At 45.0% G+C, this 288358-nt stretch overlaps 1 protein-coding gene across 1 annotated transcript; it reads right to left on the bottom strand.

Moving 5' to 3' along the window:
* Nucleotides 1–61255: 61255 nt before the first annotated feature.
* On the bottom strand, nt 61256–270086 carry insc (INSC spindle orientation adaptor protein). The gene is made up of 11 exons (XM_078221282.1): nt 269742–270086; nt 254533–254585; nt 250244–250367; nt 222607–222720; nt 185468–185593; nt 123040–123211; nt 90229–90407; nt 78119–78185; nt 69373–69528; nt 68573–68649; nt 61256–61640 (listed from the first exon to the last, which is right to left on the bottom strand). Exons 1-11 carry the CDS (start codon nt 270084–270086, stop codon nt 61512–61514), a joined length of 1542 nt encoding a protein of 513 aa, XP_078077408.1. The 3' UTR covers nt 61256–61511.
* Between the last annotated feature and the right edge of the window lie 18272 nt (nt 270087–288358).

The following is a 288358-nucleotide window of genomic DNA, read 5'->3' as shown; positions in this document are numbered from 1 at the left end:
TTAAGCTGCTAATCTCTCTAACCTACGCATCCCAGGACACGAAGGGTCAATTTAGCATGACCAATCAACTTGGCCCGCACATCTTTGGACTAGGAAACCAGAGCAGGCGGAGGAAACCCACGCAGGCACGAGGAGAATGTGCAAACTCCACACAGACAGTGACCAAAGCTGGGAATCGAGCCTAGGTCCCTGGAGCTGTGAGGCTGCTATGCTAACCACAGTGCCACCATGCCGCCCATAGTACAAATATAAATACGAAGTGGTCAATATGTGTGTGCAGTGGTAGTGCCCCAACCACTGGACCAGAAGCTCTGGGTTAGAGACCCAAGCCAGGACTTGTTGCCCACAGAAGGATTATGCAACACAGTTCATACTCAGATTGCAAATCCTTGCCCCACTATTCCTCAAAAGGGTAAAAAGAACAGATATCCTAACAAAAACATTCATTGCACAAATGATAATACAAATAAAATCGACAGGATTTCAATATTTCCCAATCTGAGGAAGAAGATTCTTGCTATAGAGAGAGTGCAGCGAAGATTTAGGAGACTGATTCCTTGGATGACAGGACAGGTGTATGAGGAGAAATTAAGTTGGTTAGGGTTATATTCGCTGGAGTTCAGAAGAATGAGAGGGAATCTCATAGAAACCTATAAAATTCTAACAGGACTAGACAGGGTAGCTGCAGAAAGGATGTTCCCAGTGGTGGGAGCTGTCCAGAACCAGGTCACAGTCTGAGGATAAGGAATAAAGTATTTAGGACTAAGATGAGGGGAATTGTCTTCACTCAGAGAGTGGTGAGCCTATGTAATTCACGACCACAGAAAGCAGTTAGGGACAAAACATTGTGGGTGCAATCTTACCAGCTCGTCACATTGGCATGGTGAGCTGGTAATATTGTGTGAGAGAGACGACAAAGTGGGTTTGCGCCCGGTTTCCCGCCTCCGCGATGATACCAGCACTGAATTGCCCCCGTAATCAGCCTCCCATCCTGAAAGGGTGCAAGGCCGATTTTAATATTAATTTGCTAATTTAAATATTAAATAGCGAGCCCAGGACGCAACTTTGCGGGCTCACTTGCTGCAACGGCCTTGCTGGTGGAGGTCCTCACCGGCGAGGATCATGTATAATCACCCACCAATGGAGGCCAGATGTGATGACCTCGCTGGTGGGGCCAGAGGCCATTGAGGCCCTCCTGGTGAACAGGGGCAGGGGTGGGCAGTGCCCCTTGGGCAGTGCCAGCCTGGCACTGACAGCCTGAGACCCTGGCAGCACCCACTAAGCGCCGGGCCGTGCCAAGGGGTGGGGGCCAAAGGGGTGGGGCGGGGTCTAAGGGGGTGGCTGAAGGGGGCAAGGCCTGAAGGGGAGATAGGGCAGGGGGAGCTGTGCACTCTGCATCGGGGAACATTGGTGCAGTGATTGGCCAGGGGGAGGGGGAGGTAAATGGGGGCAGCAATCAGGAGAGGCCCGTTCAGGGACGCGATCGGGGGGGCGGGGGGGCACAAGCCGGGGGTGTGATCAGGCGGTGGTTGGGGGTGCGATGTCTGGGGGGAATAACATATTGTTTTCACCACTGAGCTTTTCATGTAGGAAGTCCAGCATTATTCAACTCCAGAACGACACACTGGATGAAAAAACTTTGCACCAATGTCACACCAATAAGACACCTCAGGAATTTCAGTCAGAGCTATGGTTACAGAAAACTATCTAATTCAAACTGCTAAGGTTGTCTCATCAGAGCACATGCACAATACCGCCCTGTAACAGTCAGCAGCTGTCTTCCCAGCATGAATTGACTCTATCCACTTCCCTTACTGGCAAGAATCACATTTTGCCTCATTTTTTCTTCTGAGTGTTATAAGATTTGATTTTTTTCTCTCGCCGAAAAGAACAGGTGTGAAGCTTTCCCATTTTCATGCTTGATCAGTAATTAGAAATAGTCTTTTTGCCGAGCTTTATCCTTTCCGCCCTTGCCTCTAATTTTCTGTGTTTTTTGACTGCTAGAATGATGGTGTCACTTCATATTGCTAAAGAAACTGATCTTGATGTGAGACAGCTAATGAAGTGTTTGAAAGAGCAGACATTTGCGCAGTCAATTCCATGTTTTTATCAGGTTCAAGCTCTGCAAAAATTGGGTTTATCTTTTACCGATGAGGTTGTGATTCTGATCATGAGTTTCAAACAACACTCACTCTACTCTTTTCCTGTCCATTCTCCTCACAAGCCTTTCCTCCGCGTGGACCCCCAACCCCATCACAAACTCTTCCTCTCTCCATAATGCAACCGGGCCCTCACACACTCTGTCTACCTGCAAGTCTGCAGCCCAAACCCCGCACATACTCTACTCTCCTACACCCTCACACTCGTCCCCCCCACCCCCCCCAGCCCATCTACTTCACAGTCTCTCCCAACCCCTCACACTCTCCCATCCACACTCACCTTCATTCTTCAAGGCAAGCTGCCTCATTGTCATGGCCACCGTGCCTCTCCTTCACCTCAGGACATCGTCGCGCGCCTGTTGCTGATCGTGCCGGGCACAAACCTCATTGTCTGCCCACCAGCTCATGGCTTGATTGAGGGGCCAGGGTGTAACGCGCCTGCTGCTTTTGCTGGCCTGGGTCCACTCATGTCAATGCCCGGCACAAACCTGCTCACCTCCACATGACTTGATTCACAGATCTCAGCCGCTTAATCCCTTGTAGTGTGGCTGGCCTCCACACCTCTTCCTTGCCTCTTGTTGTGGTCTGGCGCTCATCTCAACAAGTTAATCTTTTGTTACCAGTTTTCCCATTCTTTCAGACTCACCAATCAGTGTCCGATTTTGCTCTGCGTTTGTTGCTGATAGGCTCAAACAAATACAAATGAGCCTATCAGCAAGTGTATTTAGCATCCAATTGGATGTCCGGTGCATCGGCCTGGCGCATGCCACCCTCCAACGCACACACACATACATTCACACACCCATCCACCCACCCCTCCCCCCCACCCCCACCTCCGGCGCACCACCACTCCACCCCCCCCCCCACCCCCCCACCCCCCCACCACCCCACCTCCCGCGCACCCCCCCCCACCCCTAGCCCCACCCCCCACCCCCACAAAGGATAATGGCATTAGGGTTTTGCATGTAAGCCTTGCTTATGCTAAAAATTATATCCTTGGTGTCGGCAGCCATTCCTGATGTTACAGTACTGATAGCACCAGGAAGATCGACCAGTACCATTCATTATCCTTTGTATCCAAGATGGTTCAGTAGATGCTGAACGCAGTATTGTAACTGACTTGGTGAGCCAGATGGACCCACAAGGCAGAAGGACCATCTTTGTGTTGACCAAAGTGGATCTAGCTGAGGAACATACAGCTTATCTTGCTAACGGAAGGATGGTGGAGGGAGACCAGCGATCGAGGTAGGTTGGGGGTGTGCTCTGCCGGGGGGGGGCCCTGCCTCCCAGGGGGGTCTGATCCCGGGGGGAGGGGGGGTCTGCCGGGGTGGTTAGCGGAGGGGTCCGCGAAGGATGGTCGAGGAGGATGGTGACTTCACAAGGGCAGAGAGGGCTTCGGAGGTTCCCCTGCAGAATAGAAATCCGCTTCGGACTTTTATTCTGCAGGTCGCTAAAAGCGCGGATCCGGAATGGGCCAGAAGACGGTAAAGTGGGATTTGGCGGTAGGGTTGGGCCGCAGGTTCATTAAGTCAATTTAAATGCATGCTAATGCATTTATATCGTCAGGCCACCCAATTCTGGCGCGGGCCGGACCTGTGCCCGAATCGGGTGTCGGTAAAACCGCGATCTGCTCGGAATCGAGTGCAGATCACAGTATAGGCCCGAAGCCCAACTTTACCGCGATTTACGGGCACAAAGTTTTGGTAAAATCGGGCCTGGTGTCTTTCATTGTAAATCAGCCTCTGGGTCAAAGAACATTATTTTATTTAACAAATTAAGTAATGAAAGACTGTGGCATGATGTCACTATAAATAAGTTATGCATTGTATTACTTGGTTATTGATTACGCAAAGTATGATTCTAAAATTGGTAAGCAATACATTCATATTTTTGATTAAATTTGATTTCACCCGATTAAATACTTCATGTAGTTACTTTAACGGTGCATTGTTAGACCAGATGAAATGGATAAAAATATTGTGCTAACTGGATTTCAAATTAAATGAGCACGATTGGCAGATGCAAGCATTTTAAAGGAAAGTACTTCCAGTATATTTTGTGCACCATTAATTCCACCACTATAGTGAAACTCCAGCAGGTGTCACTGCACACCCTACAGCATAACCTAAAGGTTACACCCAGCATTCTCCAGTAGACACACATTCCAAACTTTACTGCGACCAATTAACCAGAAATCATTTCAACATTTGACTTTAAATGCAATGCCACAAATAGAAGATTGCTGCATTTTAGCAGAAACCCTACAACGTTCATCAAAGGATTATTCAACAACTTCTCCACAATAATAATAAATAATAATAACTCTAGAAAAACCACATGACAAATGATCCAAACTTGTAATTTTATAGGAATATGGTATCAGCAGTTGCATGGAATATAATGGCCGGGATTCTCCGAAAACAAAACTAAGTTCTCAACGGGCACGAAAACGAGAGTGTTTTCCACCCGTTTTCTGGGCGTACTTACCAGAACTTACCAGAACAAATCTCCAACACTCTGAGCAATGCAGAGTACCTGAGCGGGATTCACTCTGGAAAGTGGGGGGTGGGGTCTATTTTCACCCGAGAGGCCGGAGGCTAAGCAGGCCACTGCGCATGACCCAATCTGCCAGTGTGGAGATCAGCGCATGCACACTGGCTCCCCCCAATTACCAGCCTCCCGATCTCCCGCCTCCGATCACTGGTCTTCCCAACACCACCACCCCCTGCCCCCCCCACACCGATTGCTACCCTATCGATCCCCCCACACAGAACAGTCCCAATCCCATACCCCCCCCCACCCTACAGCCAGCCCTGACTCTACCCCCCACCATGGCCAGCCTCAGCTCCTACTCCTCCCCCCAATAACTAGCCCCAACCCCATTCCGCCCAGCAGCCAGACCCAGCCACGATCCCTCCCCCCGATTGCCAGCCCCGTTCTCCCCCACCCCAATGACCAGCTCCAACTCCCCTCGAATGGCCAGCCCCAATCGCCCTGCTCCATCCCTCTCCCACCAATCCCACTTGCAGAGTGGTAGCGGTGTTCTCCCCCCCCCCCCCCCCCCACCCACCAATCATCTGCCAATAAGCCCCGCCCCCTCAGTAATCCTGAAACTGTTTCCTGATAACATTTCAGCAACTATCTTAAGTGGGAGATCTGAAACCGACACCTCCAAAATCAGAATGGGGGTCCAGCAAGGCTGTGTGATCGCCCATCCACCCCACTCCACAGCACCCCCCATACTATTTACATTCCATGGCTATTTACCTCATCAAAGATCAACTCTCCTCTTCTGTGAACATTAAACAACTTCCAAATTGAAAAGCTTTTAAAACTCAGTTGCCTCTTTATCAAAACTGAACTGACCACCACAGATATACATGATGTACAGTTTCAGATGAGTGTGGTGTCATTGCCCACTCTGTGCCAGTTTTCCAAGTCACTCTCGATTTCCTCAATGCTGTAAAGAAGAAACTCAGCCTGTTGTTGAATGTTGCCAAAATTGACTCACATCTGATGTCAAACTTTCCACCTCCCATATATGTTGGCAGAGATATTCGGGAATACACAGAACACTTCCCGTACCCGAGCAGCCACCTCTCACAAAAGGCCAACATTGACAAGGGGATATAACACCAATTGCTAATAACTATTAGATAATGAGCCAATATACAATCGTCTTCCATACAAATTCTAAGCAGACTTGAAACCAAATTATGATCAGACTTTTGCGCAAATTTTTCTCAGACTTCTATGTCAAATCTACACCAGCTTAATGACAAATGTTATGCAGGGTTCTATGCAAATTAGACACAAATGTCTATACAAAGTCTACACTGAACTCTGTACACAATTTGCAAAGACTGCTACAAAATTCTAGACAAATTGCTGTACAAAATCTATGTAGATTTTCGTACAAATGTCATACAGGCTTATATGCAAATTCTACACAACATCCAGTGCAGATACAGAGGACATTGGAGTTTACCTCCAATCGTGGATTTCCTCAGGTGCAGGGAGTTATCAATTGCTTCCTTGTAGTCATCACAGCACCAACAAACCAGCCAGATAGATTGCAGAACAGAAAAGGCTTCCACTAACTGAGTGTCCAGGGCATCCTGCAGATGTGAACTCAGTCCCTCAGGCAGCAGTCAGGATTCCTTCATCCTTCGTGGGTCCCAGATGCCGGGCATCTTCAGACCAACAGCCGGACTCTGTGGGTGGCTTCTGGGAGATAAAGGTTACCCCTGAAGAGGTGGCTCCTGATGGCCATCCAGTATTCAGACATGCATGGAGAGAGGTGTTATGACCAGAACCATCTATTGACATGAACCTGCATTGAACAGACTATTGCAGTGATAACCCCCAGTACTTGCATGGGGAATCGCCGATTAACCTCCAGTAGGATTCATATATAATAGTTCCCTGGTGATTGGTAATCACCTTACCAGGTGGAGCTCATATACCAAATCCTTTATAAAGCAGGCCCCTGAGTGGGTCCATTGTTGTACTGTCCTGGTTGGGACCTGTTTGTGTTCACCATAGGCTTGTGCTTTTTATTTTACTTTATTTTGTGCAATAAAGTGCCGTTCCTTTACAGCCGACACCTGGAGTTATTACAATTGGCATCCTGAAGATGTACTTCTGTTGCTTTGACTAGTCGGGAGGTGTCCTCCAGTTAACCAGGGTGTCTTTATAATGGTCACTTGCTGCACACTGCACAATATGACTATTCAAAGAGACCTGAAGCTGGGTGAAGAGAAAGAGTCGGAACGCTACTCTTCCATGAATGAGGACGGGGCGGTGGAAAAAAAAAGGAAGAGGATGATGAAGGAGCACAGCAGAGGAAACTGGGCATTGGAAAAGACCACCCAGGTTGTCCCGGACCACATGCCAATCAGCAAGATGGAATGTCAACAAAGGCTATGCTACCTCAGCAACATTTCACTTGGCTGCCTCTCAGCCCCATGGCAGATCATTCTACAACTCACCTGCTAACAGAGACAGAAATATCCAGCAAGCACAGAGATCTGAAGAATCCCATCGCCAACCCAAAACAATGAGAATAGGGTTTCGACCACCAACACTCTTCAACATCACTGACCATGGAACCAGGTCACTCATCACCCCACCATGGCTCCCACCACTGAACCTCTTGTTCACCTTTGCCATCAAGTATTAATAACCCATAAGTCTGATTGAGATCGGAAGCGGTTACTAATAAAGTACCAAACCAATACAGAACACTTCATCAAGGTCAGCCAGTGCATCGAACGATACAGTGCCTTGCATTCATGGTGTGCTCCCTCTGTGGCCAAGGTCAAGGTGGAAACAGCCTGCTGAATTATACCTCCAACTGGCTGAGATGCCAATGGCTTGTTCTTCATCATGGGGCCTGCTCCACAGGATGCTGGGCCTGCATCATTGCAGGTGCAGCCTCTGTAACAGAGCTTTGCAGCATGGATAGGTCATGAATTGGAGGGGCCAATGAAGTGGGTGATGACAACGGTGTCCCCTCAGCATGGCCTCCTTTCTCAGCCGCTTACATTGCCTCAGCCCTTTCATGGCGCTCGCGCGGTGGGGTGAGACCACCATCTAAAATGTAGCTGGCATCCACTCCTTGTATCTCCATCAATGATGCTGAGTGGCCCATGCTATAGAGATCCTCATGATGTGTAGTTGCCGGCATTGGACTGGGGTGAACACAGTAAGAGTTTTAACAACATCAGGTTGAACTCCAACAGGTTTATTTAAATAAACCTGTTGGACTTTAACCTGGTGTTGTTAAAACTCTTATTGAGATCCTCACCATTCTTGTGCTTATCAGCACACAGCTCCTGCATCCACTCAGAGTGATGCTGTACAAGGCCTAGGGGAAGGGGAATGCACAAGATACAAAACACTGTCATTGTTTAGGTTAAAACTGGAAATCTTACATTCAAGCACCAGATTTAAGAACTGCTAACTTAGTTGAATCAAAGTACATTCCCACAGGGAAGAATAACCAGATAGTCACTACTTTAAATACTTTGTATTTCCATTCCTTTTCCTTTTTCTATATTGTAGCAATTCCACAAATAATAACAGAATGGAAATAATACTCCAAAATAAATTCTCTCCACTCTGAAACCTAGCCACTGTCACTAATTCAACAAAGTACCTGGACACCAATTGGTCATATTCAGGGAGAGCTACCTGACAGACACACCTGTGCCAGTGCGCTCAGCCTCTCCCAGGCCTTGGCCAACCCCCCTGCTCTGTCGTAGTGTCAGGCTTTTAAGGTTATTTAGCCTAAAGTCTGGACATGATGATATGAGGAGGTTGAGATGAGTGGGAACAGCCAATGATTGTTGAGTGTGAAGCTCAAGCTATTGCAGTTCCTCGACATTGTCTTCCAGGATAGATCCCTGCATGAACTTGGCAGAGCGATGGTGAGGAGGAGTGCAGGAACAATGCCTGGCACTCAGACAAGTGATGAGAGGTGGGTTTCCACACCCCATCACAGTCAGGGAGGGAGTTAAGGGTTGGGTATGAAGACAGGTGTAAGGTTTGTTTATGGATGTAGGATGAGTACTCCTTCTCCTCCTGGTTCACAAGAAAACCCTGAAAAGGTTAAATATTTTAACTTTTCTGACCCTTTCCTGGTTCCTCTGTCTCTGTTTCTCCAGCTCTGCTTTTTAATGAAAAGGCAACAATGGATTTATTGTCAGCTCTGACATTTTGCACTTTTCAATAATCATTTTTATCAATTACTCATTTTTAAAAATATCAAATTATTGCTTTGACATTGATATTTTTTTTATTCAGCAAGTTGTCTATGTTTTTGTCTTATCTTAACTTTTAATTTGAAATTCTTGTTTAATGTTGTGCCAAACCAGATCTCAGGCAACTGCTGCTGAGTTCCTTGCTGAAGGGAAATGAGAGGCTCACAGGAAGTCGGATTGTTTTTTGAAAGGCTGGCAGCAGGTGTTATTTTTGCTCCATTAGAAATGAGAAATATTGGAAATGCTCAGCACATCTGGCGGTGTCTGTGCAGAGAGAAAAAGAGGCCAGTGACCCTTTATCAGAACTAATGCAGACTAGTGGACAGGAAGCATCCACTCCATTTCTCTCTCCACAGATGCTGTCTGACCTGCTGAGTATTTCCAGCATTTTCTGCTTATATTTCAGACTTTCAGCATCTGTAGTACTTCGCTCTCCTATTATTTACTCCATGTAGGACATTTGTAAGGGTGCTTAATTAAAATAAGAGAATATTCATCACTCAATGCACAGTGCCCAATGGCACAGTGGTTAGCACTGCTGCCTCACAGCAAGAAGTTTAACAACACCAGGTTAAAGTCCAACAGGTTTATTTGGTAGCAAAAGCCACACAAGCTTTCGAGGCTCTGAGCCCCTTCTTCAGGTGAGTGGGAATTCTGTTCACAAACAGAACTTATAAGACACAGACTCAATTTACATGAATAATGGTTGGAATGCGAATACTTACAACTAATCCAGTCTTTAAGAAACAAAACAATGGGAGTGGAGAGAGCATCAAGACAGGCTAAAAAGATGTGTATTGTCTCCAGACAAGACAGCCAGTGAAACTCTGCAGGTCCACGCAACTGTGGGAGTTACAAATAGTGTGACATAAATTCTGATTCTAGGATCGCATGATAAAGACTCAGGAGGAAAAAAGCAGAAATATTTATGTGAAATAGTGTGACATAAACCCAATATCCCGGTTGAGGCCGTCCTTGTGTGTGCGGAACCTGGCTATCAGTTTCTGCTCCGCGACTCTGCGCTGTCGTGTGTCGCGAAGGCCGCCTTGGAGAACGCTTACCCGAATATCAGAGGCCGAATGCCCGTGACCGCTGAAGTGCTCCCCAACAGGAAGAGAACAGTCTTGCCTGGTGATTGTCGAGCGGTGTTCATTCATCCGTTGTCGCAGCGTCTGCATGGTCTCCCCAATGTACCATGCCTCGGGACATCCTTTCTTGCAGCGTATCAGGTAGACAACGTTGGCCGAGTTGCAAGAGTATGTACCGTGTACCTGGTGGATGGTGTTCTCACGTGAGATGATGGCATCTGTGTCGATGATCCGGCACGTCTTGCAGAGGTCTCTGGTGCCTCACAGCACCAGAGACCTGGGTTCGATTCCTGGCTTGGGTCACTGTCTGCGTGGGGTTTGCTCATTCTCCCCGTGTCTGCGTGGGTTTCTTCCAGGTGCTCTGGTTTCCTCACACAGTCCTAAGGTGTGCAGGTTAGGTTGATTGGTATGCAAAATTCACCCTAGTGTCAGGGGGACTAGCAGGGTAAATGCATGGGTTATGGAGATAGAGCCTGGGTGGGATTGTGGTTGGTGCAGACTTGATGAGCCAAATGGCCTCCTTCTGCACTGTAGGATTCTATGAATTTTTCTGTTAATAAAGCCCACTTGTGTGGGTAAAAATAGCACATTGGCGCAAGTGAATTGGTTCATGCTAATTTACTGGAAGGTTTTGCCATTTTTTAACTTGGTGTCATACACCAATTGAAAATGTCATATAATTAGTTCAAAATATTCTCATTTGTACAGGAGATAGTTGTTTGTGGTACGTGTGAGTTTCAAGTATTTTGGATGATGCTATCTGGACATTGCATTGGGCTAGGTTCAAAGAAGCAGAGTTATATGAAGGACCTTATGTGAAGGACCAAGTTGTATTGTAATTGCCTGACAAAGGCGTGTTTGTAAAGTATATCATACTGAAAACTAAGCTTTCAATTGGCTTGATAAATAAAGGCATTGAGCACAAAAGCCAAGGAATTTGACTGAACCAATCTGACCCCATTGTGACTGTAGTTCCCAATTCTGGCAACCAAAGGATGTGAAGGTTTCATAGTGGGTTCAGAAGATTTTATTAGATCATTGAATCTTTACAGACACTGGACTCACATCCATCTGGTCATTTCTTTGCTGCAGATCTGTCACCACCTCCGTTATGGCCCTTTCGGTGTGACTGGATAGATTCCTACTGCTGGATGCAGGAAACAATACCTCTCATCTCGCAGCAACTGCTTCTGTTAACACCTCTCTGAGGCATCTGAGGATCTTAGGGTTGCCCATGCATGCCTTCCCATGCCAACAGTGGCCCTCTGTAAGCCAGGCTGTGCCATCTCCCCAGCAAACAACAAGAACATAAGAACATAAGAACTGGGAGCAGGAGTAAGCTATCTGTCCCTCAAGCCTGCTCTGCCATTCAATAAGATCATGGCTGATCTTTTCGCGGACTCAGTTCCACTTACCCGCCCGCTCACCGTAACCCTTAATTCCTTTACTGTTCAAAAATGTATCTATTCTTGCCTTAAACTGCTTCGCCTGCAAACCCCTCATCTTTTCAAAGGGTTCTCAGTTTCTAGGTCCCGGTCATTCTGGTGTTGCTAATCGGTCACTGAACCTGTGTCCAAGCCAATTAGGCCCTTTGCATTTTAAAATTGTTCTCTGGTCACGGACATTAAAGATGTAGAGACGCAGATACATTCCGGGCCTTGGGTTCCCAACACCAGATTGAAAACCTAGTCCCAATTGCATGTAAAACTTCTATACAAATGAACAACACATTTCTATACAGTTTATGCAGAGATTTATACACAAATTATTGATGGACTTTTCTGCAGATTCTGCACAAAGGCCATTCAAATTCTACACAGATTGCATATATATACTTCACAAAGACCTCTGTACAATTTCAACACAGACTTCTACAAAATGTACACAGACTTATGAATTATACAGAGGCTTGTACATAAATGAAAAACAGACTTCAATACAAATACAGATTATATGCAATTCATACACAGACCCCTACATTATTTCTATAGGAATTCTACATCAGTGCCTAAACAAATTATATACAAGTTTCTACAGAAGTGATGCCCTGATTTCCAGGCAAATTATGCACAGTCCTTTCCATAAGTCATGCATAGTCCTTTGCAAAATTCCTTCACTGACAGCTGTCCAGGTTCTGCACAGTCTTCTATGCACACTATACAGACTTTTATTCAAATTCTACATATGCTTCTATGAAAGTATGTACTGACTTCTCGACAAATTGTGTGCATGCATATACAAATATCTTCATCAATTTAAAACAGACTTCTATACAATTTATACATAGACTTATACACATATCAGGCACAGACCTCTACACAAATGTCTATGCAAATCCTATAAAGGCTTTTATACAAATTCTACACAAATTCTACAGTCTTCCATGGTGTTCAAAATGTAGTCATGATGTGTTAACTATGCAGACGCTGCGACAACGGATGAATGAACACCGCTCGACAATCACCAGGCAAGACTGTTCTCTTCCTGTTGGGGAGCACTTCAGTGGTCACGGGCATTCGGCCTCTGATATTCGGGTAAGCGTTCTCCAAGGCGGCCTTCGCGACACACGACGGCGCAGAGTCGCTGAGCAGAAACTGATAGCCAAGTTCCGCACACACGAGGACGGCCTCAACCGGGATATTGGGTTCATGTCACACTATTTGTAACCCCCACAGAGTTTCACTGGCTGTCTTGTCTGGAGACAATACACATCTTTTTAGCCTGTCTTGATGCTCTCTCCACTCACATTGTTTTGTTTCTTAAAGACTTGATTAGTTGTAAGTATTCGCATTCCAACCATTATTCATGTAAATTGAGTCTGTGTCTTTATAAGCTCTGTTTGTGAACAGAATTCCCACTCACCTGAAGAAGGGGCTTAGAGCTCCGAAAGCTTGTGTGGCTTTTGCTACCAAATAAACCTGTTGGACTTTAACCTGGTGTTGTTAAACTTCTTACTGTGTTCAAAATGTAGTCATGATGTGGAGATGCCGGCGTTGGACTGGGGTAAACACAGTAAGAAGTTTAACAACACCAGGTTAAAGTCCAACAGGTTTATATGGTAGCAAAAGCCACAAGCTTTCGGAGCCTTATGCTCCTTCTTCAGGTGAGATGGGGAAGGAGCTTAAGGCTCCGAAAGCTTGTGGCTTTTGCTACCAAATAAACCCGTTGGACTTTAACCTGGTGTTGTTAAACTTCTTACTGTGTTCAAAATGTACAAAGACATCCAGACAAAATCTACACAGGCCTCTACATAAATTATATCCAGATTTCCATTAAAATTTAAAGCAGACTTCTATACAAATTATACATAGCATTCTATACAAATCTCTACAGATTCTACATGGGTTCCTATAGAAATTATGTACTAACTTCTATACAATTTCTACACTGACTTATGCACAAATCATGCACAGATGTCTATACAAATCTGCACAAACCTTTATGCAAGTTTTGACACATATCCCACAAAGATATACAGTGGTTTCTATAGAAATTACACACAGGCTTCTATAATAATTAGATATCTCTATGCAAATTCGACACAGATTGTATACAAATCCTTTATAGACAAATTCTTTGCACACTTAGTTACAAAATGTACACAGACTTCTGTACCAATTATACTCAGATTTCAAACAAATTATACACAGGCATTTATACAAATTCTGCACAGCTTTGTACATAAATTCTGCATTTTAAAATAGTGTGAATATATCTGCTTTTGTTTACTATTATTTTAGAATGGAAGTGAACAAAAAGTATTTCCCCAAAGTTTTTAAAGCGAGTGTCCATTTGTATAAATAAAGTGCATTCACCGATCAAAGAAATAAACAGATTCAAAGATTATTTTCCCCCTGCTGTTGTATTACCTAAATAGGAACGTAGAAGTTTAACACCCGATTGGCAAACCCTTCCCTTCACAATCACAATACGAAAATTTAGTGTTTTACTTCTGTTTCGATCCTCCACGATCTTTTCTTTAGTAAGGGTTTCCATAAATCAATCCGCAATGGACATCCAACTCTTGTTCTTTCCTGGGTCATTTTTGCTATCTTATTCAAAAATAGGAAGAACATCTGCCTTTCTCCAGTCCCCAGGCATCTCTCCAATATTCAGTGATTTCTCAAAGATTTGTGCTAGAGTTCCAGCAATGTTCTCCCATCGTTCCTTAAGAATCATAAGATGCAGTTTATCCAGCCCTCGAGACTTACTTACCTTATGTTTGCACAGCTGTTCACCAGCCATGCTGGCAGTACTTTCAATGGTCTCACAACTTGTTCCTGCAACACTCCCAGTTCCCCTTCAAAATCAAATAAGTTACCTGTCTCCTTCACGATAAAAGATTCATTTGGCATTTATGTGGCAAGCATAGCTGACATGTCCCTATCAAAGTCTAGAATCCCTCATTTTTTATTTTTGCTAAAAATGACCAAAGTTCTTTTTATTATCAGACTTTGCTTCTCCTATCATATTAAATTCTATAATTTCCTTTGCTATTCTCTTGCCCATTTCTTACATTTTTGGCATCCTTTCAGAAGTGAGTCTGCCTCAATCCTGTGCCAATTTTCTTCCTGACTTTAAATACCTCTTTTTTATTCTCTTTACAAGTTTCTTGGTAGCCCTGTTAACCAAGACAGCATAGTGCCCTTAGGTTTGCTTAGCATGGATACACATTGACCCACTGCATTCAGAATCAGCCCTTGGAAGGAGCTCAGTAGTTCTGCCACTCCTCGAACCATAGGTAAACCTGGCGAGACTTCTCAAATACGGAAAGTTGACCCACTAAAATTTCAGCAGTTTTGCTTGGGTTTTTGTAATGTTTTAATGAAAAACATTATGAAAAGGTAATCAATGATAGGCAGAAGGATCTGGGTGTACAGGTACACAGGTCACTGAAAGTGGCAACGCAGGTGGAGAAGGTAGTCAAGAAGGCATACGGCATGCTTGTCTTCATCGGCCGGGGTATTGAGTTTAAAAATTAACAAGTCATGTTGCAGCTTTATAGAACCTTAGTTAGGCCGCACTTGGAATTCAGTGTTCAATTCTGGTCGCCACGCTACCAGAAGGATGTGGAGGCTTTGGAAAGGGTGCAGAAAAGATTTACCAGGATGTTACCTGGTATGGAGGCCTGGTATGGAATCATAGAAACCCTACAGTGCAGAAACAGGCCATTCGGCCCATCAAGTCTCCACCGACCACAATCCCACCCGGGCCCTACCCCCACATCCCGACACATATTACCCGCTAATCCCTCTAACCTACACATCTCAGGACACTAAGGGGCAATTTAGCATGGCCAATCAACCTAATCCGCACATCTTTGGACTGTGGGATGAAACCAGAGCACCCGGAGGAAACCCACGCAGACACGAGGAGAATGTGCAAACTCCACACAGACAGTGACCCAAGCCGGGAATCGAACCCAGGTCCCTGGAGCTGTGAAGCAGCAGTGCTAACCACTGTGCTACCGTGCTGCCCTTGGTTTGTTCTCACTGGAATGACGGAGGTTGAGGGGCGACCTGATTGAAGTCTACAAGATTATGAGGGGCATGGACAAAGTGGATAGTCAGAAGCTTTTTCCCAGGGTGGAAGAGTCAATTGCTAGGGGGCATAGGTTTAAGGTGCGAGGGGCAAGGTTTAAAGGAGATGAATGAGGCAAGTTGTTTACACAGAGGATGGTGGGTGCCTGGAATTTGCTGCTGGGGGAGTTGGTGGAAGCAGATACGATAGTAAGTTTTAAGGGGCATCTGGACAAATACATGAATAGGATGGGAATAGAGAGATATGGTCCCCGGAAGGGTAGGGGGTTTTGGTTCAGTCAGACAGCATGGTCAGTGCAGGCTTGGAGGGCCGAAGGGCCTGTTCCTGTGCTGTAAGTTTCTTTCTTCTTTGTTCTTTATTCAATCATATTATGGTCACTGGTACCCAAAGCCTAACCCACCTGTGCGCTGAATGTTTGATCATTCCTATTTCTCAGAATCAAAATCCAGCTGCACCCACAAATGCACCCATTTGTGGGTGCATTCACCCCGTGCCCGATCATGGTGCAGGTGATACACAAACCTCATTCTGCCAACTCATCTCCATGACTATGGCATGCAGCCCAGTACTAAATGTGCTGCTGACTGGCTACGCACTCAGCACTAGACCCAAGTTCACACATGACAAGGACAAGTTAAAGCTAGCTTACTCTTCTTAAAGTCAGCCTGCACCTCTTAAAGAGGACGTGCATTTTGTTTGCAGCAGGCGGTGGAACTGTTTCTACAAATGTTTCTCACAGAGAAGGAAGAGAAGCTAACTACAGAGAAGGTGCCCGGGGTCTCTGATCCAGCCCTGAATGTCTTAGTAATGGAGTTAAAAAGAAAGGTCATATTTCTAAGGGGGGAGTGTGCATCAGGAGAACCCTCCAGATATACACATCAAGGAGAATGAGAGAAGATGACCAGGGACGCTAAGGACAGGCGTCTGACCCCAACAATCTAACAGCAATGCCACAAAAGTTCAATAACCTCACACAAGTAGTCAAGTCTAGAAACATTGAAACATAGAACATAGAAGCAGGAGTAGACCATTCAGCCTTCGAGCCTGCTCCATCATTCATTTTGAACATTTCTGATCATGAAATTCAATATCCTGATCCCGTCTTTCCCCCATATCTCTTGATCCCTTGAGCCCCAAGAGCTATATCCAAATTCTTCTTGAAATCACGCATTTTGGCCTCAACCACTTTCTGTGGTAGTGAATTCCACACATTCACCACTCTCTGGGTGAAGAAATTTCTCCTCATCCCAGTGCTAAAAGGTTTACCCCTTATCCTCCAACTCTGACTTCTAGTTTTGGACTCCCCTACCATCAGGGGCATTATTTGTGAATCTACCCTGCCTAATCCTCTTAGAAATTTATAAGCTTCTATGAGATCCTGTACAGTGAATGTAACTTCAAGCACCACCAACACATGTGCTTTTTACCACATCAAGCCCACCCGGCCCATTCACCCACCAGCAGTCCCTATCAATCAAGACTCAGTTATACACTTCACTTAACTATTTGTCCTGAAACCACCCCCAGACCTCCGGAGCACCTGGAGGAAACCCACGTAGACAGGGGGAGAATGGGGCGGCATGATGGAACAGTGGTTAGCACTGCTGCCTCACAACACCAGGGACCCAGGTTCAATTCGGGTGACTGTCTGTGTGGAGTTTACACATTCTCCCCGTGTCTGCGTGGGTTTCCTCTGGGTGCTCCGGTTTCCTCCCATAGTCCAAAGAAGTGCAGGTTAGGTTGATTGGCCATGCCAAATTGACACTTAGTGCCAGGGAGATTAGCAGGGTGAATGCTTGGGGTTACGGGGATAGGGCCCGGGGGGAATTGTTGTCAGTGCAGGTGCAATGGGCCATATGGCATCCTTCTGCACTGTAGGGATTCTATGATCCTATGAAAAGGCTGATGGGCATGCACACAGAAATTTTGGAAATTGACATCTTCCACAGAGCCTCTTGATACTGCCAAGGAGTAAGGAGGAGTCTTGGGACATAGCTTTGTGCAGGGTTGGGAGCCCACCCTTTCCAGAGTGGAAATGATGACCAACTGCATGAAGGCTCCCAAATACCTTGCTTCAGCTTCCACTGCAGCACAGGCAGAGGCTACCAAACATCCGAATACTACAGCAGAAGCTCAGAATGAGACGTGGGATTGTTGGGTCCGATTTTACCAAAACATCGCGCCCATTTTCGGGCGCGAAATCGCAGTAAAGTTGGGCGTCGGGCCTATACCGCAATCTGCACCCGATTCCGAGCAGATCGCGGCTTTACCGACACCTGATTCGGGCGCGGGTCCGGTCCGCGACCGAATCGGGCGTCCTGACGATTTAAATGCATTTGCATGCATTTAAATCGACTTAATGAACCGCGCGCCCAACTCTACCGCCAAATCCCACTTTACCGTCTTCTGGTCCAATGCAGATCCGCGCTCTAATCGACCTGCCGAATAAAAATCCGAAGTCGCCGCTGCAGCCTCCGAAGAGCGGGGTCAGAGACTGCAACGGCTCTCTGACCCAGCTCCTCCTCTGGGTGGGTGGGGGGGGGGGGGCGGGAGGAAGAGGAGAGGGGTGTGACATATCATCTTCTGGGGTGGGGGTGGGGGGCGGTGGGAGGGGAGGGGATGTGACCGATCATCCCCTGGGGGGGTGGGAGGAGAGGGTGTGTGACATATCATCCTCTGCGGGGGGGGGGGGGGCGCTGCCACTCTGCGGCCGATCAGTGGGGAGGGAGGGGGCAGGGGGTTCCGCTGCCACTCTGCGGCCGATCCCTTCTTCCCACCAGAGGAACGAGTCCCTCCTCTCCGGAGTGGCCGCATACTTCAAACACCACGACTGTCATTATTCACCTCAGCGGAACCCCCTGCCCCCTCCCTCCCCACCGATCGGCCGCAGAGTGGCAGTGGCCCCCCCCAGAGGATGATACATCACACCCCCTCTCCTCCCGCCCCCCCCCCCCCCCCCCCCCCCCACCCCAGATGGTCTGGGTCAGAGAGCCGCTCTCTCTGCTTTTTCCTCCCCGCCCGGGCGTGCTGCTTCGGATTTTTTTCGAACTGCGCATGCACACTTCAGAGCTCCGATCGTTCCGACAGCGCTAAGCCCCCTCCCACAACGTGAATCGGTCCGGCGCTGGCAAAACGCGGATGGGCGCGCTGGGAAGAGGATTCCGGGCTCGGATCCGTATTACGCCCAGATCCTGCCCTTAGGCTCCGATTGGTAAAACCGGGCCCGTTGTCATGCAAGACCAGCTTGGTGCCATGTCGAATCAGCCTCGTTAGAGATACAAGTGTTCAAAACACCTTGCACCGTGTTGCAGCATTCTCATCACCTGTGCTCCAGCAGATCAATAGGATTGCTGAAACCTCGGGGAAGTGGCAGTTGCCCACTTCCCTCTCTCGGGATGACAGCATTCATGCTCCCAACACTGCCACTCCATCAATGTTGTTGCTGTTGCCCTTCAGCCAGTCCAGACTGTTGCCATCCAGACTAAGGTAGTGCAACCCGAAGCTGAGCTCTCAGGACCCCAAGCTCCTCAAGGTTGACCTGCAAGGTCATCAGCAGACTTTCACCTGTCCTGCTGCAGTTGTTAAGGTGGCATTGCACTGGGCCTGGCAAAGGCACCTGGATGACAGGCACGGAGGGAAAGCACAAAAGTGAATATCTGAATTTTGTGTGACTGTTGCAAGTGTTTCAAATAAAGTTGCAAGGGAATGGTCAAAGTTTGTAAGTTGTGTATCAAATCAATCAAAATAGTGCAATGTCACAATTTGGCCAGCTGGGGAGAGAACATACGGCACGGTGGCACAGTGGTTAGCACTGCTGCCTCACAGCGCCAGGGACCTGGGTTCAATTCCAATCATAGAGAGAAAGGATCACCTGGACTCGAAACATCAGCTTTTTTTCTCTCCTTACAGATGCTGCCAGAGCTGCTGAGACTTTCCAGCGTTTTCTCTCTTGGTTTCAATTCCGACCCCCTGACACTAAGAAGAAATTTTCCATGGCTAATCCATCTAATGTGCACATCTTTGGACTGTGGGAAGAAACCGGAGTACCCGGATGAAACACATGCACGCAGACACGGGGAGAACGTGCAAACTCCGTACAGACAGTCGCCTGAGGCCGGAATTGAACCCTGGTCCCTGGCACTGTGAGGCAGCAGTGCCACCGTGCCGCCCCATTCTTCTATTATTATAATGGAAGTTTTAACTCATTTGTCTTCACGTGATAATATTGTACAGCATAATTTCCATGTTTAAGAGTCATTCAGTGCCCAAAAGGTTAATGACATGTGTAAATAATTCAGCTATGTACATTTCTAATTGCTTAATTCTATGCCTCTACCTGATACACCTGGCAGTGATTTGCAGCAGAATTTATGCTTGGATCCAGCAATAAAATTTTAATAATGTGTAATAAGATGTTGAGTGTATGCTAAACAGTCTTAACTTAGCATTTATCTAAGACACAGAGCATCATAAAACAAAGTCTCAGTTTACAGCAAAATAAATGTGTAGGAATATTCCTTAAAAATGCTTATTTTTAGTGCTTTAAACTGAATGCAGAACACAAATTTGAGAGAGAAACTGAAAGCAATGTTAACATATCAAAATTCAAACTTTGGTGAAACTCAAGTCAAATTTAATCCCATCTACATTAATGCTAAACATGATACTCCATGCACTTCTAATTAACAACCCTCAGGATAACCTGCTTCTTCTGAATGCAAATGCAACATTTTCCACTTGTTTTAATTGCCAGCAATAGGAACACTAATCTGAATAGAAATCTGATCTAAAGGGTGGCTTGATACAAAAAAAAGATTTACTTACACAACGTGAAATTAATCCATTTTGATAAAATGACTGAGGCTTAAAAAGCCTTAAAAAGGGCAAGCACTGAAATTCCTGGCAGGCGCGGGCTTGGCAGGAATGCATTAGCTTCTATTGCAAAGGGGGTTGGAATAAGACAGCCTTGGCGCAATGATATCGGGCTTTGGTGGGACCACACCTGGAGTACTGCTACTGATTTAGCTTCCTGATGTAAAGAAATGTATAAAATTGTCTTGGTAAGGGTGCATTGAAGGTTCACTAGACTGATTCCTGGGATGAGAGAATTATTCGATGAGGATCATTGAATCCCTACAGTGCAGAAGGAGGCCATTTGGCCCATCGAGTCTGCACCGACCACAATCCCACCCAGGCCCTATTCCCGTAACCCCACATACTTACCTTGCCAATCCCCTTGACACTAGGGACACTAGCATGGCCAATCAACCTGACCTGCACGTCTTTGGACTGTGGGAGGAAACCGGAGCACCCAGAGGAAACCCATGCAGACACGGGAAGACTGTGCAAATGCCACACAGTGACCCGGGGCCGGAATTGCGCTGTGAGGCAACAGTGCTAACCACTGTGTCCTCATGCTGTCCCAAAGGACATTAGTGAACCAGATGGGGATTTTCTGACAATCAACAATGGTTTCATGGTCATCTTAATTCTTAATTCCAGATATTTTTATTGAATTCAAATTCCACCATCTGCCATGGTGAGATTCGAACCTTGGTTCCCAGAACATTACCTGAGTTTCTGGATTAATAGTCTAGCGATAACACCACTAGGCCAGCACCACCCCATCAGTGATCTGGAATCACTTTCCTTTCAAAGAAAGGCTTATATTTAATCATCCGTGTTTGAGCTGTGCACCCTTCTCAATGCAGACCTGCAGCCAGGATCAGTCCAGAGGTATGCATTGCCAGTAGCATTGAAGGTAATTCTCGCCCTTCATTTCCAAGCCACCAGCTCATTCCAGTGCTCTGTGGCCATTTTGTGTGGCATCCCCGCCCCCCCCAGTCAGCTGCTCACTGGTGCATACATGCTGTAACCAATGACATTTGCTTCAGGTTTGGTGAATTCATTTCCGACAACACTGACCCGACCTTTCAAACACAAAGGATGACAGGATTTGTTTGCATTGCTGGCTTCCCAGAAGTCCAGGACCTGGTCAACTGCACGTGTGCTGCACCCATGTAGAATCTAGAATCTTATGCCGACAGGACAGCTACCACTATTTGAATGTTAGGCTGCTCTGTGACCACTGCAAGAGTTTCCTTCTTGTTTGCAACTATTACCCTGGCAGTTGCCATGATTCTTTGATCTTTCAGGGTTTAGGGCTGGTGCCTGCTGAGTCAGCTGGCTGCAATGGTAGATCTTGGGCGTGTATTCCTCCTCCTGGTATCCAAGGCCTCTCCTGGTGGTGGGACTGCAATAACTGGACCTGTGAAAGAACCACAAGGCAGTCATGAATTGAAGTAATGTGGAGCATTCTCATTCTTTATTGCCCTCCACCAGAGCTACCCCTGTGGTTGGGTGGTCAGACTGTTGTTGCCTCCTTGGCAGAACATAATCAGACTTTTCAATAACTTAACACTAAAAGCACCCGAGATACCACTACCCAGTCCCACCCACCCTCTTTCCCCCCCATCAGCCTTCACCACCATCTGTTTGCACAATTTTATCAACATCGCGATCTTGTGTATCTGGGATGAGGGAATTGGTCATCACCTACACATTCCAACAATGGCATTCTCACCATTGACATTCCCCTCTCCTTCACAGCTCTAGAGTTGTGGGGTCTTCTTGAACTCTTGGGCCTTGCGTATCCTCTTCTCCTGGAAGAACAAGAGGAAAAGGGTGATGTTGTGGCTTAGTGAAGTGCTAAATCCCCGAGAGTTCTCCAGGGACATCTGTCTGTTGACATCCTTTGTCATTCACAGTGTTTCCTGTGCCACTGATCTTGGCACATGCTCCTACAGTGTTGCTTAGCAGCAAGCACTATGAGTCTACCCGAAGCCCGGCATGTAGCATTCAGCGATGCCAGGCTTGATACTGAGTAGGGAAATCTCACTCACCTTGTCCGAGCACAGAAGATCACTGGGGTCACAGAACACCACCAGCTGAGCTGACCACCTCATGACCTGGATACAGGCATTTTTCGCGGTGAATGGAACCAGCTTGCAGCCTCCAGGGAAGAGAATGTTCTTCTACTCAAACACCTTGCTCACCAGAATCCCAGGCCATGGTCTGTGAAGCAAGGTGCCACCACCTCCCTGGCATTCTGGTTGCTGTATTTCTGCCACCCTGGGACAAGAGTAGAAGAGGTACATTCTCATATGTGTGATACTTGGGGTGTGTTTTATCATGAGATTCAGTGGATGAAATGCCAGTGATGAGGTGATGCTGCACATGATGACATGTGAGGGAAGAGGTCACCTTGCACAGGCTTGGTGGCCTCAGTATTACGTGACCAGTGGCACGGTGACAAACCATGTTCCACATCGCCAATGCTGTTAGGACCTGAGGTCTTTGAGGAGCATTCATGCCTTGGATTGAGGAGTGGCTATGGGTAAATATAGGAGTGCTCAGTATGCTGCCTCTTTGGAGCCGGTTGGATTCAGTTAGGGAAAGTGAGTGGCAGAGAGTTCGAGTTCCGAGTGAGGGTGCAGCAGCTGGGCTGTGCTGCTGCAGCCACTTGCAGAACTGTGTGAGTTGTTACATGATTTTTTTTTAATGTGGGGACTTGCCAGGGTGGGCAGCAAAAGCCTGAAGCAGCAGATTGTTCAGAGGTAGGAGTAGATTGGCATCATTGCAGTTCAACCGTGGACTTAGCAATGATTAGTGAGTACATTGGTGAGTACATCCAAAGATGTGCGGGTTATTCTTTCATTGTCACTGGGCCAAAGTCCTGAAAATCCACAAATAACAGCATTCTGCGGGAACCTTTACCATGCCTTCAGTATATGGGCTGCAACCGCTCAAGTCGGAGGATCACCACCACCTTCTTTAGGACAACAAAAGAGCTGTTGTACTTACCAACATTGATGTACTGATCCCTTTGTACTGCGATCTTCCAGCTTTACAACGATAATAATCATAGACATTTCATCCATCACTCATTTAACTCATCCATGTTGAAGTGAGCATGTGAGTGAGGTACCAGAAGGTAGTTGGCACTAGTGGGCCTCTGGTCAAGTACAGTAAATAGACTCAAGGTTGGGTATAAGAGCAGCATTATGCAGATTGCTGATGGTTCTAAATTTGACAAAGTAGATCATGATGGATAGTTCTCAGCTTCATAAACATGATGGCGAAATGAGCAGAAGCATGATGGATGAAGGGAAAGTGTGACACAATGCATTTTGGGAGGTCTATTATGGAAAGGCAGTATTCTAGAATGGGCACAATTTTGAAAAATGCAAATGAGAAAAGTAACCTTGAAGTGCGTCTACACAAATCCTTTAAGATGCCAGGACAAGCTGATAAGATGCTTAAAAAAGCGTAAGGATTGCTTGGGCTTATAAATAGAAGATTGGAATATAAAAGCAAAGTGGTCAACCTGGAACTGGTTAAACCTCAGCCAGAATATTGCAGACAATCCGAAGCACTACAATTCAGGAAAGAAATGTAAAGGCCTGAGAAAGGGATAGGGAGGAGGGTTATCGGGATCTGGAAATCGAGGGTTGCAGTTATTAGGAGAGATTGGGAAAGTTAGGATTACTCTCTGTGCAACAGAGAAGGTAGTCATGATGTGGAGATGCCGGCGTTGGACTGGGGTAAACACAGTAAGAAGTTTAACAACACCAGGTTAAAGTCCAACAGGTTTATTTGGTAGCAAAAGCCACACAAGCTTTCGGAGCCCTAAGCCCCTTCTTCAGGCGAGGGGTTGACGTCTTACTTCAGCTTTGTGACTCTTGTATATATATATCTTCATGCCTCTGTATATATTGTTCCACCCATCTCACCCCCACCGGACTCTTTCTTTAAAGAGGGGGTGAATGTGGTGACCCTCTGTAATTACATAATTTACTATCATTTACTATAATTGTATAATACTACAATAATAATACAATAATACTATAATTGTAATTTACTATAACTAGAGCTTTAACAAAAGTCCAATTGGCAGAATTATGGTTGAAATAACTATCATAATAACTATTCTTACACTAATCACTACAATATGTTTTTTTTAAAAAACGGGTTATTTCTGAAGGTTAACAAAGCTCATTGGAGTGCCTACTTTGTAAGTCACCTGAAGAAGGGGCTTGAGGCTCCGAAAGCTTGTGTGGCTTTTGCGACCAAATAAACCTGTTGGACTTTAACCTGGTGTTGTTAAACTTCTTACCAACAGAGAAGGTGCAGGCATTTTCGTAAATAGCTTTTCAAGATGACAAGAAATTTTAATAATTTGAGAAAAACAATTCCCTCTGACAAGTGGATCAATAGCCAGAGGCCAAAGATTTAAAATCTTTGCTCAAGATCTAAGAGGGGGAGAGGAAGAGATTTTCTTTCATTCAATGGGTCAGGATCTGAAACACTACCTGAAAAGGTGGAGAATGCTGATTCCATGAATAATTCTTAAAGGAAATTGGACAGTTATTTGTAAAAAGAAACTTACAGGGTTGTGAAGAAAAAGCAGGAATTGGAGACTTTAATTAGTAGGGATTCGAAGCGTTATGGTGAATGGGCAAGAGAGTGGAGTTGAGGTCAAGATGAGATCAGCCATGATTGTATTAAATGGCGGAACAGGTTTGAGGGGCTGAATCCTGCTCCTCGCTCTTATGTTCTTATGACTAAGCACAACTGTACTTTCAAAGAATCAGCGCACATACGACAGACACAATATGGGACGGCATGGTGGCACAGTGGTTAGCACTGCTGCCTCATGTCACAGGGACCTGGGTTCAGTTCCAACCTTGGGTGACCATCTCCATGGAGTTTACACATTCTCCCGTGTCTGTGTGGGTTTCCTCTGGGTGCTCTGGTTTCCTCCCACACTCCACAGATGTGCGGGTTAGGTGGATTGGCCATGCTAAATTGCCCCTTATTGTCTGGGGATGTGTACATTGGGTGGATTGGCCATGATAAATGCTGGGGTTACGGGAGTGGGCCGATTTAGAGTGTTCTTTTAGAGTGCTGCTGCAGATTTAATGGGCCGAATAGCGTCCTTCTGTAAACCTCCAAAAGCATTCAAACAGGTTACTTACTCACAGATCTCGGACTATAACTAGAGCTTTAACAAAAGTCCAATTGGCAGAATTATGGTTGAAATAACGATCATAATAACTGTTCTTACACTAATCACTACAATATGTTATATTTTTTTTAAATGGGTTCTTTCTGAAGGTTAACAAAGCTCATTGGAGTGCCTACTTTGTAAGTTGACTCTTCCACCACTTACATATGAGCACAAGTCATTAAACTAACTTCCCACACAAATAACAATCTGAATCAAGCATGATTAAAATTCAAGTCAGTTGTTTTATGTTAATGATAAGCTATACTTAACATTAACCTCCTAAAAGGATGGCACAGTAGGGGAACAATGTGAGTGCTCAGCCTTGAGAGAGCACTTGTTAATTATTAACTGTGAGCATTGCAGAGATGCAGTGGTATATCATGTGAAGTATCTACAGACTACCAGGGGAGAAAAAAAAAGTTTTCTCACCAGATAAAGTTTTACTTACGGTGGATTTTTATTTTTTTTAAATCTTGGGGATAAAAATGAACTTAAATAAACGGAAAGACATTAGCATAAGACAGATCGAGGACACCAACAATCTTCGCTGGGCCAGGGTTGCAAATCGCGGAGAGGAAAAGCGAAATGCTCGGGTATTGAGAGTCACCCAGAGAACTGCTGCTGCTCACTGCTGCGATATAGACAGAGAAAAGAAGGCACTTCAGAGGTTCTTAGAGAAGGTGAAGACAACTAAAGGCTACCTGCAAGAGGGACTGCACAATGAAAGGAGTTCTGATGATAAACATTAGTCGGAAGTCAGTATTGTTTCTACGTGTTTTATATATTCCAACGTGGATTATTATTGCCCTCCAAGTGTTGCTTGCTGTCGCTTAACCATTATTTCTTGATTCATGGTGTCTTGTCTCATTTCGCCTTGGTGATCTTCTTCTACACAAAGGCTCGAACCTCAGTCTGTCTTCGCAATCAATTGTGGAATGCTGGAATAGCTCCCAGTATTGCTCACTTAGGTAGCTTTAGTGAATTAAAGGGCTTGAATGTGAGCAAGTAAAAAAGGGACATTTTAATTATCACTGGAATTTTTATTCCTTAGTTTGATTTCTTTCCATGGCTTCATGTTCTCACCAACAATGCTTTTATTAAAAAGAAACTGGGAACCTTAAATCAACTGTGTGCTTCTGCTTCACACTGACAATCAGCAACCTGTTTTGTAACCCCAGCCTGCAGCCCCATTTTTTAAAGTTCATTTATTAGGGTCACAAATAGGCTTACACTAACACTGCAATGAAGTTACTGTGAAAATCCCCTAGCCGCCACATTCCGGCACCTGTTCGGGTACACTGAATTTAGCATGGATGATGCACCTAACCAGCACGCCTTTCGCACCGTGGGAGGAAACCGGAGCACCCAGAGGAAACCCACGCAGACATGGGGAGAACGTGCAAACTCGGCACAGACAGTGACCCAAGCCAGGAATCGAACCCAGGTCCCTGGTGCTGTGAGACAGCAGTGCAAACCACTGTGCCACCGTGCCGCTCACAGGAGCTTAACAGAAATTCCTGTGAGTTTGGACATTCTCCCACCCACCCCAGTTTAAATGGCTCGGCATTTAGCTTCGTTCAGACTCTCCCTAATTATAATAAACTTCAACTCTACACGTGCTCTTCAAGACAATCTGTTGTTTAACCAGCACAGAAATACGGCATTTATGTTAATGGAACTGATGTCCTACTAACATGCTTCCCATACAGTGTTTGACACAAGCTAAACTCACCACCCTTTTTGAATGGAAGGGCCCTTGAAGAAGTTGGTGTGACTTTTGTCATAGAGCTGTGATGAATTGTTGCCACTGTTATGGTCAGTCTTCATTTCTGATCAACTCTATTCAGCTGTTGTAAATGTTCAGCCATCATTTATTATTCACATTGTTGTTTACCCTCGGGTGTTTGAGGAATCACTTACTTTAAAAATGTAGTTTGTCAGTTAATGTCAATGATGTTTGATAAGTAACATGGGTCAGTTACAGTTCAGAATAAAATAAATCTTCAATCAATTACTTATTTAATTGGTACAAGGTTTTGAGTGGAGTATCAACAAAGTGTTTCATCAGATCACCAAATAACTAAAAGATAGAAGCTGACAAACTTTCATTTCCTGGTGTTATGTAGAGGAAAAACACTTGTAGGACGAGAATGTTTAATCTCTACCCATTTGACTTTACCTCATAATATTGCTGAAAAGAGATATGTCGCTGAAGCTTTGTACTTTGCACTCATCAGAACAAATGCAAGAATGCCAAATTTCAAATGATGGTGACAATTTATACTACAGGTGAAAAGGGTGCTGATTTTTGAAATTCATCCAAGGGTTATGAGCATCGCTGGCTAGGCCAACAATTTTTGTCCATCTGAATTGCCCTTGAGAAGGTGATGCTGAGCCTCTTCGTGAACTAGTGTAATTCATGTGCTGTTAGGGAGGGAGTTCCAGTGACAATGAAGGAACGGCAATATATTTCCAAGTCAGGATGATGAGTGAATTGGAGGGATATTGCCAGGTGATGATTGGTTGGTATTGCAACCCTGACTGAGACATAGCATACAGAAAGCAACATGGAAACTATAGGCTCCTATCTCCTGAGTAATTCTAAAAAGGTGTATTTGTTTTGCTTGCAGAGAACAAGTCCCTGCATATGTAACTTCTAGCAAGCCCATAAATGAGCCATGTCATAAGTTTGATTGATTACCTTAAATTAGTTGTTAGTGTAGCTATTAGCACACTCAGATTATTCAACAAGTGCTGCCCGATAGTGGAATCACATCTAACAGTAGGCATTCTGTTTTGTGTTTTGCAAGCACAGTCACGGTTAGTACAGGCTGTGGCAAAACGGGCCACATAAGATGGTGGTTTGCAAGAGCACGCTGGGATAATTGGACAAGCACTGAAACAGACAGGCTGCAGCCTCAAAAGAAATTGGACAGAGATAAACAGGCTGCAGCTGCAAGAGCTGGAATAAAAAGGATATAGGCCATCTCCAGGACAAAGGACATTTTCTGGTCAAACTGGGCTGTTTACCAGACTTAGGGGCACCGTAACCCCTTATTTCAGAGGAAGGTATGTGACCAAGTGCCTCCAGCACCTACAGGCATGGCCGTTGGGTACACACCCAGAGATCGATGTAGCAGCACCTGATTGGACTTTATCGATCAGGGTGATCAAGTCCTGATTGACTGATTGGCAATGGCCAAAAAAGGGCACGAAAACCAAAGAAGTATAAAATGGTGCTGCACAACAGAAGAATCTCTCTCTCCCTCCCAACGAATGATTGACAACAACGGTAACCATCACCAGCAATGACCAGCACGAGGAGAGCCACCACACCCAAGAAGGAAGGAAACCAGAGCCGGAGTATCAGACCAGACCAAAGGACCAGACTACACAGAGGACTACGGAGACCAACATGCGGATAAAGGCCAATATCTGTCCGGGTACTTGCTAGTCACATGAAAGTTAAGTCAAGGTCTAGTATTGGTCTTGAACTTTTGTATTCTATAAGATAACTTATTGTTGGTTGAGTGGGTGATTAATAATTGTGTGTAAATAAATATTGTTGCATTAACAGGAAGTCTACTCGCAATTCTTTGTCCACCATATAAGGGTTAAAACAGACTGTGCAGCAGGCGCAATATAATTGGTGACTTCGGTGGGACATTGACAAGAAGTAACTTTGTTGCTCCGATATCGAATCCCACGGAACCTAATATTCCTGGAGATTTAGCCTGAGCCTGAATTAAGACGGCAAATGCCCTATGTGACGGCCAGGCTTTCACGTAAATTGAGGGGAGTGGAAGGTATATTGAACGATTATTTAAAACTCAGAGCCACCAGGTGTATACTCTTTATTGGACAAATAACTGCTTTTGGGAAATTGTTTATTGTGCATGCATTGTCACTAACAAGGAGAATAGGGTAAACTCTATACAGTTGGCCAGCAGGTAATGATTTCCCTCTACAATCCCAGTTCTTTCTTGTCCCCCAGATATGCAGGCCCGCACACCATGACAGACAAAATAAGCCCCTCAGTGTATAAGGTCTTGTTCACTAACGGCAAAACTAGTTGGTTCCACGTAAATCAACTGAAAGCTTATGGGACTCAGAATAATCACTTCCACCATCTCACATGAGCGATAGGGAGGATGACACTAGGCGACCAGAGGGGCCTCACCCAATAAATGTATTTCCCCGGACACCTTCTCATCCGCTTCCAGGTTCAAACCAGACCCTTACCCCTATCACGCTACCGCCAAAAGCCTCTTCCACACCTGAAGAGCCCCTCGGTGTACTGATCGACCTGGACTAACAAGAGATTTGTGCACCCGAGAGGACTGGCGCGACTCGTTAGATATCGGTCATCGCAGCATTATGGATTCCCCAAAAACATACGCCTTACTAGCCTCAGACCCAACAGTGAGGCCCTGACTAAACAACATTTTGATGGGTACACCCGATGCTGCATCCACCACCTGGGTAAAGGACCAGACACAGATTGATTAGAATGGGAGATGAGGATAAAGGACTCCCGAACTCAGATCCAAACACAGACCCCCACAGTGCAGTCCAACGAATAGACATGGGTATGGAGGCCAGGTGAGGAGGTAATGATGGAGCCCCATGAGACAAATAATTCAGAGGATGAGTGTCTGTTGGGCAATTTGTTAATGGAAATGTCGAATGACGAAATCTAAGGTGCTCCAAATGATGAAATTCAGCCTACAATGCAGACCAATGCAAGGTACAAGAATCTCTGATGGAAACACCCACTTAACCAGGTTACCTACACCATCCGACGCCATGCTTTTTGGCCACCTTTCTCCAGTTAAGACAGGACTTCAAGGCAACAGTGCTAAAATTTTAAAATCACCAAGGCAACAGTGCTAAATTTTAAAATCAGAACCAGACTTCATGTAGTGCATATGGACAGTGGATGATAGAGCAGCTAAGGGAAAACCTAGAGCAGGTTACGCAGTGGACAGGTTCCATTTTGGATTAATGACGAGCAGATGGAACACTTTAAAAACACCCAAAGTTATCTGGCTGCCAGAGGCGACAATTGACCAAAGTCTGGTTCAATGATGACTGCAAAGGGACTCCAAGGAAAGCCCTGGAAATGATATTAGGGCTCCTCATAATCACTGATGACCGGGTTGGACTGAGGGTTTTTGAAGTAGAAAACATAGGAACTATCCATGAGGATATCTGGATAGGGTATGACGGCACTTTACCGTATGCAGTGGAGAAAGAAGGGAGATGCATAGGCACTACTCTGGACAGATGTCAGCAAACTGACGAAATAATCACATGCCCGTACCCAGTTTACTTAAATGAGCATGCACTGTGTGGCTTCAGAACAAACACTAGCCTAAATTGCTCAGTAGAAGCTCGTAGCCTGGACACAGACATAACTCGGTGGCTTACAAGGGATCAGGGAGATACTGTCTCACCACCTCCTTGAAACAATATTAGGATGGCGCGACACATTGCGACATTACTAACACTACATTCTGCATCAAACCAGACATACCAGCCAGGGTGGGCCTCATTCAACTCATAGACATTCACAAGAGGGAGAGGGTAGATTTAAATGCCACTGACGAACTCCGACAGACTCTAGCGGAGAACCATGAGAAATATGACACAAGCCTAAAACCCTTCCTGGAGGAGTTGAACCAGATTCGAATAAAATTGGCTACAGTCCACAGAACCTTCACTAAAGTAATACAGCAGACCCAAGAGGTGAAAAGGAAAATTAAAGAAATTAAGGCCACCTTAATTGGGATGATCTTTGGAACTGGGGCTCAAACATCCAAATCCACCCATTCGTTCGCATAATGTCACACCTGGCGGTATTACTGATTTTGTTCACCCTTGTTCATCATCCCCACAGTCCAATTCAGCCGATGGAAAAAGAGGATCACCCAGAGGCAGGACGTAGGGTTCATCCTCGAATCACGGTCCCCTGTAATTCAATAGAGGAATGTTTATAGGAAACCTGCTGGTTTGCTATTTGCACTAATGGACAGTTGAAAATCTTAATATCAGAATATAGACCGGATTTGTGAATACTTTATTGCATTGATTGTTTGAATGTTTTGGTTTGTCATTGGCCTATGGTAACGTTGGTGTTGTAGAATCTGTGGTAGTTGTAACAGTAGAATGTTTGCTGTCTGTAGCTTCTGGAATGTACATATGCTATGGGAATGTGTTATTACTTTGCATGCCAGTGCCTGGGCCTTGCTTGACTGTTGAGTGACTGGGGAGTTCCTGACAGATATTGGTCCTGAGTCTGTGATCTATCACGCTTCACCTTCAGGATCAACAGGAGGGACTGTGGCCAAATGGGCCAACTAAGATGGTGGTTTGCAAGAGCACGCTGTGATAATTGGACAAGCACTGAAACAGACAGGCTGCAGCCTCAAAAGAAATTGGACAGAGATGAACAGGCTGCAGCTGCAAGAGCTGGAATACACAGGATATAAGCCATCTCCAGGTCAAAGGACACTTTCTGGTCAAACTGGGCTGTTTACCAAATATAGGGGCACCATAACTCCTTATTTGGGAAGGAGGTATGTGACCTACATGCCTCCAGCACCTACATGCTTGGCCAGGCATGGCTATTGGGTACACACCCAGAGATCGGTGTGGCTGCACCTTTTTGGATCTTATCGATCAGGGTGATCAAGTCCTGATCGATTGATTGGCAATGGTCAAAAAAGGGCGCGAAAACCAACGAGGTATAAAGGGTGCTGCGCAACAGAAGAATCTTTCTCTCTCTCTCTTCCAACGAACGAACGGTGATCATCACCAGCAACGACCAGCACAAGGAGAACCACCACACCCAAGAAGGAAGGAAGACCAGAACCAGAGCATCAGACCAGACCAAAGGACCAGACTACGCAGAGGACTACGGAAACCAGCACACAGATAAAGGCCAATATCTGCGGGGATACATACCAGTCACGCAAAAATTAGGTCAAGGTCTAGTATTGGACTTGAACTTCAGTATTCTATAAGATAACTAATTGTTGATTGAGTGGGTGATTAATAATTGTGTATAAATAAATATTGTTACTTTAACAAGAAGTCTATTCGCAATTCTTTGTCCACCGTATAAAGGTTAAAACAGACTGTGCAACAGGCGCAACAATCTTACTCTGCCAAATATGGACAACTGAAGGAACCTACCGTTTGATTTATCAGCCAATCTTTGGGGCTATGGCCTATATATTGGCATTGCACCAGTGCTGAAGTTCATACGCAGTGTTGCTCAATTGTGTGGTAGATAGAACATCCTTTTGGACTGAGAACTGCAATTCCCATATTGGTGGGAAGTATCACTTGCTTAGCCATTGCATAGTAACAGTGGGAAACAGCTTCCTTAACCTGTTTACATTTTTGAGAAACTTTGCCTTTCCAAGGTAATTTGAGGTAATCACATAAATCATGGGGGTTTCACCATTCTCCAGATGCTGCAAAACCATGTAAACGAGGCAGCAGGGGTTGTGCCAATGCACTTGCCACAAAGTCTTCTTGCTTTGACTGCATGACACCCATTTTTAAAGGTGCCCCAATGACTTAGCAGTTATCCTTGTGCCGGTGTCCTCTTTAGATTGAGAGACTTAAAGGAGTTAAGATAGCAATATGAAAATAGTCCAAAAGTTAAGTTTTATCTTTCCTTTTCCGAGAGTTACCAGATGTTTGGGTCCGGGTGACTTCTGTACTGTTCTGCAAAGGCAGACAGAAAACTTCAAGGTTGGTAGTGACTGGTGCCAGGCGTATGACTGATAATGCTATTGGTTCATTTTGTCAACACCTCTACTTTCAGGAGACTAAGAAAATTTGGCATATCTGCTACGACTCTCACCAACCTTTAGAGATGCACCATAGAAAGCATTCTTCCTGGTTGTATCACAGCTTGGTATGGCTCCTGCTCTGCCCAAGGCCACAATAAACTACAAAGAGTTGTGAATGAAACCCAGTCCGTCACTGAAACCAGCCTCCCACCCATTGACACTGTCTACACTTCCCGCTGCCTCAGAAAAGCAGCCAGCATAATCAAGGCCCCCTCACACCCCGGACATTCTCTCTCCCACCTTCTTCCATCGGGAAAAACATACAAAAGTCTGAAGATACATACCAACCGATTCAAGAACAGCTTTTGCCCTGCTGCCATCAGACATTTGAATGGACCTACCTCACATTAAATTGATCTTTCTCTACACCCTGGCTATGACTGTAACATTGCATTCTGCACTCTCTCCTTTCCTTCTCTATGTACGGTATGCTTTGTCTGTATAGTATGCAAAAAACAATATTTTTCACTGTATACCAATACATGTTTAATTTGATTTGATTTGATTTATTATTGTCAAATGTACTAACATACAGTGAAAAGTATTGTTTCTTGCGCACTATACAGACAAAGCATACCATTCATAGAGAAGGAAATGAGAGAGTGCAGAACGTTGTGTTACAGTCATAGCTAGAGTGTAGAGAAAGATCAACTTAATGCAAGGTAAGTCCATTCAAAAGCCTGACAGCAGCAGGGAAGAAGCTGTTCTTGAGTCGGTTGGTACGTGACCTCAGACTTTTGTATCTTTTTCCCCGAAGGAAGAAGGTGGAAGAAAGAATTGTGCGTGGGGTCCTTAATTATGCTGGCTGCTTTGCTGAGGCAGCGGGAAGTGTAGACAGAGTCAATGGATGGGAGGCTGGTTTGCGTGATGGATTGGGCTACATTCACGACCATTTGTAGTTCCTTGCAGTCTTGGGCAGAGCAGGAGCCAGACCAAGCTGTGATACAGCCAGAAAGAATGCTTTCTATGGTGCATTTGTAAAAGACAATAATGTGACAATAATAAATCAAATCAAATCAGAAATCATCTCTGCTCAGACAGCTGGCCAGCACTTCTGGTGCACTCGTCCTGTCCTTAGCTTGAATAGAGGAGAAGCAATACTTGGGCATTACGCGTAAGACATAGAAGCCACAATGTTTGCAAGTTCAATCTGAATTAGCTGGTCACAGCTGGATATAGTTGGATTGTAATATTTCCCAGTCCTCATCACTTTCCAGCAATGCCTGCCGGAAAATGTCTGGGGGTGGACATCAAAAGAATTGGGCTGGTGTCCTATACACTTGAATAGGTTGCTGACACTCGCAATCAGATACATATAAACAAAGGTAACTTCAGCAAGGAACCAAATGCAGCCTCACTGGTGGAACCAAAGCGGGGGTGGAATCTGAAGGAAGCAAAAAGGAGAAAATTGAAAATAAATTATCTGAAATGATAACTAATCATGCAAACGTGATTTTCCTTAAGAAAATGAGATCAAAAGAAATAATTTAACATGGAGCAGAAGATTAGTTGACTATGGTGCATTCATGTAAAAGAGCCAGTGTTTAATTAGCTTTTAAAGACCTGTGCTTTTGTATTATTTATAAGCAAGCCTTAATCGTCTGAACACAGGAATTGTGATACCACCTGCCGTCAAACAGGTTAATGATAACATTAAATCCTTTTTAAATTTTTAATAGAGTGTTTTCTTTCAGTTGTCAATCATTTAATGATGTCTACAAATTAACATTGGACAATATATGAAATATATTTTCAATTACATATGGTCACATTTATCCTTTAATCACAGTCATTTATGATACAGTATATGTTTAAATATTAGTACTGAACCAATGGGGATTTGAATGTTAGCCAAAAAAACATTAATTTGTATGAATATTTCTGCAGCAATTTCTGGTCACGCGACCAGTCTACCTCACACACAGTCTCAAAGAAATAATATTCTTTTGAATTCAGATTTTTGTTTTTTTTTATATTCCTCACATAAAGGGTCATTATCCGTTTTGGGGAACTGAACTTTCTTTTTGATGGTGATTGGCAGCAGTATATGCTGTAAAGCTGTCTCTTTGCTGGCTCAAGCACAAACTTTCCCTTCTACCAAAGTGGCAACAACTTTCCATTCATCAGTGTTGCCATCATTGTGGGTTCGCTCAGTGAGGTCTCCCCTCTCATCTTAAACCTATGCCCTCTAGTTTTAGACTCCTTTCCCAAAGGTAGGGGAGTCTAAAACTAGAGGGCATAGGTTTAAGTTAAGAGAGGAGGGATACAAAAGGGTCCAGAGGGGCAATTTTTTCACACAGAGGAGAGTGAGTGTCTGGAACGAGCTGCCAGAGGCAGTAGTAAAGGCGGGTACAATTTTGTCTTTTAAAAAGCATTTAGACAGTTACATGGGTAAGATGGGTATAGAGGGATATGGGCCAAATGCAGGCAATTGGGATTAGCTTAACCGATTAGCTTAGCGGTTAAAAAAAAAAGGGGCTGCATGAACAAGTTGGGCCGAAGGACCTGATTCCATGATGTAAACCTCTACGTCTCTATGACTCTATGACATTTGACACAGACAGATGACCACGCTCTTTTCATCTTCACATGCTTTTTTAATTTTCCCTGGAGCATTGGCTTCTGTTCTGAGGGAAGAAAAATTCTACTGAGAGTTCTTGGCTTTGTGAGATCAGGAATACCAATCTCTCGAAATAATCATAAGTATTCCCACTCATAACTGTGTTTGATCCCTCAGAATTGCAGGAGTGAGGAGCAGTGTTTAGAGGTGCTACGACAGAAAGGAGGTAGGAGGCAAGTTTTGAACTAAACCGAAGGAAGCAGCAAAATGCCAACGTTATCTGCTGATCTCAGTGTTAATTGCAGGGAGGGAAACAAAGAGCAAAATTTTAACTGCCTAAAGTGGTGGCTTAAAAATGCTTTCTGGTCCTGCCCATTTCCATGTTTTATCTGGTCCTGCCTACTTCCATGTTTCCCAAGTGAGTGGCAATTCCCAATATCGGACCAGTGATTTAAATATTCAAACATGCAATTAATTGCGGTTTTAACACAGGTTTCTGACTTCAATAGCCAGTGCTAGGATTTCCCAAGCTGCATGGAATTTGCCAGCATCATTAGGTGAGATCACAATGAAACAGTCTGGAAAGCCGTTAAGTAGTGAAAGCCACATTGATACTGGCCTGCCCATGTGAAAGGCTTGTTCTTACAGTGCTTAAGATCCCACACAGGAGGTTAGTTAATCAAATTAGAGTGCACACTGTTACCACTCTATTCCTGTAGTGTAGTGGTTATCACATTCACCTAACCCACAAATGATCCGTGGTTTGAAACGAGGCAGAAATGTTTAATTTCTGTGTAATTAAGGAATTTATCGTTGTTTTCAAGAAGTGGTTAGATATAGGGTGAAGTTTTCCAGCCGTTCATGCTGGTGGGATTCTCTGGTCCCGCTGCAGTGAACGGAGATTTGGCTGAGCGCCAAATTATCCATCCTCGCTTGGGTGTGTGAATGTCCCGAAAATTCCAGCCAAAGCACTTGAGGTAAAGGGGATCAAAAGATATGGGGGTAAGGTGGGATCAGGCTATTGAGTTGGATGATCAGCCATGATCTGATGAATGGTCGAGCAGGCTTGAAAGGCCAACACCTGCTCCTACTTTGTATGTTTCAATGCTTAGGATTGTGGGAAATAAACTTCTTTGGATTGGTAACTGGTTAACAAACAGGATGTGGAGATGCCGGCGTTGGACTGGGGTAAACACAGTAAGAAGTTTAACAACACCAGGTTAAAGTCCAACAGGTTTATTTGGTAGCAAAAGCCACACAAGCTTTCGGAGCTGCAAGCCCCTTCTTCAGGTGAGTGGGAATTCTGTTCACAAACAGAGCATATAAAGACACAAACTCAATTTACATGAATAATGGTTGGAATGCGAATACTTACAACTAATCAAGTCTTTAAGAAACAAAACAGCATGAGTGGAGAGAGCATCATAGAAATCATAGACAATACAGCCAGTGAAACTCTGTGGGGGTTACAAATAGTGGGACATGAACCCAATATCCCGGTTGAGGCCGTCCTCGTGTGTGCGGAACTTGGCTATCAGTTTCTGCTCAGCGACTCTGCGCCGTCGTGTGTCGCGAAGGCCGCCTTGGAGAACGCTTACCCGAATATCCGAGGCCGAATGCCCGTGACCACTGAAGTGGTCCCCAACAGGAAGAGAACAGTCTTGCCTGGTGATTGTCGAGCGGTGTTCATTCATCCGTTGTTGCAGCGTCTGCATAGTTTCCCCAATGTACCATGCCTGTGCGAGAACCTCTCCGGCTATGTCGAGGGCATCCTGAAACCCATTGTACAAAGAACCCCCAGCTTTTGTCGCGACACGACGGACTTCCTACAGAAACTCGGCACACATGGAGCAGTTGAACCAGGAGCGCTCCTCGTCACAATGGATGTCTCGGCACTCTACACCAGCATCCCCCATGACGATGGCATTGCTGCAACGGCCTCAGTGCTCAGCGCCAACAACTGCCAGTTTCCAGATGCAATTTTACATCTCATCCGCTTCATCCTGGACCACAATATCTTCACCTTCAACAACCAGTTCTTCATCCAGACACACGGAACAGCCATGGAGACCAAATTCGCACCTCAATATGCCAACATCTTCATGCACAGGTTCGAACAAGACTTCTTCACAGCACGGGACCTTCAACCGATGCTATACACTAGATACATCGATGACATTTTCTTCCTTTGGACTCATGGTGAACAATCACTGAAACAACTCTATGATGACATCAACAAGTTCCATCCCACCATCAGACTCACCATAGACTACTCTCCGGAATCGGTTGCATTCTTGGACACACGCATCTCCATTAAGGACGGTCACCTCAGCACCTCACTGTACCGCAAGCCCACGGATAACCTCACGATGCTCCACTTCTCCAGCTTCCACCCTAAACACGTTAAAGAAGCCATCCCCTACGGACAAACCCTCCGTATACACAGGATCTGCTCGGATGAGGAGGATCGCAACAGACACCTCCAGACGCTGAAAGATGCCCTCATAAGAATAGAATATGGCGCTCGACTCATTGATCAACAGTTCCAACGCGCCACAGCGAAAAACCGCACCGACCTCCTCAGAAGACAAACACGGGACACAGTGGACAGAGTACCCTTCGTTGTCCAGTACTTCCCCGGAGCAGAGAAGCTACGGCATCTCCTCCGGAGCCTTCAACATGTCATTGATGAAGACGAACATCTCGCCAAGGCCATCCCCACACCCCCACTTCTTGCCTTCAAAGAACCGCACAACCTCAAACAGACCATTGTCCGCAGCAAACTACCCAGCCTTCAGGAGAACAGTGACCATGACACCACACAACCCTGCCACAGCAACCTCTGCAAGACGTGCCGGATCATCGACACAGATGCCATCATCTCACGTGAGAACACCATCCACCAGTTACACGGTACATACTCTTGCAACTCGGCCAACGTTGTCTACCTGATACGCTGCAAGAAAGGATGTCCCGAGGCATGGTACATTGGGGAAACTATGCAGACGCTGCGACAACGGATGAATGAACACCGCTCGACAATCACCAGGCAAGACTGTTCTCTTCCTGTTGGGGAGCACTTCAGCGGTCACGGGCATTCGGCCTCGGATATTCGGGTCAGCGTTCTCCAAGGCGGCCTTCGCGACACACGACGGCGCAGAGTCGCTGAGCAGAAACTGATAGCCAAGTTCCGCACACACGAGGACGGCCTCAACTGGGATATTGGGTTCATGTCCCACTATTTGTAACCCCCACAGAGTTTCACTGGCTGTCTTGTCTGGAGACAATACACATCTTTTTAGCTTGTCTTGATGCTCTCTCCACTCATGCTGTTTTGTTTCTTAAAGACTTGATTAGTTGTAAGTATTCGCATTCCAACCATTATTCATGTAAATTGAGTTTGTGTCTTTATATGCTCTGTTTGTGAACAGAATTCCCACTCACCTGAAGAAGGGGCTTGCAGCTCCGAAAGCTTGTGTGGCTTTTGCTACCAAATAAACCTGTTGGACTTTAACCTGGTGTTGTTAAACTTCTTACTGTAACAAACAGAATGCAGGGAGTCAAAATAAACAGATCATTTTCAGGATGATAGGCTGTTACTAAATGAGGCACCTTAAGGTTCAGTACTAGGTCCACAGTTGATCACAATCTATATAAATGATTTGGATCTGTAGACCAATTGTAATAATTCCATGTTTCCTGATGAATGAATGGGAATGTAAGTTGTGAAGAAGGATACAAGGTGGCTTCCAGAGGATTTGAAAAAGCTAAGTGATTGGGCTAGAACATGGCAGATAGAATATAATGTGAATAAATGTGAAGTTATGCACTTTGGTAGAAAAAACAGAAAGGCAGAGTATATCTTAAATGATGAGAGATTGAGAGGTACAGGTGTCCGAAGGGACATTGGTGTCCTTGTTCATGTGTCACTACAAGTTAGCATGCAGATGCAGCAAACAATTCGGTATGTTGGCCGTCATTGCAAGGGGATTTGAGTACAGGAGTAAAGATGTCTTGCTGCAATTGTATAGAGCTTTGGTGAGACCTCACCAAGTGTATTGTGCACAGTTTAAGTTCCCTTATCTAAGGAGGGATACCTGTGCCATAGAGGGAGTGCAACGAGGTTCACCAGATTAATCCCCTGACATGACGGAATTGTCTAATGAGGAGAAATTAATGAGACTGGGTCTGTACTTCCTAGAGTTTTGAAGAATTAAGGGTGCCTTCATTGGAATTTACAACATTCTTACAGGCATGAATGATGTTTCCCTGGCTGGCGAGTCTAAAACTAGGGGAAATAATTTCAGGATAAAATGTCGGCCGTTTACCACGGAAATGAAATGGGATTTTTTCATTCAGGTAGTGAAGAATCTTGGAACTCTCTAGTCCAAAGTGCTTTGGCAGCATAGTCATTGAGCATATTTAAGACAGAAATTAATAGGTTTCTGGAGATTGATAACATCAATGGATATGGGGATAGTGTGGAAAATTGAAGTAGATGATCAGCCATGATCAAGAAGGCTTGATGGGTTCAATGGTTTACCCTTGTTCCTATATTCCTATGTTGCCATGTTCTGAGAATGTATTTTCCATACTTCACAGGGGATTTTCAACTTTTTGGAAGTAAGTTCAAAGGCAGAGATTTTGGAGTAAAAAAAAATCATCCAGATGGCAAATGACACTCTCCAGGCCTGGCAAAATGGTCAACATTCTGCATTGGAAAATCTCAGGTGCAGAGGTAATGGGGAAGAGCAAATGGTTGACACTGAATTTGTCAAAAAGGGTAATAAATGTAGTCAGCAATCTGGATTTCTCATCTTGTGGAAGTTGCAGTAGCTGTTGTTGTAACATTCTTCCAGGCATGAAAGATGTTTCACTGGCTGGAAAACACCGTGCGTTTGGGAGCTTTGTCAGGCTGTCATCCACTAAGGACAATGTGTGGACCTCTCTCATGGCTGCCTTGTTGAGTTGTGTCTGATTGACACAGATACAGATGGAGCCTTTTGGCTTCAGAACTGGGACATTCTGGAACATTGTTCAGTTGGCTGAGTGACGGGAGACATGACCCCCATTTTGTTCATCTTGTCCAGTTGTTGTTGCACTTGTTTTATGAGCTGATATGGTATTTTCCATGGTGTGAATCGGCATACGAGCCTGGCATCCTCTTTTAATGCAATATTGTATGGGGTCCTCAATTGCCCCAATCGTCAACTGACTTCATATATTTTCAGAAGGAAGTCGAGGCCAGCACATGTCTTTCAGCTTAAAGGGAAATTTTTTGATTGCAAACTACAGATAATGTCTCCCGTGTTCATTTGTCTTTGTATTGAAGTGTCGCCTACAATGTAGCTTTACCTAGGAGCTTGATGCCGCCTTGACCATACAGCTATGTTATGGGTGGCATCAGACGTTTTGTCATCATCTATGGTTCTTTGTCCAAGGGGATCGTAATGCTGGCTCCCATGGCAATCTGAGGTTGGTTAAGTGACTGTTTACCAAGATGTCCACACTCCAAAAGGAGAATCCAAGATATTTGACCTTGCCCAGGAAGCACAGTTGAGTCTATTCCTGCTGTGGTATCTCAATCTCATGGATTACCTTGGACAACTGGAGTTCATAGAATCCTATAGTGCAGAAGGAGGCCATTCAGCCCATCGAGTTTGCATCAATCACAATCCCACCCAGGCACTATCCATATAACCCCATGCATTTATCCTAGCTAGTCCCCCGACACAAAGGGGCAATTTAGCATGGCCAATCTACCTAACCGGCACATGTTTGGACTGTGGGAGAAAACCGGAGCACCCGGAGGAAACCTAAGCAGGGACGGAGAGAATGTGCAAACTCCATACAGACAGTGACCCATCTCGGGAATCGAACCCGGGTCCCTGGCGCTGTGAGGCAGCAGTGCTAACCACTGTGCCACCGTGGCACCAGAAGGAGGCCATTTGGCCCATCGAGACTGCACTGACCACAGTCCTACTCAGACCCTATCCCTGTGACCCCACGTATTTACCCTGCTAGGCCCCGACATTAAGGAATTCCTGGGTTGGAGAGCTAACTCTGGGAGATGTTTTATGCTGGTCTCACTCTTTCCTGACAGAACGTGCTCCTGCAGAAACATCGACGGTTCAGATGCTTCACTTCTGTCAGTTGACCATCAGTCTGGGTTGTCAGAGATAGGTCAAGTCTTAACTCAGCCTTATAAAGGCTTACTGTGTAAAGCTAGTCCAAGTAGTGCACTTGGCAGCAGTGAGTAGGTGTTAACACAAATATGGTGGTGTTTAGGCATGTGCTTTATTTGATTTTGAAAGCTCTTTATGAATTAATGTACCAATGAGGCTGGATTCAATTCTAGTATTAGATTGGTCCATCCTCAGAGGATAGCGGGTGAGAAAGAGACAAACCAAGAAAAATAAAGAACTTGCCTTCCAGTGCCTTTCACCATCTTGGGGCGAACTTGTAAAAGTTCAATTCACCCATCACCTGCTGTGCCCGCTGACCCACACTGACAACAACTGTTAGATTTCAAAAGTCTCATTGAATAAGTTAACAAATTCTCTATTGAAGCTTGTTCATAAAAATGCACAATTCTTATTGTTTTGAGTAATAATGAGACAAATTTTCAAAGCCTAATCTTTTTGCAAATTTCTCACTGGCTCTGTGAATAAGCGAATGATTGGAAAGTGGCCCTTCATGCGAAAATGCTGGACACCCCTGCATTAGAATAATTGGGAAGAGGAGGCGGGTTGAGAGCAGTGCTGCATGAGAAACATGTACTAAGTGGAAGTTAAGGTAATTGACCAAAGAACGAGAAATGACATGAAGACATTTTTTTGTAATGTAGCAATTGTTATATTTACAGATGCAATGTTAGAAGGGCTGGTGGAAATAGATTCAATAATAATTTCAAAAGGTAATTGGATAAGTAGCTGAAGGGAGAAAATTTGCAAGGCTATAGGGAAAGAGCAGGGTAGTGGGATTAATTATATAGCTCTCGCAAAGAGCTGGTACAATAGGATATAGATATCATTGCATGAATCTATGAAAAAAATTTCCAATTTCCTGGCATGCTGTTATCAATGACAATGGAAGGATTTTCCACACTTGTTTCTGGGGATCAAGAACAGCGGAGGGATCAGAGAATTGAGCGGGAGACACAAGGCGACTCTTATGCTGGTGGGGTTTCCCTCCTCGATTGTGCCCACCCCCCGCCAATGACGCAACAACTCGGAATCCCCATTTACATCTAATTTTAATTCATTATTCATTCCCAGTAGAATCACAGAATCTCTACAATGCAGAAAGAGGTCATTCGGCCCATCAAGCCTGACAATAATCTCACCCAGGCCTTATCCCCGTAACTCCATGTAAACAATATGCTCCCTCGTAACCTCTCCCCCAAACCTCTCCCCCACCCACTCCGCCATCCCATCAGATAGACACACCTTTGCAGCATCTCTCACCCAATGATCCTCTCCCCACCCTCGCCACCCCCAAGACTCATTGCTGCTGCCTTGCTGATGTTCAGGTGTTCTCATTGCCACTTACCCTTCCACTGCTCCTCTAACCATAGATGGGCTCTGCAGCAAATGCAGGAGAGAAACAGCGTGTGATTAAAGGAGCAACACCGTGCAGAATCTGTCACATCCGCTTACGTGTATTTTGAACATTGCTTGGCAGGACATCTTGGCAAACCTGACTCTGGCCCCTGGGCCGTATGTTGGATGAGCCTGTCTAATGCAAGGGCGTATGTGCAAAGATTGCAAATCACACTTTCGCAATTTTCTGATAGGCACTGGCTGTATGCAAAAATGCGTCATCAAGTGTTTGTGCTCAGTGGATTGTGCTCTAGTTTGTGGACATGTAACAAATAAGCAATTGTAAAGATTCAGTCAAAGGAATGGCACTCTATTTAAAAATGAACACTACAGGAACCGCATGCATTTAACCCATTGCACTTTAAGATTTTACATCCCAATTTTAGATGTAAAATTTAAAATGTATGTGGAACTGTTCATGCATCACTTGTTAAAACACTACCAGCAGCTGTTCATGGCATATTTTCTTCCACTTTAATCATAATTCCATGAGTTAATTAATGGTTTAAATCAACAGTTCATAGTTCAGTGAGACAAACATCAGCATGTACAGTATCACGGATTTCCATCGAGAAACATTACAACTAATTGCACTGCTAAATACCACATACTGATAATTTCAGGACAACAGTGGTTGGTGAGATTTCCTTCCTGTGCTGATCTCACCATATTGCAAAAAAAGCCTTCTCTATTACACCAGCACAGCTGATATGCTGCTCTTCCAAAACAGTCACCCAACTCAGTTCAACAGTTCCGAGACCCCTGCAAGATTGTGACAAACTGAAAATGCTAAGGATGCTTGGAGGCAGAACTGAAACCTTATTCACGAAGCAGCTCGTGGTTGATGAACAGATAAGTGTTTGTGCTCGCTTACACAGTGAGCCATGGCACTCCAAAATGTAATTGGTGCGTGCAGGGCTTTGAGCTGAATCACAGTGATACGAAGCTAAATAAATTATATCTTATTGCTGTTACAAGTATCTGTTTTGTAACAAAGGCCGTTATGTAATTAATGCTTCAACAGATAACCAAGGTGAAGGGGCAAGTCCATCAGGGCAAGATACCTAAAGAAGTAAAAAAGATTGGGTGAGAAGAAAATTAAGAAGCAATGTCTAGTGAAGATTACTGATGAAACCAATAATTGAGAGTGGTAAAGAGCTCTGCAATTTTAATGTCTTACAAAATGAAACCGTAACTTCTATTTTGAAAGCAACTCGCCAAGTCTTTCAAATACCTCAAGTTCTTCACATACAATAAATTCATCTGAAATACATAGGCAGATGTAACAACCATTTTGGACACAGCAGGATCCCACACACAATAAGTGACCAGTTATTCTGGTTTTGAATGGCTTGAAGTGGGTGATAATGCAGCAACATTTCATAGAATCCATACGGTGCAGAAGGAGGTCATTCAACCCATCGAAGCTGCATCAACTCTCCAACAGAGCATCTTACCAAGTACCACCACACCGCACCCCCGCCCCAATCCCTATGAATTTACCCTATTAATCCACCTAATTTACACATCTTGGGAATGTGAAAGAAAACCAGACTTCCCAAAAGGGACGCACACAGACAAGGGGAGAATGTGCAAACTCCACACGAACAGTCATCCAAGCCGGGAATCAAACCCAGGTCCCTGGCTCTGAGAGGCAGCAGTGCTAACCACTGTGCCACTGCACCGCCCCTTCTTGATGTCACTATGGGGAGTGTATGTAAACAAAGTTAGTCAGTGCATTCAGATTCTAAATAACCTTCCAGATTTACCCTCAATTAAATTTTCAATGTAAACTGGGATATATCTGTGTTAACACAGACGTGTGAATCTGGCTCGTAAAAAACTCATGGCGTAATTGTCTCTTTTATATAAGCAATGTTAACAAGCATGTGCAAAAATCTATGTTACATTTTCATCCCCCTTTAACCCAGTTGTATTTCATGATATACTATTGTTAATCTCAAAGAGTGGCATTTTCATTAACAAAAACTAATGGTGCAAACTTCAAAACAACCCCAAAAAGAGATTTCCATGTTGTCTTTTTGGGGAAAAGGGCTGTGCCTTTTCACATTCTACACACTGATATAAGTGTAAATGCATCTCTCACATGTCCAGACCATGACACAGACAGATGAAAAATAAAAATTACTTCCTTTTCTATCTTTCTCGGCAAAAATCACAGAATTGCATTATTTTACATGTACACGTGACTGCAAGTGAAAGGAGCCTGCATCTACAAACAGAAAATAGCCCAGGAAAGGCCCAACTAAACATGACTCACAATGAAAATATTTACAGAGAAAATGGGTGGTAAGTTTGTGGCAGATGAAGAATGCAAGAGTCTAATGGTTCTGATACTGAACTAGAAATCCAGATAATCAACAGCGCACTTCACACTCATAGCAAATATATGTTTAAGTATTAGTGTCACAAGTAGGCATACATTAACACTGCAATCAAGTTACTGTGAAAATCCCCTAGTCGCCACACTCCGGCGCTTGTTCAGGGACACAGAGGGAGAATTTAGCATGGCCAATGCACCTAACCAGCATGTCTTTTGGACTATGAAAGGGAACTGGAGCACCCGCAGGAAAACCACATCGACAGAGGGAGAACGTGCAGACTCCGCGCAGACAGTGGCTCAAGCTGGGATTTGAACCCAGGTCCTTGGTGCTGCGATGCAGCCGTGCTAACCACTGTGCCACCTGTTTAGCATGATAATGGTAAGTGGTAAATCAAATTCTATAATTCATAAACTAACACCCAAAAAATAACCCTGAAAGCTATTGGATTTCATCAAGAACTAACTGGTTCACTGATGTGTCAGCCTGCCACCATACTGACTATGGTCTACATGTGACTTGAAGCATACTTTATGTGTTTGTCTCGTAAAGCTGAAGTTCAAAAATAATTGTAATGAAATTGGATGAAACAGTATCCCAGACATTGCATCAAGATATGACTTTGTCAATCTCAACTCAGTCAGCCTTGTAAAAGTTTCTTCACCAACACTTCTGGAATGGCACCCATACTGGGAGAGAGTAGACAAATGACTAAAAGTCCATCAAAAACTGACCCACTATTTGCTGTATCTTCCTTTCCTGGAGTACTACCATAGTAAGGAGTCTAACAACACCAGGTTAAAGTCCAACAGGTTTATTTGGTAGCAAACGTCACTAGCTTTCGGAGCATTGCTCCTTCGTCTGACGAAGGAGCAGTGCTCCGAAAGCTAGTGGCGTTTGCAACCAAATAAACCTGTTGGACTTTAACCTGGTGTTGTTAGACTCCTTACTGTGTTTACCCCAGTCCAACGCTGGCATTTCCACATTAGTACTACCATAGCAACAGCGAGAGAAGGAAGATGATAATGATGAGGTGGAGGAGCAGGAGGACAGAAACTTTCTTGTCAGCTATGATGATAATGATGATGGTGAGGAAGAGAAGGAAAAAAAAATGAAGATGACTAAATTACACTAGTGGTCTAGGAGTAACCCCACTCCCATTTTCCCCTGTGACAAACCATTCACTCTTACTTCCTACATTACTTGTTTCTCACTCCTATGTAGAATGTCAAATGCAGTCACCCAGAACACGGCTCAGATTTAAGGGAAAGGGGAGCTAGAGTGGTCTGCTGCTGGGGTTAAACTGTGCTAAGAGGAGATGGCACTGGGTAATTCACAGAACATTTGATTTGATTTATTATTGTCAATGTATTAGCATACAGTGAAAAGTATTGTTTCTTGTGCACTATACAAAGCATACCATACATAGAGAAGGAAAGGAGAGGGTGCAGAATGTAGTGTTACAGTCATAGCTAGAGTGTAGAGAAAGATCAACTTAATGCGAGGTAGGTTCATTCAAATGTCTGATAGCAGCAAGGAAGGAGCTGTTCTTGAGTCGGTTGGTACGTGTCCTCAGACTTTTGTATCTCTTTCCTGAAGGAAGAAGGTGGAAGAGAGTATGTCCGGGGTGCGTAGGGTCCTTGATTATGCTGGCTGCTTTTCTGAAGCAGCAGGAAGTGTCAATGGATGGGAGGCTGGTTTGAGTGATGTAGAAAAATGGGGGAAATAGGAAAGAAAAAACAGTCTAAGTCACATATTTTTCCCCTTAGGCGTTCTTTGGAATTGTATTTAACTGATAAGTCAGACGTCCTCGATTGCCCCCATGTACCACCATTGCAGCACTGGATGAAATGCATCTTTGGTGCAAACCTAGAACAACTGTATATCAACAACCCATTTTACACTCTACACAACTTTCTTTTCCAAATGGGCACGGCTGAAGAGTTGACCACATTCTCTTGTTTCTGTTTTTAACTATTGGTAGACTGGAATTGTCTATTGCCTTACTGATAGGGCCATAACCCACACAGATTGTTTGCAGGTAACAAGAGCAATAATGCTGGCTAATTCAAAACATGTTAATAGAAATGGGCGAGACTAGATTTAATTTTTCCAAGGCAGCTGAAGAAGCCAAGTGCTCCGGGTGTTATGCAATATATCGGCAAGTGTAGCTTAATTAGAACCATGGTAAGATGATTAAAGGGAAGCATACAGGAGAAGAAATGTCTGCACTCATTCTCTGTTACCCTATTCCAAGGGCTGCTCCAGTGGCTTTAGCAGACCTGTTAATTATTAAGAGACACTTGAAATTCTGGTTATTTCTTGGAGTACAAGCCTTGACAGGTTCAGCTAATGGGTGCTGTAAGGAAACAAGGGGCAGATTAGTGCCTGTTTAACATTATAATGGTAAGTGATAAATGTAGCCGTGTGCTGGGTACAGAAGTATGTGATGGAAGGGAGGGAAGCATTTCCACAATGTGCTGTTGGCAGAGCTAGCAAAATGAAGATGTATGTGTACTTGCTACTCTTGTGAGGTGATGGAATCACTTTCTATATTGAATCGAGGTTGCAGGGGAAGTACTCCTGGAACTGGCCACCTCAACAAAGAGGAGGCAATGGCGCAGTGAAATTGTCACTGGAGTAGTAATCCAGAGATCCAGAGTAATACTCTGGGGACCTGGGTTCGAATCCCACCATGGCAGATGGTAAATTCAATAAAAATCTGGAATTAAAAGTTGAATGATGACTATGAAACCATTGTCAATTGTCATAAAAACCCATCTGGTTCACTAATGCCCTTTAGGGAAGGAAACCTGTTGTCCTTACCTGACCTGATCTATAGGTGAGTCCAGGTCCTCAGCCAAGGTGTAGTTAACTCTTAACTGCCTCAGGGATGGACAATATACACTGGCCTAGCCAACAATGTCCACATCCCATGAATGAATTGAAAAAAAAGCTTCCATGTGTGATACTCTTGGCATGGTAAAATCCTCCCGAAACTATTTGGGAAGAAAAAAATGCTTATAACCTTGACCTTCCAACAAGTCCTCAAGCAAGATCTCAGAAAACTGGGGCCTTACCTGTGCCTCCCATTAGTTTTTCACAGTACCACACCAACTATTCCAGGGCCAGTCTCCCACCACACCAACATCAAAACCTTGCACAAAATGAATGTAATCATTCTTTAAGAGGCGCATTCAGATATAAATGGCTTTTAGTTAACACATTACAAATCAGACTCCAGAAGTGGCCAGGTTTCCCATCAAGACAGCAAATTGGATGGGCAACCTATTTAGTGAGGTTATACTTAGGCCTGGAGTTAAAATCAGTCAGGGTGAGGGTAGTTGAGGTAATTGAACCTACCTCATATCCTTCTTTTCAACTCCTTTCAAACATCACAAAGTAGATGAATCCTTATTGTAATACTCACCTTCAGAATTTTGGTTGTATAAATGCAAAATGTTGCCGGCAAAAATCTCCAGAAGGAGACAAGTTATCAAAAGAGCCAAAATGTAGAGATGGTGGTAAAGGCAGAAGTGTGCAGTTTAGCGTGTTGACATGGGGGTGAATGTACTACTGCGAAGATCATGTTGTGGTTGAAGGGCTTTTTAAAATTGAAATTCATGTGAATCACTCATATCACGCCACCTAGCCATGCATCACCTTTGGCCACTTTCTTTCCTTCTCCTCTGCAGTTAATTTTGAGCTCAACTTTTGGCTCTCCTCTACAAATTGTGACATATTGCAGCACAAAGCAGACAAGGGTGATCTTGGAAAGTTTCCCTATGTTATTGAGTAAGACTCCACCTGGTCTATTCAAGCAGTAGACACTTCACTAATACGCTGATTGTGTTATGAGCTGCAATATAGTTTCATTCTGCTGTGGTGAAAGAGGTCCCTAATCAGTGTTAATAGCCAGGGCAGTAAGGTTACACAAATCAGCCATCCCGCCATTCTGCCTGGTCCTTAAAATGTTTATGGTGCTAGAGACTGTTGAAGGGCGAAAGCATTATGGATCTGGCGCCACTTTGCATTTATCTGTATTATTCCGTTATGATCTTCTGTTATTACATGCGCATTGATGAAAAATAATTCTTTATAGTTCATAAATGTCATTGGGTTTTGTTATAAATCATTTTAGTTTCATGAGTATAGCATTGAATCCCACATTCATCCACCTGCTACAAGTGTTGCACCCTTTTGATTTGATCTTCCTTTGAATAAGGAAAGTGACATCTATGCCCTCATTGGCAAACAAGGCAGCAGTTCCAAAGAAGCTTAGTGCAACAGTGTATAGACACAAAAACAGAAAACGCTGGAAAATCTCAGCAGGTCTGACAGCATCTGTGAAGAGAGAATAGAGCCAATGTTTTGAGTCAGGATGACCCTTCGTCAGAGATGTGTAGACATTTGGCTGCTCTGATACCTTGAAACTAACCATTGTCCTGAAACGTGCTGGTGACTGACAAGGGCAGGCAGGGCAATGCTTGTGCTGAATTGAAGGGCAGCCTCCATTCAGCAGCATGATTCAATGACAGCACATCTGTAGAATTTTAGATGCCAAAGACAGAATTCTTTAGTCATCTCCAAGTAGTTATGATTGGGTCAGATTATTGAATTCCTGAGCTGAGTAAGATGTTTATGCTGAGCACTAAGCTCGCGATGATTGTTGGCCATTGTGGTAATGTGAATGCTGCAAAAAAACATCGGGAAAAGAATACACAAAAAGCACAAATGTTTGGCAAATTAAAGATAGCAGGAAAAATCCAAGTCTCAAACAATTAAGCAACTCATCTTTCAGTATTAGAGTTATGCATTAAAGCAGCATGGAGGTTTCTTGGTGCCTATTTTATATGGGCACTTGGTAAGTGAGGAATGAGCACAGATGGACTAAAAGGGAATTGGTTACAGGATGATTAAAATTCAATGACATGATTCTGTTGATGCTAACAAGGCCTGTTCTTGCATATAGAACAGTCTCCAAAACTTAAAAAGCATTCTCACCCACAGGACCTGAGCAGGAACAGAGGGGGAGATGGCCTAGTGGTATTATCGTCAGATGATTAATCCAGAAACTCAACTAATTTCTGGGGACCCTGGTTCAAATCCCACCACAGCAGATGGTGGAATTTGAATTCAATAAAAAATATCTGGAATTAAGAATCTACTGATGACCATAAAACAATTGTCGGAAAAACCCATCTGGTTCACTAATGTCCTTTAGGGAAGGAAATCTGCCGTCCTTACCTGGTCCGGCCTACTTGTGACTCCAGAGCCACAGCAATGTAGGTGAGTCGCAACTGCCCTTCCAGGACAACAAGGGATGGGCAATAAATGCTGGCCTGCCAGCGATGCCCATGACCTATGAATGAATTTTTAAAAATGGCCTTGGCCCTATTTGGTTGCCAATAAGGCCAATCTTAAAGCATGGAACTGTAGGAATCTCAATGCGTATATTGACCAGAGAAGTTAGTTTGCGGTAGATGGAAGTAGAGAACCCACTGTCAGATTTCTCCATTTATTTTAGCGTGCTTTCAAGCAAAGCTGTCTGGTTATGCTGGACAGCAGGTCCAATGGATATGAATTTGGATCAGTCATTAAGAATGGCATCCATTTGACTGGTTACATTTGTTAAGGGTGACTAATCCAATTCCTTTGTCAAGGATATAGATATGTATGTAAATTGTTGTTTATTTTACAATGTGATATTCTTACAAATTTCCTGATAAGTGCAAGATGAAAAACTTCCACAGCATGTGTCTTTTTTCAGCAATACACAAGCTTGTTACTGCTCCATTGGCAGCTTTTCCAGATCATCATTTCAGCAGTTTATGGGTACATTAAAATAGATTTCAAAAATGATTACTCTAATTAGATGATCTCTTTCCCAAAAATGTTTTCAGAAAGTATTTACTTAACTCATGCCTCAAAAGACCTTTTACTTCATGGTTGAGGTAAGTAGATTCTGTAATTCATAAATTTCTGAATAACCATTAACCATCTTGATGAGATAAGGAGAATATATTTCCATGTATTATCCTAACAGATTTGTGCCTCCACTTGAGTTGTAGCTTTATAGAAATGAAAATGTGCGTACCAATGAAGATTCAGAAAATCATTCGAGCTAGTTTGTGATGTTTATAGGTGTAAAATTCCATAGCAAGATGTTGTGGCATGTCTGAATTGCAATTCACATTGGAGTTTGCTAGAAACCTGTCAATTTGCAGTACCAGTTGTCAGGTGACTTGTGGCAGCCACCTTAAGTCAGTGGGGCCGATTTTACCAAATCGGCTCTAAGTGCCGGGTGCGACCGTAAATCAGACCCGCTCCCGGCAGCCCCGCTCCAGCGCCCCCATACGCCTTTTTTCAGCGTGGGGGTCTAGTGGACGGGGCCTAGCGCATTTGCATCTGTCGGAGCGCCGACCTGCACATGCGTAGTTCGGAAAGAATCTGACAGAACACGCCCGGGCGCGAAACAAAAAGCAGAGAACGGAGAGAGCCTCTCTGCCGTTCATCCTCTGGTCGGTGGGGGGGGGGGGGGGGGAGGAAGGGTGGGGTGGGGTGGGAGGGGGGGAGAGGGTGTGACTTATCATTCCCTGGTGGGGGGGAGCGGGGGTGTGACGTCTCATTCTCTGGGGGGGGGGGGGGGGGGGAGGAGAGGGGGTGTGACGTCTCATTTCCCTGCGGGGGGGGGGAAGGGGGGTAACCGATCATCCTCTGGTCGGGGGCGGGGGGTTCCGCTGCCTGTCTGTGGCCGATGCCTCCTGGCACCATCACTGGTACACTACCAGCCACAGATTACTCTTCCCTGCAGGTGTGAGAGAGCGGGAGAGATGGCTGTGGCTGGTAGTGTACCAGTGAATGATCCGTCACACCCCCTCTCCACCTCCCCCCCCTTCCAGGGGATGATCTGTCACACCCCCTCTCCTCCCCCGCCCCCGGGGATGATACGTCACACCACCCCTCCCCCCAGTGAATGATCCGTCACACCCCCTCTCCACGCCCCGCCCCAAGAGGGCGATGTGGGCCCGCCCCCTCTCCTCATCCCCCCCACCAGAGTTCCAACTGGGCCCGCCCCTCCTCCTCCGGCAGCCGCCAGCGGACCTGTGTGAAGCCCGGTCCCTTCAGCTGTGGCTCGAAGTCAGTGTCCAGGAACGTGCTGCAGGCTGTCGAAGGACTGAAGGTGAGCGGGAAGGATGGCGGAGGGTGACCACGATCGAGGTAGGTTAGGGGTGTGCTCTGCAGGGGGGGCCTGCCTCCGAGAGGGGTCCGATCCCTGGGGAGGGGGGGGGGGGCTGCCTCCCAGAGGGGTCCGATCCCGGGGGGGGTGGGGGTCAGCCTCCCAGAGGGGTCCGATCCGGGGGGGGGGGTCGGCCTCCCAGAGGAGTCCGATCCCGGGGGGTGGGGGTCTGCCGGGGTGGTTAGAGGGGGTGTCCGCGAAGGGTGGGCCTCGGCGATTCCCCAGCCGAATAAAAGTACAAGTTGGACTTTTATTTATCAGGTCGGTAAAGGTGCGGACACGAATTGGGCCGAACGCTGGTAAAGGGGGAATTGATGGTAAAGTTGGGTGCGGGCTTCATTATGCCAATTTAAATGCATGCAAATGCATTTAAATCGGCCCGCTGGCCGATTCGGGCGCGCACCAGATCGGCGCCCGGATCGGCCGTTGGTAAAGGGGCCTTGGGTCGGGTCTGGACCGCGTTTTAGGCCCAACGCCCAACTTTACCACGATTTCACGCCCGTTTGGTAAAATCGGGCCCAGTGTGTTTTCTTGCTTTCAAAAAGTCCAGTTCCATATATGTTTGATCAGCCTATGAAATAACAGATTGATATTACTCATGCACAATTCACATTATCGTGACACCTGACATTAGGAGAATCCAAGTCTCTGATGACGACTTTAGCTCATCTGCCAGCTCCTGAAGGCTGTAATGAAGGTTTCCACATCATCGTCTTCAAACTTAGGGACTAATCAGGAATCATTGAAGAAATCAAAGCTGCTCTCAGAGCTTTCTTGGTGTGAGGGGTAGTTGAACAATCAGCAGCACCCCAAAGGGTAGAGATAATTTCTCCCTAACTGTTTCAATCTGTCTTAGTTCTTTATCCTTTTGTGCTTGCAAATCCTTCTCAAGCTTTGCCAGCTGTAAGATATGCTCCTGCTCTCATTCCTGGAATACTCTTCCCCCCTGTGCCTTCTCGATTCCCATTCTCTCTCTCTCACCCTTGCCTGATAGTCTAACTGCCTCCCGCTCTTCAGGGTGAATTTTGGTTAAGGTGTCAGCTCAATTTTATAGAATCATAGAATGCCTACAGTGCAGAAGGAGGCCATTCAGCCCATCGAGCCTGCACCGATAACGATCCCAACCAGGCCCTATCCTTGTAACCCGATGTATTTATCCTGCTAATCCCCCTGACACTAATGGACAACTTATCATGGCCAATCCACCTACTTCTGCTTCTATATCTTCTGCCTGTTCCTAATCTGGGGTGAGGCTGAGACACTCAGCCAGTATCTTTAGGACCTCGGTCGCACCTATTTTTTCAACTGATCAACTATTGGTTTTAAATGGTTCCACTGTTAGGACTGCCAATTTCTGCCATGTTAAATCCTGCTGTTCACAAACAATTTCACAATGAAACTAGCTTTTCGATTTTCTCATGTTAATACACAAAACCTGCTGCTGTCGTCTTTTATTTCAAAGAAACAATTTCTGTCATTAGATGTTCCCCTCTTGTTTCCAATTCATTCTTTTCATATCAGATTCGAAAAAAAACACCAACTTCTATAGATGAACCAAATAAAGCATTCTTTCTGGTTGTATCACAGCTTGGCATGGCTCCTGCTCTGTCCAAGACCACAGGAAACTACAAAGGGTCGTGAACGTAGCCCAGTCCATCACTCAAACCAGCCTCCCATCCATTAACTCTGTCTACACTTCCTGCTGCTTCAGGAAAGCAGCCAGCATAATCAAGGACCCCACACAGCCTGGACATACTCTCTTCCACCTTCTTCCGTTGGGAAAAAGGTACAAAAGTCTGAGATCACGTACCAACCGACTCAAGAACAGCTTCTTCCCTGCTGCCATCAGATTTTTGAATGGACCTACCCCGCATTAAGTTGATCTTTCCCTACACTCTAGCTATGACTGTAACACTGCATTCTGCACCCTCTCCTTTCCTTCTCTATGTACGGTATGCTTTGTCTGTATAGCGCACAAGAAACCATACTTTTCACTGTATGCTAATACATTGACAATAATAAATCAAATCAAATCAAATATGAGGTGAAATACTGGGCATGGCAGGGAACAGATTAAAATCAGATTTACAATGCAAGTAGAAGGCAGAATAAATTATGAAACATTAATAAACAGTCTTTACGTAACTTTATTATTATTTCTCAGTGAAAGGCACACATTGTCATTACACTTCCCATACTGGAAATAAGGCTAGAATAGAGCCTTTCAGGTGAAAACACCATTACTCGTAAAGCTTGCTGAATTTTCATTTGTTTTTAATCATACCCCTTTAGAACATGGCTTTTGTTAACATGTAAAGAGCAGAAACAGGGCCAGGTGTCAAATACGCGTCTAGAAATCATTTCAAGTTCTGAAAAAATAACTGTTTAGACAAATATTAGAAGTACAAGGAGGAACAATCATTTTGTTCACATTCCAGCAGGTGCTTTGGAAGAATGTAGGCCGAACTTCTAAGAAAACTTCAAACCCTTTTAATCAAACACTTTGGACCTATGGTTAAAGGGAATCATTACAGTGTAAACTGAGTTTTCAAAGCTGTTATTTTAGAAGATGCACCTGAGATGTGAAGGAAATCAAAAAAGCCAGTTTGAATGAAACGCATGTTCTGGTTTTAGAAGCTGTGCATTAATAAATCACCTCTTCGATTTTCACCAGTGCCACATATGATCGAATCTTCAAGTAATTTCTTTTTAAAGGGACGAGGCAATTTCCTTCCCTTGGGCTGTGACCATCCATGAGTGAAGGACATGTGGGTGGTCCACTCCCATTTTTTTCATGGATAACTCTCCGCTGCAGGTCAGGTGCATGCATGAGATCCAGGGATTTTTTGTCTCACTTTCCCCCTCACTTTCTATCAGAGGAGCCTGCCTCTGATTTATTTTTCCTTGTGCCATCACAGCTCAACCCGAGGCATTCTGAGAACTAAATGAGCTTGGAGCATAGTACAGAGCTTCAACAGGTTGTACCACCACCCCACCCCAAATGTGCAAGCGTCTACTTTTACATATATCACAGTAATAACAACAATTCAATGGACATTAACTCATTAAACAACCTTGGCTTCTTAAATATCAACTAAGTGCATGTTTAAAGTACATTTAAAAGTGTGCTCATACTCCAATAAAATATTGCTATTTGAACGTTGCACAGTTTTAAGAAAAAATGTTGCATTACATAACTTTTGTTCATTCATGTGCATTCTCAGTCGAACCACAGAAATCCACATTTTATGAAGACACTTTACAGAAAATTGCTCTTTTTCTATAGGCTTAAAGCTCCATCCAGGACATGCACCGGTGAAAGGTTATACATAGAATAATTTGATTACAAGGATTAAAAACATCTAGCAAGATGATCAAAGCTATTACAAATACAATATGGAAATATTAAATACAGAAAAAAATGTTTCTTTCAGGTAGAAACTTGGACAAAAGCAGAATGTTGGTTCAAAATAAACTTAAATATTTGCTTTTCACACATTCTTATCCTAGATCACCTGCTGTATCTTTAGACAGGCTAACCTAGCCTTTTTGATTTAATTACCGTTGAGCTTAATATTGTTGAGTATTAACCCAAAGGCAGGTTGCGAGCTCACCATGCATTGCAGATGATGAAATTTTAATTCAATAATAAAATCAATCTGGAATTAAAGGTCTAATGATGACCATGAAACCATTGTCGATAGATGTTAAAATCCATCTGGTTCACTAATGTCCTTTAGGGAAGGAAATCTGCCTTCCTTACATTGTCTGGCCTATAGGTTACTACAGATCCACAGCAATGTGGTTGATTCTCAAATACCTACAGAAATGGAGGGTAGTTAGGGATGATCAATAAATGCTGGCCCAGCCAGCAACCCTCACATCCATCCCACACTGCCCTTGCTTCCGACCCCCCTTACCCCTATTCCCTGCAATCCCCACCCTGCAAAACCCTTCCTGCCATCACTTAACTGTGACCTGGGTCACTTGCTTTTTTATTCATTTACGGGATGTGGCTAGGCCAGCATTTATTGCACATCCCTAGTTGTCCTTCAGAAGGCGGTGGTGAGCTGCCTTCTTGAACTGTGCAGTGCCTGAGGTGTAGGTGAGGTGTAGGAGATGCATAACTCCTTGATCCGGAGAATGTCGGGATTTTGTTCCAACAGCAGCCACTGCCACTCCAATGGTGCTGCTGGCTTCTGATTGGTTGGCAGCACTCAGCGGGTGGGAAAGCCTGTCTCCCATGGTGGCACAGTGGTTAGCACTGCTGCCTCATAGTGCCAGGGACCTGGGTTTGATTCCCAGCTTGGGTCACTATCTGCAGAGTCTGCACATTCTCCCTGTGTCTGCATGGGTTTCCTCCGGGTGCTCCAGTTTCCTGCTACAGTGCGAAAGACGTGCTGGCCATGCTAAATTCTCCCTCGGTGTACGCGAACAGGCGCCGGAATGTGGCGACTAGGGGATTTTCACAGTAGCTTCATTGCAGTGTTAATGTGAGCCGACTTGTGATACTAATAAATTATTATAAACTTGATCGTGTCTGCTTGTTAATTGCCTGATTGGTTCATATTTCAGCGGGCTTTTCCCAAAAGGTGGCAACAACAAGTCCCTAGGTCTCTCAAGAGCTCTCCAGCCAGTGGCCAAGACCCCTTTTGCCTTCACAAAATCCCTCCCACTGTAACTACTGTTGTGTTTACCCTACTATAAATAAATATTGTTGCTATTTGGTTCACCTCAGTCTATCTCATTTGGTAATTTTGGGATTACCCTAGTCTGACTGATATTGTTACTGTTGGGCAGTCTGCACTCTCTCTAATATACTTAGCGTTGAGCTTGCTATAGTCATTTTGATATAGTTGTTGTTGGACACCTATCTCCCAGTATAGTGTTGGACTTGTCCTGGTCTCTCCGCAAAGTCACTGCTGGACAAGCTTAACAGTTACACTACCAGAACTCCAAAAGAACAAATTCGAGTTCAGTATTTTTCTTTAACTATAATGCAAAGGTTTTTTACAGAATGCTTTACCAGATGCATTGATGGAAGTACGATTATGATAGTCTTAAAAGGGAAGTTAATAAAATTTGAAAAGGCTGCAACAATGGAACAGGAAAATAGGACTAAATGGAGAGCCTCATACAGAGAGCTAATATGGAGACAATGGATTGAATTTTTCCTCATACGTTGTGAAAATTGGTTTTATAAGTAAAAGTTTCCAAAAATAGCGGAATGGAAGCTGACAGCTGAGGAGTTCCTGCAGTTTCTAATACTGTCATCCTCACTCTCAGCCACTTTATTACCAAGAAAAGTTAAGGCACAAAATAAAACTTGCCATTTTATGCATACACTTGTTCACCAACTCTTTAACCACATCTGCTTCTGCCAAGCAAATCAATTTCAGGGACTTACTGATAGACAAGAACTCTGGCAGTGAGAAAAACAACTCCTTCTAATTAGAACATAAGAACTAGGAGCAGGAGGAGGCCATTTGGCCCCTCCAGCCTGCTCCGCCTTTCAATAAGATCATGGCTGATCTTTTCGTGGACTCAGCTCCATTTACCCATCCTTTCACCATAATCCTTAATTCCTTTACTGTTCAAAAATCTATCTATCTTTGCCTTAAAAACATTGAACGAGGTAGCCTCAACTGCTTCACTGAGCAGGGAATTCCACAGATTCACAACCCTTTGGATGAAGAAGTTCCTCCTCAACTCAGTCCTAAATGTGTTCCGCCATATTTTGAGACTATGACCCCTAGTTCTGGTTTTACTCGCCAGCGGAAACACCTCCCTGCTTCTATCTAGGTTTAATATTGCAACCTAGTAACCACCATTTCCACATCCACAAGTGCACCCCTCCTCCAGTTGAGCCACCTATCACCCCCAACTCCGTTCTTTGCAGGGCTACAGTTTCAGCAAACTGTCAAGTTAGTTTAACTTTTAGCGCTGATGGACAAAAATTCTTCAAAGAATTAACAGGTTGGAAACATTTGTCTTATAGGTAAGAGGTACCTGATTCCTAGCTGATTCCTAACCCCTGACTGAAAGAACCAGTTCAAACACAACAGGTTACTTTTGGCCAGGTATACTGGAAAAGCAGACTATGTGAGCTTGTGCTTTATTTGAAATGAGTATATTTTAAAAATTCTTTTAGTTCCAAATACAATTGATTTTCATTACGGAAAACTTGCTATTACAATGTGACAATCTTTGATCTGGAAGAAGTAGAGTAAGGAAAAATTTGTCATTGCTTTCAAAGGTCTGTGGAATCTGTAATTGTTCTAAGAATGTTTGCAAAAGACATTTAAGAATTTGCATCAATTGTAAAGGGATCACATGTAACTTTCTTGGAGAATAAGAAATACTTGCCCATGTAAACTGTGACCTTTGACCTGGAAGCAGTACAAACAGGCAGGAAGTTTAGAAAGAAGCCATGCATCTGATAGACACAAAGAGCTGTTTTTCTTCACAGAGGCCCAGATGCAGACACAAAAAGAAAGCAGTCAGAGACAAAAGAGGGAGATGTATCAAGCTCTTGTGAAGAGAAGCAAATCACTCTCAGGAAGAGGTCATTTTATCTATTTGACAGAAAACAAGACAAGAGCTTTTGGAGTCAATATGCGAACTGGCTAAAAGAGTCTAAAACTTGGAAAGCTGTGTGGAAAGCTCAGAGATCCTACTGAGCTGGGTGTTTTCCCAAAAGTGGCCAACCCGTGAACCAGGGTGTTCTTGGTTGGTCGTTCTCTGGAAAGCTATACCATCAGGATTGTTGTGACCTCTTGAGAAGAGAGGGTTCATAGAAGTGTGCCTGGGTGATGATAATCATACCCGTGAAACTCATAGTTGTTGTCAGAATGGTCTCCTGACCTACTCTGCATGAAGAAAGAAGTGTGTGGCTTTTGCTACCAAATAAACCTGTTGGACTTTAACCTGGTGTTGTTAAACTTCTAACTGTGAAGAAAGAAGAGCATACTATGGAATCGTGTAGTTACGAAGCACCATACACGCTAAAGGGGAATGTTTGTGGTTGTGTAATGTGTTTCTTTATTGTATCAACTACTTAATGTGAAATGTATCTTTTGAAGTATCATTCATCTGTTAATTAATATTTAATTTACATTGATTCTGAGTGAGGTAATAAAAATGACAGAAAATGAAATCTTGTTGGTAATTTCTCCTTTGGAAGCCTTTTGATAAATTTGGTAATTTTGGTTTATGTTTTCTCCATGAGAATTGTAACAACAGCTCTTTCGTATAATACATATTTCCATTGCTCCCATTATAGAGGGAATTGTAGATTAATAATTTCTGCATGAGGTAACTTGTTAAAAGAGATCTTTGAAGGATCAATGGGAATTATTAGCCTCACAATCTGGGCAGTAACCCTGATGGAGTAAATTATCCATCTGCCTGTTCAGTAACCTGCCCAATTTTCAATGGAAGTTGAAAATTACCTCAGTATCTTTTTCCCAATTGTTTACCCACAACCAATAATTTTCCTTATGTGCTAAAGGGTATTGACAGTGGAAACCTGCTTTCTCTTAATGGGGTGGCATGGTGGCACAGTGGTTAGCATTGCTGCCTCACAGCGCCAGGGACCTGGGTTCAATTCTGGCCTCGGGTGACTGTCTGTGTGGAGTTTGCATGTTCTCACCGTGTCTGCGTGGGTTTCCTCCGGGAGCTCTGGTTTCCTCCCATGCTCCAAAGATGTGCAGGTTACGTGGTTTGGTCATGCTAAATTGCCCCTTAGTGTCCCAAAATGTGTATGTTAGGGGGATTAGTGGGGTTATAGGGATAGGGCTTGGGTGGGATTCTCTGTTGGAGGGTTGGTGCAGATTCAATGGGCCGAATGGCCTTCTGCATGGTAGGGATTCTAATGATTCTAAAGCATGCAATGATTTTACAGCACCTATTGCAGTAAGGGGATGTTCAATTATATAAGCATATAAATGCAAAGTCAGCCTCTGGTCATCATGTATTAACATTTAGTCCACTGGGAAGCAAATTATGGAGACAATTTTCTTTTTTTACAGTTTCAAACGTCGATGCCTTATTGTAGAAATTGACAGTGCAGGTATTGTTTTGAGCCTTTGGATGAGATTTGACTGCAGACCCATTCTTTGAAGATGTTTACTGATATGAAGCATCGAAGCATCTTCCATTAATGTGCAACAGCTTTTCCTTCATGTTTTATGAATTGAGAGTATTAAAACATAGCACTTTCCTTCAGCAGTGGTAATTAAGTCCAGGATCTCTTGTGCTCTTCAGACTTCTTCGGGTAATTCTCAGACAAAACTTTCCTCCATGTTTGAGCAGAGTAGGAAAGAATCCACGAGCCGAGGTTTAATTAACTGCTGGTAGTCTGAGTCCGCAAAGCTTTGTGGACAGGAAGCTGCCAGTCTCCTCAGTGCTGCCTAGAATGGACAGAGAGCTATGGATCAGAAAGAAAATTCACACTGACAGACCAACAGAATCAGAGCCGCGCCAGTGCATGTCCAGAACCTCTTAATCAAAGTAAGGGGAATTGTGCTTCCCTGCACTTAATCTACATGTCTTTATGTTAAATTTATTTGTTCTGAAGAGTGAGGCATTTTGTTATATATTTAAAAAGGTTGCATATTGCTTTAAGAGCTGATCACATGATTTGATGGTGATGTCATTAGTGTGTTGCAGGCTGCTGTTTTACTTTCAGTTTGCATCTGAGCAGTGCAGCGAACATCCCTTTCAATAAAACCTGTTGTGTGTTAGTTTGAATGTCTGTGTGCAAACCACGTACTTCTCTTTCTGTTAAAACCCACAACCCCAAACATAGTTAGGACATTACACATTTGATGTTTGGTGCATTTCTTTTATATTAACTTTATTCCTTTAGCTTTTTTTTTGTGGGACTGCATTCTTTATATTTTAGCAATGTCATATATGTTTTCACATTTTTGGCCCATTCTTTGATTTATTTTGCCATATGTTTTTTTCTCCTCTGATGGTTCTAAGGATATTAAAGATCCTATCGCAAAATTATTAGATGAACCAGAATTCCGCATAGTGTCCAGGACAACATTCTTCCCCAAATAATTTTTAAAATTATTTTATGGAATGTCGATATCACTGACAAGACCAGTATTTTCTGCCCATCCCTAATTGCACCTGAACTAAGTGGCTTGATAGGCCATTCCAGAGTCAACCACACTTGGGTTTGGAGTTGCATGTAGGTCAGACTGGGCAAGGACAGCAGATTCTCTTCTCTATAGAATATTAGTAAACCAGATGTTCACTCCACCACGTTTCATGCGCACCATTACTGAGACTAGCTTTCAATTCCAGATGTTATTAAATGAATTTAAATTAATAATTTCAGTGGGATTTGAACCCATTTCCCCAGTCCTCTAGATGACTTGTCCAGTGACATTCACTGTGCTACCATCTCCCCCTAATTTAATTCATCAATTTGTTGGCTGTAGAATTGTGCTGCGCCAAACTGGTTGCTGTTTTAAAAGTTATTCAGTAGAAGTAAATGTGAAGTCTTGACATTGGGAAAGGCACAACATGAAGTTCTTTCTTCTTCCTAACCAATTTTCTCCCTTTTTTTACTCTGAAAAGCACCAGTTCGAGCTTGAATATCAGTTCTATGTTTGCCAGCAGCTCTCCATCCAAGTCATCCAAGAAGCTATTTACATGTGAGCCATCATAATCAGCGGCAGTAGGCTTCCTGGCACATCCGGGTCTGCACGGTGGCACAATAGTTAGCACTGCTACCTCACAGTGCCAGGGATCTGGGTTCGATTCCCAGCTTGGGTCACTGTCTGTGCGGAGTCTGCACGTTCTCTCCGTGTCTGCGTGAGTTTCCTCCATGTGCTCCGGTCTCCTCCCACAGTCCAAAAGACGTGCTGGTTAGGTGCATTGGCCATGCTAAATTCTCCCTCAGTGTACCCGAACAGGCGCCAGAGTGTGGCGACCCGGGGATTTTCACAGTGACTTCATTGCATTGTTAATGCAAGCCTACTTGTGACACTAATAAACTTTAAAGCAAAAACTTTAAAAACATGCATTTTCCAAGACATCACTAGTCCAGAGTGGAAAGCCTTAGTCATTTTTCCCCACTGGTACAGAGGCAATAAACCTTTTCATGCTGTGAAACATTCATTTGTAACTGTTTTCAAGTTCCTGGTGCTTGTTATTCTACTATTATATTATCATCTATGATATATTAAATATCTTGTATTATATCCCGTGCTTCCTGTCTGAAAAATATGGTTTGGAATATCGCTTTCGTGACAACAAAAACAGCTTTTGAAATGCGAATTCCCTCGTGAAATCTGATAACAACAGGCTTTCCTATTTCATGCCTCTTGTCAGTAGCTGCTCCTACAGCAGCTCCCTGGTCCATCTCAGTAACTTTGCTTCTTAGTAGTCCCAACACTTCTGAGTCTCATCAAAGCCGACTGTAGCTTTTTCATAACTTACGGGAATGTCAAAAGAAAGCTTAGGACTCAAGTGTAGTCCCAAAACGTAATGGATTCTCACATGAATGCACAATGTTAGTAAAGGGACAAAAGACCTCCCATGGGTATTTGACCTTCCAAACCAATACTTGTCCTTTATAGTTTGGTCAGATAATTAATAAGGTGCCCTTCAATTGCCTCAAAATAGTAATCCCAAACTCCTCCCTCATGCTTTCAGATTCCTCCCATATAGTTTTTTTCAAGCTTCTTCTTCCAACTGCGTCATTGTTCCATTAATGTGAAGGTGCTCCTTACCTTGGTGAGTGTCACCAACAACTCCCCCACCCCACCGCAGCTGTCACCCACCATGTTCTTCCCATCCTCCTCCAAAGTCACTACTTCCAAAATCCCATCCTTCCTGTTATTATCCAGCATCCTCCATTACGCTTGACCCTATCATTATTCACGCAGATATTCCTGTACTACCCCCTTCCCCCACCCCACACACTCTTCATTGATGTGATCCCTCCCCTTCTCAAGGCCTGACTCTCTGAGAGCCTCCCCTGCCATGAGACTATTCAATTCATCCCCATGACTTTACAATTGCCAACCAGGTGCCTCCCCTGAATGTAACTGTGCCCTCTGCTTCCCAACATTCTAACCCCAGAACCAAATGCCTTAATTCACTGACTGTGCCCTATACACCATTACAAGCGAGACTGTCACTACCCAAAGAGCCCAAGATTAGGACCAAGACACATGTCATGTAGAGCCCTCCAGCCTGAACGTGTGTGCTCATGCTCCAGACAATCTCTTAAGACTGCCTTCTGGACAGTCTTTCACCCTTCCCCAGACAAATGGTAAGTTCACTCCCAAAGGCAATCATTCACGCCTTCCCTCTGCTTCTTGACCCCCTTCCCCACTCCACCCCCCCCCCCCTCCCCCTGTCGTGCCTCAGTCTCACCCCTCCGCTGTGCCCAGCCTTGGTGCAGCTTGTGCTATAAGCACCTGATATCTTTCAGCGATGGTGTGAAAGGAAGTCGGAAGCAGCATCTCCTGACCTCCAATTTGTGGATGAAGTGAAGTTCGCTAGCTGTGTGCCACTTGGAAACAGTCGTAAAACTGAATATTCTAATTAGCTGCTAACAGGGCGGCACGGTGCCACAGTGGTCAGCACTGCTGCCTCACAGCACCAGGCACCCGGATTCAATTCCGGCCTTGCGTGACCGTCTGTGTGGAGTTTGCATGTTCTCCCCGTGTCTGCATGGGTTTCCTCTGGGGGCTCCAGTTTCAAAGAACAAAGAACAAAGAAAATTACAGCACAGGAACAGGCCCTTCGGCCCTCCAAGCCTGCACCGGCCATGCTGCCCGACTTAACTAAAACCCCCTACCCTTCCGGGGACCATATCCCTCTATTCCCATCCTATTCATGTATTTGTCCAGATGCCTCTTAAACTCACTATTGTATCCGCTTCCACTACCTCCCCCAACAGCGTGTTCCAAGCACCCACCACCCTCTGTGTAAAAAACTTGCCTCGTACATCTCCTTTAAACCTTGCCCCTCACACCTTAAACCTATGCCTCCTAGTAATTGACTCTTCCACCCTGGAAAAAAGCTTCTGACTATCCACTCTTTCCATGCCCCTCATAATTTTGTAGACTTCTATCAGGTCGCCCCTCAACCTCCGTCGTTCCAGTGAGAACCAACCAAGTTTCTCCAACCTCTCCTCATAGCTAATGCCCTCCATGACAGGCAACATCCTGGTAAATCTTTTCTGTACCCTCTCCAAAGCCTCCACATCCTTCCGGTAGTGTGGCGACCAGAATTGAACACTATATTCCAAGTGCGGCCTAACTAAAGTTCTATAAAGCTGCAACGTGACTTGCCAATTTTTAAACTCAATGCCCCGGCCGATGAAGGCAAGCATGCTGAATGCCTTCTTGACTACCTTCTCCACCTGCATTGCCACTTTCAATGACCTGCGTAGCTGTACACCCAGATCCCTCTGCCTATCAATACTCTTAAGGGTTCTGCCATTTACTGTATATTCCCTATCTTTATTAGACCTTCCAAAATACGTTACCTCACATTTGTCCAGATTAAATTTCCTCCCACAGTCCAAAGATGTGCGGGTTAGGTGGATTGGCGATGCTAAATTGCCCTTTAGTGTCATGGAGATTAGCAAGGAAAATATGTGGCATTATGGGGATAACGCCTGGATGGGATTGTTGTTGGTGCAGGTTTGATGGGCTGAATGGCCTCTTTTTGCACTATAGGTATTCTTTGATTCCATATAATTTGGAGGGGGAAGGACGTGATCCCAGTGAGTTGGCCTTTTAATGAGCATTCATGAGATGCTAATGAATGCAAATGGCATTCTTGACATTACTCTGCAGGAAATTCAACCCACCTTTGAAGTCTGGAGAACAAAATTCCAAACTACCTTCCTGCTGATGGGAAACTGATTATTTTCATCCACACCAAATTAAGTGCCCCCACCTACCACAATTCCCACTGCTGGTGGGAGCAGATGATTCTGCCCTGTGTCTCTCCTCAATCTATATGCTTCCATCTTGAGTTTTGTTTTCGCAACTTTCTTTTAATTTTCATAAGCCTGTATTAGTTCCTTTTGTATTATTCAGTAGCCTTCTCTCCTATTCCCTTTTAAACTTCGAAACTTGCTCTAGACTTTAATCTTTATCATGCGTTTCTTTGGCATTGTTAGTCCTAATTTCATCATATATCTCTTTATAAGTTTTATGTTACCTCCATTTTATTTATCCATAGAACTCTGCTCCTTGATGCATTGCCTCTTTAACCACTTTGGAATAGATTTACGTTGGACTCTATCTATCTCATGTTTGAAGATGTTCTACTGCTGAGCCACTGAAGTGTGTTTCTGCCCCATTTACTTTAGATCAGATGATTTCTTATCTCACTGAACTTCCAGCAAATCTTAGCATTGACTCTTTGTTCTATTCTTGCACTGAAATGTTATGGTCATGACTTCCCAAAGATTCTACAACTTTAACATTGATTATTTGACCCATTTCCTTCCCAGAATTAAATCAAGCAACAATTCTTCCATTGTTAAGATCAGAAGTATCAATGAATGGTATTTGAGCAGTGCTTTTAGCATAGCAAAAACATGCCAAGGTGCTTCACCAGAGCATTATTTTTTGTTCATTCATGGGACATGGGCGTCGCTGGCTGGCCAGCATTTATTGTCCATCCCTAGTTGCCCGAGGGTAGTTGAGAGTCAACCACATTGCTGTGGCTCTGGAGTCACAGGCCAGACCAGGTCCAGCACTTTTTGAAACACCCCTTTGCAATAGATGATTCTGAGTCCACCTTGGGCAAGGACAAAATGCATGGAGAAAACAGCTGGCCAACAGACTACCAGAGAGGGCTCTGTGCTAGCTCAAACCATTTCAACATATACACAAATGAGCTACAAATGACGATGCCCCACATGTTCATTTATGCTGATTACGTCTGTTGTGCCACCCAAGTTCCATCCTCTGCTCTCTGGACCAGATCTTTAACAAAGGTTTTACAAAGTTGACGGACTACTACAGCACATGGCAACTCATGTCAAATCCCTTTATATCCATTGGATTCCACCTCCACAATACCAGTGTCAAGAAAGAATTGCATATCCACAAGGGTGGCCAGAGACTAAAACATGATCCCAACCCAACATACTTAGGAATGACTGCAGATAGGACTCTGTGCTTCCGGGAACATTTGAAGAAAATAGCAACAAAGGTCAAAATCAGAAACAATCTGTTAACCAAACTTTCTGGATCTACGTGTGCTGCTTCTGCAATATACTGGACCTCAGTACTTGCCCGATCATACTCAGCAGGTGAGTATTGTGCAGCTTCATACACGCATCTTGTTGACACTTAACTGAATGCAAAAAGTGCATCATAGCTGGAACTCTCCACTCAATATCCCACCTCTGGCTTCCCGTCATCGCAAACATCACTCCCCCACACATCCACCAACTGACAAGGTGGTCGAAAGCATCAGAGCCACACCTCCCTTTCCACTCCGTGACGACCTGTTCAACCCACCTGATACCTGTCTTCCATCTCGATGCCCCATATGGAGCACCATTCCTGAGCAGGATCCAAAGGAAAACATTCCTTGGATCAAGGGATGGGAAACACAGGAAGTCATTAAGAAGCAACATGTGTCAAAACCACATCTGTTGAATGGCTGACTTTGCACTATTGTGGTGAGAGTGGCCCTGGCTAAACAGGTTCAGGACAGGCGAGGGCCCCGGAGCAGCCAACCCCTACCACTAGGACCTCAGTTCATACCCCTTACACACTTGTGGAAAAATGCAAACAATGTTGCACATTAATGAGGAATGTGGTCTCCCCACTACGGAATAAGTGGTGAACATTAAGCACAGTAAACGAGGTGGCAATCATTTAAGTGAAGAGTGAAAAATTAGGGGAGTATAATGTAAACTTGGTGCCGAGGCATCCATACCTCATTAACTTTGACATATTCTGGAACATTTACTGTTAGTAAGAGATGGTCAACAGGAGAGATGCAACCTGTTGCTACATGTGTCACCCCAAGACAGTCAATTGAATAGAAAGCCAATATGATTGTGGCAAACATTTATTTTCGCATTTATTTCACGGTTCTGCCCCATGTAAGTTCAATATCGTTTGTTCATCCACAAGGAAATTAAACTTAAAGTCAACTAACGTTTGGGCCACAAATTCTATCTGGTGAAGAATAAGTTAATTAAAACGATATTCCAGTGGACCAGTAATATCTCCATGAGGACAGAATGAGTAAAGTTTGAAACATTACTGTTAACATTAATAGAAGAACCGTAATAATTATCAAAACAACTAACCATGTTACTAAAGTTACCACTCACCAGGCACGCCACTAACACTGAATCGCTATTATTCCGCTCAGAGGGAGATCGGCAGAGCTCAATCAGACGAGGGATACCTGCACATCAGATAAATAGAAAACCATGAGATATGTTTCATAGAGAACTGTGAAAATGCATGTAAAATACTATTAATGCAACAGTTAATATGTTTCAAATTCCCATATTCTACATCATTCTCAAGCCTCCATTTTTGTGTACATTTGTAAACAGTGTGGAACAATTTGTACCTCCTTTGTTTCCTTCAATTTTCCCTCCTGTGTTGAAGGTGTCGACTCTTCATGTGATACATTTCTACAGGTGATGGCAACTCCACAATACTATGCCAAAGTGGCCATTCTGCATGTCTGAGTCTTGACAGTGAGAGTTGACAGATTACTGAATAGTGAAAGGCGATGGAACAGAGTCCTATCCTGGCTCCACCCTCTGTCCGCATACCCATACTTTCAAGCAAGATTCACACATTAGTCATCAGGACTGGGGACCTTGACTAAGCTGTTCCTCGAGCTTGTCAAGGGTACTTAGGAAAACTTTAGTGTCCGAGCGAGATTAGTTGGTTCAGTCCAGGTCAATTTTGATCTTGATCTCCTTGGCTCAATGCAATATTGAATGTTCTCTTACATTCTCTTACATGGTGGAGTTATCGTGGTTTTTTCCTATCAATTGGATTTACAGGAATACCTAGCCAAGTATATCTATTACATGAAACACTATCCGGTGAATTGCAGTAACATGGTGTAACATGCTAGGAAATATATGTTTTCAATGCATGTTGCTCTTACAGTTCAGGCTTGTGGCAATGTTGGTTATGTCTGGCTCTCTGCTTAGACGGGCTAACGTAACTGCAGACTTCTGTAACACTCTTTCCAATGCTGCACCCTCTGCTGAAATCCCAGGTGAGATTTTTTCATGGAGAAATTCTAGCAAAAGCTCCACACCTTAAAAAAAAAGGACCAAAGAAATATCACACACTTTTAAAACATGTAATAACCCAGTCTAATCCTCTCTCTGCAAGAATCTTGTCTGAAAGTTAACATGCAGGTGCAGCAAACAATTAGGAAGGCAAATGATTTGTTGGCCTTTATTTCAAGAGATTTTGAGTACAGGTGTAAGAAGTCTTGCTGCAATTGTTTTAAGTCTTGGTAAGACAGCAGGAATTTGGCGGTGAACAGTTTTAGTCTCATTACCTAAGGAAGGATAAACGTGCCATAGAGGGAATGCAATATAGGCTCACCAGACTGATCCCTGGGATGGAAGTATTGTCCTATGAGGATTGAGGAGACTGGGCCAACAATCAGATAAAGGCAGCATTGATTTTGAAAGGGAAAGCATGCTCGAGAAATCTACTGGAATTTTTTGAGGATGTAACTTGTAGAGTAGACCGGGGAGAACTGATGGATGTAGTTTATTTAGACTTTCAGAAGGCTTTCAAAATGGTCTCAAATAGCAGACTACTATATAAGGTTAAAGCGCATGGGATTGCAGGTAGTGTCTTGAGATGGATAGAAAGCTGGTTAGCAGATAGGAAACAAAGAGTTGGAATAAATGGATCTTTTTCCAATTGGCAGGCAGTGACTGGTGAGGTTCTGCAGCGATCTGTGCTAGGACCCCAACTATTCACATTATATATTAATGATTTGGATGAGGGAACTAAATGTACTATCTCCAAATAAGCAGATGATATAAAATTGGGTGGGAGGCTGAGTAGTGAGGAGGATGCAAAGATGTTTCAGCGTGATTTGGACAGGCTAAGTGAATGGGCATATGCATGGTAGATGCAGTATAATGTGGATAAATGTGAGGTTATCCACTTTGATAACAGTAATAGGAAAACAGAGTCCTAGGGGTTGACCTCACCATTCTCCCTGGGTTGGCAGCGTTGGGACTGGACTGCCCCTTCTAGCCCTGGCATTATGATTTCACAGTAAGAATTCTCACACACCAGGTTAAAGTCCAACAGGTTTATTTGGTAGCACAAGCCACAAACTTTCAGAGTGCTGCTCCTTCATCAGGTGAGTGGGAGTCGTGTTGTTTGTGAACAGAACTCCCACTCATCTGATGAAGGAGCAGCGCTCCGAAAGCTAGTGGCTTGTGCTACCAAATAAACCTGTTGAACTTTAACCTGGTGTTGTGAGACTTCTTACTGTGCTTACCCCAGTCCAACGCCGGCATCTCCACATCATGGTGATTTCAGGCAGACCCTGTAATCAACATCTGCATTCTTGCCTGTCAGCTATGCAAATTGTGAAGTGGCCAGGTCACTTTAATCTCCAGGCCCTCCGGTCACACATAGCCTTCTACATCACTGCAGCACTCCATTATGCAGCAGAGATCTCCCTTTCTCACTGTCAGAAACTGCAAGTGTGATCAGACCCCTTTGAAGTCCTCTTACAGAGAGATGTCAATATCACATGGGGGCCTGGGAAGTGGGGGGGAGGGGGTATGGATTTACATTCTCCACTCTGCACTCAGCCCTAATGGATTCACACAGCTTTGGTTTGAATTCTGTGAGCTTTCCTAGCAAGCTAAAAACTCTGAAACCCTCTTTATTGCACTGAAAACCTTTGATCTCTTGTCAATTTCAAAATGCAGTGCTTGAAATAAGCTTCCATTGATGGCTTGATGGATTTTCAATGAAGCCTCCAGTCATCTGTTTCTATTTTCATTTGCCTTCATGCTTGAATGCATCTCAAGTACCTCCACTGCTCCTAACCGTAATGTTTACATAGACACTAAGCCTGATTGACAGCTGTGGTTTCTTCAAAAGGTCTGAAGGCTGGCCTGAATGGGGGTCTGAGGGGGAAGAGGGGCTGGGGTGGGTTGAGGGGGACAGAGGGCTGAGTGGGGTTCTGAGGAGGAAAGGGACCTGGGTGGGGAGGGTCTGATGGGGAAGGGAGCTGTGTGGTGGGGTCTGAGAGGGAATGGGGACTGAGGTGGGGCTTGACTGGGTGGAGGCTAAGTGGGGAGGGGCCTAAGTGAGGGGGGCGGGGTGGCTGGAGTGGTCAGATTGACTTCATGCCTGCGTGGTGTGAGGGTGAATCGTTATTTGTGGGTGGGGTCACCATTTTATTTTCTGTGGGGAAGGGGTGCCTCCTGTCTCTGAGCTCAGAGATCGGAACACTCTTTAAAAATGGTGCTCTGATTTCGGGGCTGGCCGGCAGGTTCCACAAAATGACCTCATTTGCATCTTTCAGGTGGGTGAATCCCACCTGACAGATGCTGCCAGAATCAGCGGGATTCTGTTTTCATGTTTTCATGTTGGTGTGGGCACTTAGCCTGAAAACAGGAGAATTCCACCCATCATCTTTCACAAGATCAGGAAATCCTCAAATAGTTCCAGGGATGCTAAAGTAATCTTGAAGTGTAGTCACTGTTGTTATGTCGGAAAGTAAATGGTAGGCAGGGATAATAACTTATAAATTAGGACTGTTATGAAACTGTGTTAAATTTTCAATGAGCAACCAGCTTTAGCACGAATGGGTTGAAATTATGTTGTGTGTTATGCATAACCTCTACTTGAGCAGACATTAATCTTTTCTTAAATCAACAGGTTAATGAATTAATTGGAATAATTAGTTGGCAATATTGTACAGGGCAATTAGAGAATGTAATGTCTTATTTCATGCCCATATTCGTGGGAATAGTTCTTATCTCCTGTACTTGATGAAGCTCAGGCTTCAAGAAATCAAAAAGCACCCAAAAACCTCTACAGCTTGCCTGAGGCACAAATAGATAGCTATGATGTTCACAGATGCAGACGTATCTGATCTGTGGTCAAAAAAATAAATGTGCGAAGTGGATTTTGAAGACCATCTGGTGAAGTCGCTGGTATCGAAGAGAAATTAAATTCTGAACAACAGAAGAGACAATTGAGAAATTGAAACAAGGAGAAAATTTGAAAAAAAAGGAGGAAAGAAAAGCAAAAACAAACCAAGAAATGCAAAGCATGTCCAACAGTACTTCAAAAGAGTAAAATGACAGATTAATGTTTCAAGAACAGATCCTCCTTTAGAACTCTGAAAGGAAAATGAGAAAAGCATAAAGAGGAATAGATCTTGTGGCTAGGGGTTGAGGAGGAACAGCAGAACAGACTGTAATGAAGAACCAAAGTGAAGATACATGAAAAATGAATGCAGTTCAAAAACAGGTCCCATTTATTTATTAGTCGTAAGTAGGGCTGACATTAACACTGCAATGAAGTTACTGTGAAAATCCCCTAGTTGCCACAATCCAGCACCTTTTTGGGTACACTGAGGGAGAATTTAGCATGGCCAATGCACCCTAACCAGTATGTCTTTCGGAATGTGGGAGGAAACCAGAGCACCTGGAGGAAACCCATGCAGACACAGGGGAGAACGTGCAGACTCCGCACCGCTGGGAATCGAACCCGGGTCCCTGGCACTGTGAGGCAGCAGTGCTAACCGCTGTGCCAAAATGCTGCCCACTGGCACTGAGTTTTAGCAGTGAAAATTATTCGTAGAGGATAGGTGAGATGGTTGACATCCAGAATGAAATGGATAATTGTCAATGTTCAGCCCAAGCTCTGAAGGAAAGAAATTGCCCTGGATAGTGAAGTGGTTCTGAAATTAAGGCTGCCATGGAGTAGGATGAACTATCTGAATGACAGGTGAGGTAAATCAAGTGCCTGGAATTTAGTTTAATCTCAAACCTTGAAGAAGGAATGTATATCGGCAGTTTCAATCTAACACTTGTGTGCTTAGGTGAGTGGGCAGGCTGTGTAAGGAGATGGCAATCAGATAATGTGGAAGAATTTATGGTTGATTGATATTTGAAACCATTAAGTGGCATTAATTTTTGGTATTGGCCTGACACACTGTGGAAACTTTGTCAGTCTTTTGCTTTCCTGATCCCACAATCCTGCTAATTATAAAAGAACATGTTGCTTTGCGTGAAACCAAGGCCCTTTTACAAGGAGTGATGGAATTCAGGAGGTGTCCAAACAATGAACGGAGCCAATAACAATACTGGAGGGCTATTTGGATCAAAAGAGGTTTGAGAGTCGTAGGCTGGCTATTTCATCCCCAGTGCCATTTCCTTGTCAAGAAAATGTTTGCAACAACAAAACCATTTCATTTTTTTTGGTCAAGGGGGGAACAGGGAGAACTGAGCATAAAGAAGCACTGAAACACAAATAGCAGAAATTCAAAGAGGCACTTCTGTACTCACAGTAATTGCAAGAGAAGAACTGACTGCAATAACCACCCAGAAAATGTTATGGAACAATAGTGGCTTTATGTGGAAAGGTCAGGCAAAACAAATTCATTGCACATAAGAAATGACTAGATGTCATGCGTGCAAGTGAAACCAGGTGTACTGAGGCAAACCTAATCTGACAGAGAACAGGCACTTTAGTCTAATAACATGTATTTTTAGACACAATCTAATTCACCTCTTATACAAGGGGGAAAAAACCTTAGCTTGCAATAGTTGCCTTTATTTCATGCACAAATGTCATAATTTTACTTTTAAAAATAAATGGGAATTCAATCCCCAAGAACTTCATCAATTTTGAATAGTTTTGATCGGGAGGAGTGACATAATGGACTTTTTCAGTCACTGCTGTTAGTTCATTAACATTTGAATCAAATTCAGGAGCTAACGACCACATTGGGATGAAGAAAGCTTCCCCGCCGACTCCTCGACTCTGGTGGTTTATTGGCTCTTTGTCACCACCATTAGGTTACTGCTGGTACTACCTCTTTCACAATGCAATTTGTCACCATTCATGCAATCAACAGGTAGTAAATGTGACTATTAAAATATCGCACCATTTGCAATCATTTACAATTTTTTAAAAAAAATTATGGGCACATGCATTACACTGCAGCGGTGCAAATATTTTCTGTGTGGAAGAAAGCCCCTGGTTATGTTAGGACTACAAGAAAGACAAGGGTGTGCGTGGTGAAAGGCAGACAATTACCATTAACATTGCATGTTAAGATAATAGATGCAGAGCTGGCACTATAAAACCTTCGCTGTTTTAACATCATTAAAGCTGGCTGGCAAAATACTTCTGCCAGCAAGATCTAACCACGAGTTTGATTTTAACATCTGGCTTTTTGTTTTTGCTAACCAGTACCAGGGAAGATGTATCTATTCCTTTTAGGGACATAGGACCCCGTTATACCAATGAGTGCACTGCTTGTAGCAAGATATAAGATATATCCAATTATACTGGTCACCTACATCACTGTGAAAGGGAGGCAATGTCAGAGATTTTTGCATCTGTAACTCAAGCGTCTGGAATATAATTTAGAATATAATTTGTTTATTCTCAATTTGTTTTTTAATTTATTGATCAATCTAATGATCACTTCTCTTCAATCCTGCCACTAGTGACAATCAAGAAACCTGGCAATGCAGAGAACAAGTTTGGAGGTTAAAGAAACTATCAGATATTAAGTCATATTTATTTATTTTTATTCATTCGTGGGACATGGGCGTCGCTGGCTGGCCAGCATTTATTGCCCATCCCTAGTTGCCCTTGAGAAGGTGGTGGTGAGCTGCCTTCTTGAATCGCTGCAGTCCATGTGCTGTGGGTTGACCCACAATGCTATTAGGCAGGGAATTCCAGGATTTTGACCCAGCGACTGCGAAGGAACAGTGATATATTTCCAAGTCAGGATGGTGAGAGGCTTGGAGGGGAACTTGTAGGTGGTGGTGTTTCCATGTATCTGCTGCCCCTGTCCATCTAGATGGAAGTGGTCGTGAGTTTGGAAGGCGCTGTCTAAGGATCTTTGGTGACTTGCTGCAATGCATCTTGTAGATGGTACACTCTGCTGCTACTGAGCATCGGTGGTGGGGGGAGTGGATGTGGTGCCAATCAAGTGGATTGCTTTGTCCAGGATGGTGTCAAGCTTCTTGAGTGCTATTGCAGCTGCACCCATCCAAGCAAGTGGGGAGTATTCCATCACACTTCTGACTTGTGCCTTGTAGATGGTGGATAGGCTTTGGGGAGTCAGGAGATGAGTCGCGTGGCGCAGTGTTCCGCGTCACTGACCTGCTCTTGTAGCCACTGTGTTTCTGGTGAATCCAGTTGAGTCTCTGGTCAATGGTAACCCCAAGGATGTTAACAGTAGGGATTCAGTGATGGTTACACCATTGAATGTCAAGGGATTGTGGTTAGTGTTGCTTATTGATGATGGTCATTGCCTGACATTTGTGTGGCGCGAATGTTATTTGCCACTTGTCAGCCCAAGCCTGGATATTGTCCAGATCTTGTTGCATTTGAACATGGACTGCTTCAGTATCTGAGGAGTTGTGAATGGTGCTGAACATTGTGCAATCATCGGTGAACATCCCCACTCCTAACCTTATAACGGAGGGAAGATCATTGTTGGATCTAGGACACTACCCTGAGGGACTCCTGCAGAGATGTCCTGGAGCTAAGATGACTGATCCTCCACAACCATAACCATCTTCCTATGTACCAGGTATGATTCCAACCAGGAGAGTGTTTGCCCGCTGATACCCATTGATTCCAGTTTTGCTAGGGCTTCTTGATGCCGCACTCGGTCGAATGTGGCCTTGATGTCAAGGGCTGTCACTCTCACCTCACCTGTGGAATTCAGCTCTTTCTTCCATGTTTGAACCAAGGCTGTAATGAGATTAGGAGCTGAGTGACCCTGGCCAAATCCAAACTGGGCATTACTGAGTAGGTTATTGCTGAGCAGGTGCTGTTTGATAGCACTGTTGATGACCCCTTCCATCACTTTACTGATGATCAAGAGTAGACTGATTGGGCGGTAATTGGCTGGGTTGGATTTGTCCTGCTTTTTGTGCACAGGACATACCTGGGCAATTTTCCACATTGTTGGGTAGATGCCAGTGTTGTAACTGTACTGGAAGAGTTTGGCTAGGGGAGCGGCAAGTTCTGGAGCACAAGTCTTCAATACTGTTGCCAGCATCTAATTTTCCTGGCATCTTGTCCAGGAAAATTAGGTGCATTAGAAAAACTTCCACAGACATGGCAGTAATCAATAGTCATGCTTCAAATAGAGACAAAATACTGCAAATCTGAAATATAAACAGAAAATGCATGTCTGGCAGCATTTGTGGAGAGAGAAACAGAGTTTTTTTTATAGAAACCCTACAGTGCAGAAGGAGGCCATTCGGCCCATCGAGTCTGCACCGACCACAATCCCACCCAGGCCCTACCCCCACATATTTTACCCGCTAAGCCCTCTAACCTACGCATCTCAGGATTCTAAAGGGGCAATTTTTAACCTGGCCAATCAACCTAACCCGCACATCTTTGGACTGTGGGAGGAAACCGGAGCACCCGGAGGAAACCCACGCAGACACGAGGAGAATGTGCAAACTCCACACAGACAGTGACCCAAGCCGGGAATCGAACCCGGGACCCTGGAGCTGTGAAGCAGCAGTGCCAACCACTGTGCTACCGTGCCGCCCAAATAATGTTAATGTTTCAAGACTCACCTTTCGAGCAGAGGAGGGATTGGAATGTAATGAATTACATAGTTCGAGAGGGAGGGTGGAGGACAGGGGCCAGCACAATAGGGCAGGGATGGGTTGGAGCTTAGGAGAGATTGACAAAGGTATCATTCACACAAGATAAAGGGAGTGTTAATGGTGGCATTAAGGACTGAAGAAGTGCTAATAGTGACAGAGGAAGGATAGCAGAAGGTGTTAATAGGAGAACAATGGTCAGTGCTCAGTGAAAGCAAAACTGTAAAACAAGTGACAACTGGCACTGTGGAGGAGGGGGAGACTGTAAACTCCCCCCCTCCCCCCCCCCACCTTAACCCCCTTTTTTTTCCTCAATGCACCCCCCACCCCAATGAGTTTACATGAAATTTCTCCATCCATTTGAGTAAAAATAGCAGATAAAAGAATTTCATAGGCCGAAACTCTACCACCTCGCCTGTCATGGAATCAGAGCGAGCGAGGGTCTGACAATGAAAATCTCCGTTAACCTCGGGCGGGAATTTCCGGCCTCGTCCGAGTGAAGTCTTAAAATCCCGCCCATAGAAACAGATTAATTACTGACGTCACAGGGCCTGATTTCAATCTGCATATTTCCCAATATCTCCTCCCCTAGCAAGTTGGTCAGTAGTGTAAAATGGGTTGATAATTAATTAGCAATCTGTTTTACATTGCACCTTTTTGCCTATTCCATTTAAATGCACGGCTGACGTTAACCTATTTCCCCCCCCCACCATTGAATTGTCTTATGAACTCATCCATATTGTATAAGGATTCCCGGATGTTTTCTTCCATAAGTCAACTGTACTTTGGATTAAAATATTCTGCCTAACTTCCACTCTTATTGCTGATTGTCAACTAATAATTTATTTAAAAGGAAAACACATATTACTCACAACGTACTTCTGCACCTAGACGCATACAGTTAAGTATTTAACTTATCGTTCTGGTAGGTCTATGAATTGACCACAGAATCCAACGTATAAATGTGTAGCTGAACCTGTAAATTGTAAGTATACTTGTGTCACACGTTAAAACAGAAAAAGTGAAACTCATGCTTACCATTTTCCTGTATCATCTCAGGAGCACATTGGTCTAATACAGCCATATTTGCCAGTATTGTCACAACCTGTATTGGGTACAGTACATAAACAAACGTCACAATGTGTGCAATTAGCAAGATTTCTCCAGTAAGACCTGACAACAGTTTTAACATTCTCAGGCTGCAATTTTCCCTCCAGTTTTCTTCTCCTTTTGTCCGAAATGTGATGCTACCTGGTGTCTTCGCCAATGTTTATCCATCAACCAACATGGCAACAAGAGATAATTAGGCTGTGTTTTTTGAGACCTTGCTGTGCATAATCTGGCTGTTGCGTTTCCCTACATTATAATAGTCACTATATTTTACAACAACAACTTGTATTTATAATGCACATTTAACGCAATAAAAAATCCCAAAGCACTTTTAAGTTTGTTAGTGTCACAAGGAGGCTCACATTAACATTGCAATGAAGTTACTGTGAAAATCCCTTAGTCGCCACACTCCGGCACTTGTTCAGGCCAATGCACCTAATTAGCACATCTTTTGGACTGTGGGAGGAAACTGGAGCACCCAGAGGAAACCCACGCAGACACGGGGAGAATATGCAGACTCCACACAGACGGTGACCCAAGCTGGGAATTGAACCCAGATCCCTGGCCAGTGAGGCAGCAATGCTAACCACTGTGCCACCCACAGAGACATTATAAAATCAAATATGTCACCGAGCCATATAAGGCAATATTAGTGTGTAAGACCAAAAGCTTGGCCAAAGATTTTGATTTGATTTGATTTATTATTGTCACATGTATTAACATACAGTGAAAGGTAGTGTTTCTTGCGCGCGATGCAGACAAAGCATGCCATTCGTAGAGAGAGTGCAGAATGTAGTGTTACAGTCATAGCTAAGGTGTAGAGAAAGATCAACTTAATGCAAGGTAAGTCCATTCAAAAATCTGACAGCAGCAGGGAAGAAGCTGTTCTTGAGTCGGTTGGTATGTGACCTCGGACTTTTGTATCCTTTTCCCGACGGAAGAAGGTGGAAGAGAGAATGTCCGGGGTGCTTGGGGTCCTTAATTATGCTGGCTGCTTTGCCGAGGCAGCAGGAAGTTTAGACAGAGTCAATAGATGGGAGGCTGGTTTGCGTGATGGATTGGGCTACATTCACAACCTTTTGTAGTTCCTTGCGGTCTTGGGCAGAGCAGAAGCCATACCAAGCTGTGATACAACCAGAAAGAATGCTTTCTATAGTGCATCTGTAAAAGTTGGTGAGAGTCATAGCTGACATGCCAAATTTCCTTAGTCTTCTGAGAAAGTAGAGGCATTGGTGGGCTTTCTTAACTATAGTGTCAGCAGCGGGGGACCAGGACAGGTTGTTGGTGATCTGGACACCTAAAAACGTAAAGCGCTTGGCCCTTTCTAAAGTAGGTTTTAAGGAGCTCTTAAAGAGGGAAAGTGAGGTAGAGAGGAGAGAAGTTTCAGGGAGGGAATTCCAGAGCTTATGGCCTGGGGAACTGGAAGTGCAGCCATCAATGCTTAAAATCGAGGATACTCAAGAGACCGGAATTCGGAGAGCGCAGGTATCAGAGAGTTGATGGTAGGAGGAGCTTACAGAGATAGGGAGCAGCAAGGCTTGAGAGACTTGAAAACAAAAAGGAAAATTTAAAAATCAAAGGGTTGCTTAATTGGGAGCCAATATAGGTTAGAGCACGGAGGGAATTTGGTGCAGTATATACGCAGCAAAGCTTTGGATGACATCCAGGTTGCTTATAATGTGGGAGACCAGCAAGGAGTGCATTATTATAGTCAAGTATAGATGACAAAGGCATGGGTGAGGGTTTCAAAAGCAAATGTGCTGAGACCAGGGTGAAATTAGGCAATATTATGGAGTGCAAATAGACAGTGTTGATGATGGTGTCGATATGTGACCAGAAGCTCATCACTGGGTCAACTATGGCATCTCCTCCAGAGCCTTCAACATGTCATTGATGAAGACAAACATCTCGCCAAGGCCATCCCCACACCCCCACTTCTTGCCTTCAAACAACCACGCAACCTCAAACAGACCATTGTCCGCAGCAAACTACCCAGCCTTCAGGAGAACAGTGACCACGACACCACAGCACACAGCAACCTCTGCAAGACGTGCTGGATCATCGGCACGGATGCCATCATCTCACGTGAGAACACCATCTACCAGGTACACGGTACCTACTCTTGCAACTCGGCCAACGTTGTCTACCTGATACGCTGCAAGAAAGGATGTCCCGAGGCATGGTACATTGGGGAAACCATGCAGACGCTACGACAACGGATGAATGAACACCGCTCGACAATCACCAGGCAAGACTGTTCTCTTCCTGTGGGGGAGCACTTCAGCAGTCACGGGCATTCAGCCTTGGATCTTCAGGTAAGCGTTCTCCAAGGCGGCCTTCACGACACACGACAGCGCAGAGTCGCTGAGCAGAAACTGATAGCCAAGTTCCGCACACATGAGGACGGCCTAAACCGGGATGTTGGATTTATGTCACATTATCAGTAACCCCCACAGCTTGCCTCCTGGACTTGCAGAATTTCACTAGCTGTTCTGTCTGGAGACAATACACATCTCTTTAACCTGTGTTGAATGCTCCCTCCACCCACATTGTCTGTACATTTAAGACCTGGCTGACTGTAGAGATTTGCATTCTAATCAGTATTCTGTAGTTTGATTTCTGTGTCTGTTTGCACTGTTTGAGAACAGATATCCACTCCATCTGATGAAGGAGCTGTGCTCCGAAAGCTTATGGTATTTGCTACCAAATAAACCTGTTGGACTTTAACCTGGTGTTGTGAGACTTCTTACTCAACTATGACACACAGGCTTCAAAGCATCTGGTGTAAATCGCAAATGGAGATTGTAACATGATTAGAAAGTAACATAATGGGGGAATAAAGCATTGCACTGGATGCTAAATATTTTCACTTCAATGGGCTAGACACAGCAGGAGTGGAACAATCTTACTACTACCTCAATCTAAAGTTTAGACAATTGCCCTTCAATCCCAAGTGACAATCGATCCTCACCTACTGCCGATGATCTAACTCTCAGAAGGCTAGGATTCGCTCATGGCTTCGTCCACCGTGTATCTTAATATTAATCCTAAAGGTAGACACTGTAAAAGCTCCAGATTCGGATTTGTGACCCTTGAAATTCAGTCAAAATGCATCAATGTTTAAATCCATTTCTTCGGATAAAATAATGCAAATTTCATTCCTTAACTTTTCTAAATGCAGGAAAGCAATAGAATTGAATTGCGGTGGTTTTATGAGTAATTAGTGAGAGTTAGATGTAAGACTCAGTAGATAGCTACATTGCCTGTGAAATGGAAAGCTGTAGGCTTAAGCTCTGACTTGGACACATATTCTAAACTGACACAACTGTATCATGCCCATGGATCACTGCATTGCTGGAGGTGCCATTATTTGAATGAGATGCTGAACTAAGGCTCAGTCTGCCTGTCCAAATGGTTGTTCAAGATCTATTTGTAAAGGTTAAGAAATTCACCTGTTGTCCTGGCAAATAATCATTTCCATTCCCAAAATGTAGGGGGCGATCTTACCGACTCGTCACACTGGTCGATTGGCGTGGCGAGCCGGAAAGCTTGTGAGAGAGGCAACAAATCGGCTTCATACCCGGTTTCTCGCCTCTCGCGATACTATTGGCCCTGTGAAGCAGGTGTGACCAGCCTCGCATCTGGGAAGGGCACATGGCTGATTTAAATATTAAAATCAGAATTTAAATATTATTCGTGAGCCTGGGTTTGCGTGAAGGATGTTGATGAAAACAAAGGATGTTATCCCGCACAAGTCTCCAACATGCCTCCTGCTGGTTCCGCTCTTTTATGAGGTACAAATATTGAACCAGCACTTCTCAAAGTAAAGACTGTTGTGTATTGATGATAGTTCTCCCCTTAATTTGGATAGAGATATCTTGTTAGACTCGGTAGCTTTCTACTCAGGGATTGCTTTAAATATTAATGAATATCTCTCCGTAGCATTAATGTGACTTGGATTCTCAAATAGAAAGAAGAGTATACTTTCTTTTCCTGGAACTACTAATGGTGTGATTACTATCAAAAGCGAATTGCATGTTCAGTTCTTTAATAAACTTTTATGTAGTGTAGAAATCACATTGCCTTCTATATCCAGACTCAAAAACCCATCTCATAGATGGAATAGAATCCCTACAGTACAGCCTGCACCAACCACAATCTCACCAAGACCCTATTTCCATAACTCTCATTTACACTGCTAATCCCCTAACATTAGGGCCAAGTTAGCATGGCCAGTCAACCTAACCCACACATCTTTGGAGTGTGGGAAGAAACTGGAGCACCTGGAGGAAGCCCACGCAGACACGGGGAGAAAGTGCAAACTCCACACAGACAGTGACCTGAGGCCGGAAGAGAACCCAGGTCCCAGGTGCTGTGAGGCAGCAGCACTAACCACTGTGCCACATGCCACCCACTCTCGGTCCACACTTCAGTGGAGTGGTACATTGTTGAGGAGAAATGCCCAGGCCCTTATAATTTTTGGTTGTTATAATCTAGCTGAAGCTCGTTAAAAAGTCAATCTGGAGGACAGTATTATTTTCTAGTGGTTCCTTTCCTTTGGAAAGAGTGAGATCAGTTCTTCAAACCCATTTAAATATCTGTGGGGCCTGTCTTTCTCAACTTTAAATAAGAGTGACCATCTGAAGACTAGGCCTAATCCGGAATAGCCCCCAGAAAAGGCCACGGTTATCATCCATTTCAAAACTTCTTTTTTCAAACCAAGGGGAAGATTCCTCCAATTCAGATACTCTGTGCCCAATAGAGGTTCCTGCCAAGGTAGTGCCGCATACCCTCACATTCTCTCCCTACTCTGATGAACTTGACACCTTACCACTCTCTCAACGAACCCCCCTCCCAACTTTGCTGGACAAACTTCACCTGGCTGGGATGTGGTGCAGCCTTTTTACGCTGTTGGGCTGTCCATTGGCTCAAGGTAGGACTACCTCACACATTCTGAAAGGAAGTCCTGTGTTGGGGATCTGTGGTCAATCAAATGACTGGTAGCTGCCTAGTCCCAGCAGTGCCAGCAAGAACAGTGACTGTGATAGGACTACAGGCAGTTTCTAAACAAGAGATGCCATGGACTCATACATGTCGGTCAGTCAGAGGTCTCACTGGGGTCAGGCTGACAGGCTCTGTCGAGGGTTGTGAGGTTTCGGCTTGGACCCTCACCTTAAAAAGGCCGCCAGGTTTCATCTGGGGACTTCCCCACATGGTGTGAATACCTCCCGCTGGGGATAGAACCCCAGTGGCAGTGGGAGGAGATCACTACTTGGCCACATAAGGGCCTCAATTGGCCAGGGGAGAATGGGATTTCTGACTCCGTCGCCTCACCCATGGTATATTCAGGTGGAGCCAGGTAGGTAACAGGCAGAACAGTTCTGCCGTGGCACTGAATTTTATGCCCCCCTCCCCACCCCCCCCCCCCCACCCCGCCCCCCAGCCCACCTCCCCGCCACCTTCCCCAGAGAAGTTTAGAATTCCAGCCCAAGTGTTAGCAGCTTTACATGAGGAGGGAAATTACATCCAAACCCAATGCTGCCTCCTGCTGTCCACAAGCATGCACTTTCACCTCTTTACCTTCAGACTAAAGAGGTCAACTCATGATGCTCCAACTGAGATTAACTAACTCAGTGCAGATTAGGGATTGAACATCTTGATCGATTTGACTTAATAGCCTAAGAGGCACAAGCTTTAACCACTTGCTTTCTCGTAGATGGTTCTGGCACACCTGGCATTTTGCCCTCTCTTACAAATCCAGCCTCATCTCTCCCGTCCAGAAAAGAAAAATCAATGAGTTTTGATTCATAGCCAGAGCATTTCTAAGCAATGGGCTCCTTTGCCATCTCCACACTGTCACCTCTGAGAACTTCCAAAGATTCATCGCCTCCTCTTCCACATCTTGGTGACATCAGGCACCATCTTGCGGATACCATCTTACCACATTTGAGTTAAGGACCGAAAGCTCTACCTCTTCCACAATTTTTATTTTTAATGACTACTGGTGATATTTCTCATCTTTATTCCAGGAAACTTTAATTTGCGCTCTGTGTTCTATCACATGACAATGCAATGCGTTTGGGCTAAACACAGATAGTTTTGTAGTGCTATTTTAAAAATCTGAATTAGAGCTTCAATATAATCTTTGTACAAAATCAATCATGCTGAGTTGCATAAAGCAATAACATAATTCAGTGAATTTGGCTTCAAAACTCTGCTGCATATCTAGTCAGTTTTAGAAAAGCATAAATCAGAAGTATCTCAAGGGTCTTGCTTTGCAGTTGCCAGCCAAATCAATTAATCTACCTTGAATGCCTCAATAAACTAATTCCTGCTTATTTCACCAATATGAATTGGGCATCTTACAAAAATCATTCAGCTCTATTTATAGTGACTGGTGCAAATGTCTGACCTTTGAAAGGAAAAGCTGCCTGCAGTAATAAAAAAAAAGTCATTTGACAGTATAGTGGACACAACTTTCTAAAAGTTGAAGTTAACGTTTATTTAGAGGTGCTTGAAAAACGTTATATTTGTTAGTACTGGTGTAAAATGCAATTCATCCACATCAACCACATTTATTATATGCAAATTAGCTATCTGAATATTATAAACTCAGACATTCAAAAAGCTAAACAAAAGAATTGACCAAGTTTCACGATGAACCACTTCAGTGGCAGCATGGTGACACAGTGGTTAGTACTGCTGCCTCACGGGTTCAAGTCCGGCCTTGGTTGACTATCTGTGTGGACACAGTAAGAAGTCTCACAATGCCAGGTTAAAGTCTAACAGGTTTATTTGGTATCACAAGCTATTGGAGCTATCAGTGTTCTGATAACTTGTGATTCCAAATAAACCTTTTGGACTTTAACCTGGCATTGTGGGGTGGCACGGTAGCACAGTGGTTAGCACTGCTGCTCCACAGCTCCAGGGACCTGGGTTCGATTCCTGGCTTGGGTCACTGTCTGTGTGGAGTTTGCACATTCTCCTCGTGTCTGCGTGGGTTTCCTCCGGGTGCTCCAGTTTCCTCCCACAGTCCAAAGATGTGCGGGTTAGGTTGATTGGCCATGCCAAAATTGCCCCTTAGTGTCCTGAGATGTGTAGATTAGAGGGATTAGCGGGTAAAATATGTAGGGATATGGGGGTAGGGCCTGGATGGGATTGTGGTCGGTGCAGACTCGATGGGCCGAAATGTCTCTTTCTGTACTGTAGGGTTTCTATGACTTCTATGACTTTAGCCTGGCACTGTGAGACTTCTTACTGTGCCCACCCAAGTCCAACGCCGGCATCTCCACATCATGTGTCTGTGGAGTTTGCACGTTCTCCCCGTGTCTGCATGGGTTTCCTCCGGATGCTCCAGTTTCCTCCCACACTCCAAAGATATGCAGGTTAGGTGGATTGGCCATGCTAAAATTGTCCTAGGATGTCTGGGTTAGATGGATTAGCACAGTAAGAAGTCTCACAACACCAGGTTAAAGTCCAACAGGTTTATTTGGTAGCAAATACCATAAGCTTTCGGAGCAATGCTCCTTCGTCAGATGGAGTGGTCTCTGTTCGCAAACAGGGCACAGACACAGAAATCAAATTACAGAATACTGATTAGAATGCAAATCTCTACAGCCAGCCAGGTCTTAAATGTACAGACAATGTGGGTGGAGGGAGCATTCAACACAGGTTAAAGAGATGTGTATTGTCTCCAGACAGTACAGCTTGTGAAATTGTGCAAGTCCAGGAGGCAAGCTGTGGGGGTTACTGATAATGTGACATAAATCCAACATCCCGGTTTAGACCGTCCTCATGTGTGCGGAACTTGGCTATCAGTTTCTGCTCAGTGACTCTGCGCTGTCGTGTGTCGTGAAGGCTGCCTTGGAGAACGCTTACCTGAAGATCCAAGGCTGAATGCCCGTGACTGCTGAAGTCTGCTCAGTGACTCTGCACAGCTTGACCCCCACAGCTTGCCTCCTGGACTTGCACAATTTCACAAGCTGTACTGTCTGGAGACAATACACATCTCTTTAACCTGTGTTGAATGCTCTCTCCACCCACATTGTCTGTACATTTAAGACCTGGCTGGCTGTAGAGATTTGCATTCTAATCAGTATTCTGTAATTTGATTTCTGTGTCTGTGCCCTGTTTGCGAACAGAGACCACTCCATCTGACGAAGGAGCATTGCTCCGAAAGCTTATGGTATTTGCTACCAAATAAACCTGTTGGACTTTAACCTGGTGTTGTGAGACTTCTTACTGTGCTTACCCCAGTCCAACGCCGGCATCTCCACATCATGACTTAGATGGATTAACCATGGGAAATGTGTGGGGTTACGGGTACAGGGTCGGGGAGAGGGCCTGGGTAAGATACTCTGTCAGAGACAGAGTGTGCAGACTCAATGGGTCTCTTCTGCACTGTAGGGATTCTATGACTCAGTTTTTCAATTGATGTGTCTGCAGCATTTAGTGATCAGATGTAGGTGATGGTTTTAAACAAGTCGCCTAACCCACTGAGACAGACATACTTCTGTCTCATTATCAATATCATTAACTTTAATGTTGCTGAACAACAAGAAGCAGTTATTCAGCATTTTAAATAGAGACAATATTCTAAGGTGCTTCACAAAGACATTGCAAAAACAGATGATGACTCCAAGGGATTGAGTAACCATGACCAAAGAGATGGGCTTTAAGAAGAGTAGAGTAGAGTAGAATGAGTAGAGAAGCATAAAAGTTTGAGGGAATTGTAGAGCATGGGGCTGATAGCATGGCCTCCAAGATTTGGGGTGAAAGGAGGCACAAGTAGAAAAGAGGCAAAAAATCAAAGGGACGGGTGAGGAAAGAGTTGTAGAGCTGGAGGAAGTTATTTTCTAATCATAGAATCTACAGTACAGAAGGAGGCCATTTGGCCCATCGAGCCTGCACCGACCAATTCCACCCAGGTCCTATCCCCATAACCCCACATATTTACCCTCCTAGCCCCCTGACACTAAGGGGCAATTTATAATGACCAACCAACCCAACCCGCATATCTTTGGAGTGTGGGAGAAAAACCGAAGCACCCGGAGGAAACCCAGGCAGACACGGGGAGAACGTGCAAACTCCACACAGACAATGACCCGAGGCCGGAATCGAACCTGGGTCTGTGACGCTGTGAGGCAGCTAACCACTGTGCCGCCCACTGTGGAGATAGGTAGGGGCACTGATTTGGTTAGGGCTTCAATAATGTCAGGAATTATCAGAGTGGGAACAGATTCTTTTGCAATGGCTCAAGCAGGTTGCACATTTACCAACGTTTAACCAAGGGAAGTTAAGATTGGGTGACAGACCCAATAGTTTGATAAAACAATCATGTTGATAAATTAACAGAATTACTCAGACTTGACTGTAGATGATAGGCAACAGGAATGGTATCCAATTAGTAGACAACATCAAAAAGAGAATCTGTCCTGAGCTATATGAAGCCATGTGACAGTGCTGAGAAAAGATTTAATCATCAGTGGTGCCATCTCTCAGATGAGACATGAAGCCTGTATAGATCCTTGGTGTCTGTCTAGTCTAGAGGTTTAAAGTGGTTGCTAAAATAGTGCCAAAGCATTATTCAAAGAAGAACATGGATTTCTCCCAGTGATTCTGGTCAACATTCCTCCCTCAACCATTATTAACACAAGCAGATGTATTGGCTATTGGGCTCACTGCTATTGGGGGAATCTCGCTGGTTGCAAAATAGCTGCTCAAATAACAATTGCTACGTTCAGAATGAATCATTTTAAGTGATGCTATTTGAATTATTTCTAAGAAATAAGGTAAGATACGATATAAATACAAGACTATATTCCCATGGTGACGTGGTCCGGAACAAGAGGATATATTATGGAAGAGCTTGATCTGTTATTTCAGGAGCATCAGCTACATATATAAATACGCTCTATGTTTCAATTTGAGCTTCTTTATGGTGTAATTATTAACAAATATATAATTTATTATAAATCTTCTTCAGTCAGATCTGCAAAGACAGAAACCCTAGAGGTTTATTTACAAAATCCTTGCATCTTGAATTCGAGATCATTAATAAGCTCACAAAATATTTTCCATCACAGCAGTGATCTAATAGAGCTGTATCCCCTCTTTCTGTTCTCATTAAATGCCTCACAAAACATTTAATAATCAGCAGTTAATTCCACACAGAGTGAACTCTCGATCAACACAAAAAACAGGAAATATTAGGCTTGGATAAAATTATTCTTTGACCCACCGTTCAAACATAATTAATCTGCAAATTCCTGCATTGCAGTCAGTACAGTCTTTAATTTTGCTGTTAAAACAGGCAAAAAATACTTTGGAAAAGGTTATGTTCACGGACACTCAAAAACCTCGGAGGCCATCTTTGATCATCTCCTTGCCCAACCTAACACAGAGAACAAGGAATTCTGAGATTTTTTTTCCCTGAGGTGCTGAGGACATTGGAGACACACAACATTCTCAGTGAAGACCAACGACACTGTCTCACTCCAAGTATCACGAGCCTTTAGTCAACAGTATAAAGCTAATAGACATTAACTTTGAAAGAGGATGCAAAATCGGTGGCACAGCGGTTCGCACTGCTGCCTCACAGTGCGAGGGATCTGGGTTCGATTCCCGGCTTGGGTCACTGTCTGTGCTGAGTCTGCACATTGTGTGGGTTTCCTCCGGGTGCTCCGGTTTCCTCCCACAGTCAGAAAGACATGCTGGTTAGGTGCATTGGCCCTGCTAAATTCACCCTCAGTGCACCCAAACAGGCGCCGGAGTGTGGCGACCAGGAGATTTTCACAGTAACTTCATTGCAGTGTTAATGTACGCCTACCTGTGACACTAATAAATAAAATTACATGAGTATCCGCACAAGTAAAATCAGCATCAGTATTTTGATGAGAGAGCTATCGGTTTCCTAGGAACAAAGGCCCAAATGGACTCCATCTGCACTAAAATACTACTTTTAACTGAAATAGAAAAGCAAGATTTGTACAGTTAGATTTGCAAAAAGTTAGCGATGCTTTAATTCTGATCTGCAGAATGCAATGTTGCTGAAAACTGGCTGTGCTGAGTTACGTGCTACAAAGTGAGGTAAAGCTTCAGATTTTTAAAATCCCTTTTGGCTAGTTAGCCCTTTAGATCAACAACAAGTCCCTGATGTAGATTTCATTCTGCTGTAGGAAACACTGACTCCTTTGAACTGTTCTTCTTTGTAAGTTAACTTGGCCAATATTTGGCAGGGCAGGATTCACTGGTTTTCCAGTGCTTTTTCTAGAGGGCTGCTGCTTGTGCAAATCCCCCCGATTCACAGCAGGCCATCACTCCCGCAACTTGCCACTCAAGTCTATTCGGTTTTCTTTCAAAGTGCTTTCCAATAGCGTAGTTGGGATGACTTGCATTTCACTAGCAATTTCAGAATTCCACAGGGATAACTATGTCGGAACGCTGGAAGTAAAAATGGTAACACAAAAGAATAGAAAAATGCAGGACAATTGAGATTAAATGATATATGGGTTTTTAAAGTACTGTCCCAGAATTAAAACGGCTGGAAGGAGCATAAATTCACATTCTGTGAATTCAATTCTGTGATTCTGACATGTGCTTTGGTGCATATGCATGTGTGTGTTGTGAAAACGAAGATGGGAAAAACATTTAGCAATTTGTTTTGTCCATGTGAGAATGGCTGCACGATTGATATCACAACTGTGCTGCAATCAAAACTAAGGTCTCCGCATCCCAGAGATGGTATTTTTACGACCTCGCTGGGGCGAGGCTCGTAGAATCCCACCAGAGGCCAACGGAGACTCCGTTCTGCGAGCCGCGCCCGCCCCAATTCTGGGGCAGGCATGATGGTAAAATTCTCCGCACTCCATATCTTTAAATGCGCAGAAACAAACGGAATTAATTTTCAGAAGTGAATTTCCATGCGCGTTTTTCTTGGTTCATATTCTACCGTTAGCTCTTTAATGAGAATAAGGCTTCAAATAGATTCCATTATTCCGTGTACGGTTATGATCAATGCTCGATCTAAATGCAGTAACCTGATCTTTGGAGTAAGGAGTGTCAACTCTCTGTGGGTCCCGACAGGCTTCGATAAGAATTTTTGTTGCGTTCAGTTGCAACAAAATCTCACAGGCCATTGAATCAAAGAATGTGATGTTGGCGAGAGCGGCAGAAGCCAGCAGGAACACTTCATTCGATGAAGCATCTTTGCATAAATCTATGAGAAAAGAATAAAGGTTTTATATCATTACAGAGACTTCAGTGGAAGTAAATACACCTTTTCCATTTCATATTTGCTCAATTTCAACAGAAAATAGTTACGCACGCTTATTATATTGCCTCTATTCTTCGGTGGAACATTTTAAATTAAATAGCACATCCGACATGAAGATGTATTAATTCATACTGCCAAAAGCCTCTCGAGTTTTGGTTTTCTTAAAATATTACATTAAAAGCCTCATGTAGTACGGTTAGTAAAACACATAATGCAGATTAATATTGATTGCGTTATTCACGTTATTTTATCTTCCACAGTACTGAGATTTCTTGTTAAGTAGATGCTTTGGAAATAGGATTTAGCACTGTGCAGTTGGTAAGTAAAGCACCTGGGGATTTATGCAATCACTAAGCTAGCAATAAGTTATTTTTAAAATTCTTCCAGGACAAGTGATAATCCCAGCAGAGAAGGATGTGGCTGTGTGACAGCTGGGGGTTTATTAGTACAGTAAATTACTGTAAAATGTGGGATTAATGCATACTAATTTAAAATACTAATTGAAAATATTTTGTATTCTATTATTTCTCTTCCCAAACTGGCCAGTTTGCCTTGCACAAGAACAACTCTTTGACAAATAATGCCATCTGCAGGAATATTACAAATCTTACTCTGTTCAACAATTCTGCTAAAGAACGGTTGTCTCTATCGGGGTGAAAGCATCCCTTGTTAGATAACTGCAAGATGTCTTTGTGGAAATAGTTATACGACCTCACTCCGGTTCCTCCTGGGTTAGCACGAACAGTATAAAACCAGGCTAAATTGGGCGCTAATTGATGCTAAATCAGCAGTTTTACCTAAAGATTGGTGCGGGAAATCGAAGCACACAACACTGCTACAGTAAAGTCCGCTCTGAGGTGGGAATGGAGACATATTGGTGGAGCAAAGTACAGCTTTGCTGTACATCTAACGTCACCTGAGAACACTTGGATGGAACTTTATGGGCCACCATCAGGCCGGGCTGGTAGACTTGTGAGGGGGCGGGGGGGTTGGGGGGGTGGTTGGGGGAGGGGTGGAGACTGTCATGCCCATGGTGCTGTTCCCAGCACCTACCTACCTGCCCCCTACCCCCATTGCAACTTTACCAGCAGCGGGGCAGGTGTCAGGAAGTGAGCCAACTGAAGTCCTCAAGCGCCAGTTAATGGTCACTTTAAGGGCCTCTTACCATCGTTGTTGGGTTTGAAACTGTGGCAGGAGAGAGCCATGCCATGTCTGCAGGCTGACTGCTTTTACTTCTCACACTGGTGGCCAGTCGGTGTGAGGAGTGGGCGATTGGAAGAGGGATCTTTTGAGCCCCCCCGTGTCCAGCTGAGGCCCCATCCCAATATCTTTCCCCCACCCCCCCAATTGTTTCCCTTCCCCCTTGCCGGATCCACTCAGTCTCACCAAGCCCCTGGCTGGACACTGCCAGCCTGGTACAGGTGATATCTCACCACTCCCTCTTACTTACACATCCAACTCCAGTAGCAATTGCCATTGGGGACTGGCTGTAATCAAAACAGTGACCAGTACTCTCACTGGCAGCAAAGAGCTGACAACCATTCCATTGGCTGGCAGTTGTCTGAGAAAGGACTTCCTCCCAAGTTGGTTATTAGATGGATGCAAGGTGAGCCAGCCAAGTGAGGATGAACTTCGTCCTAACTTTTACGCCCAAGAGTGGGAACACTGTCCTCACCACCCCATGAAATCCAGAGCATGTGGTCTTAATTTCCACACCTGTGCTCTCATCCTTCCTTCCTAGGACCACAATATGATCCGCCATTCACCCTACCAGCCTTCACATTCAACAGATCATCCATCGCCATTTCTGCGACCATCAAACACATCTTCCCTTCACCTTTCAGCATTCTGAAAAGACTGTTCTTTTCACATAATCCTGGTCCACTCCCAAAACCCCTTCCCTATCCATGACAAGTGCAATACCTACCCTTTCACTCCCTCCCTTCCGACTGTCCAGAGCCCTAAACACTCCATCCAGTTATAACAGTGAGTAACTTATACACCTTTCAATTTTATATTCACTGCTGTTTCATCCACGCTGGGGAGACCAAGCACAGGTTCATTTTTGCTGATTGCCTCTATTCAGTCTGCAAGCTTCATATGATTTATTATTGTCACATGTATTAGTATACAGGGAAAAGTATTGTCTCTTGTGCGTTATACAGACAAAGCATACCGTACATAAAGGAGGGAAGGAGAGAGTGCAGAATGTAGTGTTACAATCATAGCTAGGGTGTAGGAAAAGATCAACTTAATATGAGGTCGATCCATCAAAAGTCTGATGGCAGCAGAGAAGAAGCTGTTCTCGAGTTGGTTCATATGTATCCTCAGATTTTTGTATCTCATTCCTGATGGAAGAAGCTGGAAGAGAGAATGTTCAGGGTGCATGGGGTCCTTAATTATGTTGGCTGCGTTTCTGAGGCAGTGGGAGATGGAGTCAATGGATGAGAGGCTGGTTTGCCTAATGGACTGGGCTTCATGGGCTTCATGCACGACCCTTTGTAGTTTCTTGCAGTCTTGGTCAGATTAGGAGCCATACCAAGCTGTGATACATCCGGAAAGATGCCCTCTATGGTACACATCTCCAAATGTTGGTAGGGTTGTAGCGGACATGCCAAATTTCCTTAGCCAGCTGAGAAAGTAGAGGTGTTGGTGGGCTTTCTTAACTATAGCATCGGTGTGGAGGGATTAGGACAGGTTGTTGGAGATCTGGACACTTAGAAACTTGAAGCTCTCGACCATTTCCACTTCATCCTCGTTGAAGTTGACAAGAGAGCAGCTGCAAGAGGGGAGAAGCAGAAATGGAGTGGCTGCATTGGCGAGAGGTGACGGGGGAACAACTGCAAGGGGAGAGAGACAGCTATGGAGTGGCTGCATTGGAGAGAGATGATGAGGGAGCAGCTGCGGGTGAGAGAGGCACCAATGAGTGGCTGCATTGGAGAGGGATGATGAGGGGGCAGCTGCGGATGAGAGAGGCACCAATGAGTGACTGCATTCGAGAGCGGTGATGAGGGAGTAGCTATGAAGGGGAGCCGAGATATTCTGAAGGAGGAGAGAGATTCCATGGATAACCTTTCTTCTAAGCTTGGTATCAACTACTGATAACAGTTTTCTCCTTATGAATTGAGGCTAGTGTGGAAGGATTCTCAAAATACATGGGGGCAGCAGGTGAATTAGCCCTTGAAAGTGCCCAGAATGAGAAAGTGACAGATTCTGTAACAGCTAATCCTCGAATTACAGGCTGCTCCCCTCCCATACTTGCGGCTGATAGGATCATCGATGATCCTATCAGCAGCAAATGCGGGAGAGAAACACCCTGTAATTGGAGCAGCAACAAGCACTGGCACTGTGATTGGCAGCTTGCCCCCTCAGCCCCACAGCAGCAGCAGGGCAGGAGGGCAATTGAGAAGGTGGCTGAAGGGGGGAGAGTGGCGGGCAGCAGCTGTGAAGCAGAGAGGAGAGGCTGCAAAGGGGTAGAGAGGCTGCAAAGTGGCTGCAAAGAGGGGGGAGAGGTTGTGAGTGCGGGGGGGGGGGGGGTGCGGGGGAGAGAGGCTGCAGGGAGCAGAGGCAGGCAGAGTGAACTGTTTTAAACCCATCAACAAAGGAAAACTACTGGGAGCCAGCGAAACATTCAGTCGTTGAGTTAATGAATTACTTGCAAATGAATGTGGAGTTTCTAGCTTAAGTCACATAAATTCAAGAGTGTGTGCTACTGTATGGGGAAAAATGTAGTGGATGCCATTGTAATGAACACTGTGTTAATTGGATAATTTAATATTGGAGTTTTATTTCATAAGAAAGATTTGCATTTATGTGTTATCACATTTCAAAGTGTTTTAATACTGTGAAGTATTTGAGGTGCAGTGAGGCAGACATGCGACCATTTTACATATACTAAGATCCCAAACAGTAATGGATTACCTGTATTTTTGCAGTCTTTGTTATGGCCTTAGGACATCCTAAAGTACTTTACAGTCAGTTAAATACTCGGGAACAACAGTCACTGGTGTAATGGAGGAAAGGGAATGAGGTAAATGATCAATTAATTTTAATGGGGTGGGTCCAGGAAGAGGGAGCACAATCTAAAAAATGGAACTAGATCTTACAGGATTGAAATTAGGAAATATTTCTATATACAAAGCTTGGAATTCTCTTTTGTAAACGGCAATTGATACGAGATCAAATTCAACATTGTGGGTGGCACGGTAGCACAGTGGTTAGCACTGCTGCTTCACAGCTCCAGGGTCCCGGGTTCGATTCCCGGCTCGGGTCACTGTCTGTGTAGAGTTTGCACATTCTCCTCGTGTCTGCGTGGGTTTCCTCCGGGTGCTCCGGTTTCCTCCCACAGTCCAAAGATGTGCGGGTTAGGCTGATTGGCCATGTTAAAAATTGCCCCTTAGAGTCCTGGGATGTGTAGGTTAGAGGGATTAGCGGGTAAATATGTGGGGTGGGATTGTGGTCGGTGCAGACTCGATGGGCCGAATGGCCTCCTTCTGCACTGTAGGGTTTCTATGATTTCTTCTATGATTGCATCAATTGTTAAACTTGAGATACAGTAAAGAGGGTAGCAAGTGTCTGGTTAAAATCCTTCAGCTCTGTATGAATGTGAAGAAGACACGAGTTGTGGCCTCACCAGACCACAGAAGGTGTGTTTAGGAGCTTTTTGTGTGTCGATGTGCGAGTTACTTACTTTGAAGAAAAAACTTTTGTTGCTAACTTTGTGTGCCAATTTAAACACTGCATTGTCTAGGAAATTAATGTCTTCCTTGTGCGTTGTGGCTTTAAGTTTTAATTGAGAGGCAATTATTAAGGAACGGCACGGTGGCACAATGGTTAGCACCGCTGCCTCACAGCACTAAGGACCCAGGGTTCGATTCACGGCTTGGGTCACTGTTCGTGTGGAGTTTGCACATTCTCCTTGTGTGCGTTTCCTCCGGGTGCTCCGGTTTCCTCTCACAGTCCAAAGGTGTGTGGGTTAGGTTGATTGGCCATGCTAAATTGCCAAACTTAGTGTCAGGGGACTAATAGGGTAAATACATGAGGCTATGGGGATAGGGCCTGGGTGGGATTGTAGTCAGTGCACACTCAATGGGCTGAATGGCCTCCTTCTGCATTGTAGAGATTCTATCATTGACGAATTCTTCTAATTCTGTTTCTGTGAGAGTCCAACTACTCCATTTGTCAACAGTAATACAGTCGGTAATATTACTATGTGACTGAATCACCTAACAGAGAGAATGAAAGAGAGTGAGAATGAAAAATGACCCCCTGAAAATCAAAAAGTAGCCCTTAAGAAAATCTTAAGATGACCCGTTGGGGTCATATGTTTTGGCCCCTGATGCGGAAGTGGAATTTAAACAATGAGAAAGGAGGAGGAAATGTTGGAGAGAAAGTTAGAAAGCAAGTCAAAAAAATAATATTCTGCAATGTTAATTCTGGCTCTTAGGTGCCATAGCTTGTGATATTTGGATGTTCCGTGCTGGTGAAAAAATGGTGTGCCCAGTGATTGGGATTTTCCAGTCACCCAGCGACAGAGGCAGCCTGCCATTGGCCGGTGATGGGATCATCTCGTCTTACCACTGTCAACAGGGTCTGCACTCTTCACTGCCAGGGAACTCACTGTGGTAACGAGGCCAGAAGATTCCATTGGCGGGAACGGCCGGAAAATTCCTCCTATTGTAATGACACCTTCCAGCTGATGATGTGTTAATATTTACAGATTTTCAATGCATCTCCAAGCATTATTCAGCCCCATGTTGGGTGATGAGAAAGAACATCACTGATTCATTTTAAACAAAGAGATACCAGTGAGATTTTTTTTGTGTTGCGTCAGTTTCTCGGTGACGCATCATGAAATTACCTTTATATCGCACTTTAATGTTTGTTAACAAAAGGACTCAGGGTGCTTCACATGAATGCAATCAGTTAGAAAACTGACACCAAGTCACAGAAGGAGGCATTAAGACAGGTAACCAAAAGGTTGGTCAGAAAGGTAAGTTATAAGGAGTGTTTATGATGAAGAACACCCTACACTCTAGCTATGACTGTAACACCATATTCTGCACTCTCTCCTTTCCTTCTCTATGGACGGTATGCTTTGTCTGTATAGCAAGCAAGAAACAATACCTTTCATTGTATACTAATACATGTGACAATAAATCAAATCAAATCAAATCAAATGGCTATGAGGAAAGGTTTAGGGAGGTAATTCCAGAGTTTAGGAGCTAGACATTTGATGGTCAGGTGTCAATGGCAGTGCCAAGGAATTCGGAATGTCTCAAACAAGAACATAACATTGTTAGGGATACATGCTGCTGAATTGCCAACCTTTCCTAATAATCTAGCAGCGCCACTTCAACCTAAACATAATGCAGATGTAATCAAATAAGTCAGTAACAACAGAGTGATTTTATTCAATTTCCATCATCACTAACATAGTACTGCTGTACATGAGGAAAATCTGTACCCAGAACTCTAGTGCTACTAAAAGCAGCAGAGGTTTGCCGGCACTTTGCAATGGATACATCAGATGTACATAAATATTCAACGATTACAAACAAAATTAATAATTTTCTTAACTTCACAAATCGCTTTTGGTCTGCATAATGTTACTTACTAAAATGGTCTTTGATAATCAACTGAGGAGAACAATGAGGGGGAAACAATATGGTTGGATGGACTGTAGATAAAAATATAGTTTGGAAAATTTGATAGAATTGAAAATGCTCTTTAAACAGTACGGTGCTGATTTTTCTGCAGAGTTATGCTTGTGTTAAAGAAAGTGATAGTTGTTAAGATTTTCATATTGATTATATGGAACTAGGTGCCACTCGGCATCCTGGAAAAGATTCCCGGAATGTTAGGTTGACAGATACGTTAACAGGTAGAGGTCAGGTTTAAACAAGGGAATACTCACCCAGAGACAAAGACATGCTGGCGAGGATTAAAGAAATAGTTCTCCCAGTTTAAGGCTGAGTGAGAGATGACAGGAGAGAAAGGGAGAGTTAAAAGATGAAATGAGAAAGGCTGAAATTTAAAAGGTAGATATTCTGAACAAGTGCAGGGGTTGAAACAGAGCTATGCAATATTAGTATTTGATTCCAATTACTGTTACTTTTACAAAGCTGTCTAATTAAAATAAACTGCTGAAAATGACAGACAAGGGATCTTCATGTATATTACAAAATGCAATTTCATCCGAACAAGGATCATGGTGGCACAGTGGTTAGCACTGCTGCCTCATAGCACCAGGGACCTGGGTTCAATTCCTGGCTTGGGTCAATGTCATAGAATCATAGAAACCCTACAGTGCAGAAAGAGGCCATCTGGCCCATGGAGTCTGCACCGACCACAATCCCACCCAGGCCCTACCCCCATATCCCTACATATTCACCCGCTAATCCCTCTAACCTACGCATCTCAGGACACTAAGTGGCAATTTTAGCATGGCCAATCAACCTAACCCGCACATCTTTGGACTGTGGGAGGAAACCAGAGCACCCAGAGGAAACCCACGCAGACACGAGGAGAATGTGCAAACTCCACACAGACAGTGACCCAAGCCAGGAATCAAACCCAGGTTCCTGGAGCTGTGAAGCAGCAGTGCTAACCACTGTGCTACCATGCCGCTCTGTCTGTGCAAAGTCTGCATGTTCTCCCCGTGTCTGCGTGGGTTTCCTTCGGGTGCTCCGGTTTCCTCCCACAGTCTGAAAGGCGTGCTGGTTAGGTGCACTGGCCACGCTAAAATTCACCCTCAGTCTATCCAAGTAAGTGCTGGAATGTGGCAACTAGGGGATTTTCACAGTAACTTCATTGCGGTGTTAATTTAAGCCTACTTGTGACACTAATAAATAAACTTCAAACTTTATCAGAAACAGAGAAAGAGCTGAATTAAGGGTAATATTACAAGAAGGAAGACAGAGTTGTAAAAGTGAAGTGCTGAGATTAAGAAGTCATCATAGTAGAATATCTGAAGCTAAATTTTGAAAAAAAACATTCACCTTGAATCTTCTAGAGCAGTATGTAATTTTAATTATACATTTACCAGTGATTTGATGCTTTAGTTCAAAACACTATGCCTTGTGTGAGAGCACAAATGTTCACAACTGTCAGTGTAGATATGGTAAAGCAGTTAGCAACCACAGTTCTTTGCAAAATTAATGATGTGGAGATGCCGGCGTTGGCTACCATCGACACCGCAAACTGCCGGCTCCAAGTGGAGAGGATCTCCAAGAAGATCGCGCATATCAACACAGACATCAAGTTTCTACAAAGATGCCCTTTAAGACTTGATTACCTGTAAAGACTCGCATTCCAACCATTATTTTGTAAATTGAGTTTGTGTCTTTATATGCCCTGTTTGTGAACAGAACTCCCACTCGCCTGATGAAGGGGCAGCACTCCGAAAGCTAGTGGCTTGTGCTACCAAATGAACCTGTTGGACTTTAACCTGGTGTTGTGAGACTTCTTACCAAAATTAATGGCCAGGGGCCAGGCTTCACTCACTTTAAGACCCCTCTCAATAGTTAAAGGGGAGATTCAGAAACAATGACAGTGCAAAGACGTTGACTTAGAAATGTGATTGTAGCTGTTTTAGAGGTGGGGACAGGATATTCGCTGCCCACATCCCTGTTCACTGGGGTGGAAGAACCGGGTGAAAGTGGCAAGTTATCATCATGGGTCAGGTATACAGCCAGCACTCCCCACACTGCTCATTGACTGCCTACCCGCTGGAGTAGTGGGGAGAAATCAAGTGGTTCTGATGCTATTTAAAGGAAGTCATCAACTGTGGGGGGGCAGAAAAGCTGGCCACAGCTTGAACCGTTCATAGGTTTGTGGAATTGTTGCAACAAATCCAGGCCATAAATTCTCTTTCCGATAATACAACTCCCGCTGATCAACGCAGGAAAAACACAAATGTGGAAGATGTCACAGAACCTTCCTGGCCAACCATCCTTCCCAGTGGAGTTTGCCAGTGACAAGTTTATTTCCTGGAGCAAATGGACACTGAAGGTAATCAGAAGTTGCAAATTCGAAGCAGGGAATAATGGACCATGCTTTTTGAATACCGCTCCGCCAGAAGCCACGTTTTAGCTATATATGTTAAAGTCACAGCAACATTGACCTTTGTTTGTTTATGGCTCATTTCAGATGCCTGGAGGAAAACAATTCTGGCATTAGCCAGGCATCCGCGTTACATTGTCAGTTTCAGGTAGTCACTGCTCCCGTCAGAACAGGTCAATGTATTCGCTTCTGTTGGACAGCCCAGCAGCAACAGTGCAGTCAAAAATAACTGCATCTAATACCAAGCTTTTCAAATGATCAATAAGGTCATGTATTGCATATACCGAGCCAAGAGATTATCTGCATGCAAGAAGGACAACTTTTGCTATAGTATTCTATGAATGTACATATGTCTGTAATTCCAAATATAAAATTCATTGCTCATTGTTTTAATACATTGTATATATCGGAGATTCCAAGAAGTTGGAAAGGAAAAATCTGAAAATAATTTCTTTAATGGCACTGTATTTGCTGCTTTTTTTGAGTTCTTAGTTCTTAACTCATTTAAGACTGAGGGTGTGATTTTCCTCATAAGCTCAATTTTCAGCATGGAAGGGAGAATAGGAAGACAAAAGCTAAAAGACGCACTTATTGCGATTTTCTTGATGGGTTTCCTCGGGTGGATGGAGCTATTACAAGGGGGCATAACTATAGGGTTCGTGGTGGGAGATATAGGAAGGATATCAGAGGTAGGTTCTTTACGCAGAGAGTGGTTGGGGTGTGGAATGGACTGCCTGCAGTGATAGTGGAGTCAGATACTTTAGGAACATTTAAGCGGTTATTGGATAGGCACATGGAGCACACCAGGATGCTAGGGAGTGGGATAGCTTGATCTTGGTTTCAGATAAAGCTCGGCACAACATCATGGGCCGAAGGGCCTGTTCTGTGCTGTACTGTTCTATGTTCTATGTTCTATGGTTCAGCTCAATGTAGACATCAGTCTTATATAATGTAAATGAAGGTTCAATATGCATTATATAAGCAAGTCTCCGCCTAATTTGCGACTGCCAATTCCTCAGATCTCCCACAAACCATGAACAACCATTTCCAGCAATGTACACGCTGCTGTCAGGAGAACACTCCACTTGCACCATTTCAAAGTGCTTGCAGTGTAGATAGAATGTTCTCAACTCAGAAGGCATTTCTGGCAATGGATTGTTTCTTGCCATGAAGGGCCCTCTCGCAATTCCAGCATCTTCAAGAGGGACAACAATAAAGCAGAAAGGAAATAAACTGTTCGAGTTCAGGCAACAATAATGCTTTCCAGTAAATGTAGTCAATTCCATTAAATGATTTTCACAGAGTTATTTGCCTTGTGTGTATTTCTGTTTGGCCAAACAAAACAGATATATCTTTATAACATGAGTTGATTAAATGTCCATTTGCAGTGACAGATAAAAACCACAGTGAATGTAATTGTATTATTCATTACCACAGAATTGTTGAAGACATTATTTAGTCCTTTCAGAAGACAAATCTTCTGGTAGGCCTTGCATCTTATTGTTCTCTAGTTCATAAGAACGAGTTTTAAATCAAATATATTTTCTTATTACTTTGAATAACAAAGGAGCTGGATGAGCTCATCCGGTAGTTCAATGGATAATTGCACCAGTACATCTTAGACAGCCCTTTGGGATTCAGGATGACTTGTTTCCACATTGGTTCGATGGGTTTTGAGATGGATGATAAGTCCAATGCACAATCTGCAGACTCTGCCATGGAAGGGACAGTTGATGCCTGGAGGGTCTGATCGATGAGTTGTTTGGAGTTTTATACGTTCACTTCGGAGCCTCAGTGTCACCTCTCATGTTTCCCACCAAGTCTCTCAATGTGTTTCCTGCCTTCCTCAATGAAACTTCTCCACTTTGGTCAGTCACAGACCAGGGCCCCTCAATGAGTCATCAAGGATGTTTGACCTCTTCTGGGACTCTTTTGAGAACAGCCTTGAAGCATTCCCGCTGTCCTCTACTGTGACTAAGTTCCGAGTAGACCTGTTGCTTCAGAAGCCTCACGCCAGGAATACAAATAGCATGTCATTCTCAGCAGAGCTAGTTTTCAGTCATTAGCAGCACAAAGCTAGGCATGTTAGCTTGGGAGAGTTAATTCTTGCTGCTGGATTTGGAGGATCTTGTGAAGGTGCTGCTGATGGTACTTCTCCAGAGCTTTGATACACTTGTGTTGGGTTGTCCAAGTCTCCAAAGCATATAGGAGCCCAAGGACAAACCATGACCTTAGTCTGTGAAACATTTGAGCCAATGAGCTTTCCACTAAACCTGGAAAACTAAGGTTTGCTTCCAACCAACTCCATCAGCACAACACCCCCACATCCACCCCCACACAAATTAGGATCAACAGCCAGATCCTGGTAAATGATGACTATTTTCCATATCTTGGGAGCCTTCTCTCGAGGCAGGCACAGATGATGAAATTCACCATCATCTCCAATGTGCCAGCTCAGCCTTTGGCCGACTGACGAAAAGAGCTTTGAGGATCAGGATCTCAAACCCACATTAAGGTTGTAATACTTCGACGAGGCCCAAGAGGTTGGCCTCTTGGAGTATGAGCTCCCTGATTGAGGTCATAATTGCCTGCACAATCTTGGAGCCTCAGCTGTATATAAATATGGGAGTGTCAGGTCCACTGGCACTCCTGATTCTGACTTTATACCTGAGGCACTCTAGGGATGAGAGTTTACGGGCTGTTCACACCACGCTCCCGCTGCAGCGAAGTTAGAGAATTTGCCATCCAGCCAAATCTCCGTTCATTGCAGTGGAATGGGAAAATCCCACCAGCATGAACATTCTGATCTCGGAGTGGAATAAAGTTTTGTAAATAAATGGAATCTGGTGAAGGGACACTGGCCGCTGAGGAGGTATTTCAGGTCACGTACCAATAGGTGAGGTACGATGGTCGGATTTTTGCGATTTATGATAGTTTGGTTTCCTTCACAAAATAAACTCAATTTAACAAATAAAATATTTTAAAATAAAGGGAACTCACTTTTTTTTTAAAAAGCTACAAGTTGCATGCAGTCAAGATTTATATTGAAGATGCGTGTTCAAGTCAGAAAGGCTAATTTGTGGTTTGTCATTTATTTTCCATCAATTCCCAACTGGTACAAAGCCAGAAAAGGCCCTTTTTATCTGACGATCAGCAGGAGACTTTTTTAAACACACGCCACGGGCTGCATTTTACAAATGGATGGACTGTTCACCTCCTGGCCTGGGAAGGAAAATTGGCTGGAAGCCAATATGCTTTGTGCAAGACAGCCCTGTAGCAATAACAGGCTATTTGCCTGCCCACAGTGTAGCAGTGAGATTACTGCCCCTCACTGGGGAGGAGGCCCTGCCATCAGGAGCAGCACCAAGGCTCAGTAGTGGGTGTGGCCAGGACTGCAACCAATCCCAAGAAGGTAGCCCAATGGACCCCAGAGTGAGATAAGTCCAGGGCATTGGGCAGGGAGGGTTTGGAGAGCAAATAGGTAGGAAGGGGTGGAGTATTTTCTTGGGCAGGGTTGGGGTTCCCCCAATGTGCCAAAGGGCACCCTCACCCCCTTCCTTCCCGCCATTTTAAAACAGCCAACCATTTTATGGTGTGAGCCGTGTATTATCAGGGTCAGCTGACTTGTTAACAAGCTCAATTGACCTTTAATTATTTTTTTAAACATGGTGAGTGGGTTTCGCTGAGTTGGTTGGACAGCTGATGCAGAGCAACACCAACAGAGTGGGGTCAACTCCCGTACCGGCTGAGGTTATTCATGAAAGCTCCAGCTTCTCAACCTTACCCCTCGCCTGAGGTGTGGCAATCCTCAGGTTAAATCACCACCAGTCAGCTCTCCACCCTCAAAGGAGAGAGCAACCTATGGTCGTCTGGGACTATGACGACTTTACCTTTATCTTACAAGGGACAGCCCTTGCTGGAGACTAAAATATGCAAGAGATCAGAGCCGGGATTCTCACGGCCCGCTGGCAGCAGTTTTGTTTTGGGAGAATCCTGGCCCAGATGTTTGCAGTTATAGATCACCTAGGAAGGTATGCCAAAACAACTCAGTCAGCCCACAGTGTGGAGAGATAGTGAGTGGAATAGAAAGTTGCTGCTGCAGGACTTTGGCAGCTAACAGCAGCTTTAGAGGGTTGGTGGCCACCCAATATACAGAGAAGGGAGGCAGATTCATTCGTCCCGTGCTCAATTACATTTCCTATGTTGGACTGTTACATCTTTAAGTGATTTCCACAGGCCCTAGCAAGACTGGATGGCTGTTACTACGACAGGATCACATTATCCCAATAATATCTCAACATCAAATTTGACAACTTCAGATGATTAGCTCTACCCCACCTCGACCCCTTTGTTTTCATTAAAAAAAAATTTATTTACTGTTCTCTATCTTTTATTTCTTTATTGTCTTTCTTCATTTTGCCCCACCCTCCCACTCTTTCCCCCTACTTTATCCCCCCTTCCTTACCTTTTCTCCCCCTTTGCTTCCCCTTTTCTATATTTTACCTCTTTCCCACCCATCCCCTCCTCCCCCCACATCTTCATCTGTCACACTTTTCCCTCTGATTTTAGCTTCTCTGCTGTTTGGTCATTCACACCCTTTATTCTCTCTATGGACTGCCATTAGCAGTCTTTTCCCCTGGTTTCTGAGGCTATGACTCATCTTTCTTTCACTCACCCTGCATATCTCCCACTTTCTATGCCTTTTAGCTTTGACAAAGGGTCATCTGGACTCAAAATGTCAGTTCTTCTCTCTCCTTACAGATGCTGCCAGACCTGCTGAGATTTTCCAGCATTTTCTCTTTTGGTTTCACATTATCCCATCACTAATTTAAAACCCTCATCCATATTTAGATGTGTGCTTCCGGGGCAACTGCTGCCCACGCTGGGAGATTTAACAGGCAGGAATCAGACAGTGCAAATTCTCAGCTTTCCCCAGTCCACTAACGCTGCTGCAGCATTCACTGTCTCGGCTTACATGAGAATATTAGTCACACAGGGAAAATAAGTTTCCAGGAGTCATAAAGTTTTATCTGGCTGTCAGACTGCAATAAGTTTTGACATATATAAAGAGGTTTAACATGACAGATCTAGAATCACAGAATCTATCAAATGCAGAAGGAGGCCATTTGGCCTATCAAGCCTGCACCGACAACAATCCCACCCAGGCCTTATCCCCGTAACCCGCATATTTACCCTGCCAGTCCCGCTGACACTAAAGGGCAATTTAGCATGTCCAGTCAACCTAACCCGCACACCTTTGGAGTGTGGGAGGAAACCGGAGCATCTGGAGAAAACCCATGCAGACATGAGGAGAATGTGCAGACTCCACACAGTAACCCGAGCCGGGAATCGAACCCTGGTCTCTGGTGCTGTGAGGCAGCAGTGCTAACCACTGTGTCACTGTGCTGCCCACGGGGATTTATCTGGGTATCACTACAAACAGCATGAAATTTTCCTCTCAAGTCAGAGATATTATACATTTTTGAGGTTTGCCACAGCGTGTTTACCAGAAAAGTATTTTGAATTGAACTAAGGATATTGGATTCTTTTGTTTTATGTGGAATAGGAACAATGAACAGAGGATGTATCTCAATCTTTAGAATATTTAGAAATATCTTAGCAATTTTGACATATCAGTGCTCTGGTATTTGGCAACCAAATTGTCCTTTCTAATATACTAAAGTTTCTGACAGAAGTGAGGAAACTCTTTATAAACAAGAATGCCCTCTAGTGTACAGTTACCCACTTGCTGCTGGTACACCATCCAGCCTCATGTCAAAACCATTGCAATGAAACTTAGTGCTTAAATCTGTGTTATATTATTTTTTAATGTGAAAAACGGAAAATCGTACGGTGTTATATCTAAAGATTACACCATGACAAGCTGGTATGAAGTGTATTAATATGGACTATATTGTGCAATATTTTGATCAGATGATACATTTCTATTATAAAACCCAGCTCAAAAAAAGATACAGAGCAATGGTGAGAACTGATCACTTTGGGAAAAAAGAACTTTTATCAGCAGACAATTGCAGGAGAGGGGAGCCAACATAACATCAGGGAAGGGACTTGACATGCAATTTGACTGTACATGGTCTTACAAGAAACATCCTGATATCAGCAACTTCAATATTCCATATTGTTGATTTGCTGAATAAACTAGGTACATATTCTCTTGAGGACACAAGCTTAAGGTGGGGGTGGGTCAGGGCAGGGCAGGGGGTGGGGGAGAGGAAATCTACATGAGGCATTTTAAATAATCAAAGGAGTTTTTAAGATAGAGAAACTAATTCCTCTGGTAGGGGAGTTCAGAAGAAGCTGAGGCAGAATCTTGGAGGTAAGTCATTCAGGGGTGAAGTCAGAAAGCACTTCTTCACACAGAGAGTTGCGAAGATCGCTATCAAAAAGCTGTTGATGCAAGGTCAGTTGAAAATTTCAAAACTGAAGTTGATCTTTTGTGTTCCGCAAGGGTCAAGGGTTACGGAACCAGCCAAGCAAAAGTTGAAGACAGCACAAGGCCCAGGGAAGTTTGTTAAAAACACACACATATATTTATATATAATTAAGAATTTTTTTTTCAGCCAAGAGGAACAAAAAGTGCTCCATGTGACTCCTCAAGGATAAGATGGGCCTCCCTTTTCCCAAGTTTACTCCCAACCTCATCAATTGACGACTTACAGATCCCAAGTCCTTTGCCCCAATCCAAAGTTAATTTGCTGGGGACAGTTTCAATGGGTGGTGCCACTCCAGGTAGGAGTCAAGAGTTAAGGGATGATAAGTGAAGCCCGGGAGTTAACATCTCCTGCTGGGCCTCATGCTTGAGGGGGCCTGCCAATTTGACACTTGCTTTGGTCCAATTTCCTGCCCAAATATAAATCAGCCCACATTTATCAGGGTGGCCTAATGGTCTATTATTAATGATTTAAAGCTCAAAGCGTTCTCTGTTTTGGTACATAATTGCTTTAAAAAAAAAGAGGCCTCTTGATTGTAATAATCATGAAACATGCTCACCATGTGATCTGCCTCCCTGGAATTTTATTTGATAACAGTCTCAAATTACATTATCTGTTGTGATATCATAGAAGCAGTTCAAACTCAAAGTGCTTGTTATCCCACAGATGCTATTCAAGTATTGCAGCAATGGCACCATTTGTCGAATTAACTGTATAATCAGCTTTCAGAACTAAAATAGAAGAAATGCAATGGGAAAGAAAGCAATGCTAAGTCTATTCCAAAATCCCCCAGAGATTTCCCTTTCTTTGAATAATGGACGGGTGAATTGTGATATTTGAAATGTATTAAGTTTTAATAATTTTTCCATTTACATTTAATAATCATTTCTGCGGTGCCTTTTCATGACATAATAACCATAATTGCACTTGAATAAATAACTTGTCGTGTAAAGTGCTTTGAGATGTTTCAAAGTGAAAGACACTATATAAATGCAAATATAATTTTTAATGTGGCATGGCAGCCCTCACCATAGATGGATTAGAAGGATGAATTCCCATAGTTTCTTTCATTGATTATCATAGAATCCTTACAGTACAGAAGGAGGCCATTCAGCCCATCGGGTCTGCACCGATCACAATCCCACCCTGGCCCAATCCCCTTAACACCATGTATCTTTCCTGCTAATCCTCCTGACACTATGGGCAATTTGCCATGGTCAATCAATCAACCTAACCTTTAGAGTGTGGGAGGAAACAGGAGCACCCGGAGGAAACCCACGCAGACACGGGGAGAACGTGCAGACTCCACACAGACAGTGACCCAAAGCCGGGAATTGAACCCGGGTCCCTGGCGCTGTGAGGCCGCAGTGTTAACCACTGTGCCACCATGTCGCGTATTTAATCATTGAGGGAAATTCTTTCAGTGTTCCCCAATGTCCCAAAGGAATGTCCAACTTTACCACTTGCTGAAAATTACGGAAAATCCTCCCCAGCTTTTTGTTAACATACATGTACGGCAAAGATTTGATGTTTTAGATTGCTTTTGTTCAAGGTATAATTATGTCCCAGGCAATAAGCCGAATCTCCTGAGAGCAATCGGATTGCCACACTGCTCCTACTTACTATAACATCAGAGTTCCACATTTCTCGCCCGAACTTCTGAACCAGGCCTCCTGAGAAATAAGGAGCATGCCTGCTTCTGGAATCCTTCCTTTGTAGCGTTGGAATGTCAGGGGTGGGGTGGGTGGGGCTGTTAATGTGGGCCGGAGTGTAGTCAGGGAGTGGGGCTAGTTGGACATGGTGGTAGTGGGGGCTGGAGTGTAGACAGGGAGTGGGGCTGGTTGGACATGGTGGTAGTGGGGGCCGGGGTGTAGACAGGGAGTGGGGCTGGTTGGACATGGTGGTAGTGGGGGCCGGGGTGTAGACAGGGAGTGGGGCTAGTTGGACATGGTGGTAGTGGGGGCAGGAGTGTAGTCAGGAAATGGGGCTAGTTGGACATGGGGGTGGTAGTGGGGGTCGGGGTGTAGACAGGGAGTGGGGCAAGTTGGACATGGCAGTGGAATGGGATTTAAAGTAACAAGCTGAATATCACAATCCAGAGTTACAGTGACATATACAGTCACTTCCTTCCACCCACTGAAACCGGGCACAGAACCAGCTGATAAAGGCAAAATCAGGTGAGTTAATTGTGCCAGTATAGACATAATGGGGCAATTCTCCCACCGCGACCCGCAAATTTCCTGGCGGGTCAGGTCGGAAGATGCGCGTGTCGGCCATTTCCCCGCGAGTGTGTACGACCCGCACACATCTCCCAACCAGAAAAAAATGGCGCCGCCGGGACTGCGCAGAAACGGGCATGCCGCTGATTTGCATTACTTTCCATACTTTAGCATGTCATTATCGGGATCGACACGGCAACCTCCGCCCACGGTAACGCCTCCCAACTCTTTGGTATGATGTCACTTTGGCGGGAATCAGAGTCGGCTTATAAAAGTCTGAACCTTGTGTGGCAGCCTTGAACTGGCGTGAGGTGGTAAGTGCTGCTCGTGGAGCACAGGGGATGTTGCAGGCAGGCCCTGGAGATGTCTGGTGGGCTTCCTCCTGCTGGCTTCAGGTGCTGGCGCAGTAAGAAGTCTCACAACACTAGGTTCAAGTCCAACAGGTTTATTTGGTAGCAATAGCTTTTGGAACGCTCGCTGCTCCTTCATCAGGTGAGTGACGAAGTCAGGTGAGTGACTCACCTGATGAAGGAGCAGCAAGCGCTCCGAAAGCTAGTGGCTTTTGCTACCAAATAAACCTGTTGCACTTTAACCTGGTGTCGTGAGTCTTCTTACTGTGTTTACCCCAGTCCAACGCTGGCACCTCCACTTCAGGTGCTGGCCCATGGACCAGTGATATCTGGGATGGGGGGGTGGGGGAGTGGGCCTCTATTTTCTCCGAGCTCTCTGGGTGCGGTTCCGTGAAGGAGTCCTGCTTGACCATCCTCTCTCGGGCAGCGCTGTAGCTCAGTGTGGGAGGCACCCTCAAGGAGTTTTGCTCAGCCTTCCCCTCCAGGGCACTTTGCAGTGGCATTGTCTTGCCATGGGGTGTGGTCAGGGTCACGACTGAGTGCTGGTGTTCCGTGGTGGGGGAAGAGTGTACCATGTGCCGACTGAAGCCTAACCAGATGAAGCAGAGGTTCAGACGTGGACTGCATGGAATCTGCTGTCACTGGGCACACATCTGGTGCTGATTCGCAGTCTGTCCCCGCCCTGTGACACGCACCAGCAGCACATGCCTGGAACGGATCCTGCAGTTAAACACAATGGTTCAATGGTGCGCATTGCCCACGGCTGCACACCGACTTGCATAATCTGTGCCAGCATTTGTCATGATGGGAATCTCACACAACCCTAATCGGGTCACGCGCGGCACCATGGATTGTGTGGTGTTGCCAGCTCCCACAAGTGGGGGTACTGGCCCAAGTGAGGGACTGGGGTGGTGCTGGGTCTATGCAGCCAATGATAATAATCCGTCATTCTATGCTCTTTCCAAACCTCACTGTGCAGGTGGATCTCGGTTTGCTCGATCTGGAGCTGGCCATGTTGGTGGCAGCAGGGGCGGAGAAGGAGGAGGAGGCGGTGGCTCAGAAGGTGGAGGGCGTGGAGAGACCAACGCAGTGGCAGCCACTACCAGTCCCTCAGGAAGGAAGGCAGGGGGCTGCCGCTGAGGGCCAGGAGGTGGGTGAGCAGGCTCCCGAGAGGGTGCACAGAAGGCGGAGGGTGCCGAGGCCAAGGAGGTACAGACCCCCAATTCATTTGAGGTCCTCTTGGAGGAGATGTGCCGTCACCGGCTGTGGCTCTCCAAGACCATGGCGCGACACCTTTGTACACCCTGGCACCTCAGGGGAGGGGCGGCCACCCACTCCCTGTGGACATGAAGGTTACGGCAGGCCTGAATTTTTATGCCTCCCGCTCATTTCAGGCACCCAGTGGTGACCTAGCTGGGATCTCCCAGGCCTCTGTGCACAGATGTGTGCGGTGGGTCACAGATGCCCTGTATGCCCGAGCAGGGCACTACTTAAATTTCAATGTGGGCCATGCACAGCAGGAGGCCCGGGCTCTCGGCTTGGCTTCCATTGCTGGGATTCCCAATGTCCAGGGAGCAGTGGATGGGACACACCTTGCGGGTCCCACATGCAGGACTGCAGCAATTTGTGAACAGGAAGGGGTTCCACTCCCTGAACATTCAAATTGTCTGCGACCATCTAATGAGGATCATGCAGGTCAATGCACACCATCTGGGGAGTGTCCATGGCAGCTTTGTGCTCAGGCAGTCGGACATCCCTGGGCTCTTTGAGGACATGCCCAGGTTCCCAGGATGGCTGCTGGGTGACAAAGGGTACCCGCTAAGGTCATGGCTGATGACGCCTGTGTGGAAGCCCGAGACCGAGGCAGAGACCCGCTACAACGAGGCCCCATGCAGCCACCCGGTCCATCATAGAGCAGTGCATCGGCCTGCTGAAGATGCGGTTCCGCTGCTTGGACCGCTCTGGGGTGGCCCTCCAGTATGCTTCACGCATCATCATCGTTTGCTGCACTCTTCACAACATCGTCCAGCGGGAGGAAGGACGGAAGGAAGGAGGGAGGGAAGGAAGGATGAAAGGAAGGAGGGAGGGAAGGAAGGAAGGAAAGGAGGGAAGGAAGGCAGGAGGGAGGGAAGGAGGCAGGAGGGAAGGGAAAGGATGTGAAGGGAAGGGAAGAAGGAAGGAGGTGGACGTCCCGCCATATGAAGAGCAGGAGGAAAGGGGTGGGGGGGGGGGGGGCGGGGGGAGGTGACGGCAGGTGCCCAGCAGGGAAGGGCAGTGAGGGACACCTTGATTGCAGCCCGCTTCACCGAGCTGGTGCTGTGCAGTGAGGGGGCTGCAACCACCACACATCCACCACATCCCAGGAGCAAGTGCAGCCGCTATTCCCCCTCCAAACCGACCTGGGCCCTCAAACCACCCTTCCCCAGCCTCTGTCACCTCACCACCCGATCCCCCAGAAACATCCAAACCTGTTAATGTGCCTGGGCTGGCAATGGTTGCGAGTCTTGTTTGAAGGCTGGAGGATGATGACGACTCGCTGTTGTGCTCACTGGGATCCTGCCACTGGTGCAACTCAAGTCTGACTCCTATCTGTACTCCGAATGCACGCTGCCACCCTGGCCCACAGAGCTGTAAGGGTTGGAGACACATGTTTTTTGGCCAAGGTGGGGGTTTGCACTTGCACCAAGAGTCTGGTGGATGTTGGGGAAGGTAGGGCAGGCACTCTGTAACATGTGGCTGAGTCTCCAAGGCTCGACAGCACGTCTATGTTTGGGAATCGGGACCATTCAGCTACCGTGCCAAGCATGTGCGGGGTTCCAAGTAGGATGCTCACTCACCCTTACTGCTCCAGAGCGCAGTGTCAGACATCTGGCATTCACTGCTTCTGCCACCTCCTCCCACAATGCCGTGGCGGATGCACCCCTTGGGTGAGGGCCCTGGCCGGGGAAGATCCACTCACACCTCTCCTCCACGGCATCTAGCAGGTGCTCCTGCTTGGCCTCTGTGAATCTGGGAGCCCGTTTCCACGCAGACATCTTTGTGGCGTGACTGGCTGTGGGTCCATTCCTGCAGCTTATATACAGCCCTGGTTTATTAGGGGAGTGCCGGTGCAGTGAGTGTGGCCAGTCAAGGGCCAGTTGGCACCAAGTATTTGTGAGAAATTTTGAAGGCTGCTTTCAGTTGAGTGTCATGCATTCCTTGGGGTGCTGATTGGCTGCCATTCAATAGGCTGCTGTGTTCGGTGGGGTGCAATACTCAAGGCTCCCATTCAAGAGAGGGAATGATTGCAAGCTGGGGTTGTGCATGTCAGCAAAACACAAGCTCTCTGCCGGGCAGCAGTGAGGACAATATGTTCAAGACCAGCGATGAGGCCAGCTATGTTTGTGGGGGAGGTTGTGGGGACCAGCAATGAGGCCAGTAATGTCTTTATGGGGAGGGGGCCAGCAATGTCTGTGGGGGGAGTTGTGGGGGCCAGTGATGAGGCCAGCAATGTCTGCATGGGGTGGGGAGAGGGGATAGCGATGTCTGTGGGGCGGGGGGGAGGGTGGTGTTGTGGGGGCCAGCGATGAGGCCAGCTATGTCTGTATGGGGTGGGGGGAGGGGGGGGGGGCGCGGGGGGACAGCGATGTCTGTGGGGGGGGGGGTTGTGGGGGCCAGCGATGAGGCCAGCAATGTTTGTATGGGGTGGGGGGGGGACAGCGAAGTCTGGGAGGGGGGATTGTGGGGGCCAGCGATGAGGCCAGCAATGTCTGTGGGGGTTGGATGGCAGTGATCTGGATGCTGGGAGGTCATTTCAGAAATCTCCCAGCGATGTGCGCATGCGCGGGTTCCCACCCATCCTGCCGATTTCAGGCTCTTTGGTGTGAATAGGCCCCGCCCCCTGAGCTTTTAATGAGATTCACGATTGTGACCTCAGCATTGTACAGAGTGGCAACTTCAGACCTGAATCTCCCCACTCTGTACACAGAGGTCACGATTGTGACCTCAGCCAGAGTGGGGAGATTCAGGTCTGAAGTTGCACTGAAAAAACAGTCGTGATCTAGACCAGTTTTCCCGCCAATTCAGCACTTTTGGGAGAATCGCCCCCAATATTCGCAACCCCTCTTGAAAATGCTGTGTGTTACAGGTAGTGATTTCCCCCCTAACGGCTGCATGCTTGGAAACTGCAAGAAACAATACTTTTCACTAATACATGTGACAATAATAAATCAAATCAAAAATATATCCAATGACTGACCATGCAATTTATGCTTCTTAATCAGAGCTGTTTTAAAGATTTGTTTCCATGTGATCCAAGTCCTTAGGCTTTTAGCTACCCCCCCTCCCCCCTCTCTCCTCCCCCCCGCTCTCTCCTCCCCCCCCCCCCCCCCAACCCACCCCCCTGCCCCCCTCCCCCCCTCGGCTCCAGGACAGTACTGCTTAGTGCCTTACCGGTGAAAACTCTCTGAAATCACTAGCTACTTCCAATTGGATGTCTATGCCCATTGCTTATGCTAGTAGGATGCCATAAAAGAGTTGGTGAGGAGACAGCTGCAGCTAAGACTGTGTGGGTCTGCCACCAAACTTCCGCGTGGTTGTGGCCAGCCCCTTACCACAAGGCACCTTACATGATGTAGAACACAGGAATGCTTGTCTGGCTCCCACAGTGACCGTTCCCCTGGAGTGCAAGCACAAATTTGAAAACTTATAGCTAGCATGTCCTGCTTTCACCAGTCTTCTGTTAGTATTTGGTTCTAAACTTGCCCTCTTCCACAATTCTCCAATCTGTCTGCTTATGATGCACAATGCTTCCACTTTAGGTGTGGTCAGTATTTTCAGTGCTGCTGCTCCTACCCTGGGTATACTTCTTTGATCCTGGTTTGAAGGCATTTTCTTTGGAAGGAGAGAAGACAAGATTGAAAGAATGTGAGCGGCATCAAAAGTTGCCCCGTATGAATGTGTACAAAACCCATGACGAAAATAAATTGAGGTGCAGTGAACCTTTAAAAGAAGAGTCAATGAAAACAATGTAGCATTGGTGACAACCAATCTGAATTGTCAGAGTGGTTTTGAGTAAAGAAGGTGCTTGAGTGTCTGCAGTTATTCCTCCGTACCTTTCATTTTTTGTTGCCTGTCCATGGTTCTCCTACCAAAATGCATCACCTCATACTTTGCCGCATCGAACTTCATTTGCCACCTATCTGCCCACTTCACCAACTTGCCTGTCATTTTGAAGTTTTACACTGTCCTCTTCACAATGTTTCCCAGTTTTGGGTTATCCACAGACTTTGAAACTGCCCCCTGCACACCAAGATCCAGATCACTAATACATATCAGGACAAGCAACGGTCCTGATACAGACCCCATTGCAAACATTCCTTCACCCCAAGAAGTATGCATTGATCATGTCGCTCTCCTGTTACCGAGTCGGTTTTGTATCCATGTTGCTACTTTTGTATCCATGTTGCTATAACTTTTCTCATAAGTCTAAGAGTGGCACTGTATCAAATACCTTTTGAAAATCCATATACGCCATATCGGCCTCATCGGCCCTTTCTGTTACCTCTTCAGAAGCTATATAAGACCCTCGTCAGACCCCACTTGGAGTACTGTGCTCAGTTCTGGTCGCCTCACTACAGGAAGGATGTGGAAAAGATTGAAAGGGTGCAGAGGAGATTTACAAGGATGTTGCCTGGATTGAGTGGCATGCCTTATGAGGATAGGCTGAGGGAGCTCGGTCTTTTCTCCTTGGAGAGACGAAGGATGAGAGGAGACCTAATAGAGGTGTATAAGATGTTGAGAGGCATAGATCGGGTGGACTCTCAGAGGCTTTTTCCCAGGGTGGAAATGTCTGCTACGAGGAGACACAGGTTTAGGGTGCTGGGGGGTAGGTACAGGAGAGATGTTAGGGGTAAGTTTTTCACACAGAGGGTGGTGGGCGAGTGGAATCGGCTGCTGTCAGTGGTGGTGGAGGCAAACTCAATAGGGTATTTTAAGAGACTCCTGGATGAGTACATGGAGCGTAATAGGATGGAGGGTTATAGGTAGGTCTAGAAGGTAGAGATGTGTTCGGCACAACTTGTGGGCTGAAGGGCCTGTTTGTGCTGTAGTTTTTCTATGTTTCTAAGACTCTAGCAAGTTAATTAAACGTGATTTTCCCTTTAGAAATCTATGCTGGCTCTTCCTGATCAACTCACATTTTTCCTTGTGACTACTAATTTTATCCTCAATAATTGTTTCTAGAAGCTTCCCCACCACTGAAGTTAAACTGACTGGTTTGTAAATGTTGGGTTTTTCCTTACAACTTGAACAACAGATCATTGTTTGCAATTCTCCAGTCCTCTGGCACTTCCCGAGTCTGGGGAAGAATAAAAGATTATTTCCGCTTTCACTCCATCAATATCTTTGGATGCAATTCATCTGGTCCCAGTGCCTTATCAACTTTAAGTCCCAACAATCTATTCAGTGCTTTTTCATTATCAATTTGAAACCCTTCTAGTGACAGAGTTTCCTCCTCTTGATAACATCTATCTCCTTGGTAAAGACAGATGCAAAGTATTCATAAGAACATAAGAACATAAGAAATAGGAGCAGGAATAGGCCATCTGGCCCTTCAAGCCTGCCCCGCCATTCAACAAGATCATGGCTGATCTGAAGCGAATCAGTTCCACTTACCCGCCTGCTCCCCATATCCCCTAATTCCCTTATCGATCAGAAAACTATCTACCCGTGATTTAAACATATTCAACGAGGAAGCTTCCACCACTTCAATGGACAGAGAATTCCAGAGATTCACTACCCTCTGAGAGAAGAAGTTCCCCCTCAACTCTGTTCTGAACCGGCCCCCCCTTATTTTGAGGCTGTGCCCTCTAGTTCTGGTTTCCCTTCTAAGTGGAAAGAATCTCTCCACCTCTACCCTATCCAGCCCCTTCATTATCTTATATGTCTCTATAAGATCACCCCTCATCCTTCTAAACTCCAACGAGTACAGACCCAATCTGTTTAATCTCTCCTCATAAGCTACATCTCTCATCTCCGGTATCAACCTGGTGAACCTTCTCTGCACTCCCTCCAAGGCCAATATATCCTTTCGAAAATAAGGGGACCAAAACTGCACACAGTACTCCAGTTACGGCCTCACCAGTGCCTTGTACAGTTGCAGCAAGACCTCCCTGTTTTTATATTCTAACCCCCTCGCGATAAAGGCCAACATTCCATTCGCCTTCTTGATCACCTGCTGCACCTGCAGACTGAGTTTTTGCGATTCGTGCACAAGGACCCCCAGGTCCCTCTGCACAGTCGCACGATGTAATTTTGCTCCATTTAAATAATATTCCAATTTACTATTATTTCTTCCAAAGTGGATAACCTCACATTTGCTAACGTTATATTCCATCTGCCAGATCCTCGCCCACTCGCTCAGCCTATCCAAATCTCTCTGCAGACTTTCCGCGTCCTCCACGCAATTCGCTTTCCCACTCACCTTCGTGTCATCAGCAAACTTGAATACCCTAGATTCAGTCCCCTCCTCCAGATCATCTATGTAAATGGTAAACAATTGAGGCCCCAGCACCGATCCCTGCGGCACGCCACTGGTCACCAACTGCCAACGAGAAAAGCACCCATTTATCCCAACTGTCTGCTTCCTGTTAGATAGCCAATCCCCAATCCACGCCAACACCTTACCCCTAACTCCTTGTACCCCAATCGTCTGCAGCAACCTTTTGTGAGGCACCTTATCGAACGCCTTCTGGAAATCTAAAAACACCACATCCACCGGTTCCCCTCTGTCAACCGCACTGGTGACATCTTCATAAAAGTCCAGTAGATTCGTCAAACACGACTTTCCCTTCATGAATCCATGCTGCGTCTGCTTGATCGAACCATTCTTATTCAGGAGCTCTGTTATTTCCTCTTTAATAATGGACTCTAGCATCTTCCCAACTACGGACGTTAAGCTAACCGGCCTGTAGTTACCCGCCTTTTGTCTACTTCCTTTTTTAAACAGCGGCGTAACAGTAGCTGTTTTCCAGTCAGCCGGCACTACCCCAGAGTCCAGCGAATTTTGATAAATTACTACTAACGCATCTGCTATTACCTCAGCCATTTCTTTCAGTACCCTGGGATGCATTCCATCCGGGCCCGGGGACTTGTCTACCTTCAGTCCTATTAGTCTACCAAGCACCACCTCCTTAGTAACAGTAATTGTATTAAGGACCTCCCCTCCCACCAACTCTCGATCTCTAATATTCGGCAAACTATTTGTGTCTTCCACCGTGAAGACCGACACAAAGAACTTATTTAAAGTCTCAGCCATTTCCTCGTTTTCCACTATTAAATCCCCCCTCTCATCTTCCAAGGGTCCAACATTCACTCTAGCCACTCTATTCCTTTTTACATACTTGTAAAAACTTTTACTATCATTTTTTATATTTTGAGCTAGTTTAGTTTCATAATCTATCTTTCCTTTCTTAATCGCTTTCTTTGTCGTTCTTTGTTTTTCTTTAAAGCTTTCCCAATCCACGAATTCTCCACTATTTTTGGCCACTCTGTACGCATCTGATTTTATTTTAATACTCTCCTTTATTTCCTTCGTCATCCACGTCCGGTTATCCTTTTTCTTACAGTCCTTCTTTATCACCGGAATATATTTTTGCTGAGTACTTTAAAAAATCTCCTTAAAAATTCACTTAATTCACTTAATTCCTTCGTCATAAGCACATTTTTTATTATTTATCTTAATGTTTATTTTCTTTTTCATCCAGAGAACAAATGGAAGAAAATTTCATTAGATTAACAGAAGGTTCCATTTGCAGGAATATGTAGCATATTCAGATAGTATTCCAACTGCTGTTAACCTGATAAAAGGAGAAAAATTCAGCATGCTACTTGTAGATGTTTTGAAATCTTGGCATCCAAGGATGTCTTTTGATCATGCACATTATATAGGTAAATTGTAGCTACAGCAAAACAATCAACATCTGTTTCTAAAGCACTTAAAACTAGTAAAATGTCCCAAGGTGTTTCACAAGAGCGTTATTAAACAAACTTTGATGTGGAATTGCATAAAGATATATTCGAGCTGATGATCAAAGCTTGGTCAAGGAGGTAGATTTTAAGAAGCATCATGAAGGAGGACAGAAAAGAAGGTGGAGAAGATTAGGATTAAAATTCTAGGGTTTAGGACCTTGGCAGTTATCAACATATGAATTGGGAAGTGGGCCATTCGGCTCCTCAAGCCTGCTCTGCCATTCAATACCATGATCTGTTTGTGTTTCAAATTCCACATTCCCATCTACCCTGATAACCTTTGATGCCCTTGCCTAACAAGAATCTATCTCCCTCTGCCTTAAAACATTCAGTGACCCTGCCTCCACCATCTTCTGAAGCAGAGAGCTTCAAAGTCAAACAACCCTCAGAGAAAATGCTTCTCCTCATCTCCATCCTAAAGGTTGACCCTTAATTCTAAAGCAATCCCCCCCCCCACCCCACCACCGCAAGTTCTGGACTCCCCTACAAGAGGAAACATCCTTTGCACATCCACCTTGTCAAGACCATTCAGCATCTTATATATTTCAATCAAGTCACCCCTCATTTTTCTAAACTCCAGTGGTAACAAGCCCAGTCTGTCTAACATTTACCCATAAGACAATCATTGATTCTAGTTATCAATCTAGCAAAGGTCCCCTGAACTGCCACAACAGTTATGTCCTTCCTTAAAATACAACATTCAAAATTTGGTCCCACCAATGCCCTGTATAACTGTATTACCCTTATATTCACGTTCTCTCAGAATAAAGGATAACTTCATTCTTAATTACTTGCTGTACCTGCATATGAACTTTTTGTGACTCATTATTAGAACACCTGGATCTCTCTGAGACCCTTCTGACAAAGGGTCATCCAGACTCAAGACGTTGGCTCTATTCTCGCTCCACAGACGCTGTCAGACCTGCCGAGTTTCTCCAGCATACTCAGATTCCAGCATCTGCAGGATTTTGTCTTTATTATAGATCCCTCTGGACCTCAGAATTCTGCAAGTAAAACTCTGCCCTTTTGTTCTTCCTGCTATGAAGACAAGGCTGCCCACGGTGGAGCAATTAGAATCAGGGATTTGCAACAGCTCAGAATTTGAGGAGCGCAGGTAGTTTGGAGGGTTGTGAGGTTGTATGAAATTATAGAGACAGGGAGGGGTGAGGCAACGGAGGGATTTGAAAACAAGGATGAGAATTTTTAAATTCAAAATATTTTCCTTGGAAAGCCAACGTTGGTAATTTTTTTTCAAAGTCATCATTATTCAGAAGTGCAGACCATATGGCAACATAATAACTGATTTAGCTACCGAACGTGGTCTTGGTATGAATTTTCCCAAATGACATATCTCTCTTTGCAATCAGGAAATAATAATTTTGATGCCACAGTTTGAGCTGTGCACTATCTCTAGCTCACAAGACTTGTAAAATGAGGGTGGATTGGGTTAACACTGATCAACAAACTAGAAAGATAAAACGCTTTTAAAACTCCCCCGAGTCATACACCTTCACACATGCCAGCAAGATATGTGATAAAGAACCTTCTGGCTTGTGACCTCTGCAGTACAGACCTCCCTTATGCCTTTCATGGGGCCTATTCTACTGAGGACAGAATAGCATTAACATTTTTATTTGAAGCAGATGTAAGCACACTTCTGAAGCCTAATTTATCCCCCCTCAATGTAGTTTCAAGCTTATCAATTCTATCCATTGGCACCTCAAAATCCCCATCCAATTGGGAGATGTATGTTTTTTTTTCCCCTTAGGAAGATGTCAGGTGGCAAAGTAAAGAATTTATCTGACTAGTTCAATTTTCAAGCTGCATGTGAGTCCCACTTTCGCCAGCCCTCTTCAACAAACATGTTTGTAATTGAAATTATCTTTAGAACTGGGCTTTTGCCAAAGCATATGTTTCTTCCAAATAAGCAAAGAAACCAAACATATGTTCAGAATATAGTTTCATAATGCTTTGAATATTAACTTGTTCCAAAGCACCCAGACAAATGGATCAACTATCTCTACCCTTCTCTTCCCCTTCCTATTCTATACACATAAATTTTTTAAAATGTGGTCGACAATCTCAGTCTTACAAAGTTGACCACTGACAAAAAAATCTCACAAAGACTGTCTACAAATGGGACACTCCATCTGGTCATTAGCATAACAGGATAATGTGTGGAGTTCAAGATTTGAACACGCAATCTTCTGCTTAACAATTTCAAATCTCCAGGGCACTTGTGGCTAAAGTGATCTTTCTCAAATAACTGAACTAGTCAGAGAAATACTTTGCTACCTGACACCTTTCTAAATGTCTTCAATGTCATAACGCTGTTATAGTGCCATTCATAAGAGGGAAAATAGCATGAAGCTTTCCTGGGTAGTTCTTTTGTAAATAAAGTGAGTTCTGGAGTAATAAAGTTGTAAAGGTATTGTGAGCAGTGTAGGATCCCACGAAATTTCAATGCAGCAATGTAGCAGCCTTTGTAAATGTGGTAGTCTTCATCAGAGCATTTGAAACAACAAGTGGAGGCTGCAAAGATTTTTTCTTCAGCCCAATGGCATTCATCTATTGAGGGCATCTCTCACCTTCGCCTCAAGTGTTTTTTGCCAGGACCATGAGTTGTCGGAGGCCATGATGTACTCAAAGGTTACCATGTCAGGACAACATGTCACCAAAAGGCTCTGCATTTTTCTGAAGACCTACAAGTTCTAGAAGAGGTGAAAGACCAGAAGGACAGGCTCCAAGATGCATTAAGCAGCAAGCTTTCCAGGAATGCCAGCGTTGCCACTGGAGAGATGGGCTAGGCAGGTGATGTAATCTCTGTAACACTCAGGACTACACAGCTATGTAGAAATCCAATAGTTTGACCAGGCCAGGCAAAGAAGATCCAAGGCACACTATATAGTACAGAATGTCAGTACGCCTCCCTCCCCACAGACAAACTGACAACTAATTATCTCTAACTTTTCATCACCTCCCTATTACTCTTGGCACGTATCGCACATTTGGCAACTACAAGCTTAACCTTCATTTACTTACCACATCACAGGAGATGTTGGCAGATAATGCAGACTGCTAACCTCTCTCCCATACCCCCTTCAACCCACTGCGCAACCCTAACCCACCCACTGTCGTAAGCCAAGGGCATGCGTAGCCCCATCAATATAAATGGAGAATTGCCAATGCCTAGGTATATCTCAACATGTAGAATCTCACCATGGTGTAACCACACATTCCCAGCACATCAGGTTCTTTTTCAAGTGTAAAACCAAAATGCTGCAGATCCATTATTGCAGGCCCTTTTACCACTTCACTACCTTAAAAAGGTCATGACAAATCCATCACATCTTCTGCCATCTTCTCTGAAGATATATATCATCCACAGGGAAAAGGACATGGAGGGTATGAACTGAAGCTCAGTCTCTGTTGGAGGAGAAACAGAGCAGACATCTTACAATGGCATACAGCCAGTACACGTTTCTGGCCAGTCTTCCTCATTCTTAACTCTTCAACTCTACTGCCCACAAATCACATCCTCCTTCCCGGAAAGCTTGCCATCCATGAATGTTGCTTCCTGTCTCCCAGGAGCTAGCCGAGAGCTGGCAGAATCATGCAAGTCAGATGAACCAGAGCTGTGAGTAACGAGTCAGAATGTGTCCTCTCCCCAGCGGAGACTAAGGCAAAGACTGCCAAAGACAGCCATCAGATGCAGAACTTATGAGCCCACACCTCAAACAAAAAGACTTCTGATAAAGGTGCCAAATATTTCAAATAGGAAACCATTTTTTATTACTACATACATCTTGCACTTATCTTATATCTTGTCACTCATAGAGATTGAAGTAATGTTTGAAAGGGAGAATTCAACGAGACTGTGCGGCTATACTCAGATGATGACTATTGGCACATTCCTATTGAAGGATTTGTCATGATCTCTTCAAGATGAAAGTGAAATGGAAGGAAGTTTGAAAAGTGGATGTAGTTGTGCTATGGGATACCATGTGACAGTGTACAATGTTATGACCTAGACTCCCCTTTATTTAACCTCCTCAATCAACCACAACAAAGGTTTACATTTCTTTTTCACAAGGATATGCCTTTTCCAGATCAGAATGTATTTAAGTATTTAAGCTGTAAGGAACAAGGAGCCAACCAAAAAAGGTTTTCTTGAGTCAAAGAACGAGAAAAGTTATAACTTGAGAAAAGTAATAAACAGGGACATCGAGCATTGAGCCCCCATGCAGTCATAGGTTACACACATACACGTTAAAGAATATATGGGTTAAAAGGCCTTTGATTATCTTTAGATCATTGATGAGGATTGAATTTGCCCTGTCCACAGTAATGTCATCATCCAGTCACCATTTATGGTTATTTTGGACAATAACTGCTCACTAACACATTCCACAATACTTTCAGCAAACCTCAGAAGGTATTTATGTTTGTCCTATTGCCAAGTCCCACCATTAACTGTTCTAAATGGTGCTCTAAGTGAATGGAGCAAGCTGTATTATGCAGTTACTATGTCCCCCATATTCTAAGTGAATGGTGCAAGCTGTATTATTTAGAGCTGGGACAGCCTGTGAACAGATACCAAACTCCTGCCTAAGGAATTTTTTATGGCCAATGAACATTTATGAGGGGAAGTAGATACAATTCACACGCTGTCATGAGATTCATTAAAACATCTTCTACATTTACATTAATGTTCAAGAAACTAAGTAAAACTTTATTATTTGTAAACATATCCACAATATATTGTTGAAAAGGAATTCAATTGTACTCATCATTAAATGCTCTCACACAGCAAGCGATATATTATCAATGTAAAAGTCACAATTTTTGCACAGTTTGCACAATTGTTTTAATACTGAGATATTTAGTCATTGTCACGCTTACTAATCAGAGACAATCTGAAATACATTAAACACGAACATTGAGGATTTTGGTGAAAATCAGATAAATGTTAAGATCCAGTGGATGTTTTGTGAAGAATGCCTATTTAACATTGGCAGAGCACTCAATTGGATGAGCACTTGAAATGTCATAACATTCAAGGATATGGGCCAAGTGAAGGAAAATGGGATTAGTATGCATTTAGTGACAGTTATTGTTGTTGCAGACTCAATGGGCTGAAGGGCCTTTTCTGCGCTGTCTTACTCTATGGGCGGAATTTTCCCATCCCGTCCAGCACGGGAATCATAGCGGGCAGGACAGGACCATGCAAAAGTCCGTTGACCTCAAGCGGGATTTTCATGTCTTGGGAAAATCCCACCCAATGATTTACTTTTTAAGTCTTCGATAACGCTCAGAAAACGTGAAGAAAAGCAGGTGACCTCTAACTCAAATTTCTTCCCACTTAATATTTGTTGGAGACAAAAGTAGACAGATGAAATCCTTTATCCCCTGCTGAAAAGCAGAGAGAGTTCAGCTTTCTCCTTCCAGATTAGCTTCTCATTAATAGAGACATACTCACTGATAAGTGCAGTTACGATGTCCTCCATATTCTCTAAGAAGCTGCTGAGATGCTGTGTGACGGTGACATGTGGAGATGTAATCTGTGACACCACTGCCGCCGCTTCTGCACGAGTGGCTTCAGGGTTTGTTTCATTCGTGAGGAGGTCAGCCAAGCACAGCACACCATCCACCTGAAAGAGCATCGGCACAAAAAAAATATTTTAAACCATAATCAGTAATCCTATTTTCATCAGTCACAGCAGAGAATAGTATGTTCTTGTTCAAGCCCACACACTGCTCCTATCAACCCCTGAAGGAATATAGTCATTAGAAACACTACAGTGCAGAAGGAGGCCATTCGGCCCATTGAGTCTGCACCAACAAAAATCCCACCAAGGCCCCATCCCCATAACCCTCCATATTTACCCCAATGATCCCTTTAATCTACGCATCCCAGGACACTAAGGGGCAATTTAGCATGGCCAATGCACCTAACTCGCACATCTTTGGACTGTGGGGGGAAACTGGAGCACCCGGAGGAAATCCATGCAGACATGGGGAGAACGTGCAAACTCCGCACAGACAGTATCCCAAGCCGGGAATCGAAGCCAGGTCCCTGGAGCTGTGAGGCAGCAGTGTTAACCACTGTGCCACCGTGCTGTGCATTAGCAGTTTGAAAATTAAAACACGCAGATGGTTGTACAATACTGGGCACCTTGGCTTTCACCTCTAGACATTGCCTCAAATCTAAACCAGAATAATGGGTTAAACGACTGTTTCACACAGTCCTAAATATTTGGTACTAAATTATCAGATTCACTCAAAATCCACAAAGATAGAAAGAAGCAACAAAACAGATCTTTAAGCCTTCAAGCCTATTCTACCATTCTAATAGAGCAGGGCTGATCTGTATGTAGCTCAGTCCCATTACCTGCCTTTGCTCCACATCTCCAGATACTTTTTCATCTAGAAATAACTATCAAACTCAATCTCGAAAATTTCAATTGACCCATCATCGACAGCTTCCCTGAGTAGGAGGTACTCGGTTCCTATTATTCTTGGTGTAAAAAAGTGCCGTCTGACTTGACTTCTAGTTCTAATTTAATAGTTATGCTACAGAAAAGGAAAATGCTACAAATACTCAGAATGAACTGGGTGCCAGGGGAGGGGGGTTGTTGAGTGGAGTTTTGACATATGAGGGGAGGCAGGTTTGGGTGCCTGCTGGGCATTACATCCCCTAAAGGTGCCATCAGTTCAAGATCCCAACACCATCCCGCCTCCTTGCAGATTTCATCTAGGCAAGTTTGGATTGAGCAGGAAACTGCCATGTAGCTGGCGACAAGTTATTTCAATATTCTAAGAGGTAATTAAGTTCTTGTTTCAACATTTAATAGAATGTGAACCTATTCTCTGAGCGGTCAACAACTCACCAGGGTCACTGAGGTGAGTACAAAGCAAGGGGTGCTCCGTCAGTGAAACTGACTGGCTGGGAGGCTTTGATCAGTGAAACTGAAGAGCCACAGCCATGGCCAAGTGAGAGGCTGCTGCTCACAACGCTTTGTCTGAGAATGTGCTTTCAGTTGGTTAGTGCAAGTCCCTTCACCTGCCTTGTCTTCCCTCACCTTCAGGTGCCTTCCCTTCACCTCGACATTGGACCAGTTTATGCACCTTGTATCACTGATGTGGAAAAGGAGGACAAGCACTAGCAATGGCAACAACTGTTTTCCCCAGAGCCACATACCATTCGACAGGGCAGAGGAGATGGGCACACAAATCCAGCTCCACTGAGGCGGGACTCCCAGTGGAGGGTCTGCACCCAGAGGATCGCCTCTGTCAACACGTCTGAGTGCCTGTGCCTTAGGTGCTCTGGCTTTCAAGGCAGGTTATTTCAGACATCTGAAGCTTCTTTGAACAAGACCTCCTTCTCAGTGGTGCAGGCAGGCATGTCTGTAACCATCAGCGTACCTGTCACTCTAAGACGACTACAGAGTCTCTCGCTCTCCCTAAGTTAAGTGTTCCTGTAAGGAGTGAAAGCAGAGCTAGTGACTTGTGTAGTTAGGTGGGAATGACACCTTTTGAGGAGGATCACTGCGAGGCATGAGAGGGAAATAGGGTGAGGGCGTGCATGAGTATTGGTTGCTCAAATGGGGATGTGAGATTGTGCCAAGAGAGAGAGGAAAGAGTGGAGCTTAGCAGAATACGAGGAAAGTCAGAGTTTGGGCTTGGCACCTGAAATATTATGCCACTCACCCATCCCACCCTTCTGAGGCTCTGGATCCTCTTAGTGCACTGTCTTCTGCTGCTGCCTCCTGTGGCTACTTCCATCTATGCCCATTTGGTTTGAAAGGTTGTCTTCTTCTTCCTGTTCACTCAGATCCCTCAATAGTGAGAGACCGGAGGAGTAGCTTTCACTCTACGTCTTCTCTCCACTGATGGTTGCATATGTCCATGCAAACCCTCGCCCCTACCTGGTCTCCTTCCTCCGGTTCCTCTTCCACCTCTCCCTCCACTCCCTCCTGGACTTCCTCCTCATCAGAGGAGACGTTACGCTCCTCCTGGTCTTCTTCATTTGAGGCAGCTGAAGCACATCTTCAGCAGCTCGATGCACCGCTCTATCACAGTCTGGGTGGCATTGTGAGCCCTGTTGTAACAGGCCTATCTCTGCTTTGGTCTCAGGCCTCCACACAGGCTTCATCAGGCAAGATATTAACAGGTAACCCTTGTCCCTAATGAGCCACCTCTGCATCCTTGCAGCCTGGGGTGACCCTCAAATATCACAGGGATTTGAGATTGCTCAAGGATGAAGTTATCATGCATACTCCCTAGACAACAGGCATAAAAGTGCTTGATCCTCACCTGATGGTCACTGACCAACTGGACATTAAGGGAGTGGAATCCTTTCTTGTTAATAAACAGGGCCCCCTCGCCAAGGGGCGAATAGAAACACAAGTGCCATCGATGGCCCCCTGTACCTGTGCCAGACCAACGATGGTGCCGAATGCTGCAGTCTTCTTGTCCTGATGAGTCTGGTACAGATCCAAATTAATGAAGCCTGATACCCCCACAGGAAGTGCATCTGTGACTCCTCGCGGATGCAGATATGGGTGGATGACTGCGAAATGCCACCCAGATCACCCATTGAGCCCTGGAACAAACCGTGGCAGAGAGGTTGAGGGTTGCCGTGCCCTTTACGGCCACAAGGAGCAGGTGCCCTCCAACTCCACATGGCACCGAGTCCCGCACTATCTCCCAGGTGAGGCAGAATCTCCTACGATGCATATTGTCTGATGCTCCATGAAAGACACGTGGGTTCTCTAAGCCCTCGGTCTCCTCCTTTCCCTTTGAGCATCCTTTTTGGCTTGTGCTGCCTCCGGCCCTTGAGACTGCCCTGCGGCCCCCTGTGCTGGGTGCTCCGGTGTGTGGTCACTCATTGCTGCTGGAATCTCTCCCCCTCCAGTGCTGTAATGAGTAGAATTGCCAGCTCCACTGACTCCATCATGAGATCTCTTGGTAAGCTGCGAGAGGGATGGGAGAGAAGAGAAATGGAGATACACACACAGACACAGTTGGTGTCCCACCCAGCAACCTTCAAATCCCCACCCTCCACTCACCCATTATCCTCTTCCGGTCCTGGAAGCAGCCAGTCCTACATGTCTGTTGCCCTTAGACAGGCTGCACCACCCTAAGATTTGGTTGCTGTCAGGCTTTTACACTGAAGACTCCTGGACAGCCACTCCATCAATTTAAATGCCTGCACCTCCGCCCACGTCACCACCTCCATCCCACAAGACTGGTCACCCTGCTGCCTTCTCTTTCAGGGTCTCATCCACCCAGCCTCTCAGGCCCGCTTCCTTCACTCTGATCACACCCTTCCCCCACCTCATGGGCCCCACACCCACAGCTGTCCCGTAGCCCCATGCCAATAACATACTGATTAACTCGGCGCTCATTTTAATTTACTGCCAACACAGGCTGCAAACCGCCACAGCATCCTCAAAATCACTAAATATACTCAGGCTGCAAGTTTTAGGATGGCACACACCAGCTGCGCCCCCATCCCAGAGGAGGCCCTCCACAGTCCCTCCCCCCTTCAACCCTAATCCCCCGGATCATCAATACCCTCCCAACACCCCCAACCCTCGCACACACTCTCTTTACCCTGATATCCCTCGCACAGACTCTCCCCTCCCACCCCTTGCACACACTCTCCCCCCACCCCTCGCACACACTCTTCCCCCCCACCCCTCGCACACACTCTTCCCCCCCACCCCTCGCACACACTCTTTCCCCCACCCCTCGCACACACTCTTCCCCCCACCCCTCACACACACTCTTCCCCCCACCCCTCGCACACACTCTTCCCCCTCACCCCTCGCACACACACTCTCCCTCCACCCCTCGCACATACTCTTCCCCCCCAACCCTCATACACACTCTCCCCCCAGCCCTCAGACACATTGTCACCCCCCACCCCTCACACACACTCTTCCCCACCATCCCTCACAAACACTCTTTCCCTCAATCCTCGCACACATTCTCCCCCCCCCACACCTCGCACACACTCTCCCCCCACCCCTCGCACACACTGTTCCACCCACCCCTCACACACACTCTTCCCCCCCACCCCTCGCACACACTGTTCCACCCACCCCTCACACACTCTTCCCCCCCACCCCTCATGCACACTCTTCTCCCCCACCCCTCGCACACACTGTTCCGCCCACCCCTCACACACACTCTTCCCCCCCCCCCCCCACCCCTCATGCACACTCTTGCTCCCACCCCTCGCACACATAATCTTCCCCTCACACTCCTGGCCCTCACACCCGCTCCTTCTTCTTGCCATCATCAATGGTGTAGTTGAGCTCTTGAGGTACAGGAGCTCCCAGAAAATGTGTTGGACATACGGGTTGGAATTGTCCCATCCCACCCGCCACTGGAATTCTAGTGGGCGGCGGGGTTGGGACCATACAAAGGTCCATTGAAGTCGGGCAGGAATCTTTGGTTTTCAGGCGAGCGCAGCCTGAGAATCCCGCCCATAATTTCTCTCTCGGTTCTATTATATTGTTTCCAATGCATTAATGATTTGGCATTCCCAAACATCAGTAAAACAATGCTTTTTAAGTTAAAAAAATGGCAGTGCTGGTTGGCATTTTATTTCGAACCATGAATCATTAGCCTTTAGCATAGCTAGAAATTCATTACGCAACAGTTTAATTATGTAATTCAAGCCCATTAAAACATGATTTACAGAGCTTTACTTACAAGATATGGAAGAAAACTGGGGAGAGTTAAGTTACAGATCAGCCATAATGGCAGAACAAGTTCAAGGAGCTGAATGGCCTACTCTTGTTCATATGTTTCGATCTAAATATCAATTAAGGGGGCTTGGCACATGTGTGCAAGCATTCATGCATCAAGCTCTTTCTCCAGTCAATTCAAACCATTCAGATTTCAAAGAAATATTAGTGGCTGGCATAGACAGGGTGGGTGCAGGATGGATGTTCCCAATGGTGGGGGAGTCTAGAACCAGGGGTCACAGTCTGAGGATATAGGGCAGACCATTTAGGATGGAGATGAGGAGACATTTCTTCACCCAAAGAGTGGTGAGCCTGTGGAATTCATTCCCAAAGAAACCAAAACATTGAATATATTCAAGAGGCAGCTAGATATAGCATTTGGGGTGAATGGGATCAAAGATTATGGGGAGAAAGGAGGATTAGGCTATTGAGTTGGACGTTCAGCCATGATTGTGATGAATGGCGGAGCAGGAGCAAAGGACTGAATGGCCTCCTCCTGCTCCTATCTTCTGTGTTTCTATAGTACCCCTCTGAGTTTCTCCAGCATTTGAGGTTAAATGTTATCAGGTCCAGCAACCTGATTAAACTTCAGTGCCTCAAACCAAGCTAAAGCCAATTATGCATTTATATTTGAGGAGTCAATATCTAAGACATTTGTACCTACCACTCTTGGCCTTGCCTCAGTGCTGGGGTGAGGGATTTACCTGCTGAATGTGCTCTCTCCCCCAGTGGTGTCCTCTTGTACACCACACTCTATTGCGATGGCGATTACCCCTTGAACACCTCCAGTAGCCAACTGCATCACAATGCCAGGGGGCACCTCCCAAGTGGAAGCCACTGTCAGGATTGGCTCTCTGTTGAAGGAGCCTAGATACAAATGGGTCACCTACACACACTCACACATGCAAACACTCACTCTCTCACTCCCACACAATCAGTATTTTCCTACACGGGAACGATGGGTAAGGTGGGGAAGATGAAGGAGGTTGGATGGGGATGAAGGAGGGAAAGTAGGGGTGAAGGAGGGAGAGCAGGGGTGAAGGAGAGAGAGTGGAGATGAAGGAGAGAGAATGGAGGTGAAGGAGAGAGAGTGGGATGGAGGAGAGAGAGTGAGGGTGAAGAAGAGAGAGTGGAGGCAAAGGGGAGAGAGTGGAGATGAAGAAGGAGAGAGAGTGGAGATGAAGAAGGAGAGAGAGTGGAGGTGAAGGAAAGAGTGGAGGTGAAGGAGAGAGAGTGGAGGTGGAGGAGGAAGAATGGAATTGAAGGAGGGAGAGGTGATAAAGGAGGTTGGGGGGAGGATGAGGTAGAGGGAGTTAAACACCTGCAGTCCTGGTTCCTGCCACCATGGGCCGAGATTTACAGGTGTGCACCACAAATTCAAGCCCTGGCCACATGACAGCTGCTTCTGCTCAGACACTCTCTGAATCAAACTTGCAAACACTGAGTGCCAACTGTCACTGTGCTCCCATCAGGCATTGTGGGCTGGGCTTCCCCCTGACTTCATGTTGAGACTCCTCACTGTGCAGATGCTTGACCACGTGCAGCATGTGGGTGACGTAGTTCTGAACGTCTCCATCATCCCTGTGCAGAACTGAGAATTGCAACGGATCAGATAAGTCCCACCCCCCCTCATCTGTGCTTAGTTGGGAATAGTGATTGACTTTTCAATTGTGGGTGGGTTTGCAATATATGTCTGTACCTGACTGGCTGTGAGTGACATGAATCAGAGAATCTGGATTTTGGGGGCGGGTGGATGGTCCTGTCTTGGGGGCCCCATGTTTGGGTACAGTGTGTTTCATTGTAAATCCGTCCCTGAGTACAGCTCATTAATACAGACAACATAGCAGCCTATGTGCCCACAAAAAGGTCCCACAAATAGCGTGGGATAATTTGTTTCAATAATGTTGGTTTAGTAGTGAATGTTGGCCAGAAAATTGCATCCAAATGAACTGAGATGTGAAAAAACCTTCAACAATGCAGCAGCCTTCAGTGATGTACTGAAATGTCACCCTCGATCAGGTGCTCAACTTTCTGACCAAGACGCGAGTGCTGACAATACACGCAATGGGATATAAAACAGAGACAGACATGGTTAATTCCTCAGCAAGCTACATAGAAATGAATCCCTATTTAGTAATATTTGAAGTTACAATTTTATGGGGTGGGGAATTTAGGTTTAACATGTAAACAAATTAATCAAAATGGCTAGCACACAGCTGTCAAAAAGTCTACTGCATCGACAATGAAATACCAAAGAGTTCGTCAATTAAAAATAAATGTCCATGTTAAAACGTACTTCATAAAAACACATTTGTCAATTATAATCCAGGTAATATGACCTATCACTAAATTGTAAAATGACAGTAAGTTTAATTACCAGTGACATGCAAGGCTATACCTTTTCACTGGAGGATTGAATAAGATGAAACCGTCTCATCCAAGCAAATTGCATCTCATGGCCGGAGGGCATATTAGAAAATATGTTTTTCATAACTGAGTCACACTTCCAAGTGATATCACAATATCTTAATGAAGATCTCTGAGCAAATTTCACAATCCATCGTGTCATTACCTGAAAGCTTCACAGATAAAACTGACCGACAACCTCGTCTCTTTTTACATCCGCAGCGTTTTTTTTTTGGTTAGCAAAATAAGGCTCAATCACTTTGACAGAAAATAGTTTAATTTAATACAAGGTAATAGTCTGTAGCAAAGTCCAAAGCAGTAAGTCATTCATGCGTTTTCAATGGTGCCACAGATGTTTGAATGGTTTATGAACAACATCCAAACAATAAGCTTGAATCACCGGTCTGGGCTAGTTTCTTTACACAATGATGTGCGTTATCACACACGAGGCTTGAGATGCTCAAGGAAATAAAGGCTTTTATTTACTATTACAACGAAGCTACCATGTATAGTACACGATCCCAGACTGAGGGGTCCCAGACAGAGCAGTGACCTTTATACCTCTCCCAGGAGGCGGAGCCCGACTGGGATGCACCATAATAACTATAATACAGGTGTAACAGCCCAACCCTAACCCCAACAGCAACAAGTAGAACAACCCATCCCTAACCCCAACAGCAACATATATACATACTCGTAGTACTGGCCAGACCATGGCTCAGTACTACCTAGTGGGAACCAACGATGGTTCACCACATTCACCCCTCCTTTGAAGATAAAGGCCGGCGGGGTACAAAAAAAACAGAATAATTTGTCATCAGTCTATAAGTTCAGACGGTCAGGGGGACCGCACCGTCGTTGTGACCTCCTCAACACTGGTGATGACACCGGAGTAGGCACTCGCGGTGGCGTTCTCCCCAAGGCGATGTCCAACGGTTCCTCCACAGTCTCACGGGCCGGCTGACCCCGAGGTGATGATAATCCGTTGAGTTCCGACACGGGCTGAAGTGGTGACCATCTCCTGGACTCAGGCGAGCTGTACATGGGAGTAAAAGGGTTAAGTAATGGTCCCGATGCTGCCCGCGCCATGTCAAGAGGGGAAACAATAGTTGGGGGGTCTCTAACAGGAGGTATGGGAGCGACAGGGGTTTCTACATCCCCTGCTGGCGCCAGGTCTCGAATCGAGACCGTGTCCTCTCGCCCGTCAGGGTATGCCACATAGGCATACTGAGGGTTGGCGTGGAGGAGATGGACCTGTTCGACCAACGGGTCGGACTTGCAGGCCCTTACATGTCGCCGCAGGAGGACAGGTCCTGAGTACGTCAACCAAGACGGTAATGAGGTCCCAGAGGAAGACTTCCGAGGGAATGAAAACAGCCTCTCATGAGGTGTAGCGTTGGTTGCTGTACACAGGAGTGAGCGTATGGAATGGAGCGCATCAGGGAGCACCTCTTGCCAACGGGAGACTGGAAGGCTTTTTGACTTCAACGCCAGTAGGACAGCCTTCCAGACTGTAGCATTCTCACGTTCCACCTGTCCGTTACCCCTAGGGTTGTAGCTCGTGGTTCTACTAGAGGCAATCCCGTATGAGAGCAGGTATTGCCTCAAGTCATCGCTCATGAACGACGAGCCCCTATCGCTGTGAATGTAGCAGGGGTACCCGAACAGAGTAAAAAGATCACGGAATGCCTTGATAACCGTGGCAGCGGATGTATCAGAGCAGGGAATAACAAAAGGGAATCTCGAGTACTCATCAATGATGTTGAGGAAGTACACATTCCGATCTGTCAAGGGAAGGGGGCCCTTAAAGTCGACACTCAGTCTTTCGAAGGGACGAGTGGCCTTGACTAGTTGTGCCCGGTCAGGTCGGTAAAAGTGCGGTTTGCATTCCGCGCATACCCGACAACTTCTCGTTATGGACCTGACATCCTCCACCGTGTAGGGCAGATTGCGGGCTTTTACGAAGTGGTAGAGCCGAGTGACCCCAGGATGGCATAGGTCATTATGGAGAGCCTGCAAACGGTCCTCCTGTATACTGGCGCATGTTCCACGCGACAGGGCATCCGAGGGCTCGTTGAGTTTCCCTGGACGATACATGATGTCGTAATTATAGGTGGAGAGTTCAATTCTCCACCTCAAGATCTTGTCGTTCTTGATCTTGCCCCGCAGCGTGTTATTGAACATGAACACCACGGACCGCTGGTCTGTGATCAGGGTGAACCGTTTTCCCGCCAAGTAATGGCGCCAATGCCTGACGGCCTCCACAATGGCCTGGGCCTCCTTTTCCACCGCTGAATGTCGAATTTCAGGGCCTTGGAGGGTGCGGGAAAAAAAGGCGACGGGCCTGCCCGCCTGGTTAAGTGTGGCGGCCAGGGCGAAATCAGATGCATCGCTCTCCACCTGAAAGGGGGTGGACTCATCAACAGCGTGCATCGTGGCTTTCGCGGTGTCGGCTTTTAGTGTATCAAAGGCCAATCGAGCCTCTGGTGTTAGGGGAAAAGAGGTGGACTTGATGAGCGGACGGGCTTTGTCCGCGTAATTGGGAACCCACTGTGCATAGTAAGAGAAGAAGCCTAAGCATCTTCTCAGTGCTTTTGCGCTAGTGGGCAGGGGAAGTTCAAGGAGGGGACGCATACGGTCTGGATCAGGGCCAACGGCCCCGTTTTCCACCACGTATCCGAGGATGGCTAAACGGCGCGTACGAAATACACACTTCTTCCTGTTGTCGGTCAGATTCAGGCGAGATGCAGTGCGTAGGAACTTAAGGAGATTTGTGTCATGGTCCTGCTGGTCATGGCCGCAGATGGTGACGTTATCCAGGTACGGGAAGGTAGCCCGCAGTCCGTTATGGTCCACCATTCGGTCCATAGCACGCTGGAAGACCGAGACCCCATTGGTGACACCAAAAGGAACCCTGAGAAAGTGATACAAGCGACCATCCGCCTCAAAAGCTGTGTATTGTCGGTCCTCTGGGCGAATGGGGAGTTGGTGGTAGGCAGACTTGAGGTCTATGGTGGAGAACACCCGGTACTGCGCAATCTGGTTGACCATGTCAGATATGCGCGGGAGGGGATACGCATCCAGCTGCATGTGTCTATTAATGGTCTGACTATAGTCAATGACCATCCGTGGTTTGTTCCCACTCTTGACCACCACAACCTGCGCTCTCCATGGACTAGCGCTAGATTGTATGATCCCTTCCTTGAGGAGCCGCTGAACTTCAGATCGAATGAAGATCCGATCCTCAGCGCTGTAACGCCTACTCTTAGTCGCGATGGGCTTGCAGCCTGGCACAAGATTCTGGAACAGGGAGGGTGTGGTAATCTTCAGCGTCGAGAGGCTACAGGCAGGACGCGTTGGGCAATTTGGAAGCTGCTGTTCTCCCACTGAAAGCGGAGGGAGTGGCCCACCGCACTGTAGGGTTACACTCTTCAAGTGGACCATGAAATTTAGTCCGAGGAGTATTGGCGCGCAAAGGTGCGGTAACACCAGGAGCTTGAAGCGCTCGTAAACCGTGCCCTGCACCGTTAAATTTACCACGCAACTCCCTAGCATGGTGACAGACCGGGATCTTGATGCCATCGAAATCGTCTGTTTGACAGGTTGGATCTGGAGGCCACACCGCTTCACAGCGTCTGGGTGAATAAAACTCTCAGTGCTCCCGCTGTCAAACAGACAATAAATCAAGTGTTTGTTTACCTGAATGTCCATCATAGACTTGTCGAGTCTGTGAGGCTTGGCCTGGTCCAGGATGATCGACGCCACCGTTGGTTCGTGAGTGCCACTGCAGGCAGCTGAGATAGATGAAGATGACCCCTGCTGGTCATTCACGGTCGGTGCCGACCAATATGGCTGCTCCCATAGGTCGCACGTGGGTGATGGCGCTAAAATCAGCGACCCCTGGTGGTCGCGCATCTCTTGCGACTCCGTCGACTGTAATGGCGGCGTCCTGGCCTCGCACGTGGACGAAACCCTCGACGATGCCGACGACGAAGAACCGGGCTCCGGGGAGTCGCAGGCCGCACTGCTGTTCCTGGAAGTAAGTTTGGATCAGCATACCTTCGAATAGTGTCCCTTCTTACCGCAGGCAGAGCACAACACAGCTTTAGCGGGACATCGCTGCCGAGTGTGCTTCACTCCCCCACAGAAGTAACACCGCGGGCCGCCCGGAGCTGCTGCCGTCGTCAAGCCCGAGTGTGGGCATGCCATCACGCAGCTTTTCGAACCCGAGGGACAAGGAGGGATCAGCGACTGCTCCTGCCACGTTGTCTCCACATGGTCTTCGGGATACAATACTACGCTTTTGGAGGCCGTCTCCAACGTATCCGCTAGTTCTATCGACTTAGTGGGATCAAGATTACCTTGCTCCAACAGTCTGAGTCGGATATAAGGTGATCCGATTCCCGCCAGAAACGCATCTCGAGCGAGGTCGTTCATGTTCTGGTCTGCAGACACTGCTTTGCAGTTACAGCCCCTGGCTAGCTGTAGGAGCTCATTCGCATACTCTTCCGTCGTTTCGCCGGGCTGCCGTCGTCAAGTGGCTAAGAGGTATCGAGCATGCATCTCATTTGGCGGTTTAATGTAACGCTTCTTAAGAAGCTCGAGGGCCCTTGTGTAGTCGGTGGCCGCACGGATCACGAGATATACGGTGTCGCTTACCCTCGCGTGGAGGACCCGGAGTCTGTCGTCGTCTGTGGTGACCGCTGCGGAGGCTACAAGGTAGTCCTCAAAACATTTCAACCAGTGGTCGAAGGTGTTAGAGGCGCCCGCCACACGTGGATCCAGTGTAAGACGTTCGGGTTTTAACATTTGCTCCATACTCTCTGTATCTTTTTCTTTATTTTTTAACGACGAGAGTTTAATTAATAGTAAATAAAATTGATGCGCGTTATCACACACGAGGCTTGAGATGCTCAAGGAAATAAAGGCTTTTATTTACTATTACAACGAAGCTACCATGTATAGTACACGATCCCAGACTGAGGGGTCCCAGACAGAGCAGTGACCTTTATACCTCTCCCAGGAGGCGGAGCCCGACTGGGATGTACCATAATAACTATAATACAGGTGTAACAGCCCAACCCTAACCCCAACAGCAACATATATACATACTCGTAGTACTGGCCAGACCATGGCTCAGTACTACCTAGTGGGAACCAACGATGGTTCACCACACACAAGAAACATTTATTTTCAATTAAACATTTGAGTTCAGCATGCCTGTTGGACAGTCATAATGTAGTTAGAAGGATAATAAAAATGAGCAGGAGCAATGGGTAACTACTGCTAGTGATTTGCCACATGGACTGTGGGTGTAAAATGAAGAGAATTCTGCTCAAATTGATTGAGTGGCATTGTACTCTACTCTCTACCTGTACAATATTAAACTCACTTAAACAGGCACGGCTGTTCTCCCCCCAAATCCAGCACTATCTCAGCTCTGCTGTTACAACCAATTCCCAATTTTAGTTTCGATTCCCATTTCTCCTTTACACTCAACTTCCAACTCTCGCCCACCGATCTCCCAACTTTGTATTGGCCACCACCTTTCTCATTCAACCACTGCCTGGCATGAAGTCCTGACACCGTCATTTTCTCCAACACACTTTTGGTTAGAATAGCATTATTGCTATATAGCACAATGTTAAGAATCGGGTTATGTTTGGCAAAAACATACTAGTCGCAGTAGATTGTAAAGATCACAGGATTTGTCAAAGAGTGTAATACTATGATGAAAGATTGAGAAGAGATTTGTTAGAGGTTTTCAAAATCATGAGGGATCAGAATAGATGGAGAGAAACTGTTCCAAGTGGCAGAACCACAGTTCAGAACCAGAGGAATTAAGGTGAAGGGTCAAAGTAGAAACTGTAACCAGTGAATGGTAAAGATCTGGAATGCACTGTTTGAGAGGACAGTGGAGGCAGGTTCAATTGTGACTTTAAAAAGGGAATTAAATAGCAAAAATCTGGATGGGCTACAGGGAAAGAGCGAGAGAATGGGACTAGCTGGGTCTCCACATCTTACATTCCAGAAACAGAGCATGGGAAGAATACCCCATGTGGCCTCATTCTGTGCTGCACACATTCTATGATTTTATTGTTACAAACATTCCTTAATACTGTATATCCTCCTATAAAACTATTGTATTTTTTGCTACTGGGTCAAGAGTACAGATTTTTAAAAAATCTGTAAAATGAATCTTTATTCACAAATATAAAATGAAAATGGCCCTGGCTTACCCCAACCAGCTCCATTTTTTTGAGGATACTGTGAAAGTTTTGTGGTTTTGTTGTTTTCAGAAATGACTAAATACTTGGCATGAAAGATTCCCAAATAGTTTTACAGTGATCTAACCAAAAAAAAAAGCACCATGTTCTGGACCTTTGCTATACAAACTTGAGTGTCAGACAAAAGCAAACACCCTGTCGGATATCGAAGCAGTTTAGTTTCCTGCCTTGGGTCACTGTCTGGATGGAGTCTGCATGTTCTCCCTGTCTCTGTATGGGTTTCCTCCCATAGTCCGAAAGACGTGGTGGTTAGGTGCATTGGCCATGTTAAATTCTCCCTCAGTGTACCCAAACAGGCGCCGGAGCATGGCGACAAGGGGATTTTCTCAGTAACCTCATTGCAGTGTTAATGTAAGCCTACTTGTGACACTAATAAATAAACTTTAAACTTAGTTCAACAGTCAGAGAAAGTATCACAAAACCATTCATTTAAAAAGTATCGTCTTTTCCCATTGACAGCACAAAAGTTAAAATTCTATCATTTTTAACAACCTCCACTGCGTTTAAATTGTACAATCTCTGTGTTGACATCAGTGATATATAATCAAAGTATTTCCAAATCTAGCATCAAGCATCATTTAAATCTAATTGTAGTTTTAGTGCAGCGTAGGATTTTCATTCTTGTTCTTGGATTTTACACTTGGACCTAGCTCATTTTGAAGCTAAGCACAGAGGGGGAAAGGTGATTGTGCCTTGTATCTCATGTTGCTCTTGTTCCATGGCAGAATTCCTCAATTTATTTCTTTGCAAGTTTCATTTTATAGAACATGAACTCTGTTGGTACTTTTTGTCCCAGAGCCAAGCCAAACACCTGTGCCTCAATCTTTACATATAGAAGTTCAAAGTTGCCAAAGTTGTTGGATTTGAAATGACCTACTTCAGTAGTTAGCCGAGAGGTGATACTTTTCTCACCCCACTTGCAATACACCCTCTCATTTTACAATTTAATCCATAATCAAATTATTACTTCTGATCCGAACCTTATCCGAAACTCCAAACATGCTTCCCAATTTCTCATCCTCCTCCTACTAACATCTCAACTCAAGAATCATTATATTGTTTCCTACTCCAAGGTCTTCTTTCCCAAACTTCAAAAATTCTGGAACTCCTTGCCTATTTCAGCTTTCCTTTCTTCCCACTGATTTTTGAACTCCAAACTTTGCGTGATTCTTCAGTTACCTCGTCTTCTCTTCTGTTCCATTTTGCTCTTAGTCATTTCCAGTATTGAGTCTTTGCCCTTTCGCCAATGTTTCCCAATTTAAAAATGCTTACTCCAATTATAGACTAAAAAAGTACACCCGCCCGGAGCATACTGACCTGCAACCATGTGCCCACACCAGGTCGTGATCCACTGAAAATTCTACCAATAATGCCTTGAAACGTTATCTGTTACAGTTCACAAACAGGGCAGAGTAACAGTGAAATCATGCATGCAGTTCACTACTATATTTGAGAAGATTATTTAAGCTGGAACACAATTCAAGCATACATAGAATAGAGAGCAATACTTGTGAGTACAGTACCCATAAACTTCTTAGAGACAATTCGATAAGTTTAGCACATCCTAAATTGAACAATCCAATATTCTGGGGAATGTGTCCAAATGGATTTTGGTTCAGTCCGATACCATGAACTCAAAGCAAAATTTCAGTCTAATCTAATCCAGTCGGCAGTCATTTTTATAACCCCCAGATAAATGATTGCCTATATAGTGCACTTATATAATTAGCTCCTTCACTGGTAAACTCTGGATAGGTGCCACGTTTTCATCTCAATTCTGATTAAACCATCCTTTAAACTGTCAGCGTTGGTGCTAACTTCGCAATGGCTAGACTCAGACGACAGTTTAAAACAAAGCAGCGAAAAAAATTCTCTTCTAATAACGTCAGGCACTTACAGTTTATTGATAATTGCATTTTGCAGACTACATCACAGATATTTTTGTTTCAGAGGGCCAATGGAAACTGGACGGAAATCAATATTTGTACACAATACAAAGACTATCTGATTTATGCATTTTTGACAAAGCAACAGGAGCACTAGGAAAGAGGAGGCAGAGACAGAATATTGACATCCTGCCCCACATTAATTTTACCCGTTTTCTCACTGCTCAAAACAGCGGTAATGGTTGGGATGTCATGTGCTTCGCATCAAAGTGATTCCTCGTATCAAAACCAGGCTATCATGCCTGCACTGTCACTTCTTTGCTATAGAACAGGCAACGAGAAGTGCACTGGCTCTTAATTAAGCAGTGTGTTGCTTTTAAAATTCTCTTCCTGATTTTCAGATTGCACCATAGCTTTGCCCCTCCCAACTCCAACCTCCTCCAGTCCTTCTATTGTGTTTTATGCCTCAAAGATATTCAGAGACGATGGGGGTGGGGGGACTTTTCCAATCCTGCCCGCCATAGGAATCATAGCAGGCATGGGGCAGACCATGGAAAGGTCAATTGACCTCGAACGGGATTTTCCAGTTTTGGGGCAAACACTGCCGAAAAATTATTGGCTCGATATGTGTGCAGGAGCTTTATTTACAATACTTTAAAATGTCTCCTCCCATATTTACTACAGCTAGCCTCAGTTCAGTCTCTCTCTGTAATGTTAGGCAGGCGAGGGATTCATTCATACAGCAATGGGCACAACATGGGTTTTTTTGGAAATACATTTGTGAGGAAACCCCATCCATCAAGTCCCCATTAATGACATCTCTTGACCGACTGAGATCCCAACCAAGACAACAACAATGGTTAGTGTTCACATAGTGGCTTTGCTATAATAAAATGTCCCAAGGCACTTGACAGGAGGGTTAGCAAATAAAATCTAACACTGCGCCACATGAAAGCTTTATCAAAGAGGAAGATTTTAATGAGCATCTTAAAGGAGGAAAGAGAAGTAGAAAGGTTTAGGAAGGGAATTCTAGGGTTCAGGAGGAAGGCAGCTTTCAATGTTGGAGCAATTAAAATTGGGAATGCACAAGAGGGCAGAATTACAGCAGCGCAGATATTTTGAAGGGTTGTATAGTTGGAAAAGATGACAGAGAGTTTATACAGGGATATGAAACAACAATGAGAATTTTAAAATGAAGGGTTTTCCAGACTAAGAGCCAATGTAGGTCAGCGAGCACAGTGTTGATAGGCAAACTTGACTTGTTGTAATATAATGTACAGAGTTTTGGATGAGATTAAGGTTTTGGATGATAGAAGATGGGAGACCAGTGGGTGGCACAGTGGTTAGCACTGCTGCCTCATAGTGCCAGGGACCCGGGTTGATTCCCAGCTTGGGTGACTGTCTGTGTGGAGTTTGCACGTTCTCCCTGTGTCTGCATAGGTTTCCTCCAGGTGCTCCAGTTTCCTCCCACACTCTAAAAGATGTGCTGGTTAAGTACATTGCCATGCTAAATTCTCCCTCAGTGTACCAGAACAGGTGCCGAAGTGTGGCAACGAGAGGATTTTCACAGTAACTTCATTGCAGTGTTAATGTAAGCCTACTTGTGATACTAATAAATAAACTTTAAAAGAAAACTTTGGGACAGTCAAATCTAATGGTAACAAAGACATAGAATCATAGAATCCGTACAGTGCAGAAAGAGACCATTTGGCCCATCGAGTCTGCAACAACTCTCCGAAAAAGCATCCCAACTAGGCCCTCCCTTCCGTCCTATCCCTGTAACCCCACGCATTTGCCATGGCTAATCCAACGAACCTACACATTTTGGGACACTAAGGGGCAATTTAGCATGGCCAATTCACCTAACCTGCAGATCTTTGGAGTGTGGGAGGAAACTGGAGCAACATTGGAGACCCATGCAGACTCAGGGAGACTGTGCAAACTCTACACATACAGTCACCCAAGGCCGGATATGAACCCAGGTCCCTGGTGCTGTGAGGCAGCAGTGCTAACCACTGCGCTGCCCTGCCCTGTATATAGGAAAACTACAGGAAAGAATCACTGATCCATATATTGTCTGTAAGGAAGTCACTGCAAAATTTACTAAGGGATATTACAGAAAACATGATGCATAGCAATTAAGGAAGTGTGAACAGGTTTAAGAAATAGGTCTATGTCATTGTGATATGATGTGTGTTTATGGAATTGTATCTTAAACTGTTGTCAATCACTCTCACCGGGCCAGGATGTGGGCTGGAATTCTCCAGGCATTCGTGCTGGTGGGATGCTCCAGTCCCGCTGGCAGCACCCGTGGACATGGGGTGACATCATTGGGAATTCCCATTGACAGCGGTGGGACCAAAGAATCCCGCCGCTAGCCAACAATGCACCACCTTCCACCAGCGGGAAATGGTGGCATAGTGGTTAGCACTTCTGCCTCACAGCGCCAGGGACCCAGATTCGATTCTCAGCTTGGGTCACTCACTGTCTGTGTGGAGTTTGCACATTCTCCCCGTGTCTGCGTGGATTTCCTCCAGGTGCTCCGGTTTCCTCGCACAGTCCAAAAGATGTGCGGGTTAGGTGGATTGGCCATGCTAAATTGCCCCTTAGTGTCAGGGATACTAGCTGGGGAAAATGCATGGGGTTATGGTGATAAGGCCTGGATGAGATTGTAGTCGGTGCAGATTCAATGGGCCGAATGGGCCTCCTTCTGCACTGTAGGATTCTATGATTCTATGAAACACAGGGCTAGAGAATCTCACCCATAATGTAATAGTTTCATGACTCTGAATTCAACAGCAACAGCGTTCAAGGTTAGGATCCTTCCAGTTAACATTCTGTACATAGTCTCATCTTTCTAATGAAGGACCCACATTATTGTTTAAACCAATCCCTGTCATATGATTGGTATGTTTATGTCGAATAGAAGAACGGAACAATTGTAGCTTCATTAAAATGTTGAAAATCTCTTGACAATGTGCAGATTTTCCTGAAAAATGAAATACTATATCCCAGAAGATCATGAGTTGTACTCTTAAGTAACTGAAAGGAACAGTAAGAAATGGGTCTACTCTGGAGGTGGAATGTTTGTGAAGTTCGAGCTATGGATTATTTTAGTCCTAATTGTGTTTTAGGCATTTATTGGATATTTTGAAGACGTCACTGTGAGTAGATAATGGTGCTCTCACTTGAAATGATGGTCCCAATTAATGGGGAGGTGAGAAGAGTGTGTGGGAGTGCACTGGTGCAGGGAAACACCAGGAAAGCCGGGGGCATGGAGACCTGGCAATCTCTAATAACCTGCTGGCTTCTCCCTCCTAACAACCAGACAAATTGGCAGCCTGATGGTGGGCAGGAGAGGAAATTTGTGACATACTGATCTGTGCAGCCCAGGAAGAGTCAATACTGCACACGCATCAAACTTGACCAGGCATAATTAGACTACAATGATAACTATTACAGAACACAAAACGAGTGAGGTTTTCCATTTAAGGTAATTGTTAAAAGAATGAAATTGAGCTTTTCTTCGGGGATGATTTGCCACTTGCGTTTTCCCTGCATCCTCCACTTACTCTTTCATACAGTCTTTATGTAATTATCAGTAACTATTTGAATGCTGTAACTGTTTAGCATGGAAAGGCAACGTGGGAATCACATGGCTTGCATGAACACGTTTCTTCCACTCTACCTTTACTTGTGAGACTAATAAATAAACTAAACTAAACCTTATCTTAAGATGACTTCCTCTTGCTTTTGATTCGTAGGTGGCAATAATCCATCTATGTTTATCTTGTCCATTTCTTCTGCCATTTTGCACAACTCTGTCAAATTATTCTCAAACCTTTCAGTTGAAGAGAATGTTGCCCCAATCACTTTAGCTGTTGGTCATAGCTCAGATCCTTCATCCTGTGAATCATCTGGTAAATCTGTGTTGCGGCATCTCCTATAAAACAGCCCAAAACTGGACAACAGTGCTGCAGACATAAGCTACCCAAAATGTTTTTACAGAATCATTGTAAGATCATTGTTCTTATATTTGATCCCTCTCATTCAAAATTCAATTTGTTTTCTTAATCTTTTTTAAATACTGTCCATCGACTTTAAAGCAATATGTATCTGCACATCCTCTGTTTCTACACTACACTAAGAAAATTAATGTTTACGATAGTATGTCTATTCTTCTCAAAATGATTACAATCATCATCTGTATTTAACTGCATAATGATGCCCATCTTCCCGATCTCCAAGCCTGCTTTTGTCCTCTGTTCTCCTGTATTCTTCCTTGAAGTTTTCCGCTATTCCTGGCTTTGTATCAGTAGCAATCTGTAATTCACACAATCCCTACAGTGCAGAAGGAGGCTGTTTAGCCCATCAAATCCACACCGACTCTTACCCAGGCTGATTCCACATATTTACCTCGCTAATCCCCCTAACCTAGATATATCTTAGAACACGAAGGGTTAATTTAGCATGGCCAATGTACCTAACCTGCACATCTTTGGACTGTAGGAGAAAGCCAAAGCACCCAGACGAAACCCACGCAGACACAGGGAGAACATGCAGACTCCACACAGACAGTCACGCAAGGCCGGAATTGAACTTGGGTCCTTAGCACTGTGAGGCAGCAGTAAGAACAACTGTGCTACCGTGTTGCCCATAATTTGCAGTTATTTTTCTGCATCATTATATTTTATCTACCATGATGAGATCTTTAATTCCCATTCTCTAGACTGTAGAACACAAGCTTCTCCATTCTTTCATCAAAGTTCCATCATTTTAAATTTGTGGTCATTCTTGTTTTTCTCTATAATTTCTCACACAGAATTGAACTTCTATGTATCTGGCTCTTTAAAAGAAATGGCGTACTATTACGCAGACTCACAGCAAGATTTAACATGGAAGCATTACAATTTTCTTTGTAGTACCAAAATGATTTTCTCCCCCATAGGTAGAAGTGGGATCTGTGAATGATAACTTCATGGGTTGATGTGCTGGGCTTTCTTGTTTGATGATTTATTGGTTCAGCCATGTGATTCCCATTGCAAACTATTTCTTGCAGCTATGTGGTTCATGCTGTTCTTGCTAACTTGATTCTGTTCACTTGTGAAATAACATCAGTAACTCTCTACCAAAGTCATGCATCATTTATATATCCACCACATGAGGTCACTGCTGTATAGTTTGAGCACTCTATCCCGTACCACAAGCCTTCGCAACTACATGCTGTAATTGTGCTACTTGCCACTTGCAGCTGTAACTATACATGAGTAGCTTGCTTCAAATTTGTAATAGGAAAGCACAATTGAACAAATTTCATTCTATATTAAATTTCACTTATTTGACCAAATCTCCTCTCTATCCTCTTCTCAAAGTGCCAACACAAGTTAGGTTAGAGTTCTGAACGCCTGCCATCCTTCACTGAATGTTCAATCTTCTTTGTAAAGCTAAAGTGAATGGGATTCAGAAGCAATTTATTTACTATTGTCATAAATTGGCTTACATTAACACTGCAATGAAGTTACTGTGAAAATCCCCTAGTCACCACATTCCAGAGCCTGTTCAGGTACACTGAGGGAGAATTTAGCATGGCCAATGCATCTAACCAGCATGTCTTTCAGACTGTGGGAACAAGGCACTAATATCTGTGAGCCAATATTTACATTGCTACATTCCAGCTTCCTCATCGGGACTTTGCTGCCAGGATCGGGGAGATAGAAACTGAGTAAAGAAATTCTAGGATGAAAGAAGCTCAAGAGATGTTACAGCCAACAATGTTGGTGAACCCATTGCTTTAAAAATAGCAGATTGATTTTGAAGAGAAAGGTAGGGTGGGCTGAACTGCACAACACTGCTCATTATGACTGTAATTTTAGTGAATTTGCGTTACATAGAATCCCTACAGTGCAGAAGGCGGCCATTTGGTCCATCGAGCCTGCACCAACAACAATCCCACCCAGGCCTATCCCCGTAACCCCACGTATTTACCTTGCCAATCCCCCTGACACCGAGGGGCAATTTAGCACGACCAATCCACCTAATCCACAACATCTTTGGACTGTGGGAGAAAAATGGAGCACTCGGAGGAAACCCACGCAGACACGGGGAGAACTTGCAAACTCCGCAATCACCCGGGGCCGGAATTGAACCCTGACGCTGTGAGGGCAGGAGTGCTAACCACTGTGCCATGGTGTCAATACCTAGTATCCATCAAATTATAGTGCCAGTCACACCCTTCTTCTAGTATATGCAACATGGTTAGCAAATGAATGAGGCTGATTCCTGCATCAGCGGGCATGATTTAGTGAATCTCCGCAATGCTTTGCTGGAGATGTAATTGAAATACTTATCACCATTCGGCACGGCAAGTTCACTGTTAATTAATTAAAAGAGTCTTTGGTCAAGAAGGGAAATTCACTAAAGTAAGGGCCTCAAAATGCCTACTACTTAATCGTTCGAAACAAGCAGCAGATTAATAAAAAGAATGCTAAGAAATAATGGATGGTGGCACTTCATGAAAAATGTACTATTTTGGTTTTGAATACTGTCCTGTTTTTTTGTTCAGCAAGCAATCAGAGTATGTCTCACAAATTGTGACCCACCAAGGCATTTCGTGATGTCGGAGATACATGTCACTCACTGCAGTGACTGCAATTATAGCAGAGGTCAGTAGATTTTAAATCAATAAATAAAAGACGAGCTATTATCCTTTATCAGGTAAGTCATTTCTCACAAGCAAAATCTAGTGTGAATCCAACCATCCTGAAGTCCCGTTCAACTAATTGATGCATCTCATCCTCTTTTAAATTTGTTTTCCTCTTTGTGCACGAATAGATTTTATTGTGTTTGTCCTCTTAACGTTTTATTACATTTGTCGAAACAACAGTTTGTATTTTAGGCATCCTTTACCTTAAAACCTTTTTAATAAAGTTTCCTGTTCTATTTTTATTCCTACGGCTGGGGAAGTGATCGTAAGAAGTGGGAGCAGGAGTAGACCATTTGGCCCATCGAGTCTCATCTGCCGTTCAATAGGTTAATGGCTGATCTGATTGTAGTCATCGCTCCACTTTCCTGCCTGCCCCCAGTTACTCTGCGATAGATCAACAACCTGTCCAACTCGGCCTTGAATTCAAAGGCCAGATTCCACTGCTCTCTGTGCAAGAGAATTCCAAGTCTAGCTACCCTCAGAGAAGAAATTTCTCCTCGTCCCAGTCTTAAGTGGCAGACACCTTGGGTGAAACTTTGCACCCCGTCACAGCAAGGGCGAGACCAGAAAATGCAGTGAGCTTTTCAAAAGTCCATTGACTTCTCGAGACTGGAAAGTCCCCCCCGGCAAGAGGAGTGAAAAATCCCCCATCCCCTTGTTTTCAAACTGTTTCCCTTAGTTCTCAATTCCCCCACAAAGGGAAATATGCTCACAGCATCTATCCTATCAAACCACCCTCAGAGTATTATGTTTTAATAAAATCACCTCTTTTTCTTCCGAACTCCAATGAATATAGGCCCAATTTTCTCATCCTTTCCTCGTGATCCCAGAAATCAGCCTAGTGAACCTTCTCTGAACTGCTTCCAATTCATATTTATGCTTCCTTAAGTAAGGAGACCAAATGGCACATGATGGACAAGGTGTGGCCTACAGATGTAGCAAGACTTCCCTCTGTCTATACAAGAACATAAGAAATTGGAGCAGGAGCAAACCATATGGTCCATCGAGCTTGCTCCACCATTCAATAAGATCAGGCTGATCATGGGCTTCAACTCTGCTTTCCGCCAGCTCCCCTTATCCCTTATTTGCATAAAGTCAAAGTTTGTTTATCCCATCCTTAAACATCCACAACACTCTGGAGGTAGAGAGTTCCAAAGTTTTAGAAGTCATTCCTTCTTATCTTATTCCTGAATGCTCAGCCCCTTATCCTGAGATTGTATTAGATTCTCTGACAACCTCTCAGCATCTACCCTATCAAGTCCCTTAGTAAGCTTGTTTGTTTCAAGGACATTAGCTCTCATTCTTCTGAACCCCAGAGAATATATGGGTTCTGCTAGTGCCTCTCAGTTTGTGACCTCCTTACAGTCTTAGTGCAAACATGGACAAAATAGCTGAACTCAGAAGGTGAAAGTGAGAGCAACTGCCCTTGACATCAAGGAGCCCTGGCAAAACTGAAGCCATGATGTGGAGATACCGGCGTTGGACTGGGGTGAACACAGTAAGAAGTCTCACAACACCAGGTTAAAGTCCAACAGGTTTATTTACCATAAGCTTTTGGAGCGCTGCTCCTTCGTCAGATGGAGTGGAAATGTGCTCTCTGAAGCCAGCAGAATCAGGGGGAAAACTCTCCATGGCCGGAGTCATATCTAGCACAGTTTGCACAAATTCATTGTTGTTGCTGGAGATCAATCATCTCACTCCCAGGATATTGGTGCAGGAATTCCTCAGGTTAGTGTCCTGGTTTCCCCCCATCATGAGGTCAGAGTGGGAATGTTTCCTGATGATTGCACATTGCTCAGTACCATTCGTCACTCCGCAGATGCTGAAACAATCCATGTCCATGTGCAGCACGACCTGGACAATATTCAGGCTTGAGCTGGTAATGGCAAGAAACATCCATGCCACACAAGTGCCAGACAATGACCATCTCCAACATAGAACATAGAACATAGAACATTACAGCTCAGTACAAGCCCTTCAGCCCTCGATGTTGCACCGACCTGTGAAACCAATAGAAAGCCTATCTAACCTACACTATTCCAATATCATCCATATGTTTATCCAATGACCATTTAAATGACCTAAATGGAGACAATCTAAGAGACAATCTAGCCATCTCACCTTGACATTCAATGGCATGATCATTGCTGAATGCTGCACCATCACCATCCTGGAAGTTACCGGTGACCAGAAACTGAACTGGACCAGCAACGTAAATACTGTCACGACAAGAGCACATCAGAGGTTGGGAATTCTGCAGTGAGTACGTCACTTCATGAGTCCTCAAAGTCTGCCCGCCATTTACAAGGTACAAGTCAGGAGTATGATGGAATACTCGCACTTTCCTGGATGAGTGCAGCTCCAACTCAAGAAGCTTGACACCATCCAGGACAAAGTAACCCACTTTATTGGCACCAAGCTACCAACTTAAACATTTACTCCCACCACCAGTGACGTACAACAGCATCAATGTATACTCTACAGAAGATGCACTGCAGCACTCACCAAGGCTCCTTCAACAACATCTTCCAAATCTGCAACGTCGACCACCTAGAAGGGCAAAGCTGGGGGCTTGGCCTATTCCCGCTGGAGAGGCCAGCAGCATAGCACTGAGCAGGCCATTGCACATGCGCCAATCTGTCAGCGCCGAGATTGGTGCACGCGCAATGGCCCCTGTCTGCCTCCCGATCGCTGACCAGCCCCACAACCTCTGATCGCTAGCCCTCCAACCCCCCCCTCAGTGCTCGGTTGCTGGCCAGCCCTGCGACCCCTGATCGCTCACCCTCCCACCCCCCCCCCACAGCCCGATTACTATGCCCCTGGACATTCCTGGGCCAGCCCCGACCCCCCTTCCTGGTTCACTCCCTCACCCCGATGGCCAGCCCCGATCGCTGGCCTCCCTCCCTCCCCCACCGATCCTGATTGCAGAGAGCCAACGGGGCCCCCCGCCCCCACCAGTGCCAACCTCCCCCCCCACAGCCCTGACGCCCCCAGCAGGCTGACCCCTGCCCCCCAACCCCCTCACCCTGATGGCCAGTCCCGATCACTGGCCTCCTTCCCTTCTTCACTGATCCTGACTGAAGCGTGGCAGCAGGACCCCCCACCCATCAGGCCCCGCCCCCTCAGCCCTCCCCCCCCAATTAGGCGCTTCCCCCTTGGCACAGCTCAATGCCTGATGCCTCCTGAGCATTGGTACTTTGTCCCTTGGACAATGCCAGGGGGCTCAACAAGGCACTGCCAAGGTGGCGCTGCCCAAGGGGCACCCCCCCAGCGTCCAACTTTCTGGGGGGCTCAGATTGCCCCCCTGATGCGCGTTATCATACACGAGGCTTGATGCTCAGGAAATAAAGGCTTTTATTTGCTGTAACAAAGCAGCTAACAATGATATACACAATCCCAGACTGAGGGGTCCCAGCCAGAGCAGGGACCTTTATACCTCTCCCAGGAGGCGGAGCCCGACTGGGATGTACCACAACACTACAATACAAAGGTGTAACAAACCCACCCTAACCCCAACAGCAACAAGTAGCACAACCCATCCCTAACCCAACAGCAACATATGTACATACTTGTAGTACTGGCCAGAACCTGGCTCAGTACTATCCAGTGGGAACCAACGATGGTTCACCACATTCACCCCTCCTTTGAGAACAAAGGCCGGCGGGGTACAAAAACAGAATAATTTGACATCAGTCTATAAGTTCAGACGGTCAGGGGGACCGCACCGTCGTTGTGACCTCCTCAATACTGGCGGTGACACCGGTGTAGGCACTTGCGGTGGCGTTCTCCCCAAGGCGATGTCCAGCTGTTCCTCCACAGACTCACAGGCCGGTTGACCCTGAGGTGACGGTAATCCATGGAGTCCCAACATGCCCTGAAGTGGCGACCATCCTCTTGACTCAGGCAAGCAGTACACGGGAGTAAAAGGGTTAAGCAATGGTCCCGATGCTGCCCGCGCCGTGTCCGGGGGAGAAACAAGAGTTAAGGGGTTTGTAACAGGGGGTATGGGAGCGACAGGGGTTGCTACGTCCCCTGCTGGCGCCAGGTCTCAGATCGAGACCGTGTCCTCTCGCCCGTCAGGGTATGCCACATAGGCATACTGAGGGTTGGCGTGGAGGAGATGGACCTGTTCGACCAACGGGTCGGACTTGCGGGCCCTTACATGTCGCCGCAGGAGGACGGGTCCTGAGTACGTCAACCAAGACGGTAATGAGGTCCCCGAGGAAGACTTCCGAGGGAATGAAAACACCCTCTCATGGGGAGTACCATTGGTTGCCGTACACAGGAGTGAGCGAATAGAATGGAGCGCATCAGGGAGCACCTCTTGCCAACAGGAGACTGGAAGGCTTTTTGACTTCAACGCCAGTAAGACAGCCTTCCAGACTGTAGCATTCTCACGTTCCATCTGTCCGTTACCCCGAGGGTTGTAGCTCGTGGTCCTACTTGAGGCAATCCCGTATGAGAGCAGGTATTGCCTCAAGTCATCGCTCATGAACGACGAGCCCCTGTCGCTGTGAATGTAGCAGGGGTACCTGAACAGGGTAAAGAGATCACGGAATGCCTTGATAACCGTGGCAGCGGATGTATCAGAGCAGGGAACAACAAAAGGGAACCTAGAGTACTCGTCAATGATGTTGAGGAAGTACACATTCCGATCTGTTGAGGGAAGGGGGCCCTTAAAATCGACACTCAGTCTTTCGAAGGGACGAGTGGCCTTGACCAAATGTGCCCGGTCAGGTCGGTAAAAGTGCGGTTTGCATTCCGCGCATACGCGACAGCTTCTTGTTATGGACCTGACATCCTCCACCGAGTAGGGCAGATTGCGGGCTTTTATAAAGTGGTAGAGCCGAGTGACCCCAGGATGGCATAGGTCATTATGGAGAGCCTGCAAACGGTCCTCCTGTATACTAGCGCATGTTCCACGCGAGAGGGCATCCGAGGGCTCAAACAAAGAACAAAGAACAATACAGCACAGGAACAGGCCCTTCGGCCCTCCAAGCCCGCGCCGCTCCCCGGTCCAGGATTGAATCCTGAATCCAGGATCCCCGCCCAATTTTCCAGCCTATCTACATACCAATATCCTATCCACCGAGCTGTCCCTCACAGCTACGATGCTTTGTTCATCACAACCTATTAACTCACCCCCACCCCCCCATTCCAGACCATGTGATCTCCAGGGAGAGGCGAAAACCCAGAGTGAGAACCCCAGGGCCAATATGGGGAAAAATAATCTGGGAAATTCCTCTCCGACCCCCTGAGGCGATCGAAACGAGTCCAGGAGATCACAATGGCCCTGATCGGCTCATTGAGTTTCTCTGGACGATACATGATGTCATAGTTATAGGTGGAGAGTTCAATTCTCCACCGCAAGATCTTGTCATTCTTGATCTTGCTCCTCTGCGTGTTATTAAACATGAACGCCACGGACCGCTGGTCCGTGATCAGGGTGAACCGTTTTCCCGCCAAGTAATGGCGCCAGTGCCTGACGGCCTCCACAATGGCCTGGGCCTCCTTTTCCACCGCTGAATGCCGGATTTCGGGGCCTTGGAGGGTGCGGGAAAAAAATGCGACGGGCCTGCCCGCCTGGTTAAGTGTGGCGGCCAGGGCGAAATCAGATGCATCGCTCTCCATCTGAAAGGGGATGGACTCATCAACAGCATGCATCGTAGCTTTCGCGATGTCGGCTTTTAATTTATCGAAGGCCAATCGGGCCTCTGGCGTGAGGGGAAAAGTAGTGGACTTAATGAGCGGGCGGGCTTTGTCCGCGTAATTGGGAACCCACTGTGCATAATAAGAGAAGAAGCCTAAGCATCTTCTCAGTGCTTTTGCACTAGTGGGCAAGGGAAGTTCAGAAAGGGGGCGCATACGGTCTGGATCAGGGGCAATGACCCCGTTTTCCACCACGTATCCTAGGATGGCTAAACGGCGTGTACGGAACACACACTTCTCCCTGTTGTAGGTCAGGTTCAGGCGAGATGCAGTACGTAGGAAATTCAGGAGATTCGTGTCATGGTCCTGCTGGTCATGGCCGCAGATGGTGACATTATCCAGGTACGGGAAGGTAGCCCGCAGCCCGTTCTGGTCCACCATTCGGTCCATAGCACGCTGGAAGACCGAGACCCCATTGGTGACACCAAAGGGAACCCTGAGAAAGTAATACAAGCGACCATCCGCCTCAAAAGCCGTGTATTGTCGGTCCTCTGGGCGAATGGGGAGTTGGTGGTAGGCAGACTTGAGGTCTATGGTGGAGAACACCCGGTACTGCGCAATCTGATTGACCATATCAGATATGCGCGGGAGGGGATACGCATCCAGCTGCGTGTATCGATTAATGGTCTGACTATAGTCAATGGACCATCCGGGGTTTGTTCCCGTTTTTGACCACCACGACCTGCGCCCTCCACGATCCTTTCTTTGAGGAGCTGCTGAACCTCAGATCGAATGAAGATCCGATCCTCAGCGCTGTAACGCCTACTCTTAGTCGCAATGGGCTTGCAGCCTGGCACAAGATTCTGGAACAGGTAGGGTGTGGTGATCTTCAGCATCGAGAGGCTACAGGCGGGGCGCGTTGGGCAATTTGGAGGCTGCTGTTCTCCCACTGAAAGTGAAGGGAGTGGCCCACCATACTGTAGGATTACACTCCTCAAGTGGACCATGAAGTTAAGTCCGAGAAGTATTGGCGCGCAAAGATACGGCAACACTAGGAGCTTGAAACGCTCGTAAACTGTGCCTTGCACCTTCAAAGTTACCACGCAACTCCCTAGCACGGTGACAGACCGGGACCTCGATGCCATAGAAATTGTCTGTTTGGCAGGTTGAATCCGGAGTCCACACCGCTTCACAGTGTCTGGGTGGATAAAGCTCTCAGTGCTCCTGCTGTCAAACAGACAATAAACCAAGTGGTCATTTACCTGGATGTTCATCATAGATTTGTCAAGTCCATGAGGCTTGGCCTGGTCCAGGATGATCGACGCCACCGTTGGTTCATGAGCGCCACTGCAGGCAGCTGAAATCGACGAGGATGACCCCTGCTGGTCGTTCGCGGTCGGTGCCGACCAACATGGCCGCTCCCATAGGTCGCACGTGGGTGATGGCGCCAAACTCAGCGACCCCTGGTGGTCACACGTCTCCGACTCCGTCAACCGTAATGGTGTCGTCCTGGCCTCGCACGTGGACGAAACCCTCGACGATTTCGACGACGAAGAACCGGGCTCTGAGGAATCGCAGGCCGCAATGCCGTTCCTAGATTTAGATCAGCACACTTTCGAATAGTGCACCTTCTTACCGCAGGCGGAGCACAACACAGCCTTAGCGGGACACCGTTGCCGAGTATGCTTCGCTCCCCCACAGAAGTAACACCGCGGGCCACCCGGAGCTGCTGCCGTCGTCTGGCCCAAGTGTGAGCACGCCATTACGCAGCATTTCGAACCCGAGGGACGAGGAGGGATTGGCGACTGCTCCTGCCACGTTGTCTCCACGTGGTCTTCAGGATACAATACTAGGCTTTTGGAGGCCGTCTCCAGCATCTCCGCTAGTTCTATTGCCTGGGTAAGGTCAAGGTTACCTTTCTCCAGTAGTTTGAGTCGAATGTACGACAATCCGACTCCCGCCACAAACGCTCGGGCGAGGTCGTTCATACTCTGCTCGGCCGACACCGCTTTGCAGTTACAGCCCCTGGCTAGCTGTAGGAGCTCGTTCGCATATTCCTCCATCGTTTCGCCAGACTGCCGTCGTCGAGTGGCTAAGAGGTAACGAGCGTGTATTTCGTTGGGCGGTTTGATATAACGCTTCTTCAGAAGCTCGAGGGCCTTTGTGTAATCGGTGGCCGCACGGATCGCGAGGTAGACCGTGTCGCTTACCCTCGCATGGAGGACCCGGAGTCTGTCATCATCTGTGGTGACCGCTGCGGAGGCTGCCAGGTAGTCTTCGAAACACTTCAGCCAGTGGTCGAAGGTGTTAGAGGCGCCCACCGCACGTGGATCTAGTGTAAGGCGTTCCGGCTTCAGTATCTGCTCCATACTCTCTTTTTTCTTTCTTCGACGAGAGTTTATTTACAGCAAATAAAATTGATGCGCGTTATCATACACGAGGCTTGATGCTCAGGAAATAAAGGCTTTTATTTGCTGTAACAAAGCAGCTAACAATGATATACACAATCCCAGACTGAGGGGTCCCAGCCAGAGCAGGGACCTTTATACCTCTCCCAGGAGGCGGAGCCCGACTGGGATGTACCACAACACTACAATACAAAGGTGTAACAACTCCACCCTAACCCCAACAGCAACAAGTAGCACAACCCATCCCTAACCCAACAGCAACATATGTACATACTTATAGTACTGGCCAGACCCTGGCTCAGTACTATCCAGTGGGAACCAACGATGGTTCACCACACCCCCTCACTCCAGCAGGTCAACCCGCTAGCTCCCTGCAAGTGGGGAGCTACTGTAAACCACGCTGGAGTGAAATACTCCGGGGGGGGGGGGAGCGAGAGAGGGGTGGGGGGGGGAGAGCGAGGGGGGGGGGGGCGCGGGGGGAGCGTGGGGAGGCTAGTGGGCCCAGAGACTTCAGTCCCAGGCCCACTAATTACATTCAAATTATATTTAAATTGCCCACTGCATGTATAACATGTATAACACAGTTCTGCGCCTATTTCTGGCGTAGAGCTGACGGTACCGAAAATCCATCGCTGGGAGATGCGCTCGGGGCCGGACGCCCAGTGAGGATCTTGTGGATCGAGCGCTGCTTAGATTTCCCATCCCACTGCACTAAAAAATCAGCACAGCACGATGGGAGAATCGCGGGGTAGGGGAATTGAAAACTAAAGGGCATAGGTTTAAGTTGAGAGGGGAAAGATTTAAAAGGGACCCGAGGGGCAACTTCCTCACACAGATGATGGTGCGTATATGGAATGAGCTGCCAGGGTAAGTGGTTGAAGCAGGTACAATAGCAACATTTAAAAAGCATCTCGATCAGTACATGGATGGGAAAGGATTAGAGGGATATGGGCCAAATGTGGTCAACTGGGACTAGCTGGGAGGGCACCACGGTTGGCATGGACCGGTTGGGCTGGAGGGCCTGTTTCCGTGCTGTATTGCTCTATGACTCTATGGCGGAATTTTACCGGCACGTAGGTTCGTATGATCCCACCCGAGGCCAGCGGAGAATGCCGTTCTCCGAGCCTCGCCCGCCCCTGGGATTTGGGCTGGTGTGGCAGTAAAATTCAGGTTTATGAGTCAAAATCTTGGAACTCTCATCGTAACAGCACTGTGGGTGTACCTACACCATGCAGACTGCAGTGATTGAAGAGGCTTCTGAAGGGCAATTAGGAATGGGCAACAAATGCTAGCATAGCCAACAACACCTACATGCCATGAAATAGTAAACAAAACCCTTGAACTGAGATTTAAATATAATCTTTCAATCCGTGAGGTTACCTAACTGCACAATATTCTATTATCTCAGTCGTGACATCATTGAAATCCTGAACTATGCTTTTGTCAAATCTGAGCTTTAATAATTCCTCTTCTCTGGCTTCCAATTTTCCACTAACTCCAATTTATCCAAAATGCAGTTTACATCCTATCCCGGACTGAGCTCTGTTTGTCCAGCCTGCTGATACTTAATGATATTCTTAGTCTGGCTTTGCAATCTTTTCCAGTATTCCACTCACACGCATTTCCGTTCCCTCGCCCTGGTCTTTCGCGGATCTTGATGCCAATCCCTCACCTGTCTTTGCTGGCTGAGCTGACAGTTACCATCACATTTAATGTTTCGCTGTGTTTTTGGAATGAGATTCCTCAAACCCTGATGCGCTATTCAGACAGAAGGCTCGAAGCTCAGTAAATGAAGGCTTTTATTTACTATTAATGAAGCTACCAGAACTTATATACACTATCCCAGACTGAAGGGGTCCCGGCCAGAGCAGGGACTCTTATACCTCTCCCAGGAGGCGGAGCCCGACTGGGATGTGCCACAACACTACAATACAAAGGTGTAACAACCCCACCCTAACCCAACAGCAACAATAGCACAATCCAACAGTAACCTATGTACATCCTTGTAGTCCTGGCCAGCCCCTGGCTCAGCACTATCCAGTGGGAACCAACGATGGTTCACCACATTCACCCCTCCTTTGAAAACAAAGGCCGGCGGGGTACAAAAACCAGAATAAAATGTCAGCAGTCTATAAGTTCAGACGGTCAGGGGGACCGCACCGTCGTTGCGACCTCCTCAATACCGGCGGTGACACCGGAGTAGGCACTTGCGGTGGTGTTCTCCCCAAAACGGCGTCCAGCTGTTCTTCCACGGACTCACAGGCCGGTTGACCCTGAGGTGACGGTAGTCCATGGGATCCTGACACGCCCTGCGGTGGCGACCATCTTCTGGGCTCAGGCAAGCTGTACATGGGAGTAAAAGGGTTAAGCAATGGTCCCGATGCTGCCCGCGCCGTGTCCGGGGGAGAAACAAGAGTTAAGGGGTTTGTAACAGGGGGTATGGGAGCGACAGGGGTTGCTACGTCCCCTGCTGGCGCCAGGTCTCAGATCGAGACCGTGTCCTCTCGCCCGTCAGGGTATGCCACATAGGCATACTGAGGGTTGGCGTGGAGGAGATGGACCTGTTCAACCAACGGGTCGGACTTGCGGGCCCTTACATGTCGCCGCAGGAGGACGGGTCCTGGGTACGTCAACCAAGATGGTAAAGAGGTCCCCGAGGAAGACTTCCGAGGGAATGAGAACATCCTCTCGTGGGGAGTAGCATTGGTCGCCGCACACAGGAGGGAGCGAATAGAATGGAACGCATCAGGGAGCACCTCCTGCCAACGGGAGACTGGAAGACCTTTTGACTTCAACGCCAGTAAGACAGCCTTCCAGACTGTAGCATTCTCGCGTTCTACCTGTCCATTACCCCGAGGGTTGTAACTCATGGTCCTACTACAGGCAATCCCGTATGAGAGCAGGAATTGCCTCAAGTCATCGCTCATGAACGACGAGCCCCTGTCGCTATGGATTTAGCTGGGATACCCGAACAGGGTAAAAAGATCACGGAATGCCTTGATCACCGTGGCAGCGGATGTATCCGAGCAGGGAACAACAAAAGTGAACCGAGAGTATTCATCGATGATATTTAGAAAGTACACGTTCCGATCTGTTGAGGGAAGGGGGCCCTTAAAATCAACAATCAGTCTCTCGAAGGGACGAGTGGCCTTGACTAAATGTTCCCGGTCAGGTCGGTAGAAGTGCGGTTTGCATTCCGTGCAAATCTGACAGCTCGTTGTTACCAACCTGACGTCCTCCACCGAGTAAGGCAGGTTGCGGGCTTTTACAAAGTGGTAGAGCCGAGTGACCCCAGGATGGCACAGATCATTATGGAGGGCGTGCAAACGGTCCTCCTGAATACTAGCGCATGTTCCACGCGAGAGGGCATCCGAGGGCTCATTGAGTTTCCCTGGACGATACATGATATCGTAGTTATAGGTGGAGAGTTCAATTCTCCACCGCAAGATCTTGTCATTCTTGATCTTGCCCCTCTGCGTGGTGTTAAACATGAACGCCACGGACCGCTGGTCCGTGATCAGGGTGAACCGTTTTCCCGCCAAGTAATGGCGCCAGTGCCTGACGGCCTCCACAATGGCCTGGGCCTCCTTTTCCACCGCTGAATGCCGAATTTCGGGGCCTTGGAGGGTGCGGGAAAAAAATGCGACGGGCCTGCCCGCCTGGTTAAGTGTGGCGGCCAGGGCGAAATCAGATGCATCGCTTTCCACCTGAAAGGGGATGGACTCGTCTACCGCGTGCATCGTAGCTTTCGCGATGTCAGCTTTCAATTTATCGAAGGCCAATCGGGCCTCTGGCGTTAGGGAAAAAGTCGTGGACTTAATGAGCGGACGGGCTTTGTCCGCGTAATTGGGAACCTACTACGCATAATAAGAGAAGAACCCTAAGCATCTTCTCAGTGCTTTTGCACTAGTGGGCAGGGGAAGTTCAGAAAGGGGGCGCATACGGTCTGGATCAGGGCCAATGACCCCGTTTTCCACCACGTATCCTAGGATGGCTAGATGGTGCGTACGAAACACACACTTCTCCCTGTTGTAGGTCAAGTTCAGGCGAGATGCAGTGCGTAAGAAGTTCAGGAGGTTTGTGTCGTGGTCCTGCTGGTCATGGCTGCAGATGGTGACATTATCCAGGTACGGGAAGGTAGCCCGCAGCCCGTTCTGGTCCACCATTCGGTCCATAGCACGCTGGAAGACCGAGACCCCATTGGTGACACCAAAGGGAACCCTGAGAAAATGATACAAGCGACCATCCACCTCAAAAGCCGTGTATTGTCGGTCCTCTGGGCGAATGGGGAGTTGGTGGTAGGCGGACTTGAGGTCTATGGTGGAGAACACCCGGTACTGCGCAATCTGATTGACCATATCAGATATGCGCGGGAGAGGATACGCATCCAGCTGCGTATATCGGTTAATGGTCTGACTGTAGTCAATGACTATCCGGGGTTTGTTCCCGCTCTTGACCACCACAACCTGTGCTCTCCACGGACTAACACTGGGTTGTATGATCCTTTCTTTGAGGAGCCGCTGAACCTCAGATCTAATGAAGATCCAATCCTCAGTGCTGTAACGCCTACTTTTAGTCGCGATGGGCTTGCAGCCTGGCACCAGATTCTGAAACAAGGAGGGTGTGGTGATTTTCAGCGTCGAGAGGCTGCAGGCGGGGCGCGTTGGGCAATTTGGAGGCTGCTGCTGTTTTCCCACTGCCAGTGAAGGGAGTGGCCCACCGTACTGTAGGATTACACTCCTCAAGTGGACCATGAAGTTTAGTCCGAGAAGTATTGGCGCGCAAAGATACGGCAACACAAGGAGCTTGAAGCGCTCGTAAACTGTGCCTTGTACTTTCAAGGTTACCACGCAACTCCCTAGCATGGCAACAGACCGGGACCTTGATGCCAAAGAGATTGTCTGTTTGGCAGGTTGAATCTGGAGTCCACACCGCTTCACAGTGTCTGGGTGGATAAAGTTCTCAGTGCTCCCGCTGTCAAAGAGACAATAAATCACATGATTATTTACCTGGATATTCATCATTGAACGGTCGAGTCTATGAGGCTTGGCCTGGTCCAGGATGATCGACGCCACCGTTGGTTTGTGAACGCCACTGCAGGCAGCTGATGCAGAGGACCCCTGCTGGTCGTTCGTGGTCAGTGTCGACCAACATGGCTGCCCCCATGAATCGCACGTGGGTGAGGGCGCCAAACTCAGCGACCCCTGGTGGTCATACTCCTCCGACTCCGTCAACCGTAATGGCGTCGTCCTGGTCTCGCACGTGGACAAACCCCGCGACGACTTCGACGATGATGATCCAAGCTCTGAAGAATCGCAGGCCGCACTGCCGTTCCTGGGTTTCGATCGGCACACTTTTGCATAATGCCCTTTTTTACCGCATGCGGTGCACAATACAGCTTTAGCGGGACACTTTTGTCGGGTATGCTTCACTCCTCCACAGAAGTAGCACCGCGGGCCGCACGGGGCTGCAGCCGTCGTCTGGCCCGAATGGGAGCACGCCATTACACAGCATTTCGAACCTGAGGGGCGAGGAGGGATTTGCGACTGCTCCTGCCACGCTGTCTCCACGTGGTCCTCTGGATATAAAACTAAGCTCTTTGAAGCCGACTCGAGCATCTCTGCTAACTCGATGGCCTGGGTAAAATTAAGGTTACCATTCTCCAACAGTTTAAATCGAATGTACGATGATCCGACCCCGGCCACAAACGCATCTCGGGCGAGGTCGTACATGCTCTGCTCAGCCGACACAGCTTTGCAGTCACAGCCCCTGGCTAGCTGTAGGAGCTCATTGGCATAGTCCTCCATCGTTTCACCAGACTGCCGTCGTCGAGTGGCTAGGAGATAACGAGCGTGTATCTCGTTACGTGGTTTTGTATAGCGCTTTTTTAGAAGCTCGAGGGCCTTAGGGTAATTAGTGGCCGCACGGATCGCGAGGTAGATAGTGTCGCTTACCCTCGCATGGAGGACCCGGAGTCTGTCATCATCTGTGGTGACCGCTGCGGAGGCTGCCAGGTCGTCTTCGAAACACTTCAGCCAGTGGTCAAAGGTGTTAGAAGTGCCCACCGCACGTGGATCTAGCGTAAGGCGTTCCGGCTTGAGAATTTGCTCCATACTCTCTCTCTCTTTTATTTTCGACGAGAGTTTAACGATAGTAAATAAAATTGATGCGCTATTCAGACACGAGGCTCGAAGCTCAGTAAATGAAGGCTTTTATTTACTATTAATGAAGCTACCAGAACTTATATACACTATCCCAGACTGAAGGGGTCCCGGCCAGAGCAGGGACTCTTATACCTCTCCCAGGAGGCGGAGCCCGACTGGGATGGGCCATAACACTACAATACAAAGGTGTAACAACCCCACCCTAACCCAACAGCAACAATAGCACAATCCAACAGTAACATATGTACATCCTTGGAGTCCTGGCCAGCCCCTGGCTCAGCACTATCCAGTGGGAACTAACGATGGTTCACCACAAACCCATAACCTTTTTTTTGTATTATTAAATGCCAGGGGTGGGATTTTCCAGCCCTTCCTGCCAGCAGGATCTCCTGGTCCCACCGAAGGTGATCCCCGATGGTGGGAAGGGTGAACTGCGCAAAATGCCGTAGACATTTGGCGGGACCGGAATATCCTCCCAGCGGCCAACGGCGAGCCACTAGATAACACGTCATGGGGGTGGGGGGGGGGGGGGGGGGGGCGCTGGAGAATCCCACCCTATATTTCAGTTTAGTATTTAAGTTAGCAAAGATAGAAACAACAGTTTGCCGTGGTAATTTAAAGTGTGCATTTGCTTTCCAAAGGGAGTTTTATGACTGAGACATGATGGCACCTGAACTATTGGTTTGAGCAAGTTGCTGTAGCTTGGAATTAGGATGTCAATCAGTCAAAATGGTCAATCATATCAAGCATTTTAAACTGTCAGCTCTCATTCAACACTGAAAAACTCCGTTCAGGGTTAATTAAAAAGTGTCCACAGTTCTAACAGTGAGTCCCATTTTGCCAAAACATCTGACATCACAGCCCCGAGGGAGAAGCTCCTTCTCTTTGTTTCTCTCTCTCTCACACACAAAGAGAGCAGCCAGCTTCGAAATAGTTTAGCTCAAAAGTAAACACCTTTCGGATTTCAGTAAAACCACACATCTTTCTTATATTCATTAAAAGGAGGAATGTGGGATATTGACTGATCTCACGGTAAAAAGTGTTCATATTTTCCACATGAAGCAAGCCAGATTTGTGGTAATGCCTTACTTTGACACCAAGTTTATCAATCTATTTCACAACCAACCACAGGTCATGAAGTGTATTAGTGAAATGTAAGTCTGTCTCTTTCCTGTGAAGGAAGGTGGCCACACCTGACCACACTTGCAACTTTTCAGTCATGTTACATATGCACAGCAAGAGTTCTGTATAATAAATGCTTGGGCACATTCTTATTTAATTATATTTTGGGTGGAAAATGGTGCAATTGAAGTTGTAGGCGATGCTTTCAGGAAAGGTGATGTGCTGAATGTTGCTAAGAGAGACCCCTTATTTTAAACTGTGTCTCCTAATTCTGGTCTCTCCCACAAGGGAACCAACCTTTCAGCATCCACCCTTAAAATAATATCAAAAATAATATTGAAACATAATCTTCTAACCACTCTCCATCTTCTAAACTCCAATGGATGCAAGCCCAGCCTGTTCAACCTATTCTCATATGATAACCACCCCCCCATCTCAGGTATCAGTCAAGTGAATCTTCTCAGAATGGCTTCTAACATATTTATATCCTTGTATCAGGAGGCCAAAGTTGTACACACTGCTCCAGGTGTGGTCTCACCAATGCCCTTTACAACTAGAGCAAAACATCCCTCTAATATGAACAGTTTTGCTTTGTCTACCTTACCCAATACTGTGAGAATCGTCTGCACCCCCATCAAATCACCCTCATGTCTCCTTTGCTCCAGGGAGGACAATCCCAGTTTATCCAGCTAAAATCGTCCATCCATGAAAGCATTTTGGTAAATCCCCACTACACCTTCTCAAGGACCTTCATATCCTTCCTAAAGTGTGAAGGCCAGAACTGCATACAGCACTCTGGCTGTAGCTTAACAACAGCATTATAATAAATTGGCACAAATTCCCCACTTTTGTACTCTCTATTTATGAAACCTAAGATCCCATGTGATTTGCTAACTACTCTCTCAATATGTCCTTCCACCTTCAGATGTAATGATCATTTTAGACAGAGACTTAAATTAACTCCTGCCCTTCAGGAAGGGATTACAGTAAAGTGAAGGCAAAAATCCTTGAACTGTTGAGGAAACAGTTTGTTGCTCTGACTGGGGATTGTCAGGGCTTTGTGGATGAAAGAGCTACGATGAGTCAATTGGCCTGCCTCATATGTAACCATATTGTGACAGTAAACAGGCAATCAGGGAACACATCAACAGTCATGGAATCAAGAATGGTGATGGAAAAGTAAAACTGTGTGGTATTAGCATATTGATGCACGTTATCACACACGAGGCTTGAGATGCTCAGGAAATAAAGGCTTTTATTTGCTGTTACAACGAAGCTACTAATTATATACATGATCCCAGACTGAGGGGTCCCGGACAGAGCAGTGACCTTTATACCTCTCCCAGGAGGCGGAGCCCGACTGGGATGTACCACAATAACTATAATACAAGGTGTAACAGCCCAACCCTAACCCCAACAGCAACAAGTAGAACAACCCATCCCTAACCCCAACAGCAACATATGTACATACTTGTAGTACTGGCCAGACCCTGGCTCAGTACTATCTAGTGGGAACCAACGATGGTTCACCGCACATATATATGGAAGTTGACGTATGAATAAAAAGCAAGTTACAATTTTAGAAAGTAAGTGGGCTCCATGGGAAATTTGAACTCAGCTTTTTTTAAACTTCTTTTGTTGAAGAGTGGGTCTAGCAAGTCTTATCGGTTTCAGTTTTTTTCTCAGTCCATTGTCCATTTTAGTGAAAAGGTTGTGAATTCATGCATTAGTTCAGGACACAAGTATGTATGTAAACTAAGCTGATATTTCAGTGTAGCACAGAGGGCATGCTGTATTGAGGTGAGCTGCAGGGCTGGATTCCTCACAAGGAACGAAAAGTGGAAGTTATATCTGACATTATACCCATTCCTACGTCCATTCTGCCCATGTCAATCCACTTCAAATCTCTTGCCAAGCTCAATGATAACCATTTTATGTTCAGATATATGGCAAACAGCATAAATTGCCAGTGTGGTGTAACCACAATGGGAACATGACCAATGGCACAACCAAGGTCGGAGGACTTTGATACAATACTCTAGATGCTGGACATCCAAAATGAAACCAGGAAGTGCTGAAAAAGCTCAGTCAGTCTGTGGAGAGAGAAACAGGGTTAATGGGCAAGATTTTTCGGCTCCTGCACAGCATGTTTTCCGGCGACAGAGGGGGCTCTCCATTGGCTGCCGACAGGATCTTCCGGTCCTGCTGATATTTACGGTCTTTCATGCAGTTCACCTGCACCACCATGGTGGCGAGTGGGGGTGGGGTTGGGGTTTCGCCTCCCACCAAACTAGAGGATCCCACCAGCAGGAAGAGTTGGAAAATCCCACCCAACGTTTGAATCCAATATGGCTATTCTTCGGATGCGAAGACCAGAAGAATTCTTCCAGCACTTTCTTGTTTTTTGTTAAGGATAATTATTATTTCTCAAACTGACTGTAAAATGGCAAAAGCTTGAGAATGGGTTGAGTGATTTTTGGATTTGTACTTCAGCTAATCGTGTCTGGAAATCTGTTTGTACATTTGAAGACAGCCTCAGAACAAGTTCAATTGCAGGAATCTAACATAAAAACCTCTGTAACACAGAGAATGGAGCCATTATTATGGGTGGAAATGTGCTCAGGAAGAGGCATGGATAAACAATGATAAGAGTGGATGATCTTTGAGGTGGTATATTTATTTTGCACCTTGATTGCATGTGTTGCTGGGCACAAATTTGCAGGAAATTTTAGTTTGTTCACACCGGGCCTACCTGCCTGCTCTAAGTAATACACAAGGCAATGTTTGAAGAATAGCAGGAGAGATCTCCTAATGCCCTGGCTGACATTTACCTTGTCACCGAGTACATCAGAATGGTAGATCTAATCATAGTAACATTAAAACAAAGAAACTTGAAGCAGGAGTAGACCCTTCGAGCCTGCTCCGCATTCATTGTGATCATTGAATTCAATAACCTGATCCCCTTCCCCCCATATCCCTTGATCCCTTTAGCCCCAAGAGCTATATCTAATTTCTTCTTGAAATCAGATAACATTTAGCCACAACTATTTTCTGTGGTAGTGAATTCCACACATTCACCATTTGATTTGATTAATTATTGTCACATGTATTAACATACAGTGAAGAGTATTGTTTCTTGCGCATTATACAGACAAAGCATACTGTTCATAGAGAAGGAAATGAGAGAGTGCAGAATGTAGTGTCACAGTCAAAGCTAGGGTGTAGAGAAAGAGCAACTTAATGCAAGGTAAGTCCATTCAGAAGTCTGACAGCAGCAGGGAAGAAGCTGTTCTTGAGTCAGTTGGTACGTGACCTCAGATTTTTGTATCTTTTTCCCGACGGAAGAAGGTGGAAGAGAGAATGTCCGGGATTAATTATGCTGGCTGCTTTGGCAAGGCAGCAGGAAGTATAGACAATGTCAATGGATGGGAGGCTGGTTTGCGTGATGGATTGGGCTACATTCATGACCTTTTGTAGTTCCTTGCGGTCTTGGGCAGAGCAGGAGCCATACTAAGCTGTGTTACCAGAAAGAATGCATTCTATGGTGCATCTGTAAAAGTTGGTGAGAGCCATAGCTGACATGCCAAATTTCCTTAGGTGGGCTTTCTTAACTATAGTGTCGGCATGAGGGGACCAGGACAGGTTGTTGGTGATCTGGACACCTAAAACTGGAAGCTCTCGATCCTTTCTACTTCGTCCCTGTTGATGGAGACAGGAACATGTTTTCCTTTACACTTCCTGAAGTTGATGACAATCTCGTTCGTTCAACCACCCTCTGGGTGAAGAAATATTTCCACACCTTAGTTCTACAAGGTTTACCCCTTATCCTCAAACTATGGCCCCTAGTTCTGGACTCCCCCACCATTGGGAATAGTCTTTCTGAATCAACCCTGTCTAACCCTGTTAGAATTTGATAAGTTTCTATGAGATCCCCGCTCACTCTTCCAAACTCCAGTAATATAATCCTAACCAACTCAGTCTCTTCTCATAAGACAGTCTTGCCATCCCAGGAATCAGCCTGGTATACCTTTGCTGTGCTCCCTCTATAGCTAGGACGTCCTTCCGCAGATAAGGACACCAAAACTGCACACAATATTCGAGGTGTGACCTCATCAATGCCCTAAACAATTGCAGTAGAACATCCCTATTCCTATACTCAAATCCTCTTGCTATGAAAGCCAATCTACCATTTATCTCATTGCTAGATTACAACAGAAATTGGCAATTTTGACCTGGAGTAGGAACAAGAGAATATTTAACCTAAGAACAATTTTTGATAAATATTTAGAAGCAAACATGAACACATATATATAAATATATATATGACACATATGCTTCATAGAGTATGAAAAGACATATGATCGTGTTTATTGCTAGACATGTTGTTGAAATGTGACATTGACAGTAAAGATGTGTGATTTATCCACAGCCTATATTGGAACCAAATAGTGAGCATCAGATTAGAAGAGGGACAATGAGATACATTTCAAGGAAAGAGAGTACGCCAATGGGGCATACCGTTGTCAAAGTTACTCAGTCTGTACATAGAACAAATATTCAGAATTAAATGTACTGCCATGAGTAAGTTGCATGCAATTGCATAACAAACCAGCTGACAACACACCGCTACATGTAGAATCAGAAGCAGCCCTACAAAATATCACAGATCAAATAAGATATAGAAATTTGGAATATAGATTGAGGATGAACACCGAACGTAAAAATTGGAGTGGATGGTGTCACACTGGTACAAGTAGATACATTTTTTCTATTTTGGGACAAATGATGGCAACTGTGATTCAGAAGTTAGGAGGGGGGTGGAGATAGGCAGAAGCAATTTTGTGAAGATAGTGATGTGTTAACAATGAGAAAACTCAAACTTGTGACAAGGAAAAATTCATAAGATGTTAACATTCTATCCACTTTCCTGAATGCCTCAGAATCCTAGACAATAATTAAAGATCTGTGAAAGAAAAGAGAGGCCTTTGAAATGTTGATGCTAAGACATTTGCTAAAGATTCCAAAATATAGACCACAAGACAAGTGAAGAGGTGCTCGAAATTGCAAGAGCAACAAGAACTCAAAAAAGTGACATCCAGAAAATAAATGTCAGTATTTTGGCCAGAGATCTCTTCTAGCGGGCAAAGAAGAGGGCAGCAGAAAGAAGGATCAACCTAAGCTTAGCTGAATGTTGGATGTCACAGGATAATTGCAGATGAACTACAGTGGATGCGTGGGGATGGCACAAAACAGACGAGCATGACATACCATGACAGCAGGTCTTCTGGCACGAGTAGCTACTTACCTGATGAAGGAGCAGTGCTCCGAAAGCTAATGGCTTGTGCTACCAAATAAACCTGTTGGACTTTAACCTGATGTTGTGAGACTTCTTACGAGTAGCTACAAGCAGCAGTAATAAGCACTATTACAGTAATATGTACAAAATATAAAATTGCCACTAAAATTAATGCATTTTTTCAAGCTAGCCTTTAACCTTGAATATGCTTGATTAACATTACATTATTTTGGAACTCTGCAATTAATTAATATATTACAGACACTGAATGAGTTGTTCTACGCTACCGAGTTCATAGTCGTCGGCTCGGAATAATTTGAAGACTGCGCCCTCACCTTGGGGTTCATAACATTGTTATAAACAGCTGGGTTTGTATTGTACAGGACGGCACAGTGGTTAGCACTGCTGCCTCAGTGCGAGGGGCAGAGGTTCAATTCCGGCCTTGGGCCACTGTGTGTGTGGAGTTTGTGCGTTCTCCCTGTGTCTGCGTGGGTTTCCTCTGGATGGTCCGGTTCCCTCCCACAGCACAAGGATGTGTGGGTTAGGTGGATTAGCCATGGTAAATGTGTGGGGTTTGGGGATTGAACAGAGGGGTGGGCCTAGGTAAGATGCTATTTCGGAGAGTCGGTGCAAATTCAATGGGCCGAATGACTTCCTTTTGCACTGTCAGGATTCTCCGAATCCTTCATCAGATAGATCGCTGTAAATTTTTAAATCACTCACTGGGGGTAACTTTGGGGCGATAATGTAAGATGGGCAGCACTGATGCATCTGCCCATAATTAACTGTATCTTGCCCAATACCCATTTCAGTTGAAGTTAATGGAATTGAAAAGTCAGAGTCTTGTCTGGGTGTTTAAAGTGAATTACAGGATTTATAATTCTATTTGTTCCATTAGAGTCTGGTAATGGTCTTAAATTAGAGAGCACGAAAATGAAAGGATATTGCTATATTTAAGCTTAATTCCAAAGATGGACAGACTTCGAAAGCGTGACTTTGAGACAAAGCAGCGTATTTATCAAAGGCGACAAACAATGGGCAGTACGTCCCCCAGGCTACGTTCTGAATACACGATGTATAATTCATGATCAGCGATAAGTATACAATAATTAATGTCTGTTTATAACTATCACTGTAATGAAATAGACCATTAGATTTACGTGCAGTGATCAAGACAAAAACGTAGTTGCAGCAATTTATGATGTAATAAAGGTGTCATTTTTGTTAAACCTTCATTAACATCTGATTAATCACAGTGGTTGAATGCACCAATACGGACAGCACAATTTAATGTTTTAAATACACACACACACACGCACGTCCACACACACACACCCCTCCACACATGCACACACAGACACAAACACACAAAACAGACACACACACACAGATATACACACACACACAGACACACGCACAGAAGGATTTTTCACTTTCATTAATCTGAAAAGTCAAATAAATAATTTATTGCTTTCTATTTTAAATCTTATTGCACTCTTTGCTTATTGTCTGTTGCAGTGGAAGAAAAGTAAGTGTGAGAAGAGTTAGATGAAGAGCCCTGTGGGGAAGAAAGGTTGTACAATTAGAAATCTGGAGCAAATTTCACAGCAGGGCAGCACGGTGGCACAGGGTTAGCACTGCTGCCTCGCAGTGCCATGGACCCAGGTTTGATTCTGGCCTTGGGTGACTGTGTGGAGTTTGCACATTCTCCCCGTGTCTGTGTGGGTTTCCTCCAGGTGCTCCGGTTTCCTCCCACAGATAAAGATGTGCAAGTTAAGTGGATCGGCCGTGCTAAATTGCCTCTTAGTGTCCAAAAATGTGTAGGTTAGGTAAATTTGCCATGGTAAGTGGGTGGGGTTTCTGGGATAGGATGGGGTGGGGGGGGGGGGTAAGATACTCTTTTGGAGAGTTGGTGCAGATGGCCTCCTTCTGCACTGTAGGGATTCAATAATTCTCTAAGGATACCTTGTAGACCCTTTTACAACAGCTATAGCAAATGAAGACCTCAACCTCCTGCAAAAGCTGAGAATGTTGAAGTTGCCTCAGTAGAGACAGCAGAGAGAGTCAGCAATAAAACTCTTTTTTTTGTGGCATCAGGTGGATTGTTAAGGAAAGAAAACCCAACATTGAGTACATTGTTTAGCTTTAAGGGTTCTCTTTTTTTTGCTTGGTTCAATAGAATGATGCAGATCAGAAGAAGGGCTCATCGTGGCTATGCTAGCTCCCTAAAAAAGTTCACCCATTTGTTCTTTCCACCGTGCAATTTTCCCCAGTAAGTATTTACACAATTGCCTACTTTTTGAAAGTTATTTTTGAATCTGCCAATGATATAATCTTCCCCCGCCAATGATATAATTGGAGAATGCGTACCGACCCACTGCCTGTCCTTGGGGAATCAATGTAGTCTTTGCAAAGCCACTGGCAATGGTGGTACATGAATACATTTCCCTCCCATCATGTCCTATAACTCTGCCTGACTGCACTGGTGGCTGCCAGAATTTGCAATCAGCAAATGAGTAAATAGCAGTAATACTTTATGGTAAGGTGATATGAGATGGCCTGAGATAGATGGATATGTACCCCTTGTCATTTATTGGTACATTGTGTGATGTTTCATCCCTCCGTAATATTTGTGTTGGATTGAATCTGAGAATGGCTCAGAAACAATTGTCATTTATGTTCATATCAAGCTTGCAGGTTCATTAATGTCCTTGAGGGAAGAAAATCGGCCTTCCTTACCCAGTCTGGCCTACCCTTGACTCCAGACCCATAGCAATGTTGTTGACTCTTAACTGCTCTCTCCTATGGTCTAGCAAGTCATTCAGTTCCAGGGCAATTAGGAATGAGGAACAAATGCTGGCCTTGTGAGTGACAACCAGATCCAAAGAAGGAATGAAGGAAATGGATCTACCACACCATCCTCCTCTGCTTCTGCTAAAATATGAACCTTCTCTTCATCATATATTCTCACGCTTTTTGTATTGCAAGCTGCATTGAAGGATTCAACAGATTAATGCTGGATGATAGAGAAGGACAGTCCAAGCAATGGAACCATTGCTTCAGCATGTACACGGTGATTTCTACTGTAATTCTATCTGAGGTAAATGCCTCACTCCATCTCTGCTGTTTGGGGCTTTCTCAGTGAAGTCAGCAGCCATGGTTGCAGAGGATATTAATGGTGCCCCATCAGCTAACCACCCCAGCCGGAATTCTCACAAAAAATAAACAAAATGCCCAATGGGCCAGAAAGTGGGAGTATTTCCCACCCGTCTTTTGGGCGTATTACCCAAAACAAATCTCCGACACGGTGTGTGTTGCAGAGTGCCTGAGCGGGATTTGCTCTGGTAAGTAGGGGGCAGGGCCTATTCCCACCCGAGAGGCCAGCAACATAGTGCTGAGTCGGCCACTGCACATCCGCCGATCTGTCAGTGCAGAGATCAGCGTGATGGCCCCCCACCATTGCCAGCCTCCGAACGCTAGCCAGTCCCGCAACCCCGCCCCTCTACCCCCGATCGCTGGCTTTCCCGAACCCCCCACCCCCGATTGCTGGCCTACCAGACCTCTCCAGGCCCACACCCCCCAACAGGCCTGCCCTGATACCCACTCCCACCGCATTGGCCAACCCTGACCCCCCACCCTGCTGCCCAGGCCTGATTGTCTGCCTTCCTCCCTCTCCCAACACTCTAAGTGCAGAGTGGCAGCAGGTCCCCCCAGGATGGCACTGCCGAAGGGGCACACCCCCCTTGCCTCCATCAACCCCGGGGGGGCCTTAACGGGTCTCATAACACCAGGTTAAAGTCCAACAGGTTTATTTGCCAGCACTAGCTTTCGGAGCCTCAAGCTCTTTCTTCAGGTGAGTGAGGACTTGTGTTCACAAACAGGGCATATAAAGACTGTTCCCCATTAGCAGTCATAAACCCCGCTGGAGAGAACCACTCCCAGAAATGCGGGGGGAGATGCTAGCCGGCCCAAGAATACTGTACCATGGAGATTTCCATATGATAATCAGCTCGCGCTAAAAAAATGTTGGGAGACTCGCGACCCGCGAACCTCGCTGGTGTCTCCGGGCCGAGAGAATCCAGTCTTTGTGATCTTTCAAAATTACAGATAACTTGGATGTCATACGATAAAGACTTTGTGTTGCTCCAGAGATAAAGGGCACTCAAGTGTATAATGATGTCTCTGTGATCACACAACAACTGTGAGCTAATTGAAAGAATCCCTTTCACTCACAAGTGGGAGGTTGACATGCATCTTGCTTTGATATTTATCCAACATTTGGGATCACTGACACCTCATGAAGGTTTTGTGACCTACAGAACCCTCTTTCCCACAATGAAAGAAATAATGATGCTGTCGCCTGCTTGAAATAGGGTGCCTGATGACTCGCTGATCTGACAGTTGTCCCATATTGCAAGGCCCAAAAGCTTAATACTGTGTTCACTGCCATTGATATGAAAAGTGAAATCCATATACCAGATGCTGCCTAACTAGCTTACACCAGGTAACAGCCCCCAACTAATGAAGATAGTGCTTATTGAGCATATTAGAAACATAGAAACATAGAGGATAGGAGCAGGAGGAAGCCATTTGGCCCTTCGAGCCTGCTCCACCATTCATCACGATCATGGCTGATCGTCCAACTCAATACCTAATCCTGCTTTCTCCCCATAAACTTTGATCCCATTTGCCCCAAGTACTGTATCTAGCCATCTCTTGAATATGTTGAATTGGCATCAACTACTTCCTGTGGTAATGAATTCCACAGGCTCACCACTCTTTGGGTAAAGAAAGATCTCCTTATCTCCATCCAAAATGGTCTACCCCAAATCCTCAGACTGTGTCCCCTGATTCTGGACACACCCACCATCGGGAACATCCGCCCTGCATCTACCCTGTCTGGTCCTGTTAGAATTTTATAAGTCTCTATGAGATCCCCCTCATATTGAGGCGGGTGTAGTGAGGACAATGAGTGGGAATCTGGAGAAGGTGATGGGCAGAATGGCCTTCATTCTCTTGCCCATTTGGTCTCATTTTCGGATGGGCTCAAACAGAAAAAGTAATGAAGCATTAAGCCACTGCCCCTCCAGATAGTTTCTCCCACTGAAGATGGCGCCATATGTTGAATATGTCCCATAATATTCAGGTAGATGTATTAAAATGATAAATGATTAATGGAACTATATAATCCCATTAAATTCCTGTCATTATTGCCATATCAATACTGGGATTCAGGAATAGTAACGTATTCAGAGCACCCAACACTGCCAAAATGATGGTGGAATTACCAACTAAATGGTTACTTTGCCCACTACAATTGTTCAATACAAAACCAATTGCTCAGGGAATAGTAAAATAATACAATTTTTTAAAAAGTGTTTCTTTTCAGCTGGCTGCTGCTTGTTGAAATGTTCCGTGGCAGCTATTTTATTTGTGGGCAATCTGGCGACCCATTGAAAACCCAACAATAAACCCAATTGCAATAAACCTGAGTATGGGTGATCCACCAGGATCAGTGAGACGGCCTACTCCCCACCACTGATCCAGTGGGACTCTTGCTTTAAGGAAAGAAATAGAATGAAGTTCAATAATAAATCTCAATAATTAACTGATTGTTAGTATTTCACCATCCGAATAAAATGGTACAACTGGCACACCTCCCTTATTCTTCACACTTCTAATTTCATGCTACAAGTTTCCATGTTATGGCTAAAAACGTATCAAGAAACAGATGGGGATGATTCTCCCAGGCCGCTGTGCTGCTCTAGCAGCCCAGCGGGCCGGGGCACATCAGCAGAGGCCGTTTCGCGGGCTTCCTACTGGGCCTCCGCATGTCCCCGCAGCAAAGATTTCCAGCGTCATCAGCTCCGTGCCAGAAAGCGGAATGGCAGAGCCCATCTGAAAAGCGGGGTGGGGGGGGGTGGTGGGGTCGGGACTGCGGGGTGGGGAGGGTGGTTAGGACTGTCGGGAGGTGGGACAGGCTGTCCAGGCTGCAGGGAAGGGAGCAAAGTCGAAGCAGGAGATTGGGGTTGGCCAGGTTGGAGGGGTGGGGTGGGTGGGTGGTCATGGCTCGCTGGGTGGGGGGACAGAGGGGTTGGTCCAGGAAGCCAGCGACTGGGAGGGAAGGGTGTGTCAGAAGGCCAGCGATGGGAGGTCGCGGGGCTGGCCAGTGATCGGGGGCTGGCAATGTTGGGCCACTGCACATGCATCAATCTCCGCTCTGACAGATCGGCGCATGCACAGTGGCCTCCTCACCGCAATGCTGCCCGCCCCCCGATTTTCAGAGAGAATCTCACGAGGGCACTCTGTGTTGCACAGAAGTGTCAGAGATTCATTCTGGAAATCACACTAAAACAATCTGCCGGGGTTACTCCAGTTTTCACGTGAATTGGGGACTTAGAATTTTTTTTGGAGAATCCCAGCCATCGTTTCCAAAAAGTCCAATAAAACACCTTTGTTTTTAATGGAAAGTATACTCAGAAGTATCCAACATCCAAATTACCTTGCCAGTAAAAACATGAAAAGAGAAGGAAGTAGACTTTAATACTGACCTCACTTACCCACAGTTGATTTAACAGCAGTTCAATCTCGGGTCCTGAAAAGTTGCGCACAGTAAGGTCTCATTTGCAATACATGAGATAACAGATCAGTTCATTCGCTTTTGGGATACTGAGTGAGGGAGGGAAATTTGTTGTATTATAATGTGGTCCAGCATTTTGAGGAGAGTGGAAGGAGCAATTGTCTCCATTTGGTTGACTGGGTAAATACAATGCCAGTTATGACTTTACAATTCTAGGGCACATGGTGAATGAAATTGGGAGGAAAGAAGAAAAACGCCAACGTTACTTCGCAGGTAATATCCTAAAAAAATTCCAATAGACATGCTGAAAATATAAATAAAGAAAAAAATCCCAAATGATAAATCGAGAAGTTTTCAATAAAATTGAGAAGAAATAGTCTACCTTTTTAGATTGAAAAAAAATTTCCCCTGCTCACTACAGATTCCAAAATTCTTGGCCTTAGTCCGCCTAAATTATGATAGCAGTTATACTTCAGAAGAACGTTTTGGAGTCACCTGAAATTATGAAAGCATTGTAGAAATACAAGTTCTTTCTTTCTTGTATCATCATTTTCTGGGGAGGCACATCCCAACAGAAAACAAAACTTGTTTCTTCAGCGTTTGTATCTATTTTCTGGTATCCGTGTACTAAATCTTGCAACATGTGAAGGATAACTGAGAGTAATTTTCTGAGGAATTGCTGACATTTGCAGGGCCATGCCATCACTAACACATATCGCAAAACAGTGTCAGTGCATCCCACTGATATAGATGCAAAGAAAATTCAAAATTTCCAATGCATGATGCCTCAAGATGAGGTTCCATATGTTTTTTTTAATTATTCATTTTTGGGATGTGAGCATTGCTGGCTAAGCCAGCATTTATTGCCCACCTGGAAGGTGGCAGTGAGCTACCTTCTTGAACTGCTGCAGTCCATGTGGTGCACGCACACGCACAGTGCTGTTAAGGAGGGAGTTTCAAGATTTTGACTCAGCAACAGTAAAGGAATGGTGATATATTTCCATGTCAGAATGGTGAGTGACTTGGAGGGGAACCTCCAGGTTGTGATGTTTGCTGCCCTTGTCCTTCTAGATGGCAGTAGTCATGAGTTTTGAAGGTGTGGTCTAACGGCCCTTGGTGAGTTCCTGCAGTGCATCTTGCAGATGGTACATACTGTTGCCATTGTGAGTCAGTGGTGGAAGGAAGGAATGTTGGTGGAAGGGGTGCCAATTAAGTGGGCTGCTTTGTCCTGGATGGTATCAAGCTTCTTAAATGTTGCTTAAGCTGCACTCATCCAGGCAAGGAGAGTGTACTTCATAACATTTATGCATTGCAGGTGGTGGACAGGTTCTGGAATGTTAGGAGATGAGTTACTTGCTGCAGGATCCCTAACCTCTGACCTGCTCTTGTAGCCGCAATATTTATACGGCTAGTCCAATTGAGCTTCTGGTCAATGTTAATTCCCAGAATGTTGATAATGGGGGATTCAGTGATGGCTTTGCCACTGAATATCAAGAGGTGATGTATAGATTTTCTCTTGTTGGAGATGGTTATTACTTGGAACTTGTGTGACGTGAATGTTACTTGCCACTGTCAGCCCAAGGTATAGTTCAGGACTTTTGTATTCGACGAGGACTGATTCAGTATCTGAGGAGTTGACAACATGCAGTCATCAGTGAATATCCCTGCTTCTTATCTTCTGATGGAAGGAAGGTCATTGATGAAGCAGCTGAAGATGGTTGGGCCTGGAACACTCCACTGAGGAACTCCTGCAATGATGTCCTGGAGGTGAGATGGCTGACATCCAACAACCACAACCATCTTCCTTTATGCCAGGTATGACTCCAACCACTGGAGAGTTTTCCTCCTGATTCCTATTTAATCCAGTTTTGCTCAGGCTCCTTGGTGTTGTACTCAGCCTTTATATCAAGAGCAGTCTCTCTCACCTCACCTCTGGAGTTCAGGTCTTTTAGAACATAGAACAGTACAGCACAGAACAGGCCCTTCGGCCCACGATGTTGTGCCGAGCTTTATCTGAAACCATGATCAAGCTATCAAGCCGCTTGATTGCACTGTTGTTGGCCTCTTTCATCGCTTTACTGATGATCAAGATTAGTCTGATGGGGCGTTAATTGGCAGGGTTGGATTTGTCCTACCTTTCGTATGTCTCCAGTACCAATTCAGAAAATTACCTCTGTTGGATTTGTCTAAATTTATGTTCGAAGTCAGTGCCCCATTCTACTTTCAGTGTGACTATTTGCTTTCACGGCACGGTGGCACAGTGGTTAGCACTGCTGCCTTACAGTGCCAGGGACCCTGGTTCAATTCCCAGCTTGGGTCACTGTCTGTGTGGAGTTTGCACATTCTCCCTGTGTCTGCATGGGTTTCCTCCAGGTGCTCCGGTTTCCTCCGACAGTCCAAAGATGCTGGTTAGGCGGATTGACCATGCTAAATTGCCCCTTCCTGTAAGGGGGACTAACTAGGGTATATGCCATGGAGTTATGGGGATAGAGCCTGGGTGGGATTTGTGGTTGGCGCAGACTTGATGGGCCAAATGGCCTCCTTCTGCGCTGTAGGATTCTATGATTCTATGTTTACGGATGTAGGGATGCTATTGAAGAAGTCTTCACAAGTTGCAGCAGTGCATTTGGGAGATGGTATATCCTGCAGTCATGGTGTTCCGCCAGTGGATGGCTTGTCAATCAGGTAGTCTGAAACAAGTTTCTCTCTTCACAGATGCTGCCAGACTTTGAGTCTTTTCAGCATTTTCTGTTTTTATTTCAGATTTCCAGCATCCGCAGTATTTTGCTTTTGAATCACATGGTCTGGTTTCTCCTGGAGCTTCTCGCGTGTTGTTGAACTGAAATTCTATCACAACTCGGACTCGGGTTAGTGGATGGTGGAAAAGCTTTGGGGAGTCAAGGGCAAGATCATTTGCTGCACAATTGCCACCTTCTGATCTGCTTTTGCAGCTGCATTCGCTGGTCCAGCTAATTTTCTGGCCAATGGTGACCCCCAGGATATGGATGGTACTAATACTCAATGATACTAATATAACTGAATGTCAAGAAGGGTTTAGATGGATTATCGCTTGTTGGAGATGGTCATTGCCTGGCATTTGTGTGGTGCAAATGTTGCTTGCCATTTATCAGCACACGCCTGAATGTTGTCCAGGTCTTACTGCACTGCTTCATTATCCAAGGAGCTGCAAATAGAACTGAACACTGTGCAATTATCAGTAAGCATACCCACTTCTGACATTATATTGAAGGGAAGATCATTCATAAAGCTGCTGAAGATGATCAGGCTTAGAACACTACCCTGAGGAACTCCTGAAACTATATCCAGGGGCTGAGATGATTGATTTCCAACAACCAGGATCACCTTCCCTTGTCTTCGGTATGACTCCAACCAGTGGATAGTTTTATCCTGATTTCCACTGACCTCAGTGTTGCTGGGGTTTCTTGATGCCACACTCGGTTAAATGCTGCCTCGATGTCAAGAGCAGTAACTCTCATCTCAGGCATTCAGCTTGTTTTTCCATGTTCGGACCAAGACGTCATGAAATCTGGAGCTGAGTGATGCAGGTAGAGCATGGCTGAGAAAGTTAGTAGTGTGCGGGTGCTGTTGATGGCATTGTTGATGGCATCTAGGGTGGCACAGTGGTAAGCACTGCTGCCTCACAGCGCCAGGGACCCGGGTTCGATTCCCGGCTTGTGTCACTACCTGTGTGGAGTCCTCTGGGTTCTTCCACAGTCCAAAGATGTGCGAGTTAGGTGGATTGGCCATGATAAATTGTCCATTATTATCAGGGGGATTAGCAGGATAGATAGATGGGGTTGGAGAGATAGGGCCTGGGTGGGATCGTTTTCGGTGCAGGCTGGATGGGCCAAATGGCCTTCTTCTGCACTGTAGGGATTCTATGATCTTCCATGGCTATTCTGATGGTTGAGAGTAGACTGGCTGTATTAGATTTGCCCTGCTTTCTGTGGTCAATAGTTCACTTTTTTAGATGATCTTTTTGGGTAGATGCCAGTCTTGTAGCTGTACTGGAACTGCTTGGCTAGAGGTGCAGCCAGTTCTGCAGCACACATCCTCAGCACTTCACCCTGTGTTGTTACAGGGACCGTAGCCTTTCCTGAATCCAATGCACATCCATTTCTTGATTTTTTTTTATCACATGCATGATGCACACTATAGTTTACTAATTTGAAAATAATGACCTCGGCGGAAGCAGTTCACTGATTTAAAAGGTCGCTAAAGAGGTTTTTTTTTTGAATCAGATGGAAAATGATGGGAACAGTTTTGATCAATGATGCCTATGTTCAGATCAAATAAAACAAAAAGATCATCTAAAAATAAACATGACCGATAGGATAGGAATAACTGCATGCAGTGACCAGGAATAAAAAGGAACCACACATTCTATCAGTTTTATGATTTTTTTTTCTCAAACCTAACTTTATATTTTTTAAGGGAAGCAGGGTCTAGATAGCAGGTCAAAATTAAAACAGAGGATACGAGGAACAAACAGTCTGGAGTATTACCTGCTTCCCTTTCAAAATGAAGGAGAAAATTCCACAGGAGATTGAACTGTTGAAGTAGAATCCAGAGCAGGGTATCTTATAGATAGATGGGTTACACAGGGTGGCACGGTGGTTAGCACTGCTGCCTCACAGCGTCAGGGACCCAGGTTCGATTCCCAGCTTGGGTCACTGTATGTGTGGAGTCTGCATGTTCTCCCCATGTCTGCGTAGATTTCCTCCGGGTGCTCCGGCTTCCTCCCACAATCCGAAAGACTCAGGTGCATTGGCCATGCTAAATTCTCCCTCAGCGTACCCAAACAGGTGCTGGAGTGTGGCGGCTAGGGGAATTTTCACAGTAACTTCATTGCAGTGTTAATGTAAGCCTTACTTGTGACACGAGTAAATAAAATAAACAAGGAGTAAATCACCATTTCTTTTTCCACACAACTCACTTTCTAATACCTGGCTCTGACGAAGGGTCACCCAGACTCAAAACATTGGGTCTACTCTCTCTCCGCAGACGCTGTCAGACCTGCTGAGATTTTCCAGCATTTTTCTGTTTTTGTTTCACTTTCTAATACCTTGCACAGAAATTTCAACTCTGTAGAGATCCATGCTTTTGTTAAGCAAAATGTGATCACCAGAAGAAAATTGCTAAATTAGATGTTGAGCCAAGTGGAATATATCCACCTTGTACGCAGGAATAATACTGATTGACGATAAAATGCATCAATTAGTAACATTTTCTACTCACGAACATATGAGCCCTGCTGTGGTATTGCTATAGATTTAGCAGGACCTCTCGAATATAGGTACTTACAAGTCATATGTGACTGCTTTTATATGAAACTCCTCCATAACCAATTTATTGGCCAGGTTAATTTAGACAGATTAATAAATAGGAACATAGGAGCAGGAGTAGGCCATTCAGCTGATTGAGCCTGCTTCACCACTTAATACGATCATGGATCATCATCCACTTCAATGCCTTTCCACAGTATCCTTATAGCCCTTTATGTTATTGGTATTCAGGAATCCATCTATCTCAGCTTTAAACATTCTCAATGACTGATTTCCCACAGCTTTCTGTGGTAGAGAATTCCAAATATTCAAAACCCACTGAGTATTTTTTTCCCCCCAATCATGGTCCAGTGGCTCCCCCCTTATTTTAACGTTTGTCCCTGGTTCCCCAGCCTGGGGAAAATCTTACTTGCACCTTCTTTGCCTATCCCTTTGTGCATTTCAATGAAATCACCTCTCATTATTTGAAACTCTAGAGAATACAGGCCCAGTTTGCCCAATCTCTATTCATAGGACAATCCCATCATCCCAGGAACAAGTCTAGTGGACCTCTGTCGCTCTCCCTCTATGGCGATAATATCCTTCCTAAGGTAAGGTCTTCAAACCGGCACAGAGTGTACTCCAGATGCATTCTAACCAAGGTTCTGTACAACTGAAGCAAGACTTCACAACTAATGTACTCAAATCTCTTGTGATAATGTTTAACATAACATCAGCCTTCCTAATTGCTTGCTGTACTGATATGTTAAATACATTAAGCTAATACATAGAGGAATTCTACCAGTATGTTCATGAGAAGTTTTGCTGAGTGCAATATGGGAGTATTTTTTTTTCTAACACTACGACTTCCTTATTATTAATCCTTGCTCAGTCAATTTCATTTAATTTGAAATTTCATGCACCTATTGATAATATATTGGTCCAAACAATTGGATTGTTGGAGACCAGACATATGAGCCAATATGTGAAATATAATGCATCAACCTTCATGGGAATTGTCCAGGAAGTTTGACTTTCCGATAGGCAATTCCCCTGCTCCCCAGGACCCATTGCAAAAGTTGTTCATTCTGAACAACATTCTTACTTGGATAGTTATCCCTGGAGAGATTGGACAGAAAAAAACCTTTGTCTAACTCCTGGGTAGCTACACAACATACCCCCATCACTCAAACTGACTCCCCACCCTGAATATGCCCCAACCACCTCTCCAAAGTAGCCAACTAGTCCAACCCCCAACTACTCTCTGACCCAACCCAGTTACCTCCCCTTGATTTCCCCAACTAAACCCCATGATCCCCTGACTAAGCCCTTGTCCATTCTTCCTAACCACCTAATTACCCCTGACCCGGCCTGACTTCCTGCCCCGACCACACCCACCTCTGATAGCCTGACAATACCCCCCTCCGGCTCCCAAACCCTCCCACCCCCAGCACCCACCCCCACCTCCTAAGCCGGACTTGACCCGACTAGCCCTCGCAACCGTGCCCAGCCCCCCCCCCGAGCAAAAGGGCCTACCCCTCCAGCACTCAAATACCCCCTGACGCGAGTAGCCTTCGGCCACTCTCCCAACCTGATCGAACTAACCTCCAGCCGCCTGGCACCTTCTCCCACCTTACCCAGTGTAGACGTAAAAGGGATAACTCTCAAGATGGCTACTGAGCATGTGCGCAAGGTGCTACGTCACAGCAATGTTACTGAGATGAGTGCGAAGCATCTTCGAAAGCCTCAGCTATGTATCGCTCCTATTTAACTAATCTAATGGTGATTGCCACTCCAGTCCCTTAACGACAATCAATTCCCCAATACTAATAAAACTCCGTGTGGCTGTTTTCTTTCCTGGCTCCTAACTGGTTCTATCCGTTGTTCTCAAAATAATTTGAAGAAAAGCCAAGGGAAAATTTTGAAACTTTTATTCAGGTAAAGTTCAGACCGGCGCTTTCTTTTTTAAAACATAGATGTGTGTGGGTGTGCACGCCCACATACAGAGAGAGATAAAAATGACAGGCTCCATTGATTACAGAGCTACTGCAGCACTTGTTTTGTGTTCTCTAAACTTCTGATGTTTTCTCATCCCAACTTGAGTCAATTTTTTTTTTAATGAATTGAATTTCAAAGTAAACAAGAAGCTTTCAATCAGCTGCTTTTTATTGATGGCTATGAAATACAAACATCCAAATTACTGACAAAGGAAGAGATATAAAGAGGATGAGTTATCGAGAAGGAACGGATAGAGATCAACAGATTAGAGTGCCTTTCTTCGCCGTGATTGCATGTTTTAAAAGAAGTCAAATGAAATTTGAAAGCAAACAAGGAAGCGGATGGGGCCCACAGCTTGCCTCCTGGACTTGCAGAATCTCACTGGCTGTCCTGTCTGGAGACAATACACATCTCTTTAACCTGTGCTTAATGCTCCCTCCACTCACATTGTCTGTATCTTTAAGACCTGGTTGGCTGTAGAGATTCGCATTCTAATCAGTATTCTGTAACTTGATTTTATGTCTCTGTATGCCCTTTGACAGCAGATATCCACTCCAACTGACGAAGGAGCAGCGCTCCGAAAGCTAATGGCATTTGCTACCAAATAAACCTGTTGGACTTTAACCTGATGTTGTTAAAACTCTTAATGGGAAGTTAGTACAGGCTTGGAGTTGTAGGGCTTCTCACCACCCATTGCCTCCTTTGGATGAAGTGAATGGCAGTGATGAGAGAATGGTTAGATTGCTCAGGACGAGGTGATTGAGAGTCTAGCTCTGAGCAGGAGCCCCCAGCCAGAAAGGTGGTTGCCAACACAGCCAAGGGCTCAGAAGACCATCTGGAAGGATGGCGAAAAGGAGCTCAGCATTCCACCCGCACTCTCAAACCAACATTCAGCATTGAATGGGGGTGTGCAATGAGGGCGAGGGCATTTCCTAGTATATAGTCCTGAACTGTGAAACAAAGGACTACACAGTGGGGTAAAGCCAAGTGTAAGAATGCAGAAGTAATTGGGATTCATTAGACATGTGCTTCTCTGCTACTGAAGTGAGATGAGTATGGTATGTTGCTTTCCTGGTGCCAGCTTAGGGGACATCACAAAGACGGTGTAGGTAATTCTGTCCAAGAAAGGGTGTGGTCCATGTTGGAATCAATGGCATGGGGAATAACAGGAGTGAGGAAATACAGTCCAAGTTTAAGAGCTGGGAGGAAGTTAAAAAGTAGACAATTCTTTGGATTATTCCTAGTGTCATTATGGGAGTTGGGATATGGCCCGTTAATGTGTGTCTAGAAACATGGTGCATGCAGGAGGAAAGGCCTCAGAATCCTGGGACATTGGGACCGGTTCTGTGGGAGGAGGGGCCCATTCAAGATGGACAAGTTGCACCTGAACAGAACCGGGACCAATACCCTTGCGGGCAGGTTAATTTAGCTGGTGGCTGGAGTTAAACTAATTCAGCAGGAGGTTGGACATGAAGATACGGCCGGAATTTTTTGAGCATTCACGCCCCGTTGCCGTTGCAAGCGAGGACAGAGAATTTGGCACTCAGCTAAATCTCCATTGATTGCAACGGGGCCAGAGAATCCCACTGACATGAACAGCTGGAAAATTCCAGCCGTAATATTAAAAAATGACATCAAGGTACAAAAAGGACTGGGAGAGTCAGAGTTCGGAATAGAATTAAATGGAACAATAGAAATTACAAAAAGATCTAATTTAGTTTTGTAGTACAAGTAGATAAGTACACAAATTATGCTTCATGAGGTTGGTGATCTGCAGGTGCAAATAGTCATACAGGAACATGATGCAATGGCAATCACTGAAACGTGGCTCAAAGAAGGAAGAATAGATGCTTAATAACCCTAGGCACAAGTTAGCATACATAGGAAAGGTACACATGGAGAAAGGTAGGATATTGATTTGAAAATAACAGCGTTTTGAAAGAGAGACTGACCTTAATGGGCAAGAACAACCCATTGATTGGAATTGATAAACAATAAAGGAACTATTACACTACCTGGTGCATGTTATAGATGAACACATAGTAGAAAAGAGATAGAGCATTAGGTTTGAAAATAAATTACTGAGAGATTCAAGAACTATAGAGTGCTGACAATGGAAATCTTTAACAATCCCAGTGGGTTCATGTCACGCTATTTCTAACCTGACCATCCTACTAACTGTCCTGGCTTGAGACAATTCATACCTTTTTAACCTGTGATTATCCCTCTCTCCACGCACACTGTTTGTACCTATAAAGACTTGATTACCTGTAAAGACTCGCATTCCAACCATTCTTCACATTCCAATCTGTAATTATCTTGCAATTGTGTCTTTGCCTCTATATGCCGTGTTTGTGAACCTACCTCCACTCACCTGAAAAAGGAGCTGCGTTCCGAAAGCTCGTGATTCCAAATAAACCTGTTGGACTTTTAACTTGGCATTGTGAGACTTCTTATTGTTTAACAACCCCAGTATTGAATTGGACAGGGATTGTGCCAAGGGCGGGGAAGGACAGGGTTACCAAAGTATAATCAGGGGAATTTTCTTGATTAACTTGTTTCCTGCCTAATGAAGAAGGAAGCATTGCTGGGTCCAGTCCTAGGGAATAAACTGATTCAAGTAGAGAATGTCACAGTCAAGGAGCGTCTCAGGAATCATGGTCATTGTATCATAAAGTTCAGATTAATTATGGAGAGAGGAAAGAACATTTTAGAAGAAAAATATTTAACTACAAAAGGACTAATTTCAGTGAATTGAGGATAGATCTGGCCCAGATTAAATGAAGTCAAAGAGTGCTGGTGGAATGTAATGGTGATGTGGAGATGCTGGTGTTGGACTGGGGTAAGCACAGTAAGAAGTTTCACAACACCAGGTTAAAGTCCAATCGGTTTATTTGGTAGCACAAGCTTTCGTAGTCTCGCTCTTTCTTCACCTGAAGGAGCGAGACTCCAAAAGCTTGTGCTACCAAATAAACCTGTTGGACTTTAACCTGGTGTTGTGAGACTTCTTACTGGGATGTAATGGAGCAATGGACAGCCTTAATGAGGAGATGGTTCAGTTAGAGCCTACATTCATTCCAATAGAGACAGGGAGGGCAAACAGAGCCAGAGCTCCCTGAATGCTGGAGAATTTAGTGAGTAGGATTAAACAGTAAAAGGGAGCATATGATAGATGTCAACGCTAAAAAAACTTAGCCCCGGAGACACCTAGAGGCCATGTTGCCCAACGGAAAGCCGAAAAATAATCACCCCCAAAACTTGGACAATGGGACCCTGGCTGAGAGAGGAATTCCCACCCATGATCTAATTAAGTTAAAATTGGAATACATTAGCCATGACCTTACTTGGATCACTGGACAGTTGGAGAAAAAAATATGACAAGTAAAGACTTTGTGTGTTTTAAGCACATGCTTTCTCTGCAAAACAGGACAAGCAACTGAGATGCTGAAGGAACAAGACCCTGAGTGGGTTCCTTCTCTCTCTCCGTCTCTCCAGCTGCAGGTTTTGAATTCGAACAGCTGATTTTAACTATCAAGATGCCCCAGATAGGGATTTTTTTTTTAAAAACTGAACCCAGCACTGTTACCTCCAGGAGAACTATTAAATTGTCTTTCTGCAATACTAAACGGCCTCGACATCAAAAGAAGCAAGACGACTGAATTCAGCCTGAAGCCAACCACATTACCAACCATCAAGAGTCAGATATCCCTTTAATTTCACTGTACCTTAAATTACATATCCTCCCCACTCTGTAATCTGTATGTGTCAATTTCGAGTGTGTGTGTGTGTATATATATGTGTGTATGTATGTGTGTGTGTGTGTGTGTATATATGTGTGTGTGTGTGTGTGTATATGTGTGTGTGTGTGTGGATATGTGTGTGTGTGCGCATGCACGTATTGAGGATCTCAGGATATAAAAATGACTAAAGTTTCATTTCTGTTTCATTAATTTAAATATAAAGTGAAATTGTAAATTTTCCAATTTGATTTGATTTATTACTGTCACGTGCATTGGGATACAGTGAAAAGTATTGTCTCTTGCGCGCTATACAAACAAGGCATACCATTCATAGAGTACATAGGGGAGGAGGAAAGGAGAGGGTGCAGAATATAGTGTTACAGATACAGATAGGGTGAAGGGAAAGATCAACTTAATATACGATAGGTCGCTTCAAAAGTTTAATGGCAGCAGGGAAAAAGATGTTCTTGAGTTGGTTGGTACAACATGAGATGGAATTTCCTGATCTGCTATTAAAATAATTGACAGAAGATGGTATCTACCTCGACCAAACCACTTCGGTGGACATGCAAAATATGAGGAAAGGAAACATGGTGATAGGTTGGTGAGTATTCTTCAAAATACTATTTTCTCAGGCACTATACATTTGATCAGTGAAAGTCTTTAAACTAGCAACCACAGAGTAATTCATAATGGGCTGTAATATCTGAGCTCCCCAGCAGTGGATGGGGGGGAATTCCCCAAAACTGCACTGGGGAAATGCAAACTTCATCTGGGCAATTGTCCTCAATTGGGAGCCATCCAAAAGTGCGATGTAAGTCACAAATCTCCGGTGATTCCAGCTGTGTTACACAAATCGTTACCCAGAAAAAGTTAGAAAAATTAAAACCTCTTATAACTTTTGGGTAAATATTGTAGAGACCCAGGCCGACCCCCAATAGGTTTCCCATCACACCCCCAAATCCCCATGGGATTCCCCTTACCCCGCAACTTACCACTGCCCCTTCCCCTCCCCACTACGGCATTCTCCACCCATTTGAGGTCCCACGAGACACCCCCCACCCCTGCAGCACTGCACCCACTCCCCCCTCCCCCCATGAGGTCCAAACCTTCCCCCCCCCCCATTCCCGCATGATTCCAATCCCCCACCCCCAGGATCCCACACCCACCCAAGGTCTGAGTCCTGAGTCAGAAAATCGGGCGAGACAGGCACGGAAGCAATTTAGCGCAAGTAAGTAGGCATGGATTATCACTCCGAGAAAGTTATGGCCCAGTATATCACCCAGCCACCAACAAACGTTCATAAAACAAAAATCAGTCCTGGCATGAACTCATAGGCAGACCAATCACTGGTACAAATGTGTTGCAAAGTGGTCCCTTACTCATTTACCATTATTGGAGAACATTGTAGGCAATTACATATCACAATCAATGTCATTCAATTAAAGTGAACACATTTCAAATCAGGACACAATTTTCTTCCAACTTCCTGATGTGTGTGGAATCAAGTTTGGTTAATTACCACTCTTGCACGTAATACATTCCTTTAAGATGCTGAAAATAGCATTGTTCACCGATATCAATTTAAAGACAAGAATGTTTATTGAACAATTCCATTCATACCTTCTCAAGTTCATTGATGCCTTCCTCCACACTACATATTGATGCCAGTGCTCGGAGAGCATCCACATGCAAATAACTTGGACCCTCTTGCCTGCACAGTTTGAATAGGACTGCCACCCCTCCTTCCTGTAACAGAGATAATGATACAGAACTTTATAAAACAGATTCAAAGATTATTCCTTACAAACTTCTGTTTAGTCTATGAGAGTTGCGATCAATAATATTTTTTGGTTACTGTTGAATGTGGGCTGAAGAATGGTAAAAGAAAACTGTAAAAATATCCCATATTTTTCTGAATCGAATGTATTAACATTTTTGCATATCTGCTTCAAACCTCCACTGGGTCTATTCCACAAAAATGAAGCATACTTTACGATGTTTTGTATCTTGTTATTGGTTTCTATGACAGCGTATGTAGGGTTGGGACGAGTTCAGTCACATAAACTGGCCACACTTATTATGCCGCAATCGTTACAGTCATATTCTGGAATTTCCAGTATAAAACTATTACCATAAACATCGCACTGGTTCAAAAAGGTGACCTACCACCTACCTTCTCAGGGCAACCTGGAATATGCAATAAATTCTCCCTTGTCAGAATAAATGTTGCAACCAGCCACATAGCTGAGAAAGGAGCCACTATTTTCAATTCACACATAGGTATATTTTGGGGTTCATTGCTATACTGTGGGTTCATTTGAGGTGGCACAGTGGCACAGGGGGTGGCATGGTGGCACAGTGGTTAGCACTGCTACCTCACAGCACCAGGGATCTGGGTTCAATTCCAGCCTCGGGTCATTGCCTGTGTGGAGTTTGCACATTCTCCCCGTGTCTGCATGGGTTTTCTCCGGGTGCTCCAGTTTCCTCCCACAGCCCAAAGATGTGCAGGTTAGGTTTATTGGCCGTGCTAAATTGACCCTAGTGACAGGGGGATTAGCAGGGTAAATACGTGGGGTTATGGCGATAGGGCCTGGGTTGGATTGTGGTCAGTGCAGATTCAATGGGCCAATTGGCCTTCTTCTGCACTGTAAGGATTTTATGTAATATATGCCATAGGTAGACTGTGGGGTTCATTGGTATGTAATATATATTTGATTTATAGTCCCTTTCGAATTTGCTTACTCCTATCATCTTTAATCTGTATTTCTCAACTTGCCTTATTCAAATTCAACAGTCCATCTGAAAACAATTCAGTAAAAAATATCTGGAATTAAGAATCTACTGATGACAGTGAAACCATTGTCAATTGTCAGAAAAATCCATCTGGTTCACTAATGCCCTTTAGGGAAGGAAATCTGCTGTCCTTACCTGGTCTGGCCTACATGTGACTCCAGAGCCACAGCAATGTGGTTGACTCTCAACTGTCCACTGAAATGGCTTAGCAAGCCACTCAATTCAAGGGCAACTAGGGATGGGCAATACATGTTAGCCAGCCAGCAACACCTATGTCTCATGAATCAATAAAAAAAATCCATCAGAGAGAGAGAGAGATGCAGGCCAAAGGGAAACACTGGACAGTGAGCAATAAACCATATCATAAAAGTTCAGGGGCCTTCTGTTTGAATGAGCTAAAGTTTAGAAGTTGATGAATTCAAAAATCCAACCTGAAATACTGACCTATTTAATGAAAATGTTTTGCCAACAAATGCTGGCATTGCCAGCAATGCCCACATCCCAAGAACGAATAAAAACAATCACCTCAATGAAAGTAATTACAACCCAAGTTCTGGGTCAAATATGTTCCAGGTTATTATCCAAAAATTATCCTCAATTACCCTTGCCCATGGCAGAAGATGTCAATAAATATAAATCGAAGTAACTTGCTCATGAAATGTTTACATGATACAAGGGGGGAGTTTTCCTGTCCTGCCCGCTACGGGAACAGTAGCGGGCGGGAGTGGAGGTGGGGGGGGCAGAATATGCAAAGTTCCATTGACCTTGAGCAGGATTTTCCCATTTTGCAGCGAGCGCGGACAGAAAATTCCGCCCAAGATATATCCTCCTTTCACATGGTCCCATTATCCTTTACTTCATTATTTGTGCAAAGACCATTCAACTTTGCAAAAACAAAAATCGAGGATATCCTGCAAATGGGCTAGGATTAGTTTGGAGAGAACAGCCATCAGGCCAGAGTATTACAGCAACAAGGTTCGATAAAGTTGAGAAGTTTGACAGCTTAAAGAGTAACCAATTAAGAATTATTGCTAAATTTCGACTGTTTGATGGCCTGGAATTAAGAAAGAGAAAAAGAATCGATGACAAGGTATATGAGGTTAATGATGTTGCAATATTCCTACCATTATTCCATTATTCCTATGAAACTCCTACTATTATTCCTACGAAACCCATCTCCAAATTTCATGGCCTGGGTCTCAGCTCCTCCCTCTGTGACTAGATCCAGAACTTCCTAACCCACAGATCACAATCAGATAGGATAGCAACAACACCCCAACGATCATCCTCAAAACTAGTGCCCCACAAGGCTGTGTTCTCATCCCCCTACTATACTCCTCATACACCTATGACTGTGTGGCCAAATTCTCCTCCAACTCGATTTTCAAGTTTGCTGACGACACCATTGCAGTGGGTCGAATCTCCAACAATGATGAGACAGAGTACAGGAATGAGAGAGAATCTGAAGAACTGGTGCAATGACAATAATCTCTCCTTCAATGTCAACAAAACAAAGGAGATTGTCATCAAATTCAGGAAGTATAGTGGAGAACATGTCCCTGTCTACATCAACAAAATGGTCGAAAGCTTCAAATCTTTAGGTGTCCAGATCACCAACAACCTGTCCTGGTCCCCCCATACCGACACAATAGTTATGAAAACCCACCAATGCCTCTACGTTTTCAGAAGACTAAGGACATTTGGCGTGTCAGCTACAACTCTCACCAACTTTTACAGATGCACCATAGAAAGCATTCTTTCTGGTTGTATCATAGCTTGGTATGGCTTCTGCTCTGCCCAAGATCGCAAGGAACTACTAAAGGTCATGAATGTAGCCCAATCCATCACGCAAACCAGCCTCCCATCCATTGACTCGGTCTACACTTGCGCTGCCTCGGCAAAGTAGCTAGCATAATTAAGAACCCCAGGCAAACCCGGGCATTCTTTCTTTCACTTTCTTCCATCGGGAAAAAGATACAAAGGTCTGAAGTCACGTACCAACTGACTCGAGAACAGCTTCTTCCCTGCTGCCATCAGACTTTTGAATGGAGTGCATTTGAATGCGTGTCTGTGTGGAGTTTGCACATTCTCCTCGTGTCTGCGTGGGTTTCCTCCGGGTGCTCTGGTTTCCTCCCACAGTCCAAAGATGTGCGGGTTAGGTTGATTGGCCAGGTTAAAAATTGCCCCTTAGCGTCCTGAGATGCGTAGGTTAGAGGGGTTAGTGGGTAAAATATGTGGGGATAGGGCCTGGGTGGGATTGTGGTCGGTGCAGACTTGATGGGCCGAATGGCCTCCTTCTGCACTGTAGGGATTCTATGATTCTATGAATGCATTATTGATCTTTCTCTACACCCTAGCTATGACTGTGACACTATGTTCTGCACTCTCCCTTTTCCTTCTCTGAACGGTATGCTTTGTCTGTATAGCGCACAAGAACACAGGTGGCATGGTGGCATAGTGGTTAGCACTGCTGCCTCACAGTGCCAGGGACCCGGTTCGATTCCCGGCTTGGATCATTGTCTGTATGGAGTTTGTACATTCTCCGTGTCTGCGTGGGTTTCCTCCGGGTGCTCTGGTTTCCTCCCATAGTCTGAAAGACGTGCTGGTTAGGTGCATTGACCCGAACAGGTGCCAAAGTGTGGTGACTAGGGGAAATTCACAGTAACTTCATTGCAGCTTTAATGTAAGCCATACTTGTGTCTAATAAATAAACTTTAAATAATACTTTTCACTGTATACCAAGACATATGACAATAATAAATCAAATCAAAATCAAAATATTTTTACGAGGAAAATACTTTATCATCGATCTGGCTCCATTACAAAATAACTCACTTTAGGTACTAAGTATTTCTGATCTCTTCCATTATAGAATGTTTTGCTACGAGAATTGTAGGTCAGTTTTGCAACTCTATATGACACTACGGTAATGATAAGAAGATTCTCTCTGGAGTTTATAATAAAATACATACCGCTAATGCATTAATGGAAAGCCTGCAGTCCAACATATATGCTGAAGGAACATGTGCTGTTATCTATTTTTAACAATGTAGCAATACCGGATGGTGCTGTCATATAATAAAATAGCTGTAGATCAGATAATTGTGCTCCTTATGCAATCATTTACGAATATTAGGTTAAGCACTAAAACTTCCGGGTGAAGATATTAAATCCTTTAAAAGGAGTAGGGAATTCAGAGGCAGAAAGAAATTATTTTTGTAGGTAATATATCTCCACAGCAAGGTCAAGCATGTAGTAAGTGCTCAAAGAAATCCCATAGGGATGAGTCTTTATACCTTTTTTTTAAAGCAGGTAACAGTTAACAAATACACTGACAATGTAGGTGAAAATGTAAAGAGTCTGCTACTGCTTGGTGTGTGATCACTCATAATTTTTACTTTTTAATTTATTACAGAAGCCTGAACTTAAACTAAGGAATCAGGAACCACGCAAGGGCAACACAGGAATTTCCTGGGAAGTTGCGCAATTAGCCTGAATCTGAGACTCTCTAAAACTTCTGATTTAAAGTTAGATGGTTGTGGCACGATGGCACAGTGGTTGGCACTGTTGCCTCATAGTGCTAGGAATCCGGGGTTCAATTCCAGCCTTGGGTGAGTGCCTGTGCAGAGTCTGCACATCTCCTTGTGTCTGTGCCGGTTTCCTCCGGGTGCTCCGGTTTCCTCCCACACTCCAAAGATGTGCAGGTAAGATTAGTTGGACATGTTAAATTGCACCTTAGTTGTCAGGAGGATTAGCAGGTAAATACATGGGGTTAAGGGGAGAGGGCCTGGGTGGGATTGTTGTCGGTGCAGGCTCGATGGGCTGAATGGCCTCCTTCTGCACTGTACGGACTCTTTGATTCTATGATTCTCTTAACAGAAGTCTGTATCAGAAGTCAGGGTGAGAAATGTGGAGCTCCAGATTAAGGAGAGAAAATAGCATAGTCACACACGAACACCGATTATCATTCCACGGAAGATTCAGCCCTTTAATTTTAATTTCTTCAATTATATGTAGCTTTTAGAATGTAGGCTGGAACCAAAAAGCCTGGCTCTTTCAGTGCCCTCCTGGAAAGGCAAGCGAGTCCATGACTTGGAAAGGTCAGATCCCTTGCTAATGTCAGAGATTGCATGTGATGAGCTGGACACTGAATAAACTCACCGAGCTTCCCGGTAACAAAAAATCTGTTCTCTGCACTTGTCAAATTTTATCAAATGTTTTCACTTCTGTTCTTTATCTGCTGCTTTCAGTGGTATTGCTCTTAAATGTTCAACTGAGCTGTGCCAGATATTTAAAAGGCTGCTTCTCCATGATTTTGATTAGCATCTGAACATTATCGACTGCAAAACACGTGTCAAAAAAGCAAAATAATTTTATGACCAAGAACTTGGAGGTGGCATGGTGTCACCATGGTTAGCACTGCTGCCACACAGTGCCAGGAACCAGGATTCGATTCCCGGCTTGGGTCATTGCCTGCGTGGAGTTTGCACACTCTCCCCGTGTCTGCGTGGGTTTCCTCTGGGTGTTCGGGTTTCCTCCCACATTCCAAAGATGTGCAGTTTAGGTGAATTGACCATGCCAAATTCTCCCTCACCGTATCCAAACAGGCACCGGAGTGTGGCGACTAGGGGATTTTCACAGTTACCTCATTGCAGTGTTAATGTAAGCCTACTTGTGACTAATAAATAAACTTTAACTTTACTTGAGGAGAACCTAGAACCATCACAAATGGGAGCGTTCTAATGCCCAAATGCAATTTTACTGGAATAAAGGGGTTCTCCACAACTGGCAACAGAAATATCTACTCAGTCAATATGTGTATGAATAGAATGGAATAGAATCCCTACCGTGCAGAAGAAGGCCATTTGGCCCATTGAGTTTGCACCGACCACAATCCCACCCAGGCCCTATCCCCATAGCCACATACATTTACCCTAGCTAGTCCCCCTGACACTAAGGGGCAATTTAGCATGGCCAATCAACCTAACCTGCACATCGTTGGATTGAGGGAGGAAACCGGAGCACCCGGAGGAAACCCACACAGACACAGGGAGAATGTGCAAACTCCACACAGACAGTCGCCCAAGCCAGAATCAAACCCGGGTCCCTGGTGCTGTGAGGCAGCAGTGCGAACCACTGTATTGTTTAATTTAACATAACAGAACCAAATTGATATGGAAGTGTTAATATGCTCGTTCAAAATTCTATTGGAAAGTAAATGATGCAACATTAATTTTCAGGATAACATTTAAAATCCTCTGAAAACATATCAATACACTGTCAAATATGAAGAAGGATAAAGAAACATAAAAGGTTATTGCAAATGAAAGATTATTAGCTTCACAATAATAGCCTGACTTTTTCAAACCACCAGAACAAATGTCTACAGTTGAAGTTTTCTGCTTATGTTTTACGTCCCCCTTGGATCATTTCCTGACATGAGGTGGCATCTGTGAAATGTTTAAATATGTTATAAACCCATGGACAATAATGTATGACCACCTCTGAGTTCCCAGATAATGACTGGAGATCTAAACGGAGTAAGATCCAGTCAAGATGTCCAAAGAAAATAGTTGGAGGCATTTCCTCACTTCTGCCAAGACCAAAAGTTAATTTCCCCCATCCTCTTGTACGTACAAGATATTCAGAACTCATTTAGAAAGACAACTACAGAGCTATCGATTCCTTTACAGTGCTGGCAAATAAAGGGAAATTGATCTTTCCCTGGGTGACCACTTCTGTTTATTTTCAGTTATCGACTGTGGCACTTACATTACAACCATTCATAACTTTATTAAAGTTATTTCCACAATATTGGCTCTAAACTAATAAGTTAAACATCAATACAGATTTTGTGCACTTTTGATTCACTTCTCCTTGTCTTCCTTCCATTCTGACTTCTTCCTATTTGCAATTTTAATCTTAATTTCACTCTTTGTCTACTCTAACTTTTTTACTTTTAAGTTCATTTTTATCATGTGAGCTGTCAAGACTCCAAATTGACATCGTTGCCAACCAGGGAGGGTCACCTTCCTGTGGAGAAGGAACAAGTAAAAGGATACACCTTCTACTGGAAAGGAAAGGCTGACAGCGATACCATGCGATACCAACTCTCGTATCCAAACCGGAATAGGATCCTGGCTGCACAGCACAACTCCCCAATTGTATAAATAAAAGACTCATGATGGGCAGCGGCACAGTGGCACAGTGGTTAGCACTGCTGCCTCACAGCACCAGGGACCCAGGTTCAATTCCGGCCTTAGGTGACTGTCTGTGTGGAGTTTGCACATTCTCCCAGTGTCTGTGCAGGTTTCCTCTGGGTGCTCCGGTTTCCTCCCACACTCCAAAGATGTGTGGGTTAGGTTGACTGGCCATACTAAATTGTCAGGGAGATTAACAGGGCAAATACATGTGGTCGCGGAGATAGGGCCTGGGTAGGATCATTGCTGTTGCAGGCTTGATGGGCCGAATGACATCCTTCTGCACTGTATGGATTTTTTTTATTCATTCATTGGACATGGGCACCCCTGGCTGGCCAGCATTCATTGCCCATCCCTAGTTGCCCGAGGGCAATTGAGAGTCAACCACATTGCTGTGGATCTGGAGTCATATGTAGGCCAGATTGGGTAAGGATGGCAGAATTCTTCCCTGAAGGGCATTAGTGAACCAGATGGGTTTTTACAACAATCGACAATAGTTTCATGGTCATCAATAGATTCCTAATTCCAGATTTTTTTAATTGAATTCACCATCTGCCATGGCGGGATTCGAACCCGAGTCCCCAGACCATTAGCTGAGTTTCTGGATTAATAGTCTAGCGATAATACCACGAGGCCACCACCTCCCCCATTCTATTCTATGAAACTGGAGGAGTCTCCCTCGCCAAGTCCTGTTTCCTCTACTTTTAAATGGTCAGAGTTCCGGGAAGTATAAAGAAAATGTTACAAAAACACTCCAAAGCTGTTCTTGAAACACGGCATTGTTGACTTAACGACTGAGGGGAATTTTCTAGCAATCATCCAAAATGGCGACAATTTGTCCATCAAGCTGCAGCAATCTTTAAGTCCAAACAGCTTAGTGATGAGACAGATCGACACAAAGGAGGAGGGAAGAAAAAAGAAGCAAATCCTGCACTCCAGATCCCACTACCTCATGGAACATCATGCCCCATGTGTCCAAAGATCTATGGGTTGAGAATTGACCAGTGCAGTCACAAGACGACCCATGGCAGGAACTCGTGACCCAGAATACACATCATCCACGAACCAAGAGATAGCCTACGACAACACTGGGCGGGATTTTCCAGCAGCACTCATCCAAGACCAGAAAATCCCGCCCGAGGTCAATGGACATTCGCATGGTCCGTGTCTCACCCGCTACGCTTTCCGTGGTGGGCGGGACAGGAAAATTCTGCTTATTGAGTTAGATATAGCTCCTGGGGCTAAAAGGATCAAACGATATTGGGGGGGGGGGGGAGGGAGGCAAGATAAGGGTACTGAATCTGATGACCAGCCATGATCATAATGAATGGTGGAGCAGGTTCAAACGGCCAAATGGCCACCCCTTGCTTCTATTTTCTATGTATATGTTTCTATGGTAGAATCACTGACAGCAACTTCTGGATTTCATAGACTGGCTTTCACATGATTCTGCATATGTTGGTGACAGTCTCAGGTGGAGTAATAACGGTCAACGCTGACAGTTTCACTGTCATTACCTCTGCAAAATCTGGGCCAATGTTCCAAAACCTATGGAGAACCCCATGGTCCAACATAATCCGCAGCAGCAATTAATTATCGCCACTCCTGCGCTAAAACAAAATATCTAAATTGTTCCAGAAATGTCAAAGAAATAAGCCAAATTGTAGAGAGGTTGGAATCATAAAAGGTTTTTGCTTTCATATTAATCTGATGGTGCAGACAATAATTACATCAAGCCGAGTAATGACAGAAATTACCTGAGGTCTGACAGATGATGTCATCCTGCCATTACTATACATTCATCACTTTGCTTCTCATTCATGTTCCTACTTCCACCAGAATCGCTAGGAGAGGAAAAACATTACTGGGGGGGGGGGGGGGGGAGGGTAGATCCCATTCTATTTCCTTCCCCTTCTCACAAATATTGTGGCATTATTTTATAGTTTAGCTTGTGTAATTTCTGAGTCATTCTCTATAGAAATCATGGGGTGACTCTTGTGCAATTTCTGAGTCATTCGTTACAGAAATTATGGGATGACTTCAAGTTTTAGAAAGCAAGTTATCTTATGGTTACAATTAGCAGCCTAATTTTCCTAGCCCTCACCATCTTCTGCTGTTTTATCAATGAGGATGTTCACTGATGATCACACAGTATTTGTTCCAGATGCAACCCTTTAGGTAATGAAGTGGTCTCTGCCTGTACGCAGCAACACCTGCACAAGATTCAGATTTCCGCTGATAAATGACGAATAACATTCATGCCCCACAAGTGTCAGGCAACAAGAGAACGTCTAAGAGTAAGTCTTCCTCTGACATGCACTAGTACTATCCTTGTCCAATTAGCCTGCTAACAGCATCCTAGTGGTCACCTTTGTGCATTGACCAGAAAATTAACAGGACCAGCCACTTATATATCGTGGTTGTAAGAGCGGGTCAGAGACTGGCTATCTGTGGCAAATATCTCACCTCCTGATTCCTAAAGCCTGCCCACAAAGCACAAGCCCAGAATGTGATGGAATACTAGCTTTGCCAGGATACGTTCAGCTTCAACAACAATCAAGAAGTTTAAAGTTTAAAAGATGACTTATTAGTGTCACAAGTAGGTTTACATTAACACTGCAATGAAGGTACTATGAAAATTCCCCAGTCACACCCCAGCACCTGTTCGGATACACTGAGGGAGAATTTAGCATGGCCAATGCACCTAAACAGCACGTCTTTTGGATTGTAGGGGGTAACCGGAGCACCTGGAGTAAACCTATGCAGACACATGCAGACTCTGCATAGACAGTGACCTGAATTGGGAATCAAACCCGGGTCCCTGGCACTGTGAGGCAGTAGTGCTAACCACTGTGCCACCGTGCTGCCTTGAAGCTTAACACCATCGAGGAGAAACCAACCTGCTCAATTGGCAGTCCATCCCACACCTTAAATATTCAGCTCTTCCAGAACCCGCGCATCATAACTACAGTGTGTACCAGCTACAAGATACGCAACATAAACTCATCAAGGCTTCCTCGACAGCAACTGCCAAGGCCGCAACATCTTCCACCTAGAAGGACAAGGGCAGCAACTGCATGGGAACACCACCACTTGCAAGGTCCTTTCCAAGTCACACACCATCCTGACTTGGAACTATATCGCTGTTTCTTCATCGCTGCTGAACCAAAAACCATGAACAGGTATCCAACAGCACTGTGGGTATACCTACACAATGTGGAGATGCCGGCGTTGGACAGGGGTAAGCACAGTAAGAAGTCTCACAACACCAGGTTAAAGTCCAACAGGTTTATTTGGTAGCACAAGCCACAACCTTTCGGAGTGCTGCTCCTTCATCAGCTGAGTGGGAGTTCTGTTCACGAACAGGGCATATAAAAACACAAACTCAGTTTGTGCACCCACACTACATGGACTGGCATGGTTCAAGAAGGTGACTTACTGCTACCTTCTCGAGGAAATTTAGGGATGGGCAATAAATGATAGTCTTGCCAGCAACACCCTCATCCAGTTAATGAATAAAACTGGCTCTAAATAACAATACAGCATCCTTAATATCTGATACCATGTGCAAAAATATTCAATTTATATGATCCAAAACAGAATATACAAAAGACCTGAGTTACACAAAGGATGAACTTGGTCATTTGAGCCAATATAAAGAGAAGACAAAATAATTTTTAAAACAGGAGTACTTTCACTGTATCAGATTGAAGGAAAAGCCACCTATTTTATTTCCACAGAGCAGCTCAACTCCAATTTGTAGAACTATTCAACTGTTTTCTGTCTAGGTTGAGTCATGTACTTAAAACTTTATCCTCCGCCATGACTCACTAATGCAGTATATTCTATTTCAGGCAGAAATGACACAGTGAATTTAATTCTTCATACCCAATCTTGCTCATGACCCAAGAAGGCATTTATTGGATTTTGAAGAGAACTTAAAGACAGCTCACCTGATCGACCAAGAAAGAACGACGTACTCTCCTTATTGATGGTAAGTCACAAAGAATTCTAATTGAACATATCCATTATTACAATCATTGCACTTGTCACAACTTCCTTTGGAATGTTCTACATAGAAAAAAAAATCCTTGGGAGTTTTTATTTGTTAATTGTGTCAAACCTGCTTGTTAGGTTTGTATTTCTCATGTTTTAATAGGACTTTTCAATGTTAAAGCAGCACCGTTGAAGAAGAAATATTTCAAATGAACTGTTTCAATATGAATGCAGTTATCAGGCAGAATCTTGCACCCTCCCCCATGGTGAGTTAGGTGGCGAGGGTTGGGGAGTATTTAATCGGGCAGGAGGGTGGGGACCATGTCAGTTTCCCACCTCTGCCTTGCTTGTCTGTGGAGAGAAAGCCCATGGACAACCATCCCACCCCACCGTCCACCAATTGCGAGATTTAAGTTGCTTTTTTTTGACTAACCAATCCGTAAACATTTTCTAACTATTCCCATATGTAGATGATATTGCGCCACTACTGCTCATTCACGCCGCTGTTCGCTGATTAATGATGTGTGTTATTCATATCCATCCTATTTTCCCACACTTGTAATCACCCTCCCTCCTAATTACTCCAGATACATCTTTGTCTGCTGCTTGCATCCTCCCTGTACCAAAAGTAACCCTTCCTCCATGTCTCCCAGTGCAACTAATTCATGTCCAGCATCTTAATACTTTCAAGTTTCATGCCTGTGGTTTTCACCTGTTCGACAGTGGCCCCAAGTTCTCAAAACATTGCAAAAACAAGAAAATACAAGAGATTCAGCTTTTACAACAGCGTTTGCAAACCTCTGGGAAATGTCATGCGATCAGATACCACATGATTGGATGTCACGTGGTCAAACCTCTGGGTGTGTCCATTGAGAGTTGGCCACCCTGTCTCACTGTTCTTTGCCTAGCAGAGTTAACCACTCTATCCGACAATGCAATAATCAAAGAATTAGATTTATTAAAATAATTAACCAGTTGCAAAGAGATCAACACAGTAGATTTAATTAAATTACAGCAATTACCTTTTAGCTCCTCAGTTTACAATGTGATAAAAGGTGGGATTTTTCGGCCACGCTCGCCCCAAAATGGGAAAATCCCACCCGAGGTCAACGGGCCTTTCCATGATCCACCCCTCATCTGCTACAATTCCCGTGGCAGGCAGAATGGGGACATTTGCCCCAAAAGCTTTGATGTTTCACTAACTTTCCCACTGAAAACAAATCTTCCCCTTTATATCTAAGCCAAACATGAAAACCATAATCTGAAATGTTATTTTTGAATGTTAACTGTTTCTCTTCTCTCCACAGAGGATGCCTGATGTGCTGACCATAGAATCCATAGAATCTCTATAGTGCAGAACGAGGCCATTTAGCCCATCGAGTCTGCACTGGCTCTCCGAAAGAGCATCTTACCCAGGCACAACCCCCTACACTGACCCGTATATTGTACCATGGCTAATCCACCTAACCTACACATCTTTGGACACTGAGTGGCAATTGAGCACAGCCAATCCACTTAACCAGCACATCTTTCAGAATGTGGGAGAAAACCGGAGCACCCGGAGGAAACCCACTCAGACACGGGGAGAATGTGCAAACGCCACACAGCTACCCAAGGTAGGAATCGAACCCAGGTCCCTGGCACTGTGAGACAACAGTATTGTGTCTCACAGTGCCACCAGGACTATTCCAGCATGTTACAATTTTTAATCTCAAAATAATTAAAGATGGTTTTGATATTAACAAAGATGAATTTCTGATTTATCTCAGTCCTCGGACGTGACTTCAGCTATCAATTCAGATGTTCCGTGATCCACCCCATGGACAATGGCAGACTTCTGACAGCTTAGTCTATACCCTGACTCAGGTTTTAAGGAGAATAATGATGTCAAGTTACTCCTCATTGGGCAGAAGAAGAAGAAAGTGTAACCAGCCCTTGTACGGAAATGTGGTAGGTCCGCTATGACTCTCACCAACTTTTACAGATGCACCATAGAAAGCATTCTTTCTGGTTGTATCACAGCTTGGTATGGCTCCTGCTCTGCCCAAGACCGCAAGAAACTACAAAGGTTCATGAATGAAGCCCAGTCCATCATGCAAATGAGCCTCCCATCCATTGACTCCAACTACACTTGGAAAAGCAACCAGCATAATCAAGGACCCCACGCACCCTGGACATACTCTCGGGAAAAAGATACAAAAGTCTGAGATCACGTACCAACCGACTCAAGAAAAGTTTCTTCCCTGCTGCCATCAGACTTTTGGATGGACCTACCTTGCATTAAGTTGATCTTTCTCTACACCCTAGCTATGGTGTTCCGCAGGGCTCTGTATTGGGACCTCTGCTGTTTGTGATTTATATAACCGATCTGGAAGAAGGTGTAACTGGGGTGATCAGTAAGTTTGCGGACGACACAAAATTGGCAGGACTTGCAGATAGTGAGGAGCATTGTCAGAAGCTACAGAAGGATATAGATAGGCTGGAAATTTGGGCAAAGAAATGGCAGATGGAGTTCAATCCTGATAAATGCGAAGTGATGCATTTTGGTAGAAATAATGTAGGGAGGAGCTATACGATAAATGGCAGAACCATAAAGGGTGTAGATACGCAGAGGGACCTGGGTGTGCAAGTCCACAGATCCTTGAAGGTGACGTCACAGGTGGAGAAGGTGGTGAAGAAGGCATATGGCATGCTTGCCTTTATAGGACGGGGCATAGAGTATAAAAGTTGGGGTCTGATGTTACAGATGTATAGAACGTTGGTTCGGCCGCATTTGGAATACTGCGTCCAGTTCTGGTCACCACACTACCAGAAGGACGTGGAGGCTTTGGAGAGAGTACAGAGGAGGTTTACCAGGATGTTGCCTGGTATGGAGGGGCTTAGTTATGAGGAGAGATTGGGTAAACTGGGGTTGTTCTCCCTGGAAAGACGGAGGATGAGGGGAGACTTAATAGAGGTGTATAAAATTATGAAAGGCATAGATAGGGTGAACAGTGGGAAGCTTTTCCCCAGGTCGGTGGTGACGTTCACGAGGGGTCATAGGTTCAAGGTGAAGGGGGGGGAAGTTTAACACAGATATCAGAAGGACATATTTTACACAGAGGGTGGTGGGGGCCTGGAATGCGCTGCCAGGCAAGGTGGTGGAGGCGGACACACTGGGAACGTTTAAGACTCATCTAGATAGCCATATGAACGGAGTGGGAATGGAGGGATACAAAAGAATGGTCTAGTTTGGACCAGGGAGCGGCACGGGCTTGGAGGGCCGAAGGGCCTGTTCCTGTGCTGTATTGTTCTTTGTTTATTCTTGACTGTAACACTACATTCTGCACCCTCTCCTTTCCTTCTTTATGAACGGTCTGCCTCGTCTGTACAGCGCGCAAGAAACAATACTTTTCTCTGTATACTAACACATGTGACAATAATAAATCAAATCAAGTCCTTGTGCCATGTCCAAGGGAGCATCCAGTCGGAGGGCAATCAGAAAAACATAGAACTGAACAGGCAGCTTATGAGAATCAGGAGCAGTCAGTGGAAATGTTCCATTAATTGTCATTCACGATGTAGTATTTAAGAGCACTTATGCTGCAGGCCACTTAGAGATATCTTTTCTCTCTCTCACACACACACACAGACAGACACAGGCAGCTAGAGATCAGGCTGAGAAAGCCATAATGTGAGGCTGCAGTGGGCCAGGGTGGAGAGAGAGTTTCTCATTTTTATGATTATGCGACTATAGCTCCTTGTGGTCCTTTCGAGTTGTCATAATAAATGAATGGAGAGAGAAAGAGCTTTCAGGGAAAAGAAGTCATACCCAAAAGAGTCTTTGATACCAAGCACTTTGCTTTTATTTTTCCAATTTTTGTTTTATTGGCTTAAGTAGATTTATTGAGTAAACGCACAACAGAAGCAATCCAACTTGTCAGGCAATCCTGCATCTGGAATCATTGTTATAATTTATTAACCGCCTGAATTATTTAGAGGAGGATTTATTCTCGTATTAACCTCACCAAATGTAATTTTGTCCAAATGTGAGCAATTGTTTTTGATTTTAATTTTGATGAACAATCATGATCAATCAGATTTTATACAAATTCATGGGTGGAATTTTCTCATTCTTTGGCTCAGTGTAATTTTGGGCGAGAAAAGCAGTGATTGGCCCGTCGGCAGTGTTGGCAAGTTCCCGCACTGTATTTTTAGGCACTTTTGAAAACTAAATTTTACACCGAGTTTCACACTGCGCCTGTGGCAGGCTGACTCCGATTCACCCACCTGCGGATCGGCTGACCGCTTCAGTCAGGAGGTGTTCCATTTAAATGCCTCCTCAGAACTTGTTGCAAGTCCAGCCGAGAGGATGATTGCAAGAGAGACTGCCCAAGATTCTCTGAGGGAGCACTGAAAAAGAGTGCTGGATGGGTGGAGGAGACATCTTGTACCCTCAAGCAAAGCGCACACCTTCCAGCAGGGTTACCAACCCCGTAGGGCAGTGGTGGCGGCACTAGAAAGAGCCAGCTCCCTGCATGAGAGGACGGGCATCCAGTGCAGGAAGAAGATGAACGACCTCCTCTGTGCAAGCAAGATAAGTCACACTTTTCATCTGTCAATACTCACCCACTGAGACACCCATCACACATCCACTGGGAACTCATTCACTGCCACCTCACGGGACCCCATCACTCGCCCTCCCACACACTTCCTTATCCTCACTGTGGCTCCTCTCCTCATCATTTCCTACCTTCCACTCACCAACCACAGATGCCAGGCATCCTTACCATCTGACCCGGTACGCATCCTGTTTACACTCATAGAATCATAGAATCCCTACAGTGCAGAAGGAGGCCATTCGGCCCATTGAATCTGCACTGACCACAATCCCAACCACAATCTCCCCATCTGTCTCCTTGCAGGACAAGCTGGCTCACAATAAAGAGGGGAGAACACAGATGGATGGAGGCTGTCTGAACTGAAAATCCTCACTCAATTCAACGAGAGAGCCCTCCAGTTTGCCGGGGAGGAACAGGACTGCTGCTGTGCCAAGAGAGAGATAGACACAAGGGGAGAAAGTGAGCACCCACACCACATTCATCTCTCCTGCCAGCGTCACATAAGTTCTGCCTCTCCTATCTTTATGCCCCTGTTCTGCACAATTTTGATTTGATTTATTATTGTCACATGCATTAGTATACAGTGAAAAGTATTGTTTCTTGCATTCCATATAGACAAAGCATACCGTACATAGAGAGAGAAAGGAGAGAGTGCAGAATGTAATGTTACAGTCTGATGCGCTTCTCAAACACGAGGCCAGATGCTCGGTAAATGAAAGGCTTTTATTTACTGTAATGAAGCAGCCAGTAATTATATACACTATCCCAGACTGAAGGGGTCCCGGCCAGAGCAGGGACTTTTATACCTCTCCCAGGAGGCGGAGCCCGACTGGGATGTGCCACAACACTACAGTACAAAGGTGTAACAACCCCACCCTAACCCCAACAGCAACAAGTAGCACAACCCAACAATAACATATGTACATCCTTGTAGTACTGGCCAGACCGTGGCTCAGTACTATCCAGTGGGAACCAACGATGGTTCACCACATTCACCCCTCCTTTGAGAACAAAGGTCGGCGGGGTACAAAAACAGAATAAAGCGTCATCAGTCTAAAAGTTCAGACAGTCAGGGGGACCGCACCGTCGTTGTGACCTCCTCAATACCGGCGGTGACACCGGAGTAGGCACTTGCGGTGGCGTTCTCCCCAAGGCGGCGTCCAGCTGTTCTTCCACGGACTCACAGGCCGGTTGACCCTGAGGTGACGGTAGTCCATGGGATCCTGACACGCCCTGCAGTGGCGACCATCTTCTGGGCTCAGGCAAGCTGTACACGGGAGTAAAAGGGTTAAGCAATGGTCCCGATGCTGCCCGCACCGTGTCCGGGGAAGAAACAAGAGTTAAAGGGTTTGTAACAGGGGGTATGGGAGTGACAGGGGTTGCTACGTCCCCTGCTGGCGCCAGGTCTCGGATTGAGACCGTGTCCTCTCGCCTGTCAGGGTATGCCACATAGGCATACTGAGGGTTGGCGTGGAGGAGATGGACCTGTTCGACCAACGGGTCGGACTTGCGGGCCCTTACATGTCGCCGCAGGAGGACGGGTCCTGAGTACGTCAACCAAGACGGTAATGAGGTCCCCGAGGAAGACTTCCGAGGGAATGAGAACATCCTCTCGTGGGGAGTAGCATTGGTTGCCGTACACAGGAGGGAGCGAATAGAATGGAGCGCATCAGGGAGCACCTCTTGCCAACGGGAGACTGGAAGACCTTTTGACTTCAACGCCAGTAAGACAGCCTTCCAGACTGTAGCATTCTCGCGTTCCACCTGTCCGTTACCCCTAGGGTTGTAGCTCGTGGTCCTACTAGAGGCAATCCCGTATGAGAGCAGGAATTGCCTCAAGTCATCGCTCATGAACGACGAGCCCCTGTCGCTATGGATGTAGCCGGGGTACCCGAACAGGGTAAAGAGATCACGGAATGCCTTGACAACCGTGGCAGCGGATGTATCAGAGCAGGGAACAACAAAAGGGAACCGAGAGTACTCGTCAATGATATTGAGGAAGTACACATTCCGATCTGTTGAGGGAAGGGGGCCCTTAAAATCGACACTCAGTCTCTCGAAGGGACGGGTGGCCTTGACTAAATGTGCCCGGTCAGGTCGGTAAAAGTGTGGTTTGCATTCCGCGCAAACCCGACAGCTTCTTGTTACTGACCTGACGTCCTCCACCGAGTAAGGCAGGTTGCGGGCTTTTATAAAGTGGTAGAGCCGAGTGACCCCAGGATGGCATAGGTCATTATGGAGGGCCTGCAAATGGTCCTCCTGTATACTGGCGCATGTTCCACGCGAGAGGGCATCCGAGGGCTCATTGAGTTTCCCTGGACGGTACATGATGTCGTAGTTATAGGTGGAGAGTTCAATTCTCCACCGCAAGATCTTGTCATTCTTGATCTTGCCCCTCTGCGTGTTGTTAAACATGAACGCCACGGACCGCTGGTCCGTGATCAGGGTGAACCGTTTTCCCGCCAAGTAATGGCGCCAGTGCCTGACGGCCTCCACAATGGCCTGGGCCTCCTTTTCCACAGCTGAATGCTGAATTTCGGGGCCTTGGAGGGTGCGGAAAAAAAATGCGACGGGCCTGCCTGCCTGGTTAAGTGTGGCGGCCAGGGCGAAATCAGATGCATCGCTCTCCACCTGAAAGGGGATGGACTCATCAACCGCGTGCATCGTAGCTTTCGCGATGTCGGCTTTCAATTTATCGAAGGCCAATTGGGCCTCTGGCGTTAGGGGAAAAGTCGTGGACTTAATGAGCGGACGGCTTTGTCCGCGTAATTGGGAACCCACTGCGCATAATAAGAGAAGAAGCCTAAGCATCTTCTCACTGCTTTTGCACTTGCAGGCAAGGAAAGTTCAGAAAGGGGGCGCATACGGTCTGGATCAGGGCCAATGACCCCGTTTTCCACCACGTATCCTAGGATGGCTAAGCGGCGCGTACGAAACACACACTTCTCCCTGTTGTAGGTCAGGTTCAGGCGAGATGCAGTGCGTAGGAAGTTCAGGAGATTCGTGTCGTGGTCCTGCTGGTCATGGCCGCAGATGGTGACGTTATCCAGGTACAGGAAGGTAGCCCGCAGCCCGTTCTGGTCCACCATTCAGTCCATAGCACGCTGGAAGACCGAGACCCCATTGGTGACACCAAAGGGAACCCTGAGAAAGTGATACAAGCGACCATCCGCCTCAAAAGCCGTGTATTGTCGGTCCTCTGGGCAAATGGGGAGTTGGTGGTAGGCAGACTTGAGGTCTATGGTGGAGAACACCCGGTACTGCGCAATCTGATTGACCATATCAGATATGCGCGGGAGGGGATACGCATCCAGCTGCGTATATCGGTTAATGGTCTGACTGTAGTCAATGACCATCCGGGGTTTGTTCCCGCTCTTGACCACCACGACCTGCGCTCTCCACGGACTAGCGCTGGGTTGTATGATCCTTTCTTTGAGGAGCCGCTGAACCTCAGATCTAATGAAGATCCGATCCTCAGCGCTGTAACGCCTACTTTTAGTCGCGATGGGCTTGCAGCCTGGCACAAGATTCTGGAACAAGGAGGGTGTGGTGATCTTCAGCGTCGAGAGGCTACAGGCGTTGGGCAATTTGGAGGCTGCTGCTGTTTTCCCACTGCCAGTGAAGGGAGTGGCCCACCGTACTGTAGGATTACACTCCTCAAGTGGACCATGAAGTTTAGTCCGAGAAGTATTGGCGCGCAAAGATACGGCAACACTAGGAGCTTGAAACGCTCGTAAACTGTGCCTTGCACCTTCAAAGTTACCACGCAACTCCCTAGCACGGTGACAGACCGGGACCTCGATGCCATAGAGATTGTCTGCTTGGCAGGTTGAATCTGGAGTCCACACCGCTTCACAATGTCTGGGTGGATAAAGCTCTCAGTGCTCCCGCTGTCAAACAGACAATAAATCATGTGGTCATTTACCTGAATATTCATCATAGATTTGTCAAGTCTATGAGGCTTGGCCTGGTCCAGGATGATCGACGCCACCGTTGGTTCATGAGCGCCACTGCAGGCAGCTGAAATCGACGAGGAGGACCCCTGCTGGTCGTTCACGGTCAGTGTCGACCAACATGGCCGCTCCCATGAGTCGCACGTGGGTGATGGCGCCAAACTCAGCGACCCCTGGTGGTCACACACCTCTGACTCCGTCGACCGTAATGGCGTCGTCCTGGCCTCGCACGCGGACGAACCCCTCGATGACTTCGACGACGAAGACCCGAGCTCTGAACAATCGCAGGCCGCACTGCCGTTCCTATGTTTAGATCGGCACACTTTCGAATAGTGCCCTTTCTTACCGCATGCGGTGCACAACACAGCTTTAGCGGGACACCGTTGCCGAGTATGCTTCGCTCCCCCACAGAAGTAACACCGCGGGCCGCCCGGGGCTGCTGCCGTCGTGTGGCCCAAGTGTGAGTACGCCATTATGCAGCATTTCGAACCCGAGGGACGAGGAGGGATTGGCGACTGCTCCTGCCACGTTGTCTCCACATGTTCCTCCGGATATAATACTAAGCTTTTGGAGGCCGTCTCGAGCATCTCCGCTAGCTCGATTGCCTGGGTAAGATTAAGATTACCCTTCTCCAACAGTTTAAGTCGAATGTACGACGATCCGACTCCCACCACAAACGCATCTCGGGCGAGGTCGTTCATGCTCTGCTCAGCCGATACAGCTTTGCAGTTACAGCCCCTGGCTAGCTGTAGGAGCTCGTTCGCATATTCCTCCATCGTTTCGCCAGACTGCCGTCGTCGAGTGGCTAGGAGGTAACGAGCATGTATTTCATTGGGTGGTTTGATATAGCGCTTCTTCAGAAGCTCAAGGGCCTTAGTATAATCGGTGGCCGCACGGATCGCGAGGTAGACCGTGTCGCTTACCCTCGCATGGAGGACCCGGAGTCTGTCATCATCAGTGGTGACCGCTGCGGAGGCTGCCAGGTAGTCTTCGAAGCACTTCAGCCAGTGGTCGAAGGTGTTAGAAGCGCCCACCGCACATGGATCTAGTGTAAGGCGTTCCGGCTTCAGGATCTGCTCCATACTCTCTTTTTCTTTCTTCGACGAGAGTTTAACAACAGTAAATAAAATTGATGCGCTTCTCAAACACGAGGCCAGATGCTCGGTAAATGAAAGGCTTTTATTTACTGTAATGAAGCAGTCAGTAATTATATACACTATCCCAGACTGAAGGGGTCCCGGCCAGAGCAGGGACTCTTATACCTCTCCCAGGAGGCGGAGCCTGACTGGGATGTGCCACAACACTACAGTACAAAGGTGTAACAACCTCACCCTAACCCCAACAGCAACAAGTAGCACAACCCAACAGTAACATATGTACATCCTTGTAGTACTGGCCAGACCCTGGCTCAGTACTATCCAGTGGGAACCAACGATGGTTCACCACACAGTCATAGCTCGGGTGCAGAGAAAGATCACCTTAATGCGAGGTAGGTTAATTCAAAAGTCTGATGGCAGCAGGGAAGAAGCTGTTCTTGAGTCGGTTGGTACGTGTCCTCAGACTTTTGTATCTTTTTCCCCGACAGAAGAAGGTGGAAGAGTGCATCTCCGGGGTGCGTGGGGTCCTTAATTATGCTGGCTGCTTTTCCGTGGCAGGGGAAAGTGTAGACAGAGTCAATGGGTTGTAGGCTGATTTGAGCGATAGACTGGGCTTCGTTCACGACCCTTTGTAGTTCCTTGCAGTCTTGGGCAGAGCAGGAGCCATACCAAGTTGTGATACAACAGAAAGAATGCTTTCTACGGTGCATCTGTAAAAATTAATGAGAGTCGTAGCGGACATGCCAAATTTCTTTCACCTCCTGAGGAAGTAGAGTATTGATGGGCTTTCTTAACTTTATCGTTGGCATGCAGGGACCAGGGCAGGTTGTTGGTGACCTGGACACAAAAACTTGAAGCACTCGACCATTTTTACTTCATCCCCGTTGATGTAGACAGGGGCATGTCCTCCACTAGGCTTCCTGAAGTCGATGACTGTCTCCTTCATTTTGTTGACATTGAAGGAGAGATTATTGTCATTACTAGATTCTCTATCTCTTTCCTGTACTCTATCCCATCATTGTTTGAGATCTGACCCACTACAGTGGTGTCATCAGCAAACTTGAAAATCGAGTTGAAGGGGAATTGGGCCACATAGGTATAGTCATAGGTATGTAAGGTGTATAGTAGGAGCTGAGAACACAGCCTTGTGGAGCACCGGTGTTGAGGATGGTTGCAGAGGAGGTGTTGTTGCCTATCCTTACGGTTGCGGTCTGTAGGTTAGGAAGTCTCGGATCCAGTCACAGAGGGAGGAGCCGGGCCCAGGCCATGAAGTCTGGAGAGGAGTTTCGTAGGAATAATGGTGTTGAAGACTGAGCTGTAATCAATAAATAGGAGTCTGGCATAGGTGTCTTTGTTATCTCAGTGTTCCAGGGTTGAGTGTCAGGCCAGGGAGATGGTGTCTGCTGTGGACCTGTTGTGGCAATAGGTAAATGGTAGTGGATCCAGGCAATCTGAGAGGCTGGAATTGATTTGTGCCATGACTAACCTTTCGAAACACTTCATAATGATGGCTGTCAGAGCCACCGGATGATAGTCATTAATGCACGCTGCCTGGCTTTTCTTTGGTACCGGGATGATGGTCGACTTCTTGAAGCAGATCTCAGATTGTTGTAAAGAGAGGTTAAAGATGTCTGCAAATACCCCTGCCAGGTGATCCGTGCAGGATGTGAGTGCTCGTCCGGATACCCTATCCGGGCCAGTCGCTTTCCGTGGGTTGACCTTTGAGAAGGCTGCTCTGATGTCTGCAATGGTGACCTCAGTGCACTGATACCATCTCCCTTCCCTTGGAAGAAAATCAGTGGAGCAAGTCGGCCCATCCCCCAGTACGGCACTGGAGACCACCATGGAGAGCAGTTCTGGTGATATTTGGAACATTCGATAGAAGGTGTGTCACAGCTGCCACTCGCACCCTCCATCAGCGCACAGACTCACACCTTGGTTTCTGGGTCACTAACTGGTGAGCTTATGATAATCCACAGCAGGCAGAGGTAGGTACATCACAGGGATCCGCCACTCAGAGGTCTGCTGGAGGCTAGGATTCTGCTGGGACCCAGTCAGATGATATGCCTCTGGACTTGGCCGTCCCCTAGCTCCCGGAGCTACAAAGGCAAAGTCAGGAAGATCTGGAAGAGATGTCAGCTACACTCCTTGGATTGCAAGGCCATCTGGAGATCATACCATCACTCTGAGACAACCAAGCCAGCACGGCAAGGATGGCGTCCACAGCAGAGACCTCGGTGCAGGACGTGCACTCCCTGGTAGAGGATGTTCACCACATGGTTCAGACCATGGACGCCACAGTTCAGGGCATGAGCTCCATGGTTCAAGATCAATTGCATGGTGCAAGCACTTGTAGGCATTCACGAGTGCCAGCGGCAAAGAGTTGTGGGGCTTCTGGATTTCAATCCAGCTGCTTCTCTATCCAAAAGAGGAACCCAGGGGCCCCCAAGCATCAACAGGGCGGATGATCAGCAGATGCATAGCCTGGGGCCTTCCACCCAGGAGACCCTGGGGGTGTTCAGCCCATCCGATTCTTCTCTTCCTGTAACTGACACAGCTCCAGCCCCACATACCAAGGAGGGTGGCACCACCTCACCCCTGCAGCCCGAAAGCAGGTCGGGGCCCTCCAGATCCCAGATCTGCAGGGGATGCCCGCCAAGGTTCACTCAGACTAAAGGGCATGGCAGGTAGCAGGCTGCCTCCATTTCAGCTTTGGATCCTGGGGAAACACCGAGGCATAGCGGCAGAGTTAAGAACGTTAAGAAGTTATAGTTGCACAGTGTGGGCATGGGTGTTGTTAGCCACTTGTGCATTGCGACTACTTATTAACTATGCTATGTTCTTGCTCCCTTTTGGTGCCTCGCTGCTCTTATTCGATTGCTCCATAACCTACTACATATACAGCAGCATCCATCTAGCACGTGGAGGCGGGATGCTGACAAATGGCGCTACTTCCACCTCCCATCTGTAAGGATGTCAGCCCATTGGTTAGCATTCCCTCACGCTGGCAGGACACCGCCATGCCAGTGTTAACCTGGCAACGAAGAACCTCCCTCTCAAAAGTCAAGTCCACCACTCATTTGCAAAAGTCTGATCTCAGCACAAGGAGCCCAGACCCTTGTAAGAGCTGTTCCTCTGGCACTAGTGACACAAATCCTCATCGGCACCCCTAACTAAGGAGGAGTCTGCATCAGGAGAGATGGCTCTGTCTACACATTATTGCCCTGAGGTTATCCTGATCACAGGGAGTCTGCGCGCTGCCTTCAGCCAGACAGGAGACAGACATTCACAATCGATGCTTGAGGACGAATGCTCTGTCCTCACCCCAAGTCATCATCATCTCCTGCATCGTACGGACCATGGGCAACCTCAACCCTTCTCATGACAGCAACAATGTCAGGGCCATCGGTGAGCTGCCACCACTCAGTGAGGAAGGGCCTCCCCCCATGATGTGACCATCGTGCCCATCCTGGTTCTGATCAACATGGAAACAAGAAGTTATCAGGGTATCACAAGCTCTCCTCCCCATGCGAGCCCACACCAGTGCCCGACAGCCTTACCCTGCCTTCTCCAGTCGTTGCCCCTCAGTGCCCTTCTCAACATCCTCCTCCTCAGAGGGGATGTGCCGCTCGCCCATCTCCTCCTCTGCCAGCTCTCACCTCGTTGAAGTGTCATGTCGCCAGTGAGAGCAAAATCTGGGCCAACATCTTGAGACATACATGGATCAGGAATCAGTCACCTATATTTCAGGGTACTGACCCCCCCCCCCCCCCCCCGCCCCGAGTGACAGACACAGTTAATTTCTAAGTCTAGTCATCTGCCCTTTTCCTCTGGAAATGAAGTGAGAAATAATCAGGACAACTCCGACAACTCATGCTGTTGAAGAGATATTGACCAACAAATCCCTTCAGAGACTGACATTTGCTTCTACTTAAAGAAGAAAATATGCCAGTGAACTATTTGGTATTCTGTTGTTGTGCTTAGGTGGCAAGACAGTAGATCTTTTCTATAGATAAAAGAGTCTGTCATATTAGCAGTTTTTTAAACAACAAAGACTTAGACAGACTGTCAATTCAACGGAACCTGCAAAGCTTGAAATGAACAGTTGTTACCAAGAGGTTTAACAAAGTTAATCTCTAATAATCCTCACCATTGTTGAACTGATTCTGCGTCAAAACATGCTTTTCTTGTTTTGGTTCCTGATTTTTAGTTAGTATTATATCAGCACTCAAAATTACATTTAAAGTCATATACAAATGTGATTAAAACTGTGCAGTCCTGCCACGCCCAGCTCTTAATGGCAGGGGAACAATTGAATTGAAGGACAGAATAGGTCTCATGAACATCCACATCCTCAATGACCGACAGAGCCCAGCGCTTAAGAGCAAAAGACATGGCAGAAGCATTTGCAACCATTTTCAACCAGAAGTGCCAAGTGGATGATCTATCTTCATCTCCTCCTGAGGGCCCCACCATCACAGATACAAAACTTCAACCAATTCAATTCACTCCACATGACATAAGTAAGTGGCTGAGCGCATGAGATGCACCATAGAAAGCATTCTTTCTGGTTGTATCACAGCTTGGTATGGCTCCTGCTCTGTCCAAGATCGCAAGAAACTACAGAGTTGTGAATGAAGCCCAGCCCATCACGCAAACCAGCCTCCCACCCATTGACTCTGTCTACACTTCCAGCTGCCTCAGAAAAGCAACCAGCATAATGAAGGACCACACGCACCCCTAACATACTCTCTCCCACCTTCTTCTGTCAGGAAAAAGATACAAAAGTCTGAGGACATGTATCAACTGACTCAAGAACAGCTTCTTCCCTGCTGCCATCAGACTTTTGACCCACCTCGCATTAAGTTGATCTGTCTCTACACCCAAGCTATGACTGTAACACTACATTCTGCACTCTCTCTGTCCCTTCTCTATGTATGATATGCTTTGTCTGTATAACACGCAAGAAATAATAATTTTCACTGTATACCAATACATGTGACAATAATAAATCAAATCAAATCAGAGAGGGATTTTTCCCTCAGTCTGGATATCGATGTAAAATTAGATGCAAAGATGTCTCAATTTATTAGATTCCTTCAGCTCACATTTAAATCAGAGCAAAGGTAAAAAACACCCTCAAGGTGCTTTGCACTGTTTCTCACAAACCATGCTATAAATTAAATTTTGAACGATAACTAATTCTGGATTTGAGTTACTCACAAATGTGTGGCATATTGCAAAACAAAGGAGTGTGCGCCTCAAATAGGAATCTGCACCACATGTGAAACTAGCAAAAGGAGAGGGGCACTTAATCCAAAGGAAAGGCTTCGTAACATAGATACCACTGAACATGAAAAATGGCTTGGAAACATTTAATTAGTTATCATTAATAGCTGCCTCTTAGGGTGTCAAGTGTGATGTGATTATTAAAGCTGAGCCCATTTACAGGAGAATCCTGCAAGTAGTATCTCAGGATCTAATTTCATTGAGAAAATGAATCGTCAGTCCAGCAGCTTGGTGCAACCTGAACAACAGTACTAAAATAAAGTGTCAGGAGATTGATTAGTCACTTTGTTTGTCCAATTTATCACCTAAGTTAATTAGTAATGATTTTGGTAATAGGTTGCACCAGGAAGGTTCATTCATCTGTCTCTTTCAGAAACTGACTCTCAACATTTTCTGTGGGAGATTTTCTCTTTGCACTATGCGTTACAAAATCATAAATCTGTTCATAATAAAAAACAAGTTTATGATTTCATTACATATAGTGCACAGAGAAAATCTCTCTATTTTCATGTCGGTGTTGGTATGCATTCTCTTGAAACGCATCAATTTCAAACAGACAACCTAGATAGAATCTTCTATTTCATAATGTGGGACTCTTGAACTCAGTCAGGCAGTAAGTATTAAGTGTGGGCCTATGTACTGTGAGGCAATGCTTCACCAGTCTACCAAAACACTATGTGACAATTGATAAGCCAAGTGAGTGGGCAACATGGTGGCACCGTGGTTAGCCCAGCTGCCTCACAGAACCTGGGTTTGATTCCCGGCTTGGATTACTGTTTGCGCAGAGTCTGCAGAGTTCTCCCTGGGGGGAGGGATGTTTCCCATCCCGGATGCCATGGGAATTGAAGTGGGTGGGGGACGGACCATGGAAAGGTCCATTGACCTTGGGGGAGCACGGCTGGAAAATCCTGCACTCCCCACCCCCACCGTATCTGCATGGGTTTCCTCCCGGTGCTCCGGTTTCTTCCCACAGTCCAAAAGATGTGCTAGTTAGGTGCATTGGCCATGCTTAATTCTCCCTCAGTGTATTCGGACAGGCGCCGGAGTGTGGGGACAAGGGGATTTTCACAGTAACTTCATTGCAGTGTCAACGTAAGCTACTTGTGACATTAATAAATAAACTTCACATAAAGTGGTAAGTTTTTTTCCCTGATATCACAGTATGTTTGGCATTCCTTTTTTTTCTCTCGTTTTTGGAACATGTCAAAATGATGATGCTTTTGTACTAAGTTACTTTGATAATTACTTTTTTTGTGCGGTGGCCTTTCAACTTGTGGATGAACGACCATTGTGGTTATCTACAGTTGCCTCATTAAGAATTGATATCACCTGAAGAATACATTTTCACCATTTACAATATTTACACCATGGATTCTTACACCAGAATTAAGATATAAATAACTAATATTCTACATTGAAAATATAAGAATGTCTTGAATTTTTATAGCTTACTGTGATTATGCTCGGTGAGTTCCATAGGATCTGACTCGAAATATCTCACCGGGTTCATATTTGGAAATTACACATTGGACGGAAATTTGAGCCTACATTCGCCATCAGGAAGAACAGTGACGCGGGTGCAGAATCCCACAAGTCGGGAAACACAATTCCCGCTGGTAAGATTACATTTCCCGATTTTCCACGCCCCTCGCTGGTGAACTAACGGGGTTCCCATCAAGGAAAGTCAGGAACTTCATTTAAATACATCAACATTTAATTCGCGACCCCTCAAGCTTGGGTTTTCCCCCTTACTGAATGTTCATTGAGCGCAGGCATGACACCATTACATTTACAATCGCTGTATAAAAATTAGAACCTAATGGCCTCATTTCCAAAGGGGATATTGGAGCTGAGAGCTCAGGTCACCATCACCCTCCAGGGTGTCAATTGGCAAGAGGTCATCAGAGAGGATACAGGGGATCCAGGGAAGTGAAACCTGGGGCCCAGGATTCAGTCTCAGCATTTCCAGGGGGGGCAAAGGCTCACAGTGGCCCTTTATTGTTGTGCGCCTCCAGGTATCAAAGGATCTGGCGGTTGGTGTGCAGGTAACGCTTCTGGCGATACAACGGCATAACCCACTGTTCCCTTTAAATGTTACTGTTCCCACCCACCACCAGTAACAGTGAGTTTAACCCCACGATTTCATGATTGACACAGATCCCTTCCTCTGAACACTTCCCTCCCCCTCCTCCCAACCCCTTTTCAGGATCCCTTGCTGTCTCCCAATCTCCCTCACCATTCCCGGTTGTTTCACGACCTTCATACGACTCCCTGGTCCCTTCATCCACTGCCTAAACCAACACCCTACCCGTCAAGGCTGCGTGTTTACACACTTTCCCATCATCATCACCCACTCCACCTATGTCTGTCCCGTTCTCATGTTCCATTAAGCCATTCCCTCCCTCTGGCTCCAGTTGCTATGGACCTTCCACCTGCCCCATCCAGTAAGTCTCAAAGTGTGCACGCCACATTGGTCCAGTCATGTTTTGGACCACAGTGAGCTCCCACTGGTGGGGGAGATAATCAGATTAGGAGGTGGGAATGGGGGTTGGGGGGAGGAACAGGTGGGGATGGGGAGGACAGTTCCAGTTGGTTGGTAATTTGAATCCCACTAATGCTATGTTAAATGGCTTCTCCCGGTTGTTGGTGAAAATGGCAACCCATCACGATCCCGCAAGTTTCCACCATTGTGTCCCATCGTCGGGAAACCACTTTTTTTTTTGAGTCACACTGCCACCCCACCCCACCCCCCCCCCCCCCCCCCCCCGCCACCCACACGACCACCCCCCACAGACCTCGCCGTGGGAGGGCCAATTCTGCCCAAACTCTTAACAACCTCTGTTAGATAGGTCCTCAGCTTCCTCTTTTCCCGAGAAAGGTGCCCAACCTGTTCAGTCTTTCCTGATAAATATATTCCCTCAGGTCCGGCATCATCCCTATAAGTAATTTTGCATTTTTTCCAGTGTCTCTATATCCATTTTATCATGTGACAGTTAGAACTGTGCACAGCAACAGCAAATGTCTTCTAACCAAACTTCGATACAAGTTTAACCTTAACTTCTCTGTTACTCAAATCGATCCCTCAAGAAATGAGCCCTAAGTATTGGGTTTGTTCTTTTTAATTATTTAAATAACCTGTGTCACTACTGTTTGCAAGGGGCAGCATGGTGGCACAGTGGTTAGCATTGCTGCCTCACAGCGCTGGGGACTTGCGTTCAATTCTGGCCTCTGTGTGGAGTCTGCACGTTCTCCCAGTGTCTGCGTGGGCTTCCTCCGGGTGCTCCGGTTTCCTCCCACAGTCCAAAGATGTGTGGGTTAGGTGGATTGGCCGTGCTAAATTGCACCTTAGTGTCAGGGGGACTGGCTAGGGTAAATACATGGGGTTCTGGGGATAGGGCCTGGGTGGGATTGTGGTTGGTGCGGACTCGATGGCCTCCTTTTGCACTGTAGGATTCTATGATTCTATGTAAAATTGTGTATCCCTACATCCTTCTGCTCCTCAACCCTACTTGGGCTCTTACTCAGGAGTTGCGGGACCTCCCTATAGTTGTGAAATGCATCATCTCACACTTTTCTTCATTTGTCAGTCAGGCGGTCCATGGTCCAAGAATCAAGGATGAAAGAGTTGGGTTAATACTGATGAGGCAGAGAGAGAATATCTAAACTGCGAATGGTTCTATCCTCTCTAACAAATCCTCAATTAAATTGTCTTAGGAACACGACTCTGAAAGGACAGTCATTTCTGATTACTGGCGAGAGTGATATTTGGCCTGTGTTTCTTTTACCGGAAATAATGCGCATTACAAAATGTAATCATTAACAAACAAAAAGTGCACGCAAATGTGATTTCCAAGAACAAGCATGGAATGCTCTCAGCTCCAGCAGACAAATTGCATCTAGTCTGGAGTTTACAATCTATTATATGTCTTATTGATTAAGATGTCTCCCCCTGTATTTTGCCAGGTCATTAGCCAGTCTAATATAGGTGACACAGATCTCTAGTTACTTAATTGTAACAAAGGAACCTCAACCCATAGAAACTAATTGAAAAAAAAACAGGTAAATTACAGAACATAACCGGACACCGCCAGTGTTTGCAAAATTCCCCAGATACTGGAGCAGTCCCAATGGACTGCAAGTTAGCAAATGTAATATTGCGATTCAAGGAAGGAGGGAGAAAATGAAGAACTGCAGGCCAGTTAGCCTAATACCAATTGCCAAGAAAATGCTGGGATCTATTTTTAAGGAAGTCTTAGCAAAAGCACTTAGAAAATCAAAATATGATTAGACAGAATCAATGTGGTTTTATGAAAGGGAAATCATGTTTGACAAATTTATTCCAGATTTTTGAGGATGTAGTTGGGAGGATAAGCTGTTTAAAGCATTCAAAGGATATCTTCGTTATTTTAAAACAGTGGCTACACCTAAACCTGAACCAATGCTGGATGGTGTCCTCCCTGCTATTGTTCCCTATTGTTTCAAAACCAACATCACAGTGCTCCTTTAAATCCACAACCTTACCCCTCTGTCCTCATAAACAATTGATCAATTGTCAATCATAACATAGCATAGCATCCCTACAGGAGGCCACCAATTGAGCCTGTACCAACAACAATCCCACCCAGGCCTTGTCCCCATAATCCCACCTATTTACCTTGCTAATCCCCCTGACACTAAGGGGCAATTTAGCCTGGCCAATCAACCTAACCCGCACATCTTAGGAGTGTGGGAGGAAACCGGAGTACCCAGAGGAAATCCACGCAGACATGGGGAGAACGTGCAAACTCCACACGGACAGTCACCCAAGGCCGGAATCGAATGCAGGTCCTCAGCGCTGAGAGGCAGCAGTGCTAACCACTGTGCCACCATGCCGCCCTACTACCTCCCCTCTCCAAAAAATACTGCAATCTTCTAAATCTGTGCCCATCTTTGCAATTCCCTCTTTGAAAAGCATTAATCCAGGCTGCACACCTCCCACAAAACTCCTCAGCTGTATATAAATTCGGTATTTTCCTACTCCCTCTCTCAGGATCAGCATTGGAGGAGGGAGGGGGGGCACTAATGAGTACAATCCCAGCATGGCCACAAGGATTAGTATCCACAGATTTGGGGGCCACTGACATTGTTTATAAACAGCTAACCCACTTGTGCACAATGCAAGTTTGATTCTTGTAACACAAGTATATGGGCAATCTTTTCCATCCTGTATATCACCTTGTTCGTAAATAAATATAATTGTCGAGCAGCATGACATTTCTGTCTTCTGAAGTGACAGAAGAATACAATAGGCGTGGTGTATATTGTCCAGCAAGTGATTTAGCAACTTTAGAATTAACTGAGACCTGATTGACAAACTCAGTGTGGATACATTAGTTACTAGCCACATGTGGAAAATTGGTAATCCAGATTTGGCTAATTGCATTTTGAATAGGCAAATAGAAAATATAATGGTAGAGCTATTGTTGGGCATATAATGTCAATACTTATTTTCAAATGGCTGATGTATCTGTACTTCCACATTCTTTTGCACGTTTGTTTGGGGTGGCACAGTGGCATGGTGGTTAGAACTGCTGCCTCACAGCAACAGAGACCCAGGTTCGATTCCCAGCTTGGGAAAGTGTCTGTGTGAAGTCTGCATATTCTCCCCATAACTGCGTGGGTTTGCTCTGGTTTCCTCCCACAGTCTGAAAGATGTGCAGGTTAGGTGTATTGTCATGCTAAATTCTCCCTCAGTGTACCTGAATGGGTGCCAGAATGTGGCAACTCGGGGATTTTCACAATAACTTAATTGCAGTGTTAATGTAAGCCGACTTGTGACACTAATAAATAAACTTAAAAAAAGGCAAGTGAAAAGCAGAGTATAGGAGTGTTTTTTAATTGTTGTATTTGCTAATTCCTTAGTTAATGGTTACCTGCTGACCTTATGCAACCCAAAGAGAAGTGTCACACTTCAGCACATTGCAAGCACCATGTATGGGGGTCACCATGGTTCTCTCACCGAATCAGAATCACCACTTTAGACCAGCAGAAGAAATCAACCCCAACAATAACAGGTCAACAGGCAACTAGTCACTTCATGGTGAGGGGCAAGCAGCATTGGATGGAGAGTAGGGATTGGCCTGCATTTCACTGGGCAAATCAAGATTCTCAGCATTCAGTCTGATAAAGCTAAAAGTTATGCTCATGAATTCTGGGCAAAAGCTTCGAAGTTGTACTATGTGTGTGCTCTGTCTTGCCAGGTTTCCAAACTTCAGTGAAAGAGAAAGACTGAATGGTTTTGCATTCATTCATAGATGCTTAAATAAATTTACTTTGCAGTATCTGTACAGCATGCAAGACATTTTCTCCAAAAATAGAATGGTATCATCATGAGCACGAATGTGTATTAACAGCACACACACCCATGAATATCTACTTAGTCTTTACACACTGCATATATGTTTTGAAATAAGATACCCCGCTTTAAATTAATACAAAGAAAAATCTGCACATGAAAAACTAAAACCTGTTCGTTGGAAATCATGAATGACAGCTGAGAAATATATTCAGCAAAGAAGGATTGTGAGAGCACAACTAATGGAGCCAAACAGTCCAAATGTCTTACTTTATTGTGTGCATTTGTAAGCATCAGGACACATTGATACAATTTCCTTCAATATCATGTCTACATTCCAGCATCACTAACATCTCAGTGTGGGGTCAGGCCTGGTTGAAAATGAGGTTACTGCAATCAATATTGAACATCTCTAACAGGCATCAAAAAGCAAGACTGTGCCCAACCATCCTTTCTTTGTGAGCAATTGCAGACAGAAATTGATACAATATCTGGGAGGCCAGGTACTTCAATTACAAAAATACCAATGAACTAAACTGATGCTGGATATCCAAGTACATCTGTCCTAACACAGAGCTCACACATCCTTCTGTTCCAAGACTAGAAATAAAACTCAACTCGTACTTCTCTAGAATATCAGAGGATGAATAATGACTCATAAGGAGATCATTTTAGTTATAACAATCAGGAAACCTTTACCCGCTGAACCGGTCTATGGATCCTGTATTGTCCGCTCATAGTTTAGTATTTTCCATTTTATAGGAGCTTTATGCTGGATTCTGTAGCAAGTTTAAGAGGGGACAAACAAACTGGAGGCTATACTAACGAAACCACCACCTTCTTACATCCAGTATCTCTATTAAAAGATAGCTAAGATTGGCTGACAACAAACAAATGGCACAAAATTCTTTGTTGTGATTTTTCTTAAATTAAAGATGCTGAATGCTCCCCTTTTGCGAGAGGCTCACTTTGTATAAAAGAAAAGATGACAAACATTTGTGTCTTGCGCAGCTTCAGGACTTTCCAAAGTGGTTTACAACCAACAAAGCACTTGTAAAGTGCAGTCACTGTTGTAATGTCGGAAACAAAACCATCAATGCGTGTAATGCGCATCAATTGGACACGAGGCACGAAGCTTCGGTAAAAGAAGGCTTTTATTAACTAACAATGGAACTAACAGAACTTTAACACTCTATCCCAGACTGAAGAGGTCCCGCCCGAGCAGGGGGTCTTATACCTCTCCCAGGAGGCGGAGCCCGACTGGGATGTGCCACAACAGTAACAACCACAGGTGTATCAATCCCACCCTAGCCCAACAACAACATTAGAACAACCCAACAACAACATTAGAACAATCCCACAGTGGGAACAAACGATGGTTCACCACAGCGTGCTTCACAAAGATATCGGCCAGGATTTTACGACCTCACTTGCGCGAGGCTCGTAAATTCCCACCTAAGGCCAACAGAGAATTCCATTCCGTGAGCCTCGCCCAACCTGATTCCGGGGCTGACGTGTCAATAAAATTCCAGCCGATTTTAGAAGCTGGTTGAGAATTAGCCGGTGGCAAGAACATCAGGAAAACTCCACTGCTGTTTAATACCATGGGATATTTTACTTCTATCAAAGAGGCACAAAGAGCATCTTTTTCACATAAAGAATAAAGATTAAAACAAAATACTGCAGAATGCTGGAAATCTGAAATAAAAACAGAAGATGCTGGAAGGACTCAACAGGTCTGGCAGCATCTTGGGCGAGAGAAACAGAATTAACGTTGCGAATCTATATGACTCTTCGTCTTTTTGACACCTCATCAACAAGACAGCACTTCTGATGGTAGCATTTGCTCAATACTGCATTGATGTGTTGAGTTAGATTACATACAGAAATTTTACAGAAATTACAGAGCAATCTCTGGAGTCAGACATAAACTCAAAACCTTTAAACTGAGAAGTGAGAATGCTCTCAATTTGCCAGAATTGACACATTCTAGTGAGATTGTAACTCACTCAAAACCAATTCATTTAGACAGAGTTAAAAATCAAGTTTAATAATTATGTTGATGAGGCTGGTTTGGGATTGCTGATTGGCCTAGTAACTCTATTGCAATCGCAATAAACTTCATTCAATGAATAGTAAAACCATTAACCTTCAAATGAACAAAATATTTGTGCTTGTCATTGTTTTTTTAAATTTAATCTTTCATGGGGATGTGGGCATCACTGGCAAGGCTAGCATTTGTTACCCATGAACCGAGGGGTTTGCTAGGCCATTTCAGAGGGCACTTAAGAGTCAACCAGATTGTAGTGGATCAGGAGTCACATGTAGGCCATGAATGTCCAGAGTCTCTACACCACGAGCACCATCACTGCCTCAAAGTTCACTGCCCCAGTTGCTTATCATCCCACAATCCCATTAGGGATAATGAGCAACTGGAGTTGCGAACCATTAGGGGTCATGATCACGGTTTGGGGACCCCTGGGTTAGAGCTTACAATCTTGTACATAGCGAAGGATCTGGCCCACTGTGAACAAAAACTGGAAAACTGCAGCAATTGCAAAGTTTAGAATTGTTGTCCTTCATCCTAACAATATCCACAAAACAGTTCAATAATATTGTGGCACATAATGTTTACTGTTTAGAACTTGAGTACTCTATTTAAGAACCTCTCCCATGGGATGTTAACTATTGCATAGACGAATGATGATATCATCCCATTCACAATACAATGGTAGAGAAGTTGTGTTGATATGCTGTGGAAAATAATGCACAATCATAGCTGGGTTTCTCCAAATCACCACATGGTATGTAATATGCCCCTCTTCCAACAACTTTGTGCAAAGTGACTATACAGGAGTCCTATCCATACTCTGTGCTGTTGCCTTCCTCAATGTATCTGGGATGTGGAAGCAACATCAACCAGGTTTAAAGTTCCTGCTGACCACACAATGACCCTTGCATGCATGGACATTGGGGGAAGAAATAGGCTTGATTGATCCTCACAGTCACATTGCCTGCCATCACCTATCAAAGGAAGTTCCCAAAGGTTCTCCCAGTCAGCCACCATAACCTCAGCTGGACTCTCAGAGGACACTCAGGGTAATCACATAAACAGGGGTTCCCATTGATCTTCTCCCAAAGATATAGTGGCCAACTGGGGACTCCTAAGGATATTGCCCAGGCTGACATCTGAGGATTGGAAAATTCAATCAGGTACAAACTCAATTTCACCTGGGAATTGTATTTATCATAGATCATCACCTTCAAGAAATGAGTAAAGAAAGAAGAAATCATATCATTGGAATTGTAAGAAAATCCGCAATAAGATGGGGTTACACTTCAGTTTAAGAACCATATTTGATCAAACATAGCTCATTATGTAAGTTTCATTACAACACACAAAACAGGCTGAGTTTTGCTGGCTGGGTTGTGATCTCGACATCATCCTCAATTCAGAGTCTAAAACCCAGAAATTGCTAGGGTGGGCATCAGATGTAATCTACCCAGAGGTGGCCAACCAAGAAACTGCCTCCGGGAGCCTCGTCCAATTAGTGACATCAACTATCCTCGCAGTGTGGGTGTGGCTTAGAGGCCAGCAGCAGGAGTGTCAGTGGCGCTATGGAGGTGCCTTCAAGAGGAGGGGAACAGCTATCATTGCAGCGAAAGTGACACTGGTGGAGACATCATTCTCCAGGAAATGGCCACAATGGCATGCCTTCTGTTTGAGAACAGTTAAGCACTGGTAGTTTAATAACAGCTGGTAGTTTAATGACAAAAGACCTCACATTGGGCTGAATTGTCACTGTCCTGCGGAGGCAGTTTACGAGGCAGGGCCAGAACCAAGTTGAAAAATAGTGTGTCAACTATCTAACACAGTACTGCCTCTGAGTGATGGGGTCAGTGTAGTGGAGGTTACCTGCCAGGCATTGGCAGGTAGCCAATCAGGCCTATTAATGGGCCAACTGGGGAAGGTGGATGGTCGGGATAATGTAACTGGAGACAGTGTCCCTGTAGCCAATAGCTCCTCTTCTCACTCACCCCAGCATGGGCCATTGGTGCAACAGTTCCTGACACAGCATTGTACCTGTGTGTGCCATCAGAAAAATTGAGATACAATTCCATAATAGGGATTAATTTTCCCATTAAGTGCCCTAATTGGCTACTCACTGTCAACCATTACTAGTGGGAACCCGTCTATATCAAAGGCACCTGTGGAGGCAAGAGCATGTCAAGGAGTCAACCCTACATGGGTCGGTCATATTTTTGTTGCTTCGAGAAAGTGGGAATATGGCATTGAGTTAAAGGATCAGCCATGATCATAGTGATTGACGGAGCAGGCTCGAAGGGGTAAATGGCCTACTCCTGCTCCTAGTTTTTATTGTTTTTTCTCCTTGGCCTCCAAAATCACCCCTGCAGGTCTTGGAAAATTCATCCCAAATGGAGCAAAGATTACATATCCCATGAAAATCACTGGATTGGGAAGACTTCCTCCTTACCTTGGCTATGATGCGGCACAGGTGGGCACCTTCCTGTGTCAGTCCAATGAGGCTACTGATGGCTGTCTCAATGTTGTATATGTTGGTTGATGAATCTAGTTCCCTCACTAGGCCCTGTAAGACAAGGTAATGTGTGTATAAATATCACCTGTGAACGTAATAGTCCGATATCAATGCATGACTTCTAGCTTCACACGATACTGTTAAAGTGCTGGTCTTAACATCTAGAAGAGACCATGTTAAACAAAATGATATTGATTTCCTGCAAGGAAACAAATACTTGGTGGCATTACAAGTGCTTTTGAAGTTGTCATACAAATACTTTCGCAATACTGATATACAATAATGAAACAAAGCAGATCAAAATCCAAATACATTTAAACAAACAGGCAAAGGCTTTATTTAATTCTTGAACAACTTCATAACAACAGTAAGAAGCCTCACAACACTAGGTTCAAGTCCAACAGGTTTATTCGGTATCAGAAGCTTTCAGAGTGCTGCCCTTTCGTCAGGTGAGTGATCAGCAGCGCTCCGAAAGCTTGTGATACCAAATAAACCTGTTGGACTCTAATCTGGTGTTGTGAGACTGCTCACTGTGCCCACCCCAGTCCAACGCCGGCATCTCCACTTCATAATAACAGTGGGAGATAGGGAAAGAGAGAGACCCTGACAGAGAACAGTGCCAGGTTTTCCATTTTTTAAAATAAATTCCCATAAATTGACCTCAAAAGCTGTGATAAAAACATGAAGTATTTATGTTGCATAAACCTGTGACATTCAGGAGACTAGGCAAAGAATAGAAAATAAACTGAACTTTAATCATACCCCAATGTATTCATTCGAATGAAATGCTATCAAAAGGGTGACCAGACTCTACTTCAAAAGGGAAATAAACAGGAAAAGCTGGAAATTCTCTTCACTTCTGACCGATTCTGATAATGATCGTTTGACTGTCGGACTCCAGATGCGTTGCTGCTTTAACTGCCTTCTAAGGAATTATCTTATTGCATTGAAGTTCATTTTTAAATGTCACATATTTGTGTCAATTTTTTATGAAGACTCGATCGTAATTAAAGCAATATTCTCTTGTGTGCACATTCGGCGTGTGCAATGTTATCTAACTAATATCTATTATACACATCCCATCAAATGATAAAACAATGCTAATGTCCTTTACTCCAACATTCAGGTCAGGTCAATTTTAAATCTCTCCAGTGTCACGTTCATAGCTGATACGAGACTGCGGGGGCGATTTTACCATTTTTTTTCTATGAGCTGGGCGGACATGAAACTGGGAGAGTTTCAGATCTGTCTTTTGGGCGTGTTTTCAGGCCCTCCCAGAGTGCGGAGGGCCATTTACCCCGACGCACTCTGCCTGCAAAATATCAGCAAGCCTGTTGCTCGCTGTAGAAGCCTGTGGGTGGGGTTTAATGCGCCCAAAACCCTGCAGAGGGAGGTAGTGCGCATGTACAGGCCTCTGATGCTGCACATGAGCATTAGCAGGAATCTGACAGAAAAGAGAGATGTCAGGCCCCTGCTAGTGCAGGCTGCCTGAAGCAGCTCTCCCACCACCCCTCCCCCAGCAAACGTGGGAGCCCGCAGCCCGAGAAAAAGCCCCCGCCAACCCCTCCACCACCCAGACCGATCGAGGACACCCCTCCCCCACTGATTGCAGACCCACCGCCCTCCCCTCATCGATCGTGGACTTGCTGCCCTACCTCCACCAATCAGGGTGATGCACTATCAATCAAGCAAAGACTAGTTTGTATGCAAGAACAAATAGGCTTTTATTCGCAAAAGACTTGGAGCACACCCATGCTGATGAACCGGTCTGGCAACTGAGGCAGGGGGGTTGGGAGCAGTCACCTTTATACCTGGACCAGGGGGGGAGGAGTCTCAGGCAGGGCCGACAGGGGCATGCCCAGGCATGTCACACACAGGCGATAAGCTTAACAGTAGTTTACCCCACAGGGACCCGCCGCCCTTCTGCCTACCAATCCCTGCAGAGTGGCAGCAGGCTCCCTCTCCCTCCCTCCCCCCCACCGATCCCTGCATTAGTCTCTCCCCCACATTAGCCCCTCCCCCACAGCCCCCTGCCCCATCCCTCACTGACCCCACCCCACTGACCTCTCCCCATTAGCCCCGCCCCCTGGCACAGCCCAGTGGGCATTGCCCAAGTGCCAGACTGGCATTGCCCAAGTGCCAAGATGGCACTGCCAGTCTGGCATTGACAAAGGGGCACCCTTCCCCTTGCCCTTGACCTTCCGGGGGGCTCAACATCTCTGGTTCCACTGACAAGGTAAGAAGTTTAACAACACCAGGTTAAAGTCCAACAGGTTTATTTGGTAGCAAAAGCCACACAAGCTTTCGAAGCTCTAAGCCCCTTCTTCAGGTGAGTGGGAATTCTGTTCACAAACAGAGTTTATAAAGACATATCCACACATCATGTCCACTGACAAGGCCAAGTCTATTGCTCCCTGTACATGGGGAGCATGTTGAATCCTCGCCGGCGAGCTCCTTTCCCGGCAAGGTCATAAAGGGGGGGCAGGCCTGGATGATTGAGCACTGGGCTCGCTGAGCAGATGTAAAACAACATTAAAATAACTTTATATGCATTAACCTGCCTCCCGCCCATTTCCGGTTCTTGTAAAATTGCGCCGGTCGCAAAAGCCAGCACCAATCGCACTCAGCGCTTTACGACCGACTTTACCACCGTGTCCCACCCGAAAATGGGCGCAACGTGATGGTAAAATCACCCTCTGACCTGGGAGGGTTGACGGTCGGATAGCGCCTGTTAGAGATGGTCAGGATAAGGTTTCAGATGCATTGCGGATGTGTATTCATGTTAGATAAACGTGTTATCAGTAAAGTTAGTTCAACTGGGGGCGGCACGGTAGCACAGTGGTTAGCACTGCTGCTTCACAGCTCCAGGAACCTGGGTTCGATTCCTGGCTTGGGTCACTGTCTGTGTGGAGTTTGCACATTCTTCTCGTGTCTGCGTGGGTTTCCTCCGGGTGCTCCGGTTTCCTCCCACAGTCTAAAGATGTGTGGGTTAGGCTGATTGGCCATGCTAAAATTGCTCCTTAGTGTCCTGAGATGCATAGGTTAGAGGGATTAGTGGGTAAATGTGTAGGGATATGGGGGTAGGGCCTGGGTGGGATTGTGGTCAGTGCAGACTCGATGGGCCAGATGGCCTCTTTCTGCACTGTAGGGTTTCAATGATTCTATGAACTGCAATAATGTCACTCCGCATGCATCATATAAACAAAACATCCAGAACTTGATAAAATACTCTTCTGTTCACATTATAAAAAGACAACATTTTCAAGAAACAAAATTGTTTCAATTTTGAAAAGTGGTATCTTTTTTGTTGTTAGACTGGGTAAATTTCCACAGATGCTAACTAACATCCTTTGGTATTTCATGTAAGTCAGCCAACATGATGATAATAATGATGTTATTTCGTTAAGATTATCACAACCAAGTTCATTGATATTCTCAACCAACAACGACACACTTTGTGCAGCCCAAGGCTCCTAAAACCAATATCAGCCTCAACTATAGTATCTACTTTGGGTGAGATGGACTCATACTTAATGCGTCTCATCCCAGAAGTGAAATGACAGCATAAAATTGGGTGGCATAATGATACACTTTGCCCAACCACCTCTGCTGAAGTTTTACCAGTGAAGGAAGCATCAGACAAATTGCCCACCCTTGAAGGCATGGCCAATTAATAACCACTGAAGGACTTTCTCCTGCTGCCGATGGTATTTTACCACAAGAGACTGTATGCCCAGAACATACAAATCCTGGCAGTCAGATTGCAGATTGTTGGAAGGCCTTCCTTGTTGAGTCACCCCATGCCCAATGGAGGTGCCCTTCCAATAGCACAGCAGCACGGTGGTTAGCATTGCTGCCTCACAGTGCCAGGGACCAAGGTTCGATTCTGGCTTCGAGTAACTGTCTGTGTGGAGTTTGCACATTCTCACCATGTCTGCGTGGGTTTCCTCGAGGTGCTTCGGTTTCCTCCCACACTCCAAAGATTAGGTTGATTGGCCATGACAAATTGTCCCTTAGTGTCAGGGGGATCAGTTGGGTAAGTACGTGGGGTTACGAGGATAGGGCCTGGGTGGGATTGTGGTTGATGGGCTGAATGGCCTCCTTCTGCACTGTCGGGATTCTATGATACTCACTGTTCACTGTTTATTCCCCCACCCCACCATCTGCAGCATGTACTCCCACCGCACCTCCCCACCTGCCCCCACCGCGACTAGCTGGTCCTGGTGAAACAGCCCCACTTATTTTGATTGTATGGCTCCAGGGACGATCCTCGTGGGCGACTGGCTGCAACTCCGGTTGTGGCCATCACTCCCGGTGCCGGTGCTGGGACTGGAGGATTGCTGGCAATTTGTTTGGCTGGCAGCTCTCTGAAGCGGGAGCTCCTCCCAGATGGAGGCAGACAATATATTGGCCATGCAGAGGCAAACTTGTCCTCCATTGCTCAACCAGGGGTGGTGTGGAACCCCTACCTCCACAAAGAATTCCAGCCATGGGGACAGAGTGAAGTGAGAGAAGGTCTTCAACCCATCAGTTTAGACTAATTTCAAAATAAGCTGTGGAATGATAGCACACTATAACCATCATATCACGGAATTACACAGCACGTGATTAAATTCCCTTCTCCCTATATTGCTGTTTTTGAGTTTCGATCTTATTTGAGTATGCCTCAGCATTACAAAAGGCATATTGAAGGAGTTGAATAGAATACTGGGAGCACATGGTACTTACTGCATTGGGCAGTTGTTCAAAATTTATCAGATAAAGGGCCCGATTTTACCAAAACTTCGCGTCCGTGAAATCGCGGTAAAGTTGGGCGTCGGGCCTATACCACGATCTGCACCTGATTCCGAGCAGATCGCGGCTTTACCGACACCCGATTCGGGTGCGGGCCAGACCGTGCCCGAATCGGGCGGCCCGACGATTTAAATGCATTAGTATGCATTTAAATTGACTTAATAAACCGTGCGCCCAACTCTACCGCCAAATCCCACTTTACCGTCTTCTGGCCTGTTCCGGATCCACGCTTTTAGCGACCTGCAGAATAAAAGTCCGAAGCGGATTTCTATTCTGCAGGGGAACCTCCGAAGGCCTCTCTGCCCTTGTGAAGTCACCATCCTCCGCGACCATCCTTTGCAGACCCCCCCCCGCTAACCACCCTGGCAGACCTCCCCCCCCGGATCAGACCCCCCTGGGAGGCAGGGCCCCCCCTCGGCAGAGCACACCCCCAACCTACCTCAATCGCTGGTCTCCCTCCACCATCCTTCCGTTAGCAAGATAAGCTGTATGTTCCTCAGCTAGATCCACTTTGGTCAACACAAAGATGGTCCTTCTGCCTTATGGGTCCATCTGGCTCACCAAGTCAGTTACAATACTGCGTTCAGCATCTACTGAACCATCTTGGATACAAAGGATAATGAATGGTACTGGTCGATCTTCCTGGTGCTATCAGTACTGTAACATCAGGAATGGCTGCTGACACCAAGGATATAATTTTTAGCATAAGCAAGGCTTACATGCAGAACCCTAATGCCATTATCCTTTGTATCCAAGATGGTTCAGTAGATGCTGAACGCAGTATTGTAACTGACTTGGTGAGCCAGATGGACCGATCACACCCCCTCTCCTCCTCCCACCGCCCCTCCCCCCCCCCAGAGGGTGATCTGGGTCCCGCCTCCTTTCCTCCTCCCCCCACCCCCGCCAGGTGATCTGGGTCAGAGAGCCGCTCTCTCTGCTTTTTTCTCCCCGCCCGGGCACGCTGCTTCGGATTTTTTTTCGAACTGCGCATGCGCAGTTCAGAACTCCGATCGGTCCGGCAGCGCTAAGCCCCGCCCACAGCGCAAATTGGACCGGAGCCTGCAAAACACGTATGGGCGCATTGGAAAGAGGATTCCAGGCTCGGATCTATTTGACGCCCAGATTCGGCACTTAGACTCAAAATGGTAAAATCAGGCCCAAAGATTATAGGGATTCAGAAACTTCTGAGAGCCTCCTCAAAGGCAGTAGGGAAAATAAATGAATTTCATGCCAAAAGCAGAGTAACCGTTCCACCAGGCCTCCCCCACACCCCCTCCCCCACACCCCCTCCCCCACCGCACCCACCCCCCCAAAAACGTGTCTGCTTGAAATGTGAATGGTGTTGCACTGATCGTTAGAGGTGCAGGCAGAGGCAGTAGGGAATAGGGGATAAGGAAGAAAGTGGTTATGGAGTAAAGAAGATGGAGTAATTGGTGTTTCAGGACAGCTGAGAGTAGTTTGGAAGAGCAAGTTTGGAAGAGGAGAGTACAGCCAGTGAGAGTTGATGTGGGCCAGCCAGATCCAGCAATGGATGTCGCTGAGGAAGTGGTGGAAGATGTCTTGTCAACTGCCAAGAACGTAGCAGCAAAGAGACCATTGGAGCTTGGGAGGTTGAAGGAGCCCGCAGGTGCTTGGAAAGGAGAATTAGTATGGAGAGAGAGAGAGAGGTCAAAGGAATTTCATACATGTTAATTTCTCTACTACTCGGGTGTATCCCCAAGAACTCACACACCAGCCAGACATTGGGGAACGCAGGTACTTATTGCAGGTCTTACTCGCTCCACACTCCAAACTACAAATGCCCTCCCAGGGCGGTCCACAGGCAGATCACTCCACCCCCAGGGTTATCTGACCCATTCCCTTAAAGGGGATATGCCCCGATGTACATAACAATACAAATGCCTCAACATTTAACCGTAACCTCACACCACAATTACCATAAGCAGAATGGTCAACGGTTCCCTTTGAGGCAGGTTTCTCAGCTGCCTCTCATGAGGCTGGCATGTACCTCATCTCATGATTTTATTGAGCGGAATTATGACAGGAATACAGATGAGTACGTTTATTTATTATACAACTCAAAAATTACATTACACTAAAAAACAAAATCACATAAAAACTTGGATATGGTGCTCAGCCATCTTTCTGATTATTCCATGAAACACTTGCCTTTATCAAGAACCTAGCTGCATTATATGAAGAATTAATGCACTCTGACTGGCTGCTAAAAGACTGTAAATCAAAGTGGCAGAATACATGCTTGTCACACTGAAGTTAAAGAATTGATAAATTTGTATTGTGCCTTAAAAATTGATTACTCAAATGTCAGAAATGAAAAGCCTTTATTTATTGAATTTGATCTGTCTGGTTCACTCAAACCTTTTGGCCTCATCTCAGGTATGAGCGATATATTAGAAATAACTAAAACCTGAAAATATGCAAATTGAATCTGTAAAAAGATGGAGATGGAAAATGAGAGGGAAAGAATTGAATATCTGTTTGATATTTCATGCAGATTATGTTCTGCATGAAATTAGCCCATGGTAGAATACATTTGTCAGTACATTGTTAACTATCTTTAAAATTGTTACGATCCCTATGGGGACATCCTAAATCAAATAACCAATTTACTGACTGAACCCCTAATAAAGAAATTATCAACAGGATTCCTTTTTTTGGTGTTTTTACCTTGACATGAATCAGAACCAATGCAAATTAAACATGAATTAACAGGCAAATGGTATTTCAAATCAAAGGGAAAATTTCACTTCAAATAGTGTTACATGGGGGAGGCTATAGGCCAGTGGTATTATCGCTAGACTACTAATCCAGAAACTCAGCTAATGTTCCGGGGACCCAGGTTCAAATCCCACCATGGCAAATGGTGAAATTAGAATTCAATAAAAATATCTGGAATTAAGAATCTACTGATGACTGTGAAACCATTGTCGATTGTTGGAAAAACCCATCTGGGTCACTAATGGGAAGGAAACCTGCCGTCTTTACCTGGTCTGGCCTACGTGTGACTCCAGAGTCACAGCAATGTGGTTGACTCTCAAATGCCCTCAGGCAACTAAGGATGGGCAATAAATGCTGGGCAGCCAACGACGCCCATGTCCCACGAATGAATTTAAAAAAGTCCAATACAACAAAGATGCATCTTATGCAGCCACAAACACCCGCATCACTCCCTGCACAAATGTAACACTGTGTAGTGACACTGATCCACAATGGGATCAGTTTCTTTATTCATGCAGAGTAGTTCTATCTGACAACAGCTTTTGTCTGAGTTTCACGGGAAAAATCATCATCAATAAGGCATACTTCTACAAATTCTCTCTCCCCCAGATCATGACAGTCTTGTTGGTGTAACTTTCTGTTGTTCTTCTTCAACTGACAAACCAATAACACCACTTCTGGGAAAACACCCAGCTCATTATTCACTGAGATATTAATAAAACATTCCAGGTTTTAGACCCCTGCGGCCAGCTTGCATAATACTTTCAAGAGCTCCCATGTCCCTTTCTGCCCAGCAGAAAAACTGACCTCTTCCTGAGTGCTTTATTCACCTCACAAAAATTCTGTGTTTTTCTTTCTTTCTGTTTGCTTTCTTTTTGTGTCTGCACCTGTGCACTGATCACCTTCACCCTCCAGTTCCTCCGCTTGTAGCTCTTCTTTGTGTCTGCAGCTATGCGTCGTCTCTCTTAACTTCAGTCCTGTTGATTCTGCCTCCAGGATGAAGGTAAGGCAGTGGATGGTGTCTACATGGACTTCAGTAAGGGCTTTGACAAGGTCCCTCATGGCAAACTGGTACAGAAGGTGAAGTCACACGGGATCAGAGGTGAGCTGGAAAGACGGATACAGAACTGGCTCGGCCACAGAAGACAGAGGGTAGCAGTGGAAGTGTGTGTTTCTGAATGGAGGGCTGTGACAAGTTTCTCAGGGATCAGTGCTGGGATCCCTGAGGAACGCCACTTGTCACAGTTTGTAATATAGATAAATGATTTGGAGGAAAATGTAACTGGTTTGGTTAGTAAGTTTGCGGATGACACAAGGGTTGGTGGAATTGCGGACAGCAATGAGGACCGTCAGAAGATACAGCAGGATATAGATCAGTTGGAGACTTGGGCAGAAAGATGCCAGATGGAGTTTAATCCGGACAAATGTGAGGTATTGCATTTTGGAAGGTCTAATACAGATAGGAAAAATACAGTAAATGGCAGAACCCTGAAGAGTATTGATAGGCAAAGGGATCTGGGTGTACAGGTACACAGGTCACTGAAAGTGGCAATGCAGGTGGAGAAGGTAGTCAAGAAGGCATACGGCATGCTTGCCTTCATCGGCCGGGGCATTGAGTTGAAAAATTGGCAAGTCATGTTGCAGCTTTATAGAACCTTAGTTAGGCCGCACTTGGAATATAGTGTTCAATTCTGGTCGCCACTACTAGAAGGATGTGGAGGCTTTGGAGAGGGTACAGAAAAGATTTACCAGGATGTTGCCTGGTATGGAGGGCATTAGTTATGAGGAGAGGTTGGAGAAACTTGGTTTGTTCTCACTGGAGCGACAGAGGTTGAGGGGCGACCTGATAGAAGTCTACAAGATTATGAGAGGCATGGACAGAGTGGATAGTCAGAAGCTTTTTCCCAGGGTGGAAGAGTCAATTACTAGGGGGCATAGGTTTAAGGTGCGAGGGGCAAAGTTTAAAGGAGATGCACGAGGCAGATTTTTTTTACACAGAGTAGTGGGTGCCTGGAACTCGTTGCCGGGGGAGGTAGTGGAAGCGGATACGATAGTGACTTTTAAGGGGCGTCTTGACAAGTACATGAATAGGATGGGAATAGAGGGATATGGTCCCCGGAAGGGTATGGGGTTTTAGTTAAGTCGGGCAGCATGGTCGGTGCAGGCTTGGAGGGCCGAAGGGCCTGTTCCTGTGCTGTAATTTTCTTTGTTCTTTGTCGAAGGCCGTGAGGTTGCATGGACAGGATTCATTATCCAAGAAAGGTACAACTGATCCCTTTACGATTGATACAAGCTCTTTAATGTGCTTTCTGGACATTCTTAATGAAATTACAGCTTCTGCAGGCATTTTAAAGAAAGCAAACAAGCAGTTTCTTTATGTTGTACTGCTTCAGGGTCAAAGGCCAGCATAAAATGTTGAAGCGATTCGAGTAACAGAAGAGGAGATACAATACAATTACAAAGGAAAGTTCACTGAAGTATATAGCTTAGTTAAAATAGTGCTTCTCAATGTCCCTGTGAGATTTATTATGGCATTGGCAATTATTTTTTTAAGCTATTTTCACCAATATACTGCATCTTGCAATTCGTTTCACACTAAAAAGGTTGCATTTATCAAAAGGGAATTACTCTAAATACATTTTTTTTAAAAACTCAAGTGTCTACCACTATCAGGAAATGAAACTCAACCCCATTTCCAGAGGGCGACTGAAAAGGCAGCAACATTATATGTCATGAATCACCTTCCCCTCAATTGCTGTCATTGACTAACACGTTTCATTTGAACTGGCAGATGGGAATCAGTTTCATTTGACAAGCTATGTGGTCTGATCCACAAAAAATAGTTTAACAGATTCTTATTTATACTTGTATCAGCAAAATAAATAATTTACCCACAGACTCTAATCAACAGAGCGATCAATTCAACCCTTAGCTCAGTTTGTATAACGCAGATGGACAGTCACGAGTTTAACAGCTGTGATTTACTGTATATGGGAGAGGTATCCCTTTGCAGGCATGTACTTGGAGCTTTACCCCAGCAGGACTATGGTATAAATCCCTGGGGGGTTAAAAATCGGAGAGCCCTGTTCCTGGCTCAGTGGTTTTGAGGCTCAATATGGAACACCGAAATAAAATTTAGGGTGGCGCGGTGGCACAGTGGTTAGCACTGCTGCCTCACAGCGCAAGGGACCCGGATTCAATTCCGGCCTCGGGTCAGGTTGATTGGCAATGCTAAATTGATCTTAGTGTCAGGAGGAATAGTGGGGTAAATATGTGGGGTTACGGGAATAGGGGCCTGGGTGGGAATGTGGTCGGTGCAGACTCGATGGGCCAAATGGCCTCCTTCTGCACTGTAGGGATTCTATGATACTATGAAAATGTTGCAGATGTTGGGAATCTTGAAATATAAACAGGAAATGCTGGATCTCCCTGGAGCTGTGGAAGAGGAATATAGAGTTATAGGCCGGAAATTTACCATCCCGCCCACCATAGGAATCGGAGCGGGCGAGGGGCAAACCATGGAAAGGGCCATTGAGCTCAGGTGGGATTTTACGGTTTTGGGATGAACAAGGCCTTAAAATCTCGCCCAATGTTTCAGGTCAATGACCCTTGGTAAAAACAGATGGAGATCTCACCCAGCTGTCAGAGCCAGATAACATCCGACACATACTAGAATTGCACTGCCAGACTCATTTATCTTTCAATGTTCATTCGATATGTGAGCTCCATTTCTAATACTAGACATCACTCAGTTTACCCCATTAGTCTTTTGACATCCCTGACAGTGCTACCACAGTACAGACAATAAACCAATGAATTACTTTGAAGTGCAGTGACTGCTAACCTGTAATCAGATGTGGCAGCCATTTTGTGATGCCATAAACAGTAATCAGATCAATGAACCATCAATTTTTTTTGTAGACTAGGAAAGGAATGTCAGTCAGACACCGAGAGAAATGCTAGCTATTTGATTAATGATATAAAGAGTTTCATATCTACTCCAACAGGCAGGTGGGGCATTCATTTAAAAACTCACCTGAAGAACAATGTCTGGATCAGTAGAGCATTCCCTTGGTACTGAACGAGAGTTTGTCACTGAGGTTATATGCTCAAGAGGGGGCAATGGCCCAGTGGCATTATCGCTAAACTATTAATTCAGAAACTTAGCTAATGTTCTGAGGACCCAGGTTCAAAACCCGCCATGGCAGGTGGTGGAATTTATCTGGAATTAAGAATTAATTGATGACCATGAAATCATTGACGATTGTCAGAAAAACCCATCTGGTTCACGAATGTCCTTTAGGGAAGGAAATCTGCCATCCTTACCTGGTCTGGTGTACATGTGACTCCAGAGCCACAGCAATGTGGTTGATTCTCAATTGCCCTTGGGCACCTAGGGATGGACAATAAATACTGGCCAGTCAGTGACGTCCATGTCCCACGAATAAAAAAAAGTACAGGAATGGGGTCTGAGCCCAGAACTCAACAGCAGACACAAAAAGAAACTAACAACTGAACCAAAAGTGGTGCGACTGGGATTATTCTACAATCCTGCGTTCCCAAAAGGCAATATGACAGAGTGATGAGGCACCAAATTGTGGCTTGAGAGCTTCAGTCTGTCCCCAGGCCCGCAGCAGTTGAAAGTCTTTTGGCAGGCAAAGGGACATCTGGTAACTGGGAGGCTTTCAAAAATGTATTAATCAGGGTTCAGGGTAAGCATATTCCTCTTAGAGTGAAGGGCAAGGCTGGTAGACGGCTGGTAGAAATAGGGAACCCTGGATGACTCGGGATATTGAGGCCCTGGTCAAGAAGAAGAAGGAGGCACATGACATGCATAGGCAGCTGGGATCAAGTGGATTCCTTGAAGAGTATAGGGGGTAAAGGAGTAAAGTTAAGAGAGAAATCAGGAGGGCAAAAAGGGGACGTGAGATTGCTTTGGCAGATAAGGCAAAGGAGAATCCAAAGAGATTCTACAAATACATAAAGGGGAAAAGAGTAACTAGGGAGAGGGTAGGGCCTCTTAAGGATCAACAAGGTCATCTATGTGTGGATCCACAAGAGATGAGTGAAATCCTAAATTAATATTTTTCATCAGTATTTACCGTTGAGAAAGGCATGGATGTTAGAGGACTTGGGGAAATAATAGTGATGTCTTGAGGAGTGTACATATAACAGAGAAGGAGGTGCTAGAAGTCTTAAATTGCAACAAGGTTGATAAATCCCCGGGACCAGATGAAGTGTATCCCAGGACGTTATAGGAGGCAAGGGAGGAAATGGCAGGTCCTCTAGCAGAGGTATTTGAATCATCGATAGCCACAGGTGATGTGCCTGAAGACTGGAGGGTGGCAAATGTCGTGCCTTTGTTTAAAAAGGGCTGCAGGGAAAAGCCTGGGAACTACAGGCTTGTGAGCCTCAGATCTGTAGTGGATAAGTTGCTAGAAGGTATTCTGACAGACAGCATCTACAGGCATTTAGAGAGGCAAGGACTGATTAGGGACAGTCAGCATGGCTTTGTGAGTGGAAAATCATGTCTCACAAATTTGATTGAGATTTTTGAAGGGAAACCAAGAAGGTCGATGAGGGCAATGCAGTTGATGTTGTCTATATGGACTTTGGCAAGGCCTTTGACAAGGTACAGCATGGTAGGCTGTTGCATAATATTAGATTTCACGGGATCTAGGGTGAGGTAGCTAAATGGATACAAAATTAGCTTTTTGACAGAAGCAAGAGGGTGGTTGTAGAGGGTTGTTTTTAAAACTAGAGGCCTGTGACCAGCGGTGTGCCTCAGGGATCGACGCGGGTCCACGGTTATTTGTCATTTACATTAATGATTTGGATGAGAGTTTAGGAGGCACGGTTTGTAAGTTTGCAGATGACACCAAGATTGGTGACATAGTGGGCAGTGAAGAAGGTTATCTCAGATTGCAACGGGATCTTGATTAATTGGGCCAGTGGACTAACGAATGGCAGATGGAGTTTAATTTCGATAAATGCGAAGTGATGCATTTTGGCCGATCGAACCAGGGCAGGATTTACTCAGTTAATGGTAGGGCGCAGGGAGTGTTATGGGACAAAGGGATCGAGGGGTATAGATTCATAGCTCCTTGAAAGTGGAGTCACAGGTGGACAGAGTGGTGAAGAAGGCATTCGGCATGCTTGGTTTCATTGATCAGAACATTGAATACAGGAGTTGGGACGTCTTGTTGAAGTTGTACAAGACATTGGTAAGGCCCCACTTGGAATGCTGTGTGCAATTCTGGTCACCCTATTATAGAAAGGATATTATTAAACTAGAAAGAGTGCAGAAAAAATTTACTAGGATGTTACCGGGACTTGATGTTTGAGTCATAAGGAGAGGATGGATAGATTGGGACTTTTTTCTCTGGAGCGTAGGAGGCTGAGAGGTGATCGTATAGAAGTCTATAAAATAATGAGGGTCATAAATCAGCTAGATAGTCAATATCTTTTCCCAAAGGTAGGGGAGTCTAAAACTAGAGGGCATAGGTTGAAGGTGAGAGGGGAGAGATACAAAAGGGTCCAGAGGGGCAATTTTTTCACACAGAGGGTGGTGAGTGGCTAGAACAAGCTGTCAGAGGCAGTAGTAGAGGTGGGTACAATTTTGTCTTTTAAAAAACGTTTAGATGGTTACATGGGTAAGATGGCTATAAAGGGATATGGGCCAAACGTGGGCAATCGGGACTAGCTTAGTGGTTAAAAACAAAGGGGCGGCATGAACAGGTTGGGCCGAAGGGCCTGTTTCCATGCTGTAAACCTCTTTGGCTTTGAATCTATATGAACCATATGGCTTTCCACTGGGATCACAGGATTATCCTTCACGTGTTCTGTAATGTGCAGCTGCATTTCCAAAGATGACATTTAGGATAAAACTGTTGTCAACCAAAATCCCGCAGTCACCAAGGCAACAAAAGACTATCAATTTACAAGCGAAAACCTGGAGTTATGTGTACATGGATACACAAATCTAATGTAGTAGAGTCCAACATGCCCTCTTCAGGGACAGACAGGTCTGGCCTGCTGCTGAATATCTTAGCCTGTTTCAGACACCGAGCATCAAGTCCCACACTTTATTCTGCTCCATAACTCAAAGCAAACTGCTCTGCGGCCGATTCAGTGAATACAGTGTTCCAGTCAGTCTGAGCCTCTTATCCCTAAATACGTGGAGTAGATAGGGACAACTTTGTAACAATTCCTAGGCAGCCTAAGTCACAAAATATAGTTCAATAAATGTAAGAAATAAAAGAAACCAAACCTGTCCTGTGTACAATGATGGAGAAACTGAGGTTTTAAAAAAATTCATTCATGGGACATGGGCGTCGCTGGCTAGCCAATATTTATTACCCATCCCTAGTTGCCCTCGAGCTGAGTGGCTTGTTCAGTCATTTCAGAGGGCAGTTATGAGTCAAGCACATTGCTGTGGTTCTGGAGCCACATGTAGGCCAGACCAGCTAAGGACGGCAGCTTTAATTCCCTAAAGGACATTAGTGAAACAGATGGATTTTTCCGACAATCGACCATGATTTCATGGTCATCAGTAGATTGGTAATTCCAGATATTTTTTTATTGAATTCAAATTCCACCATCTGCCATGGCGGGATTCAAACCCAGAACATCACAAATAATCCTCGGAGGCATTTTACTAAGTGAATGTTGTCTACCACTCTCCATTTTGTAGAATTCTGCTGTGAGGCTGTTTGTACCTTGACAATGTTAGCAATTCTAAGCCAGGAAATCACAAAGTGGCCCTTAAAACAAAGCCTATGTATCTGCCTAAACATTAAAAAGGAGCTAGGTTAATTAGCTCAATATGTCACTACATAAAACAAGAAAGAAAGACTACTACATTTAAAATTAAGAGCGATCATAAAAAGGGATAATATTTTTTGACAACTTCACAACAGCTAAATAATAGCACAAACAAATTCATTTTTAGATAAGTCATTATTCACTGAAGCTCATCCCAACTGTTGGCAACGCACATGGTAAGACAGACTTCAAGTTATCCACACAATATATTAGTTTTCTGAGATAAATGAATTCTTGGCCCTGAAGAGATTAAGTCTCTGGAGGTGTCAAAAGTTCAATAATTCCGACAGCTGCAAATGAATGGCAGAGAATTTCTTTTAAGAGTGACTAACCGGGGAAGATGCAATTTTTTTTTAACTTCTCAAATGCCATCTGCTAGTCATGGTTATGGTCAACCGAGACTCTTATTAACAAGAATTATATAATTTCCTGTTCTTTTGAACAGAAGCAAAATATGTCGGATGCCAGGTTCCTTAAGTAAAAACAAAAAATGTTGGAAATAGTCAGCATCTGAGGAGCTCTTGTCAACTCAGTGAATTATCTCTCCCCAATTAAATACATTTTTCTCTTGATTTTTCCTTGTTCTTGTTCAAAACGATTCTAAACCTGATGATACTCTGAGCACTGTTCCCCATCGTACTCTCCCATTGAAATGCACTTTGCTTGTTCCACTTCATTTCCCAGAACTATGTCCAGCATTGCTTTCTTCTCTTTGGGGCTGTAAACACTGATCAAGAAAGTTTTTGTATTAAGATTTGAGGAACTACTTTCCTACTATGTGCTTTACACATTTACTAGCACAGTCTCTATCAGGGTAATTGAAGTCCCACATTGATACTACTTTGTAATTCCTACATCTTTCTGTAAATTGGCTGCAAATTTGTTCCTATGTCTCCTTGCCACTATTTGTTGGCCTTTAGTGCGGATTCAGTAGCATAGTAACTCCTCTATCGTTCTTGAATTCTGATGAAATTCTTTGACCCACTCAACTACATCATCGCTCTCCAGTTCTGTAATTTTTTTTGATCGACGCTGCCACTCACGCTCCTGATTTCCTTCCTCATCTTTCCTGAGTACTTTGCACATAGAAATATAAAGTTCTTAATCCTCCACTTCTTTGAGGCAGCTGTCTGTTACTGCCACAATATCAGAATCCCAAGTGGCAGCTTGTGCATACGGTTCAATAACTGAACTTACCGCACCACATTCATATCCTTACACCCAAAATTTCCTGCAGATCCTATTTGTCAATAGCAAAGAATAAAATCCAGGATAAAATAAGTGTGTAAATATATTACCACCAATAAAGTGACAGCCAGGGTGCCTGAGCCTTATAGCCTCTTGCTTCAGTTTTGCTTTTCTTCTTCCATTAATAGACAGAATAGATGCATTCATAGAATCCCTACATTGCAGAAGAGGCCATTCGACCCAACAGGTGGGATTTTTCGGCTTCGCTTGCACCGAAACCAGAAAATCCCGCCCGAGGTCAAAGGCCATTTCAATGGTGCGTCCCTCGCCCGCTCAGATTCCTGTGGTGGGTGGGACAGTAAAATTTGCCCCATCGAGACTGCGCCAACTCTCTGACAGAGTATCTTCCCCAGGCCCTCCCTCACACCCTATCCCTGTAATCCCACACATTTTCCATGGCTAATCCATCTAATCTACACAATTTGGGACACCACGGGACAATTTAGAATGGCCAGACCACCTAACCTGCGCATCTTTGAAGTGTGGGAGGATACTAGAGCACTCAAGGGAAACCCACACAGACACAGGGAGAATGTGCAAACTCCACGCAGTCACCCAAGGCCGGAATTGAACCAGGGTCCCTGGAACTGTGAGGTGGCAGTGCTAACCACTGTGCTGCCTTTAATTCCCTTCACAGAGGCAAGAAACTACAAAGGATTTTGAACAAAGCCTGGTCCATCATGCAAACCAGCCTCCCATCAATTGACTGTGTCTACACTTCCCACTGCCTCGGAAAAGCAGCCAGCATAATCAAGGACCCAAGCACCCTGGACATACTGTCTTCCACCTTCTTCCATCGGGAAAAAGATACAAAAATCTGAGGTCACGGATTAAACCAACACAAGAACAGCTTTTCCCCAGCTGCCATCAGACTGTTGAATGGACCTATCTTATATTAAGTTGATCTTTCTCTCCACCCTTGCTATGACTGTAACACTAAATTCTGCACCCTTTCCTTTCCTTCTCTATGAACAGTATGCTTTGTCTGTAATAGCGGCAAGAAACAATACTTTTCATTGTATACTAATAATAATAAACCAATTCAAATAAACTGCTTCATCCTTCTGAACACATCCAAACAATTTCAGGTGTTCTGAGAATAGTGAGACTTTGGTTAAATGTAATGCAGAGTGCAATAAGGAACATGTGAAAAATCATTAAAACAATCATTGCCAACTTACACCAGAAACCTCAATTTTACTGGTATTAGGTGACTTTAGATCTTATTGCCGCCTAAATTTTGGGGAATAATTCCAAATCAGCATAATAACAGCAGAGCATTTGTGTAAACTGCTCTTTTCCAGATAGTACAGAGCTAAGTAAATGAGTAGTAAAACATTTTAGTGGCCAGATCTTGGATGTAGCAGATATGCATACTAATGGTTCCAGTACAATCAGTGTAAATTTCCCTGGAGTAATATCACACCGTTCTTGGGCAGGAAGGCTGTGGAAAATTTTAGGCTGTAAATGTAGCCTGGTGATTCTCTGAATGACAACTCTGGCCATTCTTACCTTGGCAGCAGCAGTGGGGCTCAGTTATCCCATCACAGGACAACATGAGCAGTAATTCAAAATGCATGCTTGCACTTACCAGCACCCAGGTTAAAAGTTGCATTGACACTAATGAAGCAATTTGTTATCTCCCTGTCTCTTCAGCTGAGAAGTGGTGTTTGGCACAAAGGGGTTGTGGAGAGTTGGGGAGCAAAGAGGGAACATCCAATTATGATGGGAAGTTCCACAGGAAAGCTCAATGTGCACACAGAAACGGCAACAGTTTGTTCACAGTAATTTACCAGGAGATGGAACTCCTGCCAGAGCGGCATGGTGGCACAGTGGTTAGCACTGCTGTCTCACAGTGCCAGGGACCGAGGTTCAATTCCAGCCTCAGGTGATTGTCTGTGTGGAGTTTGCATATTCTCCCCGTGTCCACGCTGATTTCCACCAGGTGCTCCGGTTTCCTCCCACAGTCCAAAGATGTGCAGATTAGGTGGACTGGCCATGTTAAACTGCCCCAAAACATCCAAAGATTAGGTAGGTTAGTGCAGAGTTACAGGGAGAGGATAGGAAAGGTGGACCTGGGTAAAATGCTCTTTCAGAGAATTGGGGCAGACGTAATGGGCCATATGGCCTCCTTCTGCACTGTAGGGATTCTATGGAACCTTTTTTTTTTGGTCCATTCTTGATCGCATTTCCAAGAGTAAAATTATAGTTAGCCAACCCTGTGATGTGAATTTATTCCTTAGCAAACGCCGATTCAGCTGATACTGATGCTTTGCCACATCAGGGTGAAAATAGAATCAAGGGCATCATTCATTGATGACTTAACTAATGGGGCCTTACTGTGCTTTGACTGAGTCTTCAACCTTGGCAATTAAATATCCACAGAGTTCATTGCCAGTTCAAGGAAAGAATTGCCAATCAAGCGTGACATTTACCTCAGAGTCACACAAAAGGCATCTTGGTAATTGAGTCTTACATCTCAGTGAATCATAGCTACTAAGCAGATTGCACAGACAGTTAGAACTCAAACTTGGTATCACTTGACCATTCCTTCTTGATTTACCTCATCTTCTCTCTTACTCCTTTCAAACTTGGTGTCCTGCAGGAATTAACCCATCACAGAGTAGAAAATTCTCTGCCCTCTGGTGATCAACCCTTCAGCTATCTGAAATGATTCCTCTTTATTTACTCTGTCTAAACCAATCATCAATTAGCCTTGTCCAAGCTTAATGACTCTAAATTCTCCAATCTATCAATATTAACTCTTTCCAGGAATCATTCTGTTAAATCACTTCAGTACCCTTGTCAAAGCCTGTGTGTCCTCCCTAAAGTGTGATTCCCAGAGTTGGACACAGATTCCAGCGGTGCTCAGTTCCATTCTGTAACTTTGGAAGAGGTTTTGAGTTTCTTTATTTGCAAACAGTGGAGGTTCCTTTGTCACGGGAAGTAACTGAGGAGATGACCTGCACCATCCATATCAGAACAGTTAATATCCATGAAGAAATGTCTTCGCTAAAACAATTACATTCACAATTTCTTTAGTTGTACCAAACCGAGATGTTCTGAATTTCTTGCACATAACATATCGAAGAATTGTTGCACTAATAGCAAATCAAAAATTGTGGGGGGCGACCTTACCTGCTCGTCACGCTGGTCGATGTATGTGGCGAGCGGGTAAGATCACGAGAGAGGCGAAAAAGTAGGTTCGCACCTGGTTTCTCGCCTCTCGCGATCTTACTGGCACTGGATTGCCAGCGGGATCAGCCTCACGCCCGGGAAGGACGCAAGGCTGATTTCAATATTTAAATAAGAATTTAAATATTACAAGAGAGCCTGGGATGCAATCGTCCGGGCTGACTTGCCTTAACAGCCTCGCCTGGGTGGGTTGCTCTGTTGGAGAGTCGGTGCAGACTCAATGGGCCGAATGACCTCCTTCTCCACTGTAGGGAATCGATGATTCTACCTCCAGTCACCTGCTCAATATCCCTCCAACATTAAAATCGGGCTCTTTATCTTTTAGCACTATCTGGATATTCTGTTGCACTGACTGGTAAAGTAACCAACATATGTCTTATTAAATGATACAAGATAGAGGAGTTACATTCACCGTCTGCTGTTTCCACCAACATTCCACTCCATCAGCAGCTTTACATACGTTATTCTATGTTGCCTTCTTATTCATTTCACTGAGGCAGGACTGTCACTAATAGTAATTCTTCAAAGTCAACTATTTACTCTCTTGTCTCAAGTCAAATTGTTAATTGACTCACTAATGAAAGAGACTCAGACAAGTGGCTGCTGACTCACTCTTCAATGTTCACCAACAATTTATTCAGATCTGGGTATTCTACATCATGCATTTAAATGGCAAATACAGGGCAACAAGAATCGTGACCTGAAGAGAAATTACCCTTGTTGGGCTTAAAGGGGAAGATTGCAGTCTCAAATTACTATTGATCACACTATAAGCAAAGACTAATACTTTGACATTGATAAATCAGTGAATTTCCAATAAATTCTATGTACAGTGATTTTACACAACAAATGCTCTTCTCCTGAATGAAAATAAAAACTTTTAATATAAACAAAACTTTCTAAAAAGTAGTTTCTGGTACTTGTATATGTGTGTATTAGCTTGATTGGCCATGCTAAATTGTCCCTTAGTGTCCCGAGATGTGTAGGTTTGAGGGATTAGCGGGGTAAATATGTGGGGTGATGGGGATAGGGCCTGGGTGGGCTTATTGTCAGTGCAGACTCGATGGGCCGAATGGTCTCCTTCTGCACTGTAGGGTTTCTATGATTCTAAGTATTGGTGTGGATGCTGGAGGTTATGCAAAACAGATTATCTTCAATGTGTACAGCAAGGGAGCAAAATTTACTGATTTTATGGAAACAATCAGGGCTGAGTTTTCTGTCCCCTTCCCCAGCCCGAAGTGTATCGGTTGAGTGTTTGATTAATACTCTTGAGATAGGATATCTTCCTCCTTGCCCTCACTTTGATTGCTCTGTAATAAGACCAGAGAATATTGATCTGTTTCTGTGGTGTAGATGTGTTAACATTGATTCCTATGCCCTGTGTCTTTGCAGTGTGTTTGCTTCACCTATTTCTGTACGAGTAAACATTAGCTGCACATCAGAGAGGAGCTTCCTGCCTGATGATAATTTCAAAACTAAACAACGTGAAAAACAAATTCACATTTCTCAGGAACGCCAATGGCTTTCTGTTTGCTCATATTTGACGAGCAGAACAAGTCAGGGTAGAATTTACACCGACATGAATATTTGCTGGCCAGGCAACAGGATTCGCCGGCTGCCCAATAACCTTGGTTGGATTAAGAGCCAGGCCTCATGAGCATTCAACCAATAGTTCACAAACACAATAGAAACACCCTGCAACATCAGGAAGCCCTATTGGCTGTGGACAAGTGTAACATCGGGCACGCCTATTGGTTTCTCAGCCAAAAGTGGACATCGCCACATATGGGGGAAGGGAGCCAATCTCAGGACAGGAGGTGGAGAGAGAGATATCCAAAACTGCAGTGGTTCAGGATCATTTGTGAAGCTCAGGGAAACATTCCACCTCCTTCTGGATCCACAAAATTACAGCAAATGTCTCTGTGACCTCCTCACCAAGCTGATTGTGCGTGTGGCACATGCCGCACACATTGTACCCAGCACCGTCTCAAAATGCAAACTACGTAGTGTACATCCTGGGATCCCAATTTGCATATCGAAAGGGCCCACCAATCAACTCAAGCCGTTGCTCAGATGGGGGGCCAAGCAAAGCTTGCAGTGGCCATGCACCAGTGATAGCAGTAAGGAAAGCTCAACATCTCTCCAGTTCTCTCTAATGATTGCATTAATGTAGAATACACAAACTAACTTCAGGGAGCCTGAGAGAATTACCTGATGGACAACCAGCTGCTAAATTTCTTTCAACCTACAGCACTCTGAGAGTGAGCCACATCCATCTACTGCATATGTTGGGCATCCCATTTCCCCAGCCATAATCTCTTTCCAACATGATAGAAATTTAACAGGAGGAAAGGAAAACACTTTCCATTTTTCTCGCACCCTCCGACGATACAGACTGATTCCAATAGAGTTTAAGAGATTATACAAACGCCGAATGGATTTAATTGCTGGGTGCATTTAAGTAAACCTCCCCTTACACACAGTTTGCACTTACATCCTGCTGTTCTGATGTAAGCAGAAGATCTGCTCTTTTTGAAAATAATGGCAGCTTGTATTTATACTTAGGCAGCACTGTGGTTAGCACTGCTGTCCCACAGCGCCAGGGACCCAGGTTCAATTCCCAGCTTGGCTGCACATTCTCCCTGTGTCTGCGTGGGTTTCCTCCGGGTGCTCCAATTTCCTCTCACAGTCCGAAAGTGATGCTGATTAGATGCATTGGCCACGCTAAATTCTCCCTCAGCGTACCCGAACAAGTGCAGTAGCGTGGTGACTAGGGGATTTTCACCGTAGCTTCACTGCAGTGTTAATGTAAGCCTACTTGTGACACCAATAAATAAGCTTAACTTATTACGGCATCTTCAATGTAGATGAAAGTCCCAAGGAACGATTAGCAAACAAAATTTGACACCGAGCCACAAAGGGAGAAGTAAGAAGAATGGTAAAGTTTTGAAGGAGAATTCGAGCTTAGGGTTTAGGCATCTGAATGCACAACTCCCAGTGGCCAATGGGACAAATCAGGGATACACAAGAGACCAGACACATCTCCTTTGAAAGTCAGCAAAAGCACAGCAAGAAAGGGGAGCCAGGCCTTTAATGGAGATTCAGTGACATACAATCAGTGGAGTGAAACTTAGATTTTACTGAAAAGTTAGTATTCTCATGGATCTATTTTGATAATTTTAACACTCTGACACATTTTCATCATATGAGGAATTTTATTATTGGAGCGTTTACTTCCAGGTCAGTGTTCTCATGGAAATGCATCAGGACTATTTCAATCATCATATGCATATGCTGATACTGCTGAAATATAACACTCCATTACAAACACCGTTTGATACTATAATGTATTTACACATCATTGGCAGTGACAAAAATACATGCTGCGAAGCTGAGAATGTATAGGTTCCACACTGTGACTGTGACGTATTTCTGATTCCAACCAAAACAACATGACAAATCGTTTTGAGTAGAAAAAAAACAAAAGCGCAATAAATTATTTTTCAGGAATTTGCAACATCGGACTCAAGCAACAATCACCTGTCAAGTGGGGCGAAAGGAACCTGCACTGAAATCTTCTCCACTTTTCATTTGCCTACGACGGAACACAAAACCGTGCCTAAAGGGACAATACAAATCATTTGTATTGAAACAGGGCTTTGTGGGGAAAGCACTATAAGAACATAGGAGAGAATGCAGCACTCAGAGTGAGGCTGCAGAGTAGAAAGGATTTGGTAATCATCTTATTCTCAGTTTTCTTTTTAAAAAAGAAAAGTTTTTAAGTTTTCCAGTGTCTCAGCAAAATGTTCACATTCATAGATAGAAATAAATAACCAGGAGATACCAAGCAATATTGGCAGCAGAAGACCTTCAAGCTTTGTGGACTGAGACCTGTTTGAATCATAGAATAGAATCATAGAATCCCTACAGTGTAAAAGGAGGCCATTTGGCCCATCGAAACTGCACCGACAACAATCCCACCCAGGTCCTATCCCCGTAACCTCACGCGATTACCCCGTTAGTCCCCCAACACTCAGGGGTAATTTTAAAGTCAAGTAAAGTTTATTTATTAGTCAGAAGTAAGGCTTACACTAACACTGCAATGAAGTTACTGCGAAATTCCCCCAGTCGCCACATTCCGGCGCCTGTTTGGGTCAATGCACCTAACCAGCACATCTTTCGGACTGTGGGAGGAAACCGGAGCACCCGGAGGAAACCCACCCAGACACAGGGAGAACGTGCAAACTCCACACAGGCAGTGACCCAAGCCGGGAATCGAACGCGGGTCCCTGGCGCTGTGAGGCAGCAGTGCTAACCACTGTGCCACCATGCTGCCCCATGACCAATCAACCTAACCCACACATCTTTCAACTGTGGAACGAAACCGGAGCACTCAGTGGAAACTCATGCAAACACAGGGAGAATGTACAAACTCAAATTCCACACAGACAATAACCCGAGGCCAGAATTGAACCTGGGTCACTGGCACTGTGAGGCAGCAGTGTTGACCACTGTGCCATCATGCCACCCTGTTTGGCCTTTCTGAAGGAAACCTAGGCCAGATGGGACCAGCATCTGAGCTGTGGGAAGGCACGTCAGCTCCAATAGTCAGCTGTAACGCATGGAGGGAGGCGGAAGATGTGACCTCAAGGAAGACCAAGCAGTTCCAGAAGAAATTCAATGATCAGATCACAGCTGAAAAGCTAATATATTCACCATTTACTTCCTTTCTTCGTTGCCTACACTGGGTAGCACCACACCTAAAACACAGCATTCACACAAGCGTCACTTCAGACAGAAGCCCACATGTCTCCACAATCACAGGGCAACTGACTGCAGTATAACTATCAAATATGCTAAACAAATTCTGCATCCTTATACCTTCACCTGTCGCGCCTTATAAACAATTACAATCTACATGGAGGCAAAGTCAAAGGAAAAATAATAAAAACAATCATTTAAATACTGATCTATCGTAAAATTGAATTAGCTCATAAGATTAATGGTCACGCATGGCTTGACATCCCAGCAAACACCATAAATGTCTACACTCACCAGGCTGGATTCCGAGGAGCCCACTGGAGTGAGTAGGATGGCAGGTGGATGGGCAGGTACAGAGAAATGTGTGAGAGATCTGATAGTGGGAAAACTGTAAGCAATTAAGTGTGTGTCTGGAAGGTAAGAAACCACGGAACTCACCAGTTAAGGGAGCGAAATTTAATAATATCCTTAGTTTCTTACCTGCACATAATTTGAATGTAATTCAACATGACTTAATCCTGCCTTGTCAATTTTGTGAATTTAGTGATTTTCAGGCCCCACTGTGGTGTGTTTCTCAGTGGCGGGCAGCATTGCATCTCATTGCATCCACCCCCAGAGGTTGGGAATCCCGCCGCAGGGACCGCGTTGGTGGGATGGCCAATGGCCTGAAATTCCTGCCACTCATGTGTGTCTCATGACACCAGGAACCCACCCAGTGAAAGCTGGTGATTTCCATGTGGCTCAGTTCCTTGGCTGGGATCTTACAGCAGCCCCCGTATGGCGGGTTTTCCCACGGCAGTCAGAGCGAGCCATTGGCCATTGGCGGGAAGTCTGTGCACTTTTGCGTGGCTTTCCAACCCCGCCCGTTTTGAGCAAGAGGTCAGCGAGAATATGCCCTCCACCCTGGAAGCCCTGGATGAACCTGTATGTGGGGTCACCATTGCAGATGTCAGAGCAGCTTTCTTGAAGGTCAACCCACGGAAAGCGACTGGCCCGGATGGGGAACCCAGACAAGCACTCAGATCCTGTGCGGATCAGCTGACGGGAGTATTCATAGACATCTTCAAACTCTCTTTACAACAACCTGAGGTCCCTATCTGCTTCAAGAAGACGACCATCATCCCGGTACCTAAGAAAAACCAAGCAACGTGCCTTAATGACTATCGGCCAGTGGCTCTGCCATCCATCATTATGAAGTGCTTCGAAAGGCTAGTCATGGCACGAATCAATTCCAGCCTCCCAGACTACCTGGATCCACTACAGTTTGCCTACCGCTGCAACAGGTCCACAACAGATGCCATTTCCCTGACCCTGTACTCAACCCTGGAACACCTAGATTACAAGGAAACCTATGCCAGATCCCTATTTATTGACTACAGCTCAGCCTTCAACACCATTACCCCACGAAACTTATCTCCAAACTCCATGGCCTGGGCCTCGGCATCTCCCTCTGCGAATGGATCCTGAACTCCCTAACTCACAGACCACAATTACTAAGGATAGGCAACAACACCTCCTCCACGATCATCCTCAACACCGATGACCCATAAGGCTGTGTTCTTAGTCCCCTACTGTACTCCTTATACACCTATGACTGTGTGGCCAAATTCCCCTCCAATTCAATTTTCAAGTTTGCTGACGACACCACCATAGTGGGCCGGATCTCAAACAATGACGAGACAGAGTACAGGAATGAGAGAGAGAATCTGTAAACTGGTGCAGCAACAATAATCTCTCCCTCAATGTCAACAAAACAACGGAGATTGTCATTGAACTCAGGAAGTGTAAAGGAAAACATGCCCCTGTCTACATCAATGGGGATGAAGTAGAACGGGTCGAGAGATTCAAGTTTTTAGGTGTCCAGATCACCAACAACCTGTCTTGGTCTCCCCATGCCGACACTATAGTTAAGAAAGCCCATCAATGCCTCTACTTTCTCAGAAGACTAAGGAAATTTGGCATGTCAGCTACAACTCTCACCAACATTTACAGATGCATCATAGAAAGCATTCTTTCTGGTTGCATCACAGCTTGGTATGGCTTCTGCTCTGCCCAAGACCGCAAGGAACTACAAAAGGTCGTGAATGTAGCCCAGTCTATCACGCAAACCAGCCTCCCATCCATTCACTCTGTCTACACTTCCTGCTGCCTCGGCAAAGCAACCAGCACAATTAAGGACCCCACGCACCCTGGACATTCTCTCTTCTACCTTCGTCCTTCGTGAAAAAGAAAAGAAAGTCTGAGGTCATGTACCAACCGACTCAAGAACAGCTTCTTCCCTGCTGCTGTCAGACATTTGAATGGACTTACCTTGCATTAAGTTGATCTTTCTCTACACCCTAGCTATGACTGTAACACTACATTCTGCACTCTCTCCTTTCCTTTTCTATGTATGGTGTGCTTTGTCTGTATAGCGCGCAAGAAACAATACTTTTCACTGTATGTTAATACATGTGACAATAATAAATCAAATCAAATCAGTGATGGGTTGACTTCGGCGGGACCGGATAATCCCGCCACCAGGAGGGGCTGGCAAATGCCACTCTGAGACTCATTGTGAGAGTCCTTTGGACTTCCAAGGGAGTGAGTAACAATTCATCTTGGATGCATTTTCTCGGTATAAAAACTCACTGAGCTAGCATGCTGAGAGGGTGGAGTCTCAGACAAGAGATTCAGAACCCAGAAGTACTGGATACATAATTGAATTTCCTCCATGATCAAATGCTAATAATGACCTTTGATCACATGATCCTACAAAAGCCAAGTCAAATTATATTAATTTTTAAATGAAGAATGTTTTAATCAGTATCGTTCAAAAAATGGATAAAACTTTGGACAACCATGGATATGTTTATTCAACTGAGGACTAAGGGACAACTAAACACAGAACAGACAACTATCAAGTGAAGAAAAAATATAGCCTGCAAGTAGGCAATTTAACTGAATTTATTTGCGTTTCCTGCCAGTCGAAAGAGGATTATAGGAGGGTGATAATTTACAATGTGACACTGACCTGTATTTCGTGGGTTAAAGCTAGCTCCACCATCTGGCTGAAAGAATGGCTAAACGATATCAGGGTTTCAATCATCTCAGCTTTCATTGAGGCTACTGTTGTTTCATCTTCAACATGCATACAGCTGGAAGGAAAAAATTGCATCTAACTTTCGGGATTCATTTCTAGTCTATTAGCATGTTCAAAAAACATTGCAATCACCCTATTATTTATTTTTTAATTGAAACAATACTAATGTTGTAGCAGCGTGGTTACTCATGTTCACATTATTACAATAATATCTACACAAGAGAACAAATGAGCACAACTTTAAAACAAATTATAAAACATTTCACTTATGTTTACCTGACTTTTTCCAACTTCTCTCCATTCTGGTACCTTCACTATTTCAGGGTCTCACTTCCTTTTTTTAAACAGTAACACCTCTTTTTCTTTAACCTATCTTTCTAGCCCTGCGAGGTCCTGCAATCTATTCTGGAGATTGGATTCAAAGTGAAACAGTTGGCCATGTTATCTGAAAATGAATTCACTAAAGGTCACTTTCTTTTTAGCTTTTTGTTTTGTAGATGTGAACAGGTCAATCTTTGAACAACTGGAAGGGCTGCTATAGTAAACCTCGTACATTTAGACAACACCACTCAGAGTGCAGGGAGCGATAATAATCTTACTTACATTTGTATGTTTTCTTAATGAATCTAAATATTTTAAAGAGGTTAAAAATGCTTTGAAAACAATTAATTATTGAAGAAGTGCTGGATATAATGGCAAAGTGCATCACTCTAGCACCTTCTCGGAAACAAAGAGGACAATAACCAGTTAAGACCCAATTTTAACTCCGTGTAAGTGAAAGGGTTTTGCGTGAATTAAAATCTTGCTCTTAAATGTTATTAGTCAAACTGGTCGAGAAATCAAAATTGTGGACCGAACACAAAGTACAAACATCTTCCTGTTCTCAGCAATGCTGCTGGCATCACTCTGCATCATGAACTAGCCGTCCAGCCAACTGAGCTAAACTGACACCAGATGGACCTCTTGCTTTTCCTTGAAAAGTATCATTGGATTTCTAACAAACGCTTGAACATGGATGGGAGCTGATTTGTAATGCCTGACTCCTAGGGTGGAGCCACCAACAATGCAGCAGAATCTCAACATCGTACTGCCATGCCAGTTTTAATAAGGGGCACCAACCCTTTGATGTAGAGTTCATTATTAGCTTTTGAGGCAGTTTGACACATAGTTCATCAGAATAATGAATGATAATGATTGGGTTAAAACATTGTAACATCGCAATCCAACATTCATCATCAAAATGAATCAATAAATTAAAACAAGGTTTTCAATAGATTCAGCTAATTTCATGCATTTCATACCAATACGTTGTGGAGTAGATCTGGTGGAAGAGTAACCTAGCTTTGTGATAAAACGGAATTCCTGTAGTATTGCACAATGAAAGATAGTCAAGGAATGATACATTGTGAGTTGGAATCTTTCAGCTTAGCAGTTCTCATATTTGTGTCTTAAATAATTTTCCCATCAAACTTTTTCAGACCTGTAAAATTAAAGGAAGGTGGTGGCACAGTGGTATTGTCACTGGACTACTAATCCAGAGACCGAGAGCAAGATGTGGGGACCTGGGTTCGAATCCCACTATGGCAGATGATGAAATTTGAAACTATTGTCAATTGTCATTAAAAAAAACCCATCTGGTTCACTAATGTCCTTTAGGGAAGGAAATCTGTTGTCCTTACCTGGTCTGGCCTACATGTGACTCCAGACCTCAACAGAGTGGTTGATTCTCAAATGCTCTGAAATAGAAGGCAGTTTGGGTGGGCAATAGATGCGGGTGCAGCCAGCGATGCCCACATCCCGTGAATGAATAAAAAAAATGTTGAACCAAATATATATTCCATGACTGTAAAATGCCTAAGGTGTAGAGTAAATGAAGAGAAATGGATTCTAGTAACTGAAAGGATGATAACCAGCGGGCACAGAATAAGGGGATTGGCAAAATGCCCAGGGACAACATGAGGAAAAAAACTTTCTTGTGCAACAAGTAGTTAGAATTTGGAATGCACTGCCTGATAAGGAGGTGAATATAGATTCAATGGTGGACGTCAAGAATTAATTGGGTTAACAATTGAAGAAGAAGAAAAAAGCAGGGATATTGGGTGAGAGAGTAGGACCAAGGATGACTCTTTGAAAGGGCCAGCTAGTTTTGAAGAGGCCTTTAGATGATGCACACCTTCAATCAGATTATGTGGTCCACAGTGTACTTGTTATCAAAGCGTTGGATCATTGATTTGGTTCTGGCCAAGCTTCTGGTCAATGCTGGTCCCAAAATGTTGATGGTGCAGTTGAAGGCTAAGGGGAGATGGTTGGTTTCTCTTGTTCAAAATGGCCATTGCCTGGCAGACCTGCATTTTCTGCTGCCTGTCAACTCAGATCTGAGTCTTATCCAGGTCCTGCTGAAGACCGGCCTGGGCTGTTCTATTTTCAGCTGTGTCCAACACTGAACATCTGGGCAGCACAGTTGCACTATGGTTAGCACAGCCGCCTCACAGCGCCAGGGACCCGGGTTCGATTCCCAGCTTTCACTGTCTGTGCGGAGTCAGCACATTTTCCCAGTGTCTGCATGGGTTTCCTCCGGGTGCTCCAGTTTCCTTCCACAGTCCAAAAAACGTGCTGATTAGGATGCATTGGCCATGCTAAGTTCTCCCGCAGTGTACTCGAACAGGCGCCGGAGTGTGGTGACTAGGGGATTTGCACAGTAACTTCATTGTGGTGTTAATGTAAGCCTACTTGTGACACTAATAAATAAACTTAAAAACTTAACTTTGCAATCTTTAGCTGAGCCAGGGACACTGGTGATGGCTGGCCTCCGACAAAATAAATGTCTCCCTTTGTCAGTTATGAGTCCAACTAGGGCAATGTTTTCATTTTTACTCCCTGATCTTAGTTTTGATCTATCTCTCTGATCCTTAACTCTTTTGAATGCTGCTCTGAAGTTGAGAGGAATGAATCACACCGTTCTTCAACAGGACGGAATTCTCCCATCCTGCCCGGTGTTTAAGATAGTGTTTTGTTACAAGCAGTCAGTTTGTCTGGCAGGAAAAAAGAAGATGCTGGAAAACAGGATAATTATTCAATTTGGCCATGTAAGTGTTTATCTGGCAGAAGGCTCAATGTGCTTTTGCTTACCAAAGAAAATGACCCTTGGGGTGTTTTCTTGATTAAGGTAATGGAAGGCGAGTTCGGTATAAGCACCACATAGTCATGTGATACTAGAAATTGCAGGAGCTGGGTTTGTGTAATGGCTTCAATCAGGCCATTGAGGTTGGCCTATTGGAATATGAACTCCATGATTAAGGAGTCAATTGATGGGCCAATCAGGGAATCTTTTTCTTGTATTTAACCAGGAATGTCAGTTCCTCTGGCGCTCCTGAAGGTAGACTGCTAGCACTCTGTGTACTGCTGTTGGAATTGTAAATAAAGGGATTTTTATGAAGGGATTTCTGGCTCTGAAGACTTATTACAGTTTGTAGCTCAGCGACACAGCTTTATGAGTTCTGTTATCATGATATAACCAAGGGATGGTGAACATAAACTCCTCCTTTGGGGGATAACTTTCCAACTTCAGCATTCATAAGTAGTCTAACAATTTAGGGGCTCAGAAATAAACATCTGAATTAGTTCCTGAATTACCAAATTTGAAAAAGGGTCTTTCACTCCCCTCAGCTTTATGCTAAAATTCAAAATTCAATGCAGTTTGATGTATTTAATAGAAAATAAATGTTTTCCAATTTGCAAATGAAGTTTGAGACTCAAACAATCATATTTTATTCTATTTATATCTAAGATGGGAACTTTAGCAATGAGCAACAAAGCAGAAATGTCATATTCAACAAATCGGTAGGATGGCACAGTGGTTAGCACTGCTACCTCACAATGCCAGGGATCCAGGTTCAATTCTGGCCTCGGGTGACTGTCGGTGTGGAGTTCGAACATTCTTCCTGTGTTTGCGTGGGTTTCCTCCGGGTGCTCCAGTTTCCTACCACAGCCCAAAGGCGTGTGGGTTAGGTAGATTGGCCATTCTAAATTGACCCTTAGTGTCAGGGAGATTAGCAATGAGGTTACGGGGATAGGGCCTGGGTGGGATCATTGTCAGTGCAGGCTCAATGGGTCGAATGGTCTCTTTCTGCACTGAAGGGATTCTATGATTCTATGAAGTCAAACCATGGAAGTGTTCAAAATAGGGAATTTCAATACAGCCTGGGATAACAGAAATGTACCTTTCGGTTATTGTAGTCAGGGCTGTGCATTTCTCGATTAAAATCTTTTCAAACTGCAAAAGAAAGAGAAACAAACACATGATATTTGACAGCACAATAGGAATACCGAATGCACAAATACTGCAGTTAAAGTCAGCTCATAATTGTTCATCATTCGCTTCTTCTACTTTGAGTAACTCAGTTAATCTCATAATAAAGTTACAGAATTTACAATGTGCATAATCTGCACAAGATACTGGTCCTAGTTTTGTTTCTTATCTGAAATAGATAAAGTTATATGTCAGATATCCTTAACATAATTTATTTTCTTAAAATCATTCGGATTATCTAGACAACCTGATTTCAAGCCAAAGTCAGGCTGGAATGAATATTTCCTCCTGCTGCCTATGGTAAAACTCCTTATGTGAAATGAACTCAGACCATTTTCCAGTGTGGAGGAATCTTGCAGCATAAAACTATTCAGAATTCAGCAGTACATGCCACTAATTTGATCGCAAAATCATGACAGTTGCTGTTGGTAAGAAAATATCATGTTGAGACGTTTTGCAATTATGGTTAAGGCACATCGTTAGGATAGTACACAGGAGGAAAATAAATTTCAATTAAATATTAGAGTAGGCAAAAGATCTGTATGAAAGAAATGGCATTTCTTCCATTGAGCCAGCTAGGCAGTTACTATCTTAATCCTCAAGCATCTACAGAATCCCAGTAAGGTCACAGGCAGTACAAACTGAGCCACTTAGACCAAAAAGCTTCCAATTTACATTGTGATTTAAGTGTAATTTACACAGGGATACAGTCAAGGTACACAATTGTTGCAAGCATAACTTAGTTTAGGAAGAAAGGAAAATCAACCAAGGTTCATTATTCTGTCGCTACTGTTCGGCACATTGAAAAATACACTTTTGGTTTGACTTGATTTATTATTGTCACATGTATTGGTATACAATGAAAAGTATTGCTTCCTGCGCACTATACAGATAAGCATACTGTTCATAGAGAAGGAAAGGAGAGAGTTCAGAATGTAGTGTTACAGTCATAGCTAGGGTTTTGAGAAAGATCAACGTAATGCGAGGTAGGTCCATTCAAAAGTCTGATGGCAGCAGGGAAGAAGCTGTTCTTGAGTCGGTCGGTATGTGTCCTCAGACTTTTGTGTGTGAATGTTAGGGAGGCAGATCAGACTTAGTGCTGATGCCCTCCACAGCTGAGTGGAAAGATGACATTCATGGTCTAAAGCTCATACACAAAAAGCCTTCCCAGCTGGGCAGGGGAGAAGAGGGACACTGGCATTCATAAAACTGTACCCTAAGGGCAGTACAGTGGCACAATGGTTAGCACTGCTGCCTCAGAGCATCAGGGACCCGGGTTCAATTCCCAGCTTGGGTCACTGTCTGTGCAGAGTCTGCACTTTCTCCCCGTGTCTGGTTGGCTTTCCTCCAGTGCTCCGGTTTCCTCCCACAGTCTGAAGATCTGCTGGTGAGGTGCATTGGCCATACTAAATTCTCTCTCAGTGTACCTGAACAGGCGCCAGAGTTTGGTGACTAGGGGATTTTCACAGTAATTTACTTCATTGCAGTGTTAATGTAAGCCTACTTGTGACACAAATAAATAAACTTTAAAACTTTATCAACAGTAGTGTCAATAGGAGGAAAATCTGAGGAAAATACAAGATTGCAGTGTAATTGGTCCAATAAGATATTACAAAAGATTGTCAACATATAATGAATCAGTGAGATGATACAGTACTATAGTCTCTGATGAAATTTGCTTCAAATTTTAATACCGTGTTAGTTGCTTAATTAATGTAATGTCACTCAGTTAATTAAACTGTATGTTGAATCATTTCCTTCCTACTCACAATAGGCAATTACTGAGCAGGCAGGTCATGGCCGTGAATCTACTGAGTATAAGTCTACGATGTTGACAACTGAATATCTGACCTTTAGAAGTGCATAATTAGTGGTCTTTTCTACCAACAATAACAGAACATTTGTATTAGAAATTGCTTTTGCATCTTTTGTATTCCCAAGCTCAACATAAATATTATTTATTAGTACTTACAAATTCATGTCAAAAGTAATTTTGAAGTGAGACTTAAAGATTTTCATGCATTACAGAAGTGAAGAGAAGATGAAGGCCAAACACAATCTTGTCAATCAATTCCTGTTATAAGTTATTTAATTGTCCCTTTAGGTTTGGAAATGTTATCTATTAGATTAATTAGAATTTGCAGTGAAAGAGTAGGATGCATTCACCTTTCAAATAAAAATATGTATGACAACAATGGACAACTCAGCAGCATGGGTAGCACAGTAGTTGGCACTGCAGCCTCATAGTGGGTTCGATTCCCGACTTGGGTCACTGCCTGAGCGGAGTTTGCACATTCTTCCCGTGTCTGTGTGAGTTTCCTCCAGGTGCTCCCATTTCCTCCCACAATCCAAAGATGTGTGGGTTAGGTGGATTGGCTTTGCTAAATTGCCCCTTAGTTCAAGGGGATTAGCTAGGGTAAATCCATGAGGTTATGGGGATAGGGTCTGGGTGGGATTGTGGTCGATGCAGACTTGATGGGCTGAACGGCCTCCTTCTGCACTGTAGGATTCTATGATTCTATGAACTTGCATTTAGATATCATCTTCAGCCTGGTTAAGCATTCAGGTGACCAAAAGCTTGGTTTAACAGGAACATTTTATGGAGTGCCTTAGAGGAGGAGAGGGGGATTGTGAAGCAAATAACCCCAAAGTTTAGGACCTAGGCAGCTAAAGGAACAGCCACCAATGATGGAGGCGGTGGCATAGTGGTATTGTCACTGGACTAGTAATCCAGAGACCAGGATATTGCTCTGGGGACCTGGTTTCAAATCCCACCACAGCAGATGTTAAAATTTGAATTCAATAAAAATCTGGAATTAAATCTAATGATGACAATTATACCATTGTCAATTATCATAAAAACCCACCTGGTTCACTGATGTCCTTTAGGGAAGCTGACATCCTCGCCTGGTCTGGCCTACATGTGACTCCAGATCCACATGAGATTAACTCCTAAATGCCATATGGTCCAGTAAGCCACACAGTTCCAGGGCAATTAGGGATGGCCAATAAATTTTGGCCCAGCCAGTGATGCCCACATTCCATGAATGAATAAGAAGTGGGGAATGTGCAAAGCATCAAAATTGGAAGAGCATAGAATCTGGGAGGATCGTAGGGCTGAAGAAAGTTAGAGATGGGGTAGGGTTGAGAAGCTATAGATGGATTTGAAAGAGGATGAGAATTTTAAAGTTGAGGCATTGCCAGACCAGTTGTGAACATAGGCCAATAAGCACTCTGTTGAATACAACTCAACAGCAGTGAGTTCGACTAAATCCAAGTGAATTGTTCCAATTCCATTCAGAACAAGTGAAATGTATTCGATATAGTGTACAGAAATGCACCTGGTGCAGAGGGGGGCAGGGAAGGCGGAGGACCTCCTCGTGAATCTGTTCTTGGGCCTGGCAAAATTCACCATAAACAGGTCCAGGCAGCAGGCAACTGAGGGGTCGTCCAGCCCGACTGTCTACCCATCTACCGCGGCTATATTCGTGGCTGGGTGTCCCTGGAGTGGTGTCCGAGGGCACTGTTAACACCTTCCGTGCCCACTGGGCACTGCAGGGGCTGGGGTGCGTTATTGACCCCCTTAATCACACTTTGATTTGATGTTTTAAGTGTCCTTTCTACTTCGTCCTTTGTTTCGGGCAGGTTCCCCTTCTTTTGGGAGCTGCCCCTTTTAATTTGTCCTTTAGTTAATTTGATTTAGTTGATTTGGTTAGTCAAAAAGATTGAAAGGCACTATCACAACCGGACCAGGTGGCAATTCTGGCTGGTCTTTATTTGCCCACTCTAATCATTTGAGCACAACATTGTGAATACAACACTGAAACAAGCAGAACATTTTAAAAAGCTATTCAACCAATTGAAACCTAATTCTCTGATCCCTAATTTTCTCAGCTGGATTTTGAACCATGCCGAAACGTTTGTGATTGCATGACTCTTTTGGGAAACTATTCCAAACATAATTATTTTCTAACTGTAGGCGTTGGATAGCTTCTACTATTTTCATTGAAATGCTTGGGGATAAAGTTCGATGTAATCATTTATAGATCAATCGTCCTAAACATGTAGATGTAGTGTACTTGGATTTCCAGAAGGCATTGGACAAGGTGCCGCCTCAAAGGTTTACTTTAGGAAAATTGAAGACACAATCAGATCATCCCATGGGTTATTAAACAGTCTCAAGGGGCTGAATGGCTCTACTCATATCCTTGGGCTGTGGACAATGAGGAAGTCGGGCAAGGCAAAATGAGCATCTATGGTGGAGAAGATGGTGAGAGAATGCAATACATTGATTAAGGGAATGCATTGCGCTCCACTCTATCTGACAGAATACTGAAGACGGAGTTACATTGGCACTGCAGAGGCTTCTGCTCCCCAAGGCTAGTTCTCATGTTTTCCTTTTGTGTTTCCCACAGGTGCAGACACCGAGGTAAGGAGGCAACTCCTTCACCATCAATAGGTCAAGAATAGCTCAGAAAAAGCACTGTCTCACTTTACAAGCATACCTCCCACCAGTACAGATAAAATCACCTTGGTGGATCCTCGTGCCAGGTTAGGTGGGGTGGCACTCAGTGATCAGCATCAGCATGCAGAAGGTGCCAGAGGCAGCAGTGGGCAGTTCCTCTCAGAAGATAGAGGGTGGCGGACACAGTCCTGTTTCTGCTGGGTGGAGATGCAGATGCACAGAGAATTGGGGAGCCCATCCAGCAGAGTCGTGTGTGCCACCATGACTCAGGGCTTTGAGCACAAACCCCTCCATTGGAAGTGTGGCCAACTTCCTAGAGAATCTTATGTGACAGTATTTGGAGTGTAAGAGCATGACACCTGGTGAGGGGGTGGCACCCACATTCTCCTCAGTGACTGTCTTATCCTTGGCTGGCACTCTGGATAGCTGGAGGGAAGCACCAACTGGGGATTAACCATTGCCCCATCCAGACATCCCAGATAAATTAATACAAGACTTGCAGTGCACCCAGGAAGTGTGCATTGAGGTACATAGCACAAAGCCATGCCATCCAGCATATGAACCAGGCAGAGTCAGAGGTGCCAGAGGTCAGTGCCAGGGGTAGTGCTGGGAAGTGCCAGCAGGGTTCAAGAGTGAACTGGTTTGCTCACTCTGTGCTGGGGCAGCCTTTAAAAATGGCGTACTCATCCTTGGCTACCTCAGTTGCTGGTGAGGTGAGGGGAATCAGAAGCCACCCCACCAACAATACATTGTGGAACCCGTATACCTATAGCATTTTTTCAAAGCTCTGCGCTATATGGCGGAGAAAGTCACTACTGCCGTTGACAGCTTCAAGGCCACTTTTCCGATGTTGGGGAAAAGTCTGCTGAAGTTTAACCACTTTTGCTTTGTGTGTGTGTGTGTGTGTGTGTGTGTGTGTGCGCACGCATCTTTTATTATTTTTTGCTGGTTTAGGAACTAAGAAACTTGCTCTTTCATTGACTCAAGAAAATCTGATTTGATTTGCTCCTTGTTAACAAATAACTACATTTGGATTGGAAAAGGCATTCACGGAGAAAATAAAATTTAAAACATTTGTTGTGACCCAACCAAGGAGGGCATGATCCTTTCCCCCTAAGTGTTCATCTGAGCCCCCTATGAGGTCCGCTCGGCAGGTGCACAGCTTCAGAGATCAGTCATGATTTGCGCTGTTCTGCCGTCACTCCGCCGTGAACCGATTTTCTGACTTAGGGCGGGATGGGCGTGCTAATTCCCACATTGAGGCCAGATAATTATATGGTAATTTATTACAATGATGTTCAAATTTATTACAACGCTGAATGTCAGGAAATGCAGCTGTCACTGAAGGGGGGGTGGAGGGGAAACAATCACGCCCTGCGTTTATGTCGAACTAAAACACGACTTTGCAGTTCTTGCGACATTTTCTGCTCCCGTTGCTGAACTCACCCAATGAAAACAGAAGTGGAAATTCCTGACCTTAGAATCCAGTTAAAAGAATACATGTATAAATCCTTTGCTTATCCATGATATATAGATTGCGGAACGTTGCAGCCGTTGATGTTAGGTGATTTCTGATAGAATTCTGGAGTTGATGTTGTTTAGGTCTGCACTTTGTTGAAGAGATAATTTGTGCTTCCAGAGAGAGAGAGATCTTTCCAGCTCCTTTTCAGCAGAGTTCCTAGATGACCATTATGCTTCCTTTCTTTCTACTTGTCATTTTCTCTCCCATGGGTGCTCATTCTCTGCATGGGGCCATGGGGATAGGGCGGAGGGGAAAGCCTGGGTGGGATGCTCTTTTGGTGCAAACTCAATAGGAAAGTTGGCCTCTTTCTGCACTGTAGGAATTCTATGGTTGTATGGTTCTGTGTATTCCCGGAAAGGAATTCAAATAGCAGGCCTTGCATCCATTGTTGTGATAATCAAAATTTTTGGATCTTCCATCTCAGAAACATTTTGGCACATTTTTGAGATATTAATTAACAGGGATGGGGTTACTTGATCCTCCACATGGGGGTTGAATGTCTGATGAGTATATTTAAAGTTTATTTATTAACGTCACAAGTAGGCTTAAATTAACATTGCAATGAAGTTACTTTGAAAATCCCCTAAGTCGCCATACTTGGTGCCTGTTTGGGCACACCAAGGGAGAATTTAGCATGGCCAATGTACCCAACCAGGACGTATTTCGGACTGTGAGAGGAAACTGGAGCACCTGGAGGAAACCCACGCAGACACGGGAAGAACATCCAAACTCCACACAGACAGTGACCCAAGACTGAAATTGAACCTGAGTCCCTGGCGCTGTGAGGCAGCAGTGTGAACCACTGTGCCACATTGCCACCCTAATCAAAATCCAGCATTTTGTATCTTTAATACCTTCTTTTCAGGAGTGTCCCTTTAAAGTGGATCTTGACATACTTGGACCGTGTCAAGTGAACCTTGACATACCCTCTTCCCAGATGTTTAGTTTAAAGTTTAAAGTTAAAGTTTATTTGTTAGGGTCACAAGTAGGCTTACATTAACACTGCAGTGAAGTTACTGTGGAAATCCCCTAGTTGCAGCACTCTGGCGGCTGTTCGGGTACTCTGAGGGAGCATTTACATGGCCAATGCACCTAACGAGCATGTCTCTCAGACTGTGGGAGGAAACCAGAGCACCCAGAGGAAACCCATGCAGACACGGGGAGAATGTGCAGGGTCCGCACAGACAGTGAGCCAAGGCAGGAATCGAACTTAGGTCCCTGGTGCTGTGAGACAGCAGTGCTAACTACTGTGCCACCATGCCACCCAGATGTGAAATTCTATGTAATAGGTCTGCAGTGCAATTTGTATACACTTTTCAGAGAAATGATCAACTTTACAGTATTAGTCATCAGGTGGTTGCTAGTACACATCTTTGTTCAGTGTCTTTACTTTTTTTTTGAACAGTTTTTTTGAACAGTTCAGTATGTCAGTGGTTAGCTGGTGAAGTTGTAGGTAGCACTCACTCTGTCACAGGTTTCTGACGTTCTGACACTACGCTCTAAATATTAACACATGAAACCAAACATGTGAGTATTATTAATGGTGGTACATAAATAGAAGTATGAAGTGGTGAAGGCGACAGTGGTCCTTTTACAGTGCTGTGCAGATCTGGGCAGTCGTGATCTGAAACGTTGGTTAGCTCTACAGTACTTCCCTCTCCACAGATGCTGTGTGACCTGCTGCGTATGTTCATCTTTTGCTGTTCTTATTTCAGATTTGCAACAACTACAAAATTTTGCTTTTGAGTTATTTGATTTGATTTATTATTGTCACATGTATTAGTTCGTATACAATGAAAAGTATTGTTTCGTGCACGCTATACAGACAAAGCATACCCTACATAGAGAAGGAAAGGAGAGAGTGCGGAATGTAGTGTTACAGTCATAGTTACGGTGTAGAGAAAGATCAACTTAGTGTGAGATAGGTCCATTCAAAAGTCTGATGGCAGCAGGGAAGAAGTTGCTCTTGAATCGGTTGGTAGCTGCCTTTAGACCTTTATTTCTTTTTCCCGACGGAAAAAGATGGAAGAGAGAATGTCTGCGGTGCATGGGCTCCTTAATTATGCTGGCTGCTTTTCCGAAGCAGTGGGAAGTGTAGACAGTGTCAATGGGTGGGAGGCTGGTTTGATTGATGGACTGGGCTTCGTTTACAACCCTTTGTAGTTTTGTGCCATCTTGCACAGAGCAGGAGCCATGCCAAGCTGTGATACAGCCAGATGAATGCTTTCTATGGTGCACCTGTAAAAGTTGGTGAGAGTCATAGCAGACATGTCAAATTTCCTTAGTCTTCTGAGAAAGTAGAGGTGTTGGTGGGCGTTGTTGACTATAGCGCCAGCATGGAGGGACCAGGACAGTTTGTTGGTGATTTGGACACCAAAAAACTTGAAACACTCGACCGTTTCTACTTCTTCCACATTGAGGTAGACAGGGGCATGTCCTCCATTATGCTTCCCGAAGTCGATGACTATCTCCTTCATTTTGTTGACATTGAGGGAAAGATTATTGTCATCACACCAGTTCACCAGATTCTCCATATTTTTTTCCTATACTCCATCTTGTCATTGTTTGAGATCCAACCCACTACAGTGGTGTCATTAGCAAACTTGAAAATCGAGTTGGAGGGGATTTTGGCCACACAGTCATAGGTGTAAAGGGAGTGTAGTAAGGGGCTTGAGGGCACAGCCTTGTATTGTACCAGTGTTGAGGGTGATCATGGAGGAAGTGTTGTTGCCTATTGTTACTGTGGCCAAACGGGCCACCTAAAATGGAGATTTGTAAAGCACTCTGGGACAATTGGGCAAGAACTAAAACGACAGGCTGCAGTTTAAAAGATAAACAGGCTGCAACTCAGATGACTGAATACACAGGAAATAGGCCATCCCAAAGACAATAAACACTTTCTGGTCAAACATACTTGTTTACCTTAACCCCTTATTTGGGAGGGAGGTATGTGACCTATGTCCCTCCAGCACCTACAGGCATGGCTATTGGGTACACACCCAGAGATCGGTGTGGCAGCACCTGATTGGACTCTTATCAATCAGGGTGATCATGTCCTGATCGATTGATTGACAAGAATCAGAAGACTGCCCAAAAAGGACATGAAATCAGGGAGGGACAAAAGCTTCTGCACGACAGAAACTCTCTCTCTCTCTCTCTGACCCCACGAACGAGCTATAACAACGGAGGACATCGCCAGCAACGACCAGCACGAGGAGAGCCACTACACCCGAGAAGGAAGGAAGACCAGAGCCAGAGTGCCAGACCAGACCAAAGGACCAGACTACGCAGAGGACTACAGAGACCAGCACACAGATAAAGGCCAATATCTGCTTGGGTACTTGCCAGTCACGCAAAGTTAAATCAAGGTCTCATATTGGACCTGAACTTGAGTATTTTCTGTAAGGTAACTTATTGTTGGTTGGGTGAGTGATTATTGATTGTGTGTTTTAAATAAATATTGGTTGTACTAAGAAGAAGTCTACTCACAGTTATTTGTCCACTGTATAAGGGTTAAAACAGATTGTGCGGCACGCACAACAATTACTGCTTGCAGTTTGTCGGTTAGGAAGTTCAGGGTCCTGTCACCAAGGGAGGAGCCAAGCCCCACGGCACGGGGTTTGGAGATGACCTTTGTAGGATTAATGGTGTTGCAAGCTGAGCTGTGGTTGATAAAAAGGAGTCTGACACAAGTATCTTTGTTATCTAGGTATTCCAGGGTTGAGTGCAGGGCCAGTGAGATGGCGTCTGCTGTGGACCTGTTGCGGCAGCAGGTGGATCCAGGCAATCTGGAAGATCGGGATTGATTCATGCCTGACTAACCTTTCGAAGAAACTTCATAATGATGAATATCAGAGCCACCGGATGATGGTCATTAAGGCACGCTGCCTGGCTTTTCTTTGGTACCGGGATGATGGTCATCTTCTTGAAGCAGATAGGGACCTCAGATTGGTTTAAAGTGTTGTTGAAGATGTCTGCGAATACCCCCATCAGCTGATCTGTGCAGGATGTGAGTGCTCGTCCGGATACCCCATCCGGGCCGGTCGCTTTCTGTGGGTTGACCTTCGAGAAGGCTGCTCTGACGTCTGCAATGGTTCGTCCAAGACTTCCGGGGTGGAAGGCATGGTCACACTGACTTCTTGCTCAAAGCGGGCACAGAATGCATTGAGCTCATCGAGAAGGGATGCGTTGGTGCCATCAAATTTACATACCTTTATCTTGCAGCCTGTTATGTGTTGCAGACCTTGCCACAGTCGGCGGGAATCCATGTGGCTTGGTAGGAGTCCGTGGCAGAAGGAGCATGATAAAATTTGCGAATGAAAGAAGTGTGATAAATTAAATTCGACACAAATAAATGCAAGGTATTACACACCAGGAGAAAGAATGACTGTCAAAAGGATTCAATGAATGGTATTGCGCTCGCGAGGTGAAAGAAATCCAGTCGTTCTAAATCAGTAATGGGCAATGCTCACAATCCAAATACTAATTGTTTTACAAAGCAGGGTTAAGGCTATTGCACGGTTATTACACAGTGTTCTGATCACACCTCGCACACTCGACATCCAAGATACAAACTCAGAAAAATGATCATAGGGACAAGCCAGATCCCAGATTCTTCAGTCCTGAATGGAGATGAATAAAGTGAGCACAACGTCAAAGGTGGAGCTGGAGCACTACTTTAAGTTAAACAATGATAGATAGAATCCCTACAGTGCAGAAGGAGGCCATTTGGCCCATCGGGTACGCACGACAACAATCCCACCCAGGCCCTATTCCCATAATCCCACGCATTTACCCTGCTAATCCCCCCAACGCCAGGGTCAATTTAGCAGGGCCAATCCGCCTATCCCTGTAACCCCATATATTGACCCTGCTAACCCCCCCTGACACTAATGGACAATTTAATATGGCCAATCCACCTAACCCGCACATCTTTGAAGGATGCAGGACCTAAATTAATAAAATACAAGTTCATAACTAGCATCCCGAAACACTTCATCATGAAAAGAGTAATCAATACTTGTAATTGTTTTCTGGATAGTATAGTTTTCGAGATAGTGCAGTAGAGGCAAAATCATTAAAATCACTCAATACGCTGTTTCAACGGGGAAGAAACATAGCACTGTCTCCTGAATGATTCTACGGAAAGGAGAGTAAATTGAGGAAAATGACTAATCTTTGTTTCATTTCAGAGATTCTTTAATCTCACATTCATATTTTATGTCTTGTTTGATGTACTTGGTATCAGTTAAAGATCCTCACTGATCCAGCACAGAGCACTCATTTTCAACTCTCAGAGCTGACCTAACTTTAACTAACGGAACCTGTTGAATGATGTCTGTTAACCTGTCAAAAAAGACAAATTAGCAATAATATGTCGACCTTTATTCTGCACCTTAAACCAGCCTCGTACTCTCAGACCCAAGTTCTAATAATGGGTAGTGTTCCATTGTAACAATTACCATTTGACACTGACAGCAAAAATATAACATCCCACCTGCACTCTGGCCTCCTACATCAGACTTTATTAAATCATCTTAAATTTCTATTAACCTGTTGCTATTTCACTGCAAAAGCTACAAACCATAGTGACTGTTTGCTCTAAATTGATGACCACCCTGGCTTGTTAGGTAAATCAGTGGCATCACAAACTAGGACATTAATGAATTAATTTTCACACAATGCAAAAATGGGCGGCATAGTGGCACAGTGGTGCCTGCTGCCTCACAGCGTCAGGGGCCCAGGTTCAATTCCGGCTTCGGGGGTCACTGTCTGTGTGGAGTTTGCACATTCTCTCTGCGTGGGTTTCCTCTGGGTGCTCCAGTTTCCTCCCACGGTCCAAAGATGTGCGGGTTAGGTTGATTGGCCATGCTAAATTAACCCCAGTGTCAAGGGGGTAAATACATGGGGTGACGGGAATAGGGCCTGGGTGGAATTGTGGTCGGTGCAGACTAGATGGGCTGAATGGCCTCCTTCTGCACTGTAGGGATTCTATATGAGATACCATTGCATTTCACCTGGTATACATAGAATTGTGATACCAATAGTTTGCAGCCACGAATATATAATGCAGTTTGGCTGAGAGCCCAGTCATTTTTCTGAATAACAGAACACCTGCTCCCCAGAGGAAGTATTATTTAATTGACAGATCAGGCAATCTGGTCTCTGTAGTCAATTTCACAATGTTTGTTGACTTAAGTAAGTGGTCTCAAGTGTTTTTGGTTTGTGGTTTTTGAAGCTTTAAAGGACCTGAATGATTGACACTTTTCTTAGTTTATCGGGCAGACTTTTTAAAAACATTTTTTCTGAACTCTTTTTTAGAATCCCACTTTGCATTGTGTTGTCCATTAGTTGTAGAAAGTGTACAGTGGGTCAATGGGCATGGAAGTGCCAGAGCTTGGCATAGGGGTGAAGAGGTGACATAGGGAGTTGATGGAGAAGCAGAGCTTGGAATAGGACATGAGGCAGACCTTTTGAACCTACCTTTTAAAAGATCCCCTCATGCACACTGGCGTTCAGTCCCCTAAGGGGATGTGAACCATGACTTCTTCAAAACTGGCCTGAGGAGTGGCTGATATCTAGCTCCACAATGGAGCAGGACGGATTGGGAATGCCGGACGTGAGCTTCTGACAGGAAGCAGCCTGCGTTCTTTGAAGGCACTCCTACAAATCTCACACGCCAGGAATAGGGTCAGAAATCCCGGAATCCAGACTCGCCCACCATCCTGGCGTCGGAGTCAACCTGACTCGATGAAAATGCAGCATTATTTGGAGGGTAGCTAGAAGCGGGATGTGCATATTAAGAGTCCCTGGATTTGACTGACTTGTCATCAAAGCAGAGTGAAAGGGTCACAACGTTGACCCAAAACCAAAGTCATACATGGATTCGGCTGCAGAATACTTAAATGATGACTTCAGTGCAATGGAAAGACTAATGGGCATCCCACGATGTGTAGGTTAAGGGAATTGGTGGGGTAAGTATATGGGGTTACAGAGAAAGAGCCTGGCTAAGACACTCTGTCAGAGAGTTGGCGCAGACTCGATGGGCCGAATGGTCTCCTTCTGCACTGTAGTGATTCTGTTTATTTTTTTAAATCATGAGATTATGAACAATGCTTATTTTTACTTAGAAATCACAGGGGAGGGATTCTCTCGCCCCATCAGTCAGCCTCCTGGAATCCATATCCCCCATTGAATGGGGCGTCAGCGAAAAATCGGGATTCCCTCTGGGCAATCGGGATTCACTCAAACCGCCGGCTCCGATCGAGTTGCCGCCTGGTTTGGCGGTCACCATTTCAGTTTTTGGCGGGAGGGAGACCTGTCTGCGACTGCGGAGATTGGGATGCCCTTTCAAATGGCTCTGAAAAGCCAGACTGGCCACCGTGATTCGCGGGAGGCATGAATTTGCATCCATCCAAACACTCTGGTTTTCCCGCAGCCATGGACATTTCGTCCCAATTCAGGAGAATCGCGCCCCACAGCTGGAATTCTCCCAAAATTTCTAAGTGTCGAATTCACATGAAAACTGGAGTAATTGGGCGGCACGGTGGCACAGTGGTTAGCACTGCTGCCTCACATCACCAGGAATCCGGTTCGATTCCCGGCTTGGGTCACTGTCTGTGTGGAGTTTGCACGTTCTCCCCATGTCTGCGTGGGTTTCCTCCGGGTGCTCCGGTTTCCTCCCGCAGTCCAAAGATGTGCGGATCAGGTTGATTGGCCATGCTAAAATTGCCACTTTGTGTCAGCGGAACTAGTAGGGTAAATACATGAGGCTACGGGGATAGGGCTGGGTGGGATTGTGGTCGGTGTAGACTCAATGGGCCAAGTGGTCTCCTCCTGTGCTGTAGGGATTCTATGATTCTATGCATTCACGCTAGTTTTTTCAGTGGGAGTTCAGAGAAGAATCTCCCATACTCTGTGCACTGCAGAGCTCACTACTGTATATATCATTATAAATGAGCAGGCGGGACCTATCCCATCCAAGAGGCCAGCAGCAGAACGCTGAGTGGGCCAGCCCTGCGATCCCCACAACACCGGCTGTGTGACCCTCCCATGGTCCCATCGCTGGCCCCCCAACCACTCCTGGGCCAGCCCTGAATCCCCCTTTCCAGCCCACCCTGAACTCCAGCCTCCCACCCAATTCCCCCCGACAATTACGCCCCCGCTGTAGTGCCAACCCCACCATACCGCACACCCCCCCCACAGTCCCAACCTCCCCATCAGGCTGACTCCCCCTCCACCCCTCCTGGCCTTCCCCGATCACTGATCTCCCTCCTTCCCCCACCAATCCTTTCTGCAATCCCCCACCCACACCCCCACTAATTGCCCCACCAGGCCCTGCCCCCAGCCCCACCCCCATAGTTCCCACCCACTTTGCACTGCCCCATGCCTGACGGACAGTGCCAAGGTGTCCCCCGGGCATTGGCATTTTGCCCCTTGGGCAGTACCAAGGTGCCAATGCCCAGGGGGCACCCCCCCACCTTGCACAGTGGCTGTCGCGAGATTCTCCTGGCCTGCTGTGCTGAAAAATTAGCACAGCGGGATGAGAGAATCGCCCCCCCCCCGCCCCCCCCGCCCACATCTCTCACACGAGTTGGTGTGTTGGTACCCACAATGGGATGTGATCACTGCCTGAAGATGCATGATCCCATTAGAGTGAGGCACTCCAACAATCAAGAACTGCAGCTGAAAACTTCCCAATTCTCACAAATATGCAAATATGAATGAAAAACAATCTCTCTACTTAGGTACCGTTATGGTTACAAAATCATATGTAGGCTGGAATTTTCCAGCCATTACCCTGCTGCCACTGCGAGCGAGGACAGAGAGCTTGGCGCTCAGCCAAAACTCCATTCACTGCAGCGGGACCAGAGAATCCCACTGGCTTGAATGGCTGAGAATCCTGCCCATACTGTCTGTGTTGCGGGTCTCCCCTTAGGTTTAATAATGGTGCCATTATCGCTATTAACTTTATCTCCCAGTATTCTAGAGATTTCAAGTGTAACTGAACAAAGAGATATCCAAAAAAAAATCTCTACACATATAATTTTTAATGAATCATATTTCATAATTATACTGCGTAGTTTCTGTGTAATAATTTATTGTGATCAATTTGAACAGATGAACCCCTTACCTGTTGCATCCCTGCTGAAGCGTTGCTGGTGTAACTGTTGTATTCATTTATCAATGACCGGATGTGACAGCTCACCCTCACTGCAGTGCTGTGAACCCGTTGCCACCTATTCTTTTCAAGCTTGTAGAATATGTTGGACAGTTCCGTCGTGATTGTCCATGCTCTCTTCAACAATGTCTGCAGGCTGTCTTGTAAATGTTGCTGAGATGTTATGACAAGCTCGTTGAGTCCGTCACCATCTACACTGATGGGCTTTGATTGAAGTATGCACATGCACTCACATTCTGCCATCAATCTCAGGTCCTCCATCCAACGCTGCACAGAATCCATTTGTATCAGATGCATGCTGGAAAAATGATACCATGAAGTTAGAAAACAAACTCGAATTAATGGTGGTACTGTACAGTCTTAAATCTATTACCACCCCCGCTGGCCAACCCTTTTACCGGCCATATTAGCAAAGTTTTGGTTACACAGTTAAACTAATAATCCAATATTTTTTGAACTGCCTATTCTTCATCTGTGGGATTTGACAATGTTGCTCTTCAATATTTATGTCATTATTATATTATAATTGTGCTGTGAAGATTAAGGAAATTTGCATGTTATTACATTTAGGTGCGTTAATGCCATTATTACGCTAAACACAGCTTTCCTTGATCCTTTTAACAGTGCAAACTTTTAAGAGAGGCACAGATTTAGAGCCATGTGCAGTATCCTTCATGATGGCATACTCATTTCAGAGTAGCCATTGGCATATGTGACTAGGAAGAGGATCCTATTCCTAAAATGTCCATCTGTGCTGCAATCTCGGTCATATCTTCACTCACCACAGCAAGAGACATCAGAGGACATTATAGTATCATGGATGCATAGAATCCCTACAGTGCAAAAAGAGGCCACTCAGCCCAGAGTCTACACCAACTCTCCAAAAGAGCATCCCACCCAGGCCCTTCGCCAAGTCTTATCCAATAAGCTCACACATTTACCATGGCCAATCCACGTAATCTTCACATTTCTAGACATTAAGGGCCAATTTAGCATGGCCAATCCACCTAACCTTCACATTTTTGGTCACGAAGGGCCATTTTAGCATAGCCAACCCACCTAATCTGCACTTCTTTGGAGGATGGGAGGAAACCAGAGAACCTGGAGGAAACCCACGCAGACACGGGGAGAACATGCAAACTCCACACATTTATCCACAAGACATCTTCACTGACTGATCAACCACAGTTGCAGTGCTTCATCAATGCTCTGTCTTGTCTGTGCAGCCTTGCAAATGAGAGCAAAGCAGATTTATTTTACCCAGTAGAAGCTTGTACAGAATTCTCTCTCCTGTGAAGAGATCCAAACCTATTGAATGATCCATTTCCTGATTCACCATCATATTTATAAGTGACAAATCAAAATGTAACTGCCCAGTATTTTTCAAAGTAAACATTTCTTTTATCACAATCTATGCAAGTGCAAGGTTGCATGTCTGAGGAAAAGGCTCAGCTAAACCATCTATGATAATGAGAGATTAGGAAATGTGAGGATGCTTAAGTGGAGAAAGGTGTTTTGGGATTATGCAAGGCAGTTGGTAGGTGTAGAAGAACCTTACCCTGGACATAAAGTGAAAGCTTCATTGTGTGAGTGCTGCTTTAAGACGATGAAGAGTGTGGTGTTGCCCAGAATGCACAGGCAGGAGTGAGAGAATGTTGATAACATTTGTCCATGTCCATTGATTAGTACTGAGCGTGGGGGTGTTGATAGTCAATGCCAAAGAAGTTTCATTGCCCAGGAAATGTGAGACTCCTTTCTTGTACAGCTTGGAAGAGGACTCAGATGCCTTCATCAGTGAAGCCTGTTATGCTTCTTGTAACTGCTTCCGACTGGGCACAGCTGAGTCTGAGGTGACAGCTGAGACTGAGATGCCACCAAGCAATATGATGGAAATTGCCCATTAAACAACTTATCAACTGCTGTCAGGCAGTGCTCTACCGCCATTTCCCTTGGGTCTGTGGGGAAATTCAGAACATTATACAATTTAGACATCAATTTTTACCAGGGATGCACCAAAGGTACTTATATCAACTGCCCGAGAAAAATTCTATGTTACTCACTTAGCTGGTGAACAACGTAACTTTCCGGCATAATACTGGTCTAACCATGGCATAGCTGACAGGGCAGGTGCTAACACCCTACTCAGCTGTGAGGAGGATCACAGACCATCTTACTCTTGCTCCTGTTCAATTTCCCCATGCACTGACTTTTCTACCAGCGGACACTAAATAATGACTAGAAAACCATGCATTTCCGATAGTTCACAGGAGTGTGACCAGCCTCACATCCATTGACTCTGTCTATACTCCCCGCTGCCTTGGAAAAGCAGTCAGCATAATTAAGGACCCCACACACCCCGGACATACTCTCTTCCACTTTCTGTCGGGAAGAAGATACAAAAGTCTGAGGTCATGTACCAACTGATTTAAGACTTACCTGGATAGTCACATGAGCAGCCTGGGAATGGAGGGATACAAACGATTGGTCTAGTTGGACCAAGGAGCGGCACAGGCTTGGAGGGCCGAAGGGCCTGTTTCCTGTGCTGTACTGTTCTTTGTTCTTTGATTCAAGAACGGCTTCTTCCCTGCTGCCGTCAGACTTTTGAATGGACCTACCTTGCACTAAGTTGATCTTTCTCTGCACCCTCGCTATGACTGTAACACTACATTCTGCACCCTCTCCTTTCCTTCTCTATGAACGGTATGCTTTATCTGTATAGCGCACAAGAAACAACATTTTTCACTGTATACTGATACATGTAACAATAATAAATCAAATCAAAATCAAAATGTAGCACCCCCGTACTCCTTCTGAGATGAACAAATTTAGCACAGATGGGTAATTAAACTGATATCCAACAGTATCACATTGTGCAGTGAATTTATGAACAGAATTTTTTGCGGATTTGGTTACATTGCTTATGTCTCAATATATAAAGCAATTATCCATGTTGTTATCTGAATAAAAGACAAACATGAACAACACTGAGCAGGATAAGAAGCAGAGTTAAGTTAGGCACTATATATAAATCCATGTTGTTCTTCCTGTAAAGAATAGATTACTTTCAATTTACTGGTAAACTAATATTCAAGCTTTGTTAGATAAGAAAGAAAAGAGAGGCTTTTAGCAGATACAAAGGGAACAAATCGGAGGAAGCCTTAGTGGAGTATCGAAAATGCAGGGGGAAATCCCATCCTCAGATTCTCTCTCTCCACAGATGCTGCCCGACTTGCTGAGTATTTCCACCATTTTATGCTTTGATTTCCAATTTCCAGTATTTTGCATTGTAACTTGATTATTGCTTGACATTATTACTTAATCGAATTCTACAGCACAGAAGGAGGCCATTCAGCCCATCGAGCCGGCACTGAGCACAATCCCACTCAGGCCCTATTCCCGTAACCCCATACATTTACCCTAGCTAGTCCCCCTGACACTACGGGGCAATTTAGCATGGCCAATCCACCTAACCCGCACATCTTTGGACTATGGGAGGAAACCAGAGCACCCGAGGAAACCCATGCAGACACGGGGAGAACGTGCAAACGCCACACAGACAATGACCCAAGGTAGGATCAAACCCGGGTCCGAGGCGCTGTGAGGCAGCAGTGCTAACCACTGTGCCACAGTGCTGCCCATAAGCAAGTATACACCACAGACAGAGAATTAAATATTTAAGCATCATTATACGAGATATTTCCCAAGTCCTAGAGAAAGCTTTACTCTGACCAAGAGTGGAGTTCACTAATTAAAAATGTCCACTGAGTCAATGCCTGCAAAATTTAAAATTAAGGAATAAGTATCAGTTCATTGACAAACATCAAACTTAAAACCCTGAGGCCAATTCTGTCCAATATATTGCATCATTATCAGCAGCAGTCGAAACTTTCTGCTCGCTGCCTTCCCATGAGACACATTGTGCTCTCAGTAGTACCTCCAAATGTTCAAGTATGGACAAGTTCCTTTAATTGGTGAATGCACGACGACAGCCCTACTCTCTTCTTAGAAAGTGGCAAAAAGGAAAATCAATATGTCAAATAAAAACAACTCGAGGGGGAAGAAAAAGCAAATCACAAATCCAGCAAGAGCCAATTAGGAAATCCTAACCCCCACCTACCTCCCCCCAATACCCAGTTTCTCAGAATATCCGGAGTTATTCTACTTAATCTGTTCAAGTGTTTCTGCGTTAACAAGTAATGATGAGCTTTCATTAGATAGAAAGCTCACAAAACATTGCACCAAGTGACAACCTGTTTTCTCTTTCAGGCTCCATGCTATTCAAGTTCTTCTAAAGGAATAATGTTATAACTTGCACACAAATACTTGACAGTGGATGCGTTGCCGCATTAATATGTGAAGGATATAAAACATCCTGGGAAATTACCAACTTCACTAATCTGTCCAATAACAAAAAGTGCTACACAATCCAATGTGTGTTTATGAAAATAACTAATGTTTTAAACGCACGCTTTGTGGGCTTTTTAACATTTCGAACATTGACAGCCTTTGGGTATGCATATATTTCTCTGTGATTCTTTGAGACAGCAAATAGACTTGCTTTTCATTAGAAAAATACATCACACAGAAATAAAGCCATTGCTTCAAATAAGTTGTCTGGCAAAACAATCTCTTCAACAATTCGCATTAGGCAATGACATTAAACATCTTTTCCCATGAGCCCAATTTCCTGGATTGTGAGAAATATTAAGTTAGTATGATCTCTCTTCCTGGCAGCTAGCAGACACACTGATGGATCGACCGTAAGCTCAACAGCCCTACGCACCCGCAGATGAAGGAAGGTCAAAAATTTCTTTTAAAATAAATTTTGCATCCTGTATGGAGGACACCATTCCCTGCTTTCCAAAAAAATCTCTCAGTGGCTGCAAAGACTGAGGACATCAAAATATTATTCCTCCATGTGCTTCTTACTGCCTTTACTTTCTTTATATTAAAAATGCAGGGCTCCCACATTTAGTCCTCTGATATTTAATTTGATTTATTATTGTCACATGTATCGGTATACAGTGAAAAGTATTGTTTCTTGCATACTATACAGACAAAGCATACTGTACATAGAGGAGAGAGTGCAGAATGTAGTGTTACAGTCATAGCTAGGGTGTAGAGAAAGATCCACTTAATGCGAGGTCGGTCCATTCAAAAGTCTGATGGCATCAGGGAAGAAACTGTTCTTGAGTCGGTTGGTATGTGGCTTCAGACTTTTGTATCTTTTACCCGACGGAAGAAGGTGGAGGAGACTATGTCCAGGGTATGTGGGGTCCTTGATTATGCTGGCTGTTTTTCCAAGGCAGTGGAAAGTGTAGACAGTGGCAATGGATGGGAGGCTGGTTTGAGTGATGGTCTGGGCTTCATTCATGACCCTTTGGAGTTTATTGCAGTCTTGGACAGAGCAGGAGCCATACCAAGCTGTGATGCAACTAGAAATGTTGTTTTCTATGGTGCATCTGTAAAGGTTGGTGAGAGTTGTAGCGGACATGCCACCTTGCCAAATGCCAATTGCTTTAACTGATGATGGAAGGGGTGTATTTACAGTACCAAGGATTCAGTGCTTCAGTCCGTAAGTTACATTAACTTTAACTTGCCCATATTGACCGATATAGTTAAAATTGTGGCACTTCTTTAACTGTGTCATTTAGTAACTCTTGTTCTTTGAGGCTGTTAACTTGTTTGAGTTTAATGAAAAAAAACTACAAATGCCTGAAATCGTAAGTAAATTGTGACAGAGGATATTTACTCAAAATGTTAGCTGACCTTTTCTATTTTCAGGCTCTTGCAGACTTGTGAGCTGAACTCAGTGACTGAACTGCTCCTGGGCAGAGGTGGGGTGAGTGGATAGAAGGGGTGTGGAGAACGGAGACATGGATAAAGAGGAGACTTTTACAAGCAGGGATGGAGGAAGGTGGAAAGTGGAGGAAACTGTAATAGAAATCGAGCCAGCAGTAATGTTTAATGAGTGACAGAGTACAGTAGATAGAGGGAATGAGACATGAGGAAAGTCCAGAATTAGAAGATTAGCAGGTCTGTTAAGCCAGACCTTGCACACAGACCTTTGAAGTGCAGCCACTGTTGTGAAATGGTCTAGTGGTGTTATCACCAGACTATCAATCCAGAAACTCAGCTAATGTTCTGGGGACCAGGTTTCGAATCCTGTCTTGGCAAGATGATGGAATTTGAATTCAATAAAAAATATCCGGAAATAAAAATCTACTGATGACCATGAAACTATTGTCGATTGTCAGAAAAACCCATCTGGTTCACTCATGTATTTTAGGGAAGGAAATCTGCCATCCTTACCTGGTCTGGCCTACATGTGACTCCAAAGCCACAGCAATGTGGTTGACTCTCACCTGCTCTCCAAGGGCAACTAGGGATGGGCAATAAATGCTGGCCAGTCAGCGACATCCATGTCCCAAGAATGAATAAAAAAAACACAACAGCAAAAATTGTATATAGCAAGGGTTCGCAACTAACAACATGTGGCTCTGTTTTCTAAAAAAAGAGAAAGCTAAGGGTTAACTTTATAGACATTATGAAATTATTATAGGATGCGGAGAAGATGATGCAAAATTCACTTATGTAGTGCCCATAGTTTCAGGGCTACCAGTGTTGTTTTAGATCCAAAATAGCACCTGCAGCACAAGCACATACTTCTACCAGAGTATGCACCAACTGCAATGAGGGTGTTAGTACAGGCACTGTAAACGTGCAGTGTGGACTTTGGCATCAGTCGGTATAATGCTGATTCGATGCAGCACTGGCACATTCAACTTGTTGTTCTGGGTAACATACTCTCTTAGACATGCACAGCTGAAAATGCTTTTAGGAGCAGGAGGGATCACCGCACCCCATCAGTGATATATGATGATATCATCACCAACTTTGCTTGTCTTTGCACACATCCTTGGTGATTTGGAGAGTTGATTACAGTTGGTGAAGTCTTCAAGAAGTGATGCTGCACATGGAGAAGCCCCTTGACTCTAACTCCAAGGGCTCTGGGCACACCATATGTGTTATAGTTGCAATTCCCCTTCGGCTGCAGCATGAGTGGGAGAGGAGTGGGGGGGACGGGATGGTAAAGAAAGGGCAATCTGCTCACGGAGAGGAGAGAAGGGTGGGGAAAAGGGAACTGAGCAGGTGGCCTTAACCATCCAGGGTCTTTGGAGAGTTGCTTCCCTCACTTCAACCCAAAATAGGAGCAGTGTGTGTCCTACCTGTACTTTACCTAGGTGGTGCTGACAGATCACTATCACCTTTAGCAACCAGATCTACAGCTTCAGAGCACAGCAAAGGAGAATTGTCACTGGCTGTGAAGATGACTGGAGACAAAATTTCTTCATGTTGGGATGTTTCTGGGTTGGAACAACATCTGTAATTTTTTTCAGTTCACTGTCCACTGTTGCATTGGAGAGTTGACAAAATCTCCAGAGAAGGGAGTTCATTGTGTTTTCTCTGACCAGCGAGAAGCAGACAGAACATGCACCATGGAGCATCCACAACCTCTAGGGTAGAGAAATCTAACGATGCACAATCCATTTGAGTGAAGAAAATTCTCCTAATCCCAGTCCTAAATGATAGGCTTTTATCTTGAAACAGTGCGCCCCAGCCAGGGGAAACAAAATTCCTGCGTCTTCCCTGTCAAATCCCTTCATAATCTTCAATAAGATTACCTCTCATTCTTCTAAACTCCAGAGAATATAGACCCAATTTACTCAGCCTCTCATCACGGAACAACCCACTCATCACAGAGATCACTCTAGTAAACCTTTGTTGTACAGCTGCCAATGCAAGTATATCCTTTCTTAAATATGGAGACCAAAATTGAAAAACAGTATTCCAGCTGTGGGCTCACTGAAGCTCCACCATACAATTGTAGCAAGACTTCTTTATTCTTGTGCTCCAACCCCCTTGCAATAAAGGCCAACACGCCATTTGTCTTCTTAATTATTTGTTACACCTACATGCTAATTGTTTGCATCTCTTATGCACGCAAGTTTCTCTGAAGATCAACATATACAAGTTTTGTGCCTTTTAAAAAATATTTTTGCTCTTCCAGTCTTACGAGCAAACTTATTAACCTCGCATTTCCCCACATTATACTCTGTCTGCTGCTACTTAGTTGCCCCTTCACTTAATCTGTCTCTATCTCTTTGTGATTTCTTTACGTCCTCCTCACAGTTTGCATTCCCACCTAGCTTTATATTGTCAGAAAACTTAGATATATTACTCTGTTTCTCTTTGTCTAAGTCACAATATTGATTGTAAATAGCTGAGGTCCCAGCACCCATCCCTGCGGCACACCACGAGTCACAGCCTGCCAACTTGAAAATGCCCCATTTGTCTCTAACCTCTGCTTAGTGCCCGTTAACCAATTCTCTATCCATGATGATATATCACTCCAAACTCCATGAGCCCTTATCTTGTACATTAATTTTTTTTGCGTGGCACCTTATTTAATCCCTTTGGGAAAATCAAATGCACTACATCTACTGGTTTCCCCTTTATCCGCCCTGCTTGTTACATCCTCAAAAAACTTTAATATGTTAGTCAAATACTATTTCTCTTTCCTAAAACCAGGTTAACTTTGCTTGATTGCAGTATGATTTTCTAGACGTTCTGCTACTACTTCCTTTAAAATGGATTCCAGCATTTTTCCAATGGCAAATGTCAGTCTAACTGGCCCGTAGTTTCCTGCTTTCTATCTCCCTCCTTTCTTGAGCAGAGTTGCTACATTTGTGGGTTTGCAACCTGTTTGGATCTACCCAGAATCTAGGAAATTTTAGAAGATTACAGCCAATGCTTCCACTATCTTTGCAACCACTTATTTTAAGACCCTGGGTGCAAGCCATCAGGTTCAAGGGAATTCTTGACCTATAGTCATGCTCATGTTGTATCAATATCTGAGCTCATGCCTGTGAGTGTGATATAAGTGACTGTGTTCCTTCTTTAGCAGTGCCTTCCTACCCCTTCTCTTTTCCCTGTTGTCTAGCCGGGTGGGCGTTCCTGGATATCTGAAAGGATAAAGGGTAGGGTTGCAGTGAGGGAAGCAGAGGAAAGTAAGGGGTGCGTGCTTACTGCTTCCTATTTACTATTTACTATTTACAAGCTATTTATTGTCGGCTTGTAAATTAGAAGAGATTGTGGAATGAATGGGAAGTGGGTTGTGAGAAACATATCATCACTTCCTATGGTTTAAATCCCACCATTGGACATGGCTTCACTTGTAATCACAGGAATGTTGCCAGCACTGTCTCTTCCATAGGGTGAGGCTATGCAGCCGTTCCTACCCCCTACTGGTTAGGTGCTGCTGCCTCTAATCATTCACCACCCTTTCCTGCAAGACAGTGGATGAGATTTTATGGCCTTGCACTAGCGAGACTGGAACTTCCTGCCCGAGGTCAACAGACATTTCCATTGTTTGCCCCTCACTCGTTCTGATCTCATGATGGGCAAGGCTGTAGAATTCTGGTAAGTGAGTCACTGAGCGTGTTGCAATGTGTTTGGGTGATGTGCCTGCCGTAATTAAATAGCTGGTAGTGTGTGTGTGCAACTTGTGAGATGTGGTTGTGTACTAAGTGTGTGAAACTGAGGTGAAGCTATCAATGTTCAAGACTGTTAGGTGAGTGAAGATGGAAGATGGTGAATTGAGCAGTGTATTTAAAGTTTATTTATTAGTGTCACAAGTAGGCTTACTGCATTGAAGTTACTGTGAACATCTAGTTGCCACACTTCGGTGCCTGTTCGGGTACACTGAGGGAGAATTTAGCATGGCCAATGTACCTAACCAGCACGTCGTACGGATTGTAGGAGGAAACCGGAGCACCTGGAGAAACCCCACAGACAGGGGGAGAATATGCAGACTCTGCACAGACAGTGACCCAAGCCGGGAATCAAACCCGGATCCCTGGAGCTGTGAGGCAGCCGTGCTAACCACTGTGCCACCGTGCCATGTATGGTTCTTTGGTAAGGATATCACATGTGAGGATGCAATTACTGACCTTGACCACATATACGGGGGTCATTGAAATTTTTGCAGATGTTGAATTATACATCAGGAAAGAACAACGGAAGACAAGAAGTAAAACATATTAAGAAAAGGAGGAAATATATTGGAATAGCTTTTAGCATTTTTATTTACTAGCTTCCTCACTCAACCGCTAATCACTTTCTCATCATTTCTCTGACAACAGGGAGAATACCACATTCTGGTAATTGGCTCTCAGGTTACTGTATAAACTACTTGAGATTTTGCTTTGTGGTTTCCAACAGCTTCCAGCAACAAACATTAGTTATTAGTCATTAGTTATGCCAAGATCACATAATACATTTACATTTTACTTAACACAAATAAACATTCATACCGTTACCTACAAGAAATTTTCAAGATAGCTGATACAAACTGGCCACAATACGTGCTGGCACATGTACAAATTCAGACCATAGGAACAAGAGTAGGCCTTTTAGAACCCTCAAGCCTGATACATTATGGAAAGCTATCAGGACTGACGGGCAAGCTAGCACCATGGCCCAGATCTTCTGGCCTCCAGACTGTTGGAGACCAGACCTGTAACTCAAGATGCACGTTGGGACCCTGCCAAAATCCTGACGCGGTGATCTCCGACGGAATTGCCAGAAAGCTTAAATGAGCAATTGTTCTACTCCCCAGGACCCTCCACAAGTGTCTCTGATTCTGAGTTGAAGTCAGAGACAACGGACAATTCCATGGCACTTGCCTGGATACTTACCCAGGAAACGTTAGACAGAAAAATCTGAGTCAACTAAAGAACTGAACCCCAATCATTCACATCAATCCCCTGACGCCACCCCCACCTCACCCTCGACCCATGGACTATCCCCTCAATCCCTGCCTTGACAATCCGAGCTGACCCGACCCGACCATACTAACTTAAAGTTTTAAGTTTTAAAGTTTATAGTTTATTTATTCGTCACAAGTAGACTTACATCAACACTGCAATGAAGTTACTGTGAAAATCCGCAAATCGCCACACTCTGGCACTTGTTCGGGTACACCGAGGGAGAATTTAGTATGGCCAATGCATCTAACCAGCACGTCTTTTGGACTGTGGGAGGAAACCGGAGCACCCGGGGGAACCCAAGCAGACATGGGGAGAACATGCAGACTCCGCCAAGACAGTGACCCAAGCCGGGAATCAAACCTGGGTCCCTGGCGACGTGAGCCAGCAGTGCTAACCGCTGTGCTACTCCCGACCACCAAAAATCTCTTCCAACCAGACAGAAACACCTCACCGGTCAGACTGGACTACCCCACCTGACACAACTTGACTAACCCCCAGCCTGACTACCATAAGACCCACCTACCCATTCACCCACCTGGCACCCTACCCACTTGCCACCCTACACATCTACCACCTCACCAGCCTGCTACCCTACCCACTTACTTCTCCCAGCCATCCCATTTACCCCATCCACCTCTCCAGCTGCCATCCTACCCACCTACCCACCCTAACGTTAAACACTATGAAGTCCAATTAACTCAAACAACAATACAAACTCATCCTATTAAGCAACACCATTTTATATATCCTAATGGAGCAAGAGGTGCTCAATATTAATGTATTTTTTTCTAAAAATGTTCTGATCCATTATTGATCGGATTAACCAAAGGCAATAGAACTGGTCCTGAGTAGCAAATTTTCCATGTCCAATTCGGTATTTTATTATCTTAGCCAAGATAACAATGAGGAAATTTCAGTCATCCAAATTGGCTTACCATGTACTTCAGTCATTTCTAATCGCCTTCCCAATCTTACCCCTCTCCTGAGGTGTGGTGATCCTCGGGGTAAATCACCACCAGTCATCTCTGCCTCTCAAAGGGGGAGAGCAGCCTCTGGTCATTCGCAATTATAGTGACTTCACCTTTATTCACTTAGCAGGGTATCTGTCTATCTGCTTGAGTTGTAAGGATGAAACGGTTACTTTGCATTTAAGTTTAGCTTAGTTTACTAATTTTGTTTTCCTATATGCAGTTCTCTTTTCTGATTCTGTACAAGATACAGGAAGAAAACATTCGCATTGATTTTTTTAAAATTGAAAATCACCAATTTTCCTCTCCCAGTACCCACTGGGAGCAATTTGGACATTATGCATCAGAAGTGCACTCCACCAGGGCTACAACTTCAGTGGTGGAATTCCTCTTGGGTCTAATTAGGATAAAGAAAGTATTACCTGGGGCAATTATTGGATGCAAACATGAAAGGAAGAGAACATTTGGGTGGTTCCTGGACCTCAAAGGCAATAGAAGCCTTAAGTGGCCAAGCACAGTGGAAACCTCCCTGGAGAAGTAGGATTTGTTTTGGTTTTCAGAACAGAAAATGTTAATTGGGTGAATTACTGGATGAGTAGTGGAGAGTGCATCTTATTATGTGATCTTAACTTTAACAAAAGCATGTTCCAATCTGACTGAATTTGGGCCTGCCACGATGCCATGGCTGAGGTCACGCCCAGTGCAGTATTCTGGGCAATTCTCCTTGGAGAGAGGTGGTAAAAGGACAGCATTGTGGTACAGTAAGTAGAGGAACAGGGAAAACAAGGGTGGGTATGAAGAATGGTGGAGCAAACATAGGAGGAAGGTACTGGTTTGACTGTGAGATTTCATTTCTTTTGAAGGTAGTATCAATTTCTTTTTTATTCATTTGTGGGACATGGGCATTGCTGGCTGGTCATCCCTAGTTTCCACAGGCAGGTGAGAATCAACCACATTGTGGCTCTGGAGTCACATGTTGGCCAGACCAGGTAAAGATGGCAGATTTCCTTCCCGAAAGGACATTAGTGAAGCAATTGGGTTTTTCCGACAATGGTTTCATGGTCATCAGTAGGTTCTTAATTCCAGGCATTTTTTATTGAATTCAAATTCCTCCATCTGCCGTGGTGGGATTCAAACCCAGGTCCCCAGGACATTAACTGAGTTTCTGGATTAATGGTCTAGCGATAATACCACTGGGCCATCACCGCCTCTTAGGTTTCAAAGGGTTTTATGGTTGTTTCCCTTTGCCTGATGCTAAACAAGCCATATTTCGAAAAAGGAAGCAGATGAACAGAGGTTCTTATATTTCCTTCTTTGACTCAGCAGCAACCTTTATCTGATTATCTTCCTGTTGTGGGGGAATTGCTATAGCATTGCAGCACCCATTCCAGACACTGCTGGACAGCTCTCAATGCTGTTTGGGATAAGGCTGATTCATAACTTCCTTCTGTAATGTCATAAGAAGGGCCATCACATAATCAACTTGCAGCCTTACACCCTTCCCATGTCTCATTCGTTCATTCCTATTAAAAATCTTCGATTAGGCACTGTTAGTGCAGAGAAGGCTAAGAGGGATATGATTGAGGTGTATAAGATTACGAGGGGTGTGGTAAGTAGGAAGCAGCCATTCGCCTTGGTTGAGGGGTCGATCACAAGGGGCATAGTTTTTGGGTAAGGGGCAGAAGATTCTGAGGGGATTTGAGAAAAAACGTTATCACTCAGAGGATGGTGGGAATCTGGAATGCACTGCCTGGGGAGGTAGTGGAGACCGGAAACCCTACAACCTTTAAAAAAAATTGGATGGGCCCTTGAAATATCATACATTCAAGGATATGGGACAAGGGCAGGAAAATGGGATAAGCGCACTTTTAGTGGTAGATATTGTCAGTACAAACTCAATGGGCCAAAGGGCCTTTTCCACATTGTATGACTGTTGGCATGAGCCATAACCTGAGAGATCATCTCTGGCCACTGACAAACGTACAGAGTTAACAAAGAAAATAGAAGAACAAAAGTCCTCAAGGAAAACATTGTAAGTCACTGAAAATAAGCAGAATTATTTTCCCCGTAAAACAACAATAACAAGTGAAAATTATTGCATGTTCACCTTAATATGAAGTAACCTTCCTGAAAACAATAGGCTTTACAACGTTGAAGGGATCAGGGTTGGAATTGTTGCAAACATAGAGGGGAGGGTGATTGTCTTTTCCACTTCAACAGTGCCTTGAGGAGGCGAATTCAGTTCACTAATACTGCCCGCAGAGATATTTGATCAAAGACATACACGAGTGAAGTTAAACTAAAGCTTTATGTATTTCTTGGGCCGGGATTTTCTGCCCCCCCCGGTCTCCAGTGGCAGAGGCAGCCCAACATTGGCCGACTTGGGAATGTCCTGCTGAAGCCAATGGTGTGTTCCATGGATCGCTGGCCAATGGTGGGCTGCTTCCTCCACCAGAAAACCCTCCATGGAGAGGGCGGGGGGGGGGGAAACCCCCAGCTCCTGCTTGCTATAAATGGTCAAATGCTAATAGGGAGTAAAGGGAAGGAACTGCCTTCCACCCAACCCAACTAGAGTAAAATGTAAGTGTGGAAAGTCAGGAAATAAATTACTTAAATTATCTACCTCCAGCTGCTAAAATCAATATTATTTATCACACAATTCATTTATTTTCAAAGAATCAATGGAAAAGCAAACCTTTTCTTCCCATATTTACCCTTTTATCCTTCTTTGCAACTTCTTTATCTCTTATGCTCCCCTTTATACTCCAGTACCCCACCCCATTGCAAACTCACAGCCTCTGACTCACTGAACAGTGCCAAGGGAGAGGTGCCATTCTAAAGTATGATTCATATCAATTTCATGGCATACCTCAATAGAACAAGTCAAATCAATAAGTTAAATCCATCAATTTCCGCTCCACTTATTATTGTGTACACGCCAGTGACTATTGACCAATGTGCTTTTCTTACTTTCGAAGATATGCAAGGAGCTCAATGCTGTACTATTGTATGTTATTGCCATCATTTTTTGCATGAGATGTTGAATCAAGGCCAAGTCTGCCTGCTCAAGCGGGGATAAAACATCTCACAGTTCTATTGCAAGAGCATTCCACAATGGTTAGCACTGCTGCCTCACAATGCCAGGGACCTGAGTTCGATTGCCGGCTTTCTTGCACGCTCTCTCCGTATCTGCGGGGTTTTTCTCCGGTTTCCTCCCACAGTCCAAAAGACGTGCTGGTTGGGTGCATTGGCCATGCTAAATTCTCCCTCAGTGTATCCGAAAAGGCGCCAGAGTGTGGCGACCAGGGGATTTTCACAGTAACTTCATTGCAGTGTTAATTTAAGCCTACTTGTGACACTAATAAGTAAACATTTAAACAAAAAGGGATTTCTCCTGTGCTCTGGAAATAATTTATCCCTCAATCAACATCGCGAAAAGTACATTAACAGGCCATCCACTTCCTCTGTTACTTGCATGACCTTGCTGGTTACAAATCCTGATGTGTTTGCCCACATAACAGGCGGAATTTTCCACTCAGTGCCAAGAGTGCTGGCTGAGGTGAGAAAACTGGCGTACAGCTCTCCAGCTGCACAGCCGGGTTTTCTCTCCGGATTCTCTGGCACTCTGTGCACAGAATATTTCTAGAGACATGGTTTTTGCTGTCACGCCGGTGAGGCAGGGCCTGTTAGAGTCGGCAATGCCGGCTCCACAGAAATCAGGGCGCTGAAAAGATATCCCTCACACCATGGATACGGGGAACATCCCCACCCCCGGATCAAGTAAGGCCCCTCCTCCTTCCAGGAATGGCAGGTTGGCACTGCCAGGGTGGGACTGCTAGGTTGACACTGCCAGAGGGCAGTGTTAGGGCACATTCAGGCATGACACCCTGATCCTGAGGGCTATACTTACATTTGCGCCCCCAGCGTTCCCCTTGACTGCTTCACCTTTTGCAAATGCAGTTGTAAGCTTTGCCAACATGATGGGGGAGTGCTTTATGTGGGGGAAAACATATTAAGAAGTTTAACAACACCAGGTTAAAGTCCAACAGGTTTATTTGGTAGCAAAAGCCACACAAGCTTTCAGAGCTCTTAGCCCCTTCTTCAGGTGAGTGGGAATTCTGTTCACAAACAGAGCTTATAAAGACACAGACTCAAATTACATGAATAATGGTTGGAATGCGAATACTTACAACTAATCAAGTCTTTAAGAAACGAAACAATGTGAGTGGAGAGAGCATCAAGACAGGCTAAAAAGATGTGTATTGTCTCCAGACAAGACAGCCAGTGAAACTCTGCAGGTCCACGCAACTGTGGGAGTTACAAATAGTGTGACATGAACCCAATATCCCGGTTGAGGCCGGGGAAAACATATGTCAGGGAAGCCCTTTAAGTGCACTTAAATTTATTAAAATACATTTAATTGAGGTTCTTGCCCTTTTTTGAACAATGACGTCACTGGCTATGGGTGCAGAAAATCGGAAAACAAGATCTCGCTGGTCAGAATCTCATTTTCCGATTCCCACCAGATTTTGCGTCCACTTCACCATTTGCTCTCACTGCGAACATGGGCGCAGATTTGCTCCCGGCAACAGCGACTGCACTTTAAAAGTAATTTATTGGCTATAAAACATTCTGGGATATCCTAAGCATGTGCCAGGTGCTATGCAAATGAAAGTTCTTTTATTCCATAAACGTCCATAAAACCCCTCATCAATTATCATAAATCCTCACTGTATGAGATCACACTATAAAACCTGCAAAATGAAATTTGTGTGACGATTAAAAGGTATCCACCATCACGTTTCCTTACACTGCTGTTTTAAGATATTCTGAATATGAATGGTATAAAATATACACAGTTTACAGTTACAACACAGTTTAACTAGGCAGAATCACCTTATAAACTAAAAATCTACAAAGTTGCTTTTTACTGTGAAAAGTAATGGATTTTATCTTTTGTGAATTTGAGTTGTGAACTAGTTTCCCTTATTAATTTATTGAACAATGACAGAAATCTTATGTAAGTTCAAAAGTTTTTTAAAGTTTTAAAGTTTAAGTTTATTTACTAGTGTCACAAGTGGGCTTACATTAACACTGCAATGAAGTTACTATGAAAATCCCCAAGTCGCCACACTCCGGCGCCTGTTCAGGTACACTGCAGGAGAATTTAGCATGGCCATTGCACCTAGCATGAGGAGATGCGTAGGGTCGGTACATTAGCCATGGTAAATGCGTGGAGTACGAAGATAAGGCAGGGGAGGTTGGGTCTGTGTACAATGCTCTTTCGGAGAATCGGCGCAGACCCGATGGGCCGAATGACCTCCTTCAGCACTGTGGAGAATCTATGGTTCTATTCTAATATTATTGTGCCTGTGCTGAGATAAAAGGGCAGCTTGCCTTTTTCTGTTTGAGTTTTTTTCTGTTAATTCAACAATAATCACTGTAAATGTTCTTGTAAGTTTATAGCTCTAAAACATCAATCACAAGAGAAAACCTGCAGTGGCAGATGATAGTTAAGAGCACGGAAATTGTGCTGTAGTCCATAACTCATTCTACCCAGTATTAATGGTTTTAAGAGGGAATTTGATGTGTTTCTGGGAGAGAAGCGACTGAGGGAAATGGTGAAAATGTGGGTAAATTGGGTTGACCGATCTAAAAGGGAGGGTTTATTAGGTTTAATATCATTTTCCTGATGTGCTCCTAATTTTGGCCTGTACCCAACCGTTACTTTATATTAGTTACTCCTAAAAAAAATCAGCTGAGGCCACAGTAAGATAAAAAGAAAAGTACATAATCCAATCAGATATGCTAGTCATGCAAGCATTTAGGCAGGCATGCAGGAATCGAAGAACCAGATGAGTAACTTGTTCCACAGATCATAATTTAGAGGGAACGAATCATTGGCATACTTATTTCCATGATAAACGCAATGCCCAGAGTTTCAAAGGAAAAAGGTTCCCCATACATTTGGTTTTGATTCTCAATATGTACAAGTAATCTAAACAGTTATCACTGCTGCCTCACAGCGCCAGGGACCCAGATTAGATTCCCGGCTTGCATCACTGTCTATGAGGAGTCTGCATGTTCACCCCGTGTCTGCGTGGGTTTCCTCCGGGTGCTCCGGTTTCCTCCCACAGACCGAAACACATGCTGGTTAGGTGCATTGGCCATGCTAAATTCTCCCTCAGTGTACCTGACCAGGCACCGGAGTGTGGCGACTAAGGGATTTTCAAAGTACCTCCATTGTAGCATTAATGCAAGTCTACTTGTGACACTAATTAATAAACTTAAACTAACCATGATCAAATTGCTTCCGTATTTCCACCTACATCATCCATGATCATCCTACATCAGGCTCTTAAAACAAAGATCCGCAGATTGTGGTCTTCCCATTTGAATGGCTGAATGCTCATTTCCAATAGAGCGCAGAGCAGCCTAGTTCAGGTGAACCACGTATTATCATAGAAGTTTAAGGCACAGAAGGAATAGGGCGCAGAGCACCCTAATATAAAGTTCATGAGAACCACATATTGTCACAGGAGTTTAAGGCACAGAAGGAAGCGATTCAGCCCAGTTCCTGTTGAAAAATGTTTATCCAGCTTAATACCACTTTCTGCCTCTTGGTCTGTAACTATATAGGTTATGGCAGGTCAAGCACATTTCCAAGTGTATTTTGAAGGCACTGAGATTTTCCAGCCCTTTCAGGTAGTCTGTTGCAGAGCCCAACCACCCCCTGGGGGAAACAAATTCTCCTCAGCTCCTCTCTCAA

The sequence above is a fragment of the Mustelus asterias genome, chromosome 9 (genome assembly GCF_964213995.1).
Source record: "Mustelus asterias chromosome 9, sMusAst1.hap1.1, whole genome shotgun sequence".
Classification (NCBI taxonomy): Eukaryota; Metazoa; Chordata; class Chondrichthyes; order Carcharhiniformes; family Triakidae; genus Mustelus; species Mustelus asterias.
The sequence above is the reverse complement of the archived record's forward strand: the minus strand, read 5'-3'. Positions and strand labels throughout refer to the sequence as shown.

Coding starts and splice junctions, on each gene's coding strand:
- insc (XM_078221282.1), bottom strand. CDS start 270,086: ATGCATCTGATACAAATGGATTCTGTGCAGCGTTGGATGGAGGACCTG. Junction 90,408..123,039: donor CATCGTAACTGCACTTATCA/GTGAGTATGTCT, acceptor CTTTTCTCATAG/ATTTATGCAAAGATGCTTCA. Junction 68,650..69,372: donor CATTGCCACAAGCCTGAACT/GTAAGAGCAACA, acceptor TCTGATGTGCAG/GTATCCCTCGTCTGATTGAG.